We start from the raw sequence: 288,358 nt of genomic DNA, 5'->3' as shown, positions 1-288,358 counted from the left end.
CACGATTTCACTTCTTTCCTGCTAATGAGGAGGGTAGCAGGTAGGATTCAAGCAAGTGCCTGCACCCCATAGCAGTCATCACTAAGAGCCCCCGTTCTTATATCCACACTTTATTATCCATACCGTTACCTCAGCAGAGCTGATGGGACCCTCTGGAAGCAGGGCACATTGATTACTTGGCCACCACAACTCTTCCCTTATGTTCAGTTGCTCCCTCCATAACCTCTTTTCCAGGCTTGAACACGAGGGCTCCTTCACCTGTGTTTCCAACACCTACTGACAGATCCATCCAAGTCCAAGTCCCACACGGATTTAACCTACTTCAAGCGGTCTGTCAGGCTTGGAGCTCAAATCCTTGGTCTGGCTTATCACATATTTTTTTTCTCACTTTTTGGACAATGATTCTGTCAAATGCAATGCCAATACAAGACTAATAAAATGGGTTTGGACCATTTTAAATACACATAATAAATATTGGGGCCAGCCTGGACCCTGCCTTGGTACCAATTTAGCTGTGAATTTACTTAGCACCAATAACATGAAGTTAATGCAAAACTTTGGTAGGTTTCTGCAGCATGAGCACACAAACGGGCTTGTTATCCCTCTTGAGGCCACTGGACTACTCCAAAGCTAAGGGTGCTGTACTAGGTACATCAGTACCAGGAAAGTGTTGCAAAAGGTGTGTCTCACCAAAGTCTCTTTCTTTTCTGGTTCCTCATTTGAACTATCATCCTCCCACATGGGCTTCAGACCCCTGGCATTCTCTTCAAAATGATTCACAAGGTTTTAAAGTCCCCTCTACAATTTGTCGTAATTCTCCAGGTATATTAAAGCTTTCTACTTCCTTTTTATTTTCTTGAAAAATGTTAAGTTGCTCTATTTTAAAATTATTGGTGTTCATCACTTCATTATATTTATTAATATAATATTTTTTTTAAATCCTGTGTCACTTCATGCTCTCAGCATCACCTTTTCCAATACAATCCTCATTTCCAACTGAGTGATTTGATCTTTGCTTTAAGATAATTTTTCATCTGTTGCTTACTTGGCTTAATTTCTTCCTGACCAGGTTTCACAGCTTCAGATTCTGTGTTGGCAGTTTCTTGGCCAGTTTTCATTTCCTGTTGACCAGATAAAATCTCTGCCAGTATGGAAGCTAAGTCCTCTATCGCTGCCCAAGCAAGAATCAGGCGTGCTGAATCTACACTCAGTATACACTTAACATAAATCTACAGTTAATACAAAGCTAATCCTCTTTGGAATTATCATCCACCCCACCATAAGCTTTGCCACATTTTGTGAGTGCTTATGAATATTAATTAATTATTCTAGCCCACTTGCATGCATGTTTGTAAATAGACAGCTATTAGGATAATTAAAATAGCAAGACAACAGTATCAAAATGGCTTCAGTCTACTTGATCACCAGCAGCAATATAAATACGTATTTTTAAGAGCACTGCTTCTGCCTGTGCTTCTCAGGACAGGTGACTGCTCAACCCCATTAAACTTTCTGGCTATTACAGCTTAACACATACAGGCAGAATTGCTGCAGAGCCCCGGGCAGGTTGAGCCCCGTTGCCCTACACCCCATTCAGCTTAACACAACCCCCTGATCTATCCACAAAGTTCAGCTCAGCATTTTTATCCTGAACAATGGGGAAGCAAGGAGGATAAACGGATAGTTTTAACCTTTGTTTTGCCTACGTAGTCCTCGTCCACCAGTGGTTTGCAGCATTGGAGAGAAACCTCTTGTATGCGATTGCTTTCCCAACACCGTCCCCCTGCTGACAAGGCTATGATGAGTTACGGGCACTGTTTGCTGGTATCCTAACCTGGGTTTTAAACAGAGTTTCCTCTTGGGAAATGCCCTTTCTATTATCCATATAACTCCTTTTGCTCCATCTCTCCATGCCTTAGGATGCTGTGGCACGCTCTCCGGGCTGACCACGGGACAAAATTCGTACAACGTCTTCTTCTGCAGTCCTGTCTCCCAAGGATCTCCAGCTCCCGTCAAGCTGCGGTTGCACTTTTTGCACTGCTACTAGTCAAACAAGTTATTGAAATGTTTTTGTTTGTTTTTTTGCTGTTTCCCTCCCTCGCCTTCAGTCGATGTTTGTAAAGCATTTAACACTACACCAGGCGGGTTAATTTACTGCACTGGTAAAACAGGCTATTTGGAGTGTCTTGCAACACTGACATGTTTTCAGCTTGAAAATCAGATGTCTCCATCCCAAAGGAAAGAATTCCTGCCAAAGCTTTGTTTATATCGATGCCAGGTGCAATCTGGCCCAACAGTGGTAATGACATATGAACACTAAACAGTTTGTAAAAAGCATGCTTCAAAATGAAATCTGAATCCTATATATAAAGACCCAGGTAAGGGTCTTACTATGAATTTGCCTGGTGTAGGAAAGTATTTCTTTGTAGAAACATTAATTTGGCTTCTGGGCTCCCTTTAGTGTTATTAGTGGCTTCTGATTTCAATTTTTTCATTACAGATTGTTTTTCTTTTGCTTCTGGTAGAGTTCTCAAAGCCACAGGTTTATTGTGTGGAAATATTTTAACAAAAATTACTGTAATTACTGTGTTTAATACTTTATTTTGAACATGGCTCTTGCACATATGATTAACAAAGGAAACCTTTCCTCTTTTTGCCTCTGTAGAGAGCAACCCTGATTTGGTGCAAATTAGAAAGACTGCAAAGCAACGTGCCCTGCAGCACCTCTTGAAACAGAGTTGCCAGGACTGAATTGCATGATTTTTTTCAGACCTCTCCTTTTCAGACAAAGTTCAAAATCGGCTTTCATCCCCAAAGGAGATTTTTCGGTTACTGCTGGCTCCACGGAGGGAAAAAAATTGTTAAACCTGTATGAGAGTCGCGACCCTTAGATTAAGCAACTCCCTGCCCATAACGTGAGAGCATCAGAAACCCTGGTAGGCTGTAACTTGCATATGCTCACCAGAGCTCTGTGATGGCAACATCCTCATTGCCACTTTTAAACCTAAAAGTCAGACAAAACGGGGGAAAACAACAGCGTGGAAGGCGGCAGCATTTCACATGGAGGGGTTTTAAGAACATGCCCAGATTTTGTTTGCAAATATGTATAAAATCGATACTCCCACCAAATCAGCAGCCATTTACATGAAGATCTAGCCCTTGAAATCAATGATATTTATAAGTGATCAGGTTCTTAATCCTTTCAGAGGGGCAACACTAACCAAAACCCGTGGCTGCTGGTCAGTGCTCGTGCTGTAATGTTCATCATGGGCTACGCTTCAGACAGACACCGAGCACGTCATTTGCCCACAGAGCATCCTGTAACATCGCAGGCTATTTTAAAAATGCGTGGAGAAGGCCAACAATAAGGGACCACTTGACAAAAAGCTATTCATGTGCGCAACCCATTGCCTCACCACATACCTAAGCGGGAGCCACTGGGGTTGAGTTTTGTCTTCAGCAGAGGGAAATTTTCAGGATGCCTTTCCCATGTGTTTGGAGCAAAATCCTGAGACAAGTATTCCTTTAAAATGAGAGCTAAACCACTGAATACTGTAACTCAAACTTCAGAAATCATGATTCTTGAATCGGTGCCTCAGCAGAAAAGGAAGGACTCAGATTTGCAGATGGCAAGTCGCTTGCTGCAATCTGAAAGGGTCTATACTATAATGGCAAAAAATATGACTATATACACTTTCTTCCTCTGTCCATCTGCCACTGTTATAGTCTAGTGTGGGGGTGATTTTATTTAAATTTGGACTGTTTGCAGGCTGATTTCTCATTTCTGCAATCATTAGGTTTGTTACAAAAAGAGTAAATAGATTTTAAAAAAAAATAAAAACAACTGCTGCCTTGGTGCTGTGTGACTTAAATAGTGAAATCATTGCAATAGACTCCCACTGAAGAAATCTACATACATCTGCTGCTGGTCTGCACGGCATCTCATCCTGTGATTGTGTATGTGCATCTATGTATGGAGTGCTTGGAAATCTTCACAATGCTTGTAGCTGTTTTCTGAAATGGGAAATGCAGAAGAGCAGTAACGACCAGAAAGACCAAGAAGAAAAGAATTAATAACGGAAAAGGAATAATGAAAATGGATATTTAATTTGTTAATATTTAAAGGTCATATGAAGAGTCATCTTGTTTTACTCTCTTATTATTCACCTTCACCCAGGCAAACTGCATCGTAGCTTGCCACGGTTTCCCCCGCACTCATTTTGCAAGAAAAAAATGTCAGTGGGCAGTGGTGTATGTTTATCAAGATGTAGAGGCATTGGAAAGTCATCAGGAACTGTGACTGCACTTCTCCCCTTACTCAAGACTTGCCAAGAACAGGACTTGTAGATGGATATTTAGTTTTGCAGAGGGATGAGAAGCCCCTGTGCCTTCCCCTTGCATGTCCTGGGTCCTGCGTAGCGAAGCCTCTGCTGGGAGCAGTGCTTCTCACAGACAAAATCCCCAAGTCCTGCATGCTGTCACTGCACCTTTGGGCTCTCAGCGGCACTGAGGCACCACAGAGACGTCCCCACCACCCCACAGGGTCACCCCCTGTTGTGCCCCCTCCCCGAGGCAAGCTAGCGGCTGCGGGGAACAGCAGCAGCTGGCGAAAACAGCCAGCTCTGCCAGGCTGGCGGCAAAGGAATAAAACAGATTACAACAAATGATGGAAATTGCTTCCTTAATATTTTACATTTTTTAAAACGGCCTGTGATGTTACAGGAGGCACAGTGGTTTTAGGGCCTGTGGGCTGCTGGCTCAGGGGCTCTGAAAAATTAATAATCCGAAGGCAGACTTTTAAAGGGTTCGTTTTCAATAGCTTGTTCTGTGAGAATTAGAAGGTATCAAATAAAATTATTAGCAAACATGGATTCCTCTCTCTTTTGCTTTGTAGAGAGAGTGACAGCGTTCATGCTGGAAACTCAGGCTCACCAGGACAACAAAGATTTTTGATCTCTGTTTTCTGCACCCTGGAAAAAAACTGAGGCAACTACCAAGCAGGTTTAATTCTGCTTTTAATTGCACAGTAACTACACTAGTGAAGGGCGAAGAAGAGTCTGGCTCATTGTTTGGCAGCAGCTTGCAAGGCATATATCTGGGTGTAAGTTATTTGCCCAGCCTAAATACTAAGCCCTAGTCACCTTCTGGATGGCCCATCTTATATATACATCTTTTTCCTTTAAAATTTAAAAGGAACTTTGATTTGTTTTTAGTTTGCATTCAGTATTTTCCCTCCCTCAAAATGTAATTGATGTAACACAGCATTCATGTTGTTCTGAAGTCAACGAAAACAGTGCTAAGGAGGGACGGATAATTCAGCATTATTTGCTGTGGATCTGTAAATATATAAATATTTATGTATTTCTTTAATTGACAAAATGAAAAGGCAGGTGATATTATGTTACATAGCTCTAGAATTAGAATCTGAGCCTAGAACTTCTGTAAAAAATAAATGGGTTTTAAGCAAGATTTAAACAATCCAGCACCTTTGTCACTTTTTACTGTGTCAAGTGGGCACAGACTGCAGCGATCCCAAGAAGGAGGCTTTTCACATTCATTTCTACCAGTAGCAACCCAAGACGCGGGAGGGTGAAGAACAAGGGTCATATTTATAATCTGGAATGCTGTAAAATATCTCTCTTCAAGTTTTCAGCTGAACTGAGATATTTATCTTAACGAGATCTAATTAGACCTAATTTCCATAGCATATCAATTATTTTCCTCATTAGAGTAGCTAATGCCATGTTCAGATATCATGGCAATCAAGCTTGTGATTTCTGGAAAAACTGGTTAGAAGGCTTAGTATTAAGCGCGTTTCCAACTGTGAAATTTATCCTTCCGAGCAATGCCTCCCAGTTTACTCACTTTGTTCCAGGATTCTCCGCAGCATATGGCCACTGGAACCCATTAAATAACAAGAAGTAAGACAAAGTCAGCGATGAGTCAAAAATAGCTGCACTAGTGAATCGCCTTTCAAAATTCTGTCTTTAACAAGAAAAATAATGAAGAGTAAGACATGCAATTAGAAGAAATTAAGGTCAATTTTCAAGCCGGGTTGCCTACACGGTGGTTTCTAAATCCACGTTGGGCACCTCAAATAAAAGCAGTCTGATTGAACACCTGCAGCTCCTGGCAATGCACTCAGGCATACAAGGCAGCCAGGCAATTCTTGTACACAAAGTCTCTACTTCTCATTTTTATTTTCCCAATTACCTAAAACTCCTAAAACTCCAGGCCCTAATCACCAGATCGACATGTTCCTTTCTCCTCCTAAGGAAGACACCCAGTGCATGGCCATGTGTGTGCCGTATACTTGTTGGACAAGTACCATTTGCTCAGCATGGGGTGAAAACACTTTCTTAGTACAATATATTTGGGCAAAACCCTCCTCTCTGCTTTTTACCACTGCAGACTTCCCTAGCCAAGAGGTGGGATTCCTCTCAACCAGCCTGAGTCATCTAAAAGTCAGGTGTCCACTCCACGTTTTTTCTAGGGTCTTGCTACAGTCAACAGGGATGGGTTGGTCTATCTGGAAGGAGATTTACCTTACTCTAGAACATATTTTTTTCTTTGGAGGCATCCAGCTCCTTTGGATGCCTCAGCAGCTGGTTCAGATGAAGTGCCTTCTTCCTAGAGACGAGATGAACCTCAGCCCAGTGTGGTGCCATCTCCTGGATGAGACACATGACATTTTGCTGCTATGAAAGGTCCAACATGTGTCGCTAGAAGACTACCACACTAAGAGTGGACCTGCAGGACAAGCTGAATCTGTGATGTATGCTGCAAGAGTGAGAGTAGGAGGAAGCTTTCATTTACACCCATGCCTTAACCAAACACAAGGCAACCACATTTACCTACTCTCCTTTAAAACATACCCAAGTGCTCCAAATGGGTTCATTTCAAATGAGGCAGAGCAAACAAGCAAGCTTCTGAATAAACTGATTTTTTTATATAATGCATTTCGTAGTTTTGTTGTTATTACTTTTTTTTTTTTTTTTTTTTTTTTTTAACTCTTGTACCCAGCTCCCTTCATTTGCAAGTAAAAAGATGCTTCATCTGGTCATCTGAATAGTATATTCAAACAAAATGTCCCAGGAAATAAACAGTTATGCTCTTCTGACCTGTGTTACAAAAAATTAAATGTTATGTAGATGCCACAAGCCACAAATACTGCGATCATTTCTGCCCCTACACAGTTACTTTATACATAAAAAAAATCTTTAAATTTTCTGGGCATATTCAGGTATAACACAGCTCGGAATTTGGCCACACAACTCCTAATTGCTTTAAAACTATATGGATGGTAACGGTGCCAGAAGACAATTTAGTTTGCTCTCGTTCATACTGAGCTGAAGTTGTTTGGTTTTCTTAAAAGAAATAAAACTGATAATTGTCACTACAGTAAGTAAATATGTCTGAATACACGCAGAAAGCAGATCTATTGGGTAAGAAGGTTACAGAATCTCATTTTGTGGTCCATCTGCTCCCTCTTTGCTTCCCAAGCCAACAGACACTAATCTGGGATGAAGAAACTGACAGGACATGGGGGAGGAGTAGACGGTCACGATTACGAATAATTTCAGGCTTTTTGATACACATTCTCATGCCATTATGATATTACAAAATGAAATTAATGCAATGGAGTCAGGAGGACAATTCAAACAATTACGCATTATGACAGAATTTTATTGTTCAAGGTTTCCCCTTAATTTCAGTGCAATTCATATATTTTACCTCTGATCCCAATTCAATTGAAATTGATGTTGAAGGGGAGAAAGGTACATTGCTGTAAAAGACTGTTAAGCAGACTGTGAGCAGAAATAAAAGGTAAAATAATCAGATTGAGCTAAAAGAAGTATCCAGGTTACTCCCTCTTTTTTTTTTTTTTTTTTCCTTTTTGTTCTAATTTGCATCTGCACTGATGGTCTTGAGGAAAATGTGAGCATCACCCCAATGAAAATTTTCTAGCAACCCTAGTGTGAAAAAAAAAATCAAAAGCTGTGCAGGACTATGAGAAGTAATACAAAAGAGCTAAAGATAAAAACAAAATTCAAAGCCACGGCTCATCAGCGAGAAAGACAAAGCAGAAGCGGCGGTGTGGCTAACCGGGGATGGCAATGGGAAAGGGATGCACGGTGTGACATAGCGCGGGTGAAGAGACAGCCAACGGAGCTCCCTGTGCGGCCCTGCCACAATGGTACTGCCAGTATCTGGTTATTTTTAATTCTGGGCTCTTTCTCATTAAAAGGACCGTAATAAAGAGAAATATGTTTGTGTGGAAGCAAGAAGGACCAAGGTTAAAAAAAAAAAAAAAAGGAGAGGAAAAGAGATAAATGCGTATTGTTTGGCTGAACTGTGATTAAGATGTGAGGCATCTACAAATAATTTAAGCATGTTAACACTGCATTGGAAGTGGCAAATTACTGGATGCAGTAAAAAAGAAGCACCACTAGCATTTTGGATGAGTACCAGAAAGAAGTTACAAGAAGTAAAGCCATTGCCAGTGGGAGAATGTGTCCCACAGCTAAAGCACCTAATCCCAGGCTAAAATCATTTTGTCCACAGACACAGTGTAAGGTCTCTTTATCAAGGGAAAGCTGTCTGTACCTTCTGGAAGGATAACTTTAGCCTAGACCAAAGGCTGGGAACAGGCACAAAAACAACTGGACTTCCCCCATGAGCTTTTACTTGGGTCCCTTCTCACCCCCCTTTCCACACCCAGTGCTCCAAAGCTATGGTCTCTGGACATCCTTTGGGCCTCGTGTACAGGCCCACAGTGATTCATGAGGAAATTTGCTTAGGTTTGACCCTTCCTTGCCCACCACAGAACACCTGATCTGCCTCAGTATCTCCTCAGATGCTACAGCACAGGCTGCCCACACCAAATGTTAATATGGTGCCGTGGATCACTGAGCCAGCAGCTCCAGCTGAACGTGAGGGACAAGGCCTGGCAGCAGCCAGGTTCCTGAGGAACACCAGCATTTGTCCAGGGCACTGAATGGGGCACTTGGCTTGTGGAGGCAGTATCTACACAGGGATGACTGGGAGCAGCTAAATACTTTGATGTGGATGTTTCTGGGGGCTACTTTGGGACACTGGAGCAGCAGACAGTCAAGAGAAAGCTCTGAGCTAAGCCTACCAAAGGGTCAAGGGCAATGGTGGCTCCCTGACAGCCCTGGCGCAGGGTCTGAGCTTTCCTTTCCTGCTCCTGCTCCATGGTGGGCCTTTCTCCTCACTGTTCTGCCCTCCCTGGGGTTAACGGTGATGAATCATGTGGTGCTGATTTTGTGAGACCCAAGACTTCCATATAGCAAAGCACATACATGTACGTTCCCTTCCACCTGTAACTGGAAGGAGTGGCAGTATCTGTGTTTAACAGCCCTTGAGTGGAATCTGTCACAAATACCACGAAGCTCTACTGCTTTTTGGACTGCTGTACATTTCCACAACAGTGAGAGGGAAAAGAACCTAGCTATGCACTGGGTGAAACAGCGCTGCTTCTGACTCGCTTGGAAGATGCCACTTGATAATTTTTCTTATTTGAAGCATCTTGGCATCTGCGGCCAAAGCCAGACAACTCAAGGACACAGCTGGTCCTACAGGCTCTAGAGAAAGCCTGGGAACAAAAACAGGGCTGCAGTGGTGAGAGAAGACTCAGCAGAGTGGATGTGCAAAATCAGACTTGGCAGAGAGAGCCACCGCAAGCATGGAGCACAGCCAGGCTTCAGTGGGAGCCTCAGTGGAAAACCTAAGTGCCTTTGTCCAGGACATGATCACCAGAGGTCAGCAGACGGATATCACAAGAACAACTTTCCCCTCCACAAAACCCCGTGTCCAGCTTTTAGAGCCCACCTTGGTGCAGGAAAGCCCAACAGAAGCAAAGACAGCTTTGACAACCCTTGTGCCCATCACCCATGGGATGCTTTGCTGGCTCTCACGTTGCAGCCCTGCATGGTGGCCATGGCATTCGCAGTCCCAATCTCACTTTTAGGGTCTTTGCTTTGACCAGACGTGTGCCCCATGTGGCATAAACACTGCATCATGAGCCCTGCCCTGCTTTGCAGATGTACCTGGCCCGGACCTGCTCCTGCCAAATCAGTGGCACATCTCATCAGGCAGTGCTGGCCTAGGACCAAATGGCTTGGGGAGAGCTTGCTACCCAGAGTGGTGAGACCTGGCATGGTCTCACCTACAAATCCCTTTCTGGGGAACGAAAAAAATACCATGTCTTGTGCTAGATCAGAGATTTGAAAGATCATGAGAAATACTTTACTCTTTAAGTCCCTATAAGCACTAAACAAAAATAAAAGTTCTGGAAAAATTCAGATTCTACTTCTCTGCACTTTCATCTCAGGACCCACCTTTTGATACAGCCAAGCATTACAACTAAATATTGGGTGACTTCTAACCTGTGGCAATTCCTTTCCTTTCACGTTTATGCAGCTACTTGTGTATCGTTGTTTAGATGCAGGCATCTATGCCAAACATGAGATGCGTGGCTTCTAAAATCCAGGCAGGTTAACGCATGAGAAGGAATTGCTTCTCATGGTAAATTAACACATGCAGCAACTTCTCGGGAAGGACGCAATGCCAGCCAAAATAGCATAGGTGGCTGGGCTGAAGGAGCTAAGCAATCCACTGGGCAGGCCTAGAAGAAACCGCTGCCAACCATACATGTAAGAGAAAATATTCACTGTTGTGAAACACTCACTGAATACGGTAATGAGCAGAAGTAACATGCAAATACGGCTGTTCGGATTAATGAATTAAAAGCAACAACAATTTCTATTGGTTCGTAAAGAAGGCAAGCTAAAGAGGGGTTTTCTGCAGATAGATCAAAACACGTTTTGTAAAGGAGAAACCAGATAATATATACTTTATCGGGTCCAATGTATTTAGGGACGGCCTGATTTAGGAGATTTAATGGCACTATTCCTGCTTTGCACAAGTGTCAGAGAAGCACCAGCCCCCCTTGGTTCCAGCCCCTATGGGGCAAGTGCCGTGCCCTGCATAGCGCCAGACCCGCACCCTTCCCACCAAACTAGCGCTTGCTTCCCGATGGCTCTGTCTCCAAAAGGTGTAAACAGGCCTTCATTTGAGCTCGTCACAGATTCAGATTTATTCTTTTATCTTTGGTAATTTGGAGATTTTTTTTTCCCCCCACAGATAGTTTATGTGTTCCACTCGCTGCTATTCGATAGAGAAAGTCTCTTGGGCTTTTTGCCCTTTGTATTTCCTCTCTTCTTTCATGTGGAGAAGACTGCCAACGTGGGATTTGCAAACTGCTGCCAATATGGGATTTGTGCTGCTGCGGCTGCCAATCTTTAATTTAGCATATGTATAAAGCTAATTTTTGGACACGATGCTAGTGCCTGGCATCTCTGCAGGAATCAGCCAGGTTGTAATGTTTGTATTGTACTGCACTATAAAAAACAATAAAAAGAAAATATAAAAGAGAAAGCCTTTTATCTCTAGCTTTATAGATACAGATATGGTCTAAATACTTGTATTCTCCCTCTGCATCTAAAATTCGCTTCCCCCGCTCGGTGCTGCAGTCCTTTCTTTTAGATTTGCTGTGTGTGTTGCCTGCAGTAAGAGCCAATGATAGGCTTCTGCTCCCTACTGAGCATATCTTCATATTAAAATGTATAAATGCAACTCTTTAGCAAGAGAAAAAAAAAAAAAAGACTAGTTTTCCTTTAATTATATTTAAACTGCACAGCCACATGTGCGAAGTAATACTTTCTCATTTTTTTTTTTTTTAATTTTAATGCAGAGAGTCAGAGAGAGAAATCTAATCGTTCAGGAAGCATTTTTCTTACAGAAAGCATAAGCTCGAATACCCTCCTTTGGCAAGGACATCTGCTGTTCGGGAGGAGGTTCCTGCAGTGAATCCTCCAAGATGCAGCGGGGCCCTTCTGGCCCCCGGTCGGGATCAGGAGTGAACCGGACCCTGGCTCCAGGAGCACCCCATGCAGAGGACCCTGTGCCCAAATGGGGAAGCCCCTCAGCCGAGCCCCAGAAGAAGGGGACAGGGTGGGTGGAGGAGACGAGCTTCACGCTGTAGCAGGACAAAGGCCGCACCACCAGGAGGTCCCAGTGGTCCTAAACATAACTGGGATTTTGGGGAGAGTCCTCGGGGCCAGCTCGCGGCTCTTCCTTACAGAGGGGATTTACCCGAGGTGGTATCTGAACCATTGCACTTGAAGGCTGGACATTCACCCGAAGAAGCACAGGCATGAGGGGAACAGTGATTTGGAAGAGGATGGAAGACCACAATAATGATGAACCGAACTGGTGGCTTAAAGCTGGGCCCGCTGAGTGCACCGAGTCTGAGCAGCTGTCCCCAGATACCAGGGAAAAAGTCACCACGGGCACAGAGAAATACCAGAATGGCACATTTGCTTTTTCCAGATATTTAATCTTCTGCCAGGCTGCGGAAACTATTTTGATTTTATTATTCTATCAATAATTTATCGGATTATTCATTTTCTTAATCTCTTTTTCCATGGTACCTATTAGGGGAAGGAAAACAGCACTGCACTGTCCTGGCATCACCTATTTGTTTTAATTACGGCAGTGCCGTGTGCCGTAAGGAGACGGGGTTATTGGCACCGCTGCTCCCGAAGGCCTCTCTCCCCAGGTGGATGACGAATGAGTGAGGCACGCAGGTGATGTGTTCACTGTAACGAGAGGGACAAAACCACGAGAGGGACAAAACCACTGCTGGGCAAAAAACAAATCGAGAGTATTTATACGTATATATTAAAAACAAATAAACAGAAAAAACAAGGGCCTAATGCTAACAGCCAGCCATGCAGGAAACTCAGGGGTTGGTTTCTAACCCTGCCCCCCAGCCCCGGGCAGGATCATCACTCAGCAGCAGCCCCGGCTGCCTCGTGAAAGGCAGGGGCTGCCAGGCTCTGGCAGGAGACCCCTCCGGCCCGCCTTGGCTTGGAGGGATGACGGGCTTGGCACAGAGCATCACGCCACAGGAGGGGACCTCTTCCCAGCTTTATCCCCTCCATCCTCGAGGCCCTGAGCTGCTGCCAAGTTCTCCTGCCCACGGAGGGCTGTCTCGGGCTCCCCCCGGGGCTCATCCGCCGGGCGGAGGGGCTGTTGTTGAGAAACACAGGATGCGCTTTCGCAGAGCGCGCCGGGCCCGGACCACCCTCGCTGAGCTTCCCGCACCTGCTGGCCCAGAGACCGAGGGCTGCGGCTGGGAACGGGCTCAAGAATAGCACCATTGACGAGAGGCAGGAGCACAAAATGTATTTATCTTGCCCGAGGAGTTCATGAGGGGGGTATCGTGCAAAGCCCCCTGGAAATGAAAAATGTGCTGGCAGGCACCTTGGCAAGCTCCTCTCTTGGGGAGTGCTGAATGAAGGCTGGTGACGGCACCAGGGAGCAGCTCTTGACAGCTAAGGTCCCATTTCCACCATGAGCAGCCGCCGTGCTTGGGATCAGCCGTCTGACTTGACAGCACACAGGACTGCTCTCTGCTACGAGCCAGTGGCACCCGAGGCTATTGTAGAAGCAGAGAATGCAGCTAAGGACACTTCAGACCCATCTACCAGGGTAAAACCCACTGCAGGTTTTGTTTCACCCACACTTGGCCCTACCCTTCTGATTAAACCCCATGATTCATTACTTCTTCCTGAGACAGCCAGTGCCCACGCGCCGTGTCTGCCCAAAGGAGGTACCACACAAGCTCGTGCAGGCTTCTCCATCGTGCACTTTCCATCCCTAAAACAAAGGCATTACCCCTGGGCTGGAAGCCCTGTCCCTGTGGGACCAGCCAAGGCCTGCCACCGAGTATCGCTGCTACCACATAGTTAAAATACTTGACAGCCCCAACCGGGAATAAATCTGAACCTCAGGACAAACTCTGAAACCATCCGCCACGCTACAAAACCTATTCAGCAGCCTACACAAAACCCAACCACACCAAAACAACAACAAAGAGCTTTTCGGGAGGTCTCGGTATGACCTCATCATTGACCTGCTGATTCACCATTCAGTTCGGCAAAGGATTCATACGACACTAGTCTTTCCCAATCATGTGAGAAGGGTACCAAATAAAATGGAGTCACTGGTGTGAAACATGAAATTATCCTCTCACATTTCATCTGTCAATTATTTCACATCAGCAGTCAAGGAAAACAGATGTAATGAACAGCTCATCATTCAAAACAATCACCCACTAAACCCAATTCCCTCGCTAAATACATTCAGGGAGACCTCCGAAATGGTTGGATTTACACACAGGGAAGCTAGCTCGCTGGCCTATTTTCTATTCCGAGCTCCACCAGCCTGACCACATCCCAGCACAATATGTCCTTGAGCCGCACGCCTCTCCCCACCTCGCTCTCAGAACAAGGCAGCTTGCTATTTAAGGCTCCACGTCTGTGTAGTCTTTCCCTTGGAAGAAACAGCTCCTGGCAAGGATGTCTGCCCAGAAAGGTTTGTGCTCGCTGAAGCTGCTCACCTCTGAGAGTCCACTACAGGTCTGCACCAGGAGGCAGCTGCCTGCCGTCCCCATATAGCAGCACATCCCAATTCCCCCTGCTTGCCATGGGCATCCACCTCTCCTGGTATGCAAGTCCTCAACGAGAAGTGTGCAGGGCAAGGAGACAGCCAGGGGAGGGGACCATCACAGCACCATGACTGCATCGAGGTAGATTCAGACCAACAGGGAAATTGAGGGCACACCAGACTTGAATAATACAGCTTCGTTTCAAAAAAGACTGGGATTCCTAAAAAAAAAATCCATACTTAAGAGGCAGGACACCCTATTTTTTTTTCCCGTCCATTATTTTTAAGCCTTACCTCTTCACAACCTCTGCCATCCTCCCCACGTCTGACTTTAGGACTCCTACACTGCTGCTGCTGCCTGTGTCTCAGCATAAGAAACACCACAGAAATGGACACGGATGAGATAATTATCACCGAAGGCCGCTATTTAAAAATGTGTTGCTGTGACTAACGGGGGAAGAAAAAAGGGCATTTATTATTTTGCAGAATCCGGCACACTTCTCTATAAAAGGCATTGGAGAATTAAACGCAGAGTTTTTTTTTTCTCTCTAGCCCTTCTCCAGTGCGAATATCAGCAGCCACATGCTCCACCGTACACGGAGGACTGCTTGGGAATGGGCAGGCACACAATGGTGACGTTTCCCATCTAATTACACAAACATGCCAACAAACTGCGGAGCCGCGGTGGTCTGATTCCTCGCTGATACTTCAGTTGTTCAGCTGCCGCAGCCAGAGCCACGGCGAATCCCGAATTAAACACCGCTTCTCAGTGATTCTGACGACCGCAGTCAAGCATATCTTGATGAAATTAGAGATGCAGAAAATATTTTCTGACAAGAGTGCACGCACAGCGCAGCCAGAAGTGCATCCAGGTCTGTGAGAACGGCTCGTGCAGCGAGAGGGAGACTGGGGAGATGTTGAAAGTTGGACTCTCCGATTTTGGCAGGAAGAGGCGAGTTTTATTAGCAATCCATGCCACAAACAGAACTTTCCAACTATTAACAGTTTTTAGTTGCCAAAAGAAAATCACCATTTCTAATTGCTTCTCAGCTTTTACATTTTATAAGGGGGGAAAAAAAAAAAAAAAGAAAAAAAAAGAGGGAAGCAAGCAAATTTACATCTCCATTATGTAAAATATTACTTAGTGGAGAACCCAGTAGCGTTCCAGTTTAACAAAATCTTCACAAATGTAAACACTTTACAGCATTCTGCCAACACCATACTAGAAACGTGCAGGGAAATTTTGCAAAACATGGATAGCTAAAAAAGAATTTGTTAAAAAAAGGCTGGTTATTCGTACTGTAGATGTGTATTATCTGGCATGTGGGGTATTAAAAGCCTAAGGGCAGGTCATTTCCTTACAGAAACACGTTGTGTTCTGGTTTTGCTTTGAATTCAACAGAGTGTGGATTTGAAATTAACAGTGCAGGAGACAGGAGGATTAGTCCCAAGCTGTCAAGCACAGAACCCACCTGATTTACTACGAGACAAGTCGCACATACACTGGTTTCACTGGTTTTGCTGTATTTCCTCCTACAGCAGAAGGAGAACACAGCCTTTCAAAGGAAAATCTGGCTCTGTGAGTGACCACAGTCACTGAGATGAGGAAAATTTCTAGAAAGCGGTACTTGGAGTGTCTCAGACTTAGAGGTTTAGATAGGCTAAATGAGACTTTTAAAGCAGTGTGTCTAAATCCCGTTGAAAATACCCTTGGCTTTTTAGAAGATGCTCAAAGGCTCGCTATGACACAGCATTTAAAAACAAGCAGCTTGCTGCTTTGCAGGGAAATGCCCATTAGCCATAGCAGCGAGACCGGCCCCTGCGGAAGGGCCCAGATGGGGACGTGGGTCCCATGGCCAGCGATGTCACACAGCCAGAGACGCCGTGCTTGTCACTAAAACCAAGCCAGCTGTTCCCAGCCACGAGGTTATATGTCTATCTGGTGCAAAGGAGTCTTCACCCAGTGCTCTAAGCAGACCACACATTTCAGCCTTTCAGCTTCATTACAAAAGCATTGAGGAGGTGCTCCAGAGGTGAGCGGGGATGTTTCCTACCCTGGCTTGTCAGAGCATGGCTACTACATGGACCAGCCTGCAGGTGATGGGGTCTGGAAAATGACATAAAATAAATTGATATAAATATCCCTCACTGGAGCCAGGGTTGTTGGAAAGAAGACAACAGAGAGCTGACCAGTGCCAGGTGTGTAATGGCTTGAAGCTCACACTGATGACGAAGCTAAGGGGCAACACTGCATATGATGAGCACAAGGAGGGAAGGAAAAGCAAGGCTACAGACTCCCAGGACTACAAACCACGAGTTGAAGCACATGGCTGCAGACAGCCAAGCTTTCTTGGTTGTCTGTGTCGCTGGGCAGAGAGACATGTGTCAGTGAGGGCTACCCCATAGACCTCTTGGGGTACCGAAAGATGCCTGCAGCATTACTACGTGGTAGCCACTGGTCTCTGTGCTCTTTGCTCTCCACAAAAGAGACCAGAAGTGACACATGGTTCAGGTGAAACAGATGAGGGGGAAGCATACTGTCCTTGTGTGAGGAGCACCAGGCCCTGGGCCGAGCAGAGGACCCAGCCTCAGGGGCAGGCCCCCTTTCCTCCGGTCCAGCACAGCTCCTGCACGCAGCCCTGGTCCCCGGAGGAGCAGGGAGGGGATGAAAACCAGCCTTTGTCTCTTCCTCCTGCGAGATGGTGGAGCTGGCCCTGCACGTGCATGAGAGCATCCTGAAGCCAGCCCGCGGGAGGTGCAGCAACCATGACAGCCTCTGCACGACGTGCACCGCCGGGCGCCCGCTGGGCCGGCGTGGCTCTGCACCCACCCCTACTGCTAGCCCCCTCGCAGTGCAACAATTTACCCTTGAATAAATTAGCAATAATTGGAAATCCACTTCACTGGACCTTACGCAGCATGACTAATGTGACTCACTTTTTAGCTCTGTTCCTTTTGTGTAGCTACTCAGCAAAGAGGGTGCCTGAGAAAAGAGAAGGACCAGTAAACTTTATGCTGTGGAAAAAGAAATGACAGTCTCTGAAGAGTGATATAAAGGTTTAATGGGTGCTTTGGATGCACAAGAAGCAACTGTTTTAAGAGTAGCATGGGGCACAATGCTTCAATTGATGGCTTTTTTGCCTTTGCATCCTTGTCTTTTTACCTTTAGCTGGTGCATGTTAATTTTGGTGGCCCAGGGATAAGGCTCAGAAAAGTACATCACTGCAACAAAGGGAACACAAATCTGCAGAGCACAAATAATTTGGAAAAAACAACATACTTGTGCTATTTACTGGAAACATTGCAGGGATTGGATGGTCTGAGAGTCATCCGGATATCAGCCTTTGTCTTCGCCTAGATCTCTTATGAAAATGTGGTTAAGCCATTTAAATCCATCCTTTGTGGAAAAAAAAAAACTAGTATTAATGGATATTTAGAATGTAAACACTTACAGTGAATTTAAAAATAAAAAGCTAACATGACAGAAATGCAATGTTTTAAAAGTGAGAGTGTAAACAGTGGTAATTCTGGAGCATCACATACATTTATTTTTTTTCATGACCCCATTCAAGCTCGCTGTATTGAGCTAATTGCCAGGCTATTTTTTTTTTTCATAAAATAAAAGGAATGCTCAGTACATAAATCCCTGTGTAAACTCTGTAATGCAGCACAGCTACAACATTTAGACAAACTGTGCACTTACAGGAACTTGCAAACTGATAGATGAAGCAAGCCCTGTGAATTACCACGCCAAACCATGATGCAATCAGTGTGGGTATATTAATGCCCCATGCAAACGCTATATTTAAATATTCATCTCTTGGTACCTGCCAACAGGTATTTTCCATTCTAGGGGGAGTACTTTTCTCTTGATTTATGCACATAAATCCTACAACATGAAGCCCGGATATGTATGAAGAGGGAGGGAAAAGATGTAACTGATTTCTTCTAAGTCAATAGTAACACGAGTGTTTCATCATTTCTGTGCAGGATTCTTAAGCAGAAGTCATGGTGCATGAAACAATCCCAATTTCCAAGGAAAAAAAAAATTATAGCCTTTCATTCTCGTAGCAGCATGTAACTAAGGTTTAGATGAGTGAACAGATGCATGCAAAAATCAGCCATGAGAATGGAAAACATTCATTTTCACAATCTGCTAAATCTGCTAGGTATGCATGAACCAGAGCCAAAGAGATCTCCAGCAGAACGCAATGTCACAGTCTTGGCACAACAGGGAACTTTCTCAGTTGCTCTTCGTGCCAATACTGGCACTTGCATTGTACAGCTGTGTTTAGAGATCACTGAAATATACTGGAATACCAAAGAGTTAATAATACGACTTCTAGTAAAATGTATTCTCTCCATTTCCCACTTTTCCAGGAAATTAGATATGATTTTTTCTCATTATTGCAACCACTGCTTTCCGTGAGCTAACAAGTTCAATGGAGAGATTTTCAGAGTGCATTTACCCCTGCTACAATGTAAGTCCCTTATCAAACCCTTTCAGTGAAAACTCCATGGTGTTGCCTTCACAGCACTTACATGACCCAAGCTCAGTGACCTCATGCAATGCTGAAAAAGATCCCAAATTTGGTATGATTTTTTAGATTACTGTTCTTCTAAACTCGAGAAGAAATGAGCACATAATTAGACTGAGTAGATTAGATTGAATTAAAGAGTATAGTCAAATCTTCTCTTAAGTAGTAGTTTGTCGGAAATAGGGCTTCTGACTTTTCAAGGGTGAATTATATGTCTTATTCTGTTGAAATGTAGATCTTATCAATTTAACTTCACAGCTGGTGCCCGGTCTCCAAAAGCCTGACTCTCTAAAGGCCAAAGAAAGCGACTGGATTGAGCACCACCCTGCCTCATTTTAGCACTTTGAATACAAGGGAGGTGGGCCAGAAAAAGATATACCAAAAAGCAGGAAGGGAGGAAACTGTTCCCTTGCACAGCAGGCTTCGTGTGGCAGCTCCTTTGTGCCTGCTCTTGGTGTGGGAGGCTCGGACCCTCCCGTTCCCCCGGGCACTGGGGAGCTCTTGAGACAGGCGCTCCTCAAGCCAAAACCCACTGCAGCAAACGAGCTCCTGGCTTTAACGTGCTGGATGGCATGCTCACTTCTCACATTTTGTGTACTGCCACGCTGCCCTGTGCCCAAGTTAGCACTTATTTCTGAAGAGAAGGCACCTTTAATCTCCTTCCCCAGATTACTTGGGAGCACTGTTTGGTTTTAGCAGCACCTTCAGGCTGGAGACTTTTTTCCTAAGCGACAGGAGAGGTTTTCTGCAGAGGTAGCATGGCTTTCTGGTCTCCCGACCGGATTCTTTTGCGGAAATCTGGCAGCTTCATAAGGGGAATTTCATAGCCTTTTGGGATCTTGGATCAATTTTAATGGGAAAAAGCATTAATGGGACTGGTCACATGGCTCCTGGAACCACATGGAGAGTCAAGGAAGTCTCTGTGCTCCAAGGCTGCCGCTCAAGCACTTGCATTTATATTTCTTGGCAAAAACCACATTTATGCACTCAGTTGATTTCCAGAACAGGGTGAATACCAGATGCCCTTCTTTGCACCATGCAGCTCACTCACTGGGATGTCTACATGAAAGACACTGTGATGATGGGGTTTATTTTAAGGAGGTGGTTGATTGGTAGCCCACAGTGTTGCCCTTTTCATGCCACACTCTGGAAGGAAGAAAAAATAACTATTAAAGGAGATGTGGAAGCGCCAAGGCGCTCTATGAAGTATACCTTCGCTGTGATCTATGACCTGGAATCGGTCCCCAGAGGCAGGGAGGTAGATGCTGCCAGGACGGCCCTCGGACTGCTTACAAACTCTGCTGGAGTCCTGACATGAGGAGGAGGGAAATGAAAGGAGTAGTTTAGAAAAAAATACTTTTGTTTAGGCCAGATCTATGACCTGTAAAGCTGTCTCAAAAGGGGTACACAGCCTCTATCCTTCCTTCAGAGGCTCCATCAAAAGGAATGCCTGGAATCTGCAGCTCCTTGCAGCGTAATGTTTCACTGCATCCTCTTTCCTCTTTGTTAAGCTCCAGAAATGTGTGTTACAATTTTATCTTTCTCAATGATAAATTTGCCCTTTACTGGATTCTCTCTCTCTTCCCTTTTAAGAAATTTCCTGGGCACTTACTCAGCGCCAGAAGAATGGAGGATTTATGTGTAATAGGTCAGATCCAACACTAGTGTCTTCTTTTCTGGCTTGTCCTATAGTTGACAATAATGACTTTTAACAGTGCTTTGGGGAACAAGTACTCTGCATTTAGAGAATCCTAGTGATTTCTGCAAGTTTCAATATTGTAATGAAAGCACAGTGCCTTATCTGGTTTTCCTTCCATGGTGAATAGGATGAAAAAACACAGATAAACAATCCTGCTACATCACGGGTTACAGAAAGCCCTCCTGTAAGTGAAAAACATGTAATTCACATTCTGCGATAGCTTACTCTAGCCACCTGAAAAAAAAAAAAAAAAGCAAAAATTTGAACTAGTTCACTGAATTACTGCAAAGCAGGCTCTTTACTGTCCATGCTGTGACACTACCTTGGCGTGCCTATCGGTTGCAGGCACAAGACTGACAAATGCTGGGCAGACAGTTTGCACGGTTCAGTGGGTCCGCAGGAGAGAATGTGGTGAGCAACTTGGGTAAGCTTTGAGAGCGCGAGTCAAAGAAACGTGTAAAGTGCCAAAAGGGAACCAGCAGAACATTACACTTGTGTGAAATGGGAGTAATCTCATTACCAGAGGTGATAACCATTGCACCCCTGATGGAAATGCGTAATTACTGAAAACAGCTAATCAACTGCAAGAGCAGCAGGGTAGCCAGAAGCTCCTATCTATACCATCTACTGTGCTTAACCCAGTTGAGCTGCTCCTCCTCCTCCACCTTCTACAAAAGGATCAGTAAAAGACACTGCATATACAGACCCTCATATGTGGGTCAGTACAGCTAAGAAAGTTACACAATGCTTTGAAACTACAATCCCAAATAAAGGATGTATCACTTCTGGGTCTTTTCCTCCCTAATTCTATAGGATGCTCAAGCATGCCATACCTACAGCTGTTCATTTCACAGCTACATCTGTAGACAAACAAGGGTTTGGAGGAACAGTTTGACACCCAACTCCTCTTGAAAAAAAACAAAACACACACAACAGTGACAGCAAGTTCCTTACCATTAATCCCTGACTTTCAGAAACATAGCCTTTGATTCACTAACTATACATGGCTATGGGGTACAAGCTGTAAATTCCAGGCTAACAGTAAAATAAGTTGAATTGTTTACAGGAGCTGGAGCAGCTGCTGGATGGGCTACTCGAGTATGTGTGTGTGTAGGCGGCTGGCCACAAGCGTATGTATATATATGAATATGTAACTATGCATACACACATGCCTATGGGGAATATTTGCTCAGCCTCACCAACAGTGGAACCTGCGGATGTGGAGCCACAGCATCCTGGCTTCAGTGGGCTATTGGATTTGGCAATGAACACAGCGTTTTTTCTTGTCCCATTCTTTGCAATCTCTGAAATATCCAGACACTTCAAATTAAAGGATGAATTCTGTTGTTTTGTTTTTTTAAACTTCAACAGGTAAGGAAAGAGCATAGAGGAAAAAAAAAGCAGCTGTCATCAGTATAAGTGGAATAAATAACTTTATATTTAAAACTAGAAAAAAAAGTAAAAAAAAAAAAAAAAAAAGAAGAAGAAAAAAGGATTAAAGGATTGTTTTAAGGTTTTTAAACAGACTGAGCTGGTAACAGAGGTTTCAGGTGGTTAAGAAAAAGCACAAATGAAAATTTCCCTAGTAGTGTAGCAGTACCTTCAATGGCATCAACTTCAAGCCTGTTGAGGATGTGATTTCTTGATTAGATTAGTGAACTAGGACTAGAACCACAAAGGGACACAAGCATTGTGATGTATGGGGAAAAAAAAAATAAAAAAAAAAAAAAAGAAAGAAAAAAAAGCCATAGGCTAAAATGTATAAGCTCTCCTTGGAGCACAGACAGAAATCTAGGTCTCTCTTCTCCTAGTTTCATGCACTAATCACTGAGCTAGAAAGTCAGCTTCAGGCCTAGATTGGCTCTCTGGCCCAGTTTATTTATTGAAAGCAAGGTGGAATAATTTCCATAAGCAGGGTGAAGATGTCTCCACCACAGAGGTACATGTATATAGATGGCATATCACTGTTCCACCGAGCAAGCAGGGACAATGTAGGCCTCTGCTCCATGCTTCCTGGACAAGTTTTCTAACCTTTAGGCAAACCATGCCATCACACAGACTAATTCAGGTTGGACAACCTCGTCCAGCCACCTGCTCAAAGCATGGCTAGCTTCAGCTCTACACCTGGTTTTGCCATCCCTCTAGCTCCCTTTAGGCCGCTAAGCCCCCACCTCCACCAACGTCCCTTCAGCTGCCTCTTCTCCAGGATGTCCAAACCCTCCTTCCCTGAGCTCCTCCTCCTGCACCATGACCACCATGGAGGCCCTTCATGGGCTCCCTCCAGTTCATCAGTGCCTCGTTTGTCCCAGGGCCCACACCTGGGCACAGCCCCACCACCTGCCATGAAGGTGAGGTGGCCCTGTTCCTTGGCCTGCTGGCTGTACCCCTGCCACCACAGCCTGGAGGTGATCGGTCATGTCTATGGCACAGGCCCACTGCTGAACCCATTCAGCTGCATGTAAAACAGCACCCAGGGACTCTTTTGAAGAGCTGCATCTTTGGAGTTGTGCCCCCAGCCTGTGCTGGTCCATGGGGTCGTCCCAGCCCAACACAGGGACTTTGATTTTACTTTGGTTCTTGCCCACTCCTTTTTCCAGATGGCTGAAGACCCTCTAAGGGGCAGTCCTACTACTTGCTTAAAGTTAAATTAAAAGGCTTCCACAGGTCTCCCTTCATCCAAACTGCCAGTCATCTCTGCTAGTCATCTCAGTCTTGTTTCCTTGCCTTCATTTCCTTCAAGATCTTGAACTCCAGCATCCCACAGCTCCTTCAGTCAGGGCTGCCACTGACTGACTGTTCATGCTTGCTCTGGAGTCCAGCAAAACATCTCCCCTAGTTAGCTTGTTTAGCACTTGCATCAAAAAATTGTTTTCCATGCCCTCCAGAAATGCATATTGCTTGTGCCCCTTGATGGTCCTCTCAGTGGCATGGTTAAAATCCTCCATGAGAATCAGAAATAATTTGAGATTTTCTTCTGTTGTTTAAAAAAATTTTTGTCCATGGCCTCTCTCCTTGACCAGGCACCACCGTGACATTCCTCCATTCTGGATTCCTCTCTGACCCTGATCAATTAGCTCCCAGTGAGACTGTTACCCATGGACATGACCATTATTTCTTCTTTCCTCCCCGAGCCATTTTTAAAATAAAAAGATGATGGTTGCTGTGCTTTGCATGTGTCTCTTGTCAGAGTTTGCTAGGCAACTTTTGATCTCATCTACTCAGGGGCCTCAGACAGAAGGCATTTTTCTGATAGCCTTGGCATGAGAGAGGCAACAAGCTGCCAGAAGTGGAGAGAGGCATTTATGAGCATGCACAAAAGCAGACTTTTAAGCACTTAGAGCACATGCAGGGATTAGTACTGTGGCTGGGAATCACATTTTCAGACACAGGTATCTATGTTCAGCTTGAGGCAACTAAAATTTTAATGCTTGGAAAGTATAGTACACTCCTGTGCTAAGGACACTTCAGAACACCTGACACCGTGAAGCCGTATAATGAAACAAGAACAAAGTCTCTTGCTCATTAAGTCTATGGATTCTAGCTGGGTAAATAAGAAAAGAAGGCAGAACAGGCTGCACTCACGGTATCATGATAACTACAGACAAACAAATCAAAAGAAGATGGGGAAGTGTGTGGGTTGGAGATAGGATGAGGACACCTCTGCATGACCAATGTTATGACCTTCTACGACAAAATGACTGGCTATGTGGACAAAGAGAGAAAATCAGGTATAATACACAGTGACTTTAGAAGGCATGGCATTTTCATCTGGAAGCAGAGCAAATATGGACTATAAGAATGGAATATTAAATGGGTTGAAAACTGTCTGGGCAGTTGAGCTTGAAGGATAGTTACCCATGGCTCAGTGCCTAGTTGGCAGCTGGTAGCAAGTGGAGAACCCCAGGATTTGATACTGTGGCCAATTTTATTCAGCATTTTCTTCATCAACCTCAGTGATGACACAGAATGAACCCTCAGCAAATTGTCCAATAACACTGAACTAGAGGTACGTGACTGGTAGATCTTCAACCAGAGGCACCATGAGAAACCCAAAGACTGGGCCAACAGGCACTCCAGAAAGTTCAGCAAGAAAAAGTGAGAAGTTGTGCAGTGGGAGCAGGATAACCCCGTGTACCTGCCTGGCTAGGGGGTGACAGGCTGCAGAGCTTGGCTACTGAAACACGCCTGGGACTTGGGTGGGTAGCAGCATGAATGAGGGCCAGCAAGGGAAGAGTCTGCTCTCACTGAAAGCAAGGCTGCAAACTGAATGCTAGACTACATTAGGAGGACCATGACCAGAAAACTAAGGAGGTTTTTGTTCCTTAATGCTCAGCCCTGATGGGGTCACACCTGGAGTAGCATGTTCAGCTTCAGCAAACTCCTTTCAGAGAGGTGTAGGGGAAGTGGAGAGGGCTCAGCCAAGTGCTTCAAAGATGTGAGAAAGCTTTTGACACTGCTGCATGTAAAATCCTCAAAGGAAATATGCTACTGTGGAAACCCACCTTCAGCTACTAAGCATCTGGCCTGGTAGAGAGAATGGGCATGGTTTCACTATTTTCAATTTGAGTAGTGTAAGAGCAATTAGATTTACAGCATGTTCAGAGATCTGTAATTTGGAGGGAGATGCAAAGACATTCTCAAATTGAATAGATCATCAGACATGAAAATAAAAGAACAATATCACATATGAAACAGAGACATAGAGACAGAAACAGCTGAAAATGCACTAGTGGGAAGTTGAAGTGCCACCAATGCAGTGTTACTACATAAAAGATAAAGCTTTTTGTAGAAACATATCAGAAGAAGCATCTTACAGTATAAGACAGGAAGTAATTGCTAAGTTCTATGTTGCATGTATAAGAATTCAGTTGAAATACTCAGTTTTGGGAAACAGAAATAAGAAAAGATTGGTCAGAGTACACAAACTTACAGCAAGATCAATAACACTTTCAGGCACCTCCCGTTAGAAAAAAAGATGAAGGATATTCATATATCACTTTCACTTAAAAATAAAATATATTATAGATATTAAAAACATTTAAATACACAGAACAATGTTTTATAGGAGAGGGTTACAGGCTTCTTGTTGTCTTCCTGTATGGGGTCATGGACAACAAAATCCATCACATTTGCTGAAAACAGCATTGATGTTAAATTATTAGCAAATCTAGAACAGACATTAGAGGGACCAGAGACATCTCTGGGCAGTCTCTACAACAGGTTACAGAAGCTTCCAACGAGTCTTTTCGAAAGGTTTCATCCTGTTTCAGATCAGGGGACTGAAGTAGATGGCAACAGCTCCTCCAGCTCAACACCTCTCTAACTACTGAATACCCCCCATAAATGACCCCAAATGAAGGTATTAGACTCCCCTGTCAGTTATACTTACTAGTAGAAGAAAAAAGACACAATTCAATAAGTGCTCTGCCTCTCTCAAGGAATCAGGCTTGATACCACAGATTTACTACATGCCGTGCCTGTAACTTTGCTAAGCATTTCCAGAATTCTGGGTCTTAAAGGGTCAGAGATTAACGAGTTGGGAACGTCATGTATGTAACTTGCCCATTTATGAAGCACCACAAATCCTCTTTTCTAGAGCATCAAGAGTCTAAAAAAGGCCCACAGCAGCCCCTTGTGAAACCCCAGGTAGGACTTCTTAGAGCTGACCTCAAAAACCATTGCTTTGTGCCACTGTCCCTCAGCAGGGCCTTGTTTGCTTCACCAGCATTTCCTCAGAGCCCTTCCTTCACCTATCAGCTCCTGGACTGCACTGGAAAAGAGTCTCCTTACCTCCAGCTCCAGCTGCAGAGTGCCACATCCAGCTTGCAGAGATGTCCTCTGTGACTACCTGGCCTTCAGCACTCAGAGAGATGTTTTAAATTTGCACAAATACATTATTATTGTTTTTTTTTACCCCAGTCGGTATGACAGGAGGCTGCTTGCCAAGACCATATGGCCTGGAAAGGTGACCGTGTGGGTCTGCTCTCTCTTGGCAGCACCGAGAGGGCTCCGAGCTTCAACAGTGACAGGAAGGGAGGTCTCTTGGAGACATCTTTGACCCACTGGGTGTGCTTATGGCAAAGCATCATCACTCTTCCTGCAGGGGACATCACCTTTGGGAGGGTGTGAGCCACACAGTGCTCTGCCATTTGACACCAAGTACACTTGTATGAAGACGTGGACATAGGAAGAGGTGACACCTCCTGACCAGGGACTGAGACAGCCATTGCAGGCTAAAAGCCAGTCAATCTTTCTGCTAGTGTCTGCCAAGGCAAATCAAGTGCTACTCAGAGGTTGCTCGGCATGTGAATTCCCACCAGCTACAAAATCAAGCATGTGTGTGAAGGGAATAGAAAAATACAGCATTTCAAAAGCACCAAATTAAGGATCAACTCCTAAAACCATGTATTAGGTTTGCAAAGCCACAGTTCAATCTCAGATACTAAAAGTCCAGTCTAACAGAGACAGGTCCAGTTCTGCTTTACCTGAGTCAAGACATTTGGAGGTTGGAAGGCAAAGTTAGAACAAATTGTTTCAGTTCAGCTCTCGTTAGTAATTAATGATATTCTATATTTGTTAAGGAAGAAATTTGTTAGACAAGATGGCAGCCAGCAGCTACCGTTATAGTAAAACCTGTACTGGATCAACAACACTGATTATGATGTGTATATCAAGTGGATTCCTCAATACCCCACTCAACAAAATACACTTTCATTATTTCTGTGCTGCAGTTGTGACTAGGGACTCAGATTCTAAACACACAGCTTTTAAAATAATGAAAAGTAGATGTGCGCTCTGTAATTTTAAGTAATTAAAAGTTTGCTCTTCTACTGTGATAGAGATTTTTAATTGAAATGTGATGTGGCATATACCATTGTCTTCAGTCTATCTAGTGCACCAATACCTAAAAAAAGATACTGCTAGACAGCAAGTTCAGTCACCCACTCCTCTTCTGCACTACCGCCTACAGCAGTTGTTCCATAACTGTCCTTCAAGGAGATCTTGTAAGGATGTAAGGAGAGCATCAGGATATCCGTGTAACAGCTTTATGGGCCTATTAAATAAAGGGATAAGTGTTTCTTCTGCGTTACTGCTGGCTCTGGGCTCTTACAGCATCCATCTGGAATGCAAAGACCTCAGGACAGGATAAAGCCTTCGTGGTTATTCCACGCTCATGTATGATAACTGCAAGTTAGTCACAAGGCGTGTATGTATAGATCAACACGTGGGCTAACACGTGAGCTACGGATTGTAGAGCCTTTTCCTATCCAGTGTATCTCTTTGTATTTGAGGCAGAACATGGACACTCCCAGATTTCATTTCTCATGCATATTTAACTTCATTTTTTTTCCCTACTGCAGTATTTGTGCCATTTATCTTGTCCTATATTCACTTTCCTTTTTTTCCTACTTTTGGGAAAAGCATCTAATATCCCTGTAGCATTAGTTTTTCTTTGTTAATGTCAAAAAATGTTAATCCGTGAAGACTTGCTTCCTAGATAATGTTAATTCAGCTGCCAGTTTTATAATAGGATTATGCTTTCCAGGATTTAAAAATCCCACTTGTTAGCTACAAAACAGACTTCTACTAACAGCTATAAAATCTAATTTAATCCCTATTGGCATTAACTAAATAGCTGAGGTATAATTTCTGTCTAGCTACACTTAACACCCTGCTATTGCCATAAATATATAAAATTCCCTTTGAAGTTATAAAAGAAACTGTTCAGTAGGATAAACAGGGTCTCATGAGTCCAATCATATGCTATCTCCAAGGCATAACAAATGTTGTTTACATATTGTAAGGATTTTGCGGACAGTTTATTTAAATAGATTCACCCATGTTTACATGCATTAATTTGCCCTTTTTCTCAAGAAAATGCATACTAAATTATGATCTAAATTTATTCTATTAAAAAAATAATTGGTTAATGAGTGGAAGATTGGGTCCCTGTGGAATCAAAGTTTTAAATGTAACCAAATAACCCGACTAAGCTGGAAGAAAATACCGATTTGTTCAACATAACCCTTCATAATGCACAATTGTATTGTGAAACCTTAGAAGATGAAGTTATCTCAAGCTTGGCATAGGAGCAGCTATTCTGAGGCAATCTCATTAGACACTGTAAAAAGTAAGGAGGGAAGAATGAGCTAGCAGTGTTTTATAATGACCCTAAAATAACAGCCATGCTCTTCCCAACCACTTGCTCCCAAATGAGGGACAACACCAGGATTTACGATCTTCTGGAGCCCAGTGATCAGAAATGAAGACAAATATTTGCAGTTCTTTCCCCCCAGCCTTGAAGAGACAGTAACTGGGAAGCACATTGTTCTGGAGAGGGTAGTCCTAACGCACTGCTGTGAAAAAAAGGCTGCAAAAAGTGCTATTACAATGATACACAGTAGATGTATCAAGTTATGCAGCCATTTAGGAGTTGAAACAGAAACCTCAGAGCAACCGAGCTCCTTTAAAGACAGAAATCGCCGTCAAACACAAAAAACAGTAGGATTTTACTCATCCTTTCAGAAATGGTGCAAAGTGCTAATCAGACTCCACAGTCAACTTATCGCTTTGTTTATTGATAAACAAGTGAATTCATGGTTCTGGGTGCTCTCCAGTTCCAGTAAGTCAGAGGTACGGCCTCGTAGCTATTTCACGTGCCAGCCCGTGCCATGGAAGTGCATTCTTTTGCAGTATAAAACCTTCTTTAATGCAAAGTCTATTCACAATTCAAAGAAAGTCATTCACACAATATTTAAAAACCAGGGCTTTAAGCAATTGTAATCTTGTGTCGTGTTCTGCTGAACAGAGATAAGTTACCCTACTCTAAACTGAAGGGATGTCATGGCATATGCTTAGTACACGGTGGAAATAAAAGGCTGGTTCTCTGCTTATTTTGGGAGTAGACTGTCCTGCAATGAACAAAACACAAGTGCATACCAGTGCAGCAGCCCCTGGCTTTGATTTCACAGAACATTTGAGGAATCATCAACAGCTGAAAGAAAGGGGCTAACTTTTGAAAGTTGCTTAGGAGAAGAGAAATGTGACAAGGCTAACCAAAAGCACACAGGGGTACTGGGGAAGCTTAGGAGGTGGGGAGACTTTCGGCTTGATGTGTAGCTGTGTACACGAGGAAAAAGCTCAAACTCCTGAAGGGTTTAATCCTGAATTACTCATTTAGACTCAAATGTCCTTATTCATTGAGTGATGTTATCTGAATAAAGACTGCATTGACTCTGACTACATAGATACTTAGCAGAAAAATTTAACAAAGAGGGCAGTACTTTTATGTTTTGCTTACCTCCAGTACCATTGCAGTCCTCTCAACATAACTTTATGTATACAAACAAAAGTCTGCCCAAATTTGATCCGACGGATTTCCATGTTACACATGTATACACAACCTTTTGTACCGGCTTGATTTTCTGTAGCACACTTGAAAACCAGTGGCTCCCTTTGAACAGTGCTTAGATGCTCACTGGCTGTGCAGGCAGGTCTCTCCTCTTATGAATACACATGAAATACTGCAAAAATGTCCAGAAATGCTACAGAAATATGTAGCAATACATGAGCTCCAGCCCTGCAATTAGCTAGCCTTCAGTACCCAGGTGTGCTGCTGTGCCTGAAGACACAGTACAGTACACATGAAGACTTAAAGTGCCACGAATTCCAAGTCCATGCAAGCGCTGTGTACTCTAAAACATTTTCCCAAGTCTGTTAATAAATCCCTGCCTGAAATTCCTGTTAATCCTGAGCCAAGACATTTTCCCTACGTTTCTAGACACCACTGTGTCAGCAGTAATAGTTATATCAGAACGTGTCCAAGTCAGACTTAATTGGATACGTCTGAATCAGTGGAAAAGAAATAACTGGCAATTCAAAGGCTCAGCTCGAAGAGACACAGGCACCATTGAGCTCATTAAGAAGAAAATTGCTGAATATTGTGATAGTACTTATGAATCCTCATATCTTTATAGAAGGAAGATGATTGGCTTGTAGAATAAAACAATAGGAACAAGAACTTTTATTGTCAAGCTACCACTCAGGAGTGGCAGTTCTTCCAGGACCGTGGTGGGATTAATAAGGGCGTGAAAACACTTTACAACTTCCATAAAAATGTATATTCATCAGAACTCTTCAAGGATCAAAAAGGCCTTGCAGAGTTTGACTGTACAGTTCAGCTTCCCTACTATAAACCAGAGAGACTTCTGGACTCCCCAATTCCTACAGCAGAAATTTCCCATGCTACTGAGACTTTTAATAATGGCAAGCCACCAGGGAAAGCAGCATTCCCATTTTAATTTTGAGCATCTTTTGAAGACAAGTCACCCTACTATGCGCCTGTGTACATTTAATCATTCTCTACACACTTTATCAGCAAGCCTTCTCCCTGTAGGAGGAATACAATTAGGTACAGTACTAATTTATTATAAATAAAGCAAAGACCTGGTAAAATAACCTAGTTATCAATGTTTCATGCAACTGTGCCTATGAAGTACTAGCTAACATTCTCACCATGAGCCTGGAGAAATACCTGCGGCATTGATAAATCCTAACCAACTTGGCTTTATTAAAAAAAGGGGAAAAAAAAAATATTATCATTGCATAACACAGGAAAACTGTTGATTTTAATTGAAGTAGCTAGAGATTTATGGAAGCCAACCGCAGCTTTTTTCCACTGATACTGCAAAAGCCTTCAATAAGATCAATAAGGAAACACATTTCGCTAAGGAAAGCCTAGGATTTTTTTTTCGTGTACCATGCTGACCCACTTCATGTATTTATCTCCACCCTCAAATTTAGTTGAAGTGTTATTTTGCATGCAAGAGCCTCTTCTCATCAGTGATAAGGAATAAAAAGGTCAGAAGGCCTCAGATTAGGGGAAAAATGGTAGGCAAGGATGCTCTCTCTCTGGTGTGCTGTTTGTTCTGACCCCAGGATCAGATCTCTGGCGCGATGGAGGAGGCATTCTCATGGGGAGAAATCTCCATAAAATCAGCGTGCATGCGGATGATCTGCTCTTAACTGTAATGAACCCGGAGTCATCTCTTACGTATGCGTTATTCATAACGGAACAGTCTGAAGAGTGGTCAGGCTTTAATCCTATTTTTAAAAACAGATGATTCAAAAGAATTAATTGTTTTTCTTTCCTTTTTTTTTTTTTTCTTTTCCTTTTTTTTTTCTTCCATGACACAGCACAGCGATGATCTTTTAAGTGGCTGCTACAAGGTATTAACTAGGAGCAAATTTATGCTATGACCCTAAGAGGCCGTGCTGCTGATAAGCCAAAGTAGGTCCGTCCCTACCCATCTTACCAGCCAAACTGAGCTTCCCCTCACTGCTGAGGGCTGCAGGGAGAGCAGAAAGGCTCAGGGACTGCTGCTTGCCCTCTGAAGGCAGGGATGAGAGGAAAGGACAGAGCTGAGGCTTCCTCTTCCCCAGCTTCTGATGCTCAAGCGCTGGAGGAGAGAGCAGCTTCCTTCAAAAAGAGACAAAGTGAAATGATTGTGACTCACAGCAGAAAGGGCTGGAGAGCTTAAACCCTCATCAGTCCTCCATCGTTTTACCGTGCAGCCCTGAATATTAATAACTTTTATTGGATGAAGACGAACTCTTCAGTTCCAGAGGAACAACAACTTCTTAATTTTAACTGAAGTGCTTCGTGTTGGAGGACTCCGCAGCAGCTTCCCAGCCATACATATACTTCAAGGGATTGCTTTTACACCTCTGATATAAAAAAAACATGAGCAATTTAACTTTTTGAATGCCATTTTTTATTAGAGAAAAAGTGACAAATAAATGCTTGTTCATGGCTGGTAGGATTTAATTCCCTGGCATGAAGTTTAGGTGGGGCAATTAGGTCTAACACCACTACTGGGATAACATCCTGGCAAATATGAATGAAAACTAACATTGAGAGGAAAACTACTTATTAAATGATAAAAGCCAGAGGCTGCTGAGCCATCACCCAGAGGCTGGAGGAAGGGAGGCCTTTGGGGCACAGAAGACATGCACAGGCCAGGTTACAGAGAAGATGCTTTAACCAAAGGAGGGTATTTTCCTGATGGCTGCTCCCTAATCATTGAACTGCTCAGGATGCTACTGTCTCAATACGAGCAAAAACTCACATATGGCTTTACTTTCTGTGCAGATAATCAAGCTGCGATTTTGATACCCAACGGGGTATCAGGTGTGGAGAAAGAACCTGAACCCAGCAACCCAGAAACAGAAAAAATGCCACAGCTCCCAGCGCTGCTGAAACCATTAGTTTTTCTTTCCTGCAACACCTTTCTACCTGATGACGTGGAATATGCTCTCGGCTAAATACACATTCTTGGGGCTCTGGGATGCCTCAGAAATGTATTTTCAGGGACCATGAGATCAAGACTGATGTTTAAACTGGTCTCATCACTTTGAGCAGAAGGACAGAGAGGTATTGTCTTGCTAAGGAAAAAACAGGTTTGATGTTACAGAAACACTGTAGTTCAACATATTCAGACAAGAACCCTTCAGTTCTCATTCAGAAATTACTTTTAGTTTTAAAACTTATTTGCTCTACAGTATTTTACAGAAGCCGAAATTGGAATGAAGTTTTCTGGATTTTACATAAAACAAGTATTTTGACAGACTTTAAGTAAGTATTTTGTAAGAACAATTCCCTCATAGCGAAAATTGGACATGGGGGGAAACATGGGGTTTTGTTTTGATTCCTAATCATAACACTGGCATTCCCTAGTGAAAGAAAAGTGAATTGTAGCCCCTTAAAAATTTTCCTGAGATGATTTTCAAGGGTCATTTTTGGCAGAAGGGACTGTGCCTTGGCTGGCTTTAAGGAGCACAAGAAATAGTAAGAGTAAGCCTACGGAGTAAGGCTCTGTATATCTCAGTTATTCAATTGACTTCAGTGAAGATAAAGCCACTAATAGCATTGGTCTAGAGCCATCGAAATGCTCCAAAACTTATCAACGGCTCAGAAAGAGCCAAAAACAGTCAAGTAGCAGCTCTGACTGGTCTCTTTCTAGGCTGACCCAGCAGCTGACATTCCCTGGATGCTCTGAAGAAGAGAAGCACCAAAGACAAGATCCTGCTGAAAAAAATGCTGCTCTAGAAAACATTTGCGTAAGGGTGGCAACCTGAACCCTGCAGAACTAACAAGGAAAGGTTGGCCCACTCTGCCTTTGGAAAATTAAAGCACTGGCATGGAAATCTTCCTTTCTGCACCAGGAGGAAACTTTTCCACTTGATAACAGGTTCACCTGGCATGGAAGCACTGTGAGTAAGGCAGCTCTGCAGAGAAAGCTACACCAGGGAGTGATCACTTGGCTGAGAGCCCTCGAGATATTTTCTCACAGCTCAGCTGCTACACAGAGACCTTTCAATGGCACAACATACAATTCAACCTACTGGCTTGTATGACATGGTCAAGTACCTGATACAGCCATCTATTCTGTCTTTTTTTTTTTATTGCAACTATAATAGAAGAATATTCAGGCCTTCTCCCGCAAAGAACTAAAAAGGGTATCTACCATTTTGTACCATTTCGCCATAAGTCTCTGCAGCGTGATGCACTTGCAATATATCAATGCTGCAATCTGTATTATCTCTAATTTAATAGTTTTAGGATTTGTATTTGAACTGCTCAATAATATTGCCCACTGAGCCATTTCTTTAAAATGGACAGCAACACTGGAGAAACTTTATACACACGTTAGTGGGGATGAGCTCCTATATTCAGCTGTGAACAACAGCTCAGGAACAGTAATTTCCCTTTAGCAGTATTCAAGTCCTTCCCTCACCAAACTCTTAACCAAAAAACAACTATATCGTGTAGAAATTCCCAACATCCTACACAGCCAGACACCTAGGGAGGCAGCTGCCAGTCCACACCATGTGATGTTATACATCTGAACCTCTAAAACCATTGTATGGAGCACCATGCCAGGATTTGAAGTCAACATGGGCTAAGTTTAGCAAGGCTAAAGCTAACTTTGCAAAACAAGGACAGAATTTTCAGCAACACTGGGATATTTTCTTATCAAGTTTCTTATTCCAAAATTTTTAAGACCTCCTTACAGCCCTGTCTAGTCCAAAAGGCCTTGCAAACATCCCACATGTTCTACTCACAGCAGATCAACTCTCACTCTCCTTCCAGGCTTAGTACTCTTCACACTATAACTTCGCGTTTTAGCCATTTCTTCACCTTGTTTACCCTTAAAAGTTGACAATTTTTCTCTTTGGGAGTTTCTTTTTGCAAGATGGAAGGGTTTCTGCTGCTTGGACTTGATGCAAGTGAAGGTCTGTATAAGCAGATAAATTTGATGCAAGATACTGTGAATCTTCAACCAGGTTCTGATTTCCCAAAAACCCAACATTTCACCAGCAAGAAAATCCATATGTAGAAGTTTTATTGATATAAAACATGGCAATAAATAGCAACATTCATCAGTAGTATTTGTTGTAAGAATAACGAATTAAAGGACAAACTCAATGTTGCCGTGTTTCCTGGTGTTTTGTCCTCAGTGTCAGATGACCCATTTGCAATGGGCCAGTGAATACTGTATTTCAGTGCATATTCTTGACATATCTTTCACACGAAGTCTCCAAACACCTCAGAAACATTAATAAATTAAGCAGCAAGAGCAGTAATAATTTCAGCTTTACATTCACAGAACCTAATCCTCAAAGTCTTCCTGATTATCTCTGGCAGATCTAAAAATGAAATTCGGTCTTCCAATCCGTTTGAATTATACTTTGCTACTAGATCATACAATCACACAGACTAATTCAGGCTGGAGGGGACCTCAGGAGACCACCTTGTCCATCCTCCTGCTCAAAGCAGGGCTAACTTCAGCTCTATACCAGTCTGCTTAGGGCCTTTCAATGTGTGAATACCCACACATGTGGAGGGAGGAGGCAGCACTGCTCTGGAAACCCTCTTCAAGTGTTTGACTACCTGCAGAGGGAAGAACATTTTCCTATATCTCCCCAGTTTGGTGTCATCATGAACGCGATGAGAGTGCACTCCCTCCCATCAATGAGGTTGTTAATGAAGAACATAGACAGTACTGGTCCCAGAGTGGGCAATGCAAAATACATGCAACATGCACCACCTATGTACAGCCAAACTGCCACCCACCCTACAGTGTTTCCACCCACTCCATTTCTCCCCAGGCTGACTACCAGGATATTATCATAAAACCCATCAAAAGCCTTGCTAAAGTTAAGGTAGACATCCATTTCTCTCTAATACTCAAAGATGTTAAATCATTTATTCAGAGAAAGCAATCGGGTTTGTTAAGCCATGATTTGTTCCTGATCAGTCCATTCTGGCTATGGACTTGGGCCCTCTGAAATATCTTCCATGAAAACCAGCGCTATCACTTTCCCAACCACGACTGTGAGGCTGATGGGCCTCTGGTTCCTCCTTCCTAACCTTTCTGAAGATGGCTGCAGCATTATTTGCCTTTCTCCAGGCACCAGGAACCTCCCCCAGTCACCATGGCCTTTCAAAGATGAGAGACAGCAGCTTCAGGGTGACACGAGCCAGATCCCTCAGCAGCTTCCAGTGCGGCCTGTCTGGTCCCATGGACCATCTTATTCAACTGGACACTGACTTCATCCTCCTCTACTTCCTCCTTCCCCAAACTTTGATTTTTGGAAATGCTCTTTGAGGCCTTGGAGCAGACTGACAGTAAAGCCGAAGGTTTCATGGAGGAGTGGGTTCATACTACCCCAGTCTTTCTTCTCCTCTTCTCCTTTTTGCTACTTGACATAGTTGTGGTAGCCATTCTTGGTCAGGCCTCACCAGTTTAGATCCCAGCCAAGCTTTGACCTTCCTCCTTCTGTCCCTACGTGCCCATACAGCACTTCTGTGTCGCTCGTTGGTAGCCTGCCTCCACTTCTACCTCCTGTCTGCTTCTTGTTTGCATTTAAGCTCAGTCAGGGGCTCATCTGTCATCTCCAGTTTGTATTACATAATTTTCTCCTAATTTTTTTGAAATCTTATACCCAGTGGCACAACTCTCCTTCACTTCAACAGAGCTAGAATTTTAACACCCTTTACAAACTGCTACTATCAACTTTGTCACCTTGATCATAGAAATTTTGGTTTGCTGTCATCCTATGTAACAAATAGATGCTTCTGCTTTAAATGATTTGTTTTATACAATTAAGCTGAACCTAAAAATGCAATATTTTAACACGCAATTGTGTCTTGTGTCATCTAACAGCAGCAGCCTCCCAGGTATGAACTAAACAATACTAATTCACTGTGACAGCAAATATAATTATAGTCTCCCACACAGAATTTTAGCAACTGGAAAATGTTTTCCAACTGTCTTCAACAGTATGCATGAACATTCAGCTATGCTATTTTCACTTTTCAGAACTAAAATAAATATCCGAAAACTCCATAAACTTTTTCTTTCTGACATACAAGTAAAGACCTGAAGGTTAACGAGAGCACTATTAAATAGAGTCCTTCTGGAAAGCATTAAATCCCCCCCCAAAAAAAACAGAAAACAATAAAATTTCATACACAGTTTTGAGATTACATGGGAAAATTTTCAAACCTATTTTCATAACTTCCTGGACAACACATTCATACTCAAACCCTAAACAGCACTTGCTGTTGTTTGAGGCACTGTGAAATGAACAGGAAAGCTTATAAATATGAAGATGATGTTATGGCCAACTGATGTTCCAGTTCAGAAATATTTTTCACTACAAAACATTCAAACCAGTTTCTGGTATACATGCTTTAAGATGTGAAACATTTTAAAAAGGAAATGGTTACTTTGAGATATTAAAAACAAAAATTGCTAGCAAGCATATCTGAACACGTATTTAGTTCATTCTCTCTTTCAGAACTTAACATCAACAAAAACTTAGCACTGGTACATGTATACATCCATTTCTCACTCTGCTCTCTGACTGCTTTCTTGTGGCACCTTCAATCTAAAATGCCCTCTAAATGCTGGTGCACTTGGGTTCTAACTACTCCTTCTTTCAGAAACATCCCTACTGGCATTTCGTCTGAAAATCTCAACAAGTAAATCTTTCTAAACACCCACAGGCTCAAGCCCAAACCCATACTCTTTTGCTCACAATCTGAAGATGCTTTTGTTTCAACCACAAAATCCCAACTTGGTGACTGTGAACTAACTCCACAAAGCCTATCACTTTGACTTTACTTTGTGTATCTTAAGATTTATCTCTGTCTCTCTGGTTGCCACTTCCCCAAGGCAAAGGTGATGTTTTTCCACACATTCTGTTTAGCACTGATTGTATTGCACAGATAATTTTTAATTACCTTTCTGTTCAGAGCCACGCCATCTTCACAGTCCAGCACCGCACAATCGACGTTTAGCGATGGGATTTTTCGTATCTTCTTTTCATCATCCGCAGGTACGTACAGCACAGCTCGCCTGGGAACATACTTGTGAGATGATGCAAAGTGGTAACTGAGCTTGGGAACACCAGCTGGCAGAGGAGAATTCAGCCTGTGAAGGATATGATGAAATCAGACTCTTGGCTACAATGCTTCAAGGAATAATTGACTATATTTTAAAAAGAGAAACTTTCCTACATTAATAGTGTCAGTTTGGTTTTATTTCTCAGGAAGATCTAAGGTAGGGAGATATCAGTATTTCAGTTAATTACAGTATAAAGCCCCCAAATCACTATGTTCAACAGAAGTTGCAAACTTTAACACCCAGAACTGAAGAAATGCCAGGTCTGAGATTATCCGTGTAGGCTTAATTACGCTGCCTGTTCTGTGCACTGTGACAAATACTAAATACAGAAAGGCTTTTGGTTTTTCTCCCCTTCTGTCACAACTCTTCTATAGGCTGGAGGCTATGCTGGGGAACAGATCAGGGCTGCTTTAGCAAGGAGGCTGCTATCTGCCACGTGTGCTCCAGAAGCTAGATGGCATGCTGTGAATGAAGCAGGGGTGTTGGTTAAAACAAACACCGCTTTGCAAGGTTGGTTTTGCAACCTTAGCATTATTTCAACAACCGTATTTGCATGCAAATTTTAAATAAGCAAAATGGTTGGAGAGGGAAACAAGAGAACAGCCAGGAATGAAAACCCCACGTAATGTGCAACCTCACTAATCCCAATGTGTCCTCTGTGAAGCCTTCAGACCCACAGCACAGCCCTTGATTGACAGAGCTCCTGAGCTCATCAGCATCATCAGCAGGCTGTTGGCCACGGCAGCTTTTAGCATTTATAAACGCTTCATGCACTACACTTGGGTGCAAGTGTGAGGCCGTGGCACCACAGGGCTTGAGTGGGTTGCATCATTATGGTCTAGAGTCATCAGGTTTGCTAAGGTCTCCACCCTGCACTGGTGGCTCCTGGCGAGGGAGCAGCCAACCCACCTCAGATGCAGGGCTGGTGGGCCGGGAGGCAGTGGGGCTGCCGGGGGAGGCTGCCCTCGAGTGCAGTAGGGAGCTCGCCTTGCTCCATAATTACAAGCACAGAGAAATAAATTGCAGACGGTGCCACTGTGTTTCTTGGCCTTCCAAAAAAAGCCCCCTTGCCTGTTCCTGTTCCCACCCATTTCACGGTGTACCCCCCAGGCCTATTCTGCTACTTCAAAAATGAGGACAAAATAATACAATTTTCCTTCGTATCCAGAGCACAAGTCACTTCCACCACAAAATAATCCCACCACATAACACCATTACGCATTATCATGTATATTATTCAGCACTTTGAATAATGCAAAGCTTTTCTAGCACCGCACTGAATATGTCATTATCACATCATGTCAGGGACCCATGCATTCTCCCATGCCCCTCTTAATAATATTGCCCAAGTTGCTACATTTGGATGACACACGGCTATGTGGGCACATGGGTTTCCTTCACAGTGAGCACGACTAACCCTCTCTGACGCCTGGAAACGAGTTCAGTCAATCGAAATTGGAGCCAACGTGATGTGCTGCTGACAGACCGCTTTGATACTTGCTTTTCTAAGCTAACCTCGCCAAAGCATCCGCTCTTCCCCTAGGCCTGGCACCCTGAAAGATGAATATAGGTCTTGGGTTAAAAATTTGAAGGCATCTTTTATCACATTTTAACTCAGTAAACTAAGCAGAAAAGGACAACTATTCAACCATCTCCTGTGCCAGGTCCCTGCAATGTCCTGGGTGGACCCATTTTATGAGCCCACAAAAACCAAACACCTTTGTAGTACGTCTGGTAATGCTTAATTCACACTAAGCAATGGGGCAGCTTTGCTGTTGAAGAGAAACGATGCACTATTTATTACAAACAGCAGTGCTACCCTTGCTAATAAATCCTCATCTCCAACTGTGGCAGCTCCAAGACTTGGGCAGTGGAGGTCCTGACACTCAATACCAGGAGCCATGTGCTGAGTCTCCTAAGCAGCATCCTTGCCCCTCTCCCACAAAACACTTCACGTTCCCTGCCATGTATTGAAGTGGGGATGATAACACAACTTGAGGCAACTCAAGTGGCTGCTAGTTAAATCCACTTAATCCCATTTTCTTGTAGCAGTGCTCTGGGAGAGCGAGGAGGAGGTGGAAGAGTGGTTTATCTCAAATGGAAAGAGGAGGGTCTTTCTTCAGTGTGACACAGAGGTCAGCAAAGAAGTCCGCAGTCCTTCACTAAACATAGATGAGGGGACAAAAGTGATTAGTTTCCATTCTTTTTCTCTGATGGCTTCAACCCTCTAGTGCTGGAAGCACAAAGGAGCCAAAGAGCTCAGTCCATTAATAGTTAACTACGGCCTACAGACAAGCAGCCGCTGGAGCACTCTTACTGTCTGCCTCCCACCAACCCAAACTTGATGAAAGTGGCTAAAACCATCATCTCAGAGCACACTGAGGGGACATATCTCCTGTCACACACACATTTCCCAGGATTTCTCCAAGGGCTGTTGGACCATCCAGTTTCCCCTTCACTGCTGCAAGCCCCATGGAGGCCACTCTGCTCTGAGCACCATGCACAATGGCACAGAGAATCACGTAGGTGAAACCCTCAGTGTCCACAGAGCAGATTCAGTCAGGTGTCACCTTTAAGGTCTGTGATCTTCTATTTAGATGGGGCAGTGGTGTGGCCTCCCCTCAAGAACTAGTAGATTTAATCCATGATGCTACCACCTGGTGACTGCTGGTATCTCCTTCTCAGCTTTGCAGCCCCATGGGCCCAAAATTCAGGATTCTCAGGACACAGATTATGATAAAAATACATCAGTTTGTCAAATTATTAGTCTTATGAAACATTTTAGCAAAGAAGTACTAATTTTTTCAAGAGGTGTGACCAAAAATGAAGAGTACAGGAGGAATTGCTGTCAGCTGCCCAACACATCTTCTCCTTTCAAAACAAAGAGCTCTAGAAACGCGAGTGTAAAACAAGGCTCTTCATCAAGGATACCTAGGTGTGGCTGCAACAAACATTTTCAGGTGCTATTATTTTCCCAAATATTGTTTTAAAACCCTGTTCTCACTGCACATTTTCCTTGCCTAGTCATATCTTGTGGTCTACCATGAATGAATTGCGGAGTAAGAAGCACCTGTATTAAGAAGTCCATTTGCCCATGGACCTTGTGGAAAGTGAGAGTGGCAAAACCCAGCATACTGACAGTTAGCTATTCTGGTAGAAAACACTATCAGGATTATTCTGACAACTTTTTTTATTTTGAAAGAGTGAAAACATCCCCAGTGTGGTTACTTTTTTTTTTTTTTTTTTTTTTGCAGGGGGGGGAGTGTCAGGGAACAGCACTGCAATCTCAGTTATATCATTAACCCCATGCTGTAAAGACGAAGAAAATCTTGCATATGTTTCCTGACTGCAAGTATTTTAATGATTCAAACTAGCTTGACTGTGCCTAAAACTAAACACATGGACATAAGCCAAGTGAATTTGCTAAGACAACGTTTCTTCCTTTAAGCACTGCACGTTAAAATGAGGACTAGGCTATTGGGTAATGCTCATTAAATTGTTTTACTGCAGCTTCTCATTCACAGCATCCAGCAGCATGCCGAATGTTTGTGGGTACTGGAACTGAAAGTAAATTTCTTCAGCAAACAGAGCACTCTACTAAAGTCTTCATCAAATATGTAAAAGTTGCTAGCAAATTAAAGTTACTCTCGATCCTCTGAGAACAGTTTCACCTAAGAGCAAACAGCTCATCCTCAGGAAGGAGAAAACAAAACTGTTCCGATTCCTAAGAGGCGCTGCACTTTGCAATGGCAGCCCGACAGCGGGACAGCAACCAGCAAAACTACTGAAAATTACAGAGATTTCCCTGATGCATACTGCATTTTCACATTCCAGCATTGCTCGTGCTCACACATTTACTGAACTGTACGCACCTGTGCCGTCTCGTTGGAGCCAACAACCTATAGCCCAGGAAGTAAAGTGCTCCCATCAGTTATTTTCAGGATCAGCACTTTAACTTGAGCCTCTGCTCTATGTTTGTTTGCTAGATCGAGTCATCCTAGAAGATCCCTACACCATCACGTGCCCAACACATGGAAAAATATCCATCACTTGATAGGCCAAATCTCTACTTCTAAAATCCTTGGCACAGTGTTGCCAAAAAGTTTCTAAAGATCGTACTTAGGCATTTGAACGAAAACCATGAAAAAAGCAGGGAAATTTCCACACTGTGCATTTTTGAGCTGTAACTGGTAAATAACCGCAATCCCAGATACCCAGCAGGGTGGGGTGGCAGAAGGACAGAAGTGATCCAAGATCTAAGACCCCACTGAACACAACACAGCTAACATTTTAAAATCTCCTCCGAGCTAATTGTCTGATGTTTGCGAAAATAAAAATAAAGATAAGAAATTAAATATAACGGCTTTACTACGTCTGATTTACTAGGGAGTAGCTCCCAAACACGCACAAATAATTGACCAAAGACAAAGGCAAGTTGCGGGGAAATTACAAAGCACCCCAATTTGCATAGTAATTCTTTCTAATTAAGGAAAGAAGCTAGAAGTTGTTTGTTATAAACATCAGCAGGCCTTGTGCAAATACGACCAGCTCACAACCGAGCTAAGCATTCGTCAAATCAAAGCGACTTTCCCGAGAGTTTTATTGGTACAGCTGCAGCGCATGCATTTTATCACACATGCTAATAATCCTGGTTATGGCACTAACATTTTAATCATTTGTTCTGTGGGCTTGTTTCTCAAACAATTAGCACTAATGAATGGCCAAAATACCTCGGATCATATATGTCTAATTGCAGTCAAGAGCAGTTATTGTCTGCATGTACATTTCAATTCACCTCTGGGGATAATGTTTGTTAATTGTATTTCTTTATATAGCAAGTGAAAAAAGGCTGTTCACTCCAAAAGGGACTAAGTGTTCTCTTCTTTCCCTTTGTTCCCACAAGAAGCTAAAGTCACTTCAAGAGGCACTTAATCCCATCATCCATGGTTACAATTGCCTTACAGCATCAATCAAAAAGAATCTGAAGTAAAATGATGCAGCTATATTGTGTAATTAAAAGCAATTCAGGTAGTTATTGCTTGGGGCATTTTCCAGGTCCAAATACTTCAAATGGCACCGCGGGGATTCTAAATACTGTAGTGTTTTAAATTTGGTCAACGACAATATCTCACAGAGAAAGGGGAGGAATATGCAAAAAAAAAAATCTCCTAGTGTGTATTGTAAAGCAGAAGAAAAGAGGAGGAACAGCTAACGTTTGAAGTGACAAAATCTACAAGTCTCCATATAAAAGGGAAATAAAAATATCAAGAAGAGAGAAAAGGGGAGGAAAAAGAAAAGGACCGCACTTTTAAAGAAAAACAAATTCCCCGCAATTGTTGAAAAGTTAACATGTGAAAAAATGCTAACGTTTTCTCGGGCGGAAAACAAAAGATGGTTTCACCAGCTTTGCGGCCAGAATACGGGGCTCCGAAAGCCTGGCGCTTTCCTAGGGGAAAGAAATTCAAGGTAAACTGGTAAGTTTTGCTTTTTTTGGAAAAAAAAAAAAAAAGGCTTATGTTAAAAGAGAAGACATATGATATTTACTTCTGAATAAAGCCAGAACTTCGCTAAGGTGCTTTACCCAACAACTGCTACTAACAGTGATCCAATTATGCTAAAATAAAAACTGCGTCTTTTCAACATATCAAACGCTCTGCTTTACATTTTGATTTCTTCCTTTGTTCCCAAACCACTAAGGTCATTTCCCTGATGCTCCAAAGAAAAGAAAAAAATAATAAAAAAATTGAGAAATCCTTCAAACCTAAAAATCCACTTTCTCCCTCCTTAGCGGCAAGACAGCAGCCCCTTGCTCCGGCAGACAGGGGCGAGCAGGTCTCGTGGTATAGGGCTTTTGAAAAGCAGCTTTGCTGATGAGTCAAAGCGCCTTGAAAGAGGCATTGTCTGCTTTTAAAGTCCCCAACAAGGCCGATATGATCTCACAGCGATGTACCGCCGAGATTAATGCCCCTGAAGCTGATGGAGTTATACAGGTGTGAGATGCCAGAAGCCACGACGGGAGCAGGATCCCCTCTCTCAGCTCTCCAGAAGGAGAAAAAAATAAACCTGGGCATTTGCACAAAGTCATGAGGGATCCAGTGATGGGGAAGGGGGGCAGAGAAGTGCTGAGAAACCCTCAGCAAAGGACAAGTTGTACCCTCTGCAATGCGTGCTCCAGCTCTCTGAAGGGGCCGACTGGGTCGGGGAGCAGCTGCTGCAGGAGAGCCCAGAGCAGGCAGAGGTGCAGAGGGGGATTGCCAAGGACTGGCAGGACACAGCTTTATACCCCAAAAACAGAGACAAATAACACAGGGAAGGAGAGCCCCACTGATAAAAAAAAGAACACAACTGTGACACGGAGAAGAGTCAGTAGAGGAAAGCAGTGCAGTGCTTGAACATTGAGTATCGCAGCAAAAGTTGCTGGTGAGTCGTTTTAGGGAAAATGTGTGTCTTCAGCTGCTACTTATAATTTTTCCTATCTCCAGTAAACCAATGTAAGCCCTGTAACTGGAAACCAGAGCCTTTCTGGGGCACAGATCGAGAGCAAACCAGTAACTTACTGACAAAGGCTTAAAATCACGGACCCCTAAGCCATAAAATGATGAAAGGCTATCACAGGTTAAATAGTTAACCAAACTTTCTCCTCCCACCAGCACTAAACGTAAAAAAAAAAAAATAAAAAAAAATGACCTTTTATTTACCCCACCGTGTTCTTTCAACCACGTTTGACCCCGTTGTTTTGGTTCACTCAGAGCTCCACCATGGCTTGAATCACTGTGACTGGAGATGGGGCTTTTCTTCTCAGTTCAGAATAGCCAAATTGGGGGGGGGGGGGGGGGGGAGGACGGGGAGGACCTTTATCGGCTTCTCCGATTACTAGTGTCTGGTGTTTTCACAGCAGCAAACATAGTTTGGGCTTCAGGAAGATGCGAGTGTGACCGTTCTTCTATTTAATAGGGGAATTTAAAAAAAGAGATTTAAATAATGGGCCAGGGCCACGAGGGCTGCTTGCTCCTCATGGCAACAGGCTGCTGACAGCGGAAAGCCCGTCTGTGCCTGCGTGAGTTTGCCATCACCCAAGGTTAATTGGTGTCCTGTCTTGGGGAGCTCGAACGCACGTGATGATGCCCCGTGCACGGCCTGCTCCCTCCTCACGGCGCGGTGGCCTCGGGGCGGCCTGTCACACCAACACGGCACAGCTGGGCCGTGCCGCCGGCCCCGCTTCGACTGGGCATCAGATCTGGGCATCATCAGCCAAGTTCCCGGCTCCAGGGGACACCTAACGCTGTCCTTCCAGACCCAAACCTCGGACAGGCCATGGAAAAATTCTGTGTTTGTCCGCGACACATTCACCAGGCCTCGCTCACCGAAGGAAGGCGTAGCCAAGATAACAATTCACTTCCCTGTTTTCCTACAGATAGCAACATTCTGAAGTCTTAATTTCTATAGGTACACTTTAAATGGTTTAATATATTTAATTAATGCTATTTCTCTCTCTCTTTTTTTTTTTTATCCACATTTTTAGTAAACGACAACACTCCAAAGAGATTTTCGAAAATTTTGTTTAGCCATATGACGTCCTGACAGAAGCTCTTGTGTTACATTTTTTTAACAGAGTTGCAACTAGCAGCTGCAAAATAAAATTACAGCAATTCTTAAATAACAAAAAGATCCCACAATAAAACTGACGATTCAGTACTACATCAAGACTCTCAGAAAAGACTGCACATAAAATTACTCTTTTGAAGATGCGCGTTGCAAAGTAAAAAAAGATTACTTGGGATGCATGGCGTTGATTTATGATTTGTTTTGGTTTATCGCTGGTGTGTACAAACCAAAGCGCACCAAGTATGCTCAGGGCTGTGCAACATCAAGGAAAAAACACAGATTTTGAGGCTGAGCATCCTCCAGTTTAGGAGGATAACCAATAAGCTGTAAGAGGGCACACGAGGTAGAATTTTGCCTTAGGAAGTAAATACAAAAAAAGTGCAAATCAATAATGGTGGCACTTTTGTATGAATCAGGTAGCCTCTGAAGAAAGGTTGAATTTTGAGGAGGTGCTCACTTTGTAGGGTCACCACTGAAACACTTTTGCCTCTGAGGGAAACAATTTGAACTCTCCGCTCCAGCCCATCCTGGGCCACTTTTTTTGTCACCATTTCTGTCACAACGTTTCCACATGCACACGTTGTGCACCCAGCCACGTCCCTGTACACACACAAATTGATACAAATGTTTGGATAGAATTTGTTTCTCCCTCGATATGCTTCTCCCCACTTTTCTCCACAGTTCCCCTCTATTCCCCCGTGCCGCCGCTGACCCAGCTGTGTGCACGTGTGGAAAGAGCTGCGCGGCCAAAAGCAAGATCAGGATTCAAGAATTAAGTGCTAATTACTCTGATTACTGTCTGAGGCCCAAACAGCTAAAGCCTCCGAACAGTAAAGGACTTGCTAACGAATTCCATGTAAAATAAGAAATATGTGCTTGACAAAATCAACCTCAACGAAGCCCAGCTCCTGCCTGGTGAGTGATGGTGCAGCTGCTCGCACCAAAGCCTGGGCAGGTCAGAAATGCATATATGCACAGTGTGAGATACAAGGAAGATCAGACCAGCCCTAAAGTTAGTTCTGATTCATGATGTACTTATGGTAAAACTACACTGAAGATGTGCCTGATATTATTTAAATGAAGCAAAGGAGTAGAGAAAAATGAGTACCGATATACTGGTGCGGAGGAAGCCATGGGAAGGAAGAAAATTTCCCCTCACTTTGTGTCTTTCAGGATTTCTGATGCTTTATTACCAGTTTTATTCTAATTTCTGTTGTGATGGGGAGATTTTGCAAAATGAGGTTTCCTTTGTACTTCTGAGAATTTTTTGCTAAATGGGCCATATTTTATGTTGGCTTGCAATTTACGGCATTCCACACTTGCCAAACACCAACAGCTCAGTGATTCCTGTACAGTTACTTAGAAGGGTATGCAAATTACGCTACTAAATAAAGCGCAGACATTTTTACTACTTAGGGAAAACAAAACAATATTGCGGTCTTCTCTGCACTTTGGGATCGCTCCTGAAAACCTGCTCAAGCATGTGCTTCACCCAGAGAAATCAAAAGGACTAGGCAAACACCTACAATTAACCATGTGCTTAAGTGCCTGCAGGACTGGGGATTAATTCTGAAACTCTTCCATTTCCCTGTGTTCTTAGGCTACATGTAGACTAGACTCATAATTTCTTTTTTCTTTCTTTCTTTTTTTTTTTTTTTTTGGCTCAGAGACTTTGCAAAATTGAGACTTGCACATGCAATCCAGCTGGTGAACATCTTTTTAACAACATAAAGGCACTTGTTTTCAAATGGGGAAATAAACTGCATATTATTTTCAGAGTACGATGAGAAGCAAAAGTATGATCTATGTTTAGCCAAGCATTTCAGATTGAAGAACTATTTTCTATTAAAGTGAACTTATTTAGTGTGATTCTGTGCCAAACGGCTGAGCAGTGAAGAAAAATTCCGCAAGCAATTAGTAAATATGAAATTGCTGAAGAACAGTCTGTGTAACCATAAATCTAAAATACATCGCAATTACATCCAAAAGAAAAAGGCAATTACATCAAAGCTGGTGTAGTATGACAGGAGAAAGAACGAACACACACTGCTGTTAGTTCAACAGCAAATGTGGCTATACTAATTGGAAAACAATCCCTGTCTGCTTTTGGATATCAGTGTGGTGCAAATTTTAAAATATTTCCAAAACAGACGATAAAGAAGAACACCTGCAAATATTGCGGTGTTCCAGGCAATACTTTAGAAATGTCTACAGGCAGAAATACCACACTGCAGTACGGCGCAGGATGGCACAAACAAGCATCTGTGTTTATTTTTTAACTAGTCAGATTTATAAGAGCAATGAAATCCCTACATAAGCATTTTATATTGACCTGATATGGACTTACTGTTTTAACCAGCTTTTTAACTAACTCCACAAGTTAATAAAGGCAACTACATGAATCCTTACGGCCTATACATTAAGATAAGAAAAACATTCATTAAGCAATATCCAGACTGTTTTAATTACAGAAATATCACTCTTATTTGTAGTATAATGTTCGTTAAGTACAGTATAACATTTTCTTAAAATGCCCCAGAGGCAGTTAAACTCTTGATTAGCTATAAAAAAAAAAAAATCTCGCTTAACTTCAATCACGGGAGTTAATGTCTACTGCAATGAAATTCCAGTACTTTTAATCATACAAAAATGTCATATGTAAATCTTATTAACCATGAAAACATTATATAAGATCAAATGAATTTTCTATGCCTCTATCACTATTAAATTTTAAAAAAATGTGGGAATCTTTCTATGACAGTTATGGTAGCAATAATAAGCCCAACCCTATTGCCTTTGAGAATGAAACCAGCTGAAAAACAGATCCTATTTTATTAATTTCAAAAGATAGAAGGGGTGGCCCCAAAATTCTGACTTCTAGGTTTTCATGCCTTTAACTATGTCCCTGTTCGATTATCTAAAATTAAAATGTACAAAATTAGTAGCAGCAGTGGGACAAAGCACCCTTTCAGAGACCGCAAAACTTCTTCAATCTCCAGTAAATAAACGCCTGGCAAAGCCTTATTATCCAATGTCTTGTTCTTCTGTGTATGTTTGTACGCTACAAGAATTAAAATCGTTACTGTTTTTGTACAGATTACAACAAAAAGTCAACACCTACATTTTCTTCAGTATTTATCCCACATCTGCCCATTAATCCGTATGCCTCTTGAAAAATCCATTCATTCTTCGTTTGCTAACAACATCAAGAATTTAAAAAATCAAGAACAAAGTGATGTCACATTGTGAGACTGCGTTAAAAAACCCAACACCTTTAAAATGCACGATGAAGTATTATTTTCTGGTTCTTCTGTCCTTAGCTTTGTATTTTCAAGCTTTTCATTACCAAAGTCAAAGCCAGCTATTTCCTTTAAAAGTTAAAAAAAAATAATAAACAAAGCTGGCATTTTAGGAAGTTGGGCTTGCAGGAAATGTTGGGAAACTAATAATGAAAAAGTTGACTGTCACCAATTTAACTTGATCTTCCCCATAGCCAGCCGAAAGATGTTTTATTACATGTAAATAGGCACAACAACACCTAACTCAGAAGCACCCCTCCAAAATTGTCTCCTTGGTAAGGTCAGGACACTGGAGATACTAAATTTAGTGCCCACCAGTCTCTTTGGGCTCAGTCCCCTCCAGCCACTGAGCCCCCTTTTGCACCAATGCCACCCAGAAAGGGACGAAGCCTCCTCACTCTACTGAGCTGGGGGGTTGGATCTTGCTGTCCCAAGGGATGTGTATTTGGGGTGTGTGCTCAGAGCCCTAAGTTCACCCTCCACAGGGGGATTCGAACATAACCCCCTCCCCATCACATGTGGGTCACCCAGGGCCTTGGAGGTGACTACACTGGCATGAGATGGACCCCACTGGGGGCTGCTGACAGCAGGGAACTGGTCTGAAATAACACGTTGGTCATATCATCACGGCCTGTCTTACCAAGGATGAATGTTGCTGTGTAGGCAAGCTCAAAGGCTGTAAAAGTGCCAGACCTAACAGGGTGGATAACATGAATGTGCGAGGGAGGAAACAGGGACGAAAAAACTAAATGCAGAAAGAAGCCTGCTCTAGAAAAAAAAAATATATAAATATATATATATATATATATATAAAATAATAAATATATATATATATATATTTCTAAGCTACTTTTATTTAATTATCTCTAAACATTTTCACAGAACTCTTCAGATAAGCTTTGCCACACCTTGGAAGACTTAAACCGGCCATAAAACCATGACCCCAGCCCCCACTGCAGATCCCCTACACGGAAGCCCCATCCCATCTGATGGTCAGTCAGTCACTGGCCACAGGCCGGAGTTTAACAGATCATCATCATCAAGAGCAGAGGAGAGATGAGGTGAAAAATCAAGTTTTCTGCAGAGCACCGTGGTTTTATTTTCACAAAAGAGAAGTCCAGGGAGAAGCTAGAAGCCCCTGCCGGGGCACTGGAAGCACCTGGAGGGCCTGGCTTCGTGCGAGTGCAAGTGCAAGCGCTGACATTACAGGCTCTAGGGGGGCTTCTTATCTGTATTTCACAGGTGACATTGCTCATGAGGCCACGGTTGCCACAGCATATATTTACAGGGGTCACTGAATGCACAAAAAAGGCAGCTGAAACTTTGGCAACACTCGTGAGTCAAAGCTGCTCTCCTCCACGATGGCCTTGCTTCACCAGATGACCCTACAAAACACTGTGGCTTCGTTCTGTGTGGATTCCCTACACATTACACACCACCATCACCAGCCCCCCTGCCTTAACCTCAAACTTCAGAGAACAGCCCTGTCCCAGGCTGCTGGCTGTCAGGGGCAGAGCAGGGCCTGGCTGCAAGAAAAAGGACGGGATGGAAAGGCGAAGCCACAGCAGTGAGGATTTTGCTCCCCAAATTCATGACACAGGCTCATCAGTACTTATTTAGTGACAGGCAAAGAAGAAAACCACACTGCCTGCCTTGCAGCCTGCACAAATAAAGGAAATTGCTTTTGGTTCCTAACGTTGATATATAATGGAGAAACAAAAGTCCTGGAAATAAAGCCTATAAGAAAAAAATTGAATTGGGCCTACTTGCATTTAACAGTTTTTATGATGTTTTAAATGAGCAGCTCTGTTCCTCTAAGTAATGTAGCACTGAACATCTGTATAAAAACTGAACAACATACAGACTCTTTGAACTCACTGATATATAACCTCATGGAAAAACTCCCTGTGAAAACATGTAGGGGCATCACGGTGTTTTCCTTTAGAGGTCCTCTTTAATGACCTCTGTCATGAATACAGCTCAGTCTTACGGAAATTAGATAATTATGTAACATATGCCTTCTATCCTGTACTGGAAAAAAAAAGAAAAAAATATTCCATTCCCAAATCTGTCAGCTTTTTTTGATTGGGTATCATCTGAGATATACTTTACTACAAATGTTTTTATATTGCAATTATATTGATATACAGTTTAATTCTGCAGATCACATCAGTTATCTGTAGTAATATTAAGACACAAAGGAGGCAGAAAACAGTCCTACAGGTGCTGAAATGTGCTGTGGATCACATTGAAATGTTCTTGCTGAATATGTCTCTCAAAATTGATATTATATATATGCAATTTGGACACTTTGAAACACCAGTTTTAGTCTCACATCACCCCTTGTTTGTCATCATCTGTTTCCTTGCTGATAGGAGGATTGTCACGGAGTTTCAATTTTTATCTTCCTGAATAACATTTTAGTAGCTCTAATGTCTCAGTAACAGCAAGGTTTGTTGTCAGAGATTAGCATCTGATGCACTGCAAAAAAAATTGTGGCATATCCACTCACTTCTATAGAACACTTCCAGAAAGCAAAGGATTTTCTCCTTTTTGGGTCACTTGAGTTTAAAGGAGAAAATGCAAAATAACAATCTCAGTTGCTCTGGGTGCACGAAAAAACAAACAAACAAACAAAAAAAAAAAAAACAAAACACTGCTTCTTAAGAGTCTTTTAAAAAAAGTATAAAGATGTAATTAACAATAAACCTAGAAACTGCATTCCTGACAATATGAGAAAGTGGAAAGACAGTATGGTATCCAGTCTTAAAGATAAGGTTGTCTTCTGGCTTGTAACCATGACAGTCAGCGTGAATATTTATTTACATGTGTGCATGCCTATGCTTATATATATGTGTGCCTTTATATATATACACACACATATATACACATATACAATTTACTTATTTATGCACATATAAACCTGCACATAACTACACACACAGATATATATATACCAGATATGACACAGTACAACAGTAGCAAGTATCAATGGAAAGCGGCAAAAAGAATTCATCTTCCATAAAGTGAAGACATAATAAAAGTGATCTTCCCCAGATTTTAGCCTCAAATACTCCTCACACTTTGCTGGAATAAGCTGCTTTCCCTGCATCTCAGGCGATGTCATTAGTCTGGGAATTCTCCAAGGAAATATTCAGTCCCACCAGGCCCCCATGCCCAAGGTGGAAGGCTGTCCCACCACTAGTTACCGATGGCAATAGCTTGCTTTCACCGTGCTTCTGCACACTGTGCATCCACACGCCGCAGGCATCCCACCTACCTTGCAAATACAGGTGTGGCCCTGCAGATCTACAGCTGCTGGGGGCTGAGGATGTGTATCAATCAGCTGAAGCTGCTCTGCCCTTAGTGTTGCTGCTTTCCATCTCTGCAAAATCCCCGCCAGAAGAAAGCAAGCAACCAGGTACTTCAAACGTGACCCTGCTTCATTTCCACCTCTCAGAGCTCAATGTTTTCAGACATAAAAAAGTAAGATGACCTCATATCCTCCCTTGTCCCTGCTCAGATCCTTTTGGCAGGCAAGGAAGAAATTCAGGGGCTGTTATAGGTGGGAAGAAAGATCACTTTTTGGCTAAAATAGCCAGATGATGGTGCTCGGGCCAAGGGAATGGGGAATTTTTGCTGGCTAAGCTCATGCTCAATGTTTGGGAAGCCCTGCTGGCAAGCTGTCCCACTCCCCATGGCGTTGGCATCTCCCTGTCCACCAGACAGAGTACTCTGTGGGACACCAAACCAGACCTGAGTCCCCTGAAGAAACAGCGAGGAGAGGCAGGGCCCTGGGAAGACTTCCACAGGAAGGTCTCACATGCCCCTCTTAGTTACCTGAACCTGAAGAGATATGTGTTTAGTGAGTTTTGTGAAGCTGAAAGGTAATTACCACCACTGCCGGTGCTAGTGCTGTATTTAAATCATTTATTTCACTACCTCCTACAGCCATTACTTCCTCAGAAGCAATATATGGCTCTGTCTTTGGGTCTTTTAAAGATATGTTGCCTCTGTTCCTGCCCAAGGCAGTCATAATGTAAAGTGTTATTCCACCATGATAAGAGTCATGCTTGCTAACTTGAGTGTTTCAAGGAGGTGGCCCCAAGGGTAGGGATGGGCTTTGTGAAAGAGGTGAGGTCCTAACCAAGCCACCAGGGAAGAAGACCTGGGAGGAGTGCTGCAGGAGACACACAGTAGGATAGGAGGTGTGACTGTGAAATGCAGAAACCAAACCATCAACCAGGGATGCAGAGAGGGAGCCAGGGAGGGAGCCACACTGAGAAAGCCAGAAGGAAATAAGGTCAAAAGCTTATTTAAAGGAGTAAGGTAAGGACAAAATTAAAAAAAAAAGACAAGGTCAGCAGGGATTTTGGTAAGGGGAGCATCAATGGGTCCTGAAGACCCATTGAAGACCATCAAATCAGGTCCTGAAGAACCTCTTAACAGCACCAGAGGTAAGAGAGCATGTACAAAGTCAGGGCAGCCCTGGCACAAGTCTTTGAGGATGAAGCAGCAGAAGGGGGAGGCTAGGATGGAGGCTATAGGGGAGGAGGATGAAGCAGAAAGGAGACAGCATGATCTTGGTTCGGCCAAGTAGCAGAGCACAACATGAAGGGCCTGAGCACTCCGGTAACATCACTTGACCAAGCACGCTTCCAGTCAAAGCCCAGGGACGAAGCTGTTTAAACCAGGCAGAACAAATGGCGCTTCGGCACGCAGAGTGGAAACAAGACGGGGACTTCAGCGCCGAGCCCAGAAGAAGTTCTGAAATCCTCTAGCTGTGAGCTGTCACCTCACTTCACAGAGAAAGCAGACAAACATTTTTACTTGCCATGCACGCTGATCTCCTGCAAACGAGAGATCATTTCAATCGGGGCCTCTGCGTTGTTCTGCCAGCACTTAACGTTGCATAGAAATGAAGTAACTTCATCTCCCCATGATGCAGTGCAAGTGACTGAACTTCCCTTCAGTAGCCAGAACTACATCCATTAAATGTGTGAAATGCTAAAGGTAACGGTGTCCAACAATAGACAATGAGGCAAAAGGAATTTAGACCGTCCTTAGGAACCAGTTTGCCAAAATTACGGGTGGATGATAGGGGAAAAGGACAATTAATACAGGGACAGATGGCTACGCAAAAACAAAAGCCATTATCTGAAAACCTGGCTAAGGAAAGCTTAGCAACTGATTGTTTAACAGAAGCAATTAAGGCACTCCATTAAATATTGTAATATCAATAGTTTTTGAGTTCCAGTGAATAAGAAAACGGAGGGCTTGCTGCCATTTGTGGCAGCAGCAAGTACTCACTCTGTTCACGTTAAATAGCGAGGGCCACTTATCCTACACATTATGGGCATTTACTACCCCTGCTGGGAAGTGGGCTAAAAAATGCAAGCCAACTCCAGACCAACAGTAAAAGCTGTCATTGGCAGTGCTTGCTGGAGTGACCAAACCTGTGCCACTTCGGCCACAGAGCAGGACTTGGAAGCGGGAAGGAGCCCAAGAGGCACAAGGGAGATGTGTCTGCGTCTTCTGGTGGCTCATGGTCCCATTGCTTGGTGGCCAAACTGAGGCACAGGCTTCAAAGAAATGCCCACACCTCTGCCCCTGGCTCTCCCAAGGCAGAGTTTTGGGGAACAAAAAACCCGGCCAGCTGCAGGCAGCACAAAGCAATGTCTGGAAGTGCCTGCTGTCCCAGGACCTGAGGAGCAGCTGGACCCAACAAATCGGCTTTCCTCAAGCAACGCCGAGCTCTTCCCTACGTTGCCGGTACCTCAATTATGTGAGCAAGTGGCACGCGTTGCCTCAACGCGTTGCGGCTCCGTGGTGGCACCATCGGTTTGCAATTAGGGTTTCTTTAGGAATGGAAACAGCTTCTTAATTTTTTTATTAAAAAAAAAAAAAAAAAGTTAATAATTGCAGGAACACTGACAGTGTTGCTATAGTTACGACTATATCAGCCTTTCAGTTACAACTCCCTGTTTTCAAGGGTCAATAACTCAGTTGTCAAAAATCCCACTGGGCAGGAGCCTGACACGCATTTCAGACACACGTTAAACAAATGCACAAATAAAAATGGGCTGTTTCATACTTATGAGCGTTTTGATTTAGACCCATCGTTCCAGACGCTATGTTGGGCACCTAAGCCAGGCAGCGGGCCTTTTTCCTTTTCCCATCCTCTTTGGCAGGCCGATGGCCTTTGATGCGCCCCGTGTTTTTGGCTGCGTCCAGGGGGAAAGGCAGAAGAGCCACGGCTTCCTCCTCCAGCCACCTCACCCCCCGTTAGGACGGCAGCGGTTCTGTCCGTGCCCACTGCGCTCCCAACAAAACTTCCCCGGGATTTTTTAGGCACAAAAGCTTCATGCGCATGTGCAGCAGCTGGATTACCACAATAGACCATAACGGCCCTAAGAGCCGTTACGGTATATCAAGTGAGTAAACCGAAAACTAAGAAGGATTTACACAATGACCATAGTGGCTCCCTGGGAGCCGTTACGGTCTATCAGGTCAAAAATCCACTTTTTAAAGAGCGCCTAAGTATGTGTATACCCAACAGGGCCTGGAGTCTCCGGAGCCACTATCAGACACGTTTTCAAAATGAGCCAGGAAAGAGAAAGGAGATTACACCAAACAACGTGAAGACAGAAAGTTTTACAATGAGTAAGTGACACACCACACAAATTCTAAAGACCTGTACTTAAAGGGAAAAAACGGCATGGTTAGTTGAGAAATTGGACATAAGGCAATTTCTTAATTTTCAGAATAGATCTTTTTTTTTTTTTTTTAAATGAGAATTAAACAAAAAAAAGGAATTTTCCCACAACAACTAATCAGCGCTTTAAATAAAAGTCAGGTTTCACGCAGTACAAAAATAAGAAAATCACAGCTGGCTTCTGAGTTGCAGCTCTGCCGCACTTCAAATCTCCAGCAACAACACAAGTTGGTAATACAGCTCGGCTTTTTGCATTTCTTTACCTCTATCCCATTGCGCCACAAAAGGAACGAGTTAGTCAAGCCAGCGATTTTCTACGTAAAAGCCAACTCTATTTCCCCAAAACAAATCTGCAATAAATCATCAGCCTACTTACTTTTTTATTCTTCCCCTTCCTTTACACGCAATATTTGTTCCTGCAGCAAACCTGTAAGAGAACACTTTCTCTCTATGACCTGAGATAACGGTAATGTTGAAAGAATGGCCTCACTTGTCAAAGATTAGAGGGCTGTCTGCAGCCTACACTCCTCTTTACTAGAGCCAAATAGGCCCAATAAATGCTAATACTCAGCATGACGCATCAAGAACGTTAAGCCTCAACACCGACTAAGAAGAAAGTATCACAAATTTACTGAAATTATCTATACCACAATAGAGAAGAGAAGGAATTAATCAAAGTCTCTCTCTTAATGCAATGCTTGATTGAACTATCCCAATCCCTTTTTAAATAGGATAACCTAGTGGCAAGTGACCCCGATGACACATCCTAGAGAGGTACACAAGTACCACTTGTTCGATTTTTTTTCTTTTATGACCTCATTAAGAAGGATTTTGAAGATTGTTCCTGAATATGAGAACAAAGTGTCTGGAGATATCTCTTAGCTTTTTAGGTCTTTAGCCTTTTGCTGGCTTTTGAATGGGTGTTTTTAAACTAAGTACATGCACAAGCAAAAAAAAAAAAAAAAAAAAAAAAACAAGTTAAAAATCAAATCTACTAAAGCTACCTTCTCTTAAATGCGAAGACTTGCTGAGTCTCCAAGAAACGGGAAAGTTTTGCCAAGACCAACTCATGATCGCATCTCCCCCCTCCCCGCTCCCTCGCTCCTTCCCTGTTATAGACCCCATTAATTAGATTTGGCGGCAGTTTTCCCTTCCTTATCAGGGAAGACGCAGTCTGCCAAATCTGCTAGTGTGAAAATACTCCACCGCCAGTAACATTTTTCCCTAAGTGTTTGTTGATTCCACGCTTGGATTTAATATAGAGGATTATATTTTATAACCAGAAACAAACAAACAGATTTATAACTGAAGACTGAAAGGCAAACAGCAAAAAAAAGCAAGCCAAGTACTGAACCTAAATGTAGCATTTTTATTGACTTCTTAGAAACCAAATAACCTGGCATATTAGTGTGTGCATTCTGCAACAGACATTCAGCCCCATTGTACTACTTAGAAGAGAATAAAAAGAAACCCTACTGTTTGAAATCCAGCGGAACATCCCCACAACAGAGCACAACTGTTCCCTCATGCATGAATGGGAAGGAGATGAAAGAAAAGATGGACTTCTGAGGTACAGCAAAAAACAAAGACAACAAAAGTGCTGATCATGAGGGAATGACACAACTCATTGCTGCAAAGAGGATGAGAGAAAGGAGCTCAAACAATGGTGCAGACAGCTAAGTGACATGTAGAAGAATTGAAAAATCTACAGAAGTGTCTTTTCTTTCCACACTTGACGAGAAACAATTAAATGTTGGTACATCTGTCATAAAAAAGATAATTGAAACCTGTTACCATCATTATAGACGGTAACTTAACTACCCAAACTGTAACTGTCCAATTAAATGTTGCCCCCTCTGTTATCTACACCACTTGCTAAAATGAAAAAAAAAAAACAAAAAACACAAAACAACTTTAATTCCTGTGAGGGTTTACCACTGCTATATCTCTTACAAGCCTCACAGCTGAACGGGCGCATTTCCCAGGGCACCGACGTGAATTTGCACGCGCGCAGATGGGGGCAGGCACGGCCACGAGCGCGTACGCGGGCTCCCACGCGTGAGTGCCCGCATTCATGGACGCGCTCTCCAATTCATGCACGTGAATTTGGCGACCAGAAGAGGGTTTTGACAATGAATCCGAAAACCAGAGCGATTGCCAGAAGCCTCGTTAGGTGTTTGCTGCCCTGAACGTCCACCGGCCCGCAAAAATAACGCCGTGCTGAAGTGCTGTGCCGACTGCTGCTCCTTGCTTGGTAACACGCAACATCCCACAAAACCGAAAAGCAGTTATTGACCCTGTCAGAATACCTGATTAATGGATAAACGCTGTAATTGATTAGCAGAGAAGTGTGAATTAAAACAGAATACAGCATCAATAACGAGCCGCTGACAAAAGGTAGCCGACATAAAATGTAAAACGATAGCCTGCGGCAATATCTCATCAAAGACATGCATTTCTTAAAAACAGAAGAAAACACCACCCCCGAAAAAAAAAGAACAAGCGCAGTGTCCTGTTCTCCGCATTCTTTAGCCTTTTCTCTTGGTAATGATTAAACCACCAGCAAAATGTTATGGGAACTACTCGTGAAGCCACCTTCATACATCAAGCCAGGCAAGGCAGTTAAATGGCTCCATTGTGCCCCTAGGGAAACCCGCTGCTCCTCGGTCCACCCAGAAGTCGTGGCCGGTCCCAAGGCCCACAGGAGCGCCCTGTGTGGACATGGAGCAGCCCCAGCATGGCCCCACACGGGGCAGCATCCTGCGGAGGTGTCCATCGCTCTGCTCAACCCACCTTCCTTTCCCTGAAGGGCCTCGGGTGGCCAAATGGCCCTACTCCTGGTCATTCCTCGTTCTGGTTTAATCTGGTGTTATATGGAATAGGCAAACGCATGGAGATGTGCACCCAGGCGACATTTCTCCACTGTAGGAAGACAAGTTTAGCAAAGCAGGCTAGGAAGCAATAAAACACGACTTTTTGTGGCACCTTTGCTGGTCTCCCCGTTGTGTAGGCACCGCACATTGCTCTGTGCATTAGGCAAATCGACACACCTGACGTGACACCATCAGACGTATCCGAGCTGCCCCAGTGCAAGCAGAAGGAAAAATTAGCTTGAGCAGAGCACTTAATGCAATTACGCTGCTCCTACTTCCTGAGCCAGCTCACTCAGAAGTAATTCAAGTATTTCTACATGACATCGCGCTGTATCCAGCCAGCACGGCCTCCGATGAAAGTGGTTGTTGCTATAGGGTAAGTCTCTTGCAAGTCTCCCCGTGTCCTTTTCCTCCTTTACTCTGAAAAACAAAAGCTGTTACACTGAAGATACCTGCTTGTCCCTTCCATATGGAAAACACAAATCAAGAAATGCAAGAATGGCATCGCCAGCTTGTAGTAATTCTCTCCAGGTTGTCTTTTATTAGGTTTTGTGAATGTGATGCTGGATCTGCATTCCTCTGCAAAACACACTGTACTTTTATTGCAGCTCTACATGCTCATGGGTATTCAGAGACACAGTCCTCTGGAAATCCACATCTTCCAGGATCATTCAATCTTCTTTTCCATCCGCTAACCATGAGATTTCTTTTGGCTGCAGAATTTTTCTGCTTTGGGACAGCTGCCATTGGCAGGTACCACTGCCTTTTCAGGGGCATCACTACTTTTTCAGGGTATAACTTCCAGGGTTATCCACTCAGAAGTAGACTACATCTCACCTCAAACTGGTAACCTAAAACAGGACTTGTGCAAGTGATACCTACTACTGACCAAGAGAAACAGATGCTTCCAAAGAACAAGTCATCATCTAGCAAGCAGGCTCGGTGTCTTTGGGTTGGAGGACCTGCCATCCAGATGCGTCTCTCCCATGAGAGGCTGACTCTTGAAGTTACTTAAGTAATATGAACTGTAAAAGATAAGAGCTACAACACAAGAACTATGCCCAACCAAATTAAGGTCATTGTAATTAAGGATGCTTTTAACCCTTCCTATTGTATTGCAGGGGCAAGCATAGATCTTTCAGTCTTACAAACAGCCATGGACATTTCTGTCTTGCTCAGCTTCAACAGGAGGAACAGGGGATCTCAGAGCAAATGGCTGGACAGCAAGGGCATTTTTGGAGTTGTGCATTTGGTCCTGCTCAGGCTGACGGTGGGACTCAGCCCAGCTCTTGCTGGACAGGTGGGGTAGCACTAGAATATCAAAAAGTTGGTGGGCACCAAAGCACTCCCACTGCAAAAAATAAACAAGGGGAGATGCTGACAGCCCAGTTATTCCCTGTAAATAATAGTTTTACCTACCTGTCTTCAGAGAGCCTGCTGGCTGGGGGAGACCTGCCAACAGCCCCGGTACAGAAGCTTGCAAACAAGAATGGGGGAGCCCACACCATCTGCAGCTGTGTAGAAAACAGCAACTTCCTACTGCTTATTACCAAGCCAGAATGGTTTTCAAAAATGAAACCTCTTCTTCCCTTAGATGTTTTTTTTTATGAAATCTGTTTTTAACCTGAAAGCATAAAACATACTTCCAGCAGCCCAACAGAGAAGCCTACCAAAAAAAAAAAAAATAAAAATTGAAAAGAGACAAAGTTGCACAATTTCAATCACAATTTCAATGGCAGCAAGATTAGGCCCTTTAGCTTTTTTTTTTTTTTTTTTTTTTTTTTTTTTTTTTTTGAGGGACCAGGAGAGCCGAAGCTGTAGCAGCTGAATGTTCAGCTTGATCCCCAGAACTTTTAAAGAAGACATTCTTCTCCACAGCTATTGTCTGAGTTGGAGACAAAACAAGTATCTGCCTTTTCAGCTGCTGAACTTAGCCAAAAAGCCATTTGTGACTCCTGCAGAGTGGTGGCTTTATAGGTCAGGGCAAACTCCATAAAGATTTCTCTCTTTTTCACTGCCTTTTGGAAGATCTGGTTTGAATCCAGAAACTTATCTCAGAAATAAGAAAAATTTACTTTGGTGTGTTACAAAACAGTCTGCAGGATCTCTCAGCCTCTTGTTTTAACCAAGCTTTCTGATTCAGAGTTATATTTTACTAGTCAGCATACACACCTACACTGGTCATTGCTTCCTCGGACACTGCTCTTCATGAATTTTTGGTTGTTCGGGTCATCAGGTTATCTCGATGTATGGGTCAAATACAAGTTTTGGTTTTCTTTCAGTCCCCTAGCGTCACGGACCTGTAGCTTTACCAAAAACATTAATACTAGTTAGGAGGTGCTAAATTCTTCTTCCTAATAAAATTCAGTCCAATTGGCCCAGATGAGAGGGGTGCAGGGAACTACAAAAGAAACAGCAGTATAAGTACTGCCTTGCTCCCTTTGTGCATCCAGCTACTGGGGCAAATTCAGTCTCCTAGAATACACATTGCGGGGTTTAACTAAAATACGCAGAGTGAAGGGTGTGTGAATGGTGACCTCAGGATCTGGGGGACTGGATCCTAATCTCAGAATACTTGCCCTCCCCCAACAAACATAACTGGAACTATTTGCTAAAAGCAAGGAAACAAGAAAGGAGTAAACTCTACATAATGAAACAGCATAAAAGGAAATGCAGTCAAATAGACACATACATAAAAAAAGGATTTGAAAATATTTATGGAAGGATACCAGAGCCATACAGCTAGTACCAGAGCGGAAAAGAAAAATGAAGACTTTAACAAAGCAGAACATTTTAGAAAGCCACATACCAATCACTGCTGATAAAATTAAACTGCTCTCATAAAAACCTTATTTTCCAGCACTGAATAGCAAAATAACTAAATGTATAAATGCCATCAGCTAACTTTTAGTACCCATTTAAAGAGAAGCATCTTATTTGAACAGATTTTCCTCCTATGATAATACATGGCAAAATCAGTGATAATTGCAAGGCTTTAAAGTAATGGTATATCTATAGCCTGCTAAAACCAGAAAAAATCTCTGAGGTGTGCATGAGTCGATCAGCTATTTTGGCAAGCAGAGAGTCTGGCTGTCCTATCTCCAGCTAGAGTAGATTAGAAAGTTTTCTTGATTTCCTTTTTGCAAGGCAAAAATATATGCTTTATTTCACCCCAAGAAGCACTTTTGAGTGTATTATTTTCTGTCCAAATCTTAATAGGTTGCACTACATTTGATATATACTCTAATTTCTTTAAAACACTTTGAACATTACCTAAAGATGCTGTCTAACATTAATTCACACAGACAACTGATGACACGAAAGAATAGCTCCTGAGATAATGACAAGTCATCCATTTACAGCCACTTGCAGCAGTAGGATGCTTCACAAACAATTTTATTTTATTTTATTTTATTTTTTAATTTGGGGTGGGTAAATTAGGGTAGGTAAATCCTGCAAAATGAGTTCTGCTTCTTTTGAAACATCCAAAGCTCTCCATTCACCAACTGAAGTCAAGCAGAAGTGAAGATGACCTTTTGGAAGTAGGATTTTCTGTTTCTACAAGATTGCTGTGGATGAAATCTTGCCCCTGCTGAAGTTGCCAACAAAACCTTCGCTGCACCAAGGAAACCATCAGCCAGTTTAAGAAATTGATAACATGTTTGTTAGTTAACCCAAAGTTATACAGGGATCTCTTCTACGTAATATTAAGAAAATACATTCTGAAGAAGTATATATAACCTGAATTTACGAAACTAAGCTAATAAGATTAGCTAATAAGTTTAGCTAATAAGCTAAACTGAGGTGCATGGCTACCCACAATGTTTATGCTTTGCCATTTAAATGTTTCAGGTAGCATGAGCCATAACCACTGAGCTTACTGCAGCAGTTCTAGCTTACCGATCTACACAGCTCAGCAACACCAAACACTGCTAACACAGAAATCAGTCATTCACATAATGGTGAACACAATGCACGGTTTCTTAAATAAAATCTCTTTTTTACAGATCTCAGTTTTTACCATGTACCACGTAATCCTAATAACATCACTGACCTTATCAAGCATTGCTCTGGCACCCTCAGGCAAAGTGGCCCAGCTACAGCACAAATCTAGCTAATGAGACAAAATTAAGTTTTCTGAAACTAGTAAAACATTCCTTCTTTACCTTCAGCTCAACCACCAATTTCACACTATACAATTTGGTTCACGAAAAACTTTTCTCCAGTACATACACACACAAAGAATTAATACACCAGTTTCCAAAAACACTAAAAATTTGGACACAACCCAGAATAATGATGAGTATTTTTGTGGATTTTTTTTTTATTATACAGATAAGATGACGTTCTGCCCAGTGGAGTTTATAGCAAACTCAGATGTTATAATTTTATCCTGGCAAATCTCTTTAGTGTGTACTCAGTATCAAGATACATCAGATACACTGAGTTAAGAATCTTGTCCAGAGTTGTTTATGTTTGGTTTGTGGCTTGTTTGTTTTTAACACACTGTGGGCCTTTTACTTTTGTACTACAAGATTTGTATCTGTATAAAGTTTGTTCCCAAAACAAGAAAGTAGGAAACTTGATGACTTTGTTCTATTTCCCTCCAAAAAATGCTTCTAGGAGAGTTTTTCTCACTGTGTTACTTCATTCACTTTTGTCAAACTCAATTCACTTTTACTTATTTGCCTCTGAAGAAATGCCAAAGGCGAAAAAGAGTTCAAGAAGTCTTAATAATTTCCTGTTACGATTCGATTCTTCATTGGAGTTAAAACGATTTTCATATTTTGCTTGCAAATCAAAAATTCAAGCTTCCAGGGTGCAAGGCAACTGTTCAGTCCTCATTCAAACTCTCCTGCAGTCACAGGGTTGAGGTCGGATGGGTATTAGTGAGTGCCATATACTCCTTAACTTCCACTCAGCGTTACCAGCTTTGAGATATACAGGGGATTGCTCTTACAGACAGTTTCAAGTTAATAGTATTTTTTATCTTGTATCTTCAGGACAGCATGCTCACATTTTTTGATGACTTGTGGTCATCTATCTACTTGTCATAATTAATATGGAAGAGCTAAGTGACTGGCACATGAGCAACAGAAACCTTTCTTATGTTTCTGTAGAGAAAATGAACTACATGGTACTCCAAATATAACTGTGCTTTTTAAATTAAAGAGACATAAAAAGACATAAAAATATCAAGTTGAAAAGAAATACAAAGATTTTAGTAAAAAACAGAGGGGTTGCAGACTGCTTCCTCTAAAAAGATGTGAAATCAGGGACTCTTCACCCCTCTGAATATGCCATATACAACCTTGTGGTTCAGGAGTGATAATTTTTTTCCTACTGTTTCTAACTTTTTCTACCCTGAAAATACCAGATTATGACCTTATACCCTCATTTGTACTGGGTGCTTCCTCACAATTTCCAAGCCGTTTGGGGCAGGCACTCTCTGAGCCCTGTGCGGCATGGCCGGCCCAGGCCCTGAGGCCTGCAGCCATGCTGTGCCACTGTGGGCTGCGAGAGGCTGCCAAGGAGCCTCCCCTCCTCACATCACCCCCGATCCTGGCACCGCCAGACCCCAGAGACCCTCGCCAGCATCTCCCCTGTGCCAGTGCAGGGGACCCACGGCCAGCAGAGCCGGGATCTGCCGCCCTGGCGGGGATGCGGGACGCCCGCCCCGGCGCTCCGGCACGCTTATTTTCTTCCGCGTGCGTGCCTAGATGCCAGCTCCAGGATACATAAAACCGGGTTACATCAAACAGACCAACCGCCGTCGTCTCCCTGCTATTACCCCGGCACAAGTTCCTACAAAAGGCTGCTGCCGAGGGCTCGGCTGACAGGCGGAACAATAGCGGCCACAAAGGCCTTTTCTGTCCCTGCCGATGACATAAATCTGGTGCCGTGGTGCCGGCGCTGCTTCAGCTCGCTTTTTTTTTTATTATTATTATTTATTTATTTAATAAGCCACTGTCATCCATCTCTGGAAGGTGGCTTCCAAACTCCAAATTAATCAAGCCACTGAATGCGAATTTCCATATTGCTCTGCCAAAGGTCTTCTCCACATCAATTGCTATGAGAAGGCCCCCGTTGTGCTTTGGTGTATTGTGTGCGGTGCTACTGCTGCCGCTAAAAGCCACTCTGTTTTTAATAAACATGCATTGTTCTTTTTGTAGTAAATCCAGAAAATAATGCCCAACTGGGAGTTTTGGTGAAGGCTTTTTTGTAGTTTAAGTGGAGCAGCGGATGAATTTTCATGTCTGTTAGCACCGTGATGGCTCCATTTGTTACTGCTCGGAATGCGCTACATTTTTCAAAAATACAAATTAAAAAGATGCTGAGAGGATGTTTCCTTGTTTATCTTGGAAAACCCTACCCTCAGGCCACCGATGCAGGGTGCCTGCACTCTCACTGTTGGCGTTGCTCCACCAGAGGCTGAGCTCCAGGTGCCCATGCTTGGCCACGTACCCCATGTTCACAGAGCCGTGTTTAAGAGCACTTGGGGTGAATTACCTTGCCACGACTCCACTCAGTGAAAAAAATGTCACTTGCTTAACACAGACAGGATTTTACTGTTTGCCACTATAAATTCTGCTCTCATTGAAACCAATGGCAATGCTTCCACTGGATTCGGTTTCAACCAAGGCTGGGAGTTTTGTGCTGCAAAATACAACCTGGTATGTCCTCAGCTCTGACACCTCTCTTCATGTTTCATGAAGGCTTATGCCAAACCACTGCTAGGGCAACATCTCTGAAGACGTCCCTTGCCCAGGATAAATATGGGTATCTTTTATCAGGGTGGTAATTTCCATTCTTTAAGTATCATTGACAGAACTGTGTCTAACTTTTTTTAATATCTACACTCCATGATGGGTTTCACTTTTTTAAACTTGAGTTGCCTAAAATTCGAGTCTCAAGCCCATGCAAGTAACCCGTTTCCTTTAAGCAGTCAGTGGAGGCAGAGGCAGCTCCCCACAGGACAGCTCATCACAGCTGTCTAGGATCCCTGTTTTAGGGATGGGCTGAACTATCTTGTCATGGAAAAAAAAATTTTTTAAATCTCTTTTTAATAAATAATTACCACCCTGTGTGAACTGTATCACCTCTTCCACAGAAAAGGTTCCTGTCTCTTCCAGAGAGAGGGCAAACAGAAGAGTGGCAGTACCAAGAGGGCAGGAGAAAAATGAGAAAGATGGCTTCTGGGTGAGGTGGTGACCAGAAGGACCTTCTGCACCACATGTGGATGCACTCTGGCCCCAGGGATGGGCTTGTTTCACGCTCCAGCCACCCGAGGAAAGCTCTTCAGGGGTGTAACAGGACAGGAAAACCAGAGGTAGGTCAGCATCGCCACAGGAGCAGAAGGGAGATGCTATGCTGCTTTGATCTGCTCTACTTGAACATATATTCAGTGCTTCCCAAGTCTTACAGACATGGGAACTGATCTTATCTCCCCCACAACAGGCTATTTCAGTTCGTAAAGATGGGAGGAAGCCTCCTCTATTTTACTTTAATTTTTTAATTTAAAAGTGTTTATAGGAAGTTTTCACTGAAAACTGAAGAAAATGAAGAAACACCTTTTCTTCACAATGAGTGATCTTATGGAAGCAAAGCCTGTGAAAAGCTTTAAGCAGTGCAATTAAAAATTCCCTTTACACTCAGCTAGTCAACCTCCTCTTTTACATAAAGTTTTAGTAGTTTTCCACAATAAAAAGAAATCCCTGAACAGCTGGGCTGCAAGACAAACAAACAGAAAACTGATAATATGAATAGAGTTTGATGGACAATAATAAGCACAATAAAAACCACTGGAGAACCAAGAGATGAGACAATTGCATGATCAGAACACAGAAAGGTGTTTTCTCCGTGTTCTGTGCATTTCCACCACGGGAAATATCAAGGGAATTTGTCAGCCAGATATTCTTTCTTGACTAAACTTTTCACTCCAAAAATACTAGAGCTCTGCTCAGAACAGAAACTACAAAGTGACCTGCATTTGGGAACATGAGCAGGGCTTGGAGAGGAAACACCTGGGTCACACCCTGCACTTTCAGGACTGCTTTTGCTTTTTATCCTATGACTCCTTTTCAGGGAAGAATTGACCCTTCTGTGAAAGCAGAGGGAAGGGAAACTGTCCAGCAGCCTGAGGGAATGGTCTGGAAGAAGATTCAGGACAAGCTCTAGGTGCAGGAGGCAACTCCAGGACAGAGCAAGTGTCAAAGGGACATGGAAGAAAACGATGAGCGAGGTCTTACTACTGAGTGGCATCTCCAACTTGAACAACTGAAATTACACGGCTTGTACTTTTAACATCACCCAATGCTCTCAAGATGGACACATCAAAACATGAATAATGAGGAGAAAAAAAAAAAAAAAAAAAAAAGCAAACATGAAAAATCCCTTGGCAAAATCCCACACGAGAAAGATGATTTTATTTTTACATTTCACTGCTTCAGTAGCTTTGTGAGGAATTATTTAGCGTTCAATTCTTAATCCATATTGAAGGCGACCATAAAAATATGTGCCTGAAAATACGTTATAAATAGTTCTGGTCTTAAAATAGTAAAGTACCAAAATTAAAAAATAAATAAATAAAATTGTTAATTACTACTGCTAACTGTGCTACAGCCTCACTGATGAAGAGAAACGCGTTCCGGCTCCTAAAATGCCTGTCTCAAAGACCATCAGGGTTAGTTTCTGAGTGGCACGTTTTTAAAACATTTAATCAGTGATCTGAATATGTGTCAACACTTTCTGGTAGCGTGCTATAAAACGTGAACCTTGTCAACAGAAACATAAAAAGGCGACACACTTGGGACACGGAGCTTTTATGCTGACACACTGTAATAATATCATTTTAAAATTTATCATCTGTTTAGCCACCAGCAACAATTAATCTTTTTGACTAATCGTACAATGTTTTAAATAACACCTCCGAGAGAAAAACATGTTCCATTTTTACTTTCATTGCCTTCCCGATCTCGCCGCTTTAAAATACTTACAAAGCAACACGCAATAAATTTTGCCACGAGGCTAAAAACGTTAGCAAATAACATGTTTCCCCCTCCTCAGTTAATAAAATTACTTAACACCAAGGCTGCACGTGAAAAGAAAACCCCAGGAGTAATGTGAGCATCAGCAGGTTCATTTCTGTCACATTTCTGTCACGTTAAATGACATTTTATTCCCAAATCACTTAACCTTTGACTTTTATAACTAAACATGCAGACCCTGAATTGCTACCTTGGCGGGGACCGGCGAGCGACACAGCTCTGAGTGCTGACGCCAAGGCAGCAGCTGAGGGGAAGGAAAGCCTTTGGTTTGCGAGATCCAACATTTCTACACAAAACTTGTGTGGATAAAAAATAAAAATAAAATAAAATAAAATAAAATAATAAAAAAGCAAAAGGGCTGCCCTGCATTTCCTCACTGTTTCCACCCATGACCCCCTGGTGCAAAGCACAGCCCCATGGCTGGCAAAGAAGTTAATCACTGGGCAGAGGTGGGCCAAAGCACTTTGTAATTAAGGCTAAACTTGTATTAAGGCTAAACTTTTATCACTTCATAATTCAGGCTAAACACTGTGAAGCCCTGCAATGAGATGGGGGAGCGAGGGGTGCAGCTGGTGGCCACCCGGCCTACTGCCATGCTGTACCAGGTGAGCCCTGGAGAACAGCCCTCCGCCAGGCTTTGGCACTCCGGGCTTCTCTTCCAAAAATGCTGGGCAACATAGTTACATGGAATTATGTTAAGCCATATAGGTAACTCAGGCTTTTTTGTGTCCTAAAATCATCACAGATGGTTCCACATGTGTGTCCAAGCTGGCAGTGATGACCAGCAAGGCGAAGACATCTCCTGCTTTACCTCAGAGCCTGATGCCTCTGGCTGGGCGCGGAGCAGCGGGGAGCAGCAGAGGACAGCCCAGTGGTTACCAGGTGTAAATCACTCTCACCTTCCTTGCACCCTGGCTGAGGGCTTCGTCCTGCAAAGCTCTGGTCTACGTGCTGTGGTGTGAGGTGGGTGTCCACCTGAGGGCCAGGGGAGGCACCAGGCTGCCAGCTGTGGCTGGGTGTAGTCTCCAAACACACTGAAGTCATATCCTGAATTAACGCCTAGCATGGAAGTCTAGGAATGGGCTAAAAACAATTCTCAGGTGCACTCGTTATCAGAAAAGGTAATGATGGTCAGCCAAGGAAACCAACTCTTAAAATCTGTTTAATGAGAGGGAGCTTTTCACGGCATGGAGTGGGGACACAGGCTTCCTGCAAAGCAATGTTCAGTTTACAGCCTGCTTGTAATTATTTACAGCATCACTCCACATCATGGAACTTGCAGTGTAAAAGGCAGAGGCACAGGTAAGGGCATCAAAAAATGGAAATAGAAGAAAAAGCACACAGAAATGGCGAGACGGATGAATGGATGGATGGAGAATGACATTTTGCCCCCTCGTTTCATGGCTGAAGCATCAAAATACTACCGCCATCTGTTGTACTCGCAGATACCCTCACGTCTCGCTGAATAGAAAAGAGAGTGTTCAGCTGCAGTTGTGAAGAATACGCAGGGGAAGTTGACCATTTGCAACAAATACCTTCAGGAACGCTGGCCCTGGACCATAGGAAGTCATTTGTTCCCCACGCTGGACTACCGTTTGCAGTTTACTTTACAAATTGCAGAAGCATGGCAAGACTTCTGCAGCGCAGTGACTAATGTTAAAACAAATATAATTCCACTATGACAAGGAAGGTGTTCACAAGCTGCAGGAAGCAGTTTAAAATAAATTGATGTAGGTTTTGAATTGTCCACAAGTTGGGTTTAGCTTCCTTCCATTTACCTTTTACTGCATTAACATTTCTTTTGTGATGGCTGCTGCTGGGAACCTATTGTAAGTTTGGGCAATTAGGATTTTTGTTCCATCTGTCCCTCCCCTCAGTCAATACTGTAGCATCAAAAGAGGCCAATTCAGTGTAGGCTGGCTCCGGCTCTAAAGCCAGCTAAAAGAGATGTTAGAAATCACTACTGCTCTGTGTGGAAAGGATGGGGGGAAAAAAAGCTATAATCATAAAAATGCTGTTTCAGGCTTGTTGAGTTCTTAAAATAATCTGACTTAAACCTCCTACACAATGCTCGCAAGTCAGAGCATGGTAATATACTTCAATGTAGGTTGGCTCTCTCTCTAAATCCAAACTAAAATAGATGTTCAAAATCATTACTGCACGATGTCAAATACTGACTAGGACTGTAATCAGAGGGCTGAGGCTTCAGGTTTCAACGGTTCTTAAAATAATCAGCCTTAAACCTTCTGCATGAATCAAAGCCTGGTCATTTGTATTTTTGTAAGGCTGAGGATTCCACAGCCTCAGGCTTCTCTCTCTGGATAAAAAAAAAAGCAGCTTTTTTTTTTTTTCCCCACTGGGATAACTTGTGCATGGCAGACATCGGCAGGTAGGAAGGCGGTGGAAGCGGAGTACCTCATTTTTATCAGGAGGTTAACGCCACGCAGAGCGGGGGTATGGCCTCGGAGCACAACCAAAGTGCTTTGGCTTCGCTGGGTTTTCACCTGAGCGCAGCAGATGTGTATTAGCTACCCGAATTCAGACCTGCTCTGCCAAGTGAAGGCAGTCCTTATATCACACGACGGAGCACCGTGTTAACGCAGGGAGGTGAGGTTTGCTCCTTGCCTAAAGTGTGAGCTGTTATTCCCCTATTTGCATGCGTGTAAACCATGGGCTAGCTGATAAAATAAAAAACACACTGAAACAAGCAGAATGCAGGCTGCATGTGACAGGGAGCTTGTTCTTCTTCCACTCAGCCAAGAGCTCCTTCTGTGGGACCAATTAGTTCTTCCTCTCTCTAATCCCACCCTGCATCCTTATTTAATATAGGTTTTCTGTGGGTGCAGGTTATCCAGAGACGTATTTTCAAGCAGAAGTACTTTGAACAGGGAACAAGTTATCTGGGATGCAGTATAGACATGAAAATAAAGTATTCTTCCTATTCTTTTGCAAATGTCCAGGAAAGAATATGCTTAACATCATATAACACCATCCAGACGGGGGTGGGAAGAGCCAGGGAGCGCTGCTGATGCTCCTGGCACGCCAACTCCTTCATTAAAGCTAAATCCATCCCATCAAAAGAAAATGGGCACCGATAACCGTACCCATAGGGGCATTTGCCTCCTCTAGTTTTGTCAACACTGGGTAAGCTAACTGTGCCCTTGGGATTTATCAGATTTATAAAATGCGGTAGGCTGTCTGTCGTTCGAGCTTCATTTCTGGGAGTCCTGGAACTCCTTGCCAGTTTTTGAGAGTGTAAAACTCAAGGTGGGCTGATTGCAGAGAAAAGTGTGGAAATCTGGGAAGCCCACAGTGCAAAAGCAGAATCCTATTAGCATTATTGTTATTATACATGTTAAAACCTAGTGTTTGTTAATGTTTCAGGTGGGGATTCATTAACAGCTCCTCCAAAAAGCAGTTTACAGACCCAGATGCTCCAGCAGGCGCAGGACTGGCACAGGACAACTAAGCACAGTTACAGCACCCATTAGGGCTCGTGGTCAGTGCCACGCACAGCTCGGCCCCAAACAAACTTTGCTCAGCTTTTGCATGCTGCAATCAATGTATGTACGGAGCAGGAGGCAGCATGTGGTTAATGTTATCGGTGGGACTGAAATACAGCAGCTCTTGGGAAGTCACTGAAATTTTGAGCACGGCATTAGTGGGAGATTTGTGCAGAAGCTCCAGAGATGTGTCTGAGACGCCCAAGTTTGTCGACATTTAAAAAGAGCTGCAGGTTTTCCCCCAGCTTGTTGTGCCCCTGTGATGACAGGGCAAGGCACCTGGACAGAGGTGCTGTGAAGCCTTGCGATGGCCCCAGGCTCGCAAGGCAATAAGCAGCCTGTGGCTACCGAGCAGGGATGGGGCTGTATTAGCACAGCTGGCAACTGGTGTAAAACCCCCGGACCATAAATTCAGCTTTGGAGAAAATATCAGAGGAAGCCCAGCTCAAGGCAAACGTGGTCACAGGATAAAAGAGAAGAGATGGTCCTGAGCCAGTTTGCACTGGCAGCCTCTCCTGGATCAAGCCTTAGGCTGTGTCTGTTTGAAAGGGGAAAGAAAAAAAAAAAGCTATTAAAGAGTTAATCCTAAAGAAAAGGTTCCAAGTGCTAGGGGAAAGTGGCCACTGGTTACCCAAGTGATTTAAAGTACTTCAGGATATCTACAAGGGTTGATCTTTCATGTATACATGCCACCTACTTTCCAAGTAACTTCCTCAACAAAAAGGCGGTAAGCTTGGCTCAGTAAGATAAAAGGTTTTTAAACTTTCCAAAACCCGGACTTTTTCTGCGAGAAAGAAGCCCAGAAAGGAAACGTGCAAAGTTAAGTAGCATCCACCCACATAAAACAAGCGGGTCTGTGCAGAAGAAACCATGCCATAAACCTTGGAGTTTTACAAGCAAGTTTTATATTAATTCTTTAGAAACCCTTTGTGCTTATGGTTTCAGACAGAGTATAAAAGTACCACATAAATATCAGCACAATATAGGGGGCAGCTGTTAGGTACTTTAACCATTCCCAATCAATTATAATAAACAGGACTAGCACGCTCAATCACATCAGAGCCCAGCGAAGTAGCCTTCCACCTCTGTCTTCTCCTTCATGCCATATAAACCTAAATGTAGAATAAATTATGTGTAAAATGGAAGAATATGGAGTATGGGATATTTGTTCTGGGTTATTTTAGATAGGCTGGGATGGACAGAGATACTAAAAACACTTTCTTTAAACAATGACATGAAGAGATTTTTCCTTTTTTGACTGTCTGCAGAAGAGCAGGGGAATAAACCAAAATGCTCCACTCAAAGCTGAGGGGAACCCAAAATATTTATCCCACATAAATTGTGGGAAGCTGTGTATTTGTGACTAGCAGGCAAGATCTGCTTGTTTGGCTTACAGCAGCTGGAACCACAAGAAATGCAGCCTTCAGAGCCTTCTGAGATTGCTGCAGGTGACAACAAAGCCTTCTCTCTGGGCAGAACGCGGGGCACAGACGGTGTGTGCCTAGGACAGGACAGATGGACATACAGGAATCTCCTGGCAGACACGTGCATGGCTCATCGAGCAGAAAGTTGCCTCTGAAACAGAGAAACAGGCAAGCAGCTTCTCACGTGCAGACATCAGCCACCTACCCTCGTTGCTCTGGGGATACCAGTGCTCGTGCTTTTATCCAGACTCCCAGTGCTATTCCGAAATAACCTACATGGTGTGAGGACCAGAGACAATTCTCATGCTGATTGCTCATTCATACGACGGATCTGGCTGTGGACATCTGCACCCCGAGCACTCCTAGCTCTGGGGCCTTGCTGCAGTTATACTCCTTTGTGAATCCCACAGGCCTTGCTGCAGTCACAGTCCTGTCCCCAGGATATTCTGACTCATGTCACAGCGTTCGAAGCCTTGGGAATGTTTTTACTTACTGCAGTAACTTCTGGGCACAGAAGTGGTAACTCAATAAGACATCGTTCCATGCATTGTAGTATTTATACTTGGAAGAAAGAAAATCAAAAGAGATCATGGAAAAATTACTTTTCCTGTAGCTCACCTCTCTGTAGGTTAGCTTCCCCTTAGCACTGCTTTGTGGTTCCTCCTCAGAAGAGGATGCTCTACCAGAAGAGACACCAGCAGTGTCTTCTGGTATTTAACCATACAGGAACTTGACCTCTTGCTGATCCCAGCTCAACCAACGATAAGCTGAGGAAAGGGCATTTAGAAGGAGAGGACAAGATATAACACGAGGTAGAAGTTAACATGGCCTATGACAATCAGGGCATTTTTGGGCCCTGGCAATGCTGTGACCACTGAGCCCTGTATTTGCCTCTCAATGTGTCAGGGTCAGAGTGTGGGAGAGAACCTGCTCTGGCACCACTTGCTACGTGACAGAATATGATACAGAACCACAAATTTTAGGGGACAAAAAAAAGCCCTTCTGGAAGACCTTCCCTATTTTGTCAGAGGGCCCATCCTCTCCCACAGCAGCAAAACAAAGTCTGCAAGATCTGGGTCTGTTTTGGAGAATTATTTCTGGTAATGGCACATCGTGAGGGAAACAAGGCATCCCAACAGATTTTACTGCTAAATACTTGTTGCATGCTTGCAATTGGCACTTAAACTCAAGGTTAGATATGACATCCAAAAAATTAACACTCGATAAGCATTACCTGCTATTTGTATCTACCTTTATAGGTAACTACTCATTCTGTGAAATTAGTGTGTGTTAGAGTCACATCACTCCCTGGGACAGTTTACCAAACTCATAAAATCAATAGCAGCAGATTTACCGGTGAGTTTTCTTTTTTCCACACAATATCCTGCCAGAACCTAGCAATGTGGATGTCCTTTTCCCACCGGCATTTTTCTCACAACAAACACAGCAAATGCAATCAACATAAAACATCATTTCATAAGGCAGCTGTGAAAGGAGAGCTACAATGGAAAGCCTTAAATGACCCATGGTACTATTTCATTAGCATCTGAGCTACAATATAAAGCTACAATATATTTCCAAATCACAGTGTTTTAATAAAGTTATAAAGTTAAATGGAGGAATAAAAGCCTGAGCTTTATGAAACCCCCCAAAAGCAATGAAACGCTTGAAACAGGGAGGAATCGTTCCAGAAGCAAGCAAATCCTCATCTACTGGAGTTTACAGCTGACTTCTAGTAATGCACACGTTTTACAACATACCGATATCTATCTCCAGCACTCATTTTGCTACCATTTTGCAGCACAAGGATCCACACAACCTGAAATGCTGCCACAATGTTCACAGACAGCCTGTCATTCGTACTTTGAAGACAACGTGAGAGGAGAAGATTCCACAGATAATTTAAAACAGGGAGCAGCAGAACCAGTGGTTTCTGGTTTCCAGTTGCAAATAAAATTTTCTGGGAAAATTTACTTTAAAGCAGCCCTAAATGAAAATCTATATAATTAAGGAAAAGACCATTGCTTCAAACAGATTGACTGTCTTCAACAAATTTCTCTCTTTCTAGCTACTCAGATATGCTATATTTCCTCATTATCACCTTTTAAGGGCCATCTGGGCCCCATTCCTCACCATCAGGGGGCAATTCCATTTGCATTGTTCATAGGCTTAGTCATGATCAAGTAGTCTGGTGGTAAAGTTCATTAGAAATTAGAAGAAAAGCATTAAACCTCACACAGTAAACCAAGTATCTGATACCTACATACCCACAGGAGAGATAAGCATTTAATGCATATTCTCACACGACTTAACAAGTCTTCAATGAGCATTTTTTTCCAAACTGCTTAAAGAATCGTTTAGCTCGGTCCCTGAGCAGGTACATAATGAACATTCAATTCAGTCTCTGCACACTTCAAAATATTTCTCAGTTGAAGAGAAACAAATAATAAAATCATAACCGATTAAGCAAAATCGTAAGCCATTTACATCTTTAAATCTGAAAAAAAAGTGTAACAATAGTGATACTATTATTTCTTTGCTTGTTCAGACATGGTTCACTAGGTATCCCATATCAAGTACAAGAGTTTTCTAGTAATTGAATTAAATACACAAATACAGACAAATAGACATACACTGTGTTGTTAAAATGACAGAAGCATCGTTGTGGATAGACATATGAGAAAAGTTGCTCTATTGCTGTATGGCGATACAGATCCCGATCCATTTTCCGACAGGTCAGTACAAACACGCATGGGGAAGCTGAGGAGAAAACCGAGCAAGTGCCTGGCCTTGTCCCTGAACCCTGCAGGACAGGTCGGCGTTATAAATACGGCCTTTTTAAAAGGTTTGAAAACAGCACTCACAGGAGTCAAGGCAGCCCAGGAAATGTAATTCAGAGAAATTACGGCCCTAAGGAAGGCACTGCTATGACTTCTGGCCTATGACTACGGCTGTGACTTCCATATGACTTGGCACGGCTACGAAGGCCATGACTACGGCCTATGACTTCCAAACGCAGCTCGCTGCTGTAAAACGGAGGTGCAGCCAAATGCCTCTCTGATACGGACCTACCCTCCCCGCAGTCTGTGCTTTGGGCCACGGAGGAGCATTTCATGTGCTGAAATATTAAAGATGAATTACAATTGCTTGTCTCTGAAAACCCTGAGTAGCGCCTGAGCTCCTGGCTAGCTGCAGAGACTCACACGAACAAAATTTGGGGATTAAGGGTATGATCATGCTGGGGCCACTACCTGCTTTCTCTCCATGTTTTTTGATCTTGGAAAGTTTTCAATCCATTTTCAGCCAGTTTGAGAAAAATGGAAACGATCAAGCTAATAACGAAACACTTGATACGCTATTACTTGAACTCATAATACGCTTGCCTAGCTGCATAAAGGTTGTGGCATTACTGAGGTAACGTGGCACATTAAGTGCCTGCCAGATTTCCTTTTGGTGAAAATGTTTAATATCTGCATATCACCAGCCATACCGAGAAGCTGTAGTCAGCTCTTAATTGCTGGATTTATCTTCTGAGCATTGCAGGCTTCTTAGCATGTCGTGTCAATTAGAGATGAGCTCAGGCCCCGAAATTCTGGAGTAATTCATTTTGATTTTTCAGTGATGCCCACGAAACAGTTGGGATAGTTTTAAGTTTATTTCCTCAAGGAGCTTTTGTGGCAGGGCTCCTCATCAGGTGTCCAGCCCACCTTTGCCCAAGGAGGACCCCGGTAGACAGCCCCATGGAGACCAGCCAGTTCAGGAGGTGGCTCCGGGACATCCTTGTTATATGCAAGACCTGGAAGCTTTAAATCCTCCTTTCTGATTTTAGGCAGGATGAATAGAACACCTGACTTTTTATTCTACATTGGTGTAAATAAAACTTCACAGACACTTTAACAACTTGATTTTGTTGTGACTTTTTCAGAGGATGTTTTGGTTTGGGGCAGAAGGATGCAAAGGAGACGTGCTGGCTCCAAAGGTACTTGGAATTGGACAAAGGCCAGGGTGGACAAAGCACAACTTGGAGGAGATGAATGGAGCTTTGGTTGCAAGCTCCTCTGAACACTTGCTCTTCTCGTTAAGTACTGAACAAAGGAAAGACAACTTTGTTGGGAAAATCTGCAATTGAGTTTTGCTTAAAGATTATAATGGCATCGCTATCCAGTTTCTCAAACGTCGTCAATACTCCAGAATATTGGCAATGATTTCTAACTGGTCCCTGGTGTATGACAACCCTACAGATTTCTGCACAGAACTCACAGACAAAAAGCACGGGCTTTTTCCATGCAAAGGGGCAAATATAGTTTAGGATCGAGCCTCTGTGCAATTAAGTGAATCTTAGGACACGACTGGATGGAGATACCATTGCACTTTCTCCTCCCTCAGTATCACATAAATCAGACTTCCTATATTATTTCAGAAAACCTGACACACAAACATTTCTGTCATCCAGAAATAAATTTATTAGATGTCTGCAGAAGACGCTATCTTTTCACATTCCAGGCTACTTACTTGGTATAAATTTGGCAGGACCAGAGGTTTTCTGTAAAAAACATCTGCCCCCACTCAGATGGGTGCTACAGCCACAAAGTATCACGGGCAACAAATCTAGAAGAGCTGAAAGGTTGTTAATGAGGATGACCAGTGTCTCTGATTTTATGGGCTGCCTTTGCTACAAAAGACAAAGGGCAGATTATCACGGTCCACACAAAAGAATGTGATACAGCTCTTGTGCAGGGCAAAACCTTCTGCAGCGCGGTGTGGAGTACAGTCAGAAGCTCACACACAATACACAGACATCTTTGACAGACAAAACTCAAAATCTTACTGTCCTGAACTGGAATTGGAGACGTGCTGCAGAAAACTGGTGATGATATTTGACTAAGATGTGGCGACAGGCTTCTTTGAGACCTACCCAGCACAAATCCTCAGGGAAATCCCCTAAATGCAAAGGGCTGGACTTCCCCTGGGAGGACTTGCCTTCTTGGCCCCTGGGTACACCACCACCACCAGAGGCACTCTGCCCTCCTCGAGGTGCCCACAACCCCTCTGCCTTGGCTGGGGGAAGGTTCAAAGACTTCGTGCCCATTCTGTAGATCCAGTTGCCAAATGTCGAGGTATTTCAGACTGAAATAAACCATATTCATCAGGTCAGGCATCTCTCCTTGACCACTGTAGGCTGTCAGTCTACCTAGAAAGCGCAGAAATGGGCATGTCCCCGTCCTCTGCCAGCTCTGGTGGTGAACCAGGGCTGATTTTGTCCGCAGACTGAGAGAGCATGCAAAGTGTCTTCAGGTACCTCCAACAAACACCTGCAGCATGACCAACATGCAGGCAACAAGCTTGGGCTTCGCAAAAGCAGTTTTGCCATTTTCCATTAAAAATATATGCAAGGCACCAGGTTTCCCCAACAGCTGTGCCTGTTACTAGACCAGCCTACACCTGCTTTTAAATATTCCTTTACTATTTTCACTGAACAGTGAAACTCCAGTAAAAATACAAGCCCTGAATGGATCTATAAAGCCAGCAAATGCAGTAAAATGTCACTGCCATGTCACAGAATTGCTTTACTACTTAACACTGCACAAGGAGCGTGTTTTCATAGTTGTGTTGAGTTTTAGCTACCTGGCTCCTACTGACTTTAATGGGAATCACACAGCTAAAACTCCATGTACCACTTCGATACTTCAAAGTAATTTTTCAGTCCCCTGGAGAAGGTCATAGAAATATTAAAAACTAAAGCATTCTCTAAGGATCTCAGATTAAAGACTTGCATCAGACTTTATAAAAGTGATTGGTCAAATATATAATGTACTCTTAATGTTCTAGCTCCTGGTTTGTTTTCTTTATAAAAAACCTTTGTGATGCTTTCCACAAAAGGCAATATAAGCGTACAGAACAGCACAGCGAGGCACAGCATGAACAAGAGGACACACAGACAAGTTACCTGATGTATGTTCATAGCAGTAAATTACTTTTTTTTTTTTTTTTTTTTAATATTGTGAGCAAATTCAGGGTAATTTTTAATTAAGACATTAAGACAACTACTTCAACTATACCATTTAATTACAAGCAGTTGTGTGGCACAAATATTGCTACTACCTTTGACATGCTCCCTGACCCCTTTGGTCCCCATAACATACAACCTGGCCTTAAAATTCTGTTTTCAGATGATTTTCCTGAACTTGGTTGGCAAAATCGCTCTCCCAGACACAAGTAGCCATCTCCTTTCCTCTGTAGCTGGCTACCAGCGATGTGCAACCTTCATGCCTCTCAGAGCTCTGATATCTTCATAACCCCACTAGTCTTGCCCCTACGCTCTCCACTATACATACTATGAGCAAAAGAGTTGAAAGAGATGATGAAGAGATGGATTAGTGAGAAACATGAATTCAGGAACTTTGTATTAAATTTGTATTTGGGCTGTCAAGGGCACAAGCAGCTGCCAATGTTATAAACTAATCGTTCATTTGGTGGTATTACTCCCCAGAAATTGTATTTATACATAAAATAATCTAGTAATACAATAACCTTAATAAAAACAAAATGCTTAAAAGAATGCTTAAAAGAACGAGCATAATCTTGCAAGGAAACTTCGTTTATGCTGACCTAGACGTCCTGTTTAAATGTTAAGTCTGCAAAAGCCAAATTAGAAAAAAGCAAATGCACATAAAAAAGGAACATTTTAAACTTGCAGCAAGTGCCTGCCATACTGCAAAGTAACACCTTCAGACTTCGCCTGAAAGCAAACTGTGAAGCTCACTAGCCACATCAATTCTCCCAAAATATTACATCCTACATAAAAGAACAGTCAAGGCATGCGGACTAAAACCATATTTTCTACCAGACAATCCCAGATACAGTCTCACAGAAACTGCAAACCAAAATAAGTACTCTATAAGCAAGTGCAAATACACAAACACAACTAAAAATGGATGGGCATACCCCTCCAACTCATACACACATTTAAGAAGCAGAAGAGGCATATAGATACATACAGTAGTTTTCTGTAAACCCTGAATTTTTATTTGCCTTTCCATCATGCCTGCATACTCTTGCCAAGTTACTGAACAATTCGGCCTCTCACTAAAGGCCCGAGCGCCGATGATGCTAAGTAAGTGTTACCATCGTAGCCAAATCGCATGAAGAGTGACTGTGGCAATATCATCACACGATAGGTGTCCGAAAACAAAACAGGTCGCATTTTGCTTCTTTTTCCTTTTGACACAGGAAAGGCAAATTGATGCATAATTAACAATTGGCTGATGCAAATTCTTTTACATCTTTTAATTGGTGTTAATTAGATTAGAACTAAATTTTCTTTTATCTTGCCATTCTAATGCGAACTAATCTTCTCAGCAGCATGTCAAAGTTTCCCTTTTAATTAAACTTTTCAGCTGGGAACTTCAGCAGTGCTCAGAGAGCAAAACATATTATTTAAGGAGCACGAATTGTGCTGGATTTTATGAATGGCACATCAAAAATGTAAAGCTATGATTAAAAAGCATCGACACAAGGTCAGAAATTTGATTTTTGTAAAGGCAACAGTAAGCTTTTGAGGCGGCGCTGAGCATCTGACTGTGGCAGTCTCCAGCCGCTGATCTCAACCCAAACACACACTTTTTTACAATGGAAAACTACCCCAAATGTGAAACATCTTCTGTGAATTAACCTCCCCCTTCCATACTGCTTCCCCCCAAATATTGCAGCTCCTCTAAAATTGTTAACGTGCAGAATAAACCACAAAATACATTTAATATCTTTTATGGGAAGTTGACCTGAAATAAAATTTTATGTAGTTAAGGACTTTTGATAGTTCTTTGGCCAACTTTTTTCTCTCTCTATGGGGCAATGGTGATTGAAACCTGATGTCTACTGCACAAAAAGGCTATAAAATGTTTTATGCAGAAGTAAAACAGTAGCCATTAAGTTTTGCTATGATGTTTGAGTAGATATGCAGCATGAAAACATGATAAAACAGCCATAAACTGATTGTGATCAAATGCAATTACAATGACTTGTCTCAAATGAACGACATGTACTAAATGCAGTTACAGTTTCTTGCAAAATTACTTTGGGCAAAGGCCCAAGAAAACACTATATCCTCTTTGCGAGAGGCAGTTTGCCAGAGAAATTGCAAACATGCAAGCTTTAATATCTCGGGCCAAACAGCACTTGGGAACTCATTATGAGGAGGTTAAAAAGGCTCCCTTGCGAAGGACAGCTTCTTTCTGATGGCAGCAACATCCCGAGGAGTCCAGCACTGGGGGGTAGAGAAGACAAGATCCGAGGGAATAGAAGATCCCACGATGGTCACCACCCAACTTTCCTTATTGAGTTTTGACTACGTGACAAAGGTAAGCTGCAGAAAAAAAAAAAAAAAGCAACTCCTTTGACAGTCTTAAAGTTTCACATAACGCATTGGAGAGGGACGGTGAAAATGGGGACACTAGCCCAGTCATGTATATTTTTTTGCTAAGATGGTCCTTCTGCGCTAGAAACAATTAGGCTAAAAGCTGACGTATTTCAAATCATAGAATCACAGAATCATTTGGGTTGGAAAAGACCTCTAAGATCACCTAGTCCAACCTTTAACCTAGTACTGAAGTCCATCACCGAACCATGCTACCAAGTCCTACTTCTACGTGTTTCTTGAAGACCTCCAGGGATGGTGACTCACATGAAGTGGGATCTTTTTCAAAGGTGTGCCGGAACTGAGATTTTGGGAGTTTCACCCTTTTGATTACATGTTTTCTAATTTTTCATTAGGTAACCTGGTTTAACTTCTACTCACCAAAAAAATTTACGTGTTGTGCACAGCCAGGCCAGACACCTGGATGCCATGAGACAAGACAGCCTCAGATGTCACAAGTGTGAAGAGCATCAGGTCGTCCTGCCTCTAACAAGATTTAAGGAAGATCGTATAGAGATATTCCAAGTAATCTAAGTGCCAACACCAAACACAGGATATCGAGGTGTCAATACTGGTAATCTCCTCCTGGGTGAAACTGCCCTGAAGTCTTGTGAAAAGGAAAAACAGGGCAGGGTCGTGTTCTGTGTCCACCTGGAAACCAAGGGACTCTGAATTGAGAGTTTCCAGTGGAATGAATACAAGGCATTTTGCTTTATATACGAAGGACAAAACCGAGTTGGAGATACAGATGTAAACTGTACTTTAATTAATATAAAAGAGATTAAAAAAAAACAAGCTGTCACTTCCATTGTCTAAGAAACTCTCATTTCAGGGGGACATTGGAGGTGCACAAGTACCTCCTGAAGTTACTCATCAGTCCTCGAATGGGGTACCAAAACGTAGGCGCTTGTGGACCCTGAAGCAAGGTGAGGAGAGAAGTGACCCTCCTCAGAGTAGGGACAGGCCCACCACAACCTTGTGATCCACTTAATGGAGGTGTATGGCGCCTGTTGCTAACTGCTGACACAGCTGCTGCCAAGCAGAATTAGTTATCAGAGGAAAAACCAAAATAAAAATTGAAATTGTAACCAGACAGAAAGACCCTTCCTAACTACAGCTCTCTCAGCACATCCAAAACATGTCACAGACACAAACATCACCAGAAGAAGTGATGAAACAAACAGTAACTACCTCAAGCTCCCTGCCCCAGAAAGCCAACAAATCCCCCTCCTAAAAACCAGAACCTGCTCCTGCCTTATTAAATCATAAACCGAAATCAAACGTCGAAGCAGTGCCACGACTTCCCCAAGAGGCTGTAGGACCTCGTCAGCTGTGTTACAAGGAGGAAGGGAAACGTGAAGGTGATGGTGGTTGCATCCATCAGGTGGTGGACTGAGGGACAGTAGGACGGTGCTGAGAACTCCTCCCTGTTAGCTGCTTAATATTAATTATCTGTTTGGCCACCACCAGCACCAGTCAGTAATTGCTAAAAGCAATTAAATGCAACTGAAATGTAACAAGGGAAATGCCATACCAAGATGGAGCACCCTCAGAATAAATGCCTTTGACAGCGATGTGCTGCACTGAAAACTACACTATACAACAAAATGGGATCATTTAGCCAGGTAATACACACATTTTTAATAGGAACAGAATACATTCTCTTTATTTTAGACACAAATTTGTTTTATACGTGTCTGTCTAAACCCAGTTTTTAATACCTATGTGCCTCAGCACCATCTCCAAGCGTGTGCTGTGCTGGAGCTAGCAAGACACCTGCTTTTGAGGAAACGACAAAATCTCTGTAAGCCTTACCCCTGCAGCATGCATTCCTCTGAACCTTGTACTTCGACTGTTTGGTCCTTGAATACTGCCCGTGTTTCACAGTCAGGGCCCTTTCATTTTAGTCGAAGGTATCCCTTAAAACCTCACACCACGCATTTGGCCAGCCGTGTCCCATTATCTGATTAGTTATTACTTATCCGATTCCATGCAGATTCCGGGGAACTAGGGAGAAGAAAAATCTCCTTTTGCTTTTCCAGAGCTGAAGTTTCCTTTGAAGTGTGTTAACATGGTGAGGAATGGTTCTCGGGGTTTTTCAGTGTAACCGAAATTCAGCACTGCCAAACTTGTGCTCCTCAGGTAAGCGCAGATCAGTCTTGAACTGAACAACCCGGGTTGTTTATTTCCCGTGAACTGGTCCTCAGCGGTGGTGTGGATGGGGAATAAGGCAAAATATTCTAAGGCAAGCGTTCATGTCCATTGAGGGGCCCACAGAGAGGCAGGCTTGTCTGGTTAGATAAATATTATGCATCGCTTCATCACTTTGAGTCTCAGCAGCAGCAGCTACCACAATTCTCCAGTATTTAATGCTGGCTGAGCTCATTTGAAACCTCCCAGGACAAACACCTCCTCGCAAACTTTATGCGTAAGAGAGAGATTTCCTTTGCCACTAGAGACTCCTCAGCTTCCTACAGCATAGAAGGGAAGGCAATTTCAGCCTCGGATAGGAATAATATCTCCCTTGCAAACAGCAATATCCTTCCACTGAGACAGCATACGCTGCTATGTTTAACATAGCGGGTTTTTTTATTCGTGGTGCTAACAGCTAGGGCTGTACAAGGCACCAGGACCACACGAAGGAGACACGGTGTTCTTCAGTAACAGAAAAAGGATTAGATGTTTGCTTTCCCAGTGTTTAACAGTGCACGAACATTACAATTCCTTCACAAAGTGGAAATAAAAAACTAGGAACCCTGTCTGACTTCAGGCTCCACAGGGGAAGCTCCCACTTGTTGGGATTTTTTGCGAGCAGGGGCTCTACCTGCACAAAGCTGACGTGACCAAGCAGGCAGTATGTGGGTTGGAAGGGACCTTAAAGATCATGTAACTCCAACCCCACTGACACAGAAAAGGATGCCACCCACTAGGCCAGGTTGGCCAAAGCCCCATCCAGCCTGGCCTTGAACACCTCCAGGGATGGGGCATCCACAGCTTCTCTAGGCAAAATAATAATTATATTTAAACTCTTTGAGAGGAACGATCACTTGAAAATAAAAATTGAAAAGCAATCACCAGAGAAACATCTGAATCTAAGTATAGTAATTTAATCATTTCTTTCCTGAAACCTCTGGGACAAGCTCTGCTTCTTGAAGAAAACCCATCAGTTTTCTCTTCCTAAATAGCTGGCCATTACAATCTTGGACATGCTGCTAAAGTCCAGATGTAAAATTTTTAAATGAAAACGTTGCCACTGTCAGGCATCAAAAACCTCCCTTGCTGTTACTCCCAGTAAACGGAAGATTTGGTGAGACTGAAACTTACAGGGCAATAGTGCAAATCCTGCGCAGAAGCTTTACAGTATCGGTGTGCACCACAATTCTGTTTTACAGAGAGAAACTTTTGCTAATCCTCTGCAGTCAGAGAAGGAAGGCACAGGCTGCTCTGCACGGACACCTCCACTACAAGGTATCTGCTGGGGAGTCTCTCAGCGCCTGCTTAGCCCTCACCAATCTAACTTCTCCAAACGAAATGATCTTTGGCACGTGTGAGTAAATTGCGGCAGCACAGACATATCTGGACAGTAATTAATCACTTAGAATGCTCAATGTGTTTGGATATAAAATTAAGAAAGTAGGGTTGTTAAAAAATGACAGATTTAAGCACCATCTGGGCTCTGTGGTCACAGTGGCGCGAATTCCAAAGGAAGGCTTAACAGTGCATGATCCGAGAATCCCATCTGTCTCAGCTGAAACGAAACAAATAAATAAATAAACCCGCATCCTCATTTGCAAGGTTTTCCCAAGTTTCCCAATTTAAAAATCGACTTGCCACGGGAAAGCATACGTAATTAAATGTGCTACATCTTCAAAACACTTCTTGTGTCTTTCTCGGTTACATAGATTATTACTGCATTATGCTCCTATGGAAAAAAAAAATAATAAATTTATATAGATACATCTATATAGATAGAACACCTTTAGATGGCATTTCCTAGTAAGAGTGTGCATTCATAAAATACAGTGTTAGTATAGAATTGATGTGATAGGACTCCTCACCTGCCTGGTCTGATTTGGGGAAGTCCAAACCCCTTTCTGGCACCCACAGTCTCCTTCCCCAAACCACCACTCACCTGCGCCAGGGATGAAGGTCAGTCTCCTTGTGTTTGCACAGACCTCCACCCAGACTCCTCGCTTTGCCTCCCTCCGAGGTCAGAAGTCTGTCATAAAAAAAGTCACCTGCAACTAGTTAACCCTCAGGATATCTTCGGTAACACTTGTTTGGCACAGAATAGGTGAATAAATAAATCTTCCAAGATGAATGCCAAGTGGCATATCAACACATCTAAGGCCTCTGAAAAGGTCAGCCAGGTGAGTGTTAAGTTTAGGGGTGAACCTCAGGAATAAGCTGGCCAAGTCCCTAGATCTCCCACAGCCCACCCACACCTCAGGCGGGCAGCAGGTTTGAGCACCCTGGTTGTGCAGAGGATGCCTGAAATGACCTAATGCCCCTTCAGGATGGTGCTTTGCAGGTCAAGGTGCCTTGTTTTGCTCTATGGAAAGATGGATTTTCCATCCTTTGCCCTCAGCATGTTAGTAAAAAATCCTCGCCCTCCCCTGCTCTGTGTGCAGCTCACCTCAAGAAGCAGAAGACCACAGCTCAGCTCCTGTCCAAGTCCCCTGCTCTCCCGTCCTGCCCCAAAGCCATGCACTTGCTTCTCCTGCAGGTGAAGGCAATTCTTTGCATTGACTGTATCAAATGTGTATACATTTTTTCTGTGTTCATAACATTTATATAATCTCTCACTTACAATTGCTTTTAAACCGGTGTCTCCAAGCCTGCCTATATTCACCTTTTTTAAATCTTGTATAGTTTGAGGGGCTTTCCCTTCAGAAAAGTCACGTAGCTCTTGCACATATTATTGAGAGCTCACCGAGAAGATGCATTTGATGAGCATCCAGATAGCTCCACATACAAAACTGCCATTGGTTAAAGTAAGTGGACTGTGCTGTTTTCCATGAAATATAAATCTTACACAGGATTTTCCTTGCATGTTATAAATGATAAGGGAAAAAAAGGGGGAAAAGATGATTATTCTTAAAGATTCTTTCAGTAGGGGTTTAGCAGGGATGTGGACTCTGTGTAATGATGGCAATCACAGTAGAGGTGCAGGAACCTGGAAAACTCATGTGTTAGAGCGAGTGTGTACAACATCAAACCACCTTTGGGCCAGATGCTGGCCTGGGAAGGTCTCAGCACCTCCAATGGTTGGGCTCTGGGGCCATGCGAAGCAAAGCTGGTGAGGACTGCCTACCGCTCTGCCCTCCTTATGGAGGTATTTCCACCAACAAAAATATATTTTCTTAGCAAGAGCTACACCTATTTATGAAATCCGTAGCGATTAGGCTAAAGATCTCTTCATTCTCTCAGCAGATGTTGCATAAAGATGAACGCGCTTCCCCACACCGGGCATTTCATTTTTTATCTATAAATAAAACAGCACCTACTTAACAATTTTTCTTTGTTCCTCACTTTCATGGACTTTAAAGTAAGATGAAAATATCTCTTTTTATGCATAGGATTTCTCAGTGGTGTAAAAACTCCGCACTGTAAAAATAGGCACAAAGCTTTTAAAACAAGCTGAATTGCGGAAAATTACTGGATAGCCTATTAAGCACAACATTTTCACAACACAGTAAAATGAGCTGTACTATAACTAACACACCGTTGATCCCTCTATAATTTAGTCTTTATCAGCCTGCTTCTTTCATTATTAAGAAATGCAGACTAGATATTGAGTTTATAGTTGTAAAACCGGCACAGTTTCCCTTCAAGAGGGCTTTTGTATCTGTTGGGTGAGAAAATAATATTTTCAACCTAATCCTACTCACTGCAGACCTTCTTCAGGACGTGATCCTCAGAAAGGTGAAATGTTTCCAACTTCTGTCACTGCAGTAAGGGCAAGCAGTGCTCAGTGGTCACCAGAAGGAAGCCAAATGGCCTGCAGGCCTCCTTGATTAGCCTGCACTTCTTTTTTTTTATATTATTTTATTATGCATTTGGAATATTATCTTCTAGGTTTTCAGAATAGCTGTGTAAACTGAAGTTTAAAAACAATAACTAGTGGTTATTGAGACGTATTTCTGAAGACTAATAAAACACGGGAACTAAGTCTACAGATGACCCCGAATGCAAATGAGTGGAAGATGAGAACAAATGTCAGTGAATAAAAAAGTGCAGTGGAATGAAAGCTGTTCAGCAAGCAGCAAAAGCTGCCCATTTCTGAGCGCTGGGGGAGGCAGGTGGGTCTCCTCCAGCAGGTGGTGCCCCCCATCAGGTGCTCTTGGGGCACCCTGTCCCCCCCAATTTCTGCTGCTGGCTGGGCACAGGCAGAGCAGGGTGGGATGCTGTGGTGGTGGGGAGCTCCCAGGGGCTCCCACATGTCTGAGAGATGCTGAAGGCATGCGGGAGGCAGGTTTGGGCACCGGAGGCGCTGTCCTTTCATCCACGTGCTCCTGCCTCCCACCCCACAAACACCTTCCTGCACACCTTGCGGCATCACTCAGTTTCACTCAATATCTACCCCAATTTCACGGCACTGGCGGCAGGTAAAAATTAGCTTCCTGAATGCAGCACTGCTACCGATCGCATCAATGCCCAGGAAGAATTTGTTTTGTGCTTTCCCTGTGTGTCACCTCAACAAATCCGATGCGGTGGCTTGAGCACCGTCTAGGAAAGGGACTCACTCCTTTCGCCATCCTTGGCTTGCCACTGTTTTACAGTCCTTGGGCAAACTGCAGCCTGCCTGGGACTTGCAGTTTTTTGACTTACAAACGGGGATGAAATGCCTGCCTGCCTCGTGGTGTTATGCAGCTCTAGGAGGAATTGTAAATACTTTGAGACTGTTGGATGAAAGGAGTAAAAGCACAATTAGCATAGCTAAAGCAAAGCACATAAATGTTTTTCTTATGGGGAATGCTTCCCATTTCACATAAATTTTATATGCAAATTAACCCAGGGTTACTCTAGCCACATGAAAAAAATCAGACCTCATTAAATGTTCCTTTTACATTTAACACTGAGATGTGATGGGTGACGTTTCTAAAGATTTCAGCAAGGCTGCAAGAAGTGAACTTGGGAGACGAGAACATGAAATAAAAGCCTTCCCTTTGCACGGGACCCCATTACGGTGAAATCACATTAAAGAGCAGCACGTGCTGGTGCTAACTTCCCCTCTCAGGGGCAAATAATTTCGGAGATATCAAAACCTGGCTGCAGTGATCTGGCTGACGGTAGCTGTGTAAAATTCACCACGACGTCGTTGCGGAGGCGAACCTTCCCAGAAGCAGCACAGCCACCGGCGGGATGAAGATGAAGAGAAACCTGACCAGAAATACATCTTAAGTAAACAAAAGCTTTTGTGGTGCCACTGAAAGGCCCATAAAAGTAAACTACAACATAGGAAAAGCCTTTTAAACCGCCAAAACAGTGAGGCAGAGGTCAGGGAGCCCGGCAGGTCAGCGGAGCCCTTCTTGCCGCTTTGGGGTCGCCCTCCCCTCGGGCCGGCCGGCCAGCCCGCCGCAGCGGCCCCGCACAAACGCCCGGGCTGCCCTTCTGCCTCGACAAAACTTTGGTTTGCTGATTGGGCCCGAAACAAAAGAAAGACAGCGGGACACGATTTATAAGGGGGCAGGGTAGGCTGACATGCTATTGTGCTCCCGAGGTATCCACAAGCTGTTAATTCCATTTTAACATTGTTAATAAGACTGTTAACACATCTGACTTTGTTTCCAGACTTTGAAAACATCAACAAACTATTAAAAAAAAAACAAAAAAACAAAACACAACAAGAACACAAAACCACAGCCACACGGCAGAAGCAAAACACGATCGAGTCGAACGGCATCCAACACCTTCGCGCTACGCCTCTGCCTGCTCAGAGCTGGCACCCAGGAGAGGGACGGACAGAGCGGCTGCCCGACGGATGGACGGACGGACGCCTGCTGAATTCCTCACACGGCACTGTCTGGAGAATGACATTTTCCAGGTTCAACCTGAAAGTGCTCGTTTCCAGCCCTGCCCGCCACTTTTAGGAGGAAGCGAAGTGCAGCCGCCCCCCCGCCGCACACCTCTCCCTCTCGCCCGCTCGCCCCCGTGCACACGCACCGGCAAATGTGCAGATTTAATCAGTGAGGAATGTTTTAAATGAATAATTGGGTCTGACAGATTTATTGCAGTTAATTTCGCAATAGAATGGAAAAATGTTTGGATCCCAGCCTTTAAAGTATTAGGAAAACAATTAATCCATCACATAACGGAAATTCCTGTATTACACCCTCACATCCAATTAAATAATGTCAAGTAATTTTACATTGTAAAATACTGAAAATTGAAGCTCAAAACGTTGGGGGAATATGCTTTAATTTTTCAGGAACCTCTAAAAAAATTACATCAAATTAAAATCAGATGCTTTGAGAAAAGCTCTTTTGCCTTGGTTTGTGTTAAGGAGGAGGGTTAGTAGAAAAAAAAAGAAAAAAAAAAAAGCAATGACAAAAACTAGCTTCACTCCAAAACCTCGAATTCCCTTCTTCTCTCCAGCCTTCACATCCTGACCATCGTCTTAGCAAGGCTATCCCAAAGAGAATCAAAAGTGCTACGATGAAGTGTGCAACTTCAGGAAATATTTCACGCTAGATAGCAAGTCCGTGTATTTTTCACCAGGCAGAGGCTCTCATCCCGGAGTACTTACTCAGGCACAATTGTCAGAGGCTTCAAGCCGTGTTTTGCTTGAATAACGTCCTGTAGGATCAAGTCCACAGTTTATGAACAAATGACAGCAAACTTCTGAGACTGAAAGTAATCACGATTCGTTTGTCTTTGTTTACAGCCAAAAGCTGCTAATGCTGTAAAATTGCTTAATGTCACACTCCATCTCCTTTTTATTAAAGGTAAGTTAAGAAAGCCTGCAAGTCAAATAACTTTTCCAGAATAACAAAAACACCAACTTACAAATGTACTGCCTTGCCCCTGAAATTTGAGACTTGGCAAATTCATCCAGTTCAGATGTGGGACAAAAGGTTCCCGAAGCGTGTTACAGTACAGCCCCGCGCACGCTACCAAATATTTCTGCTCTTTCTAAAACAGCGCGGGTTGGGACTACAGTCTGCAGTTTAATGACCGAACTGAAAGCAGCAGCGAAATTTTACCATTGCAAAGAGTTAAGAGGAGCACATTCAGCTATTTTTGCTGCTGACAGTCCTGCAGGAGGGAAGGTGGAGAGTTCAGAGACAAAAAGGGATCTGAGCACGTGTCCACGCAGCAAAGAAGTTACAGGTTCCAAAAAAGGAGTAAATACAAAACAGTGCGAAACATCACTGTGGCAATGGCAAAAACCACAAACTTAAACCTCAGGTTGTGTAGAAGGGCAATAAATATTGCAGTGCCTTACTCACACCTTCATTATAGCACCATCGTCAGCACTGGACATACGAGAACGGGGACTGCTGTACTAATTGCAGGCAGTGCATGAGAAAAGTGGAATATGTGGCTAGCACTGCTCAGTTTGTTTTTCCAACTACAACACAGTGCTTATTTTGCTGCTTTCTTACAATCTTACGCTCTGGATACACACATCACAACCCAACTATTTCTGTTGCCATAACAACATCATAAATTTGGTCTTCGATGTCCTTTTTTAATAAAATCATTTTGGAACTGTGGCGCTTTCGAAGCTGGTACAGTTCCTCCATTTAGGCAGCTCACACCTTTCACAAGGACCCGATTTGTTTCTGTTTCCCTAAAAATCTCACAATTTGAAAACGGCGTGTCCCCCCCCCCATGCTCCTTCTTGGCATTGGAAATAGGCCTGTTGCTATAAACAGCTTTTCCTGAGGATTTTGGAGAGGATTTTAAAGAAACAGGCAACCTAAAGCAGCCAGCGGACCACCTCCTAAGGCTTGCGAAAAGGAGCAAAGCGCTGTGCGTGCAGCCCCCTGCGTGAAGGACGGCAAAGTTTGCTCCACATATTCACTTGCAAAGCATCTGGGAGCAGCTGGTGTGCTTGAGGATGTCCCAAATTAAATGCAACCAAAAACTAGATGCTACCTAGCTGTCTGGAGAGCCTCGTCCCTTACGAGCGGCTCGTGCAGCAATACACGGTGGCTGCACATCGGCATCTCTGCTATTGCTGTTTCCAGTGTGCTTTCTCAGATCATCTCACCATCGCTGGAAAAAAAAAAAAAAAAAAAAGCAAAATCTGGCTCTTTACCATTAAATAAATTGGATTCGCACCACAAACAGCAAAACAATGGACAACAGGATGTGACTAACGAATGCCGAGGGAAGAGTCAAGCCGCACTCCCTTTGCATATGCAGTGAAACAGAAGTCATTGGGTGTTTTTTGGTTGTTGTTGTTGTTTTTTTCCTATTTAACATATCTGTGCATTTCAATAAGTTCAGAGAAACAATGAGTGGCTTTCAAAAGTTGCAAATTACTGCGAATACATCGCAAAAGGACAAAACGGGGACGGACAGCCCATAACATTGGAAGATGTTGAAAAGTATTTATCTTTTTTTTTTTCTTAAGGAAAAGATCGGTGAGAAATCACGACCCTAGGGGGCAAATGGTCCTGAGTGGGGAAGGCACCGAGCTGGTGACCCACTCAGGAAACTTCTCAAGAGAAGTGGTTGAAGTGTGTGTTTTTAAAGTGTGTTTTTAAAGTGTGTTTTTAAAGAGAATAAATCCACTCATAGCCAGGGACGTAATCCTGCCGCTGATGTTCACTGATGATACTCGGCCAAACGCCATCCAGCCAAACGTAAATATCTATTTCTTCACGGCGGACAGCACGAAGACACCTACGTGCATACAATGACAGTAAAAACGGGGAAAAGAAGAAGAAAAAATAAAACACAAATCCTGCTTTTTCCCCTTTTACCGGCGGCATTTCGATCGTGAGGGGATCGCCGCCCTCGCCCCACGGCGCCAGTCCGGGGGCTTCTCCTCCCGCCGCGTGGAAAAAAAACCACAACACAACCAACCCAAACCCATCGAACCCAACCCAAAGGAACCCAAACCCACCCCAAATAAACCCGCTGTCCCCTCCCCGCGGCGAGGAGCCCCCACAGCCCGATCCCAAGCGCGACGCCCCCAGGCCCCGCCGAGCCCAGCGGCGGGCGGCAGCGACACCCGCCGGCGGGCAGGGACGGGCAGGGACACCAGGGACACGGGCAGGGACAGGCAGGGGGACTGGCAGCAGGGGTTTTGGGGCCAGCAGAGGCTTTGGGGCCGTCAGGGTGCGGGATGGGGCCTGTGGGGAGGCCGTGGTCCCCTCAGGCTCTGGGTCTCATCCGTCACCCCGTTCCCCGCTGGTGGTGGCTGCCGTGAGGCGACGTCCCGCGTGAGGGAGGGCTGCAAGATGCTGTCCCTCCGGACCGGGGCTGTTATTAATATTTCAACGCTCTGTGTTTTTTTTTTTTTCCTTCCTTTTTTTTTTTTGTCAGCCCGCTAATGAAGCTGTTGCTGCTGCTGGGGAAACGAGGAGGCGATGCGCGGCGAGGGAGGTGCGCGCACCGATAACTCCCTTCCCAATTTGTTTTCCCCCGAAGAAAACGGGAAAATATTCCTGGCGGAGGAATTGGGGAGCAGCTTTCCCCGTCCGTGCCCTCACCCCATGGGTTCCTGAGGCTGCCCAGCCCCGGGCCAGCCCGCAGCACCTTCTAGCACCTTCTGTCAGAGGATTTCAAAGGGCTGCACGAGCTCTAATTAATTACCCGTGCTCCACACGCGTGCAAACGGAGATGCGGGGATCCATTTTACAGATGGAGACCTGCTTGTACAAGGGGGCCGGGCAAGACACCCCCACCGGCGGGCGAGCCAGGAATTAAAAAATATTAATTTTCTGACTCTGGGTTCCCATGCTTTAAATACAAAACCCATCGATCACTTCCCCGATCCATCATACCGACAGAGGCGGGCTGATCATGAAATTAATTCCCTATTGCCTCACATTCAGCCCAGAGACACGTACAGCCACACAAAGGCACGTAACACGGTGCCCTCCTCGCATTCACGTGCGTACCTGTTGGTACGGTCTCCTATCCCCAGATGCTTTACAGAGTCAAAACAAGACAAAGACAGAATTAAAAAACAGTAGAGAGGGAAACTAATTTGAAAAATATGGGCAGGCTCAGAGCTGCTCGACCGAGCCTTTGAACAGATGAAGAGCCAGTTTGGTAGACAGAAAGAAGAGGGATGTCCCTGGAGTTAGGAACTACAAAGGAGGAGGCTCCGGCATCAATGCAGGCCAGAGTGCAGGAGGCAGAGACGGGAGACAAATATTTATGTGAGAGCAGGGATCACGGCGATGGATGGGGACCAGATTTTCCAGGGCAACTGAAGATACAGACAGGCACCTGGCAGGATTTTCAAGAGCAAGATAGGTACCTAAATCCCTCCAATTTCAGTGGATGCTGGGATGTCTAACCTGCTTATGCTCTTTTGAAAATCCAATTAAGTACCAGCTGCATGTTTAGGAACCTAAACACATTTGAAAATGTATTGTAAGGCTCCAGAACAAATAAATTTGAAGAGCAAAGCACTGTCATGCCAATGTCAGGAATTACAAAACAGAGTGTGGTTCCTTCCCTGCCCAAAAAGGAGTTGGTTACCCAGTGACGTTCAAAGAAACAATTTTGCATTTGCCTTCTGAGGTTTGCACATTGAGCCCTCCTTGTTTCCATCTCCTCTCCTCTTCTTTGGTAATAAACCTGTTCATGTAAAAAGGATGCCCCAGCAGGACTCCTGACCCACCTGAGCGAGTCGCCGTGCTGCTGGCGGACGGGTAGGTGCTGGAGCACGACACGAGCCAGCAGAGCTGTCTGGAGACGCTGCTGGGACGGCGATGGATGTGTGGCTGCATACGCTGGGAGGCAGGGGACAGCAGGCAGGCACCTGGGAGCCAGTCTGCCATCCTGCTCAGGTGCTAAGCGATGTGGCCAGAGGCACCAGACAGCGGCCTCTTGCTTTCAGGCGGTGCTTTGGGACAACTTGGGAAAGACAGCGTCTTGTTATGAAATAGCTGTGTATTACACACACACCACGAAGAGTTACATTAGAGAGCACTAATGACAGGGATTATTTTTTCCCTGAATTGTCTGTTTTTTAAGGTTATTCTGCCAGCGTGGATTTGCCTGTACATTTTGATGCTTTCATTCATGTTTTTTAGAAAACTGTTAAAATAGGACTGCTGACGGAGTGCCAGACTTTCCCAGGAGTTCACTTTAAATATGTAGGTAGCAGATGTCTCTTGATCACTGATGAACTTTAAAGCCCACAGAATAAAATCTCAACAAACAACAGTGTAAAGAGAGCAAGCTTCTGAAAGGCTCTTCAGAAAATAGTATTTCTAAAGAATTTTAACGCTAACAGCTAAACTGACACAGCAAAACCATTGTGTTTCGCCAGTTTTGTTTTGCTATATACAGCTGTGTTTTCACAGATGCAAAACCATGTGTCTTCAGCAAAAGGTCTACTCTTCCCTTCAGATGTGAATGAAGATCAAAGGTTCAAACACAGAAATACAAGATCCTTTTCCCTTTGGAACATGTTTTTATTTTTTTCAGTGGCTCTAAACCAGAATTTCCATCTGTTGTCCTTATGCAACGTACAGGTTAACCTTAGCAGTAGGGTCTGCGCTGCCGTTATCTCAACTGAGAAGTGCAGAGATGAATCACCCTTGCATGTATGCTCTGAACATCTCACCAAGAAGCAAAAGCGGAGCTGCATCAGACAACAAGCCATCATTTCACGGAGACGAGGGCTGAAACAGACTCGTTTCTTCCTTCCTTTACAGCACAAAACACACGTTTCCTGAATGGTATGTGGACACTGCCACGCTGCAAATTCTCCACTCCCATTCTCTGCTGTAACAAACTGGTGTAATTCCTTTGGAGTAAATGGCTCTGGTTCAATTTACAGCATGCTTAGGCCGGCAGCTTTTAGACAGCGTTGTTTTACATTTTGTCTCCCTGTTTCTCTCCTCATCAGGCAGACAGCAGACAGTCCGTGCATTCATGTTTTCACAGCTGGCTGCAAAAGTGCAGGTATGGTGGTGGAGGCACCGAAGCTGGTCACTGCTAGTTATACAACCGCAATCTGTGGGTGTCTCGCCCGTGTTTCGAGGCTCTTTAAAAGCGAAGTAACTGAGGCGGCTATACCAAATGCCACCCGCCTCGTGTGCCTGGCAGAAGACCCACTGTGCCCGAGAGGGCCAAAGCAGGGGCAGGGCGAGGCGCTGGGCAGGACGCCGACCACACAGAGGGTCAGCAGCCCGGTAGGGCCCGCCGCGCAGGCCGGGCCGGGTTGACTAGGCGGCCGGGGGGCGGGTTGACCAGGCGGCCAGGGCCGCGTTGACAGGGCCACCCCGGGCCCTGCCTGCTCCGCCGGGGCAGCGCTGCCACCTGGCGGCCGGCACGGAGCCGGGCCCGCAGGGCAAGGGCCTGGCAAGGCGAGGCCTCGTCCTCCTGCAGGCCGCCCCGCATCCTCACGCGTTTGCTCCTTAGAGAAACAGCATAAGCGGGCAACACCAGCAATGGCACAGGGCACGGTTCAGCACCGTGTTCTCACACGACCTCTGCAAACCAGCAAGACGCAAGCCTTCGTTCTGCAGCTACAGAGTGTCGCCGTGACTTACTGCTGCTGCTCACAAGCAACCACAAAGAGCACTGCGAAGATGGCACTCACTAGAGCTGGCTGATTTTTTGTATTAAACAGTGAATAAACAAACCATAGTCAAAGCCTTGACATTTCATTATTCCAGTCAAAATTGGAAGGCGGGGAATATGGCATAGCCTGGTCTACGGTTTTCATTTTACTGTCCCTATTTTTGCAAAAGCAAAAACAAAGGAGGAAGAGAAAGTGAGGAATGGAAGCAAAACAAAATAAAGCATTGTTCATTTGTCTTTAAACGAGAAATATCAAGTGTGAAAAAGTATCGTTTCCCAAAACTCTGGATATTTGCCTTTACCTCTTGCAACCAGCTCTATATTAACCTGAGCAGAAGCTTAGTAGAGATGTAGCCCATCAAGCAGTGGAGGAATTTACTCTTCACAGAGAAGATAAAAATATAAAAAAATTAAAAGAACACAACACTTTTACTAAAATGATTAGGCATCTGTTGCCATTGACTGAGTACCAGTGTGGGAAGAAAGCCTTTGTAGTTTAGCGAGGGAGCACAGGAACATGAAATGCCTTCTAGGGAGCTGCGCTGAGCAGCAGCCGTGACGCCTGTGCCAGCAGGACACGCGCTGCTCCCGGTGATTTCAGGCTGCAGGCAGATGTCCTCTTCTGAACGCAACCTGTGCTGGTACCAACCTGGGGTGCTGGGGATCACCCAGCAGCCAGATGCAATCGTCTCCGCAGCCCTGCCGGTGGGAAGGGGTTGCACGAGTGCCCCCAGCCCTGTTCCAGGCAAAATGAGCCCCATTAGCGCCTATCGAGCTTCTCCGAGGCAGGCCTCTAGGAGCAATCGCCTCTCCTGGAGCGGCAGTGAGACGGGAGCAGTGCCACTGTCAACCAGCACAGCTGGTTCCAAAATGCACATCTACGACCTTCCTCCAGCTACCCACAAGAGCTAGAGCACAGAGCCGTTTCGGGACGGCACTTCCAGCTAGCAGGTGGGAGCCACGCATCGCGCCCCCGTGCCATGCTTCTGCATTGCCCAACCACGGTTTTGTGCACTTCCTCTGTATTTAGAATTCAGCCGTGAATTCCCTTCCCTTGCACTGATTAATTTTCATTTCAGAACCAATTAGTGAAGGCTAAACTTTAGGGCTCGTCCAAGGAAACTGTTGCGCAGCCTAGCACCAGAAGGAATGACTCCATTTATTCTATTTCAAACAGAAAGCTTTAATGCCTCTTTGTTGTGCGAGCAACCCCGATCAGAGAAGTGACAACTCATCTTCACAACGACAATAATGTGCGCGCCCACTAGCTGAACACAAGGTTGTAATGTAACATGATTAAACAGCCTTTTTTTTTTTTGCCGTAGAAAGATGTAAACAATTGCTAGAATCATGAGACCTGAGTTTTTTTGCAATTGCAGATTTCCTCTGTGCTAATTTGTTAGTCCAACACTTCTGGTGTTCCAATAGCAGGGGGTCTGCATTAGCAACGTTGGTCTTTTTGTTAACAAAACCCTCAAACCTTCACATTTGGTTCGATCTGCACCCGAGCACCGGAGGGGGATGCCTGCGTTCCAGGTCTGCTTCAGGCTGAAGTCCTGGGAGCGTTCAGTAGTACGAGGTGATTTCAGAGAGCAAGGCTCTCCTCCAGACTAAAACTACCAGGGCCTTTAAGGATGTTCCTCTTCACATTTCTTTAAACTTAGCAGAGAAGACCGTGAGACTTTTGTATTATGTCTCTGCCATGCTCATTGAAGTCACCCAAATTTAGCCAAGTTCAAAAACTCTGCAAAGCTGCAGTGCAACACAGGCAGGGAAGATTTGTTTCATCTACGATGGTACAAATCTAGATGTTTTGCCGTGCTGCTCCCCCTCACAGCCCTTGTTCAGACTAGGCCACGCAGCATCCCAGCCCCTCGAGGGAGCTACAGGGGGGTTTCTTGTAAACACTCCCCCAAAACAGAGGGTAACGAGAAGCCCTTGGGGGATAATGGGGCTGGAACAAGGCAGTGAGGACAGGACAAAGCTGTTCCCCATCTCTTCCGCTGTGAGGACAAGGCTCCCACCTGCTGCAGCAACCCAGAAGATGCCGGTAGCACCACGCACTACCCAAATGCTTCCAAAAGCCCCCAAATGCTTCCAAAAGCCCCAAATGCTTTTGGAAGTAAGAGCTTAAATACGTGACTGTAATAAAGGACTAAGAGCTCTGAATCTCAAGCACTTTCCTGAAACCCAAAGTAAGGTTCCTAAATATAAGAAAAGCCTGTGATTTAAGGCATGATATTTTTGCAGTATTACTCCTGGTCCAGGCTTAGCTGGCTCCCTGCATCTTCCAAGTATTTCTAGCGTTCCTCGAGTGGAGCTGCAGCTCCGATGCTCTGTGGGACTCTAGGAATTTATATTTGGCACAGAATTAAAATTACTTGGACATACAAAAGTAAAAGAGTGCAGGTGAAAATGACTTGCGTGCTCAAAGCTTCTGTTTTGGTTTGGTTTGGTTTTTGGTGGTGCTGTTTTTTTCCCCACATAAAAGCCGTAAGTGAAATAAATGATAGAAATAATACTATTATTCCTTATACTGCTCAACTCCCTAGCACTTCTAATAATAGCAGAGGAAGCCTATTTATCTAACCTAGCGTTGTTTTTCTGCTCTGATGGCCAGGTGCCTCACAGTTGAGTGCCGAAGCACAGATCTCTACTTCTTTAACCGTAAGCTGACAACTGAGCACCCGCATTTATGGGACATTCGTGATCCTCAGCTCGCTGTGCCTCAGCTCCCTGTTCGTAAAACAGCAGCAATACCAGCCCTTTTCATCGTGAGGGCTTTCTGAAGATAAATTAATTAATGTTTGTTAAGCATTCAGATATTTATAGCAATAAGTGCCATAGAAAAGCTCATGAGGAAATTAACAATTCTGTCTTCACAGCAGGGTTTCAATAGTGTGCAGTAAATAAGGCCTAGGGCTACACATTGAAAAATTAGGAGAAAACAAAATATTGAATAACTGCTCATTAACTCAGCATCGTCCATCCTGTTCAGTAGCTGAGGCAGGGGTCCTGTGAAAAAAAATGCGTATGATCCTGAAATTAAAGACGATGCCCTCATGCGAACACGTAAAGGGGCTGAACTTGGATTGCATCAGCTATCTTAATTCTGACATCTCCTAACCTGGGCATTTTGGCTTTAGTAAGGCTGCTTAGTAAGCAGCTGCCTGTCTTTGCAGTCTCCCATTATGAGAAAAGAATTATAAGAATGCAGCGTGGATGGAGATCTATAGGCTGAATGAATGTCGTTATCATAAAAGAAAACAAAGTTAATCATCAAAATAAATGAATTTAAAGAGAACTGGAGCCTAATTTTGCTCCAGTTCTTTACAGGGCAAGAAAATACCAGTGGATCTACATTAATAATATGCAATAATATGCAACTAATGGGAATTTTCAGGGGAAGAGGGGTCAAAGAGTGTATTTACCCACTTAACCGAGATGCAGTCATCAACACACGACAATACAGCCTTCAGCTCAATTGCTCTCTCCATCACAACATTTGGATGTGCAAGCTGGAAATCCAGTGCCTTAGGAACCACAAGGTGTTAAACTCGGTTTTAAACAAACACCCAGAGTACTCAGAGCTTAACAATTCCTCATCTGCAAAATTTCACGGAGAAGGAGAGTGGAATATCAAGGATGTGTTAGGAGCAGGGCAGGAACGTTTCGAGCCTTGGTGAGCATGGGAGGATGGCACGAAAGGGACTGCCTGGCAGCACCCCTCCAGCAGCCTTCCTCAGAGAGGGCAACTCATGGGGAGACCCAGCAGCAAAGCTCCCCGCCTGCCAGCACACACAGGCAGCGCCAAGCCTTTTTGGTGACCGTAGCAGCATCCAAAGTGGCCATAGATTAATATGTGACACCTTTGTAGTTAAAATAAAAAAAAAAAGCATTTTTAAATAAATCAAATATATAGCCTAAAAAAAAACAACAACAAAACAGCTACAAAAGTAATGTGTATTCAACTACTCGCAAAGTCCTGTATACTTTTCACCCAAAATTTAATATCATGATCATCTATTTTTAAAAAATTAAAAGGGATGGTTTAGGGGGGAAAAAAAATAAAAAGAAAAATCCATCAAAATGTTAGGCGCTGAGTTGCTTAAAAAAAGGCTAGGGTAGATCACAACTCGTCTTGATACAAGAAAACAAACTCTAAAAATAAAGTTTGTAGTAACAAAGATAAGAAAAGAAGGGGCAACAGGAAACTTTTTCATTTCTCAGCCACTGAGGATCTGAATTCATTAATGGAGGTTTTATATTTTTAGTGTCTACTTCTTCCTTCCACTGCAAAACAAAAGCAAATGGTGGGGGAACCAAAAGATACTTGGCATGACTATAAAATGTTGGATCTGCCTGAAACATGCACTTATTCTTTGAAGGGTAGCTTTCTAGCTTGAATAAATAAACCCGAGGGGAAAAATCTTGAGGCTATTTTAAAAATGTGAGGCAACATCCACGCTCGGACAACAAACAACACATCCACAACAGACGACAACATTTGCCTGGTGGGGAGGTTTTCACGGTGAAAAGTTTCTCTAGAGATTATTTACCGTACTAATTTAAGGTCCTGTTTTGTGGTTCTTCCTCCTCCTCAAAGAAAAATAGAAATCCCATTGACTTCAGAGCAAGCACATGGGTTGCTAATGATGAGCCGGCTGGGATGCAGATTCAAACGATACACTTTTTCCATCCATTGTGCTCCTATTAAACTACCTCTACAGAATTACACTAATTGCGGACTTAATAAAATGCCTACTTTCAATTAATTAGCTCATATTCCTCGTTTCAGATTAGCCCTTAAAAATAATTAGGTATTAAATTCGAGACCACAAGCACCAGATTCAGAAGCCGGGCTGGAGCACGCGTTTCCTTGTGTACGCTGGCAGGCGCACGCTGGCTGCATGCGCAGTGCTGCCGTCCATGGCTTTTCAGGGGATTATTATTTTGGTGGTGTTGTCAGTAGGTTTTTTGTGGTGTGACCACAAACTTAGCAGCCGTAACTGGGCTTTGAAAGCAAAGGGGAAAATCCCGGGGTGGCTGGAGGCAATGGGAATTCTGCATTGCCTTCAGCCAGCCCACGGTTTCCCTCCAAGGCTTTTTGCTTTACGCAGCTCCTGGTGGCACCAGCCACAGTTCACGACCACCAGACCGTCACAAAAGCCAAGACAGCGAAAACCATGTTCGAGATTTGTTCAACCAGGCTGCAGCCTTAACTGGTGTGACCGGCCAGCTTTTCTCTGCCCTTGCGCCCATTTGTAAGCTCGGCTCCATGCTTTACAAACCCGCACCTGGAAGCCAGCGCTTGCAGCCGGCCGCCGGGACCGCGAAGCACGACTTTCAGAGGCACAGTCAGCACCGGCACACCATTGTCTGGGGCTGGTGGTGAACTGGCAGGAGTGTCACATAAAATGCTGCGAAGAGTACGGCGTGCAAGGGGAAAACTTGACTTAGGTTGCTTTGCAACACATGCACATGCGCGTGCGCGCGCACGCAGACACAGCCTGCTCTGCGCTCAGAAAATGGACAGACTGAGTAGCATCTGTGCTGGGGGGGGGCGTGGAACAAATAAGTAATTGCTGTTTTTACTAAGTAAAGCAGAAAATTACAGCATATCAACAGCCAAGCCTGTTTGTTGCCTGGGAAGAACCATTTGTGTTCCAGTTCGGGCTTTTTACTCATTTGAAGTCTGTGCCTCCAAAGCACATTAAAAGCATTTTAATTGTTGTTATGAGTTTATGTCCTCGTATAGATTTAAAGTCTATAAACATTACAGGGGGGGCAAAATAAATAAATCCAAGCACATTTTCCGTATTTTCAACAGCGAAATCTGGAGGAAGGAGCAGCTTTAAATTATCACCTTAGAAAACGTGTAATTCTTTTCAGAGAGCCCATCCTGTATTAAAAATCCGTCTTAGTCTACCAGAAAAGCGTGTGGCTATATGCATGTTTTCCTAGCTACATTCAGCTCTCTTCAAAAAGACATCCTCCAGAATAGCACTCTTTAGGGACAGTGTTTCAGGGTTGACAAGAACATTAAACCATATTATAATTATCTCTTCAATGAAAACACGGCTTTGTAGTGGAGGCAATGCACCGTTCTCAAGGCGAGTGTTATTAGGCTGGATGTGTTTTCTTGGAAGGAGATTCATGGAAAGAAAAAAGCTTTATAATTTACTGCAAGGAAAAAAAACACAGAGTACATGTCATGCATAGCAAAAGGGATTTTACAAAGAAGCTACTAAGTTGAGTGCCTCACTTATCTTCGAGAATGCTTGTCCATAGTAAGCGTGGGGATCGGTTTAACACAAGCTACAATATACATATAACATACATTCAATTTGCTGTGACCATTCAGAGGGATAACTGCAAAAAATTGTCTTTAAAGTACGGGAAACATAAAGCAATCGCCTCCTATGCCATAAATGAGTCCTGTCTCATTCTTTCAGAGGTCACCACTGAACAGCACGCATTCTTATTGCACTACAGATAATAAAATCTTTTTCTTAACACGAACACAAAGATTTCCTAACCCTTTTTTCCACATTTTATATATACCATTATACTATTTTCTATGACGTTATTTATACTATTTTCTCAATTGAATCTGCAAATTAGAGCGCACCAGTACTGAAACGGTGAGCAAAGTTGCAAACTCCACCAAGAAAATCCTAACACCTTCTTAAACGACCATATTTAACAGGCATATGTATACACATATTTTTCACACGTGCACATTTGATTTCTTCTTTAAAAAAAAAAAAAAGGTATTACTGATTTACAATACTTGTGCAACACCCTGCATTATTTTAAAATAGGAATTTTCTCCCTGCTTGCAAAAACGAGGCTGCAACTTTTTTCTTTATGTTAGGAAATAGATGAACATTTCAGATCTGAATCTTAAAAAGGAGTGAAATGCAGGAAAGAAACAAATGATGTTAGCCAACAGTTTAGGAACACTCTGGATGTGGCAAACGCTGACAATATTATGAAAAACACAGCGTGCTAATGGAGAACTGCAAAGCTGTGGCATTTCAGTTGTGCGCATGCAAGCACAGGCGCACGCAGGCGTAATCACAAAAGACAACAGCCCCAATAAACAGCTACCAAAAATATACCCCGTTGGCCTAATACTAGACACAACAGCTTGAGCATTCTTATAAAAAAAAAAAAAAAGAAGTCAGAAACTCACCAAATCCTGGTTTTAAAAGCAATGATAGGTATCCAGAGAGAGCGCATTCTGAACAGTCAATTACTTTCACATTTTGTCCCAGGACTTTAAAAGTTAAAGGCATAGTTCTGCCAATTGTGAGATGCCCCATCCAGCACAGACCACCCACAACTACTGATTTTCCATCTGGTGAACAAAACAGACATCTCCCTAATTATTTTTAAAAAGGTTTTTTTTCCTAACATACTTCCTTTATTTGTCTGTGACCTGGAACTTAATGGAAAACCTGGTAGATGCCAACCTCATTTCTTGTAATGAAGCATCTTATTTTCCCTACTTTAAGCATGCTTATTTAGAGGCTGTTTAATAGAAACTTATTGCCGAAGCTGATCTTTGATAGGACCTAAATTGCAAAATAGTTTGAAATTAGAACAACTTTATATCTAACCCTAAATAGTCTACTTAAACATTAACCATTCAAAGTTCTTCCCTTAAACCAGTATATTAAAACAGAATGCAACTGGGTTTACAGTCTCTTACGCTGGGTTCCCATATTGCCAGTGTCAAAATTTATGCCTTTTTTCAGCAATATGGTTGCCATTGCCAGCACCACACTTATAAATGCCAACTGTAATTAAAATCTGGCACCTTATACAAGCATTAAGCTCGCTTAAAGATTTGAAAAAAAAAAAAAATCTTTATTTTAAAATATTCCTTGCAGTGTATGCAGGCGTTAAAAAAAAATAATAATAATAAAAAATTAAAAAAAAGTTCTCTGCTCTCATGGTGAAAGACGAGGGAGGCAGACGACCACAGAGGGGAACGGAGGCCAGGCTGCACCCAGAGCATTTTCGTATTGATTGTGGTATTGAGGCAAGTGCCTGTCACCGGGCTTCTTCCTTCTTATGTGGCCTTTGCCCCGACATCGCCGTGCCTCCAGCAGTGGGCAGAGGCTCCCCGCTAGGAAAACCTTCTGCTGCGTACCCCAGCAGGGGAGGAGTGACCGGGGGGAGGCTGAGGACATGCAGGAAGACACGGAGTTGTCTTGGGGAAGGACTGTGGGGTCAAAGGGGGAATGGGGAGGACTGAAAATTTCGTTTTCCCCACCTCCCCGAGTCCACATCTCTGGCTGAATGTCCGGATCCTTATGTCAAGCATGCACTTAGGTTCATTTTCAGTCATAGGTACCTCAGTTATCCATGATTTGCAGCAGGATGAACTCTTTTAGGCCCTTATTTCAAGATGACGAGTTAAACCACCAAGCAGGAAAGCTTGAGTTAAATAATTAATTTGAATCTTGTTTTCCCGTTTATACATTTTAGTTATTTTCTTGAAGAAAGGTTAATTCTCAGTTTGTAGCCACCAAAGTATGTTGCTTTGTAACTAAATATAGCTTTTACACTAAATTTGGCACTTCTTATTGCTAGCCAGAAGGACAGAGTAGCTCTACTGATATCTATTTAAGCTTTTCTATACCTCATTATACATTTTTTCAGATTTTTTTTTGTTGTTTGTTAGAAAATCATGGATGGCATGATTCCTATTTACTAGCTGATCCCTTTGTGCTCACGTATGATTTACGTTTGAATGTAAACTGGAATACAACTTAACGTGTAGAGACAAGGTTTATCAGTTGCATTGCACTGTTGCAAACAGGTTAGCCTTAATGAGGAAAAATATATATTGTGCTTTGATTTTGCAGTTGAGCTATTAAAATAATTCAGCATTAGCTGGAATTAGCACCAATCTAGCAATTGGTCATAACATCCTTCTATACTGTAGTATTACCAAATCTAATCCTCTCATAATTACCTTTTATTCACAGATTGGTAGAGAAGAACAAGCTTTTCTGCTTCTTTCAACTCCCAGTTGGTCAAGTTTGAATGAATTAATCATTTAATGGAGCTAATTGAATATACTGAAGAAAATATTCTCTTGGTACTTGCCCAAGAGACAACGGATCTCAAAAACCACCTCAGTACTTCAAACATCTCAAGTATCCAGAGTTTAGGCAGTGACCTTTGGCAATTCAATGGCCTGACTTGGGAGCAAGAATGTATCATTTTCACTTTGATTTTTTTTAATGATTTAAGCAGATTATCGTAAGCTTATGGCACCATTTTTATAGATACAGTTTTAAGAAGAATAATTTCAAAAACTGTTTTTGTTATTTATTTCTTGATCGTTAGGTTTCACCCATCTCATTGACTCCAGGCTCAGCTCTTTGCTTATCATTTAGTTCCAGATATTTTAATGGAGAAAAGTGCCAGCATCACCCCTACTACCAGTAGAAAGCTGCAAAAACTCATCTCAAGTATTTTATATAAAACTGCCAGAAAATACATATTTTTATCAGTTGTGGAACTGGCAGAAAGTGGTCTGAAACAGCAACTGGCACTGTAGTTTTAAAAATCTTTAATGTCCTTCTCTTCTGACCTAACCTTCCTTCACGGCTGTAGAGTGCAGATGCTCCCCATGCTTTGCAATGGATGCATCAGGAAGGTGGTGAATGTCTCAGCCCCCGAAGCTCAGGCCTCCAAACATCTTTGAGGCCTATAGTACCACAGAGGCCCACACTGTTGCTAGCCTTCCCCAGTAGTTCTATTTGGTTTGAAACTATTTAATTTTGCCATTAGTATTCCTTAATGAATAAGTGATTAAACCCCACAGCTGCCCCAAGAAATGCAGCCTGTATGGTAGTGTGTTTGTTTTCTGTTTTACCTTGTTCAGGAGCATCAGTGCTGAGCTCCTGCAGGACGATCACCAGCTAATAGCATGCGTGTTAGCCACAATACTGACCTTAAAGACAAGTTCACTTTACTGAACTCTTTATCATTTCAGACATACTCAAAGGGAATCTTTCTTGCCTGTGTAAGCACAACAGTAACTTCAATTTTGGTTTTGGAATTCAAAATCTGGAAATGCCAAGTCACTCTCCCCACTCCTAGCATGCTTTTGTGCAAGCACTGTGTTTTCCTTTCTTTTTGATTTTTAGTATGTGGAACAGGCTTTTTTATCCATTCCAAATGTTTTAAATCACTCAATCTGGACAAGCTTTTCTCTGTTTTAAGATTCCATATCAAAATGAAGAAATTAAGAATTTCCACACCATGTTTTGATATGTAATTTTCATTTCTTTCCAGCAGTCCTGTGAATATGGGTTATCATGAAGCAGGGCAGGAGCTCCAGGCTTGAGAACATTCAGATGGGAAGGAAGAAGCAGTATGTATGCTCCTATGTATTTGTCAGAAGAAGTAAAGTATGTGGGTGGAAAGGAATGCCTTTAATTTTTAGCCCTAGAAAGCTCTACAGCGTCAAAAGCTCTGTGCAGGGTTTTGTACTTTCAGACAGACGCGATCCATTGCAACCAAACTTCTAGAGAGCTGAACAGTTTATGTGGACTCTGTCTTGGTGGGAAGAAAGAAAGTTTTCCTCTGAAAATGAGATTCTTCCTCTGTCAGTATGGAGATGGGGGAAGAACACCAATTCCAGTGGTAACTTTTCAGAGAAAAGCCACAGCCTTCACCTTGTGACGGGCACCATTTAGTACCCCTGTGCTCCCAAGCAGAACTTGATGTGCTACAGAAGTGAGGAAAATAATTAGTGTAAACTGGTGAGCTGACAACAGAAAAGGCAAATTCTCATTGATGCTGAAACATCTTGATGTACTTAGGGCATGACAAAAGTAAACAAACACATAGGATGAGAGGGGTTCTCAGATTAAACGAGTACCGCGGGTGAGAAAATGCAGTTAACCAGCAGCAAAAAACAAAGAGGAGGGGGGAAGAAAGCAAGAGCTGAGACCGACAGGCTAATGCAACACAGAGAAAGAGATGGTTGGAGATTTTTGCCATCAGTCTGACTTTTGCAGAGCGGTGACTGGCACCACCAAAATTTGGCTGACCAGCTTCCAAATGGCCCATTAATGTGCCTGCGCAACAGCCCCGATGGGATGATGGATATAGAAGTGGGCGAAAGAGCTTAAGGGAAGAAGAGTCCTGAAAAAGATGAGTATTCCCCTGAAGGTTTGCTGATCCAACACCATTAGCTTTCAGAAAAATTAAAAGAAACAACTGCAGAAGTCCCTTGAAAAGACAAAACTGTGTTTCTAGGAAAGGACCAACTCGAGGGAAACAGAATTATGCTGACCAGGCTCAATTAGATGCAATGCCCTTACTTCATCTTGGGACAACGTGTCCTGCAAGAGACCACCACAGGAGATGATTCCTGTAGTACTAGAAACAGCAGAGCCACAAAACATAAGAAAACAAAACCTCTCATCATAAATGTCATCGTATATTTTCACTATTTATGGGTACGATGAGATGTATCTACCTCAGCAGTAAGTCAAAGTACGGCACAGAAGGAACAAGTGGTTATGGAAAATCTTGCCACATGACCTCTTCAGGATGAAACCTCCAGTGAAGCACTGGGAAAGCCCAGCACCTTGGGTCCTGGAAAGATCTGGTTGATGAGGCAGAGGGTTCACCATCCAACACTGATAAAGTGTGATGCCATGTGTCCTTTCCTGTCAGTTAAGCTGGAGTAAGATTTACTTCATATTTTGAAATCTGTTGGAGGAGAGAGGAGCTCCAGGTCACCAGCCCATACTCTGGGCTCTCTATTTCATTTGATCGTTGCAGGTAAGCAGCAACTGCGATTTCTTACCATTCAACAGATGTTTGCTGGTCACTGAAATCACCAAAAAGGTCAAAAACCTCAATGTGCTTACAAATTAAACTGCCTTCTTATACCCTTGTCTGGTTGAGACAGGGTTATGTGGAAAAACACTAAATTTCCATTGTCGCTGTAGCAGCTGTGCCACGAGCAGAAGACATCAGTCTTCGGGGTGCCCATCTGCAGTCTTTTACAAGCCCTAAAAACCTCATGCTGTACATAAGCTTTAGAAAAACTGAAGATGAATTATATGTTTTACTTTGCTCAATGTCTGTTTGAGATATATTCTACTTCTAATACTACTTTAAAGCTGCTTATATGAGCTTATTCCTCTTCTCTCGGCACAGCACACCTAGAATGATTAGAATCTGAATACACCTTGTTATGTTCCATAATTTCCCTATTTATCTGAAATGATGTGTTCCTTCAGCAAGGAGAAATGCCAGCATGTCAGAACCTTCCTGCCCAAGCAAAATACGAGGTATTACATCGCATTATATCAAACTTTGGGAACTAGTGTCTTCCTTTCAGGAAAACAAATGCACGTCGCCCTCCACCGTTAAAGGGAACACATGGGTTCCAACTGGCTGCTATTAAACTTCACATCTTAAAACCTGCAACCAGACATGTGGTAGAAGCTGAATTACACGGCACTTCTGGACTCACTGTGTGTACTCCAGGAGGACGGGCTGAAAACGCAGTCTCAAAAGTTCGACTTTGAAACGAAAGAAAAGTAACAAAAGACAAAAAGGGGGCACCATTGTGAGAATGAGTTTTTTGCCTGCTATATTTCATTTCTCTGTGTTTAACGACCTGTCTATAGTAAGAGCACTGAGACCCGCCAAGAATATAAGTGCATCATATTAGTGAGATAAATCTTGGGACACAAACCAACACGAGCCTTTCCTTTATGTTCTGAGCAATAAAGCTGCTGCGGGGTGAGGAGGGAGCAGGCAGCAAAGTGAGGGGGCGAGAAGGGAACCAGCCATTAACTTATCAATTCCAGGCCTTGGCTTTCTAATTGACAACCTCAGGGCTACTTTCATCACTTGTCGACTTCAAACCCACACTCAATTTTTCCTTTAGATAATGATGCAACTGTAGCATAACGGTGTTTCTGACATATTGCAGCATGTAGCACTAGGAAGATTTCCTCGGTAGCTTAGTTTAACAGGAAAGGAAAAAAAAAAAACATACAAGAACAACTGTTAAATGTTTTTCACATCTATCAACTTCTCAAAGAATCGGTAAGAAGACAGATTTTATACTTCCAGTAGCTGAAGCGAGCATTTTGTATAGGCTCAACCCAAAGTGCCTCAGAGAGCTTCAGTGTGTTATAGATTCAACGAGAAATAAGCTGATGCTTAATATAATAAACCACAAAGTATTTAAAGCATGAATAAAAAAGAACCCACAAAAACTAGAAATACGCTATGGATCAGAGAGCTTAAATTAAAAATACCACAAAAATTATACCACTGTCGAAACGCCACCTAGAAATATGTTTTTCTCAAAGAAAATACAGAATTAACAGCGTTGCAGGAGTGCTGTTACAGGCATGTCCTTACAGACAGCTGGAAAACCCTGACTCGAGTCCTCCTGCAGGAATCAAAGCGGTCCACTGAAGGCAGCCAGTCCCTTTGTGAAGGGTAAGGTCCGATCCTAAGTAGGTTTCTCATATTTTGATGACAAAGAAAAAAACAAACAACAACTAAATTTTGTCAAGTAACAGCATGTCCACAGCCAACAAAGCCCCTGGCTCTAACATAAACAGCCACATAACTGCCTTTTAATAGTGGATATAAAGGTTTGAGTCCTGCAATCAACTCTGCAAAGGCCCCGGGGTCATACTAAACTCCGCGCAGTATCTGGGGCCCCGAGCACGTCAATCGAGGCAACAAAAGCAGCATAAGAAAACAGAATAATACAAACACACCTCCAAATATCGGCTGCTTCTCAGGATCCTAAAAACTAGGTATGGAGGGGTGGCAGCTCGGACATGATGCCATATCGCCCCTTGCTGCTGAAAGTAACACACACAAACATGTAGATGCTGAATGTGTGCCGATTAGCAAAACAAAGGTGCTGCCGGCAGATGTGACGTGCAGTCAGCTCTTGTCTTCGTTGGAATTTAGGTTCTGATTGTGCAAATTGGCACCCACATAATTGCAGTCAAGGAACTTTAATGAGGCCGTGAGTAGTTCAGCTTGCATTGGCTGGAGGAGTCGAGTTCAGCCCCAGCAATTTAGGGTTATAGATATGGATGGCTAGTTCCATAGCATAGCACTTGGCAAGTTTTTACCTTGACCCTAACTGAGCGAACGACAAAACGAACCAACCAAAGGCCTCCGCCACCACAACCGACATCCCCAGGCATTAATTGCTCTGCTTTTGTCACACACACTTGAAGCATACCAGGGCAGCACATGGGCAAAACAGAGCCTGTTGTGAGGACCAAGATCGGGCTTCACGGTTCCCTTGGGCTGCCGCGCTAGCACCTCTCCGGGTTTCTAGATCCATACGACGTGTTCTTCATCCTGCATGAGGCATTCGTTGCCTCTTGGGCACCGTAGCAATTCATTTTGTGCAGATTTGATGTGCTGGCATTGTCAGCTGCTTTGGTGCAGACCTCCTTGCATTCCAAGTGTTCGGCACGCTGCCGTCGCTGCTCCTCGGACGATAAGGAGGTGAGAGCTCTTCCTACAAAGTGCCTGGCCCACAGCATGAGCAAAGTTGACCGCCCTACAAAGTTGCAAAATATTATTAAAAAGTCAAGGGAAACGTATTTTATGGCCAAATTAGCAGCTCAGCAAAGGGTTGGCTGTAGTGGGAATGCCAGTAAGCCCAAGAGCTGGGCACAACAACCGATGGGGTTTTTACTACAATTGTTCCCCATTATATTTTGAGGCAAAAGACGTACGAACCCAACAAGTATGAAAATTCAGGCACCAACTCTTAGAGGCAGGTGTTTTTCAGTTTTTTAAAGCCAATACCAACCACCTTTGCAATTTTGACACTACAGCCAGCAGTACTAACGGGTTACCTTTCAGAGTGTGGAGTATAAGTTTTACAAGCCTGTTTTGCCTTCCCGCAGGCGCTTTGAGCTTATAAATGGCACCTTTCAGTGTCCTGAATTATGAAGGGCAGCTAGTCCTGAATTCTCCTGTCGCTTAATGATCTCACATAAAATGAGGTCCACAAAACTTTTATTACCACTGCAGTTCAAATTCACAGGTGAAGAACCACCAGGGAAAGGATGCGGACGTGTCTCTTGCTGTTGCTCCCCTAATTTTCCAGGTGCAGGAAGGCTCCCCTCTCAGGCTTCAGCAGTCAGTTAACTCTCAAAGCGTAGCCTGACCGAAATAAAAAGCCTTGAGTCTGTTACCCCAAAAAGCACCGGAGAATATGAGGGGAAGACACTCGAGAGTGAGACACACACTAGCATCAAGTTTAGGTTAAAGACATGGATGTAAAAACTAATCTGCCCCTCCAAAAACTATTTAAGCGTTTACTTACGACCTTTTGCTTTCCACATAGTTTTATTCACTTGTTGCCATTTAGTGTATCTGACACTCAAGAACTGTAATAATATTTAATTAAAACTTGAATTGGTTCCTCCCCTGTTCTCGAATTAACACCCGACGTTTGGAAAACACGCTGGACCTCAGCAGTCAGACTGAAAATTCCAAAGAAAGCCTTTCCAAAAAAATAAAGGACTTTGTTTGCTACAAATTACTTCTGCATTTATATAAAGATTTAACGATTCATGGCATGCCAAATTCAGTGCTAATGAGTTTTGGGTTGTGTTTTTCATTTTTGTTTGAATTTTTTTTCTCCTGCTAAAAACAATTACTAGAGGCCATTCAAATGCCACTGCATAAACCAGGAAACCTAGTAAAACTGTAGGTAAAATTGGCATTTTGTTTCAAGCGTGGCTCAGGAGTCCAATTCGCTTGTTGGCGAGCTGCATCTTTCGAACAGCTCTGGCATCTCCTCCAAAAAAGAAGCAGGGTAAGATGCTTTTCAAAGAACACATCCGCAACACTCTTTAATTAAAAGCAAAAATTAAAGAGCGAAACCTCACCATTTAATTCCAGCATCCCAAGGATGAAGGATCTTAGCCTTTCTGCCTCCCTCTCCACTTTCCAGCGAAAAGTAGATAAATTAGCAGAAACGTAAGCTCTTCACTCTCAGTACCTCTTCAGAGAATAGACGTGGCCATGGGAGCTTAAAGGCCTTCCTGGAGAGTGTTATTAATCTTGCTCCCACCAGTGTTAGTATTTTTAAAGCCTATTACAACACTATCTAGTCACACCAGTGCAAGCCTTGCTTTTTCGTGACCTGGTTTCAAGAAACAAAAAGTCAGTGGAAATTATACCCAATTACATTTCATTGTTCAGCATACAGACCCCTGTCCACCTGCGGTAGGAAATATATATCCGAGACGGGCATTCCCCACCAAACAGTGCCATCCACCACACGTTGGTGCTTCGGTCTAGCGGAGGTGCCGTCTTTAGCTGGCTTTGTTCAGCCCCTCTATCTCTGCCCATGGGCCTAATCACCCTTTCAGAAACCTCCAAATAATTCAAACCTGATTTCGCACTGGGTGTACCATTCCTGCCCGGCTGCGGAGGAGCTGCTCCCTGTTGACACCACTGCAAGTGAAGTCACAATCAATCCCTTTGACTTCGGCCTTCCAAGTAACACATGCACTACTCCAAAGGCTTTCCGATGACTTTTTAAGTGAAAACATCCAGGATGCTGTGGGTTTGAACACATCAGCATAGCTATTTCCTAGCAGCTGATAAGACGAACGTTAATTATTATCGCCAGGAAATAGAAAGCTTTCTGTGATGAGCCAGTATTGTTATTCATATAGTCAATATTTTGTCTCCTTTCTCTGAATAGTATTCACCAACTTAAAAAAAATCAAAATAAATAAAAACAATAACACAGAAAACCCACCCCCACCCAACAGAGTGAGCAAACGGGAGATATTCACGCTACCCAACCCCGCTCTCCAGTTCACCCCCAAAATCCCGTTGACAATTTCAAGAGCGGGGAGCGAAACCCCTTTATTGCCGAGCCCGCAGCAGATAAAGCAGTAATTGTAGTTATACAGTATTGGAAGTGTAGCTACAACATAGCGTGACAGCTTGTTAGTGTTGAAAATATATAAGCTCTTTGTAATTGTGCCTTTGGAATGCCATCTGTCTTGAATTAACATCCACCTGGGATCATGTTTCGATGACCAATATGGACAGATTACTGGAACTTTAAAACCTCGCTTTCTTTGTAATTGACATTTAAACTGTTTGAAGTTTCTCATTAAGTCCTTTTTTACAAATTAGGTGCAGATGTATAAAGCTAAATGTACAGTACTAAGGGAAATTAGGTCACCTGAAAGCTCAATAATAAAATGTATCTATTAACTGTTTAAATGCAGCGAGTACATTAAAATTTAGAGATCAGCTTTATGCTCCAAATTCTTCAAAGTTGCATCATTTCCCTTTCATCGCTGCAGAGCCCCTCATGCCAACCATTTTTAATTAAAATGGCAGAGCAGAAAGCGGGTTGGACAGCAGGTCAACCTGGGCCCGCAAAACGGGGAAGGCAAGGCCGGCAGCCCCAGCAGTGCCCGTTTCCCGGGGACAGGTGAATCCTATTGACACCAGGGAGCCTTAAAGGGCACCGGGAGAAGCCAGGGGCGATCAGGTGTGTATGGCCAAAGGCCCGGTAGCCCCTTCTCCTAGCCAGAGGGCTCTCGGGATGAATCAGGAGGCAGCCTACATGAAATGCACAGCTGCAAACCCTCCTGGCACCACAACCAGCGCATCCTTTCCTGATGTCATGCCAAGCGCTGTCACCTAGCTCGGCCCCGCTCCTCAGGATGGAGATGTGAGGGAAGAAACCTTCTTCTTCTAAAAGCTGCTAAGCAAGGTGAGTACGCTGTGAACCAGACCCTTTATGCGTGCTTAGACTAACTTATTTCCCCTCAAGCGTACTGTCCTCAGTAACACTAGCTATTACAAGGGTTTTAAGAGCTTTTCTTCTTGCGTCCCCTTACGACCCTGCTCTGGGAAGCTACCAGAGCTCTCCACAAAGGAAGCGTGAGCTTTCAGCTGGCTACGTTGCTGCTGCTCCCAATGAGCAGCCAAGCAACTTTCCTGTCACGCCGGCTGTGTACCTGCCTGAGGTGGGCAACCGTGTTGTGAACGGTGCCAGAACGGGCCAGATCCCACATCCCTTATAAACAGGGTCTTTCTCCATGCTCAGCTGCACTTCTGTTTGAGAGGGGGATTCAGAGAGAAGCGATGGGCGTTTTCAAGGAAGAAAAATGAAACCTGCCTGTTTGCAAGCAGACCGCAACAGCTGGGAGAGAACAAACAGACCAACACGTTACAGCCAGGTGACGTCCTCCAGGAGGGGACAGCACAACTGGCTTGGAAAGGAGAACAAGACAGAGGAGTAACTCGTTTGCCACTCACACCTAAGGAGACAGACAGAGAAGTGTCCCTGGAACTCATTCCGTTTTGCTCAGACACTTCATGACTGATGGCTTCCGTCTCACCAACACATCCCAAAGGCAGGTAGAGGGCCAGGCAGGACCTCTGCGGGCTGCGCTCGCTTTGCACCGCCTCGTTGGGGTGCCAGTGGCGATTAGCTGGATACGCTTGGCTTTGCACCCTGCTTCTCATTAGCATTAATTAGCCAGCATCATACCTCTGCTGCTGCCAGGATGAGAACTGGCTCAGGCAGTAGTTTCACAGCCCTTAATGCTGGATAAGGAATTGCCAAGGTACGCACTGGGGTGTTCACGTCAGCCCTGTGTCTTTCTGCCACCCCAAGCCTTGATGTTAGAGAGCTCCATCGGGTCTGTCCCCAGGCAGAGGATCACAACGCCAGGGACTCGATTAGTGGTGTTGGAGGCGTCCCTCCCCTCCCCGATGTGAGCCACGATCAGGTTCTGCCCAAGCAGCAACAAGGCAACACCGCTTTAGGTGAACCAAAGTGCCCTTAAGGTAAAGCAGATGCTGTGGATGTTTCTCAACAACTCTGCCTGACAAAGTGTTTTTACCACTAGAAAGTCATGCTTTCAAATAAAATTCACCTCAAGGCCATCCTCCTCAAAGACACACTTAAAAACGTGCAGAACATGAAGTGATTTTTTTTGGATAAAGGTTCAGGAAAGAAATCCCTCGCAGACTTAACACTTTATTGATATTCTTGGTCATAGCTCTACACACGCACAGTGCCACCAGCTGCCAGTAAGGACCCTGACTCATGTCTTTCCATTTAAATGTTGCAACAAAGAATAAAATTATTTCACGAGTAACAAAGGGGAACCCTTTAATTTGCTAGAACAATTTCAGCTCCCATTGCATTAGCACCCTCCAGTGTCCGATCCACGAAAAGCATCATCACTGCTAATCTGCCAAGGAGCCACAAACTCGTCTTGCGAAACCCAGGATGAAGCAGCAGCGGGCTCCTGGGAGGGAAGGTGAGAAGACACTCCCAGGGCTTGAAATACATTTTATTCCAAGGGTAGACATGGTAAGTGACCAACCTACAATCCCAAAGTGATGTGGGCTTATTACTAATGCTGCATTATCTCCATGTAGGTGTTCAGTAAGCCTCACCACTCCACAGAAATCCATCACGCCCACTTTAGTGACACAGCGACTGAAGCAGCCCTCCACGAGTGGCACTCCTGAGGCTCCTGTGTTCGTAACAGCTGTGCTCGTGCCTGCACCCTCGTATGACATGCTGCACGTGTCCACGCAGGATACTCCACGCTCTGTGGCACTCCACCAAGATGTGAGCTCAGCGATGCCGCTTTCACTTGACCTTGCACAGGCACATGAACACAATTCTGCCTCAAATATGCCATGTAAAGAAATGCACGTAAAAACACCTCTGGTACACAGGTGAAGGATGCAGTCGGGTAGCTGAGGGCAACCAGGTGATCGTGCTTACATGTGCAGTGCTCTTCTTCCACATCGCAAGTATCAAGCACAGACAGAACCCTTCACACGGGCCTGTGGCGAAGAAAGTTTTCATAGTCGATGCTTTACTGCAACACTGTCTGTAGAAGCACATTGAACGTCTTTAGGAAAAAGAGAACAGCTGCGATTGTTATTCCAAAACAGCTGGAAGGAGGTTTTTATTGAAGTTTTCCCCAAGAAGAAGAGGATCTTTCCAGGGCAGGGAAGCCCAACAGGCTCTGAAACATCACGGGTGAGCAGAGCCAGATCACACCAGGGTTTCATCTCCCTGACAGAGGCAGAAACGCTCCGACCACATCCTCAGGCAGCTCAGGCTGGTGGCTTCGCAGGGACGGTGGCACCCTCGTGAAGGGAGGGAGGTGGCAGCTGGACAGGCAGCTGCCCCACGCCAGAGGCACCTGCTGCGGTGAGGGCACCAAGTGCAGCAGGACGCATGTGGCAGGGTCTGCACCGTGATTTTACGGGCTGAGGCACGGCACAGCGCAGCCCAACCGCCCCGGAGCTCCTCAGGAGCAGCAGCAGCCTGCCCGGCCGGCCAGCCCGCAGCTCGGCTCATCCCCACCCCTGCCATGTGCAGGGACACCTCCCCCCAGCCCAGGCTGCCCACAGCCCCATCCAGCCTGGCCTTGAGCACCTCCAGGGCTGGGGCACCCACAGCTTCTCTGGGCAGCCTGCGCCAGGGCCTCACCGCCCCCCCCGCCCCCTGCCCCATTCCCGGCCCCGCCTCACTCACAGCCGCCTCAGCGCCCGCCTCGCCGCAACCGCCGCAACCGCCGCCATCGCCGCCTGGCCCCGCCCCGCCGCCGCCCATTGGCCGCCCGGCGCCGCCGCGCCGCGCCGATTGGTCGGCGGCAGGGGGAGGAGGAGGGAGGGGGCGTGGCCAGCGCCACGTGGGGGCGGGGGGGACGCCCCCCACGTGGCGGGGACGGAGGGGGCGGGGCGGGGGCGGGAGGCGCGGAGGGGGCGGGGCGCGCTCTGCGGCCGTTACTGGCCGGTAGTGGCCGTTGGGGGCCGTTACTGGCCGTTGGGGGGGTGCCTCCGGCTGCTCCCGCCCCTCAGCGACCGGGGCAGTGACTGGGAGCGGGAGGGGGCTGAGCGGGGGTTGAGCTTATGGGCTCAGCCAGTCAGTCACACAGTCTGTCAGTGTCAGTCAGTCAGTCAGTCACCCGGTCACCCAGTTGGTCATCCAGTCAGTCAGTCACTCAGTTTCCCAATCGGTCAGTCAGTCACACAGTTGGTCAGTCAGTCAGTCAGTCAGTCACCCAGTCAATAAATCAGTCAGTCAGTCACCCAGTATGTCACCCGGTCACACATCCAGTCAGTCACACAGTCACCCAGTACGTCACCCAGTACAGTAGGTCAGTCAGTCAGTCAGTCACCCAGTCAGTTGCTCAGCCACCCGGTTGGTCACCCAGTCTGTCACCCAGTCCCCCAGCCCGTCCCCCAGCCCATGGAGCAGCCTTTTTATTTTCCAGCATCATTCAGTTTCGCCATCCAGCTTGGTTCTGTCCCTGGAGAAGCCTGGCCTGCTCATTTCCAAATGGAAATGTCTCTGTGGATGGTCACAGAGACAGTTAAATCTCATCGCCTCCTTTTTCACTCTGTGTTTTGGGAACAGCACTATTCACCTGTCTGGCCCTTTAGAAGTGGGAAGCCTCTTAAAGATGCTCTTTTCCATGAATTGGGTTAGGAAATGGGTTGCAACGTTGTCCAAGATGCTCAGAAGGTATTTGTGAGCCTACCCACACCGACATCCTCCCGAATTAGGCATCCAAGTGCTCATGGGGACGTGGGCCTGACAGAAGCAGTACCCCTGGGGGCAAGTTTGGGAAAGACCCTGGGGCTGTAACTACATGAAGAGTAGGTGAAGAAAAGTGTCCTTGAGTGCAACTGAGGCTGGCGGTCAACATTAGCATCTTCTGACAAAAATAAATAAGCTTTTATTGGAGCCTGTGTGGAGTCCAAGTAGAAAAGACTGCATGAAGGCTGCTCCCTGCCTGCGTGGCTGGTTGGGACCTGTCCCCTCTCGGGGCCACAGCACCCGTGGCTCCAAAATGTGTACGGGCACTGGCAGCCGGGGAACATCTCACCGTAGGGTACGTCTGTGCTCGTCACCATTTTGCAAGGCTGAGGGATGAAGAAGCTCTGGGAGATGCAAGGGATGGAATCAGTGCGTGACACCAACAGAGGGAAGAGGAGAGTTAAGAAAGGGAGAAGCATCTGGAAAGAATGAAGGGCCAGTAGTTGAGGCAAATCTGCAGGGAGGTGAAGCTGCTAGAGCAGGCCCAGCGATGAGTCAAAGAAAACGCTAGATAAAAGCTATCGAGGTATATTCAGAAAAGCCCAATGTTTTCATGCTAGGAAGCAGCACACACCCTACATGCTCCGTGCACTGCCTGGGAGAAAGAAACTGAGGGGAAGGGAAGGAGGAACAAGTGGGAAACAGCTCGTAGGAGTTTGCGTGGAGAAGATGTGCTTGCCTTGCAAGAAGTGACGTGGTTTCAGTGCCCATTTTCTTCTTCCTTCCTTGCACATCCCCGTGCTCTAGGACACGAGGAGGGAAGTGCGATGCGTGTATAGATGAGGAAGGGGACGAGAAAGCAGACTCTCCTTTTTAATGTTGTTATTTTGACACATTTCAAACCTCAAAACCTTCTGCGCATCTCGCAGCGGATTACATGTAAATGCCTGTTGGTATTTATATGCCCCACGGCTTTATTTCGAAGTCCATTTAATAGCGTTTTCACCTTGAAGGAGGTTCATTAAACTTGCTTTGCTGCAGTTTGCCATCCAGGAGATAATCTGCAGGCTGTTGCCACCCTAATGCTATGATGGCTCGTGTGCCATTAAAATGGCTCAGAAGTGCCCGTCTATAGATCCTCAGCGCAATACATTGTGGCAGCGTACAGTATAGATCCCTTAATCCATAGACTATTATTAAAATAGTGGATTAAGGAGTTGGTTGGGATCAGACCCTGCTGTATATGTAACAAAACAGTTTAGCTGAGATTAGTATTTATTACTGGACAGAAAAATTGATTGAAGGATGCGTAGACGCTGATAATATCACAGCCTGGGAGACACTGATGGATTTGATTATTGTTTTTTTTTGCCATACGAGTCCTTGTTAAAACCTGAGAATAAAATGTTCACTTTTAGTGAAGATGTAAAAATTGAATGACAGGAGTAAATCTATTATTTATTAACATATTTTTACTTCATGCTAATATAAAATATGGTGCTTGGATGCTTTAAAACACATCCTGTGAGAGCGTGCACAGAAAGGGCATTCAGGTTCTTGTGAAATAGTAACTTCAAAAACATTTTCTGAAGAGTTCACACGATGTTATGTGAATCACCGTCAACTTCATCTAACCCAAAGCGAACTGGAAAGCATGTATTTTTCCGTGCAATTTTCTCCTGTCAGCAGTCTTTCCGAATTTGTCAGAAGGGGAAGTTTTACCCAGCCATGTGTTAAAGTTTAACTGACTACGACGGTCGCAGTGCTACAGAGCTATCTGTAACGCAACAGAAGGCTGTCAACAAGCCTTTTCAGTGACATCTCCACATTAGGATGGCAAGCAGATGATTTGAGGATTACCAGGCTGCTGGACAGGTCAGCTGGGATCTTCAAAATCTCTTCTATAAAGGACCAAATCTGCAGCCAGAAGCTGTTTACTGGGGGGAAGGGGGAGGGAAACGGGGTGGGTTTAAAAGGCAGAGCCCCTTGGTTTTGTTTACGTGTCTGCCACGGATCATTGTCTTTAAAGCTCCCTCTGTATAATGGAGAGCTGAACTCTGGCTGACACTTGTTTCAAGTGAACCACTAGGAAAAGTTAAATTTCAGTAGTCAAGTGTTGAGATGAAAAAAAACGTCTATAAAACATATGGTATTCACTGGCTGGTAGGTAGAACAGCACGTTTTTTTTCTGAGGTGGAAAGCAGTAGCACCAAATTTCAGTTCTACTGAATATCAGATTTAAAAAAAATGTTTCTAATTCCAGTTTTAGGATTTTATTTTTTTTTTAATCAACATCCTGTTGTTGATGGCTCAGGTCCCTATTATACATAACAGCACAGTTTGGGTATTTCTAAAGGGATGTGAAGCACTTCCACATCAAGCAAATGAGACTCTGTCTACAATTGTGCTTGTGCTGGAGATTTCTCCTCCACGGACAACTCAGACAGTCATATCTGTTAGTTTTCAGGTCCAGTTCCTGCATCTTCGCAGCCCCTGGACATACAAGGAGATGGTTTGTAAGAAGCTTACGAAACCCCACGCAGAAGGGCACAGTGACTGGAGCTGGCACAAGGCATCACTTTGGGAGCAAGCACGAGTTGCACGTAAGGAAGACACAACGATGGTTGTGCCCAGAGGAGAACTGAAAGCCTTCGTGTTCCAGAAGGTGGCACCTGAAGCCACGTGGACGAAAGGACAGACCTTCGGCAGCCTTTCAGGGCAGCTCAGAGAGCAGCACTACTGCAGTCGTGTTTAAAGAACCAGGGAATCAGCCCTGGCAAACCAGAGGGAAAAAATACCTAGAAAAAAGCTGGTGTGCTTTGCTGAACCAACTTCCCCACGCTGCTCTCTGTGAGACAAGGTTCAAGGAGCATCCAATGTTTATCTAACCTGAAACTGAAAGATCTGTACACAGTAGCTGTTACTTCTCATTAATTTTATTGAAGCCCTTTATAATTTAGCCCTGTGGTACTAGCAGGTTGGATTAACTTACTGCTAGTTTCAGAAGTTACACTCCACTTTGTCATCATAAATGAAAGAAACACTTCAAGAAGGCTTAGAGAAGTTCAATCGAGCCTACCCGCAATTCTCAGACTTTACATACTTTTTCACCATTCTGAGTCCTAACGTAAAAGGCTGAAGTAATTCATGCTTTCACTGCAAAAGGGAAAAACAAACAAACAAAAAAAATCCACAAACAAACAAACAAACAAATAAAAACCACAACATACACAACCCCAAGACCTGGAAACAGAGCTTTACCTGATTTTTACTAAGATTTTCTCAGCCAGCAAATTTGCCAGGATCAAGAAGGTAGGAATACCCATTGTGAGTATAGTTCATACCCTGAATATAATCTCTGAAACTTCACTTAGATGCTGTTGGCTTCCGTCATGTCAGAAAGCAGCGTATTTTAAAATAAATCAGATTTTTAGAGGTCATGAAATATCGAAAGGCTAACATCTCACTCTCATGAGGTCATTGTCTCATTTATTATGAAGAGAGGGTAAAGATTTGGCAAGTGTGATAAGATTTCATGAATGGTTTTGAGTGAAAGGAATCTGTTCACTGCAATTTGGGCTATTTTGGGTTGTTATCCAAGGACTGAAAAACATCCTACCTTAGAGCCCAGTCATGGTGTGACCTATGACTTAAATGCAAGTAGAGGAATGCTAGCAGGTGCAGAAACACGCCAGCTAGCCATCCTCCCGTACCTCAAGGCTTCTTTACAGTGAAAACAGAGTTGTGCTTTAACTAAAGCAATGCAGAGACTCAGTTTCAGGTGGGTTCATGCCTATGAATGACCTACTGCTAGCTGAGAACCTTCTGAGTTGCCCAGCGACTCGAGAAAAAGGATCACAGAATTGACCCCGTAGCTCTCCAGGGAAAATGAGCTGGTTTAAGCACGAGATCCTGGCTAACCCGGTATGTCTGAACTGCAGCAAACTTGGGATGGCCTTGTAAATGTTTCGGCCTGCAGATCCACCAGGAAAATAACCTCTGAGATGCCATCCTTGGGAGTGCTGCTCCACAGCCTGCTGGTAACCTCCTCACAGCCAGAACGGGAAGAGGATCCAGATTTCACACTCCAGGTAAAGCACTGGTTTTACCAACATGACAAACGGTTAAACATTCTCAAAGGGAGAGTATTTACCAACTGGACTAAAAAATAAAAAATAAAAAACTGGATCACTGATCCATATTTCTGTCTGTGCTAAGACTCCAGCTGAATATAAAGGCAACCCAGCTACCAACATTCATTACACTTGCAGATTAAGCCCGCAGACCAGTTACGCTTGACAAAAATACTTCTGACAAGGAGGTGTAATTCATTGTTTAAAATCACTGAAATGTGTTTTATAACTGCTAGTCCCTGGCATTCATCCTAGTGGCAGCTATTGCTGCCTATCCAGCTGCTGCCGAAGCCAGAGAGCCCACTGCAAACACAGAAAGGCTGAAGGTAAGACACAAACATGTTTGTCAAATGTTTGATACAGCAAAATATCACTCAGAAGTTCCCTTCATACGTCACATTAGCCTGAAGTCCTATTTATATTTTTAGTTTCACTTTCCTAATTTCAATCCATTCAAGCAACTCTGCCTCAAACATTGTTGTTTGTTTGTTTTTTTTTTTCCTTTGAATACCCACTGCCATATGGAGGAAACATTAAAATTATTGGATCCAAAGTAAAAACAAAAGCAGCTTAGTGTTAGTGCAAGAGGCTTAAATCGAGACAATTAAACCTAAGTTAAACTGAAAGTAAAAATTACAAATAATTTTGGCCAGCAGATAGACGTACACCACGTGTCACGTGGTGAGCCATTCTCATCGATAGGGGCAGCAAGCACTCCTCAAAAAATGGGATAATCTGGAGAGACACCCAACCAGGCTTCAGGAGAAACACCCAGCAGCAGCGTTTTTGGGCAGAGGCTGCCGTCCAGCGTCACCAGGGGGATGTGTGCTGCTGCGCAGCCAGCGTGGCTTTCTTTGACTTTGATCCTTCAGCAGCACAACTTTCAATTTTTATTTATTTTTTAAATATATTTTCTAAAAATTTAACGTGGGTTTGTATTTAAAATAAAGTGAGTGAAGGCCGCTATGACGGCTACCCACGTGAATCACAGCTGATGACACAAAAATTATAGTTCAGCCCCTGAACCAAAAACAGTGTCTCTACCTGGTAGGAACATCAAGCCTGCTGTGGGGGAGTCCCGGAGTTTGAGTTTTAGTGGTGGTGGGGACGGTGAGAGCAGGAAGATAGGCACTGAAAGAGAAAGGGATCTCGAAAACCTGAGACGTTATCAGATCACAGGCTCACAGAACAGCAGAGCTTGGCGAGGCCAAGGGGAAGCTTTCCGGCTCCCCACTGACTGCTAGGATCCGTAATTCAAGGCAGCAATTGCTGTGTAACAGCACGCCTGCGACTGGAGGTGCTGCAGGGTCAGCTCTGCACTGGAAGGTGGCCTTGCCCAAATTGGGTTACGGCAGCAGTTTTCCTTTTCTTCTTATACTCTGCCCTGGTTTTGATCCCATTAACAAGAACAAGCTTCTTTAGAATCAGTTTCTGCATCGTGGCTCTTTGAAAACACCCAATTCCTTGATATTCCTAATATTTACCAATATCTTTCAATGAATTCTTTGCACCAAAATGATTTTAAATACAATTAAAGCTTTGTATTACCTTACACTTTCAATTTTTTTTCCTTTTTTTTTTTTTTTTTTCCAATTCTTTTTCCTTCCAGCCAGCCAGCTCAGACTTTCTGTTAGAGCTTGACTTCTGTAAATTAAGCTCTTCTGTGAGCTTTCTAAGAGCACATTTATTTGTTCTTCCCCAACTACCTTTCAGTGCTATGAATTCCTGCAACCAACCCAGTTGTGTCACTGCCTTCTCTGTATGCACTCAGGCTGTGAGATGCAAAGTTGACCAGGAGTTGAAGAAGGAATATTTTTCTTTGCTATCACCTACTTGCAGCCTTAGAACTCTGCTGTTTTTAGTGCAACTTCCATTTTCTATTTCTCCCCTTTTCCTTCGGCAGTGTTTTCATGGAGGAGGCCAGGGCTACAATATTCCCTCCCAAGCGATGGTCACACAGCCACGGTCGATGTCTGTCTGTAGGGGCTTCTTCTGGATATTTGTCTGAACGTTGAGCACTGGGACTCACCTTCCACGCACAGAAGTATATTTCTGCATCAAATTACACAGTCAGTGGCTTACACAGGAGGAGCGATGATTAAAAAACAAACAAGCAAAAAACCACTTAAGTAGGAGGTACGGAAATGCCCAGGAAATGGCTTTCTGTCCAACAAAACTCTGAGATTCAAGTTCTATCCTATTCTGTACAGGAACTGTCTTTGAGAACCTCACTCTGCAAAGCTGTTTCAAAGACAGAAAGAAAGACACGTTAACCCCAAAATAATCCGGTGGTCAAGAAAATCTCTGGGGATTTATGCTCACATTCCTAATCTCCCTAAATTTGTCTGTTCATCTTGCTCTCTTCAGAAATTCTGTTGTGGATGGAAGAAGGCTCCTCCACCAAAAAAAAATCCCTGCTTGAAACTGGTAGCAGCCTGACAGGAAAACACTTGCCATCATGCAGCAGGAGAGCACACGTCATGTGTAACTCAGCCCCGCTGCTGTCACTGCAGCCTGGGGACAGCAGGAAAATGGTGAAAGGACACCACGTCTCCTTCTTCCCTCCCATCATAGCCGAGTCCAGCTGCTCTGTGGTTGTAAGTACCTCAATTCCATGGTTAATTTCGAACGAATCAAAAGATAGTCATTGAAAGAGGAAAAACAGAGAAAATGTTTTCTCTAACAATTATTTTTTTTTCCAAAACTGGAGAAAATTAGATCATCCTGACCTGATTCTGTATGATTGGAGAAAGTGGAAAAAAAGAAAGTGAACCAGAGTGAACTTTTTGCCAGCAGCAGCAAAACTACTCGTGCTGAACTGTTCAAAAACGATGACTTGACGCTACTGAAAGCATGAAGCCAGGAAACGGCAATCAGCCGGCCTCACAGCTGGTAACACCTGTGCGGGACCCCCCTCTGAAGCATCCCCTTTTTAGCGGGCTTAGAAGAGCTGCCTGAAGATATCAAAAGATATCAAAAGGTATCTGGGTGAGGAGGCCTCATCCTCACCCAGAAATGCCTGGAAAGGTGCATGAGACATCTTGAGACAACTTATTTGAATGCTTACTGTTATTGCTCTTTACCTTTCATCCAGCAACTTGGAATTAGCGTGCATAACTAAACGCATTGCAGCAAGGATAAGCCCCTATCATCCCCTTAACTCTGCTCCTACGCTGGGAAGTTGATGCGTGCGGCAGCCAGCAGGTGCTGCTAAAATACCTCGGAGGGAAGGGAGCTGAAGCTGCGTTTTCACGGGCAGTGCAGGACTCCGGTGAAGCTGCAGGAACGTGCTGTCATCCAAACACGACGGGGCACATTCGTAATCCCCTGGGACGTTTGATTTAAGGGCAGTTCACGACTCCAATCGCGCCAACAGCGAGCTCCAGATGTTTCCGATAACGGGAAGGAAAACCCGTGGTGGCAGCTATAGGATAATCAACCGATAAATTACGTTTTCCTGTAGACCCTGCAGATTTATGCTTTCAGTGCCTGAAAACCAAAGTGTCGTGCACCCGGGTACACACATGTACCTGAAGACAACACACAAGGTAATTGGAGAAGAGTATTTCTGGAGTCGGCTTTATGTAGCTACATAGCCCATTTTTCTTAATTTATAGATTGGCATTTTTGCCCTTATAATGTTAGTAAACTGGTGTTTCTCACCCACATTTGCTTTGTATCCCATCAGTTCTGACAGAGAGAAGTTGACTTGCGTCTCCTGTGCCTTCTAACACGTTATTCAGATGATCGTAATTCTGAGCCTCAGACACCTGCCTGAATTTCATCCTGTTCTGCCTTCTCAAACCTCTCCAACACTCACTTTTCCTGAAGGAGATGTGGGAACCACCTACAGACAGGCCTACAGTACCCACTTACAGCATTTTTCAAGCACACAGAGAAGCTCCAGGGCCTCCCCTGTACCTCAATATCCAACAACCAGACAGCTCATCTGCCTCTAATCCCACATGGCTAGACTTTCTCCTCCATCCACAAGTATTAATGGACACCTGTGCGAAACCATCGCTCTTCCCAAGTCCCAAAGGGGCAGTAAGGGGCACCACAGGAACATGGAAATGCACCTACAGCTCCCACGATGCTGCCCACATGCCTCCTCCCTGTGCTGGTCGCTACATCTGCACCACACGTTCTGGGCAGCTTTATTTTCAAACACAAAAGCACAGTGCTATTTGCAAGAGCTAATTAGGGTAATCACTGCTCTGCATTCATGGGAAGGACAGAGATGAAGCACGGGGAAGCACAGCTGCAAAGTGGGAGAAAGGAGGAAGAAAACAGGAGACAGCAGCAGTGGCCACAGCCTTTCCTCTCACTGCCTTTTACCTGAACACGGCACAAAGGCTGCTAGCACGTTGCCCGTGACTAGCTCATACTCAGCCAGTAGTTGTGATTAGACCATTTCAAGACCAGACTTGGACAATCACTTTAGGACTGAATTTGGCAATGCTGACCAGTTTGTTCGAACTCCGAAGAACCAGCTTTTGAATAATTTACCAACCACCAAAAAATTGATACTGATCTGAAGCATTATTCTTTGTCCAAATTTGCTGACTTCATGCAGCTCAGCACTTCGCTCCTGCCTCCTAATCTTCTTATTCATTCACATTTTCTTAGATATCTGTGCCATGAATGCACTTTCAGAAAGTGTTGGATAATAGAGAAGTGTTTTGGAAGAGGCTATTATTTTTTCAATGTTTAGACAAAGCCCAGGCCTCCCAAGAGACGTAAGGTACAGATACAGTACCCAGCAGAATATATTGGTGCCCTAACGTGCAGCAGAAGCCTAAATACCACAAGAACTTGTAACAAGGCATAGATGGATTCCAAGGGAGGTGACAACTTTAGAGAAGCCCTTCTGTTGAATCTTCCTGGACCTTCTCAACTACTGCACCTGAAACCCAACCGTTCCAAATCCCACACCAGCTACAATGATGAAAAGGCAAGGCTGCTTGGAAAACCTTGTTTGCAGCAGGTTTACATTCCAGAAGATAATGAATCACTACAGTCCATTTAAAGGTAAAAAATAGATACTTTAGGATCTGCCATGATTTGTCAACTAGTTTTGAGGGAAACAAAGGGAAAAATGCCAGTTTCAAACCCATTTATGTATCGTAATGGCTACATCTTACTTCTAGCGATCTGACTCTTAAACAGCAGTTGGAAGTCTCAAAAACCTGTTTTCTTACAACCGCACTGAAACTCTTGAGCAATGAGTGTGTGTAGGGAGGGAGGGGCATGAAAACAGTTCTGAATTCTGTCCACAGCTGGGGATGGGCAGAACGTGAGAGAAGCGCAATCCATCCAGGAGGGGTTGTGGAGCATAATAATTGAGGAAACATTACCTGAAGTACTTACATGCCAACTTCTAGGAGGTTAATAATGACAAGTTACCTTAACCAAAGATATTTTTATTGGGTTCAGTATCCAATCATTATTAGGTTAAGGTCTTTTAGAAAAGCAAACCGGTAAGGATGAGGAAAGCGACCTTATGAAAGACAAGTGATACACGATGATTAATTTTAAATGAAATTGTATGAGGCTTGTGAAAAAATGCCAAAAGCCAAATTGTGTTTTGAATCTAAATTACTGAACGAAGTACGAATAAAATACTCCATTTTCAAAAAATGCAAATATAGGTTTAATGATAGTCACCTGAAATTGACATTAGTCTCTTAATATAAGGCAAAAATAGTAATTTGCTTTTATTTTTTTAACCTACATCAAGTACAATCGGCAATAGTTGCCATATAGAATATGCATCATCAAGACCCCTTGAAAGCACGACCAGCAGAGGATGCTGCCTCGTGCATTAAGATCTTCTCAACATATTGACGATTCCACAGCAATCTCTGGACTGGGTGAAGTACCCGGGTTAAGGACCGAATTAATGCTGCAGAGGTTTTTGGCAATGCGTGTGTATGGGTTCGTTCTCACGTGCCACAATCACATTGTAGCGTTCTAGCCACGTAACACAACATGTCTTGCAGACCTAAAGGTGTGTCAATATACATAAAACTGCAGAAAATGCCATAAAATACTCTATGCAATCTTTAAGCATCCCTCTTCAATATAATTGTATTTACAGATTTTTTTATGAATTTATAATAGGTAATGACCCACTGAAGACATTTTTACAATATTTATTAGATTATGAATTTATAAATTCAAGGACTCAGAGGCACATAGTTTAAAAGGCCAAGAACACTGAAACTAATGAAGTCACAGAAATCAGAATATTTATGGACATAATACCAGTAAAAAATAAAAATCACATCCAAACTAAAAGCAACACTTCTTAAGAGTCATCCTTCAAAGTTAGCATAATAAAAAGTTCTCATTTCCCTCAAAGAAAAATAATTCATCCCACCTACCAAGCTAGAAAATCCTATTTACAGTTGTACTTTGATCAGAAGTATCATTAAGTTGTGTAATACAGCCACTTCTATTCTGCCATTAGAATTTAACATTTTTTTTTAAGTATAGTTGTATTTACAAATGCATAAATATTGTAACTCTGATCTTCATTAAGATCTGAATGAAAACAGGTTGTTAAGTCACAATACAAACGTGTTAGTGGAAAAAAGTGTTTGGGGTAGCTGCATATTCAGTATCATTCTCAAAAGAATAGGAAGCCAATACTTCTGATAAAGCTCAAGTTCATCGACTAGACCAGGTCTTTAAGTTACGTTAATGAAGATTAAACCTCTTCTGTGTTAATTCTTTACATTGGTTTCTTCAGTCAACTTTCACCACACTGTAGATTTTGGTTACAAACCAAAAGCAGGCAAAGAATCCAATTGTCCCTAGGGGAAGAAAAAAAAAAAAGGATATATTTTAGGAAACCTTACACAACAGATTATTTTTTATCTACAGTTTATGAATCAGGACTTGATAGAACCTGGTCTTCATAGACATCGACTACTATAACAAAACTATAACAAAAGTATTTAATTTTCACAATCAGAAATGTATAATCTGAGAGACTCATTTTAGGCTGATTTTGGGTTGTGTCATTTCTCTTCCTACCTATTTGTTCTTTGTTGTTGCTCTCATTACTCCCCAGTCTTACCTCTGCATATTGCTCCATTTCACCCTTCTTCAGTGACCAATCACAAACACTTTACCTGATCTGCTTAGCTGGTTGGAATATTGTTATGTTTAATAAACCAACTAGACTGACAGCATCAAAAGAAGTTCACATATCTTAGGTGTATTTTAAGGTCTTGGAGAATTAGAACACTATGTTTATTTCTGCATAAATGAAGTTAATAAAAATTTCAGAACATGGAGCAGTTCCTAGGCAAGTTGTACTTTCTATTGGAAACATGTTACATACCTTAAACACTTTGTGAAATACATTTTCACTGCCTAATGTATAAGCGAACCTGAACTGAAATTTACTGACGAATTTCCCTGATAATTTTAGCTGAAGGAAAACTCCCTTTGAAGCTCCAACCGACAGAAGCTTTTAACAAAAATACTTTTCTGAATGCAAAATAAGTAATGCAGTTGGGCTTCGTTCATCTAACTGTATTGCTTCAAACTGCAGCCTCAGTCAGAATGATACTGGACTTAAAAGCAGCTCAGAACAGCTGTTACAGCAACCTTCACTTCCCACAAAAACTAGGGCAGGAAAAAAGCGTTGGAGATTACAAGAGGTAGTCAGGCAAAAATCAGATAAAGCCATCTTCCAAAAAATCACCTCTATTTAAGATTTGCTAAGAGGCACAACCCAAGATCTGTACTAACTTATTCAGCAAACAGGCTTGTAAGGAACCACGAATGATATCACGGTGATTTTTTTTTTCTTTTCACGCTCGCTAAACTACTGATGTTTAACTGACTCATTTACTATGATACGTAGTTGTGGTCCCAGCTGTGAATCAAAGATTTGTCATGTAGCTCCCGGTATTTTGCCTGCTGAGTCTGATCAATGACCTGGAATGCAGGATGGAAGCAAGTGCCTGAAGCATGTGTTACACTGACATAGCAGCAGGGCACCATCAAAACCCTTCCTGATACTGACGATTTTTAACAGATGAGTAAGCAGCAGCAGCATAGATTTGATACAACAATTATGATTTTCTCTTTTTAGCTTCTTTATCATCCTGACACAGGAAGTCAGTTGCCTTTAGGAGCAGTTTTTGCTAAATTGCTAGTATGGCCTTTCGTTTAAGAATCTGGAGAACTGCCTACCCCTTTAACCTGCCTCTAACGTTTGCTATAAAACCTTATCTCAAGGCATATCAATGAATCTCAGAGAACTGAAAATATCCACCTTTAAACGCAATTAACATGCCACGCTAAATGGACAAAAATATTTTAAATGTTAAGAAATAGGGCCATTCCCTCAAATTATGGGGTAATCTGCTCTTAATCTCATGGGAGGTTGATAAAAAAAATCATTAAGCATACAACGCTTCAAAATTCTAACCCTATGGTTAACTTCGCATATTCTCCCCCAGTTTCAATACAAAAATGAACATTTCTAAGAGCTTAAACATACACAATATAGAAGTTTAGCTTGAGTTAGAAATCATGACCTGCATCTCCACTGTCCCAATTACATACATATTGCTACTACAGGAATCATCTGAAGAGGTCAGAGAGCAAACCGCCTCTTCTTTGCATCCTTGTGAGCCTATCCTGAAAAGGATTCCCCAAATTGACCGGCAGGCACTGCGCAGCCCATTGTTGAGAGTCAATTGAAAGTGAATGTGTGAGCAAAGGAAAAGGGAGCACACTGGACACATCTTAAAGCCTCTAGAAGATGTCATGCGACATGACCGGCTTGACAGAACAAGTGCAGTGAAACATGGAAATTACACATGTAGAAAAAATTACAGGTGTAGAAATGCAGCTAAACCTAAACCAAGCCTCAGCACAGGGAATTCCCCGATTTTGTATGCACACACTCCACAATTATTGCATGCATCCAAAGTAGAGCAGACTGAACAAAGCTCTCAGGGTAAATGCAATTCTGGTTTCAGCCCGAGCTGTTCACTATTATGGCAGACATACCAAGTATCTGCTAGAAAAGCTAGTGAAAAGGAATAACTGATCTTACCCTTACATAAAGCCCGCTTATTTTTTCATGCTCCTTTGTGTTTGCATCACATTTAAAATCATCTACATAGAATCATAAAATCATTTAGGTCAGAAAAGACCTTACAGATCGTCAGGTTCAGCCATCAACCTGAGCTGCTGAGTCCCAGTGCTGAGCCACATCCCTTGGTGTCACATCCACACGTCTCTTAAATATGTCCAGGGATGGGGACTCTACCAAATCCCTGGGCTGCCACTTCCACAATAGTTGAGGCACAGCCTCACCAGTACTGCATACAAGGGGCAATCATTTCTCTAGCCCTGCTGGCCACTCCATTTCTGATGCGGGCCAGGAGCATCAGCATACAGCAGTACACATTTGTTCCTAATTGAACGACCATACAGTCTTAAATTTTAAACACCGATAAGACTTTTAGAAAACCCAGGTCAGAAATAAAGGTTAAGAGAAAGTCAGAGCAAGAAATCAGAGTGAGAAAGGAAGGCAGAATCTCTGATCTATGTGATCAAAATAGCTTGCTAATCAACACACAAAACAAAACTAGAGATGATGTGCAATTTGCAAAACTTATGCAAGCAAGGCCAAAATATGTTAGTCTAGCTTTTTAAGAAGACGCATGGATGTAAAACCACATTTGGAACACAGCTGTTCAAAAAGGTTCTGGGTTTTATAATATTGCATTCCCTACTTTTTAACAAGCAATTACCCAAGAAACACTTAATATATTCCTTTTCATCATCTACGTTCAGTTGACTAGAAACTGCTTCAGTATTTCCTAAGTTGAAGTAGCAAGGTCTCTAAGATTCCTATTTGGTTACTCATAAAATTAGCATTATTCACAAGTGCCAGTTCTCTTTTCCTACTGGACTTCTTTTTCCTTCTCCTCTGTGCTATGTGGAACTGAACAGTCTACTTACAATTACAGTGAGATCTGTATCAAAAGCTCTGAAGGCAAGCCAATTGTGTTCCAAGAGGCCTCAAAACACAGCCTTTATAGCTATATATATAAATCCATATCAAAGCCTTTGGAATCATTAGATTTCTTCATAAATGTGGAGCTTGAAATCACTTAAAGCATAGCTCAGTTCAAAAATCTCAAAAATATTGTTCTGTAGGGTATGCTGGAACAGCATTTAGTATTTTGAAGTACTTCCAGGAATTGGCAGGTGCTACATTTTTGCATGACCTCAGAAGGAGACTTCTTGCATCCTCCAACCCCTCGCTTGGGGTTGGAGGATGCAAGACTGAAGATTCCCTTTTAGGACTGAAGATGACAAAGGGAAGATTTTGTCACCTCAGCTGGCATACTGAAGAGGAAATTGAAGCACAACACTTCAGAAAGGTGCTTTTCCAGAAACGTACAGTAAAGACAGGGTTCTAATAAAACTGTATCAAAAAAATGGTTGAGATCTCCTTCCACTGCCATTTCTTAAATGCAACAGGGGAAAAAAGGTAAAAAGTTGCAGAAGAGAGCAAATAGAAAAAAAAACACAGTATGGTCAATCCTTATTCCTCTTTCTTTCTTCCTCCTACTCCACAAAAGCTGCATTTCTCACTTAAGTGCCACTGCAGCTTCAAACTTGATGTGTTTGAAGTGCTTCTCCAAAGACTTTAAAAAGTCAAAGTTTAATCACACAACTAACATAGAAATGAAAACTGGAGAAATATCTATCAAGTTTAAAGCTTTCATATTTCAAAATCTAAATGTAGGCCACACCTCAACTTAGCAGTCCAGTTTTGCTTCAACCTTATTTCATCTTTCATTAGAATTTGTGATGACAGAGTTGGAGAATGAAACAAAACTAGCTCGACAAAAATCAAAGACTATATATAAATTTGATTCTGTATCAAGATAAGTTTCGCTAAGGCTTCTCCTACACAACGCTAAAGGCAGACTCAACATTTAAAGTCGAGGTTCAATATACTTACCTGTGAAGAGGAAGAAGATCAAAACCATAATCATGGTATAACCAAAATACAAAATGGTGCTAGCTGTTCCTGTGATTTGCAGTTTTGAGAAAAAATAATGTATTGCATATATTAGGAAGTAAACTGCAGTGAAACCACTCGTGAGAAATGAACGCCACTGCCAGTGATAGTCCTAGGTGGGGAGAAAAAAAAGAAGTGAGTAATATTTCATATGCCCCTAGTACACTGACCCTGTTACTGAATGCAAAGCTACAAGTGAACTTGATTCCATTATCACTTTATCCAAAAGCGAGCAGTTTTTAATCTACAGAAAATACTACATTTAAAATCAACACTGCTTTAACTACAAGCACATGCAAAAACTTTGATTGAGGAAAGTTAATGGATGGATGGATCTTCAGAGTACAGGAAGTTAGACCGACAATATCTGACTTAGTGGTACTCAGTGCAGGGTTCTACTTATTTATTTTCAAGCTTTCCCCAAAGTAGCTTGCTTCACTTTCTGAAATTGTGGTTTAAGGACATTTAGTAACTGTATTTATGCTGAATTCTGTAATACTTATTTCCAAATTACAAAAACCTTCAATTATTTGAAGCATCCTTAAAGCAGTATTAAGTATGAATACTGACAAATACTTCTTACCTCTGCACATAGATGGAAGTAACAGAGCAATATTGTTGCCTCAGAACATGTAATAACCAAAATAATGAATACCAGAAACAGGAAGCCAAACATGTAATACATCTGGTGAGACCTATAAAAGAGTTTTCAAAAACAATAAAAGTTTGTGATCAACTCTGTGCTAATATTATTTCTTCCTATGCAGTAATATCACCTTCATCTCACATTTTCCCTTTCTTATCAAGGTATTTAGTTGTGTGGCCCTACACAACTGACTTGCTTTCTAGCTGAAGAACAAGAGCCATCAGCTCAGCCTGAAAACAGCAAGAAAGCCAGCCCAAAGCATCCTCCTGGTGTTTGGGATTTTAGGGAAAGAACTCACTGGATGTAATGAGTGAAATTACAATTCCAATGAAGTCAGCTTGACCTTTTCCGCTGACTTCAGTGGAACTTGGATTTCACCTCACATTTCAATCAAAGGGGCAGAGCTGCAAAATAATAAGGAATGTCAAATGCTTTAGCCATGTGTGCTGGGTAGAGGCACCTGTTCAAGGTTCAGAAGCAGTTTAAAGATACGCAATAACTAAATTGTGCCAGAAGGAAGATGAACTCCTCACAGCTATAAGCTCACTGCAAAATTCACTTACCCTGGGCTAGTTCTTGGTGCTTTATTTTTAACATTTAATAGATTTACTCACTGATGTCTTTTGAGTTTTGTGACATCTTTTTTTTCACCCAGGAGTAGTAATGTTTTCTACGCAACAACAATAAAAAAGCACCCCACACCCTCAAGTCAATTTTAATATGCCTACTCCTCTTGAGTTATACGCCATACATCAGTTTCAAGCCTCTTTCATATCAAGCCAGGGGAAAAACATGAGAAACAAACCTAGCTGTCTGAATACTGTAGGTCAGCTGTAAGCTACTAAGAATATCACAGCCCCTTCTCTACACCCCTCGACAAACACAGGCACTGAACATCTTCTAAACCACAACGTGCTAAAAATAAGTTAACATTTAATTTTTATGGAAACAGTATTCTGGTAAGTCTGTATGCCTCAAAAATCAGTCAACACCTCTTGAAGAAAAGAAGCTTTCACAGAGAAATTACAACCTTTGATGACCGAGAAGGTTCACGTAGGTTGTAGTTAACTTACCAAATACTGTTCAGAATGAAGAACAGCTGTATAAAGATACACCCAAAAGGCAGAATCCCTCCCATGATAATTCCAGGTAATGGTTTTGTATAGAATGACTGCTCAGGAATCTGACGAGGAATTTGATTCGTGCGAACGGGGTGTTCAATAGCCTTCAAATGAAAATACGAGATTGCTGAATAAGTAACAAGTCAAACCACAGCACCACCTTTTTGCTTTCTTCTGAAATGAGTGCTGGCGGAAGTTTTTTTTATTTTGAGTATGCACAGCCCCATCTACCACTACGTTTGCATTTTCTACCAGTCTAGCAAACAACATTTGCAAGGCAAAACAGCTAAAAGGCTTCTTACAGAGAACACTGCAACAGATGTTTTGGACTTCCCTTTTTATGATTTTCTGTGACCTGTGACTTAGCTGGAGATCATTTCTCACTTTTCAACTTGGGAGCGGTGGCAGTGCCGACTCCTGGTTTCTCCTTTTGAAAATCTCTATATGATGCTATTCAGGATTTGCTCCAAGAATCACATTAAGGTAAAATTACATGGTGAGAGAATTCAATCTGGTAATTAAGTCTTAATTTAAGCTACTCGCATAAGTCAACATGGCAGGAAGAAAAAAACCTGAAGGCAGACAGATGCATATTTTGCCATCTTTCCCGTTTCTTAAAGAGTACCATCAAAAGCATCAATAATTTTAGCTCAGTACTTGCTTTCTTGTTTTTATTTTAACAGACTTGTGACCCATTTCACATTGCCTTACAGCTCATCAAATCCTCCTTTGTTCAAGGAACTGTCTCTGTACAATGCAGTTGTTTGTTTTTCTCTGGAATTTTAACCTGGTTATCAGGGGAAAAACAACACTGACTGTGGTTAAGAAAAATGGGCTAACTATAACTGACTTAAAAAGCCTCCTAGCATATTTAAACATTCTCTGAAGAACGACTGTAGTTCTCTGAGAACTAGAGAGATAGAATTCTGGCTTCCTGCATAGGAAAAAACCCCACAGACATGGCTGAACTTTAAGATCTATACGTTTGTGTGGCACAGCAAGCCACTTTTTAAGCAAAAAGGGAACCACCCATTTCAACGTTTAAAGTACCCTCATCTAAGTAAGAGAATTATTCAGTTTAGGAGGAAATCCAAATTAATTCAGTTAGTGTCTGCCAAGAAGCGATAATCATTTACAGAACACTTAGATGAACAGAATTTCACAAGTCTAGCAACTTGATCAGAAAATATCCTTCTGAAATCTCAGCGTTGACTGGGGACAGGAATAAAAAAAACACAGGGGAAAAAACCAAACCCACACAAGTTGCTTTTCTTTATGCTTGGCTGGGTCAACAAAATTTTCTGGTAATGAAAGAAATACTAATTAAAATCAAGAATGCACAGATTGTTTTATCTGGAGCAGTTGTTCACAATCAGTTACAATGATCACTGTAATCACTAATCACTGCAGAGAAACACTCACCAGCTGAATTTCAAAGTCTTGGAATCAGATTAAGTACGTAACACAGTTCTAAAGCAATGGACCAGAACTGGAGCTAACAATACCAACTAGCTTAGGTTCTACCTTAGTTATATTAAAAAAAAAGTCACTGTATAGGCTATATGTATATCAAGAAAAACACTTACATTTTTCTTAAAGCCAAAATAGGCACCAATAAATGTCAATGGTACAGATATGCAAAACCAGAGCGCCAGAATAGCAACCAGAGTACCAAACGGAATAGCTGCTGAAGAGCCTTCTCCCCAGAGAATGAGGTTCATGATAAAGAAATCTGCAAATACAATTCTGAAAAATACAGAACACACTTAAGGCACAGAAATACTCCTTAATATTTGCAGACATTAGCAAAACAATAGCACCGCATTACGATTTTAGTGTAAATCTCTTAAAACTAGGAGACAAAAAGAAACAAAATGAAGAGGTCAAGCTAGCAATTCTTTCATGATCTAGAGGGACTGAACTCCAGCAGGAGCTGACGTTCCAACTAAGCAGTTTCAAATATATGCTTGTCTTAACTACACTTCAGGGTAAGACTGCTTGCTGTGCTTAAGTAGAAAAATTTAACACAGTGGTTATACAGTATATGACACCGTGTAAGACCAACTACAGTGTGGTCAGGAAGATAGCCTAAAGAGTAAAAGATAACAATGCCTGTCTAAAACTTAGTAGTATTACATTGCTCTTTTTCAAAATCAACCTTTTCACATGGTGAGAGTAAATAAAAAGCTGACGTTAAAAAAAATTAAGTATGATATGCCATTAATACAGTCATCTTTGTCAAATGTGCCTTGATATTGTTAAAACCTTCTGGAACAAAAGGACAACATAATAAGATTTGCTTCTACAGCTGAAGCTTGAAAATTAGTTATGCATGTCACAGAAGCAATTTAATTCTTTTAATCGTGGTTATATTCTCAACTTACCCAGGACAAAGGAATGATGTCAGCAGGACATTTGTTTTCCATTTCTCACCTCCAAATGCTGTATTAAAACATTTGACAGTCATCAAAACATGCATTAAGCTCACAACTATTAATTTTCCAGTCCATTTAGATGTTATTTAACTTACAAGTTCTCAAATAATGTGCTATCATGCTCAAATTTCAAATACTAAACTAAATCTTTACTAATAATAAAACTAAATTCCCTCATCTTACTTCTTAATCACAGAGCTTCAAAGCAAAGAAAACACTTAGACCAATGACAGGAGAAGTATCCAAGTAAATAAACTGGGCCTCTGAGCACTTTATCATAAAAGGAAGAAACAGATTTGCAGTATGTTTAAGTCTTTAAAAAAAATGTTCTTAATCATTTCAGGCTTAAGTTTTCTAGCATTTGACTGCAGGTTTTATTAGAAAAAAAGTGAAAAGCAAGCTTTTTTTTTTTTTCTTGAAATAATTCTCATCTAAGAATCTTAAAAGAAAGTTAGGACTAATGCTTACAGGAAGCAGTGATGTTCTCTTAACAGCATTAAGCAATGGTGATACCAGAAGACCAAGGACAGCTTTATTAAAAATCCTTATGAGCTTGTAGTACACTGATAAAAATTCTAGTCAGAGTACTTTAACATGAAAACATCCCACTGGAATTCAGTGAAGCTGACAATTTCATCTGAGCAGTGCCACAATGACACATTTTTTTATTTCAGGAATCAGAAATGATTATAGCTAGAATGATTTTAATTAAGTTTTCATTCCTTCCTAAAATCTTGGTAGAACACGGCACTGGTAATTAATATTAACCATTTATTTTCAGCTCAGGCTCCACTTTTTAAATGCAACGTTGAAAAAAAGTTTAAACCAGATATCTATTTCAGCTGCATTTTTGCTTTACATGTCTTTCAGCACTTTATTTACATACTGTAAGGAAAAACATTTGTGTTCACATGCTTTGTACAGGGCCATAGAGTACGGCCCTCTGTACAGGCCACCATCTGTTGCAACAAGAGCATGTCTGGAGTAGTCACTTAATGTCTTAATAGTTAAACTAAACAGCCAAGCATCAACTAACCTCACACTAAATATAATAGGAGATAGAGCTATTGTTAACAACATCCTCAAAAAGAAACAGGACTCAGTTCACCATTAACAAACTTCAAAATATCCTTCAAAATACAAAATACTCAGCATGATATAAAGAATACCACTACTTTCAACCATGTTTTTGTTCTTAAAGTCTCCTCCCAGTTAAGTCTAATTGGCTTGAAGAGAAGTTCATTACTACATCCCTACCATTGTTGAAAAAGTTCCCTACAAAAATGAAAACCCTTTCCTCAGTGGTTGTTCACACATGAGAATTGTAAAAGCACCAGAAGAAAGTAAAGAGCTCCAATGCCTGCTGCCAGATTCAAATTCAGATATAAATTCTCTCTAGCACTATATGTTCAGTACTAAAATAGTCCAGAAGTTCCAGCTTGCTCAGTCATGAACAGTCTTGTACTTTGAGTAAGGTAATTAAGACAAGATACAGAATGGCATGTAAACCCTAAAATAAACCAGCGGGTACAGGAACAATCTATTTAAGGTTAGTGGGCAGGCCTTGAAATGATAGCTAGCTGAAATGAATTGAGGAAAACAGTATCAACCACCTACTGTCAGGTGCCCTACACCACTGGGTTGCCACAGCTACAGAATCCCTAATAATTCGTCCCCACCTCCAGACCGATAAGCACCCTTCTCCCACAAATGGCACTAACTAAACAGAGGTGGCACAAAATTTAAGGCATGCAAGAACAGAGGTTGACCATTTGGAAAAAAAAAAGTTACCAAACAACATCAACAGCTAAAGCCAAAAGCAAGGTAAGGGTCCCCATCCAAAGGAAAACTAAACTATCAGCAGTAATTAGTATTAGTAAAATTGAATTTGTTCCCAATTCCATAAATACATATCAGCACGAGCAATTCGAGGTCTCTAGGCATCACATCAAGATTGTTTTAACTATGTCAATATTCTGTATGTATTTCCTGTTAAAAGTACATTTCTCCATCTCACCTGAGGGAAATTACAAACCATAGCATAAAACAAGCAAAAAAATCAGTTCTGATAATTTACTTTAAATGAATAATAATAATTTACTTTTAAATGATAATTTACTTTAATGAACTTCAGCTCTGTCATTTTAAATAACTTTTACTTACATTTGTAGAATCTGGCAGCAACATAACCTGCTGGAGTTCCAAGCAGCACCCACAAAACTACAGCACAGGTCATAAGAGCTCCCCGGTTAGCAGGTGACAAAAATCCCAGGCAAGCAAAAACTACAAAGCAGAGATGCACAATTTCAGAAATTAATTACACATTTGACTTAAAGCCAGTATAACACTCAGTGTACGTGGACTTTAAGATAAAAAGTTGTATAACCACTATCAGCTCGGCAATTTTTAATCTTTGACTTTTAAGATTTCTAGACAAAACCATACTGTTATTTTAATAGTAACATGTAACCAGCAGTGAAAAGCTCTCTACTAAGCTAATTCCCCCCAACTTTATTACTTACACAGTGTAACAAAAGTCATTATTAAGATCTGTGTGCCAGAGCCAAGAAAAACAGATAACAGCATTCCTTTTCTTGGGGGCCTGAAAATATCACCATGAACCAGCTTCCAGCCAAATTCTTCCTGAGCATCCTCCTGTTAAGGAAACACACCTATTTTAAGATGCTAGATTGCAAAAAACACTACAAAAGATAGTTATAAAAATACTTTTAGCTGGAAACAACACATATTCCAAATGCATTTTAGGATGCACATTTCGGACTTACGGTGGAATCCATCTGGTTGTATCTTGCAATGTCTTTATGCAGCGTCCTCAGCATAATCATAGCTACCATTCCAGACAGAAAAAGGACAATCACCAAGGAATTCATAATGCTGCATTGGTTGAAAAATAACAGTAAGTCATTATTTAAATTGCAACATAAAAACAGTTCATTAGAGTACAACGAAGACAGGCTTTCTTCTCACCTAAACCACTGAATGTGGGTGTGAGGCATGGATTCCAAAATATAATCCCATCTTGATGCCCACCTTATATTTTTTTCTTCCTTAAAGAAAAAGCACATCAGTTTTAGACCCAACCAGCATCCAACTAAAATTTGAAGTTGATTATCATACAAAACAATCTTAAATATCATGTTCAACTAAAAAAAATGTTGCGCTGATCAGAATACTTCAAAGTATTCTTTATTTTATTTTTTTCCCAGAGAAAAGATGAAAAAAATAGTGCAAATCAACCTGAAAATTACTATTAAATAAACCATAAACAGCAGTGTCAACGAATAAAGATGGCCGGCTGTTTTTCTGACAGGATGTTATTTCAATGTTTTATAACATACAAGAGCAAAAGCACTTTCCAGTACATTTTTTTTCCAGACAACATAGACAGACATGGAAAGAGTGATTCTTTTCAAAACCACATATATATTTTACGGGGTTTGCGAGGAAGTATTGAAAATTGTAAGACATATGCTTAGGTGCCAAGACATTACCAATATTCTAGTTCAAATAGATTCTAAAATACAAGTTTACTATTCTGAAATAATTTTAGCTGTCCAGCTTTAAAACTCTTATTATTAATACAAGTTTATCTTAATAGGTAACTACCACAAAAAAAATTTACCACTCACTTGAAAAGAAACTGAGTACGTGTAAGCAATTTGGACTTCTCCCTGTGCCTTATTACTTATATCCATAGGAACTCCTGAACAGTCAGGGTTGTCTGGATGAGTATGCTTGTAACTGTGGGAAGAAAAAACACAGGAAGAGCGCTGCTTCACTAACAACACTATTAAAGACAGCATTCATTCATCTTACACAAGTATCGGTTTCATACACAACTTTTCTCTTACTTAGCATAAGAACAATGATATATATTGTATATTAATGCCTCGTAACTGTCAGTTCATAAGGAATGTGTCACAAGCAGAGAACGTTCTGACATCTGAACTTTTTAAAACAAACATTGCCTCTTCTGGAAAAGCAACTATAGAATAATACACTCTCTAAAACGGAATAACAATAGTTAAGGAAGTGTGAATACTGCCAAGAACCTCCAAAACACAAGAAGTTACAACAGAATTGCTGACTTCTGCCAAATAGCTAGGTATCAGAAAAAAAAAGTACTTTGGTCACGAAGCTGGACCAACAATGCAACAAGCTCGGTTATATCAAGATGACAAGATGGTAAGAAATAATAAAAACAGACATCAGTTGTGGAAAGGCCACATAGACACGAGAACAACTGACTAGTATACTTGAGAAAACATCGCATTCAAATCCCAACTGCTGAGGACATCAAATGTTGCACTCTAATTACTCCTGCCTCAGGCACTGAAGGCTTATTCTGTCACAAGACAGAACGTTCTCCAGTAGGGAAGGGAAGGCTGCTTTACTTAACGCACACTATTTCCAGCTTTCGTTTTATCTTTTTCCATCCAAATAGGAAATTGTGCACAAAGACCTATGGAACTCAGAACAAGATGACATGAGACTTCATCTATCAACAGGAAAGCTAACCCACACATCACATACCTGAAAGCATTTCTGACACAACTCCAAAACAAAGCAAGTATCTTGGGACAGACCACTGTTTGAGGACAACTTAGTTCTGTATACTAACCTTTTTGGTTCAAGTTTAGCAGCAACAAGTCTTGCTCCCAGAGCTTCATTTTCCACAACGTGGTAATATATTTTTATGTCAACATGATTGAAGATATAAAAGGTATCTTTTTCATGAAATTCTGACTGGAATGATTAAAAACATCAATAAGAAATATGAAAGCTTTAAGCAGAAACTTACAAAAAGAAGTTTTAGATTGCATTCAGATTTCTTGTTATGAAATTCTTTTACAAGATGACTACACAATTCTGGGAAAACAGACAGAAAAATTAATGCTAAGAACTGCATTTTAAGAATAGAACTTCACTTTGGATGACTGAGGAACAGAGGATGTTACATTTTATTCAACTGAAGTAGCAAACTGAATAGAGAGCTGTGCAACAACTTTCATAACCAGAAGTGTTTCATAAACAAACAGCTATTTTAAAACAGTGTGCATTTTCCATAGATTAACCCAAACCTTCTAAGACAAACAACACAAATAATTGCTGTCTGTGACAAAACCGTTTCCATGTTTGAAAAACATGCAAAGATGCACCGCAACCTGCAGCCAAAAAGCTCTGAATAGACATTTCAGGTTATGGGACATACCAGTTTGAAAACTAGCCCGTTAAACAAGCTGTTAAATCAGAAGCCTTACATCTACTGAAGCTCAGCTAGCACTTCTCCAAGGTTCTGTCCCCACCCCTTTCCACAAAAGGCCCTAACTATAAGGCTGGTTTTACAGGTAGTGTTCTTCTACAGTCCTTAAATTACTCCCTCCTTCAGAGACTATTTTCCTTTTTACTAAAAACCAATGTTTAAACAAGGTGAAACAATATTGCCAGACTACTTTTTAGATCATAATTGTGTTTCAAGAAATATATTTATAGAGAGTATTTGAAAACAATTCATTAAGCAGGAAAGGAAACAAAAATAGAAACTGCCAGGATCTTTGGTAAGATCTTTGGTAAGTTCCACGAAGTGGCAAATAAAACCAAAAACCTTCTTTCAGGTTCTCAGTTACCTCTCCATGGAAGAAGTCTGGGGTAATCTGAAGACAGCCTAGATTTCCTAAAGCATTCTTATTTCCATAATGCTTACATTCAGCATTTAGCTGAACCTCTACCAGTTAATCCAAAAGATCTGTCTCTCCCAAGAGAGGCTTAATTCACTCACGATTCTTGCATTCTGCCTTCTTTTATTAGCCCACGTGGTTTTAGGGAAAACGCTGCTTCAAGAAGTATTAATTTCCACTCACCATAGAAATAGGACAGAGAAGAAATGCAAGTTTTTAAATTAGCAAAGAGAGGATACTGAAAAAACAAACTCATGAACATACGTTAATAACACAGGCATCTTTTGGACGGCCATCCTCTGTAATGTAACAGCCAATGGGAAAACCAGGATTGCAGAACCGCTGGCCATCTTCAACATCATAGCACCAGGTCACAGGCATGTTGTCCACAATCCTGGTAATTATACAGTGACATTTCACAACCTTTTAACATACACAGCGTAATGCAAATAAAACCAGATTCATCTAACTTTGCAATATTCATTATTGGAAGACTAACGATAAGATTAACATTTCTTCCAGATTTTAAACCACAGAATCTGGAATCATCAAGTTTCTTCAAGACAGAACACACATGCAAGATGTGCTCACGCACTATTAATTCTCCATCTTTATCATTACTCTTCAATTACAAAACACATTTTTATTTAGACTGTTTAAAGTTTTATTTTGCATTAAAGTATAAGTTTTGGGGTTCTGTTATATATGAATTTCTGACCACTGACCTCAATTGCTGTTCCCCGAGAGCACGTAATATTTAAACTAGATGGTTTACAAAAGCAAAGAACTGTAAGCCACCACACCACTGTGTGGTGCACTGTTTATCTGCTGCATTTATCATTACCTCTTAAGATTTACATTCACATTATCTAAAAGTCCTGAGCCCAGTAGGTTTACAGTGCAGTTTCAATGGAAAGCTTGTAGAACTCCAAACCTCCATGAGGACTTGCAGAAATTCATAGAATAGTTTGGGTTGAAAGAAGCCTTAAAGATCTCCTAGTTCCAACCCCCCTGCCATGGGCAGGGACACCTTCATAGGAGAGGTGCTCCAGCCCTCTGATCGTCCTTGTCTCCCTTCTCTGGGCTTGTTCTAATAGGTCCATGCCCTTCTTATGGTGCTGGCCCCAGAGCTGAATGCAGTGCTCCTTATCCACTGAACAGTCCGTACATCAAATCCACGTCTCTCCAATTTAGAGACAAAGATGTTGCATGGGACCATTACACAATAAATTGTGAGGCAGTAAGATACAAATAGAATCCAACATGCTATGAATAGTACAAATATATAAAAGCAAAGAATTCTTCTAAACAGAGAAAGACACTCATCACGCTTACATCTCCCTTTGTAGAACATAAAATAGTAAAAATGTGTTTGTTATGAATTGTTTTAACTAGCTGAAAGATAAACCCAAAAAGAAAATCAGAGACTTAAAATTCAACAGCTGCCCTTAGAGCATCATTAATTGCTCCAAGATATGTTTTTACAGGCCTATGAGCAAATGATGCACATGAAGGCATGGGACAATGGCTTTTTGTGCATTGCTAAACCAAAAAACAACATCCCACTGAAACTTAACGCTACAAGTTCTTGTAAATTCTATCAAGCTGCTATTCTTTAAAATTAAACATCTCACCATTACAACCATGAGGCTACCCATCTTAACAAATACCTGAGAAAGCCTCATAGGTACTTCTTAATACCTAATAAACCACAGAATTATTACTTCAGGCAACAACAAAGACCTCCTTAAGGAACTACTTAACATAAAGAAGCCTGCATCATCTGTACCATGAGCTAACATTCAGAAATAAATAGTAATACTGACTCATATTGACCCAATGGAAAAAAGTTAAGAAAAGTCCTTCCAAAAACACGATTTGAAGGTTCTCGGATTCCAGTCTCTCGTAGAGCTGTAAACAGCAACAACCAAATCTGATTTTACCATACTACTACAGGGCACAATAAAGATGCTGATGAGGAGCTATTCCGGATGCAGATTCATTACATTTGGTTCTTATTTGGACTCTTACTTCCACAGTGTATGCCAGAGGTGGTTCTTGGTTTTGCTAGCACCTTCATTTCATAAATCAAAAACCAGGTAAAGCATTAACCTATGGCAAACAACTTTGGTTGGGATAAAGGTTTTCCCTTGCATCTTCTGCAAAGACATACTAAGCTGCCTTCAAGCTGCAGTGCTGGAACAAATTGATAATTTAAGAAGCAAATCATTTTTCACAGTTAATCTTCAAATTCAAAATGACGTGAAGAGATTATACACGAGGAGCAAATATGCTCTACAACAGTTCTTACACGTCTCTCAAGAACATCTGGTGATGAACACTGTCAGCCAAGATATCACTCGAGCTGTTGAGTCCAATTCAGCATGTCAATTACTAATCTTATTAAGTGGCCTTTAAAACCTTCGAAGTACTTTGCACCATCTGTGTTCCCCAGGAATTTTATGACACGTGGAAGCCCAATAATAAAACCTCTACTAAATCCTCACTTATGCTACCTTGCCAATCCCCGTACATCATAACCTTATACCACACTCCTGGACTGTGCCACCATTCATCACAAAATCCAGCCACTTCCACTTTGCAGAGCTGTGGTTGAGGGGGGGAATATCATTACCATAACAGACACAAACAGGGATTCTTCACGCCACTGGTTCTGAAGTTCTAGGGCAGAGACCTAGCACTTCTTCCTTTTATTTTTTTGCAATTAAAAGAACCAAGAATCTAAGAACACGGAGTACTCTAAATTTAAAGGGAAGTTTTCCCACTAAAAATGGAACTACATCTTGTTTGAATCAAATCAGCTAGCGTGTTTACATAGACTTTTTAGCCCGTACCACTATGTATATTTGTAAACCAATGTAACCAGCGGGGGAAGAAAACATTCTAAAATAATTTTGTGTGTGATTGGCTTTTACAGTTTTGTAAAAAAAAAAAAAAAAGTTTCAAAGAGTGAAAGGGTCACAGCCCTGGGAAATATTTCGTTTACATGAATTTTCGTTTATACACTACAACACACACAAACTTTAAAGGTTAAGCCTTAGGCCACACCAACATACATCAGTGACATTCAAAGTGATGCAAATATTATAAGCACATGCAATATTTAAAAAGAATATAACCAAATGAAACGTCTTTGAAGCTTCACTGATTTCAGCACTAGACATATACACTCCAAATCAACGCAGAAGTAGCTGCACCTTTCAGAGCTTTTATTTACTCCCTGGGTCACTCACGTAAACACACTGCTGTTATCTGCAAACCACTCTCACCTAATCTATCGACTTCCAACTTCGATAATTTTCAAGAAGTTTCCAAAAAGATTTAATTCAGTGAGCCATCATCTATCCCTCAACATGCCCACCTCAGCTTCCAATAACAGCAGGAAAAGCACTCACTGCCTAGCCAGTGTGGGGGCTGTATTAAACATGAAGAAACTGATTGTGCAATTAGAGACACATTTAATGATGTGTCTCACATCTCACCCGCATTTTTACTAATATAGCCAGAATGTTTTCATCTAATGTCTGGGCAATGTTAGTTACGTTCATGTATTACTTCCAAAGACATGACAAAGTTAACAACTCTGACAATTTAATGCTTCAGTTGTTCCCTCTACACTGGTACCCAAATGCTGCTCTTAGCACAGAACACCACTATACAAATACAGATAGCATGGATGGATGTTCCTAACATCAAGACAGAAGCTGCAGATGAATGTTTCCCAGCTCCTGGATACCAGTGCAGAGCACAGGTAAATCCTAACTGGAAAAGAGCACCAGATTCATCATACACCATGAATGCCCTGCCCCACCCCTTAACATCCATTAGAAAAGAACCTCAACATCCAAGCAGAAACAGAGCCCCAGTGAGTTCCAAGGTAACACAGATCGTATAAAAACATTTGTTACAGAGGGACTGAGAGAACAGAAAAGGACCAAGTGTTTGCGTGTTCCTCGATTTTATCAGATCATCTTAACTGGCCACCTTTCATTTGCATATCCTATAAGAAAGACACACTTTGCCTAAAAAACTTCCTCAGAACTGTTAATCCCATCTCCTGGACACAACACTCCAAAGAGAGTGCAAAGCTCTCGAGGAGAACAAGGGCAACATGGCAACAGAATGGAGGTCTCTCAAGAATTTTCTCAAACTCAGGCAGGATTAACTTTTGCATCTACAGGTACAAAGAAATAGCAGTATTTTACAGTAAGCAGACAGGCAGCATAAAAATCACACAGTCCGTTTGGGAACAGACTTGTTTCCATGAGATAAGCACTCTTTCCTGCTGCTTGCTCTCTTCAAGCAAAAAAGAAACTGATATGAAGGAAACAAACAAAATAACTTTGGCAAAAACAGAAGGGTAACAGGTTAAGTGCAAACACCTACTGCTGAATCTGCATTAATATGCAAATACAAAGCAATAAACTAAATTAATTATCACCTACACAGACTAAGCCATTTATGAATCGATATCAACTTACCAATGATGTTGGTAATTCAGTAGCATACTTTTTTTCAAAAAGTCTAATTTCTGCTTATCTTCTGGCTTTCTGGTATCATATGTCTTTGTACAAACAGGTTTACATGTCTCCTTCTTGTTGAATGTGAACTAAGAAAATTAAATACGTGTCAGCAAACGGATTATTAAAACGGTTGTGTAATTTCAGAATGTAACCAGTTTTCCCACATACATTTATAATTGCCTACACTAATATAAATAAAAACCACATTATCAAGACAACATACATTAGCATTCCAGAGGAGGGTTTCATATTGGCATGTACAAGATCAGAGGAGGGTTTTACAGAAGTACATTGTTAGATCCCTGCACTAAGAGTTACTTGTTATCAAATAATATCTTTTTTTTTTTTCCTGCAACAGTTCAGCAGCCAAGTCACTTGACCTCGCAGCAGCCACACTGTCCCAGGCAGATTCAATGGAGACCTTTCCCTCCTGCAACATGTGCTGGAGAAAATGAGAGTTTCAGACAAGCTATTGCCACTGCTGATTCCTCTGCTACACAGCTGCAGAACGTGCAGACCTCCACAACACATCCGGCCAAAGCTTCACAATGCGAAGCATAAAGCTACAATTCAGTTAAACCGACATACTTCATTATGTGGAATTTCAGATTTTGAAGTTCTTCGAGAACTTTGAGCCCTCACGAAGGGGATCTTCAAGTTTCTGATCTCCTCTGGTTACATTAGAACATAAGCATTACTAAACCCCCCTGTCAGAGAACAAACCCTGTAAGGAGACGGTTCTATCCTCTCTCCAAACAACACTTGACCAAGGTTTTCAGAGGGACGCTTCTTTCCTTCTGCTTGACAGAAATCAAACCTGAGTTAGAAAAAAAAGATGAGGAAATAAAGCATTTGCAGATGCAAATGTTAAAGACCATACAATGCCCCCACATCAACACACTCATCGCAAGGAACTATACAGTTTTCCTTCCAGACAGCAGTTTCTTAATTGAATATACAAAGTGTAAAAACCACAGGCCCCTTTGGGGCATGGGAGATTGTTACAGGGCAGGACAACAAAACAATCACATCTCTGCATCAGCTATTTCAGATCTCTGTTTGTATAAACAGAGTAACACAAAAATTTCCTTGAGTTACAATCTTTACAGGAATTTTAGCCAGGAATTAAGTCTTCACAGAGAGTTTCATGATAGTCGTGAAAGAAAAGCGCACAAGCCAGATTCTTAGGGGCGGGGGGGAAAAAAAGTAAACAGCTGCTTTACAGTAAGTGCCATTAAATAAACAGGTCATTACACATTCATTCATCAAACCTTTTGATAGCTCATCCTCCAACTTTTTTTCCAATCTGATTGCAAATATACCACGTTTGTGTTCATTAAATCACAGATATAACCAGTGCTTGATCTCTTCAATGCTAACAATCCAAGTATTTTTTGAAGCAACGACTTTACATAGTTGTACCAGGCACTGACATGTTTTGTGCACTCACTCCTATGCCATGCACCAAAAAAGCACTTAACAGCTCATTAAGACAATTGATGGTATGGTCACACCTCGTTACCACTTCATTCGTTTGGCTATAGGCAAACATATAGACAGCAGCAATACTTTGATCTATAAAGTGACAACTAATGCAGAAGAGTAAATAAGGATGCGCAAATAAGTATGTAAATAAGTATGTAACGTTAAGTTACTCTAAGCAGTGATTTTCGACCTACAGGAGGGCCTATGAACCCATGCACGACTTCTAGAGAACCTACAAAAAAAACTGGGAAAAAGCAAGAAAAAAAAAATCACATTTATCCCCTTGTTGGAAATTCTAGAAAAGAAAAACAAATGGACATTCCTCACTGGGAAACTACCATATCAAGACACTAATAACACTTGAAGATGAAATAAATTTATCTTGCTGGAAGAACTGACACCTAAAATGGTCTAAAGAGCATAATATACTTACGCAGTATATTCATAGGGAAGGACAGACTCTACGGAGTCAAGCCTGTTCACAAACAGCTCGATGCCAGACTGCAAGAACCAAGATAACCAGTGGTTATATTTCAACAGTTCTGCCATACATACACAGATATCTGTGTTTATACACGACTTGTAAAAGTAAGGTAAACAAAAGCCTCCAGCTGAACACGTAAGATTTGTGCAACTGTATGTCTTGAGATACAGAATCTTGTATAACGAATAATATCTGCTGAGACTGTAAGTTAAACTATCTAAGCATCAAAGAAAAACAAAACAACCATATGACAAAAACACTGTGAGGCTAACGTAAGAATTCTAATTACGAGACATAAAGTTGATCACAGGTGCCAGTGTTTTAGTTTAGCATAGCACACTCAAGCTGTATTAGCCTCAGTGTAATAAAAGGACATGGACAGAAGCATGGGTGAGATCAGTACTTCCCAGTACACAGAGCAGTGCACAATTTTCTTTATGAGTAAACTCAACTAGGGGGATTTAAACAATATATCCAAGTTGATGCATTATCTGAAGTTTAAAAAGAAGCTCTCTCCAGAGAGAAAGCAAGGATATCCACATTTGCCTTCTCATAAAAGATTATCAATAACTCCAACAAATTCTGAGCAAGGACCTGAAATTCAGTCTGCTGTGGTTTCAGACTACCGTTTGTTAGTCTGAAAGGGAGCAAGATCCCACTCTTCCAACTGCGAGCCATCTCTTTTCTCACCTAAATCAACAGGAGAGCTTTTCCTCCTTATGAAAAGTCACCCACATTTAGCCCAAACAAGAAATTTTGGAGAAATAACGTGGAATTGACCACATGCCTCCATAGCTCAGACACTTCAGTCAGGTGCGCTGCATCTGTCCACACGCAAATCAGGAAGCAGTTCCAGGAGAGGTAGGAAGCTCAGAGCTGTTAAGTTGACTCACTAAATAAACACACGTTACTGCTCCTCTTTTCTCTAAGCCATGCCGACTTGCTGCTCACGGTCTCTTATCGTACCTCTGTAAGCTGCTGCAACTCACTAACACTGCAGAAAACCAGCCTGGTAAAAAGTTGGATAGCCTCCTGCCACGTTAATAAGCTCACATAAGGATTTAACAAGAAACACAACCAGAGCAATGCAGAGGAAAACACCACGTTACACTGAGAAAGACAGAAATGAAATTTCACTTCCAGCAGCAAGGAATTAGACTGCCTCTGCTGCTCACGGAACCAAGGCCTTAGATTGCCTACTTGAAATTGCCAGAGAATATTTACTTGAATGCTACGATTTTCCATAAGAAGTTGTATTGGTTTTAAATGGAAAGGTTTTGATAGCAGACAGGCTGCATCCTCTGTGAGCAGAGCCCAGCAGCTGCCCCATGGCAGGTCAGAGCCAGCTCCAGCCGGCTCCAAAGGGAAACACCGCTGGCCAGGAGCAGGTGGATGCGGCCTGGAGGAGGCTGCGGCCCATGGAGAGCCCCCGCAGGAGCAGGCCTGCTCTGGGGACCTAAATCCTCAAGTGGGGGAGAACGTCATGTTATCCCCGACCTGACAATCCTAAGAACTCAGCTAAAGCACGGAAAACAATAAGGCCACTGCAGGAAGCTTAATGTCACCCGCTTATAGGAATGTTATGCTACAGCAACGAGCCGATCGCTCATTCTCCCACCCTCACCAGGCACCCCCCCCTCCCCGCTCACCTTGCACTCCGCCGTCTCCCTGTCGGCCTCGCAGAAGTTGACGGGCGCCAGGCCGGGCAGGTAGAAGGCTGCGGCCAGGGGCGGCGGCGGCAGCGCGGCGGCCGACAGCGCCACGGCGACGAGGAGCGGCCGCAGGGCCATGGCGGGGCGGCCGTTAGGGGCGGTTGGGGGGGGCGAGGCGGCCGTTAGGGGCCGTTAGGGGCCGGGGGGGGGGCGCGAGGCGGGGCGGGTCCCGCGGCACCAACGGGCGGCGGCGGCGGCTCCTCCGGCGTCGCCCCCCGCCCTCCGCGGCCGCCGGCTTCCGGCTTCCTCGCGCCCGCGACACGTCACCCGCACAGCGCCCCGCCGCTTCCGGGCAGCGCGCGGGGCCGCCCACAGCACCGTTACCATGGCAACGCCGGGCACGGGGCGGGGCTGCCGCCTGCCTGGGCGGGGGGGGCACAGGGGGTCCCTTTATTTTATTTTATTTTATTTTATTTTATTTTATTTTATTTTATTTTATTTTATTTTATTTTATTTTATTTTATTTTATTTTATTTTATTTTATTTTATTTTATTTTATTTTATTTTATTTCTTTTTTTTTTTTATTTCGTTTCGTTTCGTTTTCTTTCTTTTTATTTTATTTTCTTTCATTTTCTTTCATTTTTCTATTTCATTTTCTTTTTCTTTATCTTTTTCTTTTATTTTTTATTTTTTATTTTCATTTTATTTTTTGATTTTATTTTGATTTAATTTTAAAATAATTGCTGTTTTTATTATTTTAATATAATTGTTAAAATTGTTATTTTTCATTTCAATATTTTGTTATTTATTTATTTATATTTTATTTAGGTTTTACTTATTTATATTTTATATGTTATATGTATTTATACTTTATTTATATTTTATTTATTTATATTTTATATGTTATATTAATTTATACTTTATTTATATTTTATTTATTTATTTTTAATCTTAATCTTTTCTTTATTTTATTTTTATTTTTATTTTTTATTTTTATTTTTATTTAAAATTTACAATTTTAAATTTTAATTTGTTTTTTGCAGTGGGTGACCCCGTTTCCCAACCCAAAGTGGGAAGCGGTGCTGCCGGCTGCAAGGTGCACAGGAGCTGTGCCTCCTTCCCACCCCAGGGCCCCTGCCTGCCTTCATGTGGGACAAGCCACCAAAAATGCACAAGGAACACGCACAGAAACCCTATAGGAGGGGCAGGCATAGAAACACACACAGTCTGTACGTGCCCAAAAACAAGAGAAACACACACAGAAACCCTACAGAAGGGGCAGGCGTAGAAACACACAGTCTGTTTGCCCCCAAAAACAAACAAGTGAAACATATGCCCCTATAGCGGGCATACAGGCTATTTATACAAAACTATTCTAGATATGCTTTGATAACAGAGAAGGGATCTGGCTCAGATCCCTGTTTGGCCTTTCCTGCTGTCCTGTAGCACTCCACCAGTTCGGGTTATTTGTGCAGCTCTGGAAACCCCAAACAGTGGCCTCTAGGGAAAGCTTGCATTTGCAAATATTGGGGTGTTTCTGCTCATTTCCTTGATTCTCAGGGTATCTCTGAGCTCCTATTTCTTGAGGGGCTTGAGGGGAGGGGAGTTGCAACCATGTGGTTTGTAACCCAGCCTTAGTCCTTCGGCAGGTAAGGGACTGCAGTAGGGAAGGGACAGGGCTGGCTGAAGGGTGGCCTGATCCGCACTGTCCATCAAGGATAGACACCCGGCAGGATGGGCCAGCAGGGGGGTGACTTCACCCAGCACCTACCAAACACAGCGCTGAGCACTTAGGCCACATAATATAATCCTTAGGTAGGGCTATTTTAATGTATTTATATATTTTTTCTACATTACATAAGACGTTCCTATCTCTATATAAATATATGTTAATTCATAGCATAAATACTACATATTAGATATTTATGATCTCCATATATTTAAAATTTAAGTTGTTCATCCATCTTTCTCATTCCAAAGTCTAATTCCTACTTGTCTCATCCCGTAGATATCCTAAGAGCACAATTATAAGATCAAGGCTTGTGACAAGCACAGCTGGAGAAGAAATCCCAGTTCGCTCTTTTTATTTAAAATTACTCATGGTTAGGGTAATCAGGTTGTAAATGACCCGGGTTCAGTTTCTTTTCTGCCACAAGGGAGTTCAAACATATCTCCCATTTCCCAGGTTAATATTCCAAGCAAATTACTTTTGTGGGCCTAATTCCATTCCTTTGCATGAGAGAATATTTAAAAGCCTTTGCCCATTTAATCCTCATCTTCCCTGAGAACGCTCCAAACGCTACACGATGAGTAGGAGTCATGGTGTGCCTTGTGCTCTGTGTAAATCCCTCCTCTTACTCTGCCTTCATGACTACAAAACCTGCTGATTCAGAGGAGTTTTAGCAGGTGCTCTGCCTGCCACTTTGTCCCAGGAACACTGAGGTGTATCTGATGCTGGATTCTGTGATGCTTTCTCTTTTCAGGCTCAAAGGTGGCATGTCAAAACAATTCGCAGGCTGCATAATTCATTCACTATGGTGGCTCTTTTGGAGCAGCTAAAACCGTGGATTATAACCCAGGAATGGCCATGGTCAGTGAGATCCAACATTGGCCTGGGCACAACCTGCCTTCTCTAGTTTGATGACAACTCCGGTGGGAATTTGGTTGAGAATTTCACTTCTTGGATTCCCTTGCTGCAGGTTTTGCAGCCATAGGAAACAAAGCATTGGGTGTGTTTTTAGTACCAGAAGAACAAGTATCACAGGTTTTATCAGCAGAAATTCCAAGATTATGCAAGACACCGGAAACATGACTGTTTCAGAGATTAGTGAATCGACAGAAGCTAAAGCAAAAGAACAGCCTGTGGCTTTTTTTTTTACTGAGAATTTATTCTGATAAGAAAACACAAAGAAAAGCATGCAGGGGTGTCACAAACTGCTGGCAAAACATGTCACTCACTGAAAAATATTATCCCTTTTTTATCAGAAACTCTTCAGAATAACTGTTGTCATTGTTGTGGTTGTTCTCAACTTTTGCTGCTGATGTTTGGGCTGGGAGAATTGCCTCCTTTCAGGGATTCACAACTCCTATAGTTTAGTTGATAATTTTGGAAACAAACTTTTAAAAGGCTTTTATATGCTACTTGTTAGTGGCTTATGCATTCTCCCACTAGATTCCTTCCTTTGCTTGGGGGTGCTGAAACCTGCTTTTCTCACAGTAGTGCCTTAGATGCCAAGCTGTAGGGAGGCAGTTCCCCTTTGTGTGGAACAGGTAAATATTACTTGCTGGGGGGAGTGCAAGCACACAGTTAAGGATTACTCTCCTGCGTAGTGTTCAGGGCACTAACTGGAAGTAACATACATTTTAGTGCTAATAATCATTTTAACATTAAAAAAAAAAAAAAATAATATAGCATAGGCAAACAATAATTTCAGCGGAAACCCAAATCTACCTTCCCGCAGATGATCTCCCCTATATAGAAATACATGACATGTAGAAAGTGTGTTGTAAATGAATGCTCTATTTACTTATTTATTTGTTTATTTTTCTCTTGATAGAATCTGCTCCAGTAATTGCACGATGAATTTCATTTTGGGGAAAAATGCTATGCTGATAAGTAGCCCTTAGACTGGCAGTTTGGTCTTTTTCTAGAACTGCGAGGTATGTGTGAGGACCTCATCAGGCAGAGGCAGAAACTGATTAAAAGTTTTCCAGGTGAGCAGGACTAGGCAGGTGATCGTCCCCTTGTACTTTGCTCTGGTGAGGCCGCACCTTGAGTGCTGTGTTCAGCTTTGGGCTCCTCACTACCAGAAGGACATCGAGGCCCTAGAGTGTGTCCAGAGAAGGGCTACGAAGCTGATGAAGGGCACAAGTCCTATGAGGAGTGGCTGAGGGAATTGGGGTCGTTTAGTCTGGGGAAGAGGAGGCTCAGGGGAGACCTCATTGCTCTCTGCAGCTACCTGAAAGGAAGCTGTGGGGAGCTGGGGGTCGGCCTCTTCTCACAGGTAACCAGTGACAGGACTAGAGGGAATGGCCTCAAGTTGTGGCAGGGGAGGCTCAGGTTGGCAATGAGGAGACATTTCTCCTCAGAAAGAGCAGTCAGGCACTGGGACGGGTTGCCCAGGGAGGTGGTGGAGTCACTGTCCCTGGGGGTGTTCAAGGAGAGGTTGGACGTGGTGCTTGGGGACGTGGCTCAGTGGGTGACACTGGTGGTAGCGTGATGGCTGGACCAGATGAGCTTGGAGGGCTTTTCTAACCTTAATGATTCTGTGATTCCATAATGACCACTGGTAACCATTTGCCCCCTACTCCCAGCAGGTGTATTAACTGTGCCTGAGCACTTCATGGAGATAACAGGTAAGGTTGGAGATAAAACAGGTCAGGGATTACGGTTTGTGAAGGATGATGCTACCTTGCCTTGAGGAGATCTGAGCAGTGCAGTACTGCTGAACGTAAGGTACTTCTGCAAGTGATCGGAGGCCAGTTTTTAGGAAGCTCTGATCCCAACGATGGAGGGGGCTGTGTGCCTCCTCAATAAGATGGCAGCAGAGCAGGATTACAGCAGAAGGGGAAGGTGAGCACATCGAGTGCCTTCGTCCTTTTGTAGATCTAAAACTTCCTTGCCAACAGGGATATGTCATTGACCACGTTACCTGTGGGACTGGTGGGAGCGGAGGCATGGTGTGAGCTTCCCTCAGCCCATGGTGCTGCATGGCAGCAATGCCAGCAAGGTGCCAGGGCAGAGGTCCCGCTGGCTTTGTGCCCTCTTTCCCGAGGCACGGTTCTCCTGTGGGTAGATGTGGCTCAGGATCATTGCAACAGCTGCGCTGCAACCTGCAAATACACCGCGGGGCACGGTGGCGTGTGACGTGCCTCTCCTCCAGGTCAAAGCATGGCAGCTGTTCCAGGAAGAGCCTCTCCTCTTGAACAGGAGCCAATTCACCTCCTAAGCAAACAGTGCAGTATTTGGACTAACCACACAGCACAGCACGCAGAAACTTAGCTGGTTGTGCCATCGCTGTGCTTGCTTGGTTTTATTACTTGCACATCTGCTGGTTGCTTTTTTTTTAATTATTATTATTTTTTGAATCTTTTCTCAGGAATTAGCTTAAGTACCTGCCGTCACTTTATGAACGGCCTCAAGTTAACATTTAACACAGTTCCTTTCAGGCTTTTGGTACACTACCAAGAGACCTATGTGCTTTTTCACACTATTTCAGATGGTGCTAGAAACGTGCAAGAAGTCCGATAGCTGACTCACGAAAGTAAAAGGGAGTGACTGAATGACATAAAGAGAGATCTGCCAGGTGAAGACTAATACTAAACCTACAAGGAAAATGCTGGGAAGATTATACAGCTGTCACTGTGTATACAAGGCTAAATTGAGCTTAAATTGACCGCTTAGCCTAGGCAATAGGGCAGAGCCTTCAGAGAGGGAAGTGTGCCAAGGGAGAAGTGGTGATGCCTCTCAGCAAACATCAAACAGGCTCCTCGAGGAGGAAGAGTGGGCACGTGGCACCAGCTAGCACAGACCAAACAGTAATGGCCTTGGGAGAAGCTGAATTTATGACCGTTTTCAGCAGTTGCTATAGGTAAGGTTGCTGTGGGGTCCCTGGTGAGTTTTAAACCAGCACAGGAGAAAGTGTGGGAGGATCGCTGCCTGCCTGGCCCACCTCTGCCGTGTTGGGAGCAGGCCTGCTTCGGGCCGCACCAATTAGTCTGCTCAGCCCTCGGGGCGTAATCATGCAGTCGTTGCTACCATTAGTACCAATTACAGGAATTAGAAAGAAACAAACCTTTATATTAGGAAAAAGTGGAATATGTTTGTGGATAAAACAAAGGAGAGCACTTTCTTTTTTTTCATAGCTCTATGACCCCCAAATCAATTCAGCTGGTTACTAGTTCAGCAGTCAGCATGGTTAGTAATTAGTAGCATCACTGTAGTTCCAAGCATAAATGTAGCTCTTGGTGGTCAGTGTTTTTTGAGAGCTTCCAGATCAAGCTAATCTGGGTACTGACCCATTCTAGATGCATCCTGGAGTGGACTTAAATCAGTCAGTAGAGCAAGTTTAGTTCTGTCCAGAGGGTATCTATGAGCTGGCCAAAGAATATGAATATCTATCTATCTATATTTTGTCCTGAACAGTCTTTTCTTGGATCTTAGATAAGAGTTAAAGTAGAGTTTAAAATAATAATAATAATAAAAAAAGCTGAAATATATGTATATATATATATATATATAATATACATTATATATATATATATTAATATATATATCTATATTAAACCGATTCTATTCTGTAAGTGGAAACACACAGACAACTGGCACCATTTGGTTACTACCAATTAATCTGTGGTCAAATTTCTCAAGTATTCTTGCCCAATATCCTGTGGCAACTCATGCAGAAATCTGCACTCATGGACAAAGATTTCCCCAAGTCTAATTCCTGATGGTGAATTTTGTGCCATTGTAAGACAAATCACGTTTATGAAATTCAGATTATGAGGAGCCTTCTGGAATGATGCTGTAAAAGCTGTAGAGCCAATTTGGGATGTGGCTGGTGGACATCTAGACAAGATCTGTGAAGGAACTGAGGCAGTTAAATACATTTGAGGCTTCCATTTTTCCATGGATTTAAATTGGGAATTATGTGCCAAATTAGGAGCAAAGCATTCAGATGTATTGAGCGTGCATTATGTTTCTTAGGTCTTAATTTCAGTCCTTAAATTTTGTAAGTGGGTATTTCTTGACTCATAGAAATAATATTTATGGTAACATTTCTCCCAGCTAGTACTATAGGGATTGCTCTACCAGATGTCTGACGCTGTCCAGGCTTCCTATGGATCAAGCTCCATAGGAAGTGCTGCTTAGAAAGGGAGTTTCTCAGGAATCTCTTCACTTCTGGAATTTTGTGCCCTGGAGTATGAGATAACTTACCCGTGTTAGCAATGTGATCTAATTGCAATGACTGTTTACCGTAAAGGATTAAGCCTTCCTCGATTTCAAAATACTTTTGTGTCGGGTATGAAATGGTGCATCTTAGCTTGACAAATACATTATGAATTGTTTGAAAAAAAATCTGATTATTTATTTTAAATATGGAGATTTTAATTTTCATCCTCTGCTTCCAGTATTGAAAACAGGAGATGTCAGAGTGCAGTTTCCCTGCTCTGCATTGCCACGTTTCTCTCATGACTACTTTCACTAACCAGTCTGAGGGAAAAATCTCAGCACCCAGTGCCAATCAAGCTCACAGACCCCACTTCTGGGAAATATTCTCATCAAAATAAAGAAAATCCCAAGCTGGTGAAAAGTTGTTCTCTCATATGCTGGCTTTTCAAGCATCAGAGGAAGTGGGATTGTGCAAAGTGATGCCTGAGCATGTTGTGTTGCCCCTACTTACCCCTTGGGACCTAACCTGTGCTGAAATAGCACTTGGGGAGCCACCAGCTAAAATGATGCATAGGTTGTCTTAAATTACACCAGGCATCAGGCTGACACCCTCATCAGATGCTACAGAAATAGCTGCAAGTCATCTTTGTCCCATCAAAGTGCTCTGTGGCACTCTTGTAGCACCCAGAGAGGCTGTAGGACCGTGGGTGTCCTCCTCCGGATGACGATGGGAGGTGGCCTGCAGAGGGCTATGGCACGTGGCTGGTTCGTGCCTCTTGCTCTGGGGTCAGAACAACCAGAGCCCGGCAGGAAATGGGTGAAAAGATTGCGAAAGGAGGAGGTATCAGCTGGTGATTTGTGCTGGAAGGTGGCAAGCGAGTAACCTTGCCCCATTTTATGGCGGTGCTTCACCTGCAAGTGCCCGCTGTGAGTGAAATTGCCTGGGCTGGTGCTGCACTTTATCAATTTCACTCTCAGCAGGCTCCGCAGGTGAAGCATTTCATTGCAGGGGTCGGACTCTGCTCTCCCCTTGGCAGCCTGAAATGGAAAGTGGGGAAAGGAAAGAAGGCAATAAATAGCCGGAGAAAAGCAAAAGCGGGACAGAGAGCGGCAAGAAGCAGAATGCGTGTTAAATGGTAGCGGCGATTCAGTGCGCCTAGCCCCCTAATTCCGGGGGAATCCGACACCTGAAAGAGCTTTACTTGGTTGTTTTAAACTTTACACTTGGAAATAAAAGCAATAAAAGAGCTTTATGGCTTGAAGTGAAAATAAAGGTGAATGTTATATTGCCGTGTTGTAAATACTGTGTGAGATGCTGTTGGTAAAACTATAAGATAATTCTTTCAGTATTCACCCTAACAGACAAATATAGTCTCTGTTTCTGGGAGAAATCCAAAAAATAATAATAAAAAAAAATCCTGTTTTTCTAAATTCTGCATTTTGGAATTGATATGCCTCGATTTTTTTTATTTTTTTTTTAGATTGCTGTTGCCCTTTCTTAAGAAAACCTGTGTGTGACTTTCAGTGTTGGCTGGTTCCACTTCCCTTGGCTTCAGGGAGAAGTTCAGCATCCAAGATCAGAACCAAGCAAAATTGGTAACCACATCTGAACATTTGACTTCTGGTAACCGGGGAAATAGTCCCTGGACAGGGACGTCAGTGCAGCGTTAAAGTTCACAGACAAGTCTGTTTCCAGTCAGTTACATCCTACAGCTTACAGGAACAAGGGACAGCTCAGAGCTGAAGCCTTTGAGCTGGCTTCCAGCTCCTGTGGGAGCTTTCTGCTTGGAGCTCATTGCAGAGCTGCAAGCCCAGCACTTCAGCTGCAGTGAGCTGATTCCCTGAACCAGATCCCGGCACGCAGCAGATTTGCACTCTGTGGCTGGGGAAGTGATGCACGTCACCTCCTGCAGGATCCATCTGACAGCATCGGAAATTCTGTCCTAATTATGTGTCTGGGGGGGTGACTGCACCATGCAGCCTGTTCCTGAAGTTCTGGGGTTAAAGAGTGGCTTTTTGTTTCAGTGCCTGCCCGGTGGCAGGAGGCTGTACCTGCCTGCTTTAGCTTTGCTGCTGTAAGGTGGGAAAAGTGGCTGAAAGAAAGGCGACCTGGGTGGAAACGATCACAAATCAGCACAGCTCTCGAGCTTCAGGAGAGACAGGAGTGGAAGCAACGGAATAATGAACTTAAAACAGAAGACTTCAACCCACTCAAAGAATTGGTAAATGCAGTCTTGTGGAAAGGAATTTTAATGGGAAAGGGCACCCTGGAGGACTGTCGGTTCCTAAAAGGTTCCTAAAAGAGGCGCTGAAGATCCGATGAAAAACTGCGGTGATGCAGGAGACTCACAGCAAGGACGGGGAAGAGACCGCTTTGGCCACAAAAGAAGGTCTTTAATGACCTGCTGATAAAAAAAGATGGTGCAAAAGGTGGCTTCGTTTTTTTGCAGGCAGGCAATGCAAGTAAAGCTTTAAGGCTGTCCCACGTGACGCCCTTATGGGCGCACCGGGGAAACGCGTTCTTCATTAAACTGCTGTGAGGTCGGAAAGAGGAAGCAAGGGATCGGGCAAGCGTGTGGAAGACAGAAGAGGAAGAAAGAGGGGTGGAGAGGGAGGACAGCACAAAACAGAGTACATTTTTTTTTATTATTATTATTCTGAGAATATCAAAATGGTCCAAAATTAAAAAAAAAAAATGCAACTGCTCCAACAAAGAAGTTCTTTTGCTTTCTAAAGGGCATCTGAGTACCGAAATTTGAAGGATGAAAAAAATCACGAGGTGCAATGTTATAATGGGTAGACTGTAGGGACTCTGCAATATGTAGTTTTGTCAGCTCCCACCCACAGACTGGTTTAATAATGTTATTTGCCCTTGTTTGCAGCCAAAGCTCCTTCACAGGTGCTGCCGCTGCCCTTTGCAAAGCTGGGAGTGCTGAGATGACTCAGGGGAAGGGGAGCACCGGGAGTGGGTGGTCTTCCTATTCACTTTTGTGTAAGATCTCCTTTCGGAACTTGGCGCAGGCATTATTTCACATGCTTTTAGTATTTTTATCAATACGTCCCAATCAGTAACAAAATGGAGGCTACTCTAAAATTTAATTAAAATAACAATCAGTGGGATTAGGACGTCAAAAATTGATGTGAAACGTCAGCCAGGGGAGTTATCATCTCTGTTATTGTTTGTAACAAATACGTTATAAATCCGAGGAATCTGGAAATTTCAGATTACATCCTGATTCATATCTTCCATACCCACCAAAGCCAGTAAGGTTATGTGAATTACAGATAAACACAACATTGCTGCTTCGGTTTAAGACTGGTGGGAGGACGGTTGCTCAGATGTGAAAATATCAGTGCGTGTAATTTACATAGGGAAGAGACACAAATGCTCAGAAAGTTTTGGCAAAAAGATAAAGGTGTTCTCAGTGACCTTTTCTCTGGAAATCGCGGTACACTGCACACACACCATCAGCGTGCAGACGTGTAGGAGCTGAAAATAGCGGCTGTCGAGAAAAGAATCTCACTTGAGGTGTTAGTTTGCTAACAAGGCAAACCTCAGCCATGAGATTCTTACCATGAAAATCATCTGTAAACACTCCCACGTGGCAGGTAGGTCTGTAATGCTTGCTTTGGACTGCTCAGGAAGAGATCTTTTTATTTTCCATGTTTAGATTTGAACACGAAGAAATACGGTGCAGTGCCACCATGATGAAGAAAGGCAGCACAACCCCAAATCTGCCAGGGCCAAGATTCTCACAAGTCAGCTTTTTTTGCAGATTAAGTGGTCTCCTACTAGGGTGGCTTTGCAATGTGCAGAATACTTGAATTAAAAATAGAATTAAAACAGTAGAAAATTTAAGTGTGGAAGGGGTGGTTATTATTCTGACGTTACACAATGCTGGTGCCTGCCGTGCTGTACTCAGAGATACCCAAACTGGATACGTATGGATACTGTATGGTATGTTTGAGGATGCTTTTTCATCATGGATGAGAATTTTATACAGTTCCCTCTTCACGTAGATGAATGGGTATAGAAGGGTAGTCTGGTAGGCTGACAGTGCACCCAGTCTGTGGGTTCACGTGGACCACGGTGCCTCTGAGTGCTGTGTCTGTGACTGGAGTACACTGTATGCTCCAGGAGCTTTGCAAGCCAAAAGAAGAGCAACCCCTGGGTAGCTCAGCCTGCCAAGATTTGGGAATCTGGAAGTGATTACAGACAATCCACAGATGAGTCCGCTAGTGCCTCAGCACCTCTGATGCGGTGGGAAAGACTTAATAAAGGACATCTGTATGTTTGTGGGATCAGGCTGAATGAAAAATGCATGCAGCTGAGTACGCAACCCATGCATTCATTGCTCTGAGTTGTGTGATAAATTTGGGTTGTAGCACGTCCTATATCTTGTGCTGGTGGCTGCCATTGTGTTGATTGTTTGCAGCTTCTCTCAGATTTCATCTGTGCGAGCAAAGTAGGACAGTATGTAAATTGTTAAGTTTTATGGAAAGAAATAAGATTATAGAATCACAGAAATGTTGTTTGGAAGGGACCCTGGAGATGACCCCACTCAAAGCAGGACTATCACAGAATGGTTTGGGTTGGAAGGGGCCTTAAAGCCCACTCAGCTCCAGCCCGCTGCCATGGGCAGGGACACCTCCCACCAGCCCAGGCTGCCCACAGCCCCATCCAGCCTGGCCTTGAGCACCTCCAGGGATGGGGCACCCACAGCTTCTCTGGGCAGCCTGTGCCAGGGCCTCACCGCCCTCACAGTGAAGAATTTCTTCCTTATAGATATAAGGAAAATATAGATATAGATATAAAATTCTTCCTTATATCATAAATCTCTCCTCTTTTAGTTCAAAGCCATTCCCCCTTTTCCTATCCCTACACTCCCTGACAAAGGGTCCCTCCCCAGCTTTCCTGTAGCCTTCTTTGTAAGGCCACTATAAGGTCTCCCCAGAGCCTCCTCTTCTCCAGGCTGAACAACCCCAATGGGACTTTACCCAAGGACCTCCAAGGAAGGAGCCTCTGTCACCTCCCTGGGGCACCAGGTGGAGAAAGTTTCCCTAGTGTACAGCCTGAGCCTCCCCACCCACCATGTGTGGCTGTTGCCCCTTGTTACGTCCTCTGGCACCATCAAGAAGAGCGTGGCTCTGTCAGCTTTGATCAGGCTTGAATCCCCAAGCCTGTATCTCTTGACAGTACGTGCCTTGGTCTCCCAGGGACACCAGAAATCTCTGTCCGTCTTTCTCCCTTGATTCCCCACACCCACCTTTGTTTTTCACAAGCCTCACGTATCCATCTTCCTCCATTTCTCTTCTATCCACACGTTCTTCCCTGAATGGTGCTCTCTTTATGCACTGCTGCTGGCAAGCCAGCCCTGGCCCTCTCCCTGTCACTAACGCGGAGCATTGGGGCTGGAAGTTTCAGGAAAAAGCAGCTCCCGTGGGTGGAGAAACACCAACGAGAGGGCATGGCCATGGCCCACTGCCCTCTCGGCTGCTCTTTGCTACCGCACTGAGCCAAATAACGAAGCATTTGTTCCTGACAGCAGATGGGGAGGAATTGGCAAGGAGCCCGGATTCGTATATCTTAATCTCTGTCTACTCAGCTGTAAGGAAAGAGAATTTATCTCAAAAGAACATCATTCATTTGACTTTGCCACCAAATATTTGCTCACTGATAGCTTTTTTTTTTTTTTTCTCACACTGTTCTCCTAAGGGAACAAATGGAGTGTTATATTTCCAGCTACAGAGAAAAAAAAAATTATCTGGGGGCAAATTATCTGAGTATGGAAGTAAGGCCATTCACTGAAAGGCAGATTACTTCTGACCAGAGTGTCGTGCCCCGTACAAGCTTTTATGTCTCTATAAAATGCTGTGCTGCTTCACGTATTGTAATAGGAGGGAAGCCAGGCATTCGAGGCATAGGAAGGGTGGTCTTAGGTTTCCTCCAAGGAAGCCACACTGAGGTGGATGAGCTGAGGAGTTCCTGGGTAGAGATTACAAACTCACATGGGAGGCTGCTCCTCTGAGGAGTCCTGGAGACTGTCCTGGACTTTCATTGCACTGCAAAGCCTGTTTTGTTATGGACGGGCAGAAAATGAAATCAGTAATAAGCTGGCAAGTAACGTATTTCAACATGTGAGAGATCACAACCATATTCCTGTATGTAGAGTATGACAACAAACCTTTAAACACCCATAACCTTGTTATTTCTAATCCTTTTAAGCTTCATGCAGCACCGTGTAACAGCAAATGTGCATTTAATTTTTCTCCCTTGTCCACCTTTTCCAACCCTTGTGTAACTGGGAAGAGGGATGGACAGGGGAAACTCCTGCAGCAGCTGGGATGGGATATAGGCTAAAATCCCCACCGTGAAGCCGTGCTCCTTCCCTCCTTGGTGCTTGCCCACTCTTTTGAATAAATTGCTGAGTGAGGGAGGGACTGCTGGCTGGGGACCAGTGGGACCCATCCTGGGCAATGACTGAGTGACTCCTGCTAAAGGGGCCAGGCTTTAAAGTCCTGAGTTTACCCACGTCTGCCAGCGCTTGTCGGGGCTATATTTAGACTATAGCCTTAGTGAGTAAAAGACACATCAGGAAATAGCAGCTAGTGCTGTGTGCCGTGCCTCAGGCTCCCCCAAAACCACAGTTCTCCCACTCCCATGCCGCCCCGAGCGGAGCAGCCACACACGTCTGCACCGTGCCACCGGGCCAGAGGCTGCAAACCCACTCAGGACCTGGTGCTCCCGAGGAGGGCTGCCAAGCTCTCCCCGGCTGTCTGCTGATAAGCTTTGGTGCTTTGCAATTCCCCTTTCCAATTACCGGCCCCGCTCCCTGCGCCAGCCGGGCCTGCCGTGAGCTGCTGGCTCCGCAGCTACCTGGGGGCTCTCGGACGGAGGGGTGGAGGCGATGGGAGGCACGGGGGTGCAGAGCGGGGAGGTGTCCAGGTGCTCTCACCTCACGGATGTCTTCTGCAGAAGCCCTTGGAGTCGTCCTCATGGCTGGGGATTGAGTGACCTTGCTGAACGACACAAACACGGCCTTTCCGTGGGCCCCCTGTTGGAAAAGTCCTCGTAGCCAGCAGGAGGGTGACTCACGGGAGCGCCCGGGTGAGGGGTGTTGTGGTGTGACCCCCGTCACTGGAGGCCAAATGGCAGAAACAACCTTTTGAAGCGGCTTGGGTATGACTGACCCGTTTGGGTACCCTTAGGTTCCTACTGGCAACCCCCCAAGCTTCATTTTACAACAACACAACCAAAATTCAATACCAAACCCATGATTCCCGCTATGGTGGGCTCCATGTTTCCCCTTACCATAGGCACATCCCATTTTTGATAACATCCCCATAAAATTATTCACAGCCCCCATAACAACCCCTCTGGTCTCCCACCCACCCAGCAGCCACCCTGCAGCCTCCGGTGGGCTGCTGCCTCACCTTGCTGCTGCACCGCTTTCCCTGGTGGAAACCCCAGCTTGTTTCCCCCTTCCCTAAATTCCCTCTTCCCAGGGGCTGGGCTCCTGACCCAGGCTGGTACCGAGGTTTTATTGGTGTGAGGCTGGAGTCAGGCTCAAGCTGCCACTGCAGGGAACACGCTCCACAATTAGCTTGGAAAAGAGGTCTCCAGGGGGACAAAGGGTTTCTCACCAGGAGAAAGAGCTCTCTATTAAAGTGTCAGCTCAGAAGCAAACCTTATCTGAGTTGAGAACAAAGAGGCTGCGGGCTGGGTTACGATTTTTAATATTTTAAGGAGCTGCTGTTTTGAAAATGCTTTATTTATTTATTTATTTATTTATTTATTTATTTCTCCTAAAAGCATCAGAATGAATGTGTGTGAATTGCGACGATCTAGCCTCAGCCTTGAAAGAAAAGAGGCAACAAGCATGGCTCGGCAACTATCCTGAGACCCCTGTGGAAAGCAATAATCTTGAAAAAGCCAGTGCAAGCTATGTTTTCAATTTATAAATTAAATGTATTTAAAATTTATGAACTTTGACTGCATGAGTAACTACTTCATTAGACTTTAAGGCTGCATGTTTCCTTGGCTTTTTTCATGGTAAAGTAAAACACATTTCTAATAAACATGGAAAGAGATTCCAGGATAGAGTCACTACTTTTATGTAAAGGACCCTCCAGACTCATTAAAAAAGTTTACCACCTAAATAAAGCAAGCACGTTGTAATTCTTGAACCCATAAAATTGGTAATATATACATAATATCAGCCTTTTCTTGCATGTACACCGCTTGATATCAATGAACGACATATAGTAAGGGTTTTACTGTAAGGAAATTAGCATATAAAACCGTGTTTTGGTACGTCCTAGGCTGTAACGTGAACTCGAGAAACAAGAGAACGTAAGGCGGGCGCTGCTCGAATTCACTCAGCAAGTACGGCTAATTGTATGCACGGCCTTGGGGAGAGCGCTGCGGTGCTTTGACACCCAAGCTCCAGCTGTAACTGGAGCTGCCCTGCTTCTCCTACAAGACCTATCGGGCATTTAGACCCCCTTCCACAGCCAGGGGACGTGGGTGTGAAACCCACCGGTGGGGCCGTGGGTGGTGAGCACCGTGCATGGGCCTGCAAGACGAGGCTGAGGCCCAGAGAGCTTTCCCTGTACTTTCACCGTGTACTCTTCCCTTCCCTGGCACTGGCATGCCCACAGCAGGACTACTGCATGCTCTTTTGGGACCATACTGCAAGGGGGATGAGGAGAACTGGAGGGGTCCACGGCCTGGGGCCTGGTGTCTTAAAGCCTGCAGTGTCTGACTTGCACATGGCTGGGCCTTGTGGTGGTCACGGCTCCAGCTACCAGGACATCACAAGGCAGTGTAAGAGCAGTAACCCCCCAAACCCTTACACACGTTGTGGGCAAAGGCATAGGAGAATCTACATGAGGCTGAAGGCTGCACCTTTGATTTCAAACCTTTATCTTTTCCTTGGAAATCATTTGTTTTTTCTCTCTGACTCCAGGAGTAGCCAATACCAGCCATCTTCTGGCGACAAAACCTAGTTTTGTGACAGCCTGAACTCGGTTGGGTCCCAATGATGGAGCTCTTTCAGTAAGGTGCATCTTTTTTTTTAGGGGGGGCAGAAGTTATCCACACACTGTACTAAGACACCAAACCCATTTCTGAGGAACAAGTCTCTTGAGTTTACCACCTTTCCCTTCCTTTTCCAGCCCTTTCTTCCCTAAATCCCTGCTCCAGCTCACACTGCTTCCTCCAGACACCCACTGGACTCCCACACCCGCCTCAGCGCCCACCTCAGGGCTAGAAGAGCTCCTGGCCTGCCCTCAGCCAGAGCCAAATTCATCATCGGCTTGACCACACGGCACTTTTAGCTTGGATGAAACAAAAATTCCAGGGGCAAGTGGGCTGTCGTGGCTGTGACTGCCTCCATGCTGCTGTATGGTGTGGTACATGAGACACTTCACCTCGTTTTCAAGCCTTGTGGTGACAAATCCCTCTTCCTTTTCTTCTTCAGACCTCACCTCTACTTCAGAGCGGTCAGAGTGAGCCAGACTGCATGCAGGAACTTTTACTCTGCCCTAGCAAAGCTGTCTGTTGGAGGATAATCCCCACCTTGGTTTTTACACAAGGTCTTGTTTGTATGATTTGCAGCTGGAGCTAAATTTGTGTTCTGTTCTTCTGCCTCGGGATTAGTGGCACAAGAATCACAGGATTTGCCTTTTCCAGCAGAAACTGTCCTCTGCACAAACCCTTTCCTCAGACAAGTGTCCCCAGCCTTCCCACAGCCCCGGGGCTGACACAGCCAGTCCTGTCCCAGCCTTCCAGCTCCTGGCCTTTGGGGCCACTTTGAGGCCATTGGGGTGCTCCAAATACCACGGGAAATCTCACTTCACGGGTTCTTGCCTGACAGCAAGCCACACAAACCACCCAAAAGAGAACTTTTCCCGAGCCAACTCTCGCACATTTGCAAAAAGGATGGGGTTGCTGAGCAAACAGACCTGCTCCATCTCCGAGTTCTGTGATACGGACACCATATGGGCCACCAAGCTGGTCCCCGCTCCCCAGAGCTTTTGTTTGCGTATATTGCAAGATCCTTAAAAAAATATAAAAATAGCGAAAGCCCCCAGTGAGTTCACTAAGTGAAACAAGCAGGTAAGGTAGTGCTGCATATGGTGCTAGTAAAACTGTAATAGTGAGAGTTGGCAAGAGCCAAGCAGCCTTTGTATTAATTCTCTGGAGCTTCAGGTATAGCCTAATGTAATTACTTGCCCTACTTTGTAGCATTTTAAGAGAAAAGTGTGTGTTTTAAAAAGTTATATTTCCAAATAAAACAGTCAGGTCTGAAGCAGACAAAGTGCCTGATTCTGGTTCCTCTGAAGTCAATAGCAAAACTCCCGTTGACTTAAATCAGAGCAGGATTATGTCCCAAATCTCAGAAATAACAGCAAACAGAGCTGCACTCTTTTTAAATTCACTTACCAGGCTACCAGATTGTAACCCATATTGCTCTCTGATTCACTTTTTTCTCTACTTTTTTCTCTGGAAGGTCCCAGCTCCACTGTTCGGGTCTCCATAGACATTGCTACAGCTTAAATTTGTTTCTCACATGAAGACACCTGCTTTACAGACACGAAGTGTAGGTGGGTGAATCCAAAAATCGAGTTTCACTGTATAAATACAATGGTTTCATTCAAGAAACGTTCATCCTGTACTTCTGTATTTCAAAGCAGTCTATCAAAATGTCATCTATTTCATTTTCCTGGGTACCGTAGCTACAGAAGCCCTGAATGCTGAAGCCATTTACATCTCTGTGAGCAGAAGAATTCAGGGTGGTTGGAGGATTATTAGGAGGAGCTTGTGTTTCTTTCTGATGATGTATTTTTGCAATTGATTAAGGTGTTTACTCTACTAACTTCCCTGTTAAGGGGAAGTCAGTGATACGTGAAACCCACCTCTAATTGTTTGAATGCTTTCCACATTGTTTGTAAACTCTTATCAAAAGTCACCTGAGGCTGTAATATATCTAACCAGCAGCTCCTTTCCAACATGCAGCTGATAATATCACTAAAGCCTAACCATTTAATCACCAATTTAAATAAGAATATGTATCTGATTGCTTGTATTTCTTGGGTTTGCTATCTAATGGATAAAGATAGTGCTCATGGGAACTATTTTTTTCCCTTGGATGTCTGAAATCATCTCACCATACCTATTTTCTTTAACAATTTTGTCCTCTCAAAGTTTCTTGAAAGTGGATGAAAATTCTCAGAAATTCTTTCTGGGTAGAAATGTGTCTTCTAGATTGCCATTGATGCCTGAATAACAAGGACAAGAAGCTGTGCTGTCTTTTTGTCTTTTCCTGACTTCGATCTTGCCACGTTGGTTGTCAACAGAGCAGCCAGAAGTGATGCAGAGCTGAAACGCATCAAGACCCTTGCGCTGCATGAACATTGGCTTTTGAATTGCTCCCCAGACCCCACCGTGTGCCAAGCAGCACGTGGAAAAGCCCTGCCGTGGCCACCTGGTGCCGGAAGCAGCCTTGTATCAGCTTGCAGTTCACCTTCTCGTATGGTTCCTAAGAGTAAGGCGCTTTCCATCGCCTCGGCTCGCCCCATTATTTCACCTCAGGTGTTTATGGTCTCTAATCAGCACCTACCTCCCCGTACTGGAGTTTGTCCTATACCTGCAGTGGGTTTTTCATTCGGGCTTCTCCTGGCCTGCTTTCAATCACGCTGGTCACGTGCCTCCAGAGGTAGATGGAAAGCAGATTTTATTAAATTGGCATGAAATGCAGTAAAGCTGCACTGACTTTTTGATAACTTCAGTCCTGCGGTTCACAGCGTTTATTATCAAGGTTTTCCCATCGGTTCTCCACAGCCGCTGTAGGAGATCTCCCCACAAGTGCAGTGAGGGGAATAATGTGCCTCCCAGCTCCTACAGCCCCGTGTGGGGCAGGGGGCACCAGTGGGAACCAGCCCTATGCTGGATTGAAAGGGCAAGATTGAGGAGCAAGAGGGAATGCCATGTTCACACCCAGCTGGGCAAGAGGGACACACAGACAGGCTCTGGCTCCGGAGCTGCATCTCTCTGCTTCACGTTCCCCACCTGCCAAGAGGAAAGGCATCAGTGTTTTCTCTGGCTGTGAGCCTCAGGCTTTCAGGTGCTGCACGGGCTTCCTCCTCGCGGCACCTTTCCCCCTGCCTTCTGCCCGTGCCCACGCCTGTGTAACGAGGACTATCCCTGACCATAAATCCACCTGCACCTTTTTACCTACCAGGAAGCGCCGCTTACTCCCTCGATGAGTGACGCTCGGCGAGGTGAAGAGAGACGAGTGCAGGCACACGCACCACGCTCTCGGTGCCCACAAGTACGCACACAAGTAGAGAGCTGATTAAATATTTAATGAGGGAATATCGTAAGAAGATAGGACAGGCTGTGGTGATCAGCCAGACAAGCACAGCAACCAGCACATTTTACACACAATCAGCCCTTTTATGCCCTTTTTTACCTACCTCACCCCCCCTTGTTCCCCTTGTTCCTCCTGCTCCTCCTTCCCCCCGCACACCCCATGGGTTTGCAGGGCTCTGCAGTTTATTTTTCACCCTCCCTGTCCGGGTCCCCCAGTTGATAATCTTACCAGCTGCGAGGTTCGTCCTTCCTGGAAGTGGCTCCTGGAGCTCGTTAGCTCACCAATTAGCGTGGCTGGGAGGCCTGTTTCTGGTCATTGCCTCCCGGCTTATAAGTCCTCCACCAGACAACCCTGCAGGAACAAACATTCCCACACGTTCCTAAATCAGCGTGACTGACCGGGCTTGGTTCCCGTCACCTCCTCCCTTCCCTCCGATCCCATATTGCCTTGAAAGGGGCCCTTGACCCCTTAAGGCAGCAGGTGCTCTCCTTCTACCCACCCCTACAGCCGACGAGGTGCCTGTGGCCTCCTGTATGGACCCAGGGCCTTCAGGTGTGCCTGCAGAGCTTGTGAGGGCGATGCTGTGGGGACATGGAAGAGCCCTCTGGACCCTGGGTTGGGCAGGGGGACATCAGGGTCCCTGTAGAGCGGTGTCCTCTCCTGGCTGCATCTCCTTGAGTTGCCTCAACCTCCTCCACCTCCTCCTCGTCCTCCTCCTCCTCCAGCAGCCCCAGCAGACGGGAGCAGCTGGAAACCCATCAGGGGTCTGCGGCACAAGGACCCCCCAAACCTCCCAGCCTTACACGGGGTCCTGCTCCCCGAAAAGCAGCGTGGCGAGGGCTGCGGGAGGCGCTGGTGTGGAAAGCGAGAGTGGGTTTGCTCGATGTCGGCGGTGATCGCCGCCGGCGTTTCCGCCAGCTAAATAAGGAGCCAGCCACGAAAAAACAAATCCTGCTCTCGGTTTCGCCGCTGCGATCGGGGGCGTCTCATCTGGTTTCTAAGGGGAGCGATGGCTGGGTGAAAGGGCTGTGAATAATTTCGCTCTAGCAGCTCGTGGAGACGCGTGACAGTCCGAGGTTTGAGATCGTGCGAGCTAGCCCAGGGCTCTGTCTCAGTTTTGCTTTGAGGTAACCCAGATATTCAAAGCGAAACCTGGCTAAAACCACGGTGGGGACTTACTTTTGAATTTCACCCTACCCAGAGACATTTGAGGCATGCAAATGAGAGCCCTCCATCCCCGAAGAGGCTGAGGCCTGAACTTGAGGGCAAGTGAAAGCATCAGACATCAGACGGGGGAGGTTGGGGAAGCCCTGGGGGGGGAGACAAATTGCCCTCTGACTGCGGCCGCTCCCCTCGGGCACCCCAACTCCTGCATGAGGACGGGAAGAGGTTGGGAAGCACTGAGGGGCTTTTGCTTTTAAAGTCTTTATCCAGGTAGGTGGAATGAGATTGTATCACCACGTTTAATTATTAGGCAAATGACGAGATGGTGCCTCAAGATCTCCACAAAGAGAGTCGAGAATCACTGCTCTCCGCACGGACCCCTGATTTCCCCCCCCCTCGCAGCAATTTCATCCCCGGGAACCCCTCCCGGAGCTGTTTTCCAAGGCAGGGAATTTGTGCAGGCTCCATCTGCGGTGGCTCCAGCTCTCGCCCTGCATCCCAGCCGGGTAAGTTGTTGAAAGGATGACCTCTAGTGGCACCGGGGAAGCTGCTCTGCCCAGCCGCCCGCTCCCCTCCCACCCTGACACTCCCAAAACTGGGGAAACTGGGGCTCGCCAGCACCTCTGGTAGAGCGACGGGGAGAAATGTTGCGGCGAGGTGGGCACCCCCATCTCCCTCTGTGCCCTCGCCATGCTGCAGGTGTGTTCAGGAGGAGGAAGAGGAGGGAGAGGAGGGAGAGGAGGGAGAGGAGGAAGAGGAGGGAGAGGAGGATGCCTCCTCCTTCTCCTGCACTCCTTCCTGCTGCCTTCCAGCACCCTGCTCACACAAGACCAGCCCCCAGGGCAGAGCCAAGCCCCTCAGCCAACAGGGGCTGATGTTCTCCATCTCCTCAGCCTTTCTGGGCCTTGTCCAAGGTCCTTTGGTTTGAGCGAGGTGAGGAGGTGCACGCTCAGGATGCGGCTCGGTCGGGAAGGCTGAAAAAGGGCCGAAAAGGGGATTTGTGTGGGGCCAGCCCCTGCGGCACATTGCCCATGGTGTGACAGCAAGCGTGGTCCCTGCCTGGGGATGTTCATTTCTGAATTTAATCCTTGGTACTGCTTGCTCAGCGGACCTTGCTAAGGGACCACAGTGCGGTCTCTCTCTTTTACCTCAGACTGATTTCTGAAGAACAACTGGGTCATCCCAGTGGAAGTACCCTTCCCGTGTACAGCTTGGTAGCTTTTCATCGATTTTCTCCTTTCACAGCCTTGTCTGAGTGTACACAAGCTTCTAGACCCAGCCAGCAGCGTGCAGTCCACCCCCAGAGGCTCTGTACCTAGCTTAGGATGAAGATGTTCACATCTCAATCAAGAATGAAACATGTTTCTGGACATAAAATCACCATCACGCCCATCCCTATCCCACTCTACACCCCATTACAAATGCTAATCCCGCTGTCAATGCACATCGCACCAGAAAAAAAGTGTTCAGGGTTTTTAATTCACAGCTCAGGTGTGCTAAACAAGGGAGTTGAGAACAACTCTCTGCAAAATAAAAAACACGAAATTAGGAAAATTTGGGGCACAGGAGTTTAACCCAGCGGTGTGCAGCCTCCCGATGAGCATCCACCCATCTCTGTGGGTCTGGCGCTGGTCTCTGATGACGTGCATGGAGCCCGGCAGCGAAATGTGGCCACAAAATGGTGAAACACGGCCAGATCACAGGAGCTGGGGACAAATTTGCAGCCGCAGGGGTCCGCAGGGTCTGCCCAGCCCCTGGGGAGGGCGGTGGGACCCACAGGCATCCCGCCCTGCTGGCAGTGGCCGGGGTGTCCCGGAGGACCCCGATCTTTCGCTCCCTGTCACGAGCAGGAGTACAAACCCAGGTTTTTCATCGAGGCATTCAGTCTGACAGCCACGGCCAGCCCATTAATATGTGAACCCGGTGTGGGTGGGGAGACGGCGCGCATCCTTATCTGCGCCTTCCGAAGAGCGAGGCTCGCTGCTGAAATGACACAGCCCTCACTTCTAGTAAATACTAATTTTGCCCTTCTTAGGAGCTGCTGCTTGAATCAGATTAGGAGGATGACTCTGTTGTCACAGCCTGACTGAGCGTAGTTTTTTTTTTTGTGTTTTTATAAAGGGCAATATAATAAGTATCAAGGTCACGGCAAGGAGGTGATTTCATGTGAAATTCTGTGTTTAGTAATCAATGGTCAAGGCCAGCCGAAGCAATCTGGTGACTGTCATGGTGGAGAGATGGGAAACTACTGCCTCCCTCAAATTTCCCTCAGCTGTAGACAAAAATAAAATAAAATAAAATGCCACCCTTCATTTCTCAGCCTTTTAAAACCACTCAGCGTTATTCCCACTTTCTGTCAGAGAAGCCGTGACTCAGCCTGACGCCGCCCATCCGAGCAACCCCACTGAGGTTCAGCAGACCTGAGGCACTTAGGGTGAGCCTAAGCATCCAGGGACAGGAGAGCAAAACCCTCGAAGACGCTGCACGACAAGGGCAGGGGATTGCACCGAAGAACTGGTGGGACCCTATAAAAGCGCAGGACGCTTTTTTTTTTTGAGGACGGGGACCTGTTCCTTGCACTTGAATGCTCTTTCAATGCGATCATGATTTTAAACAGCCCCGAAGCCAGGCTTTGATCGGGGCTGTGGAGAACAAAACGCTCCCCTCCGACCAAACATCTCAAATTTACGCGTTTCAACAGCTCACGGCTGCGCTGGTTGCTGCAGACAACTAAGGCTGGCAGGCAGCCAGGCCAAAAGAAAAGAAAAAAAGAAGAAACAAAGACAAAAAGAAGCTAACTTCCACAACATGCTAAGCCACACGGTACTTTGTCACAGGCAAAATATTCACCGAATAGCAATCACGAAAGCAAATTCACGATTTTAAGAACCTCTGAAAATTTCCAGCGTGGCTCACGGGGCAGGGTCCCTCTTCGAGCCTTCCGGCCGCGCGGTGCTGAGCCGCCAAACCCCGGCTGGCAGAGCAGTCAGATCCCTACCTGAGAGGTGCAAATCACTTGGTATCTCCTTCAGCATCTCGTGACAGAGCCGCGGCCCGTGCGGATGCCGTGGGAGGCACATCCCCACCCCTAAAACCCTGCACCGAGGTTTCTGGCATTCCTACCTGCGCAAAGCCTTGCCAGAGGGAAAGGGGCTTTGGCCTGAATACGCCAGTGGTGAGGGTACCCCAGGAGGCAAAATTGCCACTAGGAAGAAAAAAATTGGCCACCACGCTCCTGGGAGCACAGAGAGGAGACCAGCCGCAGCTTGGACTCAGGAGACAAGCATCAAGAAGAAAAGGCACGTAACAAAATGTATTGGAAAAACGTTGAGCCAACAAGCCCCAAAAACTGGTCCTTCAAGGTGGTAGGGTTTAGGATCTGTCTGTCTGGTCTTTCAAGAAAGCCCTAAAAAGAAAAAAATGCCAATTGGAAAAGAAATCCTGATGAATATATGGAGATGGATAAATCTGGATATAAGCCAGGCGTTTAAAGCACCACCAAAAATCAGTCTGATGAAATGTACAGGTTTTAAATCGCTGTAGTTTACGTGGGGCATTTTCTTGAGCTGATGTGCAGAGCCACGAGACAGCCCTTACTGAAAGGAAGGGACAATGAAGCACATCACCCACCTGAAGTGGTCTTCAGGTCTAAAGCCCGGTCAGGAAAGTGAGCTGCAGAGAAATGCAGGACCCACACAGGGTTTGGTGCCATTTTATCGGGGTAGGACTCTGAGACCGTCACGTCATTTCTCCATGCAAGGGAAGAGCGCCAGAACACCTCCCTTCCCTACCTCCAGTGACCTTCAGCCTTTCTGAGGTTATGCAGTAGCGCAGGTAAGGAGGACAACTGTGCAAAACCCTCGAGCCCATGAAAAGCAACAGCCAATTAACCCTGCAGCCTTGAACGAAGTGTTACTTGCATGAAAATGGTCCTCCACGGGGAAACTGCAAAGCAAAGCTGAGGACGTGCCCGGAGATGTTGCTCTCAGCTTATTGTTCAGCTCCCAAGGTGTTTCTTTGTTCCCAGTTTCCCAAATTCTTGTGAAACCCTCTGCTACTTGGAGATCTCAGCATCACAGGATGGCTGAGGCTGGAAGGCACCTCTGGAGGCCACCTGGTCCAACTCCTGCTCCAGCAGGGCCACCCCGAGCAGGTTCCCCAGGGCCTTGTCCAGGTGGCTTCTGAAGCTCTCCAAGGAGGAGACCCCACAGCCTCTCAGGGCAGCCTGTGCCAGGGCTCCCACACCCGCACAGCACAGCAGTGCTCCTGGGGCTCAGAGGGAGCCTCCTGGGGGCCAGTTTGTGCCCCCTGCCTCTGGTCCTGGCACCGGGCACCACCAGAAAGAGCCTGGCTCTGTCCTCTCTGCAGTGTCCCTTTAGGTGTTAATCATTAAAAATTATTATTGTTAATAATTAATACCAGTTATCATAATTTAAAAAAAATAATTAATAAGAAGCCCCCTGAGCCTCCTCTCCTGCAGGCTGAACCGTCTCAGCCTTTCCCCATGCTCCAGCCCCTTCATCACCCTCACAGCCCTTTGCTGGACTCCCTCCAGGCCTCTCCTGTACCGGGGAGCCCAGGGCTGGACACGGGTGCACGGGAGCACTGCGTGCACGTGCAGGAGCAGCCTCTGGCTCTCTGCGAAGTTACATCCCCCCAGCACTTTCTGTGCCGTGACAGCTTTTGCCCAGCAGGTACTGTTTGGGTTGGAGCTGTTGTGGAAACACTGCCTCAGGGGCGAATGCTGCTGGAAAATTCCACCTGACAACAGATGAGCAGTTTCTGCGAGTAAAATTCACCAGAAACATTCTGTTTTCGTAGATGAAAACAATAAGGGCTGTGGGTGTCCCCATCTGTGGGGGGCACAGAGAGCAGCAGCAGCACGAAGGAGCCACGTTAAGGCTGCACTGGGCGTCTTGCAAACGAGGAGAGGGCTGGAGCACACCAGTTACAAGACGTGGCGTCCCGCCAAAATAAACTGTAGTGTGAGCTCGTGGTGACCCGGGCTGGATCGAGGTGTCTTTTTGGCACCTTCGATGCCACAAATTCTCAGCTCAGCACCTCCTGCATGCCCACTGCTCCTGCCCGGGCCGCGGCTGCACGTTATGAGCAGAGTGTGCAGCCCCGAGGTAACAAAAACAGGTAAAAATAGGACCTCTGTTCTCCAAACCTGCCTTCTGATTGTCTTTTTTTTTTTTTTTTTAACAAGTGTTTAAACATTGTTTTTAACCACAGAAATCAGATACTCAGACAACTTTCATCTCATTCCTGCAGAATCAAAATGGAGCTTCTCGCGGGGCGGCGGGGCACCGGTGATGCTCGCGCTCAGCAGAGGAAGTCGCCTCGTAACGCGAATTTCCCGGGTATTTCTCCTGCCAGGCACTGCCCCAGCCCCTGCGGCTGGGTGGCCCAGACCATCACCACCTGGAAGCCCTACAGGCCCCGCAGCCCACCCAGACCCATATTTGCCCCTTGGTGCTGACCATGAAGGCCTGAGAGCTGTGTGGGTCTTCGTGGCCAGGGTCAGGGCAAGCCCCCATCTCCTGAGACATCACCCCCAGACCAAACCAGGGCATTGCGTTCAGAAACAGATTTCAACCGTGCCATTACTCAGTGTTTTTCCCGATGCAGATGTCGGGCCAGATTAAGTTTCTAGTGCTCCAAAACTCTGGTAATGACTTTCTTGAGATTTTGGTCACCAACTGGCAAGAATCTCAGCACAGGTTTTGCTCTTTCTGCACCTTTTTCAGTCACCTTGAGCTGAAGCCTGCCCAGCATCATCCTCCCCCCATAGCTGCTGCTGTCAATGGGCAAGAAAAGTTGACATTGAAGCCAGATGTCCTCCTAATTTTGGTTCCGCTCCCCCGCCAGGTGAACAGCAGAGGTGTGGAAAATCCCTGCCTGTCGTCTTGAAACCGAAAGCACCTGGATCGGAGATTTTGTGTCTGCACCCGAGGCTTCCTGAAAATGTTTTGCACCTGAAGACAGAAACAGCAGCTGAAGCCAGAGGGGGGGAGGAAGCCAGGAGTGGCGATGAGGCAATGGAAAGAGAGCGCAGAAGCTTCCTGCCACCCCTGGCAAGGAGGGGATGCTGCCACCGCCGCCTCACGGCGCCAACTCCATCGCACCTGAGGCACCCCAGCGGGGCTTGGGCAGCAGCCCAGAGCTGGGGCTGGAGACCACGCTTGGAGCAAGTGTGGTGCCAGCACATGCAAGGCTCCTGGAGACCCTTCGCAAGCTTTCCCCACCGATCCTGTGAGCTGTGGGTCTGGGGGAGCGAGACCCATCGGCCTGCGGGACGGGAGGGGAAGGCGGCCATCGCAGGGCCTGTGGCAGCGGGGCAGCAGGACGTGGCCTGTCCTGATAGTGGTGCCTCTTCCTAGGCCAGCACGGGGGATGTGGTGTGAAGAGTCAGTGACTGAGAGCCAAATTTGAGGGGATCCTTCAGACCAGCTCCAAAGGGCTGAAGGGTGGTGGTGGGTGTGATGGCAGCCTGAAGGACCAGCCCCAGAGGAGCCACGGGGGGGGGTTCTTCTGGACAATGCAAAGCCTGCGTGAAAAGGCCTCCAGAAGCCAAAAGGGGCTGCAGGGAGTCCTGGAAATACCTGGGCCAGCTGCTGGCATCCAGGGCTTCGCAGGAAAGGGTGGGGAGGGTTTGCAGGTCCCTGTTTTTGGGTGGGGACAGAAGTGGGGCTGGAAGAGCATGGAGCGAAGAAGAGGGGTGGGGGAGCAGCTTCTGCAAGGTGCTGTGAAAACACAGCGAGGGTGCAGCCAGGACGGAGCAGGAGCACCCCGAGGAGGGGCGGCCTGGTGCCAAGAGGGGTGCGGCAGGAGCAGACCTGCACCCAAGGGAGGGTCCCGGCCCGCGGCGGGGCCGTGCAGCGGGTGGAGCTGGGCTGCACGCCTGTAGCGCAGCAGCACCTGCTGCACGCAGGGCAGGAGCGTGTTTTGCACAGAAGAAGAACCCACTTCCTTTCTTCTGCCTTGCAAAACTAAAAAAATATAAAATACAATTGGGCAGAGAGCACGTTGCTTCCCACCCCCTCCTTATTTCCAAGCTGTTCCCAGACAGGGCTGGCACCCGGACCCGTGGGCTCCTCCATGTCCCGCTGGGGCTGGCGCTGCCTCATGGGGCTCGTCCCTCCTCCGGCCTCCCCGGCCCCACAGAGATGCTTCGACCTCTACTCGGGGTTGAGACCCCCAGAGCCCCTCTACGTGGCCCTCCCTGGCACTGTGGTGCCTTCCCGTGCTCACAGTGATGGGACAGGACACGATGGGACCTGGGGGTGATGCTTTTGGGTTTTCCATGCGAAACCCTCCTGCCACGAGCGCCAGGGAGGGAGGGAGCGAGGCCAGGAGCCTCCCGGGATAACGCAACCCCTTGCCCACCCTCCGTGCTGAAGTGACCCCCGCCTGGGTGTGAGCGGTGGGTGCCCGAGCCTTCGCCTCATTTTGGCAAAGCGTGAGGTGAAGGACGGTCCCGAACCCACTCCCGGCGGTGTGCTCAGGATCAGGCCTTCCGCAGGGATAACCCCGTGCCGTGGCACGTCCTCTGTGCTCCGTCGTGACCGAGCAGCTCGAGAACATCTGAGCCTGGCACAAGTTTGGGTGGCTTAGCTATGAGCATCCGTGTGCGTAGAAAATCCCCATCTCACGAGGGAATATCTTCTGTAATCCACTCAGCAGCTATTGTCCCACCAGCAGACCTCTCCCCCCAGGCCGTGCAAACCCCTGAGCACCAGAAGCGTCTCCCTGAACAGATGATTGTGAGCAAATTTTCATTATTAGTCTTGCAGTCGTAGAAGTCGATGCCAATATCATTCAGTGTGTAATCTCTGTACAGATGACTCACTGCACACGGGTACACAGATTAGTGCTGAGCTTACTGTCGCGATGCTCTAAACGATTATAAATATTATGCAATTAAAGAATTGGTTGAGCTTCGCCAGCATAAAGGGAAGTTTAAGCTTAGCTTAACTGTAATCTTAACCTTGACATTTCTTAGCCTCAGTGCTTTCCAGTACTGCCCTAAAGGTCCCCTGCTGGGAATTTCCTAGCTTTACTGGGAGTTTTTGGAAGGAGAAAAAAAATAAATAATAATAATAATAAAAAAAGAAAACAAGTGAGGTCATCACCACCAAGAAGAAAAAAACCCCAACCACCGAGCAGAGCCTGAAATCCTCCTGGGATCTGAAAACCCCCCCAGTCCCTCCAGGACACAGAGGCTGTGGGGAAGGCTGCCCTGCTGTGGGGGCTGCGGGGCAGGCTGCACTTCTGCAAACGTTTTGGGAAGTGCCAAAAGCTCGAGGAAAGCACTCAGCCCTGCTGCGGGACACAAACCGTCTGACCCCACGAGAATGGTTTGCACCCACCGGGCTCTCCATCCCTCCTCGGATGGAGGTTTAATGGCATGTGGGGTGTGACAGGTGTGATAAATGTTGTCCTGGACTTTTGGGAAAAGGTGAAGATGCCCCATAAGGCTGCCCGGGCAAGGGGCTGAGCCCCAGGGTCGGAGCTGTTGGCTTTAATCTGGTGCATTTTGCATTCTGGTAGAAGTTGTCAGAGTAAAACCCAAAGTCGGCTGCGATGGCAGGAGCGATTGCTGCGCAGGTACAGTCATTTGTCTTCCCCGGCGCTGCCACTACTGAGAATAACCCCGTGGCTGACAAATGCCTCTCACACACCGAGAAAAGAAAAAGAAAAAAAAAAAAGCCCAGCGAGAACACACGGTTTTACTAAACCTAAGAGAGAAAAAAAAAAAAAAAAAGCCCAAAACTCCCGGTGCTTTTATAACGTGAGCCAGTACCCAGAGGTGCGCAGACACAGCCGGGAGCACGGCGCTGGAGGGTCCTGCGCTGGGGCGGGAGGAAGAGGAGGAAGGAGAGGAGGAGGAGGAGGAGGAGGAGAAAGGAGAAGAGGAGGAGGAAAAGGAAGGCAACCGCGAGGTGGGTGTGTGTCCGTGCATCTGTCACAGCGCCCGTGTGCACCTCGGCTGCTGGGCGCTGCGGGACCGCGGAGCGGGGAGCAGCAGCGGGACACAGCCACAGCCACAGCCTGCGGTGAGGGGAGGCTGCCCGGGACGGACAGATGGACAGGGTGGGGATGGACAGGGATGGACAGGGTGGGGTGGGCATGGACAGGATGAGGATGAGGACAGGATGGATGGGATGGGATGGGATGGGGTAGATGGGATGGACGGGATGGGATGGGATGGATGGGGATGGACTGGATGGGGATGGATGGAGGGTGCTGGATGGGACAGGGCAGGCACAGACCCCACATCCCAAAGCACGTCGAGGAGCAGAGCACACAGATTTGGTAGAGGGACGTGTCCCACTCCTCTCTTTGCATGGGCAGGGGGCATCACCAGCACAGGGATTTTTCCTTTCTTTATTTTTTATTTTTTTTAATTTTGTTTCTGCCCTCCAGACCCCTCTCTGCCCCAGCCCCGCCTCTGTCTGGGCATTTTTTCATTGAGTGCCCCCATTCCCCCCCGCAGCGATGAATAAATTATGCCACTGCCACGAGACGAGTTTGGGACCTTGTTTGTGTGACACGCAATTCTCTCTCCCCCTCTCCCTCCCACCCTTCCCCCTCCACATCCTTTCTGCTATTGCTTGGATGTGCAAAAACACAACAAAAAAAAAAAGAAATTAAAAAAAAAAATAAAAATAAGAGGAGCTGGTGACGAGAAGCAGAACGAAGACAATGAGTCACAGCCTTTGTTTCTCCCCGAAATCACCAGGGCTGCGTTTTTCCAAATGACTGGGGCTGAGCGCTGCCGGGGGGCGGCAGGGAGCGGAGGGGACGGGCCCCCGGCTTCCTGGTAAGGGGCAGCCCGGGGCTGTGGGTTTCACCTCTCTTCTCCTCCCAGGGGAGGAGGAACTGGCTGGCAATGGCTGCTGTGGAGGCCGCCTTCCCCCCTGCCAACCTCACCGCCGTCAACCAGAGCGGCTGCGACGTGCACAACCACCAGGTCTCGGCCAAAGTCACCTTCTCGCTCTTCTACACCGCCCTGCTGGTGTTCGGCGCCTGCGGGAACATCCTGGCCCTCTGCATCACCTTCCAGCGCAGGAAGAAGAAGCTCAACTCCACCGACCTCTACCTGGTCAACCTGGCCCTGTCGGATGCCCTCTTCACGCTGGCGCTGCCGGGCAGGATCGCCTACTACGTGCTGGAGTTCAACTGGCCCTTCGGGGACTGGTTCTGCCGGGCCACCGCCTTCATTTTCTACATGAACACCTACGTGGGCATCTACTTCATGACCTGCGTCAGCGTGGACCGCTACATCGCCGTGGTGCGCAGCAGGCACCCCGGCAGGCTGCGGAGGATGAGCCGCGCCAGGGCCGTCTGCGTCCTCATCTGGTTCCTGGTGTTCCTGCAGACGGCGCCGCTGCTGCTGCGGCCCATGACGCGGCGGATGGGGGACAGGCTGACCTGCATGGAGTACTTCAACTTCGAGGAGGTCCCCAAGCTGCCCTACCTGCTGCTGGCCGCCTGCGTGCTCGGCTTCTTCCTGCCCGTGGGCATCATCCTGGTGTGCTACGTGCGGATCAACCTCAAGCTCTGCCAGACCGCCAAGGAGAACCCGCTGACGGTCAAGAACGGGCACCACCGCCGGGCCTTCACCGTCATCCTGGTGGTGCTGCTGGCCGTCCTGCTCTGCTTCAGCCCCTACCACCTCAACATCGTCCAGTTCATGGTCAGGAAGATCCTCTACCAGCCGTCCTGCCGCGAGCAGCAAGCCTTCAAGATGTCCCTGCAGGTCACCGTGGCCTTCATGAACCTCAACTGCTGCATTGACCCCATCATCTACTTCTTCGCCTTCCGGGGCTACAAGCGGAGGCTGCTCCGCATCTTCAGGAACAGCGGCTCCATGGCCACCTCCTCCACTGCCAAGACCCCCTCCGAGAGCAACAGCAACAGCCAGCCCCAGGGCTCCAGCTCCGTCTAGAGGCACGGCCCCTCCTTTTCTCTCCGGCCGGCAGCGTACGGACTGTGCCCCGCAGCAGGACCCGCCCTGGCCGAGCCCCACCAGCTCTGCGGGGCACGGGGCCACCAACCCCACCTGCGGCTGCTGGCCTGGAGCAGAAGGGCCCCGTTCCCACCTCCGCCCCAGAGCACGCAGCCCGTGGTGGCCACGGGCAATGCGCCCGTCCCTGCTTTTCTGCGTCCCTCTGTGGTGGGTGTGCTCCGGGGAGGGGGTGCAGGGTCCCTCGCAGCGCCCTCCAGGAAATCTTCACCCCTGTGCTCCCCGCAGCCTGACGGGAACGGGGGAAAAGGGCCTGGAGGTGGCCTCACGGGGCCTTCCCTTGGACCTGAGCGCCCTGCAGGCTGGCCGAGAGGGGTGCATGAAGTAGCTGAGGTTGGGAAGTGTCTCCAGCAGGATCTTCCCGGTCACCTGGGCCCTACAAAAAACAGGTGGGACTGCAGGGCTGGCCTGAAGGCAGCCTGTGCCTGTAGGGCACGCCACAACGGCCGAGGAAGAGCTGGCATGCAGTAATGGAGGAGTAGCAGTGGTCTGAACGCTGCCAGGGAGCCTGGTGAGGGCCACCAGTCCAGCAGCCTGCTTGGAGCACCACCACCTCGAGCACCAGGCCCGTGGTGCTAGACATCATCCCTGCCACCGGGGACGGACTTCTGAGGACACCAGGCTGGGGACAGCAGGACACAGAAGGGACGGGGAGGGAAGGGCTCGTTTGATGGAGAAAGGAGAGGTGTTTGATGGCCCGTGTCACCTGAACACGCTCTCCAACCTGTGCGTGCTCCCCAGCTGCTGGTGCAGGAGTGTGAGCAGGGGGCATCTCCCCAAAACCGTGTGTTCATTGAAGAGAAATGGGCGCAGCAGCGCACGTTCTCCACTCTTCATTCATCCCCCGACCCGAACTCCTCGCAGGATGGCCCCCAGCGCCCTGCACGTTTCCTGTGGCTCCGCCTCGCGAGCAACCTCGATGAGAACATCTCTCATCCCTCCCCTTATCAGCTCCTATCGCTAACTGCACCGCTGCCGCCGCTGCTGCTCCCTTCCTGGCGTTCTCCCCGCTGCACAGGCGGCTGCAATCAGCGCCGCGCTGCTGCCATCAGATGTGGGATTCCTGCAGAGGAGCGCGAGCAGACACCCGTGCAGGGGCCAGATAACATCTGGGGAGCGGCGACCGCAGCTGGCGGGCAGGGAGCTGTTGTCGCTGCGGGGACGGGGACACCGCGGCCGCGCCCCGGCAGCGCATCCTCTGCAACGCTGGGGCTCGCCGAAAGAGGGAGAGCCGAGACCTCATCCAGGGCGAGCGGTATTAATATTTCTGTATTCATATTCTGAAGTCACCTGGAGCTGCTCCTGCTCATCGCACGCTGTGCCAGAGTCTGCTTGATGTAATAAATGCGGTGGTTGGGAAGGCTGGGGCAGCTGTGCAGCCTTCATCAGCGTCACGGATGGTTTTCCAAACACAGTTCCTGCTGCGCCGTCTCGATCCAGCCCAGGCTGCAGCCTTGTGACCTGGAGAGAAGGGAAAGTTGCTGGGTTTATCCCGAGGCAGGGAGCACGCTCATTTTGTGGTCACATGGCAGTGGCGGATCTGCAGGGAGCCGTGCAGCCAGCAGGCCTACGTGATGCAAAGTGAAATTCCCTTTGTGTGCTGTGAGCCTGGCGGTTCAAAACCCCTCGTGAGTCAAAATCCTCGCTGTGCCTCCTGCTGTGCCGCCCCTCCGCCCCGTCTCTGCAGGCCTCTCCTTCCTCCCCTGTGCGCTCCATGTTCTGTGCTTCTGAACCCACTGCTGAACCCTCTCCTTCCCCTCAGCTCCCCCTCTCCTTCGCTGAGCTCAGAACCCATTTCCAGTCTCTGCTTCTCTCTGTTAAAGGCCAAATCCTGCCTTCAGTTCAGCCGCGATCCCCGAATTCTCCCCCCGCTTCCGAAGCACCAATATTGCTGCTTTCTCCAACGCCACCACTCAGGCTTGGCTACAGCCTCCTGCAAACAGGCGCAAGCCCAAAAAACTTCCAGTTTCCTCTTGGAAAGTCCTTTGCAAACAATCACACGCCAGCTGCTGGGCGGCCACCTTGTGGAGATTTCCACCACCTGCACCCCTTCTCCAGGTCGCCGCCGTCTGCTTCGTGCCCTGTGCTTGCACTGGAAGCTCTCGGTAGCGCGTAAGCTCTTTGAATGTCCATGAAAGGCTACGTGTGCTTCCCCAAAGCGTCCTTTTGTAGGGCGGGAGGAGTGTAATCCTCCTGAAAGTTAAAGCAAGCACAGCATGCTCTGCATAAGCACATTTACCTGGATAATAAAACAGGCTCATGCGTCTGCACATAAACACATACGGCGTTTGCGTGTTCGTGTGGCCCTCCTGGTAAAACAGTATTTATACTCAGTCATATAAAATGCTTATTTCTGTGGCTGCCCAGTGAAAGAAAGCTAATTTCATTTAGGTTTTCCCTGTGGAAGAACACGTACAAGAGACTAAACACACCCATGTACGGAAGCAAGAAGCAGTTCAGATGAATGCTGTGCGTTTATTTACCTTCAGTTTATTTACCTGCAACAGCCCAGCTGTGGTCCTGAGTGCTTCCAAGTGCGGACACCCTCGCGACTGCACACACACTCCACATGCCCGTGGTGAAGGAGCTGGGTCCCAATCCTTGCACACCGGCTTCTGATTTTCTGGAACGAACGCTTAGCTGCAGTTCAATTAGTCAAAGCGATAAATAAACATTTTCTCTCGCTCTCTCTCTGTATATATCCATCCATCCACCCACCCACACCTATATACACATACACTCATAACCAGAAAAGCCACAGTTTGTGCCATATGTCCAGTTCCCTGCTGTATGTTTTGCTTGCTTGGTTTTTGGTTTCAGCCAAAAGTAACGGGACCTCTTCAGCAGGCGTTCACAAGGGCAGGTGCTATGGATAGGACAGGGAGGTGCAAGCACCACTCGCTCAGGTGAGGAGTACCTGTAGTGACCTTTAGCACTCGTTTGGGGACAGGAAGATGTGTTAGGTGCAGAGCCCAATCGCTCTGCATCTTAGCAAAACGTTCAGGCTTGAGAAGCTGGCAGCTTATCACGCACGTTTCCACAAAGACAAAGCTCCCCGTGGGTGTTTCTCAAAGTATCACAACCATCTAGGAAAGTCCCCGGTAAACGATTCCGATGTTGTCTCAGCAGATAACATTCCCAGCCCGTCAGAGAAATCAGAAAAGCAGCTGCTGTAACTTCAAAACACCACCTCGTGGCTTTACTAAAGTCAGCCCGAGTCTCCTACGGGCTTAAAATTCTCTCAGCAGAAGTGTTTTGTGTCCTCTCGCTGCCTACACATGGGTTTGTGTCACACACCAACAAGGAACGAGGCGTTTCAAGTCATGCTGGACACAGCACCGTGTCAGCTGGAAGGAGCACACTCCTCACACCCACAGAAATGATCCACCAAAGTTTCACAAGCGAGTGGAAACCGACTTCTTCTCCAGCTCTAGTGCACGAGGCTTTTTCTGCATTCTCCTACGAAACAGGAACTCTGCTCAACTGCATCGCACCCCTCCTTTTACCACTTCTATTTTTTTTTTTTTTCTCTTTGGAAATCACAACCCGGGAAGTATTTTGAGCACAATCTGCTCTCGCAGATATCAAGGGGGGTTTTCAGCCGACATCACTGAGACCTGAGTTGTGCTCCCCACGTCTGACCACGCTTTGGGAATCGCTCAGCAAAAAGGGGCTTTCTGCGCAACTTGTGGATACCCTCCGTACAGGTCAGGGGGGGAAAGGATTTAGACTTGGAGAACATCCACCACCGTGTCCTGGATGCCTCTTTACATAGTTTAAAGTCACAAGGGAGAAAGGCAATGTCTGAAAGGGCACGTGTCCTGTTTAGCTTACCCTGGGATGGACCTAAATTTCCTGAAGACAAAATTTCCCTTCCGAAGCCGTTATTGCTACATACAAAAAACACTTGTAGAGGAAGAATCTGTATGTTTCACAATTAAAACATGCATTCATTTAAAAATATTTAATGGATTTCCCTATCCAGATCATTGTAGGTCTCTCTAGCAGGTATTCTTACATTTAACCTTTTTAAGGCAGCCAGGTTCCAGCTGTCTGGGTAGAGAGATGTGCCCAGGCTACACATGAAAAGTGCCACTTAGCTTCACAAAACCAAACTCTCCCACTTAAAAAGCAAACCCCGCCTAAAAAATGTGATCACAGCAGCAAGCCCAGCCCTGAAGTGGGTTAATCAAAGCCCTGGAAAACACAGAGTAACTCCAAAAAACTTCTTAATTCCCCCACTGGAAAGTACTGAAAGATATGTAAATGACTTGGACGTAACTACAGAAGAATGCCATGTAGGTACAGACGAATAAACTTGGTGCCATTTCTGTATAAGCACTTGGCTGCCCGAAGGACTTTTTTCAGTTTTATCAGTTAGTTACAAAAATAAGAAAGGTATCTCCCTCTCTATGAATCTCGTCCTGTGGTTTCCCGTTGTATTTTCCAGGCCAAGTATGACCGCAGAGACCTGTGCTTTGGCACACACACGTTCGTTTGGATTTTCCAAATGCTCTTCTCTCTCCTCTGTTCTTTCACCTCATTCCCAAACAGTACCACTCCCGCCTGGTTTTATCACAGAATCACACAGAATCACAGAATTTCTAGGTTGGAAGAGACCTCAAGATCATCGAGTCCAACCTCTGACCTAACGCTAACAGTCCCCACTAAACCATATCCCTATGCTCTACATCTAAATGTCTTTTAAAGACTTCCAGGGATGGTGACTCCACCACTTCCCTGGGCAGCCTGTTCCAGTGTCTAACAAATGGAGGTGTTCACCTCTCTCCAGCCCACCTCCCAAAACTCCTCAGCTGCTCATACCGAGCACGTCTGAGAGTCCAGCTAAGTACATTTAATTATGAATTTAAACTTCAAAATCAGCGTTGTACTACGTTGGCGTTACGTCCTGTCAGCTCCTGTGCTGCTCTGAACCACCCTTAAGGTTGGTATTCCTCTCTGTGACCAACAGTAGCTGCTCGAGAGAGCGATGATTGACCCACATCTCCAAAAGTAGAAAACTAGAACTATATAGAAAAGATAGTTTTTTATATTTTCCCTTTGAGACAGCATGTAGCCAGCTCAACACATGAAACCGGCACAGAGGAGACTGAGCACACATCCATCGTTACAGAAGTTTGTCTGAATTAGACGTAGAAGCCGTTCAAATCATTCCAGTTCTGACCTCGTTGTACCACTCGATCCACTTTTATTGCTTCCAGTGAGTGTCCTCACGCCCTGTGTCTGAACAGCAACTTTCTCAGTTTGTAAAATTTCAATTTACAGTGGTCGCTGACCACAGCTTGCAATACGCACACGAACGTCCTCATATCCTACCTGCGCATCATGTGCTGAATGACAACTTTTATTTAAAAAGGAATTCAGGAAATAAAATATTACAGGCGTTAATAAACCTTCCTGAAGAATGACAAATAGTCCCAAAACCCCTTCCTGAACTGAAAATGAAGTGATCTTCAAACATCTTATTATTGTAGTCAAAAAACAGGTACTGTAAAATAACATGTAAGCTAGAGAAATTAGGCTGGTAAATGAAGAAAATACAATTTTTCTCGACAGGTAGTAAATCTAGTTGTGGTGGTTGCTGGAGCCTCTTTCCCTAGTCATTAAGTCTGACAACATGTCTAACAATGATTTACAAGAGAAAAAAAAAACACCTACTCCATTTAAAAAATAAATTTAGGTGATATCCAGTAATAAGGAGAAACTAAAGTTATTTCGAAAAGGATAACCAGGACAGAAACCACCAATTGATTTGAAGGCTTGGGAACATTTCACATCGTTCATGAACATTGCTTTCAACCACCGGTCACGCAGAGCCAGCCTCTTCTTCCTGACGCTGCTTGCAGGGACGACCTTCGTCAGTCTGTCCAGCAGGTGGCTTTGATCCTCTTTCAGACGCGTACAAACCCCACGAGGAGAGTTCCTTCGCACAGAAACCCATCAGTGCTGCAGTAGAAAATTAGTGGCTACATTTAAGTCATTATTTGAAGCCCTCAAAGCTTCCAGAGCATCTCCCCTGGAAAAGCCCATTTCCATAAGTCGTGCGACCTGTAAGAGAAATGACATCAAACCACTGAAAAAACAGAGTTTTGTTCATACTGCGTGTGCATTAGCTTTGTGACAGGGTCAGGGATCACCTTTTCCCTCTAATCAGTCTGTTCCCACAGAATAAGCAAGCACAGGTACACGACACCACAAAGACACATCTGGGACAGCACGCTTGAAGATACTGTCAGAGAAAGAGGTGGCTGCTTTGTGACAGTTTATTAAAAAAAAACAACCTTTTACTGAAAATGTATTTTCCTAGTTGGTCTAGTTTTGAGAGAAGGGTGAAATGGAAAGGAAGCTTTGTTGCCTGGCTGGCATTGCTTGTATTTTGGTACCATCTCAGGGCTCACTGCTCTGGAGAAGCACAGGCCCTCGAGAACCCAATGGTGACCAAAATGTGGGATTTTGCAGCACCTGGGAAAACCTGTCTGTACAAACTTTGCTGTACTTTCCTTGAAAAAAAAAAAACACTTCTCCAAAGGTCATAAAAAACAACGCATAAAAACCAACAGCACATTCACTCTAGGTGGTTTGTACGATTAACCTGAAAGCTGCCCCTACAGCAGAGGCAATGCAATACTTAAATTGGGTTGGTAAAATTCATGGAAGGATTCTAAATATTTCCAAAACTGCACAAATCAATGACATCTGATGGAAGAATTACCTGGACATGGGCATATTAAGAGAGTGATTTGGGTAATCAGCAACCAATTGATCAAGCTTTTCTGCAGTATCACGAACAGACACCTAACATTTTTGGTTTGTGCTAAGGGATACTCAAATTATTAAATGGGAAAAAAACGTGCATATGATCAAATTTAATCTATTTCAGTTTAAACTGCATTAAAAACCTACAATTCTCCACTAGGTATAACCGAAAGTCGCTACGTAACTAATTCCTTTTTATACTTAATCACCCATAGAGGGGAGAAAGAGGCTGGGGTGCAGCGTGCAGAGCTAACCACGGCCGCTGGCAGCACGAAGCAGCCTCCCTCCTGCCCTGTTATCACGCTGGCCTGCGAGCAGACACCGCAGCTCCCGAAAGTGGAAGCTGCGGGCTGTGAGCTGCTCCTCCACGGGCAGGCTTGCACGGAGGGAGCGGGAGCATGGCCAAGGCCCTTCGTGTCTTGGGAGGAGCCTTCCTGGGGCACACCAGCACTTCACGCAACAGAGGAAAGGTGCAACTGGAGGCAACCTTCCCGTCCTCCAAGACACCCCCGGAACATTCAGTATTTTTCATCTTTTCTGCCTTGGTGGCTTGTCGAGTTGCTAGGAAATGTTTGAAAACTGTTACCTTGGCTGTCAAAATATCAAGCATGGTGCCTGTTTGGTGCGTTTCACCCCTTCTCCCCTTCACTCCCCAGCGTCAGTTTCTCACCTTCTTGCAGAGAGAGACACAAGCTGTTACTTTCGACTTCTCTGCGATACCAAACTGGATTTCAGAGCCGCTACCTTGCTAACGCTTCCTATCTCACATGTTTCACCTAAGGCCATGGGCTTTATGAGAACGAGGCCAAGCGATGGAAATAAAAGCTAACCACAGAAATACACTTCAGAAAGAAAAAAAAAAAAAAAAAAAAAAAGCCAGTGGCCACGAATTCTAACTTTAACTTTCAATAAGTGGCGGATGGAGTCGCAACGTTCCCATTTACAGAAATATCCAGCGAGCACGACGAGGGATAAATTTTAACAACAAAAAGCTGTTTTTGTCTGAGCGTATTTTAATCACAGGAACTGAATCCAGCTCCAGGAAGCTGAGCTGCACACTGGTAACGGTAATTTAAGGTACTAAAAAACCCACAAGACAGGCAGAGATTTTTTGTACCAAAAGTGTTGCCTACGCTTGCAAATTTGAACCTGGGGAACAGACACCAACCTTGCACTCCTGCCACTCACTCTGAGACAATTAATTTACGGAGCAATCCTGAGAAACCAAAGGTGCCTGGACTTCTTTTTGCCTTGCAGGGCACAGCGCTTCGGATGACAGCAGCCAGGTGATCTCTCTGACTTCAATGTGTTAGAAAATGCAAGCGTATATTGAAGTGCTTTCATGAATCTGATCCTGGGTCAGTTTTGGGGTCAGAAGCCCCAAAACTTTTTTTTTGTTGTGTTGGCTGGTTCTTTTTTTTTTTTTTTCCTCCTTTTCTGATGTAGTCATCGATGAAGTTAACTTTGAACATAACCCAGCACTGAACCAAAACTGGAATTGGATCATAGTAACGACTTCTCTTTGGAGCAATCTCATTCTAAAATAACCGGAAATAACAGCACGGCACTAGCAAGTGTTGATTTATCTCCTTAAAATGGGAAAAAGGGAGAGAAAAACTCACTCTTGAAACCTAGTCTTGTTCAAGAAGAGCAGAGACCTTAGACTATGAAAAGGCCAATGCTGTTAACCGCAGATGGGCTAAAAACTGGAGAAGTTGATCACACACAGTAAATCCTGAACAGAAAAACAAGCCTAATGTTCAGTTCTTCAGCTTCCTAGTAAATCATCCTCTCTTCTGAGAAAACAAAACTGAGCCAATCCAAACCACACACCAAACCAAACCAAACCTATTGACAAAAGCCTAAATTTCCACTGGGCAGAACACACACACAACTCCTCTCTCAACCAGATCGTGTACGGAAACATCAAAGTTTTACACCAAGCGTGTGCTGCAGTCCACAGGTGGCATAACCTTTTTTATTTCCAAACAGCTCCATGACTGAATTGGAAAATTAAGCTGGAGACCTCAGTGAAGGAAAAAGCTGTATGCCTACAGGGAAAATGGTGAAATCTATTTGTCGTTCTTCCTTTTTTTTGGAACACGTATTTTATCAGATTTGGGTAGTCCCCATTAGTGAAACTGTCTAATCTTTAAATACAAAAGACAGGAAGATGCTCATAAAAGCAGAAATTCCCAAGTTGATTTGCAACTCTAGTTTGTACCGCGACTGTTACCTTATATTCTGGTTTGTGCTGCTGTAGAGAATGATTCAGAAATTGTGTCAACAGACAATACAAAATCAGAGATGATCCCTGACCATTTCTTAATAAAATATATATATATAAATATATAAAAAAAATTACCTGCTCTTCAGAAACCTCGGTAGGTGGAGGTGTGTCTTGATCAGACGGACGATGATCTTGATAATTCGCATTCTGTCTGTGACGTAGAGGAGGAAACAGTCTATTCCAGTTAATCATCCCACCCTGAAACCAGACACTGCCGTCAGTCTCTTTGCAAAGAACTAGGCACTTTTAAAGAAGAAGATCATACGCCTCATGTAATTCAAAAGGCAAACATTTGCATAAAATGCTTATTTCAAACAACAAGGGCTGCTGTAGTCTGTCGTGAAGCCAACATTGGGCTGGTTACTGCTTTACTAGCTGCTGGAAGTAGTCACCGTAAACTCAGGAAGAGTGCTAATAAAAGGAGGAAAGGATTGTCTGATTTCTTGCTCATAATTCATGTTTCGCATCCATCATGAACAATTTGGTGTACTACAGCAATGGGTTTCTGAGGCCAAAGACCCTGCTCTCTTTGCCAAGAGGGATTTGCCTGCCAAGAGATGCATCAGAGGGTCCTGCGAGTGCCTTGCATGGGGAAAGGAGTGAAAGAAGGAAGTAGGAGGAAAGCAAAAATGCGTTTCATTGCTTCCACAAAACCACGTCAGGAAACTCAGAACACATGCTGCTGATCACACACCCAGCTCGCAGGCTACCTGTGACAGACTTTGCATGCCAGGGATGATTTCTGTGACATCAATACTACTGCTAGAGACTCTCGGTCTTCCCTAACTTCAGTGTATCAAACCCCACTGCAAAATCTGGCCGTACTGCAGCACCCAAACATTTTGTAACCACACGGTACTCCCACAGATGCACAGCAGTAGCGTAAGTACGGCGTAAATCACAGAACCGAAACTTTCTTTTATCGGCCAAGCTTAAAGCCCTGTAACAGCAAGACGTTTAGAACACGAAGCACAAGCGTTAGCAGTGCCCAGGAGTATTCCACCTTCCTTTCATGACCTTAAACAAACACCTCTGAAGGGATTTCCTATCACAGCAGGACCTGCGAGTGGGGAAGAGCAGCCAACCCCATCCCTCGCTGTTCTCTGCGATGCAGCTGGTGTTGTGCTCTCCCTCCTCGCCGGCTCCCTCTGTTACTATGGAGAAGATCCCCCTCCCTTTCTGTATATATAGGACACGGGCTTCCTTCCTCTAGTTGCTCTATTTTAGTTCTGTACTGTCGTTTCTCAGAAGACCTTCCTCTTAAGGAGTTTTTTTTCTTTTCTCCTCTCAGTTAGGGCTCTTCCTGCCTTTATGTACTCCTAGAGCATTAAATGCTCTCTGCTCCACCAGATCATCATTGGCAGCAGCAAAACCTGATCCCAGACAAAAAAAAAAAAAAAAAATCATTTATTTAGGGTTCCTGCCCTTTCCTTTGCTTTCTTCCGTTCTCTCCCAAGGAGACCCAGCCAGCCCAGACACCACAGGGGGCAGTGCAATAGCACGCTTGACGAAGCATCTGGGGACTTGTTAGATCTGACCCACTCGCTTGCAAAATGTTCCAGTCCCTCACGTTATAGCACTTTTTTCCCTGTGAAGATGCGAGATAGCTAGGAGTCATAACCAGTCTTCAATCCAGTTTCCACTCCTAGTGATTTGGAGATTAAAAAAATTGTTACCCACCTACATTTCTACTTTGTACACCATGTAACTCATCTGCTTAACCATCACGAGCTTTTACCTTGAAGGATTTCACGCCTTGCGTTAGCCAAGCAGCCACAGTAAAAAGGAGAATTATTTTGTAGTTTAAGCCCGGAGAGGGATCTCAGACTTACTACTGAGACTGATGCACTGCTTCTCCGTGGTATTGGAAAATCACATGTCCTGTACTTCCCCATCTATAATTTCCCCTAGCTCAGAGTTATGTTGTGTTTTAATTCATTAATTCTGAATTTCTGGAAGCCCACTAAGCTCTACAGTTAAGCAAGAACAATGAACATAGGCTGCTTTGCCTGTGTTTCTTCTTTTTTGAAAGACCAGAGGGGGAGAAAATAATGCTTCCAGGGGTGATTCAAGCAAAACTGCTGAATTGAAAAAAGCCAGCAGGACCATGGCATTTTTATTTTTATTTTTTTGTAGCACCAGAATTCACAGAGAATAATGCATATGAAATGTAAAATCTACAGTAAATGTATTAATTTATCAGTATGTTGGTGTATCTGAAGACTGAAATAAATGTGCCTTTCCAGCTGTGCTCTCAGCTGCCTGTTCCAGTTGGGTTTTGCATCCGCCCTGCCCCGTGCTGCTGACACGTAACAAAGAGGCCTGGCTGCCTCTTTCTCCTAAACTTACATTTTAAATCAGTGTGCATGAAATGCACTGCCTGCAGTACAAAACCCAGACTCCCTAATAAGGTAACTGCTTAGTTTTGAAGGTTTATAATGGAAAACTTGATAAGCTGCAGATACGGGCTGACGCACTAAGAACGGTTCCGCACAAAGCCTGTGATCCCTTTCCCAGAGATAGCAGACAGACAGACAGACCAGCACGGCTGTGGAAACATCCTTTCCAGCTGTCCTCGGAATATTTCAATTACCTTTGGAAATGGTGACAAACGTAACCCACCAGCTCTTGCCTAAACTAACGACTTGAGAATACCCAAAATACAAGTAGTGAAGGCTGAAAGTCTTAATGTTTTGTGACCACCGATGTTCAGGATTAATTCCAGCTTACTCTGGATGGTCTACTTCTCAACTGAGTATTCACAGAGGTCATCTAAGCCATGCACATTAAGATTCTTGATCCTTAATTGCAGGGAAATTGTTTCCCTTCATAGGCTTGCTTCTGATTAAATGACAGGCTTGTACAATGTAAAAGAGCAGAGATCCAGGGAACTGCAGCAGGAGTTGGTACCATGGCCAAGAGTAAAGAGAAGAAGACATTAGGAAGCACTGCTACTGTCTCAGATCCACAGAAAGTAGAGATCAAGGCTGTGGATTTCCAGTGTGGATGGTGACTTTCAGATAAGCTTAACTATCACAACAGAAAGACAGTAAGAACTGTGATTTTTAATTTGACCCAAAGTGAGCATCCAAAAATGCCTTAAATTAACTAAAGCTCTCAAATTCCAGTTAAAAATATGCAGATTTCCAGACCAATACTCTACCTTGCCTTACAGAAGTTACTCTTCAGCCCTCCCCTTCACAATTTTGTGATGAGTTCTGCACTTTGTGACCACACTAAGCCACTTATTCTGAGAACCGTCAGGAAGATTTCACACGGCGATAACCAATGTGATAAATTCATCTGAGCAATGCTTCTAAATCACCTGAGAGTCCCTGGTGGAGATCAGCAAACTTGAAAAAAGCAGGAAAGGGGCTGATAATTAAGCCCCTTTGGGGGTGATCGAGGGCCCAGGATGTCAGCTCCTTTCCTGAGCAGCACCTTCATGACAAATGTCTGTCAGTCTGATCCATTTAAGGAAAGGCAGGCAGTTCTGTGATTCTGGTTTGTCTGTTTACTATGAGAATAATTAGGTTTAATACTAAATAGTTGAGTGTTTAGTATTCAGCCCAGGTGACAACACACCAGCAGAGAGGCCACGCCAGACGAGCAGCACAGGCCCAGTGACAGCAGCCACGGTCAGCCAGGAGTCTGGCCTGCCATGAGGCAGGTCTAAGATCAATCCTACAAGTCCCACCAGTGGGGTCAGGACCCGTCGGGGGTAGATGTGGCTTGGCACAGGCGTATCCACGCAGCAGCTCGGCAAAGGCCAAGGGGAAGGCCCTGCCTTCAGAGGCAACTCCCAGCCGAGGTGGGCGAGGCCCCAACAAGGCTTCTCACGGACGTTTCCAACCACAGCTCTTTCTCACAAGTCTGCCCCAGGGTTAGGAGCTGTCCCGTGTCAGAGCTGGCCCTCAGCCTGGGCAGATGCAACCCCCTGGAGAGCCTGTCGGCGTGCTCGGGGTCACGATGTGACGATACGCCACCTCCTTCCCCCATCCAGGCTGACAGGAACCGCTCGTCACACTACCCACACGTAGGTAAGGTTTCTTCTTGTGGTCTGCTTTCCTAGTCCGAATCTTCTACGTCTGATTTTGTCAGACTCACTATAGCAAAATTTATTTATTTATTTATTTATTGCGTATTTAATTTTTCCTTTGTCTCATCTGTTCTGCAGGATGAGAGGCTCGAGGAGGCCTCTTCTCTTCTCCCGGCGTTGAAGCAGCACCAAGCTTACCGCCATCACGAGGCTCCCGTCAGCTTGCACACACGCTGCAGGCCCTGCAGTGGGATGCTGTGAAGAATTTCTAGTCTTGTTGTCAATCATCAAGCTCAGTTTCACAACATTAATCAGAAACTGCATTTCAGATGTCCTGACGTCTGCTCCTCTACTAGAGAGAGACAACCACTGAAAAAATCACTCCACAAACCATCACTCATACAAGCATGTTGTATGAGGTGGTGACTGGGCCCTCATTTCTGCCTGCAACAAAATCTTCCTTGCATCATCAGGAAAAACTCTTGACAAAAAGATGCTCCAACAATTAGCTGAAGAGAAGGAAGTTGGATACATTTAAGGAAAATCCTACAAGCCTTTCTCGCACCCTTCCTCCTAAGGTTTTATTTTTTAACTAAAGAAAATTGCAGCTTCTTTTGATGTTAGCAGTACAAAGAATGAGTGAATTGGTTGATGGCAAATTCGTTGTTACTGTCTGACTGGAGACAAACGCACCGAGGAGCCCATTTTATCAATTTCTGATAAATCCCTACTAGAAGGAGATGAGGAAAACACTGGCAATGTTGGGACTTCTGCTACAGGAAAACGACAAATCAGTCACGAGCTTCAGATGACCAAAGGATGAGATTTAGGAAAGGATTCAATTAAGGGAATGCAAAAACGGCAGTTCTCCCCCCCAGAAAATGTTATAAGGAAATACCATATTGATGAATTACTCTTGGATAGCCGCCACTGCTTTACGTATTGACGTTATGCCTTGTTAGGTCACATCCTTGATTTTTTTTTTTAGTAGTGCCTGGGACAATGCTGTTTACAAGAAAGGAGGATACTCCTTTCCTTGTAAAGGAAAATATATTCATACCACCCTACGAACTAGCAAATGTCTTTGATTGTACAGCTTGCTGAAAGCCGAGTTGCACCATTTTTTTCACGTGATCTCCTTTCTCTCTTATGAGAGGCAGCTCTCCCTGTTTCCCATATACGTACCTGCCATGGTATACTCTGTAAAATACTTCCTAGCCAAAACTTGACAAATAAAAATGTATTGTGGACAACTAACAAGCATCCACTGAAGTAGCTACCATGTGCATCTACTTCAATTAGATTTATTTTACCAGAATTGAAAGAAAATGCTTTATAAAAGTCCTCTTGAAAGTGATGCATGTGGTTAAGATATTTTGATAATGTTATCTCATGTATATGGTTAATGCCAACTCGCCATCTGTTTGCACAAACAGGAAACACCTCCTGATATCTGTCCTGTTCACCTTTTCTTAACACAACAACCACAGCGAAAGAAAAAAAAAAAAAAAAGGAAATTGCTTTGCATTTCATCTTTTAAAGTAACATTTTTAGAGTTTGCTGCTCTGCATAGGCGCCATTACTTAGCATTTGGTATAAATGTTGTCTTCTTACATACAAAATTTCATTAAAAATATACGTATAATGTACTGAAAACAAAAAAAACTCTCATTTGCTTTTCAGATGACTCCGAAGTATGCGTACCAATAAAATAAAGAAAAAGTGTGGTTGTGAATGACACGCTGAGATCTGCTGCCTCAGTATCTGGACGTTGTGTAAGACAGAGTGGTGACAAAAGTGACATTTCCAGTGGGCTTTGCCTAGACCATCTCTTTTTCTGAGGTCAACACTCTTCTGGGGGATTATTTCATCTGCAACTTCTTTTTTTTTGAAGCTTTAATAACTTCCTTTTTAGAAAGGGGGTAGAAATGTAACCGTGTGAGTGTTGTGAGCATCACCCATAACGATGGGATGAATTTTTCACCAAGGAAAGTAGTCTAGCAGTTTCTAAACATATTTCACTTTTCTCTGGGAATCTATGCTACAGACAAGTCTCTTTAGCCAAGAGGCTCTGTCTCCAGCTCTTATTTGCTGCATCCTGAACTTTGATGTCTGCATTCTCCCACAGGAGCTCGTGTGTCACAGAAGTTCACAAATCCACATGTGGGCTTTTCTGAAGCCTGATCAGCTATTTCCTTTGAAATCTAGGAGGAACACCTTAATCTGGCCCCTGAAGCTGCCTGAGAAACAATGGCAGGGACTTCAGCACAGGCACCACGTGCTGTAGCTGTAGTAGCAGAAGCCAGAAACGCCAAGTGGCAGCCACATCTGTAGCTTGGGCGGCAGGGTGGGAAGGGCTGCTGCTGCGTTCAGGGGAGGTGTAAGAGAGTTTTTAACGCTTCCTAGTGTGCTCATGCACGCACAGGCACTTGGTCTTGCAGACTGCTTGCCCTACACGACAGGAAGGGGTACCGTTATATGACTCACACACAACTGGCTGGCAGCAAGTGAAAAGCTGCGGAGGTGCTCCCAAAACCCGCCAGGCAGCGCAAAATACTGAAAGGGGCAAGACTGCTCTGTGGTCAGCCCATTACAGTGAGGTTAAATACCTGCTCGGCACCAAGCTGTGCATCACCGCAGCATTCACTTTTCAGTACTGCTGTGGTGCGGCAGGTCAGCTGCAAAGTGTTGGATCACTGCGGCAAGAAGAAAGAAAGAAACTTCATATCCACCAGAAACTGAAAGCTGGTGTTTCTGAGACCTGATGGTACTCGTTCATCCAGCATCAGGGAAGTGTTGAGCTGGATTCTCAGACTTTGTCTGCACTAAGAAATGGGAATTTAGATCTTTTCTAGGCAGGAGAGATGAGGCTTCAGCCACCGTTTCAAAGCACTTCCATTTGCAGACTCTCTGGCTTCACTCTTGCTTGCTTGTGTCAGCTGCTCTTCATACAAACTGGTCACGGCTACACCAGCTGTCAGTCATCATCACCACCCGAATTTTACAGGGATGGAAGGAATTGGAGCTGCTCTTACGTTGAGCATTCAATACCTGCTGAGTGAGGTCACCAGGGTGTATGGGTTCAGTGTGCCACACAAATGCTGAAGGTGGGTCCACCAGCACGAACACCACGTCTGGACTTAGGGAAACAAGCTGTTACTCCATTTCAGACACTTCACACAAAGCAGAGGCAGTTCTAATCCTTCCTACAAGGCCCTCTGGATGCTCACTGGTGACATGTGAAGCATGATGATTAGATAGAAAATCTCTCATACACTTCCTTTTCACAAGCCTTTTCAAACATGAATAAGTAGAGGTCAAAACAAAAGTGAGAAATCAGAGTTTCAAAATTGTTTTGATTTGAGAAGCTGAGCTAACAAATGCTGGGCACAAAGAAAACTCAAAACCAAATTCTCCAATATACTTAGCAGAAGCAAATACTTGAGTGCATAATGGGCCAGTCTGTGATTGTGCAGGGGAAAAAAAATAAATTATCATCCCTTTTTGGGGACCGAAGATTGAGGTTCTGTCTTAGGCTGCAAATAGGATGGGCTTCCATTTGTTGACAACACAAAATCAACGTTCAAGGTGGCACATTGGCAATACTGCTTGGCAAAACCTACACGTTTACTGTGCCTCTGAGGCTTCAGCAAACAGTCGGAAACACAGGCCTGCAGTTTCTACATGCTGCTATCAGAGTTCCCATCAGAAAACCTGAACACTGACAAGGGTCACGTACTAGCTGAAAGACATGCCTCTTCTCTATTACATGAGATGAAAACTGACACTAGGAAGAAGAAATGGTTTCCAAACAAGACTCTCAGTGCAGATGAAGGATAACAGAAAAAGCTTTAGAATCTCAGCCCCCAAACTGGACGCCTTGTGACCCATGTTTGAAAATACAGATGAAAGTAACAACTAAAAAGAAACTTGCCTTCTGTGAACAGGCATAGATCAGACAGCAGAGAATTATATGCTCTTGAAATGCTTGGGGAGATTCGGATGCCAGGAGCTTTTTTAAAGGGACTACCTCAAATAAATTGTCAAGAGTACGAGTATAGAACAACAAATGGGAGAAGAAACATAATCTATTTCTCAGAAATTATTTGCTTTGAAGTAAGACACTGTTTTTCCTTAGGAAGTTGTCCAGCCATTGCTTCTGTAGGGAAATCGATTACAAATATTGTATCAAATTTAGCCAGTATCTAAAGGCTACAGCTCAAATGATGAGTCAGACAGAAAGAGAATTGTATAATTCCAGACTAAGAAAAAATGATAGTTCAGTGTGTGAGCAGGTGGGCTACTGAGGACTAGGAGTTTCAGACAGTGACATAGCCTTGTGACTGTGACAGCTGGCTGTTACTGACATATATTCAGATTATTCTAGAAGAACTATAGTTGCTGATTTCCATGAAGAAGATAGAAAAAGAAAGTGGGTCTGTAGAGGAAGTAGTCATAAACTCGTTACCTGGATAAGCACCTGTGAAATTCAACATTTTTAATGATTTCACATCCAGAATCCATGAACAAGTTACCCATAAATAAAAAAAGGCTATTTAGAAATACCCAAATAGTAGTGGGTTATCAACTGCTGCAACAGTGTTACTCAATAATGAGTTAAATGCTCAGTTAAATTTAGCCACGCTGATTATTGCTGCAGCATACACGCTTCATTCATGGGCTGGAATAAACCCATAAATCACCAACTAGTTAAGAAAATTCCTTAAAACATGATGTCAATTCTGTAGGCACATATCTCTGGGATCTGAACTCAAGGAACATTTTTATCCTATGAGTACCCTACCTATAGTTGTCTTTGAAGTTTATGACAACACTGTAAAAGACAGTTTCTATTGAATTATGTCACAAAATCCCAGAGGAGTCGTAGGTAACACAGAGTAGTTGGAACGAAAACCTAATTAGAGAAAGAGACTTTGCATACCACTGGGCTGAAAATCTCACCCATTTATTCAGGTAAACTGGTGTGGTAGATTCCTTCCTGAGAGTGATACTTACATCTGTGGTCAGTATGAGCAAGCTCTTTCCATCCAAAGTTTCGGCTGTGAGAGTGAGAATTTACAGGGACTTACCTGGCAGTGTGCAAAAGGTCACAGAATGTCTCATGAGGTTTCTTGAAACATTTTGGTACTCAGACTTCTGAAGTTATTCGAGAAGACTTGGCCATAATGATATTTCTCAGCACCAGTGTGAAAACTAAAGGATATGGCCAGATCTGGTTCTTAGACTTCTCTGAGAAGGCAGAAATGGACTGTCTGTGAGCATATTTACTGAGGGATTGGTTTCTAGCATTCTGAACAAGGACAACATCCTGAGGACTAATTCTCGTCCTACGACAATTTGCTCCATTTTCTCCATTAAATTCTGTTTTCCAAGGATGGAAGCTGACCACTTAAAATAACCAGGAGGTAAATCAGCAGTACAGCCTCACAGTCCTTAGTTCACAGAATAAGAAAGTGGCACGTTTCTCAGGATACGTAACAATAAAGACACTCAATGCATCTCCCCACAGATCATCCCTCCCGTGTCCCAGGAGGAAGACATCTAGAGAAGGAACAATTAGGGGAAGCCACATTGTTAGAGAAGAAGTCTGGTCTTTGCAAGCAGAAGAAGCTCACATAGAGATGCCTTGTGATATGCATCAAAGGGCTCTCTGGTCTCACTGGAAAGTAACAGCAGTTGGAACTGAGAAACAAAAAGGAGGAAAAAGAACAAAAATAAAGCTTAAAAGTGAAGGAAGGGGCAGAAAAGATTTTCATATATGGCTGTAGGCTTATCACACAGCCTGGAGCACCCTGGGGAAGCTCTTTTTTTGAGCCAAGAAAGTTAAGAGAAACCAAGAAGCAGGCAACGCAGTGTGTTTAACATGCTCAGCATGAATGAAGGAACAGACGTCCTATGGATACAGAGAGCATTTTTTCAAGGTGAAGGGGCTGGGGTTCATTCCTCCCACCCTCCCCACACGCAGAATGGGCACAGGGGTGAGCACTCAAAGAAGTGGCACGTAATTGCCAGCAGAAGGTGCTGAGCACTTTGTATCCCATACATATCCACCTGCCTTTAGCCCCAGCAGTGCTGCCAGTAGCACCTAGGCACGGGCTCCTCCCTCATCTATTTGCAGCCTGGTTATCTGCCAGCCTCCCCCCGAGGTTCTCAGTGGGAAGTGAAAGTCAAGTTGATTCCCTGCAAGCACAGATGCAGCAATTTCTTCCCCTTTCCCACCAGGCCTTTCATCTGGCTTACAGAAAGATAAACTTCAGAAAAATGCTGGGAAATGAAACGGATGAAGAAATAGAAAAGTCGGGAGACTTACAGGATTGTCTGACGCTTGCTTGTGTCTTGTGAAGCAGTTCGAACATACGAAACTATGGAAAACACCTAATACCTGCTGTTTATTACATTATAGTTCAAATCCTTATTACAGTATTGGAAGGATAAAATAGTGCCAAAGACTTTGACTACATCCTGGCCTGAGCGAGGGAAAGGTGAGTGGCTTCTACCCCTTCAAGATACATCTGATGCATCTTCTACCCCTTCAAGATGCAAATGATGAGCGATGGGTACGACATGATGGGTGAGAACTGCCTCCACAGCAAAGAAGAGCGTTGCAAAGGGGCAAACACGAAGTATGGGAAACGATGGGGACAAAGGGGAAGAGACAAAAACGCGGGAGGAACATGACATAGAGGGAAATGAAAACGTGAAAATGATAGGAAGGAAAGATATCAGGTTCACAGGAAAAAAAAGGAAAACGAGGATAAATTATTTAAACAAGAAAATAGAACTGACAAAAGAGTGGGAAAGCAAAGAATTAAGAAACTAAAGTTTAAGAAGTAGTTACAAAATAGCAAGCTGGTATTTTTCAGGGTATCAATACACATGGCACGTGTTTTATTTCACTGCCTCAAAAGGTGGATGGAGGTAACGTTCAGTAATTCTCCGTTTGTGACAAACTCATCATCTCTCAGAATTATCCATGGAAAGAAAAAAAAAAAAAAGAACAGAAAGTTTTCAACCTGCTCAAGCCCATCTGGGTGAGGACTGTATCCATAGCAACTAGAAAGCAAGAGAAAAATCAGTCATCGTGTAACCACACTCCCCTGAGAAATAGCAACGTAAGATAAATTTTCAGTTTCTAACAACAGACACAGCACCGCTGCACACTTCTGGGCTCAACTAAATGAGGGACATCAAGCAATGAAGCCCGTGGTTTATGGTCAGCTTCTGTCACTCAACCTGCTCCTCGAAGTGAAGAGGGCTGGCAGCCCAGCAGTCACACACACATCTCTGCTTCAGACTCCTCCAGACCACAACTTTTCTGCAAGAGAAAGACTAGGGAAGGTAAAGCTCAAAGAATTTGAGCTCTAAGAATTTTTATTTTTTTTTTTCCCCTGGTAGAAAACATCCAAAGTAAAAGAGCCCAGAGAACAGTAGAAGAAAAATAATTATTTATATTTTAATATCTTAGAGCTACAGGAAAAACAACTTATGAGAAAGTTGTTTGTTTTTTTCCATTGTTTTCTTTGCCTTTTTTATTTTTAAACTTTTCCTCTTTTTGTCTTGACTTGTCAGGCTCACGTTCTTCAGAACTTCTTCTAAAGACCTGTAGAGTAAGCTTCGGACAAAAAGTGTCTATTTAAGGGCCCTCTTTAAGACCAGAAGAGAGTTTGCCACGCTCTGCAGGTCAACACAGCACTGCTAAAACCGCACACCATGTTCTTGTGTTCTTCCACGTGCTATTGATATGCAGGGAAGCTGATTTCTCTCTTCTCAAACAGATAAACAGAAAGAGTAAAGGAAAGGAAGGAATGTGCAGTGGAAAGTTTAAGTCCTTTTCTTTTGCCAAACAACATGGAAAGCTGCAGAGAAAATGTTAATTTATCTCACCTATGCCATATTACCCATGGACAGCATATTGAGATGCCAAAATATGCACAACATTGTCCTAAAATATAATCCAAAGTTGCATTTGATAACCTGACCAATATACTTTACAGCTTGCATTATTTAACTCCCGAATAAACTGATCTGCATCTTTGCCAGCCTCACTCCCATGGGTAAAATTATCCTTTAAATCTCATCTGTAATGGGATCTGCTCAACTCCGCTGCCTTCAAATTACACCTTCCCAAGCCTCTAAAGACAAAAGAAGCGTGCAAGTACAACTATCTGGAAAATTATTCTCAAGTTTTCAACTGTTTTCGATTTGTTGAATATTATTTTGAGGCTGAAGTTAACCCGGTTTTCATTTTTTACCACTACAGTTCAACAGTTGAGAATGACACTTTTAATGATTTAGTTGATATCCAGTAAATTCTATGAGTCATAAGCCTGGTAAAAGCTTTCCTAACACATTTTTTTTTTCTGATGAACCTTTCTGAAGTGTTCACGCATCGAATCCATTGCTTTCTGCTCACTAGTTTCATCGTCTAGCACTACTGGAAAACTGAAAGCTATGCTAAAGTTAAAGGCCAGTCATGAAGGTGACTTGAAAGAGTTACAGCAGATTGTTAAGCTGAAGCAAGTCACTGCTGTTCAAAAGTTTTTCATTTATTTTATTTAAACCCCTCCACCTTTTGAAAAAACTCTGAAGTCAAGTCTGAGAAGACATTTTGCTACCTTTGCTGTTCATAACCCAAGGAAACGTGAAGGAAATGTTATCGACTCAAAAAACATTTACCATTTTGATCTTATCTACTAGTTTTCGCAATTAAATTGTATTACAAAGGCTGTCTTTAACAACTGGTAATTTCTTCCTCTTATTTGAAGAAGCGTAGCTGCCATCGTCACAGCAGCTTGTGGCCCAACAGACACTTTCAGTGTGTTTCCTAATACAAGAGAGATATTCAAGAATTGAATAATTTCTAGCTCGGTTCTTCTGTTAAAACCGATTAATGTTCTAGTGTGAACAGAGAGAAGTAGATGAGAAACTTTCCACCTCAGAAACAATTTGACCACATTTAGGCGTTAAGAAATTAAAGAAAACAGAATTCCCGGGACTGGAAACAAAGATTCATACTCCAGTTGTTAGCCAAAGATAAAGTTTTATGCCGACACGTCTCTAATTCTGTCAACGGTTTAATGGTAACATGGCTGCACCTACTAGCACTATGTTACCACAAACATAATGAGGACTTTTTAGCCGCATTTCAGGCAGAGGAAACTAAATTAAGACCTCAAAGTGTTAGGCTGTAATAAAATTAGGAGCAATGTATGCTCACAATAGAGCAATGCAAGGCGCACGTTGTCTGCCAGGCTTGATACAAGTAGTAATGTAAACTTCTAAGGTATAGGAAAAAGTGAACTGAGACACTCTCAGCTCTGTCTTGCTGCCCTACAACACAAAGTATGTGAACATCTGTGTTTTTTGCCTTGACTAAAACAGAAAACAAAAAGGCTCTGCTATTCCATTAAGTAAGGAAATAAAACGAGAGCATTAACTGCTGCAAAGAGAAAGTCCCTGTGGTTGACCTCTGTAAGACAGCTAGAGAATTGAATTTCTGAACTTTCTTACAGACGCAGGCTTTATCCCAAGTACCCTTGCAATTAAAGAAGCTATGTAGACAATTTTCAATCCCTCTGAACAGGATGCTAACAATACAAACACTCAGAACAGTCAGAAATGTTATGATTTCCTAGCTTTCAACAATGGCTCTTCCTAAAGACCACAGAAGAGCAAGCACTTTACCATTCAGCATCATTGTTCATTTCAGCATTGCAGAATGCCAGAAGTACTGATATCCTGACAGGACTGCCTGACGTTTGCTTCCATCTTGTGAAGCAGTTTTAACATACAAAACTATGTAAGCACCCAAATGACCATCAGCAGTAGGACAGAGCATGAAAGACCAATCGAGAAGAATATATCGAAAAGGAATCAACAAAATGTAAGTCCTGAAAATGAATGTTTCCCGTTATGTAAACTTAAAATAACCCTTACAGAGTGTGTGTGTAACAATACCTGCTGCTGCCTTTGCCGCCTCATTTGGGCAACCTGAGACATCATGATCTGCCGATCCAGTAGCTCCATCCTCTGCTGCCTCTGGATGTCGACTGTGGCTCCCATTCCCACTCGAATCTCACTCGTTGGTTCCGCAGATGAGAAGATTGGTTCAAGAGTCCAGGAAAATAGCTTTGCTACCCAGCTGGGTACACAAAGAATTCGATGAACCTTTAATATACTGCTATTGTAGCAAATCCCAGAAATCTAGAAGCAAAAATTGAAAGTTAAAAAACAAAGCCTTTAAACACAGCAAGTTTTCTTTGAATTTAGCTGCAGAGATAGCAGATGGTCCTTCTATTTTTTAAAGAACATTTTATTGTATTCACCCAGAGACCTCAGTTTAGAGTCAAGAACAGGGGATTTCTTTCCCTCCAACTTCCTCACCACTACAGACTATATTACCTTCTAAAATCTGTGCACTGCATTGCCTGTGACTCAGAAAGTTGGTTGGGGTTTTTTGTTTGTTTCAGAATTGGAACCATAACTAACCGACCATTTCAAAAAATTTCAAATAAAATTTTGATTTCTAGTAAAGGCAGTGATCAGGATGTGCTGCATGCTGACTTGAGTAGATTAAGGTTGCCCTCGAGGAGGCTGAGGCATTGCAAATGTTCCTTAGCAAAAATCACCCTTCCTTATGTTCCCACCCCCGAGTTTCACCTTCTAACAGAGACAAAAGCAAAACAGCTGATTTAAAGCTAAATCCAAGAGTATACACAGACACGTGCCAACCTAACTTCTAGGAGAAAAAAAAAAAAAGAACAGTTAATTAAAAAATGACATTGAAGAAAGACAGTCTTTGTGGTGCTCTCTTCCTGCTTGTAAGAAAAAAAACCAAAACATTCCCTGTGTTCATACTTATGTGTGCCTTGGGACTTGATTTCATTCCATATTCAGAAGGAGCAACCAAAATCCATGTGTCCCAGGCTGATCTACAGGCATCACCTAAGCAGCATTTTTAACCCCATCATGAAGCTCCTGAGCTGGAAGTGGTGCAGCAGCAAGGCCAAACTTCTTGTGCAAACTGTCACTCTGTTTTATGCCACGTTTCAGTATTTGTGACTATTTATCAGCTGCTACGCCACAAGAATTATGCTATGACAGCAGAGTGAAATGAACAGGAAGAGATACAAACCCGAAAAAATGCGTAAATGAGACAGACTCAATTAATGCAATTACTTTAAAAGCAATGTAGAACCTCTAAATCTGGGTTATTCTTCTTTTTTTTTTTTTTTTTTTGAGGATATGTACTTTTAATCTCACTGATATTTGTATAAACATACAGAAGCATTTCATTGCTGCGCATACAAATGATGATGGTTTAGGAAAAGGTAATATTCTTTGAGATGGGAATATTTTTCAGATTACTTACAAGGTTATTGCTAATTATCCACTGAGATGATAACTTTTAGAGCAATACATTAGAGCTCTGCTTTGGGAAACGCTCGCTTTCTTTTTATTCTATCATCTTTTATGACTGGTCTTGGGGTTGGATATAGCACCAAAACCAAGCTACAGTTCTAAAATGGGAAAGAACAAGCTTAGGCTATCCTTAACCCCTTATCTTCTTGTGTGGAAGGAGGTAAATGGGATGGGATAAGAGGAAGGACACCGCCTCTGGCATCTCAGTGAAGGTTGCCTTTAACAAAAATGTTCTGTATTTGAAGAAATGTCCTGACAGGACTTCAGGAATGACAGGGCACTGGAACAAAAGCTTCTTGATGACCTCAATATTTCTTTCCTCAGCTCTAGTGAAAACGTTCCAGAGGACTGTAAGCCCATGACCAAATCTTGTGCATGTCAACTGGAAACTGAGACAGACGTATACTCACCAAAGAGTAAGTAAGTGGAGCAGTATTTGTATCATTTCTGTCATTTAGCTACTCTTGGCACCTCGTACTTTATGTACCTACCCAGCAAGCAGGTCCCTCAGAAGCTAACCACATGGTCCCAAGAGAGGTAGCACATAGAGGCTCCTCACTTGAGAAAACCCAGATTGTATGGCTACCAGGCAAGTCGCTTTTTGGGGAGTAAGAATTACTGAACCTGGCTGCAAATACTGTGTATAATTTCATCTCAGAGAAAGAGAGCTGCCACGCAAAATACTTTGTCCAACGTCACACCAGCATTCCCCCACCTCTGCCAGATGTCCCTCCCAGCTACTGATCTCTGCCCACTCTTATCACCTCCAGCCCTTAGCTAAGGCCTGATGTTTTCAGGGCACAGCAAATCTTCAAAGAGTTCAGCAAGTCAAGAACAAAACAAAGCAAGTGGTGATAGGAAAATCTGTATCTCCCTGAAGGTATGACAAATCTTGACACGTGTCTGAACACGTTAACCACAAAGAGAATTATTCTCGTATCAAACTCAAAACAGCAAATAGGATAGCAGCAGCAGTGCCAGTATTTCGGGACTTGTTTGTCTCAGAAAGGGAAATGTACTGCAAACAGCAGCCAGCAGTGGTACCAGTAAAAGCCTTCTTGTATTTCTCTAAGCAGAGTCATCCGAGAGCATTTAATCAGAAGAAAAGGCTTTAAAGGGCTGAAGTTTTGGGGCACCTCTAAAATGGAGAAAGGCCAAACTGCAGCATTAAGCCTGCAAGCCACGCACGCATCCTTTCCCAGCTTTACTGAGCTCACGGGAGCAGTGTGGCTGATCTCCAGCCCATGCACCTGCTGCAGAGGGCTGTCCTCTCGCCCTTTGCTGCTCCCCAGCAGCACGCTAACCTCTTGGCCCCTCCTTGAACTTCGAAACTCGTTGTGTAACCCAAACGTGAACTTAGAAAGTCAACAAGTCCGACAATATAGTGTTCAGGGTAAAATCTGAGATAAAAAGCACCTGGTGGAGGAACGAGGCTAATCTGCTTATCTGCGTATCTGCTACAAATAGCTGCCAAGAAACGTACTGCGGGCCAATACTTCTGCAGAGCAATCACGTGAGACTGCAGTTCTTGGTAAGTATAAACAGAAGGACGGGCTCAGCTGTGAGAAGCACTACGTGAACGCTGTCAAAATCTACCACATTACCTTCGGACTTGCTGTGATTTCAATGTCACTCCCTTCCTCTCTTCCTGGACTCACTATTCCAGTTGTAAAGGTATCAGGCAGCAGTATGAGAAACTTCAAACTCTGTGCTCGGTGTTAACAGATTTTCAAGAAGCTTCATCTAGTGAGGAAGAGCTGTCTATTTGCATATTTCCAATAAACCTAAAGAGGAGACTCTTATAGTTAAAAGAGGTCTTATGATTCAGTCTGGTTTAGTGTCATATACCCATCTTAATGTCAAATATTTCCAAAGAACTTCCTCTTTAGCTGGTTCACATGCAGAACTTGTTATGTGTCACTTAAAAAAAAAAAAAGTTTTGACGAAGTACACTTTTTACGCCATTTTTTTGGTCACGGATGTAGTGAGCTTCTAGTGTTTAAGGCCTAGATAAGCCAACTTTGTTTATTCAGTGAAGATAAGAAGACCTCATGATATACTAAATTGAATGCTGTAAATGAGGTGAAAGGGCTACTTCCCACAAATAGGTGAGATTCAGAGTGTTTTAGGCTCTAAAAACTCACCAAGGAAAGATACCGCAGTTAATTTCACATTGTTAAAATGGATAATTTTTGGCTGGCAACATGAAACGCATCTAAATTGTTTTCTGGTAGTCCTACCATCATAACCTACAATCTCATCCACCATATATCAAGCAAAATCTAAGCAGAGGAAATGGACAAGTTGGAATATGTCTGGTGTGCTGCAGAAAAAAAAAAAAGAGTGCTTACATTTTTTGTTTCTTAACATCATGGCTTACTACTGGTCCTTCACACAAAATTTCCTAACCTCTTCCCACCCCTGTCAGAAAAGCCAACTTCCCCTCCCCTTCCCTCATGTCACTCCAAAGTTGTACACTTTGAAGAAAAAGGAAGTAGCCGTGGTTTCTCCTTTTTGTTAGGTAGACCAGATACAGAAGCTCTCCAATATTTTACATGACAAAGAGACACATGCTCCACTACTCACTGAGATATTTTACATCTTTTATTTGATTAACACTAAAAAAGAAAATCAAAGAAACAGCAGGCAGACCGATGTCAAAAGTTGAAAATTATTTTGCCTAATGGCGAGAGCTTGACAGAACCTAATGTCAACAAATGCTAAATTACTTTGGTCTGAGAAATTTAAATAAATTCATTATATGTATTCAGTATTTTTTTTTCAGGTAACAACAAAAAAAGGGCAAATAACAGTATTCTCATGGTGAAGTGACATTTTTACACCTATTTTATCCTTAGGATGTTCCTAATTCTATCCAACTAGACTAAAACAAGGAGTTAAAGTTTGTGTGGAGATTCTGTATTTACCTTGGTCAGAGAAACACATCATTTATCAAACCAAGACAGAGCATGTGAAAACTGCCCAGCAATAAAACCACTGCATGTGTATTTTCAGCTTGCAGTTATAACCTGCAATATAACTGTAACATGGTGGATTATTTTGTTTGAGCTTTCTTTGGGGAAGTAGTCATTAAGAGTATAAACAACCCTTTGTGATAGCTTGACAGAAAAAAAGCTCTAATAATGTACTCTTTTTCACAGAATCACATTTCCTTCCCAGTTGACTCGGGGCTTATATATTTCCTAAAGACCTCGATTTTTTTTTTCCTCATTGTCCATCAACACTATCTTCACTGACCAAGTGATGAGATCTCAATCATCGTGATGAGACCTCAGTCATTCTTTGTGTGTGTGCAGGCGTAGATGTACTGGCATTTCAGCACAGTGTATCTATCCTGAGCTTGCATTTGTGACCTATGGGTAGGTTCCATTGGGTCACTGGTAGAGTTCTACAGGCAATAGTCATCATAGCGTTAACCAAACCTCCTTACCTACAAGATCACAATCGGATTTCTCTTCCTCCGTGTAGGCATCTACAGTTTAAAAGCCTACATATGAGCTAGTAGTTTAAAGTTGGTTTCATAGTCAACAAAGAGCACTAGGCATTGCTGAGATGTGACTCATTCTACGGCAGAAGTCTTCAAGGTACACACAGCTGAATTACTCTCACAGATTCCCTCTCTGATCAGTGAACCAGTAGATGCTTCTAGGACACATCTCATCGTAAGCTAACTGCAGCGCTGTAGTCATAATGACGTAAATGGAGAGGCTAAGAAAGGTTGGTAGAAGCAATATGCCTCTTACTGAACCAGCTGGCAAAACTGACAAAGCAGGCCAGATTTTGGACACACTAACTTTTCTGCAGATCTGAGAGAGAAATTGAAAACTTCGAAGATAAATACAAATCAAAAGCTAAAACACATGTTTCTACAGGATCTCAGAAGTCACAGGTATAAAAGGCACAGCATCTTATGAGATATCATTACCTTCTCCTCTCCTTTCTCGCTATTTTCTCCTTTCTTCCAGAACTGGAAATATCTGCATCCCCCTCTTCCACAAACAAATATGACCGCACTTCCACAATAAGATCCCCTGTATGCCAGATTAATCAATTATTTTTCTTCTCAGATGCTTAAACCGACACAGGAGTAAATGTTTTCAGCCAGGTCTTTAAATGCAGCTGTCCAGACACGAGCAAGGTGTCTAAGCTCCCATGACAAAGGAGCTAAGTCAATACAGTGAACAGATTGTGGAGACATGCATCTCAAGGCCAGCCACCTACAGTCACCCAGCTGAACATTGACTGACCACTGCTCACATGCAGACACCTCATGTTAGTTTTGTGTGGGATTCAGCACATCTCCGAGCTTAGATATGGATATTTGTACCTGTCTTAAATTTACATGATATAAATATTCAAAACAGTAACGGACCATTTAGCTATTTCTTAACATTGCTTCACATTTCATACTTCTAATATGCTTTGCCCTCACCGTAGCCTTTCATAATTCAAAACTTAGAAGAATGAATTAAAGCCGTGATTTCATTTATGATAAATATTTAACTTTTATCTACCCTGAACTCAAATTCAAATATTGTTTGAATATAAATCAATAGCATAAAAACAATTACACACAGAATTTTCTAGGTTGGAAGAGACCTCAAGATCATCGAGTCCAACCTCTGACCTAACGCTAACAGTCCCCACTAAACCATATCCCTAAGCTCTACATTTAAACATCTTTTAAAGACTTCCAGGGATGGTGACTCCACCACTTCCCTGGGCAGCCTGTTCCAATGTCTAACAACTCTTTCGGTAAAGAAGTTCTTCCTAACATCCAACCTAAAACTCCCCTGGTGCAACTGAAGCCCATTCCCCCTCGTCCTGTCACCAGGCACATGGGAGAACAGGCCAACCCCCACCTCTCTACAGCCTCCTTTAAGGTACCTGTAAAGAGCAATAAGGTCGCCCCTGAGCCTCCTCTTCTCCAGGCTGAACAAGCCCAGCTCCTTCAGCCGCTCCTCGCAGGACTTGTTCTCCAGGCCCCTCACCAGCTTCGTCGCCCTTCTCTGGACCTGCTCAAGCACCTCGATGTCCTTCTTGTAGCGAGGGGCCCAAAACTGAACACAGTACTCGAGGTGTGGCCTCACCAGAGCCGAGTACAGGGGGACGATCACCTCCCTAGCCCTGCTGGTCACAGTGTTTCTGATACAAGCCAGGATGCCGTTGGCCTTCTTGGCCACCTGAGCACACTGCTGGCTCATATTCAGCCGACTATTAGTGCATGGCTTTCATATTTTTACAATTATCCAAGCTCAATACTATTAGATTGACTCTTTTTTGTTACCAAAGCACTACTGCAAGCCATGTTATTAGATAACATGCTCTCTGGCCTCTCGTCCTGCAGTCTGTACATATTCCCAGGGCTGCCCCATTCCAGGTGTGGCATCTGGCACTTGCTCTTGTTCACTCCATTCAGTTGGTGGTGCCCAGCTCTCCGATTTCTCAAGACCTCTCTGCAAGGCCTCTCTACCCTTTGGGGACTCAACAGCTCCTCTTAATTTAGTGTTGTCTGCAAACTTAGTTTATAGATTCCTGCATCCTGATCATTTATGAAAGCATTAAAGAGAACTGGCCCTAAAATGGAGCCTACAGAATCCCACTAGTATGTGGCTGCCACCCCGATGTAACCCCATTTACTATAATCCTTTGTGTCTGTTTGTTCAGGCTCACATTTTTCACCCGTCACATTATGTATTTGCCTAGCTCTATGCTGGACATCGTCCAGAAGGATACTGTGAGAAACGGTGTCAAAAGCTTTGCTGAAATCCAAAAACACTGTATAAACTGCCTTCCTTGGTCAACTAGATGAGTAACCTTGTCATAAAAGGAAATCAAGTTCCTTAAAAAGGACTTGGAACAGGATGCCCAGGGAAGTAGCTGAGTCAATATCCTTGGATGTATTCAAAAGACGTGTAGATGTGGTGCTTGGAGACATGGTCTAGACATAGACTTGGCACTGCTAGGTTGAAGGTTGGCCTTGAGGATCTTAGGGCCTTTTCCAACCTAAATGACTCTATGACTTTCCCCTCATGAACCCACGTCAGCTATGACCAACAACTGTGTTGTCTTTAAAGTGTTTTTCACAAACTCCCACAATAATCTTCTCCATGACTTTACCAGGCACTGCAGTGAGACTGACAGGCCTGGAATTACCAGGATCTTCTTTCTTACCCTTCTTGAAAACTGGTACAAATTTTTGCCAGCTTCCAGTCGAGTGGGACCTCTCCAGATTCCCAAGACCGTTGAGGCAGGTTTATCTTAATCACCATTTATAATTACACAGTTATAAGGAATTCAAGGAAGACCATACTCTGACATACTGTCACACCGATTACAGATCTATGTGAGACTATATGTGAAATACTTGACTGGAGGGTGTAGAAGGTTATATGGCAAGATACAAATTTTGGAGGTAACTTCTCACTACATCATCAGACTGTTCAAAGGTGCTGTTCAAGAAATTTGGTTTATATATAACACCAGTTTTAAGTACGTAGAAAGGATGGTATTTTAAGTGCGAATACTACACTGAGGGGCAATAGAAAACTTCCTGAAATCCCTTCTAAACATTTTTTTAAACAACAAACAGTTCAGTGAGGCTTGTTCAAAACCACTTGAAAATGTGGAAGAGAAAGAGGAGGAGGAAGAAAATCAATGATTCTTAGGTCTGGTCAGATATTAATTGCATAATATTACTTTTAAGGCAAGGACTAAAAAAATCAAAGTCCAGCTTAAAAGTTTGCCCAGTCCAATCACGTCTTATCCTACAAAGGCCAATCTATCATTGACAGGAATTCACTATAGAAAAACACCCAAGCTGAACGACTAACAAACAGAAAGGATGAATAAAGTTTGTAACAACCAGAATTGAGAACGATCCCAAGTGCACTCCCTAGCATTTAACAACAGATATCTGTAGTCTATGTAAAACCAGCTTAGCCAATTTTAAACTAACACCTAAAACATCCAATAATCAGAACTAAAGTTAAAACTAAACATTCAACAATATCTGAAATATTAATTCTCTACAGTTTTCTGATATCTAAAGTATGAAAAAGCTTTTCATACAGCCTGAGAAAAGTAAATGAGAGTGTGGTACAGAAACAATTCAGAAGGCTGTTCTATCTGGCTTAGTAAAATCTGCAAAGATTTTTTTTTAGAAACTTCAGAATTTGTAAGGTTAACACTAGTTAAATTTCCGAAGCTTTGAGCTGAACTCTACATAAATTCAAAGCAGCTCCCTGAAGACCGAGGGGGTATTCCACATTTTGAACTTTATGCAGTGCACATCACCTTACAAACAAATAAACAAATTTGTTTATTTTATAGGTAAGAAGAAAGAGGCAATAACAGTACAATTACAGAACTGGCCTGGAAGCTATTTTTCCCTACAAAATACAGCCCTACCAACACAGTTAGCTGAAACCTTGGCACGTGATCTGTACGGTGACAATGTTATGTGGATGGCTGTATGGAACTACGTGCTCCAGTGGTCATATCTCATAAGATGGTAGCAGCCTGAATTTCCTTCTTGAAGCAGAAATACTGTAGGTTATAATTGAATGAGCCTTGACATGCCCCTCGAAGTTCACTCCTGCAAGAGTATTTCAATGAGAAGTCTAAGATAAGAACCCAAGAGCTTTTTTTTTTTAAAGGATAAAAGAGGGAGTCAAAGTTGGTGACCTACAAAGATAGATCTTATGGCAGACAGACACACCACAGCTTTTGTATTCTGGTAAGAGAACACATGATGTTTAAAATTCCCTGTCTCCAGACACATTACATCAGTGCCTACCCATACAGTCATACATATGTGCAAACACAAACGCATACAGAAACGTTTTTGTACGTGATGAATCCCTCAAAACCACCAAAAACATGAACTCATGGAGTTCCTTTATACCCTGAGATTTACGCAGAAGTCTAAAAGCATTAACAAGGATGAATACAGAAATTCCTCTCAAGTGCCTCGTCCTGTAACTGAAAAGCCAGGTCTCATTTAGTCTAAGAGTGTTCATTGTGTGTTAACACACGCCATGTGATGATTTCAATAGACCTACAATGGGGACATCCTGAAGAGAAAGTGGGAAACTGAAAACAATACAGAAATTGTGCCGTCCATTTTAATACTCCAGATAAGCAGAAGTGCAGCAAAAGCTGAATTGCAGAACAGCATTGCGTACAGTCATATGAGTGGCTAAGTGATCTCTAAATCTAAAAATACAGTGAAGCCTACAATAGACATTGAACTAGTGATACGCATCACACCTAGCCAACGTGGTACTCATGTATTTGCTAAACGTGTGCTACAAATGCATGAAAATTTGATTCAACGAAGATATAGGACGTTAGACAATGAAAACAGCAGTAACAATTAACAAAGTATGTAGTTTGTCGGAATGACTTAACATTGACTTGGCAACCCATGCAGTTCTGTAATTGTACACATACATACGTTATCAAGTATCTACACCTGGAGTGTTAAGAGGTGGCCCTATAATTTTTCGTAATTTTCTTCAGACTATTTAATGTACTGTGAAACTTTACTCCTTTTTCCGTTTTCTCAAAAGACACCAAACTGTCATTTCTAACAGAGGAGAAAATGAGACTGCCTATTCACAGAAGCATGATAGATACGCTGTGCAAAAATGGCTGAAATTCATGTTGGACTTGATGATCTTGAATGTCTTTTCCAACCAAAACGATTCTATGAATCTATGAACTATTTTGCAAATTGTAGCATGCATTACAAGAATGGCAGAATGCAGATATCTGTTCATTGCAGGAATAAAAAAAAAAAGAGAGACGGAAAAAAGCCTGAGGATGACTTAATTCATCCTGACTGAAGCAATGTGAAACATTAAATATCTTTTTTAAGCTTTCCTGTGACACACGGAAAGCTCAGTTTATTCCCATGGACTTATACCTATGCAAAACAGACTGTCAACCTGCAATTAAAAAACAATCATTTATGAAGAAGAAGAAGGAAGCTGCATTATACACCTGAATAAAACTGTACATTAAAAGGGAATTAAAATAAGAACTGACATGAAAAATAATACTAGAACATTTTTTTCAAAGACTGCATAACCAAGTAAACATACAGTTCCTACCACCAGGAAAAGGGGGGGGTTAAAATGCCTTTCCTTTCCTTTTCCTTTCATTTCCTTTCCTTTCCTTCCCTCCCTGATGAACACCTGTTCAAAAGGAAGGGCTATTAAAAGAGCCAGAAGAGTAACAGGAAGGCTAGAGCGTTTGGAGGAAGTCACAGATCCTTAGTTAGGTTCAGAGGCTTGGGATGGTCTCCAGGAAAGAAATCCTGGTTTGTTAAATAGTCTGTTTTCATCTATATTTATGGTAAGACCAAACTGCTGAGCAGACTTCACTGTTTACTGCTCTGTCACTAGTGTTATTTTTCCTGCCAGCTCACGGTATATTTGGAACATCCAGTGGAAATGGTAAGAGACCAACGCACTGAATTATAGCAGCAATATGTAATGTATCCACAGGCATTTCACTCCAAGTTTGCCTAAATTCAGATTAGCAGGTTCTAACAGCAAGGACAGAGTTTAAGTTTTTCATGAGATTGCCTCAATATAAAAAGGTAGTTTGGAAGAAGTGGCACTTTCACTGTTTGAAAAGCAGACAGTATTTTGAGCCAATAAATCACAGAGCTCTTAATTTCTAAGTCTGCAAAAATTTTTAAAGCAGTTTATCAGTATCTAACAATCTGGGAGAGGTAGTACAATCCTTTTTAGCACTACATACCCTAGCACTGAGAACAGCGTCAGCAAGAAAGAAAACAGACCACACTGACGTTATCTAAATGATACGAAGAAAGTGATTTCACAACTTTGCTGTCCCTATCACAGTGTGAAACAGCTATCCTACACGTGTCCTAGGAGAACAGCAAAACATGAAATCCTCAGCAAAAAGTTAGAAGCTGCGTTCTGGAATAAACGCTTGAGGCTTGCTAAAAAAGGATGAACAACTGGGTAAATAGAGTATATAATAAAAGCAAACGGTATTGCGGTTGGTATTTTTACAATTTCCACAATAGCTTCATTTATAGCTGTAGCGTCAAAGCTATATCCATGGCAGTAAATTTAATTTTAGGGGTCATATAACTTTGGGAACCAGTAAATATTACCCAGCTCATTTTTCTGTACGTCAGTGTACCACCAGCCAGTTAGGGCTTTACACCTTTGGAAGTTAAAAGACAAAAACTTTCTACTTGCTGTTACAATGAAAAACATTACTCAGTAATTTCAGCTCTTCGAGTCCAGAGATGCTGCACTGATTGTATACGTAACAAAGTGTTTTAAGCAACACAAATTTTAAAACAGGAAGACTTACCAATCCACTTAAGGCTAAAATCCAGATGTAGGAACCAGAGGTTAAGAGCTGGAAGGTAAGAGCAGCAATTTAAAATTTCAATTTTACACGGCTGTTGTTGTCTGAGTTCATATGTAGCAACATTGTATAGGCTATATACTTATCGTGACAACAGAAAAAGTCACAAATTTATTTCTGTGAAAATTCAGTTTAAATGAACAAATATACATTCCAGAAGTATAAGAAGTGGGAAAAAAAAAACACGGGGATCCAACAATTTTGCTTCTTCTACAGAACAATACATTTTATTTTCATATAGCATACTAAGTATAACAGGATGTCAGTTATAGGCTCCACAGAAAAACAAGTCTGAAAGACAGACAGAAGCAAAGGAAATGACTCAGCAGCAGCAGGAGAAGAGTTCCAAGTGGGGCAGTGCAAGTGAAGCTCTTAGACATGTAGCCACAGAGAGACTAAGCATGAGCATTGAAATGAAAGAAATGAAATTCTCAGCGAGTGGCATATTTGCAGACATGAAATCAAAGAAACCAGTTGGAGTGATTTTGTTTTAAGAAATCTAGATACACCAACAGGGTTTCCCATCTCTTCTAGTACGTGACTCATCACCTGGAGAAGGTTATTATTAGCTGGGAAAATGGGCTAAAAATTAGGCTGATATGGGTTACTAAAATAGCTCTGTGGGATGCAGCCTGAATGATAAAAACACCTTCACTCTAGGCTCTGACTATGGAAAGACTGACTTGAGATAAGGGTAGAGTTTACAAATGAGGGAAAGGCAAATGAATTACCCTCAGCCTCTGTGTGACGGCAGCGCCTGTTCTGCACGCAGGAGGGAAAGACCCCGTGAGACGCAGTGATTATTAACAGCAGCGATCTGTATCTGATCTTGCACGTATGAAAGCAAGAGGCAAGGGACATGAAGGAAAAGAGCTCAGACAGTAATCATCGGTTTCACTAGGACTAGAACAATAATTGGTATTGATGATTTAGGGGGAGAGGAAATAGGGTTGCTGAAGGATCAGGAAAAAAGGGTGCTGGAGCAGAAATCGAAGGAATCCAAATGCTGAACAGCGACACGAATGAATGAAATGTTCAAGAGGAGCAGGAGCCACTGTTCTGAAACTGACCACTCATTCTAAAATACTCTGTACCACATCGCATAATGAGGGTGCTTTCCACTGCTAGTTTTAGAGCTATATTTGAGTCTCTGGAATATATAAAAATGAGTACAATTTCTCATAAGCTCACACGTCTCCTGTCATTTCTAGGCTGTCGTGTTTTTTCTTAAAAAAAGAAAACTGTTTCTGTACCAGTTACCTCTGTTTTTCCATTCACAGTTAACATAACACTACTTGAGAGTGCTGTGCTCTACATCACATTATTTTAAGTAACCTGTCACATTGATAGAAATTAACAGATTTATATAAAAGTGCAATTCAGCCAAATCCTTGGTTATTTACTGACAGTCTTACCACAGAAAAATACTGCATTCTATAGCTTTGTCAGAGCTCTAACAGACAAGTGGAAAAGAAACAAAAACAAGAATACAAGCAAATTAGAAAGGTAAAAGCTACATATGTATTTGCAACAGGTCCTGGCTCATTTTTTTAAGCACCCCCCAAATTTACAGTGTTTTTATTTTATATTGTCCTATGCATGACATTCAAGAAAGAAGACAATGGAAGAAAAGATAACATGCTCAACTCTTCATCATGTAGAAAGGCATACTAGAAACACATTTTTCAATATTTTAGTTCATGGGGAAGTCACTAGCTAAACATACGTGGAATCAGACATGCAGAAGCAACAAAATCATGCAAAAATACTAACTGCTACAGTATTAAATCACTAAAAGATGAACAAGCAAGTACATACCATACCTGTAAACCCAGTATATAGACCAATGTCTTGTTTGTGATAGAAAAGTGTCCTAGTACTTGTGTCACCTGCACTCTTGGAATGGAGCAATAAAACGGGACAAACAGAGCAAACACGGGACCCAAGCTGCAAAAAGAAAGATACAGATGGTTAATAAGAATGATACTAGTAATATCAGTATATAACAATAAAAGGTTATTAATCCTGTCTATGTAGTCAAAACATAATATTGCCTTGCAAAAAAAAAGGTCTTCCTAGCAAATCAAATTTGATGACTTCTGGCATTCAGGATAATAGATTTAATAGATTCACTAGCAAATATTCAACTACACCTGGTGAATATCCTTGCTAAGAAGAAACAGGTGACAGAAAGTATCTTATTTCCAAGTGTATCTTATCAGAAAGTATCTTATTTCCAACGTATTTACTCTAACAGCCAACAGTTTCTATAAAATACAGCCCACAAAAAGAACTCTTCCGCACCAGAACAAAACACCTTTTATCCAGACAGAAAGATTATCCATCTCCCCAAAGGTCATGGAAATAACTTCACTTACGAAGCTACGCTCCTACTATTCACCCAGGTTTAAGGTGTGACAGGATGAGACTGTAGTATTTAACCTTTTTTCACCAGGAGAGACCCCAGTAGAACCAACTTCCAAAGGCATGGCTTGGGAGTGATTCTCGAAGAAAACACTCCCTAGGGTGGAGATGGGGGAAAAAGGCCACTTCAGACAGACAGGATAGGAAGATGCTTTCAGATTCCAGTGAGGGGGCTGGCACATCTGTACGTAAGCCATTATCACCACAGAGCTTAGCCCTCTGCTGTACTCCGACCCCTCTCCAGCCCAAAGCGCTGTTGGCACAGATTTGCTGGTGAACTGCTCTGCCTAACTACTCAGCCGCTCCTGAAGAAAAAAAACACATCAAGTCGAGTTCCTCCAGCTCCCCTGCCACTTGAGCAACCCTGGCAATGCCTAAATGATAATTTCTGCACCTGGTGCATCTTGCCAGTGCGTGGCAGGGGCCACGGCCGCAGGTAGCACCCAGCCACCAAGCTTCGGCCCACGGCTGGGGTGAGGATGTCTGCGAAGCGCGCACCCGCCCCAGCTGGCTCCTCACTTCTTCTTCTGACAGACATGGGATGTTCCAAAGGATAATTTTACACCACTTACCAGCTTATCGAAAGTTTCAAGACTTACGGTTTCCGCGGGCCTTTATGGGAAAGGGATCTTATCATTCGCAATGCGATTTCTGCACACAGCATAAACCAGGACCTAACTAACTCGAAGCGCTCACTCAGAAATACCTCTCCCTTCTAGAGCAGCTACTGATAGAGGTAATGCTACGTGAAACAGTGGTCTGAATATTAAAATTTTCATTTCCTGAATAACTGCCAAATACAACACCCACAGCTATGAAGAAAACCTGATGATTAAGTACACAGTTCACATATTTCTACTCTTAATGGACAGTGGCTTACGACGCTTCATTATCATGTTGACTGTTACATTTGACGTTCAGCATGCTGAAAACCTCCCTCTCCGAGGGCTTAAATATTGCTTAGTTGAAGGACATGAAAACCTTTTTAGTATCATCTGCTTCAGACAGGGTCAGGTGCATGTAAATGCACAGAGAACAACTCAGGAACTAGTGCAAAATGTTCAATTTCACACACGATCTCCCCTACATAAACAGAGAACACCTGTATAACACAGCACGTTCTTAAAATAAACCCAAATTATTGAAGTTGTAGGAGTAGATAAGCACAGCTACGCGACTGCTACACACAAAAATAATTCTTCATCAGACTTGCTTCCACTGTAAACAATATTTGCTGATGCAAACCCGGTTTTATAAGCAAAGAGAGAAGGAAAACAAAGAAAAGAGATTGACCTTTTCCCCTCTTGGAAAAGTTACTATAAATGATTTCTGTCTACAGAATGTGATTCTTTCTATCCATAGCAAGTGACCTGAGGGAGTACCACAACTGCGGCAAGCTTTTCAGGTTTTATTCCTCCTGTGATAAGTAGTGACTCAGACACAGAGATTTTGCATGCAAGAGTGCACTCAATCATAGGTTGGGAAATTACAAAAAGGAACTTCCCATGACTTTAAGCGTGTTTTACAAAGAGATTACAGCATGTTAAAAGGTGCCCTCTGTGTTAATATTCACCATTAACATCAAGAGAAAACACAGAAGGCACCATCCCAGATCGGGGTAGGGATCCGCGTAATTTTATGTCCAGTGTCTGGCACTGCTCAGAACCTGACAACCTAGAGGAGCTTGAGGAAATGTAGCAATAGATTTTGTTCCTAAGTTAGTAGACACCACAGACAGACTTATGTCTCCAAAGACATAAAATGTTATCTTTATGGAAAAAGCTCACATCTACTATAAATAGGTATTGGACAAATACCCATTCAGGTATCACACAGGGTACAGAGAGAGATGTCCAGTGTTGCTGTTAGGTTGTTCTCGTTATCACTGAAATGGCACGGTGGTCACAGCGGGTTCCTGATAACTGGAAAAATGCAAATGCCACCACCCTCTTCAAGGAGGGCAAGAAGATAATTCAGGTAGCCTCACCTCAGTCCCTCGTAAAGCTAAAGAACAAATCTCTTAGAAGCCAATTCCAGGCCTATAAAGGGCAAGGTGACTGCTAAGCCAGTATTGGTTTACCAAGGACAATCCATCTCTGGTCAATCTGATTGCTTTCTGTTGTGAGGTTGACAGGTTGGAGAAACAGGCTGACAAGAACCTTATGGAGTTCAAGAGAAACAACTGTGAAGTCTTCCACCAGGGTTGGAATAACCCTCTGCAACAGTATAACCTGGCTAGAAAACAGATTTGCAGAAAAGAAGCTGGAGAATACTTCTTAGTCAGCAGTTCCCCCTTTGCAGGGATGGCCTTTGGTTGTATTAGCAAGCATGTAGTCACCAGACCAAGATAAGTTCAGTACTTTTGAGCCTGAACCTGAACCACTGTGTCCACTGTTGGGCTCTGTGTCCACTTTTCGGGCACTACAAGAAAGGCATTGATATACTGGAACAATCCAGCTGAGGAAAACAATCGTCCAGTACTGCATCACGTTGCCCAGAGCTATCATCTCCATCCACAGAGATAGTCAAGACTCAACTGGACACAGCTCTTTGTAACCTGTTCTAGTTGGACATGCTTTGACCATGGGTTTGAACTAAATGGCTCCCAGAGGTCCTGTCAAGCCTAAACAACTCCATTATCCTGAAAATAACCAAAGTGCTGCTCCTGAAACTCTTAAGCACTAGACAGATTTCTGTTCCTGCATTTGACTGGACAGATATAAACATCTATTCATGATATATTTGGTTTACATGGCAAGATTTTGGAACATAGGGGTTGCAGGGATGGCTCTTGTGAAAAGAGATCAAGAGTTGCCCCCATGTCAAAAAGAGCCAGTTCTAGTCAGCTCCAAAACAGACCTTTTTCTGGAAAGCTAAGCCAATGACCTACAATGGTTGCACCTCTGTGATAATATATTTTTAAAAAGCTAAAAAACACCTTGCGGTAGCTGTGAGTCAGACAAGTGAGAAAATATGAGAGAAGCAGCCCTGCAGCCCTCCAGGTGAGCGCCACAGGAGGGCAGGAGGTGCTCCAGGCAGGCAGCAGCAGTTCCCCTGTGGTCTGTGGAGAGGCCCCTGGTGGAGCAGGCTGTCCCCCTGCAGCCCATGGGTCCCCCATGGAGCAGATCTCCACGCTGCAGCCCCCCCATGGGTGGAGGAGCCCCCGGTGGAGCAGGTGGATGTGTCCTGGAGGAGGCTGCTGCCCATGGAGAGCCCCCGCAGGAGCAGGCCCCGGGCCGGAGCTGCAGCCCGTGGAGAGGAGCCCACGCAGGAGCAGGGGGCCTGGGGGGAGCTGCCCCCACCCATGGGGGACCCGTGCTGGAGCAGTTTGCTCCTGGGGGATGGATGGACCCCGTGGGACGGAGCCGTGTGGGAGCAGTGCTTGGAGAGCTGCTGCCTGTGGGCAGCCCCAGGGCTGAGAGGGACCATGAAGAAGTGGCGGAGACGAAGCGTCAGGGACTGACCGCAGCCCCCATTCCTTGTTCCCCTGTGCTGCTCGGGGGAAGGAGGTGGAAGAGTCAGGAGTGATGTTGAGAGTGGGAAGAAAGGGATTGAGGGGAAGGTACTTTTAGTTTTGCTTTTATTTCTCAGTATCCTAGAATAATTTTAATTGGTAATAATTTAATCTTTCCCAAGATGAGTCCGTTTCACCTGTGATGGTAAATGGTGAGCAATCTCCCTGTCCTCATCTCAATCCGCAACATTTTCCATTTTATTTTCCCCACTGTCCTGCTGAAGAACTGGGGAGAGAGAGAAGGAACAGCATGGTGGGCACCTGGTGACCAGCCAAGGTTGACTCGCCTCACATGTGCTGTAAATTGAAGGACTAGTTTTATTGAGGGACTACTTCAATCCTCTTTGTTTCATCACTTTCTTTTCCTCCTCTCCTTACTTTTCTCTTCATGCCTCAGCCCTCTGTTCCTTATGCTGACAGGACCATCAGGAACAAGGTGGTGCATACCCTGCCAAGTGCCGTGACTGGCTCCTGCCAGACACTTGAGATGCTCACGTGCAAAGAAGGGACGCAGACACATATGCTGACTAAACTCCGTTTATGCCTGCCTCATGTTTAGGAAGTGAATTTTAGTCATGGTGGTGAGAAAACAACATTTTCAAACAAAACAAAAAACTCTGAAACCCGAAAGATTAAATTCTGGAGTCTGAACACTTTATATGGCCACCACGTCCACCTCAAAGGCCTGCTGTAACAGCAGGCCCTAGGACGACTATGGTCTCGTTTTGAACAGCATGCTAGATTTCAACAATTTGGTAGAGAAACGATCTCTAACAAACTTTGTGTTCTGAAACTTAGGAAGAGACGGGCAGCTAACTAAACGTTACTTCTGCAAAAATATCTGCTGCTGTCAATGGAAGTTCTGTGGGATTAAAATTTGCAGAAATACCCGGTTATTTTATTCAGAATGACTCATTACATTTGCTAACTGCGGTGCTGTTATTTTTCTCTACTTCACATCATTTAAGCTCCTTGTAAAAACATTAGCCCAACAAATTCAGCACCACGTATATTTGTGGGGCTGCAAATATCAGTTATAAAAGTGTGCTTTATCAGTAACTCAAGTTACCACGTTTATTCAGCACTCTGCATTTCTACAGGCTGTCCAGATACTGCCAAATGATGCGTAAGGTGGCAGCCTTTATTCTGAAAATGTTAAGCAGCCTCAAAAAATATTCCTTAAAAGCAGGTAACTCCCTGAAATATGACAGCCCTTGACAGCTGTGATCCTCTAACTGATGGAGGCCAGGACTACAAGCAACCATCTGTTGTACCCAACCTTTTTGCTAGACGTGAGCAGGACGCCCCACTGCCTGAAGCTTCTTCACACCAGCAGAAACAGTAGGGTATGTTACCCAGTACTCCTGTATGTAAAAAAGATGAATATTTAAAAAAAAAATAAAATGAAAACAACTAACAAGACAACCAAGTCACAACTCTTGGCGAATGTACATCTTGAGGAGAAAAGTAAGTTTCCTCCTTTCCACAGACATGTTAACAGATAAACTACAACTTTGGGTTCACTAAAACATGTGACCAACCAACAGATCACTTTACAGTCCCTTTGTGAAGATAAAAGTCAGACATCTACTGCTCCTACAAAAAAGCTTTAGTTTTTAATGCCAAGACTATCTAATGATTTATTCCATAAACTGCTCAGTTCCATTTTAAACCAGTGTCACTTTCTTTTCCCTCCCTTCCCATCAGCAAGATAACCCAGAGCCTTCCCTTTCTGCAGGCTAGAAGCTTTCTTCCAATTTTGCTTGCAATTTGTTTACCGCTAACAAGATGCTAACATTGTTCTTCAGCTCCTTCTACAAAGATCAGTTCATCATCATCGCCTCTCAACCTTTGTTTTGCAAAGCTGAAGATAACATCTGCTACTCTTTCACAGAAATGTTCTCTGTTGTCCTGTTCAGCTATCTGCTGGCTGACCTAGGGTACGTGATCACTTCCATACCAGCAGCCTGCTACAATACGCAACATAAAGCTTCTTCAGTGAGGTATTCTCAATAGACAGCCTTCGTGAAAGCCATTTTTGCAGACTACCAAAGACTTATATAGCTTATAGCTCCACAAAGATAAAGAAAAAAAAAAAAAGTCACGATCCTTGTCTATTCTTTAATACGTGGGTAACACGCTGCCATTCCTGTGAAGGCCCAAACCAACCATTTTGGGGGTGATACTGATGAAACAGATAGGTATAGCCATGGCTCACCAAACCCTGCACCCTAATCAAGAAAAACATCACAGCAACAACCACTGTCTTTAATAACGTCAAAGATGTGTTACCCAGCTCTGTACCTGTGCTTACCCGCTGACAGCAGCAGCTTTGCATCAGCTATTTGCAGCAAGCGGTCCAAGTGACTGATGGTGACAGCTTACCAGGTAGCTCTGCTTTTGTGACTGAAAGCATTACCCAAAGTCGGAGTGCAGCAAGGAAGAGGAGCTTGCACCTTTCTAAAAGGCAGGGTCTCCCTGAGAATCTCACCTTGGACTAAGTCTGGGACAGAGCTTGAAGGGAGGCAGAAGGCACGTGGAGGCATGAGAATACACTGAAGGGGTTCGGATGGGTATTTTGCTGAGGAAGAATGGTTGGACAGCTATATTGAAAATTTTAAGTGTCACAAGTTCATCTGGCTTGGGTGCCCAGCAACATCTCATTTCTCCAGTTTAACCTAACACAATTTATTTGGCCTCTGGAGAGCAGACAGTAAGACCGTGACTCACTGAGGAGTCATCACTTGCTGTTCCTCAAATTCAAGTCACTTGAAAAATAACATTTGTCCACAAATGGGCTGGGTTCAGCCAGACATTAGTTCAAGACACCTGGGCTCTCTCCAAGACTTTAAAAAAAAAAAAAAGAGTTAGTTTTGGAAGGAAGGGCAGTTTTGCAGATAAGAAACTGAACTGGGACTCGGGCTGTCTGGATTCATTTTCTGGTCGATCCATAAAAACCCTGCATAAATTTCAGAAGTCACTTCTTACCTGGCATAGTAGCTCTCTACATCTAGAATTGTAAGGCTAAATTCGGTCCCTTTTATGAGCTGCTCAAATAGAGTAGGGACTAAGCAAGCAGATAGAAAAATAAGTTATCATTGGCATCATAATGTGGTGGTCAAAATATTAACTGCACTGCTTTGATGTAACCATCTCTGAAAGTCACAAATTAGTTTACTAATTTACATGTTACGCTCCTTGAATGCCAAAAGCAAACCAGCAGAATTCTGCATCCCAAAGGTAAACACAAACAAATCACACTTTTTGACACATGCCACATTTTTGGGCTTAACTCTTCAAGTTCTGGGACAGGCTGATGTTGGAGAAACAGCAGCAGTGTGAGACGACAACCAAACAGCTAGAAAGAGAAACGGTGGAGAGGAATGCAATCTGTATCATTCAGATCAAGCAGTTAACATCCTGTGAGGCTGGGCTGGATGGGTGGCTGGTGTACAAGTGTAGCTCCAAGGGTACAACCTAGTAGTGTATATTAGTCAAAGAAAAGTAGTATTTTATCAGATCAGAGCAGGAAAAGCATTTTGGTATTATTTTCATAACGCTACAGCTATTCTGAAATGATCATTTCCTTTAATATGAAGTTGTGATATTAATGTCAGCCCCTGAGCCCAGACTACAACTGCCTTTGTATCTAGAAATTTCTCATTTTGACCACATATTTTTGCTGCTGGACAGGGAACCACATTGCAGTATGTACAGATGAAGCAAGTTCCCTCTGTAATTTCCCTTTGAAAAGTAAAGTCTCATTGCTTCATTTAAAGAGATTTTATTCTCTGATGAAGCTAAATAATTTTAAAATAATTTGAAAACAATAGAAAAAAGCTTTACAATAAGCCAAGTTAAGTTTTCTCACAGACTTTCTGGGCGTGGTGTTGGAGGATAAATGCCCACAACAACTGCGGAGCAGGAAATTTTACACCAGGCACTTCATCTCCCTGCCACCTGAGGAGAACCATGCCGTGCCCACAGAAAATCACGGTGTGGTGCCCCCTATGAGCTCCAAGCAAGCAAGGGAGCAACCGGCAAGGCTCCGTTTCATTCCTCTACAGCAAGGACGTTTCCTGTGAGATGAGATATGTTCAGTGAAGCTGAACTGTCACAAACCCTGCATTTACTTCAGGCTTCCTGACGAGGCAGACGAGGTCCTGTGTGGCAGTGTCACCAGCTCGCCCTGTGAGCAGCGCCCGAGCTGTCCCAAAAAGCATCCCACCTCCGCATACGTTGGACCCGCCAAGACTGGCACGGTCACGCCTACTTGCTCATTTTTGAGAATCAGGCCACTAAAATGAGGCCACTTGCAAGATAAACTGCCTTTCGCAGGCATGAACGATCAGTATGAATTTGTGGGGAAAATCCCACGTACCGCTCAGCCACCGCCTCTGACAGCAAATGGCAGGGCTTTCCAGCTATCTCTGATCTCCATAACCTTTGCAGCAAACACGGTTTCACTGTCAGATCACAGCTCCTTGCCCAGAAACAAGGTTCCTGCAGGTGCCTACAGCTTACCCCACAATCTGACATCCCATCCCTTTCCCATTCCCACCTATACCTACCGATATCATTTTAGCAGAATCCAACGTTTGTTTTAAGAGCTGTTTATTCATTTTAACGTGCATGCCTCGTGTGTGTATTACTACCACTAGCACCCTTGCTCAAAATGCAATATGCTTACCAAGTCACACATCCCCACTGCTCTCTAGCACCAGCCGGGCTCCTCAACTCCCTCACAAACTTTCACAGGGCGTTTCTGCAAAGCCTCATCATTACGGTCCTACAACACTGCTGGGAAGGCACAGGGGCTGTGGAGATGGCTGTTTTTACACAGCGTATCAGCGTGCCCCACGCCTGAGGTTTTCTCGTGCTGTCTCAGATCTGATCAGTAAGAAGCGATTTTAAAGCCTGTACCCATCATACGACTCTTTGCTCCGAACTAAGCTTTAGTGTTGTGGGTTATTGATTTTCCTTTTATTATTTTTTTTAATGCAGATGTAATATAAACAACGTTCTTCACTCAGGATTTTTTGGTTCGTCAACAATTCGTCAAGAAAACCTCTGGGTAAAGTCCCTCTACGAAAGTCAAAGTCAGTAAGGCGTTGCTTGTGGCGGGGGGGAGGCGTTTTCTAATTACTCTCTTTGAACAGACTAATTGCAAAAGAATTAAAAATAGATGCTTTCACATCCCATAAAACTGTAGGCAGCAAATCAGGACCAGCATACAAACAAGGTTTTTTTTTAAGCACATGAAAAAAAAAGATCTACCCCTCCCACTAAAGAGACTCACGTAATCAGTCTTGAAAACAATGTGCAAGGGTAAACTTTCACAGTCAAGCCATCCTGCTAATGCCCTTAGCTGCTCAGAGGATCTAAGAAGCCACGGATATGTAAGTACAGACAAGAAATAACTTTTTTCTTTTTCACTGAACAGCAAACAACTCCAGAAAGATGATTTCTTTATTGCCTTATTATGAATATGTTCATGTAGTAGGAGAGACAAGGCTTGTAGAATAAATTCTGTAACATTTTACACTGCCATATTAATATGCTACTTGTTATTTCTTATGTAAATGCCAGATGATCCACAACATCAACAAGTTATTTCACATTTTCTTATAAAACTGATTTCTCATAATAACATTTCTAATAATTTTGACAATCAGAAAATGTTTGATACTGCATTATTTTAGCTTTTTTTCAGTCATTCACAAAGTAATTTAAATGATACTAACGCAAAATAACTACTGTTCAAGTATTAAGTGAGACACTGCAGTCCTTTAGTCATTCACTGAACCTTGCAAAATACTTTAATACTAGGAGAAAGCCTTATAACAAATCTGTCCTATGGCAGTGAATGCACAGCCTGCTCATTCATACACGCTACTTGTCTTTATTCTCTGCTCAAGAGCTCTCAGTCACTCTTCTCCTGTCTGAATAGTGCAGCAGAATATTTTAGAAATCCTACATTTTACGAGCTAATTCCTCTCTCACCTTCTGACACGTTTCTTTGCAAGTTTTTAGAAGGCATTCTTTTCCTGAACTGCAATCACCAACTAGATTTCTCCCTATTACTAATCTTCATGCCACAAAGACAAAGGAATATTACAAGTGATCCAATTTTTATACACCTTCCTATTAAACAGGATATATTTTTATGTAATATTGGCAAAACAAGATGGACTGCTCAACAGGCAGCGACTCAACTATCATTTATAATAAAACACAGAGGTGGCATGCATGCCCCTAAGCACAGCATGTCAGAGGTCTGCCTAGCATTTCCATGGCTCCTCCTGAACAGAGACAAGGGGACTGAAGACTTAGCAGGCAATTAGTCTTTAACAGCTCAAATCTCATCTCTTTCTCTTCAGAGATTGAGGAGTATGTACACACGCAACAAATAATAAATTTAAACTAAAGTCATGAAGTTTTAATCCCTAAAATTAATTAAGACCATACCTGCACAGGTTCCATATCATCTGGACAGAAAAAAAAAAGTGTGCACTTTTTCTAGTTATTGAGATACAAATTCCTTATTTGTGTTTTTGTTTTTGTTTTTTTTTCATCTTTCTTTCCTTCTACTTGCAGGAATGTAGTTGTGGCTCAGGTTTTTCTCTTGCTTATTTGCTATTTTTTAGGCTCTCTCTTTTTTACATCAAATAGACTTAAGCAAGTAAACTGAAGGGAGATTAATTTTCTCAGCATGAGCTCTTCACATTAACACGCATCTTTGGAAAATATGATTTAGGTTGGATAATTCTCACACTTTCATAGCAGGGATCACATTGGGAAAGACAGATCCAACAGATAAGAGCTAGAGACATACACATCTTCCACTTTTCCTTTAACTAATCATGCAGCATTTCAACCCAACTTTATTTCCACTTCACTTACTTTACCGTAACTTTTATTATTTTGGGACACAACAAGTAATTATCATGCAACTTTGTGAAAGAGTAGTAGATAAAAGCCGGACCATAAAGACCCCATACAGTCTGCATCTGCAAATTCTGTTAGAGACGTTTAAAGAATATTTTAATTCTTCATAGCCATCATTAAGAGAATTTAATTGGTGCAATGCACACTTTGGATTCTCAAATTTGGGTTTATACTACGAAAGAATAAAAGCACTAGACTGGAAACTATCTCACCAAAATTAGCCATAGGTGGTGACCTGTGGATTCAATCATCAGGCTTACTCGTTGCAATTTTGGACACAAAACTGAACAGCTCTGAAAACTGTAAATTAACGTAATGCACTACAAGAACGTGAGGGTTACAGCATTAGAAAGAAACAGGAAGCTTCAGGACACGCCTGTCTCTTGCCTCAGCTTTTATTAACCACGTGTAGTTCCCAAGCTGGTACTGCATGTCTAGGTATGTGCAGCTTTCTTAGTTATATCAACTTTCCCATTTTAACAAAGCTTTCTACAATGCAACTTAGCAGGCACGCTTCTTAATGAACGTAACTTAGCTGAAGCAAACCCTTTTCTCAAGGGTTTGCTTCACAAAACTGACACTACAGTGAAGACCACGTGTATGTTAAGTTAGAGTTTCAGCCAGTAAATATTACTGGTCAAAAGTAATACATTAGGTCACAATATGCAGTTAAAGCATTTTATATATTCTCTCTCTTGCTAAAAACGAACAAAAAACAAACAAAAACCAGATGGTGTTCCTATACCAAAAGTAGGAGATGATAACAGGAGTAAAACTCACTTAGTTTAGAGAGAGACAGCTTTGTAGCACTGCTTGCACACCATTTCACAGAATGGCTGAGGTTGGCAGGGACCTCTGCAGAACCCCCCTGCCAAGCAGGATCACCTAGAGCACATTGCACAGGATGGCATCCAGGAGGGTTTTGAGTATCTCCAGGGAAGGAGACCCCACAACCTCTCTGGGCAGCCTGTGCCAGTGCTCTGTCAGCCTCACCGTGCAGTAGTGCCCTCTCATAATGAGAATGAACCTCCTGTGCTTCAGTCTGTGCCCGCTGCCTCTCGTCCTCTCGCTGGGTGTAGCTGAAAAGAGACCGGCTCCATCTTCTTAACACCCTCCCCTTAGATATTCATACACAAGTCCGTAATTTCAATTTACAATTTAAAGCACGTAACCTAAGTTTTTAATGCTACAGTTGCCGGCTCATAGCTTAGGTTTATGCCCTTTAATAGTTGAATACATGAAACACTGGTACCCTACGTGTAAAGGCCATCGTACAGACACAGCTCAGAGAACCCGGGCTTTGGATGACGTACATCCAGACTCAAGCCATTTCCATTCATCAAACAGCCTTCACTGTGGGAAGTCTACCCTGAGCTGGGCTCTTGTGTACTGTGCTACAGATGTAAAACAAATAACTAATGGCAGTCAAACGTTTTCACAGAAAACCGATCTCCTAAAAGAACTTAATTTCCTTCTCCGGCTGACAAAGGCACCTGCACAGATTTAACACACTCTAGATTTTATAAGCAGCTCGACCTGGTACTGTGATTTTTTTCTGAGTATATATTATGGCTGTAAAACATCAAGCAACCACAGAGAACGGATTAAAACCCAGCTAGCTAACAAATCTCATCAAGTAATTGGCCATAGAAAAAAACATTGCTGAGTGGGTGTATGTCAACATATTTCATCGATGACCAGAAAGCAAATACAGTGCTAAAAAACTTGGAAGTGGCAAGTGACAGAACAGTAAGGCACAAGGCACACCGGTTGTAAGCCTGGGCATAATATTAATGTGAAACTCTCCCAGGTAGAGGCAGAGGACCGTGGCCATGCCCACAGACTGTAGTTACCCTAGGACAGACATAGTGAATTGGGGAAGGACTCCCCAGTTCTAACCCACAGGGCAGAAAAAGCAGGGGCACAGTGCTGAGGACACCTGGAGCCCCATCTCCTGTAGCGGACTGAACTGGAGTTGGAGCAGAAGTCCCAGATTATTTTGCCTTACGGTGAGACATCTGAGAGGCTCACCTTGAATTGCCAAAACACCGAGGCTGTATAAACACCTCCGTGGGCGGACAGGGGCTATTTGCTCAAGCAGGCTTTATTCTAAGAGGAAAGGCTCAACAAAAACAGCATCTGCAAATTGATTTGGGAGTAAAATAAGAGACACCCACATTTTTGACAGGGAGGTTGACTAAACAACGCTCCAAGACAAAGGGCTAATTCTCCCTCTCTAGATCCCCAAGTCAAGACCAAATACCCTTGTGGAAAATATGCTGTGAATCAGGACAGCAGAATCCACACACAAACAGCTAAAACACTAACATGACCTGGATTACATGGGAGGTCACATTAAATGAGTAAGTGGTCTCTCTGCACTAGAGCTTTATCAGTGCCATCGAGGACTGCATGTCTGCAGACTCAGAAAAAAGTAAAAACCTACATAACCTTCTTTACAATACTCATATAAAGACAGGAATGTTAAAAACTTTATGCCTTAAATTTTCTTACGTACCTCTGCCAAAAACTGTGGCAATATTTTCTAAAATTATTAAATTGGTAAAGTAAATTACCAATTTTTTTTTTCTCCCTCCAAATATATACTTCAAAAATAATATCATTAATAAACCCCATAGGCCATTGGAGAGGGATATTTAATCCATCAACAGATAAGAGCAAACGCTCTGGCAGTGACTCCAAAGGTGAGCTGCAGTGGTGTGTCTGCATTCGTGACGCTGCACAGCCATGTCCTCGTAAGGTTGTAGGGCACACAGCTCACTAAAATCAGTAAGAAGTCACTGCCCTGCTCAGCTGGTCCGAGGTTTGCAGCAGTAGGGAGGTAATGTTCTCCACTTTTGCTCTAGGGATGCAAAAAATGCAGTAAGTACCCAAGTTAGGGCTGTTGTTTTTTTCAGATACAATTTGTGGAGTGTGGCGTGTGCAAGGAATACAACTCAAAAACTATCTTGTTTTACTTAATAATCTAGACACCTTTCAGGAAGAAATTACTATTTTAAAAGCAGCCTGGTTCAAGATTGAGAAGAAAAGCTAAAATGCCTGCTGAGGTGAAATGGAGTTCATCTAACAACGAGAGCTCGGGTGTACCAAGAAGTTATCATAGGTCAGCTGATGTACATTAAATTGTGATATGGCAGCGACTTTATCATCTGTTTGAGCCCCAAGACAGATAGAGTATCTCAACTGCTTTTAAAAATATGAACTATAATCAGGAAATGTAGCAGCTAGACATCACAGTGACTGCTTGAAAATGCCCCCACGTTAACTATATACAAACTGAACACCAGTACTCATCTACAGTATTGCAAAACGTGCGCCCTACTTCAGCAGGCAAAATATTTTGGGGATAGCAGAGGATCAGAGGGAATCCCTGCCCAGGGCTGACTCCCACAGCAAGCCGAGGAGCCTGCTGACATCCTCTGCCAAGGAGCAATGACGTGCATGCTGACCTGGAAGTGCACCAGCCATGGTTCTCTGGCTTTCTTCTCATCTGTTTGTGGCCGGTCTGTCTCACCGTGCGACTAGGGAACTTCCTTAGGAACCAGGAACGTACCTGAGCTTGCCTTGTGTTGAGTGGGGAAGGATGGGAAAAGGGGAAGAGCTGCTCGGGTGAGCCACCCCCTACGTATGGCTGTGCTAGCACCATGGATAGGCACCAGCTCTCTCCTGGCTGGACTCCTTTTCAGTATAATATTTCAATATTATTTATGAACAACAACTATCACATTACAGCAAACAGGAAATAAAACTATGCCATGAATATGCTATAGGTAGCCACTGCTACAGAGTTGCTTATCATAAATCTTAGATAATTTTCTTTGCTATGTTTAAGAAATGATTTTACCTAAATTTCAAGGAAGACATGGGTAGAAGACAGATGTCATGCTGGGAGTCTGAACGAGTAATCAGAAACACACAAATAAGAGAGACAGAACAAACCACACGACATTTTCTGCAGAAAGCAGCCTGTTACACTTAATCAAAATGAACCATGCTACATGCTTCTACATGGAAGACACACTCTGAGACATCCCAGACATTCCTAAATCTGTACAACAGCTACAGAGCTGATTTCTACCAATTCAATTCCTGTATTCAAGCCACAGTGCTCCCAGATCAGATTTAACTCCCAACCCCAAATGCAGTCTTCACATCTCTTGACATATGCTACGTGCTTCCCTGGTATCTTAAGAATCAGAACACTGCACATTTATCAATCGGAAATCACTCACCTGTTTTTTCCAACAGCCTCTACAAGACTTGATATAGCTAGTGTATAGACTTGGTATAGTATTTGGATGCTAAATTTCTTCCTTAATCACATGTAATATAATTTACTCGTATATCTTAATACATGGAGTCTACAGTTACGTAAAAATCAGGAATTTGAGATCCATCATCCATTATCTGCAGCTTTAGTGTTTACAGGGAACCTTACATACCCCTGCTAAATTAGGCAGAAGTCTGATCAAACTGGGTTATAATACGTGTTGCAGGTAAATTAACTGTGAACACCCTGAAATAAATCTCATCAAAACATGAAAGAAGATACTAACCTTCCAGTGCCTCCACAAGTAAATAAAAAGGCAATTAATACTTTATAAAAGGTATAGCTTAAAACATGCTAAAAGGAGAAGTGTTTTCTCGAAAGACTTCTTTAAGGTACAGCAGGTTGTAGTTGTTTGCAAATATTGTGCATTGAAAGGCAGATCCTCAGAAATAACCTAGATGCTTTAATTAAAGATATCAGATGGATGTAAAAATCAGTTTACAACAGCTTTTATCTCCAGATATTCTGCATTAAAGCAGAAGCAATCTTGTTTTGACTGCTACTTTAATCCATATAAGTGCAGACACACAGGCTGACAGTTTGTATGAGTCATCCAGATGGCAAAGATGTCTGATAACAAAACTGGTGCTAATATTTAATATCTGCAGAAATACCGACACGTTACAGTCATACAGACACAAGCGGTCTGAAGATTTTCAAAAGGACCAATTAGAGTGATTGCTGAGAGCATCCAAGACTGTACATAAGATTATTTTATATATATATATAACTGCACAAATAGAGCATTGTATAATTCTGAAGTGATGGTGCTTGCAGCAGTGATGTTGAAAGACTTTCGCAAGAATATTCTCCTGGTGATACCCTTCTTACATCAGCGTGTGAACACATACACAGTGTGCCTGGTTGGCTATTGGAAGCTTTCCTACAGGTCTTCTGGAGGGCGCAGGGAATAAAATCACCTCACTTCTTTTCACATGCAGTCTCTCCAGCAAGGACTGATAGATACAACCACACTTCACAGTCAAAAGAGTGGGAAGCATGTGGTGTTTTTACTCAGCCAGGCAGCTGAGCTCTACCACAACTGCTCTCCCACTCCCCCTCCTCAAAGGGAAAGGAGGAGAAAAGATGATGAAAAGGGCTCAAGGGGTGAGATAAGAACAGGGAGATCACTCAACAATTATCGTCATGGACAAAACACACTCAGCATAGGGAGATTAATGTAATTTATGACCTATTACTAACAAGCTAGAGCGAGGAGAAACAAAAAAGCAAAACTACAAACACCTTCCTCCCTAACCACCCTCTCCTGCCTCCTCCCCACAAACAGTGCAGGGGAGTGGGGGCTGTGGTCAGTCCCTGACGCTTCATCTCTGTTGCTCCTTCATGGTTCCTCTCTGCCCCTGGGCTGCCCACAGGCAGCAGCTCTTCAAGAACTGCTCCAGATATGGGCCTGCACCATGGGGTCCATCCATCCCCCAGGAGCAAACTGCTCCAGCACGGGTCCCCCATGGGCGGCAGCTCCCCCCAGCCCCCTGCTCCTGCGTGGGCTCCTCTCCACGGGCTGCAGCTCCGGCCCGGGGCCTGCTCCTGTGGGGGCTCTCCATGGGCTGCAGCCTCCTCCAGGCCACATCCACCTGCTCCACCGGGGGCTCCTCCACCCATGGGGGGGCTGCAGCATGGAGATCTGCTCCATGTGGGACACATGGGCTGCAGGGGGACAGCCTGCTCTGACCTGCCATGGGGCAGCTGCTGGGCTCTGCTCACAGAGGCCACCCTGCAGCCCCTCTGCTACCAACACCTTGCCACATAAACCCAACGCAACATGCCTTTTATATATGAACTCACAGTGATCAGATACCCAAGCAATGGTTTCAGTGAGGAACGGCTAAGAAGGAAAACCATAAACATGACAGATACTTTAAGGATGGTACTAATCAACAACAGAGTTCTCCCTGTGATATGTGGGCTAAATTCTTCAGACTTTAGGTAATGCTTTGCAGAACAGCTGCTGAAGGAGTAACATTAGATGCCCCATCCTTTCTGCCATTTATGCATACACTGTGCAACTGTGAGGTATAACAACACAACCGAAAATATTCTGCACTGGAGGCAACACAAACAGGACAGGATCCTTTCTGTTTCTAAATTCTGCTAACTCATTTTTTTTATTGGAAGTCCCCCAAGTCACGGCCACTTTGCATTTCTTCCGTGCCATTTTCGACCGTTCAGGTTAAACAATTTCCAAAATCCACTAAATCATGACACGTGAAATACTTTACCTGCAATTTATCTCTTTTGCAGCATGATTAGTAAGAGACTGAAGTAATAGCCTTATCCACTGATGTATATAAACAATATTTGAATTAGACTGCAAAAGCAAATTCTTTGAACTAGCATTAAACAGGCTGAATTATTATGCCAGTATGATAAGCAGGAATGCTGAAAAAAAATATTTTCTCCATACAAGTTAAACCATCACAAAGTGAATTCTTAGAAATAAAAACTACCTAAAAATTAACAGCGACTCATTTCAAAGATTTTGTCTCCTTGACTGACCCTTGGGGACTTCATATGCTCTTTTATCACGTGGTGTCTTCAGGCTCCCTTTTCCTCTCAGATTGCTGTGAACAGCCACCCACCTCCTGCCCATCTGCCTGTAAGCTTTGCTTTCTAAGTATATGGCATCCCTGGTTCATTACTTTGCCCGTTGTCTCATTTTTTTTCAGGAGAGAAGGCATGGGGATGGAAATAGAAAAGCCAGACAGAGCCATCTGTTTGTTTGTTTGTTTTTGGAAAGAGGCTTGAAAGTCTTTCACCACAATGAAGTTTCATTTCAGTTTTTTAGTATCTTGCTTTTTGCAATGCGGGTTGACCGTTGTTTTGCAGAAGGAGTTTATCTACACATATTACAAAATGTCCCCTTGTGTTTTTTCACGTTAGGTCTACTGAGCTTCCTGCAAAAACAGCGGTTGCAGAAATGGACACTTCCACCACTTCTCAGACCCACAATTCTACCTGTGACTTATACGAACACAAAGATACAGCCAGGATACTCCTGTCCGTCTTCTACAGCCTCATCTTGATTTTCGGAGTGCTTGGAAACACAATCGCCCTCACGGTCATTTTCAAAAACAGAAAGAAGATCAATTCTACTACTCTCTACTCAACAAACCTCGTCATCTCAGACCTGCTGTTTTGTATCGCCTTGCCCACGAGGATAGCCTACTACGCCCTGGGTTTCAACTGGCCTTTTGGAGAAGCTTTATGTCGAATAACTGCTCTCTTGTTTTACATCAACACTTACGCAGGTGTAAACTTCATGACGTTTCTGAGCATCGACAGGTTTTTTGCTGTCGTCCACCCCTTCCGATACAAGATCAGAAGGATTAAATATGCCAAGGGTATTTGTGTGTTTATCTGGTTTCTTGTATTCAGCCAGACTTTCCCGTTACTTATACAATCCATGACACATACAGAAAATGGAAAGACTACATGCATGGAATACCCAAACTTTGAAAAAATAACCCATCTACCATTTATACTTCTCGCTGCCTGTTTAGTAGGGTACCTTATTCCCCTTGGAATTATACTCTTTTGTTACTCTCAAATTAGCTGCAAGCTTTTTCAAACAGCCAAGGAAAATCCACTGACTGAAAAATCAGGGATAAACAAAAAAGCCATCAACACCATCGTATTTGTAATTATAGTGTTCGTCATCTGCTTTACCCCTTACCACGTTGCAATCATACAGCACATGATTAAGAAGCTTCATCACGAACCCGGCTGCAGTGAAAAGCAAATTTTCCAGAAGTCGCTCCATTATACTGTGTTTCTGATGAATTTTAACTGCTGCCTAGACCCTTTCATCTATTTCTTCGCCTGCAAAGGATATAAAAGAACTGTACTGAAAATACTGAGGCGACAAGTGAGCGTATCGATTTCGAGCGCCGTCAGGTCCCACCACGAAGAAAGCTCACGAGATGTGGGAGAAACACAAATGATGGTACTTGCAAAATCCACCAATGGGAAGTTACCTGAAAAATAAAGTCTGGAGTGCACTGTGGTGAAGCAGGCTTACAAACCCTGGGTTCACATCAAAATCTCTGTGTTCCCTGTACAGCAGCTTAAGGAATACTCCGTTTCTCAGACGGTCAGGAAATCAAGGAATGGTGTTAGACTGAGAAAGAATGACCATAGGACAGCAGGAAAACTCGAAGCTACGATTTCCTAGCTCCGTCCTTTTGACTGATCTCATTACTTTTTCCAGGAAACGCACACCATTGTGAATGTCCAAATTCCACACTGCACATACGTACTCCTGGATGTTATTAAATCGAGCAAAGACTTGAGTCAGCTTAACTGTATGTCTGAGAAAGGATCAAGCCAAAAATAGATCAAACCATTCAGAGTGACTACAACTAGCACGTCTGAAAATTGCAAGGCTCCTAGCTGAGCTCCAATTACAGCAATGGTTTTGTTATCTCCGCCACACAAGCAAAGGAATCAAACTTCCAGATAAAACAGACAACTTCTGTACAGTCTGACTATCTCTAGTGCTTAGTTAATAGTCCTTTGGAGGTAAAACTGTTATTTTGTAGTACCTGGAGCATGTATGTCTTAATGGAAAATCCACAGAGATACTATTGTCAAATATAATAGATGAAAAATTAATGAACTCTTTGGTTCTTCCCAATATTAAATATCTCCCATATGTTAAATCCCTCATCTTTTCAAGGTGTATTATCTCTCAAACCCTTTTCCTGAAGGAAAGCTTTTCTTTCCGGTGTGTATTACAGAGTTTCAAAGTTGTATATTAATTATTTATAAGCACACAGAAAATAAGTTGATGTTAGAGACTAAAACATGAAAACTACAGTGGTTTGGTTAAAAGAACGTTGCTACATGGTTCTTCAAAACTTCTGCTGAAGCCAGACATGGACACAAGACAACCTGTTAACCTGAGCTCAATAAATGGTAACAGCAGGAAGGGCTGGGAAAGGACGAGCTTTCCCACTAAGCCCTCACAGAGCACGTCCGGAATCCATTTGGGCACACTGAAATGGTGCCAGAGGAAAGACCAAATGAGTTAAACACGTCCTCCTGGAGTTGGCTGAATACCAAGATACATCCAGGATGCAGGTTTTGGGTTCCTGCTGTCGTGCCCTTCCGTAACGGGACAGTTTCCTTCCCTGCTTTATTCCTGGCCCACACGTCTTTTCTTTTGTCTGCTGTCTTATTAATACACCAACACAACCTGGTAATTGCGCCATGTGATGAAAAAGGAAAACTAAAAAATGCCCGATAATTACCGGTAAAAGCTATGCCAGATGTCAGAATAAATGATATTTATTGCAGCTGTATCTCTCCAGCATTGAGATTGTCCTGGAAAGTCATCAGAGCATGTTACGATTGTCATCTCTGAAATTCCTTCCTTAGGTGCTGACCTCCACCTACCTGCAAACATGGAAGGGTCAAATCTGAACAGCAGCATGGAAACGTTATTAGTAATTACTTTATAATGGGAGAGAAAGTGCAAAAGACCCTATATTTCAGGCCACTTACTCTGTCAAAATTGAGTTTCTAGTTACAAAAGACACTATGCAGCCACAGGAAAGTGGAGCAAGAAAATTTGTTTTCAACAGAAGTTCTGCTTAATTCTGTATGCTCTAGCAGCTCTGTTCTTGTCGGCTTTTTTAATGAACTATTGGAAAATATTATTTAAGAATTTGTTGCTATAGGAGCAAATAAATGATAACCTGATAAAACCACAGGAAGACCGCTCATGGTTGCCTAGAAGTTGTAGAAATAAAATATGTGTATTATTAACATCACACCATTACAAACTCTTTTCAGTCTATTAATGTTTTGTCTTTTGTTGTTTTTTGTTTTGTTTTGTTTTGTTTTGTTTTTTTACTTTTGGTCTGCATTTCATCCATGATTATAAAACTTTAAAGGCAAGAAGTTATTTTTTTAAATATTTGTACGTAAAATGTAACTCAAATATGTATCACAGCACCCCATAATGCAAGTATTTATTCACTTTTACGTGGAAATGAAGGTCTCTGCTGAAAATCTTGAGTTTCCCTGTCCTTGTTTCCTCATGTTAGTCATTCTGTTATTTTCAAGTCTAGACTTGGAAAATGTTGATGTGAATTTGAAAACAAACAGCTAACTTCAAATCAAAATACTGCTTTTGCTGAAGTGCATTGGTCCAGTTAGCTACCAGTTTGAAAAAAAAAAAAAAACTTTTTTCTCCTTATTTTACTATTTCTCAGATACTGAATAAAACAATAAAATAAAGATCTTTAAAAGCCATGATAAGCTCAGCTTCCTGAGCAGTCGTGAAGACAAAGACAGTGACGATTTATGGCTGGGGCAGCTGATGCCACTGCTTCCCCTCACTGCTTGCCAGCACTCACAGCTCATGCAAGCTCCTATCAGCGAGGAGACTCTTTCAAGAGTGCTTATCTGAAACTGCCAAAAGTAGTGGTGGTGGTTTCAGCTGGCCTGGGGCATGGCTTTAAAATAGCTTAGAGAGCATCTGTCTAAGTTCTTCTCCCAGTTGTGCTGTGGGGCTGGTAGCCATCACCAGGGAGGTGGTAAGAAGCTGCTGCATGGGAGCAAGGGAGGACAGTAATACTGGAAACCTAGAGCTCTTCCCAAATCAGTTTTCTTCAAGATGCTCAGTTTTCTTCATGATGACCCATCATTGTTAAAAACTTGTGATGACCTTTTCCGTGTGACAGGCTGGGCCGTACAGATCTGGATCTCGCTCACCCTTTTCAGAGATAAAGCAGGCAGCTGACAAGTAGGTTGGTGTGGCTTACTCGTTACGAGGACCTGAATGGAGTTCTACAGACAAAGAGGGGCTGGTCTCTATTTGGAGGGTGACGTCCAGTCAGGATATTAAAAACTGCTCATGGCAAAATGATAGAATACCTTTCATCTCAAGACTGAGGAGTGCATGGCTAGGGCTGCTGCTAAGAAGACTTCGATGAGACCATGTGAAAGGCCACATTTCCTTAATTCCAGTAGATAAGCAAGGGTAAATAGAGGAGCTCATGATGGGGAAAACAACTTGAAAGAAATCACCATTTCACAAGCCTCTTCACAAGTTAGACCAGGCGGACTCCTCTTTGCTGTTTCTTACTGGAAAGACATGATTACCTGGGACATCTAAAATTCAGGCAGCAAATGGAAAACATTTTAGATCCAGGTGAAGATCAGCAGTCCTAACAGAAAGCAGGGGAGCATTCTGGGTTTCCAAACAGAGAGATTCATTAAGTTGTGAAACCAAACCCACCAAAGCCAAGCCAAGCCTTTATTTTTGGAGTATTCAAAGCTCCTGGAAAGCTGACAGAAGAGACATAGATATCTTCAAATGGGTACTGCTTCCTGGTAGGACTGGGATGATCTCACATTATACAGTTTGTTGATACACAACACGGTAATAGTATGGTCTGTAAATATCTAGGACCATATTGAAAAAGTAGGGGAAAAAAGGGGCAGGGTGCTTTCCTTTCCAAGGTGTCCACTGCTCAGGGGCTGGCTGGATATCAGTCTGCTCGGAGGAGGTGGTGAGCAACTGCTTGTGCATTGCACGTTTTTCTTTCTCACCTCTTAAACTGTCTTCATCTCCACCCATGAGTTTTCTCGCTTTTACTCTTCCTATTCTCTTCTCCATCCAGCCGGGGAGGAAGGAGTGAGCAAGCAGAAGCGTGGGTGTTGAGCTGCTGGCTACTATCAGTCCATCGCATAGGTCTACCTGGAAGCTTTGCTCCAAGACATTAATATATAAACCATACTCTGTGTCCAGAGGCTAGTTCACGTGCTCACTAACCAAGCAGGGACACAGCTGAAGTTATCCTCTACGTTCACACTCCTTTCAATCACCCTTTGTACCAACTCATGGATTTGGTCATGAATCTGGGGAAAAACTGCCTCAAGCAGAAAGAGTCATGAATTGAGACAGAGTTTAACAGATGAAGGGGAGGGAGGGGGGGGAAGTGAAAAAGTGATTCAAAACTGGTAGCTCACCATCACCTGCCCAGAATTAACATCTGGTTTGTGAATAAAATGGAGCTAAACCTGCAAACCCCTCACCCCGAGTCTGGCAGAAGAGGTGCACAGTGCAGAGCAGGAGCCTCTTCACGGGTAGGTGACGACCAACTTCCATGTATGCAAAAAGCTTAACAGGAGCACGGCTGTGGTGCTGAGAGAAAAGGCCTCTGGCTGCTGCAGACCCTGTGTAAGTTTCAGGCACTGAGTGGGGACCATTTATGTACATACTCACCTTAAAGCCTGACAAAATCAGGACTCTCTCAGGTGGGAAGGCCTGCACACTTAGCTCCATGCCTACTGTCATGAAGGGCTTTTTTTTGTTGTTGTTTGGAGTGGGAAGGACTTCCAGGAGCGTAGCTGTGCCTGCATGAAACTGCAGAGGGTCCAAGTGTTTCTCCTACTGTAAGAGCAGTCTGGGACACGGGTAATAAAAAGTGGCCCTGAATTGTTGAAAAGGGTTGAAAATTTCATCTGTAGGGCTGCCAGTGACATCCTGTCATAAGGGGAGATCCCTGGGAGGTGGGCCTGAGGTATCTCCACTGCTGAAACCTCTCTCAAGTTTTATTTGGTAGGAATTGTGATAGAGCACATAGAAATAAAAACGATGAATGATGGTGGGGGTCAAAAGGTACACCTTAAATGCCTCTGCCTAAGCCTGACAAAGCTGTACAGACATCGACTGTTGCACACTGAAGAAGCACGCATGGCCAAGTGAAGGCTCATCACATGAAAAACCATGCAACAGACATGCATGTTCAGCACAAGAACATTAACTTTGTTAAATTACCTTTCCTTTAGCTAAGAAGGCAATGCTAAGGACTACTTCTGCAAATGCTCAGACAGGTTCTCCCAGCCACCCTGGGCTAGAGGATATAGAAGCCTAAGTGGAAGTCTGGAGATAACGAACACAACCTCCTGTGGCTTACAGCCCCAGCGGAAGAGAACAGGTATTGCCCGAGGTGCCACAGCTTCTCTCTCCAACCTCCATGCCTGTGGTACAGAGCAGAACCCAAGACAAAGCCCAACAGTTTGTGTCTTAGCAGTGTATTTCTGTGCTGTTTTGATACACAGGAGGTGAATGGATGCCAAATCACCTGATTCTTGGTATCCTCTTGGTGATGCAGTAGCCTGAAGGCTGAGGCTATGCTACAAAGTGAACAGAAGTCGAGATGCAACCGCTCTCTGAAGAAAAAACGAGGAATTGCTGTTTGTGTAGTAAATGCTCACAGTTCCTCTTTCTCCTCCCCGCACCCAAACCCTTCCCCCCCCAGCCCAAATACTGTCTTGGCTTCCTGCAAGGTCTGACTTTGGACTTCCTGAGGTAGATGCCTGATCTTTGCATACAACAATCCACAATCCATCAGTGCGTCTGGTCCCCTTTTCAACCCAGACAAAATGTTAATTGACGCCTGTAGCCCCTTGCAGCAAGAGGCTCCACAATTTAACTCCACCTGGTGTCTCGAGCCATTTCCTTTCGTTTGTGACACCTGCGAGTTTCATTTGAAGTCCCCTGCTTGCTGTGCTGGAAATGATTGAACACATTGTCTCCTGATTTACCCTGTCCACATTGCACACCATTTCACAGACGTGCATCAAATCCCCTTCCTTCATGTCATCTAAGCTCTTCTCCTGTGAGCAGGCAGCTCAAAGCTGTTGGCCATGCCATCCAAATTACAGAGAGAAGGAAAAAAAGGCAAGCACACAGAAAGAAGGCAAACTCAGCTGTGTCAGGGCTGGGTGGCAGAAGGGAGCAGGGTCTCTATGTAGGCACAGGGAGATCAGCAGTGTGCTGACCCACTTTACCTAACGCAGCAGCACGCAGGTGAGTTTCAGTACCGGGATCCTACCTCATGACTGCCAAGTTAGGATCACGTTGCTTAAAGGCATTAAATGAAGAAAAATAAGTGGAAAAATAAAGAAAAATCACCTGGCTTGACACAGTCCTGACTAAATTTCTACTCCCAAGGCTGGACAAGACGATCTCCTGAGAGCCCTTCCAATCTGCATCCCTCTGTGGCTGTAACAGATTTGGTCAAAACTTTGATTAAGTAAGGGAAGATTTGATTAAGTCATAGAAGAAAGCAGCATGAAGCTCACTGGCCTTGTGGTAAAACTAGCAAACAATATAACATAAAAATTTGTCTACTATTTTACTCTAAGCTTTTATGCTGCTTCTGGCTTTCTTCTGTAATACAAAAAGGTCAAGACATGGCCTAGATTTCTTTCCCAAAAGCTACCTTCATATTTTTTTTCTCAGTGCAAAAATAAGAGTTTCTCCTCTTCCTCTTTTCTTTTCCTCAGTTGTGACAGATGTTGTGGAAAGGGCTAAATTAAAAAAGCAAGCTTTGCACCTGTTCTGAAGGCAGCAACATTTGTGGTTATCCCATCCTCTCCAGAAAAACATACAGACTCTCATAGCATGCACAGGGAGAATTATGTTCCTCCCTCTAATAAAGCTAGACGTAGCAGTTTCATCCTTCCTGTGGCATGTAACTTTCGAGGGAAGTTGTGGTTAGTAAGCAGAAGGCACTCTGATGCAGCCTACTTTAAATATAGAGATGCTGAAAATTGATTATTCTCAACGTGCCAGCCTACAAATCAGGCAGATAATGCTTTAGCAGCAGCTGCTGCTACTAAGCAGTTAAGAACACAATGAAACCTCCACACTGCGATTTCTAACTATGGGAAGCTACAGTAATTCTGCCTAGATGTGACAATAACAGATCGCTGTGTCCAGTTGGACAGGAAGAGATGAGGCAGACTGGCCAGCTGCACGCACGAGGCATTTTTAACAGAAAGAGATGGAAATGAAAACTCCTGACAATTTTTCTGACTGCAGAGGCAACTGTAGGACATGTTTTTTTGTTCGTGTTGTTGTTTTGTCTCAAAAAAAAAAAAAAAAAAAAAAAAAAAGTACAGTGGAAGCTATTTGAAATAACCAAAATGCTCATCAAATCTTACGCCTTCACTCAGCTGAGCATAATCCAATTATTTTAAGTGTGTCCGGGCTACCTAATAAGAGAAATACATAGCAGTGTTAATTATGGTAAGAGGGATAGAGGGCAAAGTTTCAGGTTCATAATAATCTAGATAAACTACAGAGTGTTGCCATTATTTGTTTTTTTCTGCTGTATTAAGACATTATCACTCTAACTCCACGAGAGCTTTAAGTTGTAAATCCACTTAAAGCCTGAAATGATACATTTGTTTTAGCAATATTTTCTGGTAAAACAAAGAGAAAGCCTACTTTCTGCCTTTCCATCTATAATCATTTTTATAAGCCTTTGTTTTTTGTTCTTATAAATCTATGTTTTTTTTAAAGTGCTTCTCTGTTGTTATGTTTGCACACCAAGGAGATGGTGCTTCGGGCCATGGTTAAGCGGTGGACGTGGTAGTTAGGTGGTGGATGGTGGACTTGAAGATCTTAAGGATCTTTTCCAACCTAAATGACTGTGTTTCTGTATCTCTGATACCTGACATCTCATGATCTCTCCTCGTGGCTTTGTTCTAGAGAAAAAACAACATGAATTATCAGACAGGATATCTAGCAAGAGATCCATAAGAACACAATACATTGTATGTCAGTAACAAAAACACGGCCTAGAAGAAAGTATCTCAGTTCTGTGGAGAAAAACAACAACAAGCCATCTGAGTGTGCTGGTATAATTGATGATGTTAGCATTAATTGCATTAAATGAAGGATCTTTCATCTCTAACTCCTCCTCAACCCACAAGCTAGAGAGGAAGCTTCGATACCGCCACTGGCAAGCTGAACTTGTGACCACAAACGCCAGGAATGGCTGCAAAGTGAGCGGCTTTCAATTCTGGGCACAGCCAGGCCATCTCTTCACCCTCCTGCCTTGCTTTTCTGCTGCAGTGTTGCGGCCATGCAGCTGGTACCCTCATCACGGCCTTGGCTGTGAGCAGTCTCTGCTACAAGAGCACCACGAGAGCTGCCCACATGCAAACCTTCGCTGCTAGACAGACCAAGACACAGACAACCACAGACGGAAAGCCTGAGGTCAGGGAAATGTCTCCTGGTGTCCAGACTGATTTTACTGCCTCGATAAAAGGCCTCTGTGCACTGTCTCCTGTCTTCTGCTGCATGCCTAAGCTGATTTTGGAAAAACTGATTCCCCTGGCTACATCCTAGTGAAGTGGTTGCTGCTGAGGAGGAGGCACTTACCGTGCAGCTCTGCATCTCCACTCGAGCAGCCTAGCACCACCACCACCATCGTATATTCCTTTGCAATGCTGCTGCTTGCAAATTGCTACTGAAATTAAATGACTAATGATTACAACATTTTTGGAACAAGTATCAATAAAGAGTTAGCACCATCATGTATTTTGCACTGGCGCAGGCTGCACAGAGAAGCTGTGGGTGCCCCATCCCTGGAGGTGCTCAAGGCCAGGCTGGATGGGGCTGTGGGCAGCCTGGGCTGGGGGGAGGTGTCCCTGCCCATGGCAGGGGGGTGGGACTGGGTGGGCTTTAAGGTCCCTTCCAACCCAAACCAGTCTGTGATTCTATGATTTTACATACAGATGAAGCCTCTTCACCACGTAGCCTAAGTTATATATAGGAGGGGAATTTATATTTAAAATTTTAATCAGTCTTCCATGACAGAGCAATTTTTACTAGCTACTTTATATCCTCTGTCAAAATAGGTATGATTAGCAGGGCAAAATGATGGACTTGAGCCCTAAAGTTACTTCTCAGAAATCTGATTGTAATGCTCTTTCACAAGGTGTCACTTTCTAGTGACAAACAAAAAACAGGAAACAAGCGTGCCTCAATGGCCACAGACACGCTCGGTAGAAGAAGTTTTTGCCACTGTCTCTTCACAGTTTTGTCCAACTTCGTCAGTATCTCAAAAAAAAAAAAGAAAAAGGTCTACGTAAATAAGAACTATGATTTATGCTCCATCCAACCCAACTGCTCAGAACAGGACCACCCCACGCAGAGGACGATGACAGCAAGGAGGGGGTGGGGAGAAATACTGGGATGTATCAGCAAGATGCACCCAAAAAGTACAAGTTCAGGTCTTAAGTGACCTTTGCTTAGAACAGCAGCGCTTCTCTGATCTGTAAGGTACCAGAAAATGAGCCTTAAATCAAATTGCAAAAGTAACTTTTATAAATAATTAGTGTTTTATAAAGAATTAGTGAACCACACAACCACTCACCTCTGCCTGCCTCACACAGATAACCACGACTTAATCTAGGTGTACCCAATTAATAGTGTAATCAATCAATGTATGTGTACTGAATGCATATTTAGTCAATGTATGTGTAGTCGATGAATATTTAATCCTAAATATAGTGTATAATCGTAAGCGTACTGTCCCATCACGTGAAACACCATACCCCATTTGTTCTAGGGCCGTAGCTTTATCAATGAGGTAAGGATGGAGCACTTTGTCCAAGGGAGTGTGACAAGCCAAGTCCTCATTCAAGGCTTCACTGGTGTCGCTGACGGATGAATCTGTGCCGTGAGAAAGACCCTGTGGAAATGTTTGTGAGCTGAGAGCTGGTGAAACTCACCACAGACAGGATCTGCGCCACGTGCTGTGCCCTCACAGGTCAGCCTCAGGCTCTATCAGCTCAAGGTTCCCAGCATCAGAAGAGACGTCAGCTCGCTATCAGCTTTTCTGGGCTAGTAGTAAATAGTTACCTGCCTTCTTAGTGTCTGTGCCTTTCTTATAGGCCTCTCCTTGGTGCACAACCACCCTGTACTGCGTTTATTGCTTTTCTAACTGCAACACCAGGAGGACAAGAGGCGAGTTGCAAAGTGGAACTTGGTAGAATCAAAGTGGACAGGGGAGGTTCAGGTTGGCAATGAGGAGACATTTCTGCTCAGAAAGAGCAGTCAGGCACTGGGACGGGTTGCCCAGGGAGGTGGTGGAGTCACCGTCCCTGGGGGCGTTCAAGGAGAGGTTGGGCCTGGTGCTTGGGGACATGGCTCAGTGGTGACACTGGTGGTACGGGATGGTTGGACCAGGTGATCTTGGAGGGCTTTCCCAACCCTAATGGTTCTGTGATTCTGATTCTACAATAAGGCTTTGCAGAGGGGAACACAGAAAAAAACACAGGCAAATTAGCGGTCATGGAGAACGTATCAGTGAGCTATCCAAAAATTTGTAACAGAGATTCAAGCAGTGCTACCTCTGAGAGAAACTGAGAGAAAGCAGTGCTTGTAAGAAAACACAAAAAAAATAAAAACAGGCAGGAGTGAGGGTTATCAACCGAGTGCTCAAAATCCTTTCAAAAAGCACAAGTTTTGCACTCTTGCTATCTACCTCCCTTCTAGAGAAGCTGGCTACGTGGAGAAACAATTTCTGACTGAATTTTTAAATTAATGTAGTGTTTAAAAAGTATACAGTTGCAGACTGAAATAGTGTGTTTTTAATTCACTAAGTTTTATATAGTAGATGATAATCATCAATTTATCTTTCCTCTTCTCTCAGTCTCACTTTAAAAAGTTGGAAGGGTTAGTACGAAGCGATCCTCTGCAGCAGCAGCCTTTCCCCAAGAGGCAAAATAAAACCAAACCAAACCGTTTTACCATTCCTGTTTCCTCACACATCAGAAGAATGAAGGGAATTGCTGCACCAAAACACATCCCTCCCTGATCTGCTCCCCTGATGGTGGCAGACAGGTGCTAAACCGCTGGGAGATGCGAGCAGCCTCCCAGCAACCTGCCTGGCGCACAGGTCCTTTGTCACAGACGCTGGCTCTTCTTTGCAACCACCCAGTTCAGGAAGCTGTGTATTTCCTCACATTCCCAGCTGCAGCACGGAGATAGGTCCAACATCTCAGCTGGCACAGCTTTGTGTAGGGCAGAGATTTGGGCTGATGAGGGCTTTTTGGTCTCTTCTCACAGATATTAAATACAAGGCTTGTAGAGAAGCCTGTTGGATAGGTTGTAGTGTTTTGCCACCCTCCTCTGGCTGAGGTTACAGCCTCTACAGCACCCATGCTTTAACCACAAGCATCCTAGCAGTCACCCCTGAACCCTGGGGTACAGTCACGGAGGGAGAAATCCCTCTTCTGCCTTCCAGCCTCACGTTCCCATTGCTTTCCATGCCCTGGTGCTGCCATTCAGCCACCCAGAAGCAGGAAGGCTCAAAAAATTCAGCCTGTGCAAAAGGATCCCTACAAAAATTGAGAAATATACATTTTTCTGTGCATTTCTTTTAACATTATCTCCCTATAACCGCTGCCTGTAGGAAGTCAGATGACTTGTGCTGCAAGTGGTAGATAGGAGAGCACAGGCTGAGGCTTTGGGCTTGCTCCGTGAGTGGCGGCGTACACGTGAAGCAGCTCCCCCGTGCATGAAAACTGCACCTTCAGCAGGTGCAGCAAAGCCACAAGTGTTTTCTTGCCCATTCCTTCAGAAGGCTCCGGTAGAGGGGTGGAGAATACAGACAGGGAAATGGTATTTTGAACACACACCACTTTTTCCATTAGGCAAACGCAAGTCACAGCCCTCAGTTCAAAGTCTGGGTGGCTCAAGTTCCCTTCCACTGATAACCTATCACTTTGCATTTATAACATATATATTTTAAATCATTACTCTGTCTCTTCTGCCCCATGCATTAAGGTCTTCACAGTCCTCCCAAGACTCTAAATACACTAGGTCTCATTTTCTGATCCTGTCCCATGACCCCAATTTCTTTTCACTATTACTACTTATTATTTACTGAGCAGAAATTACTTTGGTAGAGGTTATTGGCACAGATTGCAGACCCAAAATCACTGCTGTGCTGTGCGGGTGTGGGAGCCCTGGCACAGGCTGCCCTGAGAGGCTGTGGGGTCTCCTCCTTGGAGACCTTCAGAAGCCGCCTGGACATGGCCCTGGGCAACCTGCTCTGGGTGGCCCTGTTGGAGCAGGGGTTGGACCAGGTGGCCTCCAGAGGTGCCTTCCAGCCTCAGCCAGGAAGAGTGGACAACTTTTAATTTACAATAGACAGCTACTTCAAGAGGCCCTCGAGCAGCATACAACCTTAGAAGTGCAACCTTATACTGGAACAGTCCGACTGGTAATGGGGATCGGCTTTTATCTCTGCATCTAATGTATACATTTATGACATACATTAATAGGATAGGACATCTTTCACACCTTGTGTTGATCCCTGGCTTTAGCTCATCTTTGCTTTTTTGCCCCAACAACAACTCTGTAAATATTCTAAGGCCCAAGGCAGGAAACCATTTAGCTTGTTCATGACAAAACAGAAACGAAATAGAAAAGCTGCAGCAAAGAAGTGATTTCTTTGCAAAAATACTTCCCCATTAAGACCACCAAGCAACCTTTTTTCCCTTTTTTTTTTCCAACTACAGGCCAAGGTGACTGCAGCAAAGTGATGACTAAACAGAATGGGTACATTCAGTAAGCATAAAATAAAAGCAAAGAGGAAACTTTAAAACAAAGCCATACTAAAACTGTTATTTATACATAGTCTGCAAAGTCCTTCAACTCTGGAAGAAAAAAAAAAAAGCACATTCTAATTTCTTAATACTGTAGTGAAGCAACCACAGTAGTTTTCTTACTGTACCTATATGCACTGTCTTGTCTCGTGCCTATTTGTTTGTAAAGACTCGACCACGTACCTGTGCCTTTTCAGAAAACCGCTGAACTCAGTGAATCAACTTTTGTCCACTTCCTTGGCAAACCATTGAGATTTTCTTTCAAGTATTTGTGACTGCAAGGCCTCCTTTGTGAAGTTACTCATCTCCTTCTGTCCTAAGACAAGGATCTTATACTCAATTTTACAAGAACACCCAACAGACACGGTATCTCTTCATACGAATAACAACTCCAGCTGAGTATTTATCCTTCCTTCTTCCTTTTTTCCCCCTACCCCAATCAAAAATCAATTATCGTACAGATCTGAGAGGGAAGCAAATTCATGGACCACCATTAGCACGATGGCAGTTCATTCCTTGATGGTGAGGGATATTCTGCCTGCTTTATTACAGGATACCACATCCCTAAAAAAACAGCTTCAGCAATCAATCCATGCTCACAGCAGAACTTCTATGAATATCATACAACCGATATTTTTAGGATGTATTGACTGCTTCAAGACTGTTTTCCTTCAGATCAGGTAACCTGGGGCACTACCATTAGTGAGTCGTGTCACAAACAATAGCCCAAATCATCATTTGTTCAGAACTGTTTGGCACAGACGTCTACAATTAGCTGCAGGATTTCCTTCTGAATCCCAGGGGGTCTGCCACTTTCCTGTCTTCCTTTGCTGGGGTTGAACATGAGGAACAAACAAGGTGCTGCAACTTCCTGAAAGAGGAAGGGGTAAAAAAAAAAAAAAAAAAAAAAAAAAGACCCACCTCCCAAAAACTAAACCAACCAATAAAAATAAGAAAAGAAAATATCCATTCCAGTAAGGACAGAAAGAAGAGATGATTTTCTTAGAGCTGACCATCCCCAGGCAGACTATAAATAACCTTCAAGGGTCAACTATCCGGCTAGAAAGGAGGCTTTCTACTCCCACCATCAAGAAAGAAGGAATCATTCATTTTCATGAAATAATTTAAACTTTCAGAACACAAACACCCACTCCTCCAGAACAACAGAAGCGCTGCAGTAAGAAAGTTGTTGCTGTTGCATCCAATTTTGGTAGAGACACAGCAGACAAACAAAATAAATCAAATCCAGGGGGCTGATGGCTTTAAAAGAATGAGATTGTTTCATTTTTTAATATTTATCCTTATGTTAGATCGTATCTCGAGAATAATGTCAGATATGGTTCAATTTCTTCTTCCTCCACTAGGTGTCTTCTGATTCTCCACTTCTCCAGGGTAACTTCAGACAACGCCCAGTAAGGACATACTCACCAATTCATTCTCAGAATTGTATTTTATTGTCCAAAAAAATAAAGGCAAGGAGACCTGTTGCAGGATGTGAAACGTAACTCTTCAAACACCATCCGAATTTGCAGTTCCAGAGCTACAGGAATGATCTAAGCTGACATACCACAAAGTAATTCCCTTCCACGGGAGGGTCAAAATGGTTTTCAATCTTTATAACTGGTGTTCCTGTACAATTGGCAGAGTACTGGGGGTGGATAAAAGAATTACTTATACCTGTTTTTTGGCTGTTCTACAGATCTGCTGCTACACGAGCTGAAGATCCATAGATGGCAGCATTGATGCAGTAATTAAACTTCACCACACCATCGGCCAAAATGCATTTCACATAACTTGTTTCTTACTGGAGGCTAAACCCCATTTCCAAACGCCAGAGATCTCAGCACCTGGCAGTGTAAGAATCAGGCCACGAGCCGCCTGGCAGGAAAGAAAAGCCAGGTTTGAGATCACTACCAGAAGGTAGCGTGCCACGTGCTCACACAGTAATTATGAAGCTTTAAACCCTTTCATCTTGGAAATGAACTCCATCATCAGACAGCAATGAGCACCGTGAGCTATGGGCAGCTGCTGTATTTCTTATGGTTACCTACACATGCTGTCAAAGCAGAAAGAAGGTGGCACACGGAGTTGTCCCCTGCCCCTCTGCCTTAACTGCCCTTCCTTCCTCCACTGCACCTCATCCAGAGCAGGTTGCCCAGTGCCATGTCCAGGTGGCTTCTGAAGGTCTCCAAGGAGGAGACCCCACAGCCTCTCAGGGCAACCTGTGCCAGGGCTCCCACACCCGCACAGCACAGCAGTGCTCCTGGGGCTCAGAGAGAGCCTCCTGGGGGCCAGTTTGTGCCCCCTGCCTGTGGTCCTGGCACTGGGCTCCCTTGAGCTCAGAACTGGGCACAACTCAGGATCTCCTGCTTAACAATTTACCAGATGTTCTAGGACAAAAATAAAATGCATCACTCCCAGTGTGATTTGGACATATAGGATTAAAGTATTCAGAAAATGTTAGCTACACAAGTCCAGGCTTAGCTTTACTGGCTCTTCCTCTCGTAATGCCATCTGTAACAACGCAGAAACTGAATGCTTGCATTACTGAATTTCAAACCCATGTCCTGCCTTATTCTGCTAGGCTTCTTGTTGGGATAAGTCTCGTTAGTTCCGGAGCCTTACCGAGAGAGATTTGTAGTTGTAGAGTTATTAAGCAAGTACCGAGTCCTCTGACAGGATCTGGCTCTGAACATACCTGGGATATGATAGAGGTTGTCCAAGCCTAAAGCTTAAATGCATTTAAACAAGCAGCAAAGAATGGCACACTGGTAATCAGCCCTCACCGTGTTATTTGTGTAGCACACCTGCACTGATATTTTTCACACAGTATTAACACAAAACAAAACGATATGACAGAAGGGCAGGTCTGCAAGCCAGGTGCAAAGTCAGTCATTTCTTGGACATCACCTGCTAGCAGCCAGCTCTGCTGTCCTCCTTTGCCAGCTCCCAGTATCAGTTGGATGTGTCCCAGTGTCCAGGTCCTGCTCTGAGCATGTTCACACTCACCTCTCCCTCCGTTTCCCTCCAAGAACAGCGCTGCACAACCCTGCTTCGTGCAGCCCCAGTGCTACGTGGCAGGAATTGGGCTGCTTTGCCTCGTCTGGGCCATCAGCACCAGCCCCTTCACCCTCTGCAACACCTCTCACGTCAGCTCCAGCCCACCCACAGCAGCACGCCAAGCTCCACAACCTCGATGCGTTACCGTGCTCCTTAATCTGTGCCAGAGACAGGTGGCACTGACGGAGGAAGACAGAAGTGACAGCAGACTGTCACTTCACGACAGCGAGCTACCTGCCAGGGCTGGGCACTGCCTTATGGAGCGAGGTGTCCTTGCATTTAAAGGACAGGGCTCACCCTAATTCAAATAACTCATGCAGCTCACTCTGACTTCAGGTACTTTGGGTTAAATGCTTCACTGACATGCTAAACCATACGTAGCACTTATAAATCATTCAATTTATGATCATACATACCCAGGGTAGGAACTGAGCAGAGGCTGTCCGAGCTCCTAAACTCTTGAGGAGTCAAAACGATTTTCCCTGCTTCTGCACCAGCCTCCATAAAAAATCCGAGCACAAGCAGCTCTCCACAAAGAAATTTCTCTTGAAGCATTAACTGTATGCCTGGGAGGCATAGCAAGTCTCAAAACAGTATTCCTACGCACCTGAGACTTTTAAGAGCAGTCTACGAGTAAAAACATCACACCCCATATACTTAATCCGGAAAGAAAAATTGAAAATGGTCTTCGAGACAGTGCTGAACTAACCTACTGCAGAGCTCCTGACAATACACACAGATTGTCTGAAAAGCTGAATATTCAGGCAGATTATTTGTCATGAGAAATCTGCAAAATTTGGAAAGGAAAAAAAATGGTTACTACTGCAACAGAAAATTAGTGGAAAGCAGAACACAAAGACAACATTTTAAGAAACGTGCCAACAGCAATGTGAATTCATGGACAAGCTTGGAGATGCTTTGGTATTTGCCATGAGGTAATGTGTGACTACATACGTGGTGAGACTGCTGCTGTGTAACAAACCGCTGTCTCTAGTCTGCTACTCCACTGTCAGACATCTAAGAGATGCAACTTTCATTTCAGTAGGTTTTGGAAGCACTGCTTCTTTCACAGGTTGGCACTGCTGAACAGAGGGACTGCAGGTCTGATGCACTGTGTGCTTTTAGGGTGTTTAGAGACAGGGGATGTGTCCTGGTTCTTTGAGAAAAGGAGAAGAAAAAAAATCAAAAACCTTAGGAGAAATATGGAGAGACAATTTCATTATTGATTTTTTAAAGGAAAAATCAGAAACTCCTTCCTCAAGTCACACCAAATTCCAGCCAAATACAGATGAAAAAGCAATATCTGACAGTGACCAGATGATGTCAGGCAGAGCTAACCAGGCTGCAGCCCTCTTCAGCTCTGTTTCCCATCCCATCAGCAACGCTGCACGCAGTATTTACTCACTCACAAGTTGCTGAATGAAGGAGGAGGGATAGCTACGGCATGAACCAGCCTCAAAGTCACACGTATATGGCAAATCTGGAAACAACTGCAACAAATGCATGCATTTAGTGCCACTACAACTTTTAAGCAGTGGTCTATTCCTAACCTTCACCATACCACACAATATGGGAATTAAAAGCGAGGCACAACTTCATCAAGGTAGAGAGCAGTAACGCCAAATTGCATTTGTGAGCTCACCCACAACATCAAGCTGGGAAGTGAACAAACTGGCACATGGGACAGAGTTTCTTCCTGTACCACTGGCTGTGCAAGAAGCTTCAGTTCTTGCTTTCCTGTGGGTCCAAAGGGTGCAATGTTCAGAAGGAAAAGGTGAACAGAAGCTTAAGCCCGCTCTTCACACCGAGCTGAAAAAGAGAGGATTTTTTCTGCTCCTTCAGGTGCAGAACTTTACTGTATCAGACGGATAAAGCTTACATTACTTGGGAAGTGGACAGGCAACACACACACACACTGCTATACCACGAGTAAAGCACCAAGAAAGAGAAAGCAAGCACTACACCGCTCCTGTAAAAGCAACAGCATGAAGACAACACCTGCAGCGTTGCACTTGCACATATTTGCAAGTGATGAAACTGATTTCTTTTAATGCTTATAACCTGTTGGTGAAGTCAGGGTGGCAGACCACATGTGCACCCCGCCTTACCCTCAGACATGAAGCACGTTGTCTTGGCTTTGAAATACTCAGAAGTAGCTTTAAGACAAAATAATGCAACGAAAACCACCTTTTCTCCCCAAACTTCAGAACAAAACAAAACAAACAAACAAAAAAACAATCCTGGATGGAACTGAGCGTTCAGTTCAGTAAAAAGAGGAGCAGTGGAAGTACTCACCCTGCTGAGGGAAACCAGTGCCAGACACTCACTCATCTCTAGCTGACAAACCAGCAGAGAATGAGCAGAAAACACAAACAGCAGCAGGTGCTTCCTACAACAGCCACCAAGGCACCAGGGGAACGTAACGCAGCAGAGGGGCCAGCTACCTCTCTCAAACCACAGTCAGTGCAACTCTTCACTCGGGTGTTCCTGTCCCAGTGCTTACTCCTTTGCAGCTGCAGCCACCCTGAGCCAGGTGGCTGTGCCTGCTGCTCCTCTGCAGGCTGTGAAAAGCCCGAGTGGAAAGCTCAGGGAAGCTCACATGCTATGGGCCATCAGCCAGATGGCTGAGGTGCCACTGAACTCAAGGTGGCTATTGTATGGAAACTGCCAAGTTACATCCAGGTGCCTTCACAAGGCACTGCCTTCACTGCAAGGAGCTCAGAAGTCAGAATTCAGCCACGTTCTTCAGACAAAATTAGACACAGCTATAAAATGTCCTTTCAACCCTCCCTCAAGAAAAGAGGGACTTCACTGCACACAGTTTTTCCAATCCCAGCCTCAACATCTGGCTAGTTTGATCCAAACCTGGAATTAATTTGGTACTCCCTCTTTAGCTCTGGGGGCTGCTGTCTCGCCATTTGCTCCTTCGGGTACACTCCCGGTGCAGCTCAGCTTGAAAGGACATCAGGAGTTTTGTAGATTAGTTATCAAAAAATCAAATGCTCTCATCTGCAAGAGTTTAAAAGCCTCGTTATTTTATTTCAGAAGCTACACTCTCTTTTTTAAACCTTTTAAAAATATCCGTGTCACTGAATTTCAATGAACTTTCACTAAACCTGCAAACAGTATGAGTGACTCATCCTTCTGGAGCATGCTCCACAGTTGTTATGCTAACGGTAAAGCCACTTAACAGTTTTCAACACTGGTTAGACCTTCAGATGTTCTCTGTAAAATACAGCTTTTTAAGATACTCCTTAAGCCTAAAATATCAAGCAATGCTGAACTATTTCTATTTCTATAGGATGGACTGGGCAGGATTGCCCAGCCAAACACTCATTGACAGGTCTTTGAAATGAACAAATGAACACAAAAATAAAGTTTGGTACAGAATCATAAAATCGTAAGGGTTGGGAGAGACCTCCAAGATCACCTGCTCCAACCATCCCCCTACCACCAGTGTCACCCACTAAGCCATGTCCCCAAGCACCACGTCCAGCCTCTCCTTGAACACCCCCAGGGACGGTGACTCCACCACCTCCCTGGGCAACCCGTCCCAGTGCCTGCCTGCTCTTTCTGAGCAGAAATGTCTCCTCATTGCCAACCTGAACCTCCCCTGGAGCAACTTGAGGCCATTCCCTCTAGTTCTATCACTAGTTATCTGTGAGAAGAGGCCGACCCCCAGCTCCCCACAGCTTCCTTTCAGGTAGCTGCAGAGAGCAATGAGGTTTCCCCTGAGCCTCCTCTTCTCCAGACCAAACACCCCCAGTTCCCTCAGCCGCTCCTCACAGGCCTTGTGCTCCAGGCCCTTCACCAGCTCCGTAGCCCTGCTCTGGACACACTCCAGGGCCTCAGTGTCCTTCTTGAACTGAGGGGCCCAAAGCTGAACACAGCACTCGAGGTGCAGCCTCACCCGAGTTCACATGAAAAGTAAAGTATCAGTTCACCTGAAAAGTAAAGTCCAAATGTTTAAAGATATCACCCATCTACACACTGAGAACTACACCAAAACCCACCCCATGGCTAGTTCGGCTGTCACAATGATCCGTGCACTACCACAAACCCAGCCACCAGAGATAAGTTACGTGACTCCAGGACAGAGGGTATTTCTCCCAAAAGTTACTTTAAGCACTGGGTGAGGATCATCTGCCTACATCCCTCTTACAGTCAGCGAAGTGGACGGCCCCACAAACAAACCTGACTCTGGCTACCTCTGAGCTGCTGGACTTGGTTACTTCTGGCACCACATGCACATGCTAGAAAATTCTTGACTGCACGTCAGGGGGAAACCGAAACATCACTGCCCCCTTTCTCAACACACATCTCTTTTCACTTCATCTGCGGGGGAAAACGGAGGCAGCCAGAGGTAACGAGCTCAGCACAGCGTGCTGCCATGTCCTCAAGACTAACAGAGACTTGTTGCTGCTGAGCACTCTACAGAAACCCTGGAGTATCTCCTTCTCTGAATGTTTTTTTTAAAGGTTGGGGTTTTTTTTGAGTGGACAGAGAGAAAATATAGGGAATCAGCCCTCCTTAGCTGTTAGCCATTGTGAATATTCCCATCCCATCTCGAATGTCTATTGTAGTGACACAGTTTAATGATCTTACTCCATTTTAGTAACAACTAAAAAAGCTCTTCATATGGCATTTTTCTGCAAAGGTGTTAAACAGACATGTTCATATTTCAGAGAGCAAATAAAATATAGAAACGCTGCTGTTATGTTGGTAACACGTGGTCAGTACAGATACAAACCAAGCTATGTATTCAAGTGAATCCAACTTCTCATTTCAACAGTAGGGAGTTGCTGTCACTTTCAGGCTGACTGCTGTTCAAGGCAATATAAATAAAATGGGGATTTCCACAAAGCAGACGGCAGTCTGCAGAGAATACTTTAACGCTGTGCTTATTCGAAATTTTTACATAACCAAGATGTATATTCTTGCAGTTCCTCTGCGTACAAGCATCAACCCCCAAAATGCTTGCATTATACCACAAATAATTAAAAATTTTAAAAGGATATATAGTACAGAAGTCTAACCTGACTACACTGGAAATATTATAAAAGGCACCAGAACTATTAGTTCACACATACTGCAAGTTCATACATATGTATGTGAAATATTCACAAGCAACATTTATGCATGACCAATAAAAAAGCTCTGAACTGGCTGGACTGCGTCACTGCTTCCTGCCTGCAAAGAGCTATTTTAGCATAGTGAAGCTGAGCACAGAAGAGGAAGTCCAAACCTTCTACAGATTCGGGGCTATGAGACGAGCATCGCTGAAGAAACTCTGTAGTGCACAAAAGGTAAGTAACGAACCATTATGTTGTACCAGCAAAGTGACTTGGATGTTTCTGTATGGTGCTAAGGTAGACTCCTTTCTTCAGAGGCTGAACACAGGCTAATATTGTAGGACTAACGAATAGAAATGTAAGTCGATAATGCACTTAACACCTTTGAATTATCAGCAGCACTCTATAAATAACATTAAAAGCAAAATGAATGCATTTGCAGAAACAGTCCCATAAGCACTGTTGTTCAGGATTTTTACAATAGATTTAAAAATCTTTAATGAAAACAAATATTTTTATTTACTGGTAATATACTTATTTATGCTTTTAGTTATTAAACATAGTCATTTATTAATCTATAATCTTGTTGCTTGATCTCTCTGTGATTCCCTGGAGGCCATATCCTCCTCATGGAAATGTGTGAAAGTGTAAGGGATACGCAAAGAAAATAAAAGGGGATGGGAGGTTTGGACAAAGAGGTACACAGACAATCCTTTAAACAGAATCACTGTTCCCTCAGTCGTAGTAAAAATCTAGAGGAAAAGAATTAATTCTGATTTTGTCCTGAAAGTTTGTGTTCTTGTACGTAGCACCCATACGGGCTTTACGATTCGTGTTAGTCATTAAGGACCTCAGCCATAATTGAGAAACTAGAGCAGGTTGAGAAATTGAGAAACTGTACGGACAATCACAGAATCTCTAGGTTGGAAGAGACCTCAAGATCATCGAGTCCAACCTCTAACCTAACACTAACAGTACCCACTAAACCATATCCCTAAGTTCTACATCTAAACGTCTTTTGAAGACTTCCAGGGATGGTGACTCCACCACCTCCCTGGGCAGCCCGTTCCAGTGCCTAACAACCCTTTCAGTAAAGAAATTCTTCCTAACATCTAACCTAAAACTCCCCTGGCGTAACTTTAGCCCATTCCCCCTCGTCCTGTCACCAGGCACATGGGAGAACAGGCCAACCCCCACCTCGCTACAGCCTCCTTTAATGAACTTATACAGAGCAATAAGGTCACCCCTGAGCCTCCTCTTCTCTAGGCTGAACAGGCCCAGCTCCTTCAGCCGCTCCTCATAGGACTTGCAAACGTCAGGTCAGTCACTCAAAACTACACCAGACACCTGGACACCAGCAATTCCAAGGAATTCGGCGAGTGCTTTTATCTATAGAAGTGTTCCCATTATGAAATCTAACATCTAGAGCAGAACTGTCCAACCGCAGGCACCTGAAGATCTGCTTGGGCTGATCTGTGAAGACATCAACCTGCAATCCATGCAAACAAGTACTAATAGAGGAAAAAAAAACCACAAAACTAACTAGTTGCATTTGTGTGTATAATTGCAGATAGCTAAGTATTCTCCTTTCTTTTTCCAACATCATTGTTTCTTATCTACATGCTTATTTATATATTATTGAAAAGTTCATTTTGGATAAAAACATTAAGCCAATGCTGATACGCATTTAAACCCACAATGTTTGGAAACACCGACTTCAACAACTAAACCAAACTGTAAGACCTTGCTGTTAGAACATGTCCATTCTTTGATGCATCTCAAAATTGGCACAACCTTGAAATAACCTGCAAATTAGCCACAGGTTTTCCGGTTACAAGCTTGAGTCAGATTCAGCTTCCCCTCTTCCCATCAACCTTAACCTGCAGGTCATTTCAGGAGCAGGACCTGACTAAAAACTACTACAGTCACTGCAGGTCCAAAAGGGAGAAGAGCAAAAGCAAAACCCACGTTACTTATTAACACTCATCTGTAAAGAGTAAATTCTTCTACCTGTCCTAATATTAGTGCTCAGTTTACCTGCTAAGTCCATCAGGATCTTGGTATGGGTAGTAATCACAAGAGAAATCACAAGGAGAAGAAGAGGATTCTGAGGATTTGCTGTTGTTGTTTTTAAGTTTATGAGGACTTTAACTATACACATATTTAAGATTTTTTTGCATTAAACATTAGCACATGTTTACTATGTGCTGTCACAAAGCCTTGCTGAAATAGCTGGGGCCATGCTGTTTTGAAATGAGGTTTCTCAAGCATTTCCAACGATGCCAAACTCTTAAAATGCATTTTTAAGAGTTTAAATGGATTTTTGCTAGCAATATGTGGACAATTTTAAGTAACAGTAATAAAAGTGGGACAGTATGATAGATAATATTTCAACAGAGCTACAAGCATGTGCTATACCCCAAGCAGATGCTGGTTCAAACCATTATAGAAATTCCTATAGCACTGTGTAAAATACCTGGTAGGCACTGCAATGAAAGCACAGAATATAGGAGGTGTAACAGTGAGCTTCTGTTTAATGCATCCTCCACTCTGGGGGGTAAAGCTCACAGGAACCATGCATCATTCTTCTCTTGAGAAAGCCGTGGTGCCTACATGCTGCTGCTGTAGGAGTTACGTAGCTGTTTGTCACAGGTAGGAAGGTCGGACAAACAACAAACTCACTCTTTCCTTCTCCTCTTCACAAAGTTGCCGCAGGGTTGGGTAAAGGGTCAAACAGGACAAACCCTCCCATGCAAATTCACAGAATGGTGATAAAACCGAGAGACAGGAAAGTGGAGGAAGGGTGGGTTAACAAAAAGCACCCATGCAACCACCAAGTACGTTCTGGCATCCTCAAATAGCTCCAGAGCAAACCAGGGGACAAGCTCTTTCTGCCCTCAGAAGCTGAGCTTGCACAATGCCATTTCAGATTTCAAACTCCTAGCTGAAGGAAGCAACACTGCTGCCTCTGGGGCAGCTGGCAAATACCTACCTCAGCAAACAACTCTTCCCAAAAAGTGCTGCTCACACAGGCGCTGGTTGGAGTTTGTGCTGCTTCCCATCTTTTTATTTTGTTTTAAACGGGAAGGCTATAAACCTATTCATCTCGTTCATATGTCAGATGGCTCACTCTGAAGCCCTGGGATTAAATACTTTATTCGAACCTACAGAGTTATTGAGATAGCTTTCCAATGGCTTTTATGAGCAACAGCATGCACCTATTCTTTTGCGATCTAAGTAGTTCCCACACAAATAAAATGCAAAGCAAATACTTCATTTTGCATATCCAAATGTCACTACATGCCACACTCCCTTATTTCTTTTCGTAACTAGTCATTAATTTTTCAACAGGGACAACTTGAAAAAAAACAGTCTCTTTAGAAAATAGCTCTCTTACTTCAGTCACAGCTGTTTCTATCTAATTATCAGCTACTGAAACACATTCAAAATAGTTGGGCAATCCTGAGTTTCTCATTCCTCTGAAGGAATTCAGCACATTTCATTAAAACTAGCTTATCCATACTATTCCTCACAAGCCTGGCAGTACACAAACTTTCTTCATGGCATGGTATGGATCTGTAGTCATTGTTAAACCCCATCCTACGAAAATCCTCCTTTGCTTTTAAAGACAGTTTCCACTTGTCTGAGAATAATTTTTCCCACTCGATCTATTTTCAGGGTTCTTATGGGGTGCAACAACTGTTCCTGAATTCAGTTACAACATGATGCCTGGAAATCACCACCCTGAAGAATACAGGATTGCGTCACTGGTCTTCTACAGCTTTATATTCACAGTGGGATTGTTAGTGAACGCCACTGCACTATGGGTTTTCAGCTGCACTACCAAGAAGAGAACAACGATAACTGTATATATGATCAACGTGGCACTGCTTGACATGATTTTTATATTTTCCTTGCCTTTTCGGATAGTCTACCACGGGAAAGAAACATGGCCTTTTGGAGACACATTCTGTCGGCTCATCAGCGCTTTGACTGTATTTTACCCAGCCATTGCTCTGTGGTTGCTTGCTTTTATAAGCGTAGACAGATTTATGGCTATCGTCCAGCCCAAGCACGTCAAGGAACTGAAAAACACAAAAAAAGCTCTGCTGGCTTGCACTGGCATCTGGATAATGACCCTTGCAACAACTTCCCCACTGCTGTTTCTACATTCTGATCCAGACAAAGACTCGAATTCGACCACCTGCCTGAAAATGCTCGATATCATCCATTTGAGGGAAATAAATATGTTGAACTTTTCCCGACTGATCTTTTTCTTTCTGATTCCCTTGGTTATCATGATGGGGTGTTACCTCGTCATTATTTACAATTTTATCCGTGGCAAGACTTCCAAACTGAAGCCTAAGGCCAAGGAGAGATCCATAAGAATCATAGTTACTTTGATTGCTCAAGTACTCGTCTGTTTTGTGCCCTTCCACATTTGCTTTGCCTTCATGATGCTGCAGAACGAAGACACAACTTACAATCCCTGGGCAGCCTTCACCACCTTCCTCATGAATCTCAGTACCTGCTTGGACGTTATACTGTACTATATTGTTTCCAAACAGTTCCAGGCTAGAGTCATCAGTGTGATCCTGTATCGCAACTACCTTCGAAGTGTGCGCAGGAAGAGTTTTCGAACTGCAAGTGTAAGGTCACTCAGTAATGTGAACAGCGAAATGATATAAAGAGAGGAAAACTGGGGGAGTTTTGTAGCGTAAACAAGTGATTCTTTTCTCAAATTCTAGCATTTTGGCTACACTGAAAAATGTTCTGTAGCCAGAAATAAGAGACGTTTGTTGCACTGTATGAGAGACGTAGAATTATAATGCCACCTCTTCATATTTGCTCAACAGCTTCTGTAAATCTGAAATGAATTAAATCCTAGTAGCTGTGTGAAACTGTCCACCATTTCTGTCATCTCAGAAAACTGTGAATATTGCCAGACAACAAAAAGTGACTATTAATGTAATAAAACACAGACAACACTGAAAACCTGTGATGCGATGTATCATATATTATTATATTTGCACAGCCTAACAATCACAAAACAGTTGCATATCTCACACTCCTAAAATCAGCTTCATTCTGTCAAGATCAGTACGTCAGTATGATTAAAAGAGGATGAACATGTAGGAAACATTTCTTTCACCTAAAATTTTCTTTGACACAGATTTCTGCTAACTGACAGCAGCTCTGGCAGTCACAGATAAAAGCACGGTAGTTGAACTGTTCATTAGTTCCCTGTGGGTGTGATGTGCACATTAATTACACTCTGCTCTTGCACAAAGTATCTTTTTACACGGATTAAAACATTGAGTTTGTCTAGACATACTAGTAGTTTACGTCCCAGCTAAAAACCATCAAAGTAGCAAACATGGTGAGTAACTGCAGTACTTCTCAAGCTTTAGACTCCCTTTGAATACTCACATACTACAAGAAATGTATTTTTCTAATATCAAACATATGCTTTTTCTTCCTCATTAAATCAGCCTTTAGCTACTGTCAAGAGTCACACTAAAAAACTAAAGATCAGAAAACCTGGTAGAGTGTTTGGTATTAAAAATCTTGCCCCATAGCTTTTATTGCTACCTCAGAGCATGCAACACATGGGAACTCAAGTCTTATGAGGCAGGCTCATCTTGCTTATCAGAAACTTAACCACAAAGGCTCTGCAAGTTCTACGGTTCTACCATAGCACATATACCTCCTATTATTAACTGCAGAAATGTCAAATATAGGTTACACAAAACTCAACCGCTAAGCACCTTAAAGCTTTAAGATCTTCACATGCAAACAGTAAATGAAATCATGCGCTCTAGCACTCAGGTTTTTCATACACACATATAAAATACCTGTATGAAGTGCATATAATTGTATATGCAGTTAAAAATTAACATAAATATATGAATTAGAGTAATCTTTTTATTTAAGAAAGAAATCAGCACCAAATTGATTTCAGTTGTCAGGTTTCCTGAACAGAACACACACATATATATATATAAATATATATATAAATATAAACATATATATATATAAAAATAACTATGGCAATAATTTGTGTATTGTAAGCCACTTTCCGATCATGCTGACAGTAGATCTGGGCCTAACAGAATGGATACATCATCAAGTGTTTTGAACAAGTTAACCCCAGATCACAACTGCAAAACAAATGTTGGAAAATGTACTAGTTATACCACAAACATTTAAACCGTAGTTCAAAAGAGGAATACATTTAGGTTACGCACGGAAAGTTTTTAAATTAAAATGTGCATCAAATATTCCCTTAATACCATGCCTCAAATAACCAGCTCATTAGGAGTTACTTACAAACCAGAAGGCAAGCTGCTGATGGTGATGCCAAATACATACTGAGCAATTTCTACCAGGAGAAGATCAAACAAAGCTGAGAGCATCCAAGCACCCAGTAAAAAGGACTGGAAAGAAAAAGTTTGAATTGAATTAATTCAACAGTTTAAAAATAAGAATTTAACATATCTCTTAATAAACAAGAAAAGCACTATAGTAGTTCTACCAATACAAACAATTTTTAGCACAGCGTATATTCAGATCTAAATGTTTAGGTACTAAAGAATAAAAAAGAGTTTGGTTCCAAAATCAAATTCTATGGGTCTGATAACTTTCAACTGATACAAACTTAGAACGAACCACTGATCATAACACGTTACAAATATAAATTTTTACTTCAGGAAACACAATTCACTTTAAAACCTTTTAGCATATATTTCCATACAAAATATTACTAATAAAAATTGTAATATTAATCCAATACAACAAGATTCTGAACAGTGCAGAAAACAATTTCTGTTAAAACAAAACAAAACTGGAACTTACCGAAAATTTTCTGCTGCCGTATCTTCTTTCAAAAATTCTAAAGTTGTAAATGAGCAGACTGCTGCAGAATGTGTCTTTCAGATCAAGACATATTGCTCTCCCACATACAAGTCTCCAAATCTAGAAGGTTAAACATTGCCATGTTAAGTCTCTCTGTCCTCACAGAATTCTTTAGAGAGTTTGTGCTCAGAGTGAATATACATGTAATACTGAAGTCAAAATAACAGAAATGTAGTGCAGCACGTAAGAAGGAAAATAAGGGACTTGAACATTAAAGAGTTCAGGAAGTCTGTTCAAAAACAAAATGTTTTCAAGGAAGAGGTCCACCTGCTAAAACAAACCTGCAATTTTAATCAACTCAAATTTTCATGTCCCTACTTCACATTTGCAAATAAAAAAGAAAATAACACGTAAATTGTAGAGTTATAGAAAAAAATATTTTTGAAGTGAGCTCCAGAGACCATCTAATCCAGTGTTTTGCCCTCAGTAGGTCTAAGTAGATCAGCTTGCTTGAGGCCACATCCAGTCAAGTCCTGAACATCTTCAAAGATGGAGGTTCCTTAAACTCTCTTGGCAACCTGTCATAGTTCTTGGTCATCCTCATGGTTAAGAAAAAAAAATAAACCCAATCCTTTTATCTAGGCAAGATTTCCCACGTTCCAACTTGTGTCTGTTACCTCTTGCTCTACAGCAGTGCACCTCCAAGTCGAATCCAGCTCCAGCTTCTCAATCAGCTACTTGTAAGACAGCAGTAAGGTGTCTCCTCTCTGCCTTCTTCTCTCAAGATCTGGGCACAGCCAGTTCTCTCAGTCTCTCAGTCTCTCCTTCTATGTCATATACTCCAACACTCTGTCTTGGTGGACACACTCCAGTAGGTTCATGTTTCATAGAAACACAGAGCAGCAGAGGTGGGAAAGGACCTCCCTGTAAGTCAAGTGCTGTAGCCTCCAACTGTATTAGTGGCCTTCCAGTAGACTCTTCCCAGCGTAATACCCGGTTCTACCTCATGCTCACAACCCCAAAACAAAGGACAGCACTCCAGAGATGGTCTCACGAGGGCTGATTAGAAGGGAAGGATGGCTCCACTTGACCTCCTTGTGATGGCCTTCCTACGGCAGCCCACGATGCTGTCAGCCCTTCTAGCCACAGTGCTGCATTTGCTGTCTCGTGTTCATCTTGGTCTCCACTGAGACTCTCAGGGACTTCTCTGTAAAACTGCTTTCCAGCTGCTCAACCTTGCAGCTTGTTCTTTGTGTGCCTGAAAATGATTTCTAAGAGGATTTGCTTCATCACCTTCCCAGGGAATTTGGTAGTTCCTTTGGTAGGTTACAGGTAGAACCTGTAGTTCCCCAAATTTATTTTCTTGCCTTTCCTGAAGACAGGAATAACACCTGCTTTCCTTCAGCCCCCAGGAACCTTCCCTGATCACAATGACCTGTCAAAGATAATCCAGAGTAGCCTCACAATGACATGAGCCAAGTCCTCCAAAACTTGTGGATGTACTACACCAGGTCCCATGGACTTGCATATGTGCAATTAGTTTAAATGTTCCCTAGCCTGATCCTCCTCCAGTGAGTTTTACTCTTTTTTGCTGTAGACTTTCACACTGGTCTCAGAGGCTTAGAATGGGTCAGGTGAATCCCACCTCTTCCAAGTAAACCTCAGAGACAGTGCCATGGGCACAAAACCCAACCCCCTTTTGCTGACACCAGCTGTACACTCAACCGTTGACCCACAGCATCTGTTCTCTCCACCTGGAGATCTTCCTCCTCATCAGCTGGATCGATGAAAACAGCACACTGACCTCCACGTCCTTGGCCATCATCCTCAGAGCCATACAGCCATGCTGAGAGTCACTGATGCCCATGTAGAAGAGCAGCAGACAACAGCAGTCTGAAAGCCTGACAAGCCTCAGCAGTCTCTTCACAACGTCCCACATGTGAACCCCAAAGAAACAGCTCCCAAGAAGATTTGCTCCTCAACCTTCCCAGGGACCAAGGTAAGGACAAATGGCCTGATGTTACCTGGATTTTTCTGGATGCAGATGTGCATCCAGAAACCATCCTTGTTGAGCTTCATCTTCCTTGCTGGTTTCCAGCTCAGGTTTGGCTCTCCTAGCTCCCATTCCTAAGTCACAGCCTGCTAGGCATTCTCCACTCAAGGCCTTTACGCCTCAACCAATACTTCTGTTCCTAATTTCCCTAGTATAGTAAAAGACTGAACAAGAAGAAAGAGGTGGGACCTCACAGTTCCAGTCATCCCACATCAAGATGGCCAGCATTAAAACCTAGCCAGAAGCTCTCCTAAACACCAAACTGGCAGGGCTGTATCCCTCCAGCTGAACATTTCAGGACACACTAACTGAATTGCCCTCTCACGGACCTCCAGGCTTCTACATCTAATTCCTCTTTACTTCAGCTAGCCTAAAAAATACCTCACCCTAACGTAACTTCATTTCACACACAGCTTCTTCACTGCTCTGGAGGGTCTCCGTTATGGAGATAAAGATCTTCTAGTTTTCAACAGTACATCATGTTTTGCCTTCCAAACCAAAAGCGCTCGCAAACTGCAGGCTTTACTTCCTATGTTCTGCACCAGCTTTATCAGGTGTTAATATCTGATACGCTGAATTATGAATATTAGCAGCAGGTAGGAGCTTAGTGGTATTTTCAGGTAGGAGCTTAGTGGTATTTTCTCCCTGATCTTGAGGATATGCAGACACAATTACACATCAGATAGCTTACTATGACAATAAATGAAACAGTTATTTTGGGAAAGAAAAGACAACACGCTATAAATTCCCCAAAGCATCACAATAAAAGTCGTAGCTTTATAGAAGATACTCACAAAAGTTTACCCTTTAAGACACAATAAAGATGGTTTCTTTGAATAAGACACAGCTACTGATCTTCTTCAGCAGCTCAGACAAATGGAAAGAGAAGACTTCTAAAGACAAACGTCAAAGAACAAACTCCAAACCACAAAATTTCCTTTTAAAACACTTTATCTAGTCACTTCTATATGCTACAACTGGCATAATATCAATTAAGGATTCCAGTTAAGGTATCAAAGATCCCTTAATTAAGCTCAGAACAAAGTCTTACAAGGTGTAATGCCCAAAAGATAAGGTTTCCCAGTTTGAACTGGGAATAAGCTACAAACACCTAGTAAGACAGTTAACCAGATCAGCCGGTTACTTTGGAGCGTGACAAATACTCCGACTTGGGATTCCCGAATGAGAAGCAGCAGTTCTCCTCAACAGGAAAATTTTAGTTTCCCATAACTTACTGTAGCAGAAGTTACAGTGTGAAAGTTATGGCCTCTGATGTTAAAATAAATGGTGTATTATCCAGAGCAGCTGAATACAATATCCTCAAAAACTAAGCAGAAGAAGATATTGTCATTCATACCAAAACTCTTATATTACTACAGAGGTTAAGTCACGCTTGGTTCACAGCAAGCTTCCCAACTGGCAGTGGCTGGAAGGAGAGACGACAGAAAAACAAGCATTTCGCAGACAAAAGCGAGAAGTGAAAGGCCATGTTGATGGTTTCAGATCAGTTTTTCTCACTTCAACCAAAAGTAGGTAATGGCCTGTTACACACAGTGGCCTACTGGGGTGACATAATAAAAGCTAAGAGCCAGCTGCTCTGCAACAGTAAACAAAGGTAAAGAACCAGAGGAGAAATAGAAATGGGGAAAATGGCACAGAAGAGAGTATTTTGCAGTCTCTTTCCACACAAAATTAACTGACCCTTACCTGAAAATCCTCTTTTATAGCTTGTAGGTTGTATGCAAAGAACTTCTGGTAATGTTGGAAGAGCAGAGTCAACAGGATCGAGATGGCACTTGGGACTAATAACAGGCTCTTTGACAAAGGTGCTTTATCTTAAAGACAGAAAACAAACAAAAAGGAGCCATTTTAGAGAAAAACCTCTGACATTTGGACAAGCGATTGGAAAACAGTAGTGCACTGCTTCATTTTTTATCTGATCAACTTCCCTTGTAAATAGATATTCAGCCGTTCATCCTCAGCTGTTGGCACAGTGGCTGCAGCAACAGCAAGGAAGATGGTAATAGCCACCAAAGCCAAGATTTTAATCATGGCACAATCCTGCTGCCATCAAAAATTGGGTTATTGCTATATAATTTAAGCATGATCCTCATCCAAGCACTAACCGATGACTTCAGGAACTGCCACAGGTGTCATATCGGGAGGGCAGCAAGCCTGGCTGATTTTCTGTAATGCAAGAAAATTATCCATCCTTCAATTTAGTCTCTTTCTTTGCATTTTCTTGCTCTCAGAAATAAGGTCTATAGTCATTAGATGTCCTTCATTATTATTTTTTTCAATTATTCATTTGTCTGATTTAGTTTAATGCTTAAAAAAAAGTGTGAAGCCATCAGAGTACTGAAAACACCACGGGGAAACAAGCTGGAGCTGCCTCCAGCTGTGAAAGTTACTGTGCACACAACACATTCACTTGAAAACCAATGCTCTGTTGGTTAACTTAACTTAGTTAATACTTCTTCATGTGAAAAGGTCAGCTTTTTAACCTGGATACAACAGGTATTTGAAAGCAACCCCTTTAGAAAACAGTGGTAGACATTTCTGAACCAAAGTTTCATCAAACTTGGTGTTTTACTATTAAATATATTTACATTATTTCATGAGCTTAAGTATTGTTTACAACAATTCATTAATCGTATCAAAATTTTCACAAAATGATCATGTTACAAAAAAAACAAACCCACATGTTAGGAAAATCATAGGATTTCCTTCCAAGACTTAATATTTTTGTATAGCTTTTATGCTTGCATTTAGATTTCATTGCATTTTCCGTATCATTTGATGACTGTTACATTGCAGTTAATACACATCACAATACTTTATCACATCAAATTCATTCCCAGTTTAATTCTGTTCAAACACCACCACCAGAACCCAACCCCAAAGCGCAAACACGCATTTCTGATACAATCCTCCTTTTAGCTGCCAGCTCAGACACTTTAAACCTTGTTATAGCAGAGAGGTATTTATTTTTTTCAGCACGTCACCAAGTGAAAAGCCACAGAAGCAACCGAGCCATTAATGTGACAGTCACCCACAGGGAACATCACATGGGTAACGGAAACTTCTACTCTCAGGCTTCTCAAAATGTCAGCGTGGTTGACGAGTTTATTCTTGTCCATTGACATGAAGAACGATAAACACTCTCGGATACACAGCGTAGCTCCTGAAATGTTTTGTTTCCAGGTGTTTCAGAGTAGGAGGCAGTGGTTTGCTTTGCCACTCAGGAGCACACAGATCCCTATACTAATACACATGCATGCAAATAGAAAAAAAACACGGTGCCTCCATGCCATGGAAAGGATGTACAACAAAAAGGATAAACTCAATTTGACCCCAAAGAGTTAAAATGCATCAAGTGTTATCTTCAAAGACCTTGGAATATGTTTCCAGTCCCAAAGCACCTCTTAAGTGACAATTTGCCCAGGCAACAGGCAACCACAGCACTGCTGCTGCAACACGAGTCCTGAGATTTTGTCTAAGGGAACGACCTAGAAAAGCACCCTTCTGTATTCTGTTGGTTTTCCTCCATTCATCTGTCACATAGATATTCATCGATAGTACTACAAGATCTGGCCAAGAAGCTCCAGGGGGTTCACTTGCCTGAAAAGACACTTCAAAATGGTTGGAGTTTTCAAGGACTCTTGCCTGTTTCTTTTCCCTCCAGATGCAAGCTTGCTAGCACATCAAAACAGAAATACCATTAAGAGCAGAAACACTTCCTTTGAATGCACGGAAACCTTGCTCAGCCTTTATTGTAATGGTTGCTGAAACCCACCATCAGCTACTCATATCTGAAAATAACTTTTCTCAGTCTTTCCTAGACACCGTGTGCTTTCGTGAGAGTGGAGCAATCGTACCAGATCAGAGGAGCAAAGCTTGTCTTTACTGTAACCACACACTGGGGGCAAATCAGAGCATGCTATGGAGGGAGGACAAGAAGAGACACTAATACGTGTAATACTGTTTGAGGAATGTGGGAGATGCCATAAGAGTGCACAGCAGCTGTAAGGATGGGACTTCACCACGTGATGAGTTCTCAGAGTTTGGTTGATCCACTTTTTTTCCAGTTCTTCATGCTTTGGGGAAAAAAAAAGCAATACCAGAGGACCCTGCAAAAATCCTGGAGTTACTGCTGCCTGGAAGTATTACATGACTGAATGAAACACTTTTCTGGGTCAGGAGAGCAACTCTTGTGCCTGGTCTAGACCCAGAGCACAGACACAGGAAGGGGATGCTGTGTTCAGCCTGTCGCTTCACACCGTGCTCTGGTGGCTCATCATTGTGGTGCCTGCAAGCGAGCACAGCAAGAAGTGTGGCTGCAGGGATGAGTTTTCATCCAAAGCTTATAAACTTGATGCAGAGGTTGTGGGGTGAGTCATGTTACTACATACACTTAAGAGGACAAGAGAAAACTAGCCTATACTCTTGGTCAAGCCATAAAGGTCCCCAAGACCAAAGGATTTCAGTCTTGCAGAGGAAGCGCATTTGGCAGGAAGAAAGTCCGTAAAGAAACCAACTGTGATCGTGTTGAAACCTATTACGACAAATCTATTATGACAAGATGCAGGTAAGCCTGTAATCAAACCAGTTACCTACACATCTGCTGCTTAAGTAGCTGCTGGCTGTATCCTAGGTCACAAACTACAGCAGCTAAGAAAAGAAAAGAAAAAAAAAAAAAAAAAAAAAAAGAAAACCGTGTTTTTTTAAAAGGAACATTTGAAAAAAATAGAAAGTGAAACAGGTTGAAGTTAACCAAAACATTCATCTAGCCGAGCAGCCTCCTCTTCCTCCCACCCGCAGCGCCGATTACCATACTACTATTAGCACACGCTGTCGGAAACGTCAGGTATGGCTGCACCACAAGGCTGCGGAGATCCCCAGGCGAGCCCGACACGAGCTGGCTGTGCAGCAGCAGCACCACAGCCACATCTTTGCGGCGTGCAGTGGCTGGCTCGCTGATCTCGTGTGGCTGCACTGTTCCCAGGGCTCGAGCCAGCGTTTCGAACCACGGCATGCTGTAGCAGGCTGATGTCCAAGCCCATTTGTTTTCCCAGATGGTATTGTACTGCCTGATGTTGCCGTGCACATGAGCCTGATACATTCAACAGGTAGGCTGCCCTGGGAAGTGGTGGAGTCGCCATCCCTGGAGGTCTTTAAAAGACATTTAGATGTAGAGCTTAGGGATATGGTTTAGTGGGGACTGTTAGTGTTAGGTCAGAGGTTGGACTCGATGATCTTGGAGGTCTCTTCCAACCTGGATGATGCTGTGACACATCCTTCCTTCAGCCGTACCACAGAGCACCAGCTGCTGTCCCGCATTATTTCCCTGATGCCTGCTCACAGCACCCTTCAGTCCCGCAGGTTACGCAAGCAGAGGAGCAGCTCGTGCCTCGGGGACACTCAGCACACTGCCAGCATTGCGCCACGAGGGTCAGAGAGGTAAAAGCACACGTTGCATTATTTTCTTCCCAGGGTGTGCCAGTTCCTTCAGTATTTCAGATAGCCAGAGCAGCTTCCCCTACCGAGGGCAAACAGTCCTTGTCCCTTTAAATGGTGCTCTCTCGTTTCCCGATTTCCACCTCTCGTAGCTGTAGCACGCACCAGTTCTGTCTATTTTTACAACTCCTCAACCAAAATCATGTGTGTGGGTGTCAGCGGCTCCCAGCACAGTCATCTGCTGTACCTGGTACTGCCTGTTAGCAATTCGGCAAAGCAGCCCCAGTAAGGACCTACTCGTCTGAGCTGGCCCACCTGCGTGCAGGAAGCGTTTACTTTTATAGGTCTCTCGTGCCATTTTTCAAGAACCCCTCTATTTACACACGTGACTTTAAAGGGCACTGAACTAGGATCTCAAACACTAGAGAGACACTTTAAGAAAGAACTCATCGTAACCACACTGCTCCAAATCACGAGACGTTTCCTTAGAAAGCGCATGGACGGGGTCAAGGGCTTCGCCACGCAGCTCCAGTTGCTCAAGCGTTATTATGAGAAAGTCTCATTTCGTCACAAGTGGTCAAGCTTGAAAGTGAATCCGAATCTGTGACGAAGCGCTCGCATGCTCCGAATGCTCTGTGGGTGCTGATGCCATCGTTCACCTCCCTGAACTCTGGAGCCAGGACGTGAATTGCTAGAATTGAACTAGAACGCTAGAATTGCTCTGTCCATTGACAGACTGTTAATACTGACTTATTGTTAGGTCAATAGTGGTCTGTTCAGGCCACCTTATGATACAAAACCGAAGAGCATTTAGATAAAGTGAGCCTGGCAGCATTGGTCTAGAAATCTGGAAATGCAGCTGCCTGGTAGTCTGCACATGCAGGTACAAAGCTGAATTCCTTTTACTGATGGAATCGAGATACTGAAAATCCTCCAGTTTCTGATTCACTCACTAGCACCCAAGGTCTTGTCCATGCACGCAGCCAAAGATTTGCACCCAGAAATGTTAAGAAGTGATACAAGGGAGCTCCGCTGCCTTCCCCATCCGTTCCCTACAACCAGCAGCGGTGTCCACCAAAGTTCAGCCATCTCTTCCAACACATTTTGTCACATAACAAAAGCCAGAACCATCTATACGACGATTCCACACCCCACCCGACCCCACGTCCCCTCCCCTGCAAGAAACGCCGTGCAGCCCGGCCCCAGCCCGGCCGCAGCCCGGCCCGGCCCCCCGGCGGTGCCGGTACTCACACAGCCCGTTGGAGCCGGTGCTGGAGAACATGGCGGCGGCTCGGCTCTGCCCGGCACTGCCCGGCACAGCCCGGCCCGGCCCGGCCCCGCGGCGCCCCGCAGGCCGGGCAGAGCCCCCGGAGCCGCGGCCGGCCCCGGGACTCGCGGCTAAGGCGGCCGCCAGGGGACAAACGCCGCCGACACACAGCGGCCGGCGCCCCCTGTCGGGACCGCCGGGAGGGAGAGGAGGAGGATTTGGGAGTGGGGAGGGGGGAGCAGCGTGTGGGCAGCGTGTGCATGGCCGGAGGAGGGCGCTGGGGTGGGTTTGGGGTGCCCCTCATGGCAGGGACACCTCCCCCTAGCCCAGGCTGCCCACAGCCCCATCCAGCCTGGCCGTGAGCGCCTCCAGGGATGGGGCACCCACAGCTTCTCTGGGCAGCCTGTGCCAGGGCCTCACCACCCTCAGAGCCAAATCACAGAACCATTAGGGTTGAAAAAGCCCTCCAAGATCATCTGCTCCAACCATCCCCCTACCACCAGTGTCACCCACTAAGCCATGTCCCTAAGCACCACGTCCAGCCTCTCCTTGAACACCCCCAGGGACGGTGACTCCACCACCTCCCTGGGCAACCCGTCCCAGTGCCTGACTGCTCTTTCTGAGCAGAAATGTCTCCTCATTGCCAGCCTGAACCTCCCCTGCCACAACCTGAGGCCATTCCCTCTGGTCCTATCACTGGTTACCTGTGAGAAGAGGCCGACCCCCAGCTCCCCACAGCTTCCTTTCAGGTAGCTGCAGAGAGCAATGAGGTCTGCCCTGAGCCTCCTCTTCTCCAGACCAAACACCCCCAGTTCCCTCAGGTGCTCTTCACAGGCCTTGTGCTCCAGGCCCTTCACCAGCTCCGTAGCCCTTCTCTGGACACACTCCAGGGCCTCAGTGTCCTTGGACCCAGTTAAAAGAAGTGTAAAGAATTTTCTCCTTATATTTAATCTAAATCTCCCCTCTTTTAGTTTTAAGCCATTCCTCCTTGTCCTATCCCTACACTCCCTGACAAAGAGTCCCTCCCCAGCTTTCTGGTAGCCCCCTGTAGGTACTGGGAGGCCTCTATAAGGTCTCCACAGAGCCTTCTCCAGGCTGAACAATCTCAACTCCCTCCATCTGTCTTTGTAGGAGAGATGCTCCAGCCCTCTGAGCATCCTCGTGGCCCTCCTGTGGACTCGCTCCAACAGGTCCATGTCCTTCCTGTGCTGCCAGCCCCAGAGCTTCACCCCCGTTTATATATCTTCCATTTTGTGAAAGGAGAATGTACAGTAACCAAACCAGTCCAAATGCATTATTTTAATGAAGCCCTGGCACAGAAGCAGACAGATTCACAAGGCGTGTGTGTAGGGCAGACCACAAGGTGCATCTCGGGATGCCTCGAGGCTGCAGAAGAAGGCCACCCTGTTTGCATGGGGTTTGAGGGGCAGCTACTCATCACTGGTCTCGTCAGAGTGCACAGCCAGCACTCAGGCATTGCAGGTAGAGCTATACAGATGTAAAACATGTTAGTCCAGGTATGTAGTATATAATTACTGTCATCTTTCTAAAGATGATTTAAAATTGAAATCTCTAATTACTTGGAGAACGCCTGACTCCTTACGCTTCAGAAAATTTTGAGACCTGAGGGGAGACCTGGCTCACCCCAGCTTTGGGAGTCCACAAGGTAAGAGTCTACACAGGAGCCATGCGTACGTGCTCATTAGAGCTAATGGAGGTGTAGTATGTACATTCAGTGGAGACCAGAGAGCTTTTCAGATGAGGTCTATTTTGTGATGAAAATAATTGCTCCCTAGAGTCCAGCAACTCGTGAACAGATGGCCTCTGGCTGTACTGGTATGTTATAAACCTAGCTCATACATAGGTATCAACATTTAAGATAGGCCAAACATTTAAGATAGAGCCAAAATCCACCAAAATTAAGATAGAAAATTAAGATAATCCACCAAAATTAAGATAGAGCCAAAATCCACCTCTGATTTCTTCACATTTGGTATAATATGGCTGAAATTATCAGGGCACTAAATTTCACTGACATTTTCAAGTCCATATAGAAGTCAGAGTTTACTGAAATAAATCATACTAGGCACTCGAGAGGTGATGATGCTCTGCTCTGCTTGAGTCACAGATGTGAGCGTCGGGAAGAGACAGGATGAAGTTTGTGCACTCAGCAGAACTGAGAGCCTGAAAGTCCCATCTAGCACACTCAGCCGTGAGCCTCAGCTTCGCAGATTTCCCGTGATTTATGTTCCCACAAGGTAATCATATTTGAGAGATTCTTCTCTGCAATGTTCAGCACTAGTATGAGCTGGAAGTCAGAACCACTGAGCATCCAAGGGACTCAAGCACGTATTTTGCTGAGTAAGGATGCATTTGGGCAAATCCTTAATTGCTATTTTGAAAGCAGCTCTTTGGACTTGTTATCCTTGACAGATACAACAAAACTGAATGAGTGGCAGTAGCTGGCAAGCTTCTCCAAACAACATACTAAAATACGTATATGCAGATTTGTCGATACTGCTGGGATATTGGAAGCTGGCTCTGGATTTATTTGCCACTATTTTATGTAAGCCTGCAAACATATTACTGAATCTAGGAAATATCCAAAGGTCTAATATCTAATATCCCTGTTTCAAAGAAGATTTATTAAGTCAGTTTGTCTCAGATTAGATCAGATGAGATACACTGTGTATTTTTGAGAAAACTGCATACCCAGTGCTAATAATTAGACTTCCACATTCTGATTGAACTGTAAAGGAAATGTAGTTTTTGCCTTCAGACACAGCGGCAACCAGAGACTTCATTAAAGGAGAGAGCAATTTACATCAGCAGTGCCAGCTGATAGCTTGTCATAAGAATTATGAAAATGATTTGCATTATTTAAGCATAAAGTGTTGTCCACTCTGGAGTTAAATGAAATCGTCTGTCTTCATGTTTGCCTTGGAACATATCCCAGAATAGGAAAGCTAGCACTTATCTGCTAATCTACTTAGAACAAGCTTAGAAGGCTTTGACACTGCTCAAATGTCAGCTTAAATATCTGCATTTGTTTATTACATCTAGTTAGTGGGGTCAGTTAGGTGTGTTCAAAAGAAACTTATTTAAATTTCCTACTCAAAGAAAAAAAAATCCCAAGAGACTGGAATTTATATATCTAACTGTTTTCTAATGTGTTTAGCTTACTTTTTTTTTTTTTTCCTCTGAACTTGCAGTGTTTTTGAACCAACTCTTAATTACTAATTAATCTCTGAGAGTCAGATGCTCCCCTGCCATAAAGAATGAAGGATAGCAGCAGGGCAGAACAGGATGGAAATGTAACACCTCACTCAGGAATTTGCTGTCCTGACTTAGTGCTATCAGGACTCTGCAGGTTCATGGGTGATGGTCCGTGTGTCTCCTTGATGTCTGGGGTTTTCTGTGGCATTCATAGTAGCACATGCAGCTATTACAACTACCAGCAATATTAGCAGATACCTGGAAATAAACAAGTGTTAACCTTAATGATTTCAATAACTTCTTACAGTTTCCAACCCTTGTCTTCGGCCGCAGAAGAATGTAAAGAAGAAAGCTGTGCACCATCCATGCCCTGTAAGGGAGACTTGTGTGGCAGTACAGCTTGCTGATAGCAGCTTGCATGAGAAGAGGAGGAAAGGCAGAAGGTAGAGAGATTCACTGGGCTGAAATCAGACTGATTGGTCCTGTGCCTTTCCAGGATTAGAGAATTTCTCTCCCTCAGAAGTGGATAATGCTTTGTAGCGCAACAGATCTGCTGTTCTCTTAAACTGTACAGGGTTCATCATATTACACTGTTTTTTGTTTGTTTGTTTGTTTTATGATAGGTAGAAGATACAGAACATTTTCTAGATGAGTTCTTTCCATGTACAGCTGGTAGGCTTAGAATTAGCGTGAGGAGACTGAGAGTGGCTAGAGAAGGAACTTTTAGGTATCTCTTGAGGGGTGTGCAAAGTAAAGGAAAGAAAGCCAGTGGAAAAAAATGGCAAGAATATTATTTTTTCTCTGATATTGTCAATTGATTTTGCATCACACTATTACAAAAATGTAGAGTGCTCAAACATTTTCTACTTTTTATGGACTTAGCTATTTCAGTGAGATGATTTGCAAAACTCCAAACCCAGGGTTAAAACTGAGCTCCATATCAGTGTCTAGTTATAGTAATATGTGTGTAACTGTTGCTTCAGTAACTCAAACACAATTCAAACATCACCATCTTGTTTTTCAGCCAAAACCCCAGAACAGGAGGCAGTCACAGTACAGAGCATTTATGGAACTGGCTTACTTGGAGCAGAGACAAGTCACCAGCTGGTGGCCACCAGCAGCCACAGCTTCCTGCTCCTTGCATTGCTCACCTCCATCTGCAGCCAGGGCCTTTTCATGTCTCCTTCATTGCTAGGTCCCGCTCAGCCTTAACCACCTTAACCACCAATTATCCCAATTTTGTCCCAGCAAATGGCCAGGAATGTGCTGCATCTGCTCCCTTCTAGATTTACGCCATGCCCTCTGAACGTGGGTGAGACAACAGTGGTGCAGTACATCCTGCAGGGATGCATGCTGCAAGCACAGGAAAAATAGTTTGAGAACAAGTGCTTAATTGGACTTGTGGATGCAGCCTTGCTTTCTTCCTCACGTTTTATCTTTGTGGGCTGAACATAACACACGGGCAGTTTTACACCAACTCTTAACCATCACTTTTAGTTTAGTAGCTGGTCATGCAATTCCTAAGCACTGAAACGTCACGCACACAGATATTGGCATCTCTGTGTTAAGGGGCAGCACCAAGCATCTGATCAGAGAGCTTTGTCTTTGAACACTGGTAAAACACTCCCTCAAATATGTCATCCTTACAGCCTCTGTCACAGGAACCAGGCTTCTTATTTCTGCGATCCTGTGAAAAAAACAAGAGCATATGGTAGCATAACCAGGAACCAGATCCTAATGCAAACATCTTAAAAAAAAAATAGGCAAATTGATTTTGGTGTTTCTTAATTTTTTACTTTGATCTCAGCTTTTCTTTAATATTCCATGTTAGTGTTTTACTTGACTTAGGTGAGACTTAATTCTTGCAAGTATGGCAAATACACTCATCCAACTGCCCTTGGCTGAGCAGCTGCCACTGGATTTTAGCTCATTCAGCTGAAGGGCGTTAATTTACCACACGGAAAACTGGGAAAGATCAGTAAGCATCAATGAAATAATGAGATTTAAGCATAGTGCAGAGGAGACCCAATTAAGGAATTTATTAGAAGAGCAAAATATCACATACAGCACTCTATAGCATAAATCAAATTATGTATAGCAATATACTTTGCATTTCTGTACCCTTTCATGCACACTAGAGACCACGCACTAGTCATCTTTTTCAGATTGAATTTATGTCAAATATTAGCTTTGTGATGCGGAGTACATGCTAAATTACCCAGGACAACTAACTCTCGGGGATAGCAAAAAATAGCCTTTAAAATGCAGAAAACAACTTACATTGCTGCCTGCTGGTGTGGCTGTGTTGAAATTGACTGTTAGGAAAATTGGATTAAAAAAAAATACCAGGCTATTTAATGGATGTTTTTTTTTCCTCCCTGATACCTATCAATATTTCCCAGACACCTTCCTCCTCTTGCTCCACATCCACATGCACTTATCACGTTCTGTGTATCTCCCCACGGTGTAAAGGTTATTAAACTCCCACATTTACGCTCAGAGCCAAATCTGTGTTTGAGGGAATACGTGGCCACCCACGTCACAATGTTATCGGGCTGGTAGCATAACTCTACTAATGGATTCAAAGGGACGATAAAGCCTTATGAAATTCTCCCCAGTATCATTACTTTGTCTGTATTTATTTCAACTGGCACATGAGGTCTTTTTTCCCCCAGCTGCAATTACCCATAGCAAAGGATGTTTGTGTTCATGTAATTTTACTGACATACAATGATCCCTTAGAAGAGCTCGTTCAAAGTTAAAGGATGTTAACCCCAGAAATGTACTTGCATGATACATACAGTAGAAGTCAGTATGCCTCCAGGAAACAGACATTCCTGAGTTTCTTTTTTTTCTCTAAAAATGTTAACAATGGACAAGTTTGATGCAAAAAAAAAAAAAATCTGTATTGTATGATAGTATAAAATTTTGCCCAGCTAGAGCCTTTAAATTGCAATCAGTCAGAAAATAATAATAATTAATAATAATAATAATAATAATAATAAACAACTTCTCTTCTTGAAAGATGAACTGTTGTAAGAAAAATCAGTGTATTGATAAATCCAATTTAAATTCAGCAAAATTATTAGAACCACAAGAAATATGGCTTATTACAATTATTCTTGCTGCTGTGTTATATACTTGTTCCAAAGTGGGCTGTTTTCTGTCTCCTGCTACTAACCCCATCGTGCCAGTGAGATGTCTAACACAGGATTACCTCTGCTCTAACCCCAAATATAGGAGCAATTGAATGCAAAATCCAGGCCAAGCTGGGGTGTCACCACAGAGCTCTGTTCGTGAGGCCGCTTGCAGCAGACATCACCAGCTGGGGCCAAGCAATCTTTCCTGGCGTGACGGTGATTTCCTTGGCCTGCATTCAGCTACGCTGCCATTTTGGGCTTTTTCTCTTCCAGCTGAGGCCTCTCCCCACACCACGAGGGGGAGATGATGCTATTTTCCAGTTACCAGGCGCGCACGCACACAAAAATTCAAGGCGGTTTTACACTAAGCCACCAGGAAAGAATTCAGCGGGATGTTAAACCGGAGAAACAAGTGCTGAAATTTCAAGCCGTCATAATCTTGGAAGTAAAACCCCAAACGTCTGGGTAATGAAGCTTCCCAGACGTGTTTGTGTGCTGCCTGAAGCCTTGCCCGAAGAGCCTTGATTTCACGTCTCGGCTCTCGGCCGGGGCCCAGAGGAGTGACTCAGAGATGCTCGCTCGTCAGCACCAAAAGGAAGCGAGACGACAGTCGGAAATTGATAGGGGGAGGAGGAATTAAAAGGCCTTGCCTGAAAGGGAGCACAAAACCCAACATTCATCTTTTCTGCGATGACACACATCTGTTGTGGATCTTGCAGCAGGAGGGACAGCAGCCTGAGGAAGAGGGACAGAGCCTGAGCGAGGGCTCACCTGCTGGGACACTGATCCAACAGCTGCTCGACCGCTTGCACTAGTGCATTTTTTGCACCATAATCAAGCTAGGAAGTCATCATCGGATACCAAATCAGCTCATATTAACACTCAAGTTTATTGTCTTGCTTTGTCCCTGCTGTAAACTTTGATAGCAAGCTTCTCATGGAGAAGAAAAATAAAACTGCCAAGGCAATAAACTCATCTGTACATACACAATATACATTTGCTGCAGCATTTCTTCACTCAGAACATGTCTGGCCCATGATTATATATACCAGTTAGTATGTATTTACAAATCATATCATATAGGTAACAAAAATATATATATTAGTACAAATACTGGTTTAATTCAAGAATGACAGACAAGACACTTACCAGATTAATTTTATATGTGAGAGCATATTGAAAGGAAAGTGCTTTCAGTCCTTTTCCTATGTCTTTGATTCCAAACTTCAACACAGCTTAGTCCTTCCACAATCGCATGGTTGGGGCTCAATAACTAATGATTTGAACCCATTATCCAGTCAGTGTGAGTGAGCACCTGTGTGTGTATGCAGGAAAAGCAGCTTGTGGGCTCAACTCAGCATCAGTGCTCTCGCTGGCAACATGTAGATCTGTGGGCAAAAATTAAGCCTTGGCTTCCTAGGCTGTACTTTGATGTCGTACAAAACCCAGTGCTTACTTGTAGGTAAACTGCTTTCACCTCTGAGGGTCACAACATAGAAAGATAAACAGTATGTCCAGGAAAAGCACCAATTTGGAGCAATTCCCCCGGGAATTTGGGGCTTAATACTCAAGAACCTGCATTTTACGCAACACTTAGGATGTGTCAGTAAATTACACTTTAAAATGGGGGAAAAAATGCAGCAAAAAACGTATCTGGTACATTTTATAGCCTGAGTCAAAGAATTCAACAGAGAGGGTGCCATTGGTCCCAGTGGAGTTTGGAGATGAATGGTGCACTTTGAACTTTAAAACTGCAGCGAGTGCAAGGCTGAGCCGAGGCAGATGGAAAGTGCTTGTTATAGCTGGGATGATTCACGGCACAGATGGGCTCTGCAGCATTTCGGGTTTGTTTTGAAACAGGAGCGGGAGGATGCATAGTTAACATGAAGTGGGAGGCTGTGTTTGTTGTGCGTGTGGGGTAATGGCACGGAAGAAGATATTAAATGGAGAGGGGGAAAAAAAAGAGAGAGAGAGAGAAGGGAGTGGTCATAAGAGAAGGCTGAGTGGAATGCGAGGAATTAGCACGGGGTGGAGCAAGAGATGAGGGGAAAAACAGAGGCACAGTTGGAGTTACACAACTTGTCAGGTCTTAAATGTGCTACTGACGGAGGAAGAGCCCATAAAAAGCTCCGGGGACGAGACACGGCAAAGGTGGTTGGCAAAAATGATAACAGCAGTGGGCTCGAGCCCAGGTGCTGTGTGCACAGCGGAACGATGGCTAAAAGAAAAAAATTTTAAAAATAGAGGAAATTAGGTTAAAAAAAATAGTGAAAGAAGAGCTGGTGAATTATCCTGAAGAACTCCAGATTCCTGGTATCCTCAGACTCTTCTTCTGTAAGTTCAGGCAAGTTTTTTCTGATCTGTGTTACCTAGCCAGGCTGTCCTGTGTCACGAGTACCCGTGTGCTCCACAAAGGTTATGAAGATGTACCTCTGAAAATCCTGGTGTTACAGGACCTGCCGAGTTTGTGTGTGTGTATGGGCAACACGTGCCTGAACCCTCCAATTATATGCAGCTAAGCAGCTTTTCTTGGGGCATGTTTGTCAATAAATATGGTGTGTGTGCACATACATCACTGCAACCCTCCCAGCCCGTGTTTGGTGACTCACAGTCCCTGAGCTGAACCAAGGAGGTGTTTGGAGGTCATGGAACTGCTCTGGCAACAAGAAAAAAAGAATTTTAGGAAATAAATTTGTCTATTATTGGTGCTTGCGTTGTAGCAAGTGCTTAGTGGACATCTGGACTGATCATCAAGTGGCCTTTCCGTCGGAATCAGAAGTAATGACACGTGCAGAAAAGGCACATCAGCAGCTTCAGCCTGATGGGATGAGCCCCTACCTGACACAGCAGCAAATGGGAAGAGATCTAATTGTGATGCTAGAACAAATTCTAATATCATTCAAAACTCATTTGTGTAGGCTTTGAACTGGAACTTGATGACTCATCAGTGTTTTGGCGATTGCTAACAGCAACGCGAGAGAAGTAGCAGAGTTCTTTGCAAATAAAGGCTAATGCTTTCTAAACACTCAGAGGATACAACCTCTCTCCTGCCTTCTCTGAAAGAAGCTCCAGGAAGAAAATCGATAAGTGGATCGTTTGATACAAATGAAATCGTGCAACCACCTCGGGTAAGAATTTAGGGTGAGGCCTGAGAAACTCCTTACTGAGATGGAAAATCATCAAGCAGCGTCTTTCATCACATATTGTATTTCCTCATTTTGCCTTGCTGATACAGTAACAGCCGAGATGATCTTCTCAGCCACAGGCATAATTAATAAGGCATTGGCCTGGGTTCAAGATAAGAGTGTTTTAGTCCTTTCAGAAGAGAACTGAGATCCAAACGGATAGCAGATCACTCGCTGCTGAATGAAGACCTTCAAGAATTTAATTAGAGTGTGGGAAAATCTGAAAGCTTTTCGCGGTGGACAGAGATAAAGGTGGAAGTGCAGTATCCTTTCAAACCCAGCCGGAAAATCAGTGTGTGAGAAACCAGCTGACAATGCTGATTTTGCCTTGGCATTGCCTTGGCAGCAATGATGGCCCCTCTGTCAGCATCCTCTCTGATTTCCCATGGACCCTAGAAATTAAGGACATTTGAATATATTTACAAATAACAATTTAATCAAGAAAAAAAAAGGTATGTTTGAAAGGGACTCTAGATTTTGACCTATTTGAGGGGATGACTCAACACCAGCTGTTCTTGTCTCCTACAAAGGTTTATTGACAACTGACCCTTTTCCCTTAAATCACAGTGTACAAATGAGCACTCAGACTTTTATTCATGGTATGACAAAAATACGAAGTAGTTTATCTGTTAAATCATTTCTATGCCCAGGAACACTTGCTGACAGATGAACTGCTTTCACAACCAAAGTGTTTTCTGACCCAGCAGGGATTATTTTATCTCTTCCTTGCCATGACAGTGCTCGTGATTCAGTTGATTCCTTCTGCATATTCCTGCTTCCCAGGCACGAGGGACCTGCCTGCTGCAATGGATCTGCCACAATTTCTTTGCACAAATATTTAGTCTTTCAATCAGTCACACTGCTTTATGGCAAGAGAGGAGCCTAATTAAATGATGTGGGTTCACGAGGCTGTAAATGGAGGCGTGGCCTCCTATGCTGTGTGACAAAAGCGCCAGGGGCAAATGCCTCATCCATCCTCCTTCTATGTCAAGTGGCCTTTCCTAAGGCTCAGCTCTGTGGAGAAACCCTTGTGCAATAGGAATGAGGCACAATTAGAGTTAATTAACAGTTTTATACCTGCCCTCCGCATGGACTTTCCTATTTTGCAAGAAAAGCTGCCTGGAGGTTTAGCATAATCTAACACGGAATAATTTTTGCACACAAAACATCAGCAAGAGTGTCCACGCTATCATTTGGTGAGCAGCAACTTTAATCAGTGGTTAGTTCAGGCTTTTCCTTCATGAAAACATGTTTGGTGAAATTCTTCTTAATTCATTTTCATCAGCCAGCGATGTTTAGATCTTTCAGACACTTAACGTCAACCCTAATTATAATTATAATGGATGCTGGAAACAGTGGATGACCAGTCTCAGAGGAATTATAATCTCAATGGACCACTCATAAAAAGAGAAGGATTTACACAAGGGAAGCAGTATGCTCAAGAGTGACTGAATCAGGACTCTGTCTTGCTTGCAATGTCTGCTTTAGGAAGGATTTTGAGGTGTTGGCATTTACAGGAATTATGTAAAGAAGGAAAGCTGAGGAGTCTGAAGACACGGATGCTAGCCAGCCACAAGTGACACAAAGAAACCAAAGGGTGCCTGGGTATCTCTGCTTGGATCCCAAGAACATGCTCAGAACAAGCTTTACAGGCAACGGCAGTAAAAAGAGTGCAAATGAGAATCAAATTCTCTCTCTCTTGCTGGGAACCTGTCCAGGTGACTAAGGGGGCTAAAGCGCTTTCTCACCAGCATGCCCTTAGGCAGCATCAGCTCCGCGCCTCTCTCTGAGATGCCATGAGGCTCATCCACTTCATCCCATTCACATGCAGACCCAAACAACACCCGGCCGGTGAAGGCAGAGCTCAGAACATGCTACTTCTGTGCATCGGGTCAACAGTTCAGGTGCCTACCAGAATTTCCCCTTGCCTGTAAACCACACGGCCAGGTTACGTGCTGACTCGGCTTCTTTTCTTTTCAGTTTCAGCTTTGTGTAGAGAGGCACTTTGAAATTATGCAAATGTACAGGTTTGATTCTCCTTTCACATTCATGTGAACTCCAATTCAGATTCAAATTTACATTATAAATATATATATATATACACACACACACATATTTTGCTCATCATGACTTAGAGCCCTGGAGCGTGGAATTACGTGTCTGCAGTACATGTGCAAACAGGCTGGCAGCAGGGGTTGTTTCAGCACCCACCTTTGCTCATTCTGCCTCGGCACTGGAGAGGCTGCAAGATGAAATATTAGCCTAGTTGTACTGCAGTGTCCTGTAATTTTATTATGAGACTGAATATCTTTTGTGGTCTCCTTTTAAACCTAAGGACTGAAATCCTGAGATTTCCTGAGACTCTCTGCTTTGACTTTTTCCCAAGGAAAAGTTTTGAGGCCGTGACACTGCGAAGAAGATGTGAGAAGTGTGATGCAAGTTTGCCGCAGAGATTCAGAAAGAAAACACCAAAAATCATAAAAGGTACTTCAGGAATGTCCATAAGCCAGTCCTATTATCTGGGGAGGCTGACTCACATGTTTTCAGAACTGGAATTAGCCATGTTGTGCAGGGCCACCCTCTGCCCTACTTCACCTATGCAACCACCCGTACCAATAAAACAATTATACAGCATTACTATTCTTATTTAGTAGTGCGCTCTGCCCACTGGTCCAGACCAGCAACACAAACGATAGAGCAGTGATCCTACTGTGTTTTCTTGAACTTGTTGCCCAGGCCTCCTGGCGATCTTAAAACACAGCTGTTCTTTGTGGAGATCAGAAGAGGTCAGAGGCAGCAGATGAAAAAGTGATTAATTTGAAAAATGCCTTGTACACTTTCACGGTAGTCGAAACCATACAGAAACTCTGTGTTCAGCCTTCATGTGCACATCTTTAGATAATCAGAGGAATATTAGCTAGCCATTGTCTTGGTGCACGCAGCTGACATCCCTACTGCTATCTGCCCCTTTTCCAATAGAGTCAGAGAGACAACATCTCTTCAGAAACATGGGCAATTAGGGTTGGACAAACTGTCAAAAGGATGAGGCATTTAAAAAATAAATAATAATAATAACAAAAAAATACACAGAAAAATCAAACCCAAATAATAAAATATTGCATGAATAGCATGGAGGGTAGAACTGTAAAATGACACAGAAATGAAATACTGAAACAAATCTAAGTTTCACAGTTATAATAATATTTCATACAGATCTTTAGATGGATTAAGTCGACCTAGCTTCATCCATTCATCCCCTTGAACCAAAATGAAGTTTTTGCAGTTGAGGATCTGGCTTCTTCTTCCTCCACAGCCGGGCACAGATACAGCTTCCTCTTAACACTTTATGCAGAGGCATCTCATTTACAAATTGTGAGAGCTTATGTCAATGTGTTGAAGTTCATTTTGTTTAAGCATGCAGTTCTCTTGCCTGAACACAAACAATATATGCAGCAGCTATAATTTTCTTGTGACTAATTTGACCTCATAGTTGTGGGCGATCAAATGCTTTGCCATTTTTGGTCTGCAAAGAGCTACTCCTTTAATTATATTATAACTGAGATAACTGAGCTTTTTTTTTTTTTTTTTTTTTTTTTTTTTTTTCTGGTCTAGCCTTGTGAAAGGGTTGGTTAACACCTTTCTTGGGGTAGACTTCATGAACATGTAAAGGAAAAAATTCTCAGATTTTTTTTTTTTTTTTTTGTAAAGCAAAGCTAATTAATGCATGAAGTACAGCAGAGTTAAGTAGTAGAATCACAGCTTGTAAATAAAGATAAGAAAATTATAAGAGGTGTGACTGATATATATGTAATTACCTGCTTAGGTGGCAGGAGGTGGCCTGATCTGGAAGAACCAGAACGGATTTGGGAGGCAGGAAATCCTGTGTTGTAATCCTCATTCCACCCATGAGTTGTGTTACTGCAGGCAAATTACCCTACCTCTTCTTCACTCAATGAGAGTCACGTAAGGATTTATTAGTGGAATTGACAAATTACCTGAAACACTTAAAGTGTGATTTAGGCACTTATGAATATTACAAGGAACAGGCATAGAATCACAGAATCATAGAATCATCAAGGTTGGAAAAGGCCTTCAAGATCATCAAGTCCAACCACCACCTTGACCTACCGAGTCCCACCACTAAACCATGTCCCTTAATGCTGCATCCACACGTCTCTTAAATACCTCCAGGGATGGGAACT

At 43.7% G+C, this 288,358-nt stretch overlaps 6 protein-coding genes and 2 long non-coding RNA genes across 15 annotated transcripts in view; 4 read left to right on the top strand and 4 right to left on the bottom strand.

Moving 5' to 3' along the window:
- The window catches only part of CLYBL (citramalyl-CoA lyase), a 152,866-nt gene extending 36,296 nt beyond the window's left edge, over window positions 1-116,570 (bottom strand). For 4 of the 6 annotated variants that reach the window (XM_068677692.1, XM_068677716.1, XM_068677732.1 and 1 more), the window contains exons 1-2: window positions 91,230-91,349; window positions 38,084-38,273 (exon numbers count right to left, since the gene is read on the bottom strand). In XM_068677692.1, the coding sequence (XP_068533793.1) occupies window positions 38,084-38,273; window positions 91,230-91,300 (261 nt within the window). In that variant the 5' untranslated portion in view covers window positions 91,301-91,349. Of the gene's footprint in view, window positions 1-38,083; window positions 38,274-91,229; window positions 91,350-116,442 lie in introns of those variants that run through there. The other 2 variants (XM_068677709.1, XM_068677699.1) reach the window with 2 other exon arrangements.
- An 11,152-nt stretch (window positions 116,571-127,722) lies between these two features.
- On the bottom strand, window positions 127,723-151,044 carry TM9SF2 (transmembrane 9 superfamily member 2). The gene is made up of 17 exons (XM_068677646.1): window positions 150,715-151,044; window positions 149,015-149,082; window positions 147,820-147,913; window positions 147,055-147,182; window positions 142,817-142,946; window positions 141,496-141,620; window positions 140,504-140,615; window positions 139,842-139,921; window positions 139,640-139,748; window positions 139,376-139,508; window positions 139,017-139,136; window positions 136,803-136,860; window positions 136,005-136,164; window positions 134,371-134,522; window positions 133,235-133,346; window positions 132,592-132,763; window positions 127,723-128,401 (listed from the first exon to the last, which is right to left on the bottom strand). The coding sequence occupies exons 1-17, from the start codon at window positions 150,853-150,855 to the stop codon at window positions 128,334-128,336; spliced, it is 1,962 nt and encodes a 653-aa protein (XP_068533747.1). The 5' UTR covers window positions 150,856-151,044; the 3' UTR covers window positions 127,723-128,333.
- A 13,506-nt stretch (window positions 151,045-164,550) lies between these two features.
- On the bottom strand, window positions 164,551-170,422 carry LOC137854332 (uncharacterized). 2 transcript variants are annotated; one of them, XR_011095099.1, is made up of 4 exons: window positions 170,216-170,422; window positions 169,853-169,965; window positions 169,235-169,683; window positions 164,551-164,665 (listed from the first exon to the last, which is right to left on the bottom strand). It is a non-coding gene; the product is annotated as an uncharacterized lncRNA (long non-coding RNA). The 2 variants fall into 2 exon arrangements; XR_011095100.1 differs by lacking the exons at window positions 164,551-164,665; window positions 169,853-169,965 and having other exon boundaries at window positions 169,331-169,683.
- A 9,526-nt stretch (window positions 170,423-179,948) lies between these two features.
- On the top strand, window positions 179,949-184,463 carry LOC137854307 (G-protein coupled receptor 183-like). 2 transcript variants are annotated; one of them, XM_068677590.1, is made up of 2 exons: window positions 179,949-180,096; window positions 181,026-184,463. In XM_068677590.1, exon 2 carries the CDS (start codon window positions 181,047-181,049, stop codon window positions 182,103-182,105), a length of 1,059 nt encoding a protein of 352 aa, XP_068533691.1. In that variant the 5' UTR covers window positions 179,949-180,096; window positions 181,026-181,046; the 3' UTR covers window positions 182,106-184,463. The 2 variants fall into 2 exon arrangements, with proteins under 2 accessions (XP_068533691.1, XP_068533681.1); XM_068677580.1 differs by having other exon boundaries at window positions 180,081-180,210.
- A 3,064-nt stretch (window positions 184,464-187,527) lies between these two features.
- On the bottom strand, window positions 187,528-274,776 carry UBAC2 (UBA domain containing 2). The gene is made up of 9 exons (XM_068677604.1): window positions 274,600-274,776; window positions 269,599-269,726; window positions 265,839-265,958; window positions 265,314-265,420; window positions 218,992-219,115; window positions 217,112-217,159; window positions 205,268-205,513; window positions 191,326-191,448; window positions 187,528-188,252 (listed from the first exon to the last, which is right to left on the bottom strand). The coding sequence occupies exons 1-9, from the start codon at window positions 274,628-274,630 to the stop codon at window positions 188,145-188,147; spliced, it is 1,035 nt and encodes a 344-aa protein (XP_068533705.1). The 5' UTR covers window positions 274,631-274,776; the 3' UTR covers window positions 187,528-188,144.
- LOC137854329 (uncharacterized) lies at window positions 195,133-197,027 on the top strand. The gene is made up of 2 exons (XR_011095098.1): window positions 195,133-195,290; window positions 195,428-197,027. It is a non-coding gene; the product is annotated as an uncharacterized lncRNA (long non-coding RNA).
- LOC137854301 (G-protein coupled receptor 183-like) lies at window positions 228,346-240,223 on the top strand. The gene is made up of 2 exons (XM_068677574.1): window positions 228,346-228,505; window positions 237,307-240,223. Coding segments are annotated over exons 1-2 (1,107 nt in total). The 5' UTR covers window positions 228,346-228,503; the 3' UTR covers window positions 238,412-240,223.
- Window positions 259,083-263,878, top strand: GPR18 (G protein-coupled receptor 18). The gene is made up of 2 exons (XM_068677615.1): window positions 259,083-259,217; window positions 262,662-263,878. The coding sequence occupies exon 2, from the start codon at window positions 262,706-262,708 to the stop codon at window positions 263,669-263,671; it is 966 nt and encodes a 321-aa protein (XP_068533716.1). The 5' UTR covers window positions 259,083-259,217; window positions 262,662-262,705; the 3' UTR covers window positions 263,672-263,878.
- Window positions 274,777-288,358: the final 13,582 nt, after the last annotated feature.

Source organism: Anas acuta, chromosome 1 (genome assembly GCF_963932015.1).
Source record: "Anas acuta chromosome 1, bAnaAcu1.1, whole genome shotgun sequence".
In the NCBI taxonomy this organism is placed as follows: domain Eukaryota; kingdom Metazoa; phylum Chordata; class Aves; order Anseriformes; family Anatidae; genus Anas; species Anas acuta.
This window is presented reverse-complemented; position numbering and strand designations above follow the sequence as displayed.

Excerpts from the sequence above, each read along its gene's own strand:
- TM9SF2 (XM_068677646.1), bottom strand. The coding sequence starts at position 150,855 with ATGGCCCTGCGGCCGCTCCTCGTCGCCGTGGCGCTGTCGGCCGCCGCG. Across the intron at positions 142,947-147,054 it reads CTGAATTACCAACATCATTG|GATTGTGGACAACATGCCTG; the intron begins GTAAGTTGATAT and ends TATAATTACCAG. Across the intron at positions 139,137-139,375 it reads AATGACTTTTGTTACACTGT|TTTTTGCTTGCCTGGGATTT; the intron begins GTAAGTAATAAA and ends TCTGCTTTGTAG.
- LOC137854307 (XM_068677590.1), top strand. The coding sequence starts at position 181,047 with ATGGCTGCTGTGGAGGCCGCCTTCCCCCCTGCCAACCTCACCGCCGTC.
- GPR18 (XM_068677615.1), top strand. The coding sequence starts at position 262,706 with ATGATGCCTGGAAATCACCACCCTGAAGAATACAGGATTGCGTCACTG.
- UBAC2 (XM_068677604.1), bottom strand. The coding sequence starts at position 274,630 with ATGTTCTCCAGCACCGGCTCCAACGGGCTGT. Across the intron at positions 269,727-274,599 it reads CACCGGCTCCAACGGGCTGT|ATAAAGCACCTTTGTCAAAG; the intron begins GTGAGTACCGGC and ends TCTGTCTTTAAG. Across the intron at positions 191,449-205,267 it reads GGCGGCAAAGGCAGCAGCAG|GGTGGGATGATTAACTGGAA; the intron begins GTATTGTTACAC and ends GTCTGGTTTCAG.